The following is a 288,358-nucleotide window of genomic DNA, read 5'->3' on the forward strand; positions in this document are numbered from 1 at the left end:
TTGTTATACTATCAGGACAATCAGATAAATTTTAGAATACTATCTTCAATCATACTTGCAATTGGAATAAAGATAACAATGATGGCAAAAATAGGCTATTGAGGCTAGTTGGCCGATGATAATGAATGGGTGGGTATTCTACAGGTTGACCTCCGCTGCATCCAGTGCATCCAGCGCAACCAGCGAAGCCAGTGAAGCCAGTGTATCCAGCACAAACAGTAGAGTCAGTGCATCCAGTGCATCCAGTGCTTCCAGTGAAGCCAGTGCATCCAGTGCTTCCAGTGAAGCCAGCGCAATCAGTGAAGCCATTACTACCAGTGTGTCCAGTGCTTCCAGTGCTTCCAGTGCTTCCACTGTATCTACTGCATGTACTGCATCCAGTGCAGCCAGTGAAGCCAGCGAATCCAGTGCATCCAGTGAAGCCAGTGAAGGCAGTCTAGCTAGTGCAAACAGTAGAGTCAGTGCATCCAGTTCTTCCAGTGCATCTAGAACTACAGTGCATCCAGTGAATCCAGTGCATCCAGTGATGCCAGTGTAACCAGTAAAGCCAGTGTAACTAGGGAGGCCAGTGCTTCCACTGCATCCACTGCATCCAGAACATCCAGTGCAGCAAGTGCATCTGGTGAAGCCAGTGCAGCCAGTGCAAACAGCAGAGTTAGTGTATCCTGTGCATCCAGTGCTTCCAGTACATCCAGTTCTTCTTGTACATTGAGTACATCCAGTGCATCCAGTGTGGCCAGTGAAGCCGGTGCATCCAGTGAAGCCAGTGCTCCAGTGCATCCAGTGCAAGCAGTGCAAACAAGGCAAACATTGCAAATGGTGCAAACTGTGCAAATGGTGGAAACACTAGAATCGGTGCATCCTGTGCTTCCAGTGAAAACAGTAGAGTCAGTGCATCCAGTGGATCCAGTGCAGCCAGTGCATTTAATGTAGCCAGTGCATCTAATGCAGCCAGTGTAGTCAATGTAGCCAGGGCATCCAGTGAACCCAGAGCAGCCAGTGCAGCCAGTAGAGCCAGTGCAGCCAGCGCATCGGGCATAAAAATAAATTAATAAAAATTTTAAGAAAGAAAATAGCATTTACAACACTTGATTCTACTTGATGTGACTCTTTTGAAGAATTTAGATGCAGTGAATTTTGTGCCCCTGAAATACAGAACCCAAATCACTACCACAAGACAGACGCCAATGCAAAAACAAAGAATCTTTATCTGCAATTTAACTCGGGTCCCTCTGTCTGTGGGAGCAGCAGCAGCAAAGCAGAGGCAGCAGTGATGACAGCAGCAGGATGACAGCAGCGAAGACAGGAGCAGCTGGGAAAGGAGTGGAGCAGGAGCAGAAGGGACCCAGAGCAGTAAGGGAAGGGGATTTATATAGTAGCCAGGCAGGATGGAGGGGCTTGGGGAACTCCAAACCTGCCTAGCTACAGGCTTGGGTTTGACTCAAGCCTCGACTGAGCTGATTGGCTCCCCTGTCTAGGAGAATTCCAAGCCCTCTGCACTGTAATTATATGCCCCCACTCTCCCCTTGAAGTGGCAGGAGTTCCAAACCCAGGGGAAATTCCAAGCCTGCTGGCCTAGGATTTGTCAGTTTTCCTAACCCAGAGATTGGCTAGTTATTAGTCAGGGGCAGAGATGGCTCCAATTCCAGGGTCAAACTGTTTCTTTCTATGGTTCTTTTTGGCTTTTTTTTCTAGGGCCTAGCAAATTTCTTGTACATGTCCAGGACAAGTGTATTCTGGAGGACAAGTGTATTCTTTTGGCAATAGTTTCAGAGTTAGGGCATTTTTCCTGTGTAGAAGCTGTGGACCAGGGATTTTCTGGGGCCTGGGTCTCTCACTCATCATGAATGCTAAAGAGTCTTTGCTTTATGAAAATCCACACGAATGTCTTTGTAGGGAAAAAGGGCCAGCCGAAGAAACACACCCTGAGCAGAGTCAAAGAAACACAATGTGTCTCTGTAACCAGAACCAAAGAAATGCACCCTGACCCTGAAACAGTGCCAAAGAAACACACTTTGTCCCTAGAATCAGAGCCAGTGAAAGAAATGCACCCTGGCCTTAGAATTAGAGCCAAAAGGCTAAAAAGGACCTATGAAAGAAATACACTTTGACCCTGAATCCATTGTCAAATCTGACTCTGAATCCTGAGCAAAAGCGTAACCAATCCCTGAGCAGGAGATCTAATCAATCTGAGCTCAAGGAATGAAATCTGACCAATCCTAACTCTGGAAATCTCCCTGGAAAACTTTGCTCCTAAGAAGTCCAATATAAACTCTGCCTGTCCAGTTTGTTGCTGTCCTCTGCCACCCTGGCAGAGACAGTCATTCTCCTGGATTCTTCCCTCCTAATAGTAAATCTCTTGAATGACGTTTGAGTGAGAACTTCCTTTGCCAAAATGGAGCTGAGGAGAGAAGTAACAACTTTTTAACAGAGCCAGAGCAGAGAGGTGCAGAGTAGGGCTATAACACTTTGGCTAGGGAAACCTTCCCCTAGAAAAGTGAATTTGTTACACTCCCAGGAACCAGAGCCGAACTGTAGCAACTTCACTGGGGAAGCCCTGCCCTGCCAATGCTGAGTTGGTACATTGGGAAGCCTTTCTCTAGAGCAGGGCTGTAAGATGCTATGCTGTGAACTGTAGTGTTCCTTGGCTCCCATTTGACAAACTACCTTTCCATCTGAGCTGTAACATTCAGTATTCTGTGGCTTCTGCGTGCCAGAATACCTTGCCATCAGAGTGGCAGTGCTTACAGTCTTATATCAGACCTTCAATAAAGCTTGAAGTCTGGGCATGAAGGTTTCCTTTTCTGACTCTTAAAATCTGTTGTTCATTGTCATCAGGACTCTGCACTTTTGAGTCTTTTATTTTAACTTCCCTTTTATAAGGTTATTTGAAAAACCAGTGACTTAAATGAGATCTATTTCGTTGTACTGGCCACCAGCCCACCCACCCTGCTAGGCTTCCTGTAGGTGGCTCTGGAAACCTGGTCCCTTAGTGGTTGATTCTCCATCTCTCTGTGCTAGTGGGAGGTCTGTTAACTTAGGGAACTGGATGGTAGGCGTTTCTTCAGCATTGCTGCTAATAGACTGCAGTGTTTATAATGGCTCAGGCCTTGAGGTATTTTGCCTTTCTTGTGTCATTTTTTCTGTTTCCCTTTTTAATGAGAGAAGCTTGACTCATTAAGCTTCCTAGACCAGGCATTTTACCTAATCTCATTGAAGACACACAATGACGCTGAGATAGGTCTTATTGTGTCTAAGAAAGTAGGCAAGCATAAGCTCACCTTCTAAGTGTACAAACGTGAGTGTAAAAACCAGAATGAGACCCCAGAGGTGCCTACAATCAAAGTCTAGGCTTGGATACTGGAACACTAAGCCAGCCCTTGGTGAACATGAAATTGTCCAACAGGGCACTTGTATTCTCTACTCCATAATTGTTCTCTCTGTAGAGTAACGCTCATGCCCCCAGTGACACTGGCAACAACTCATGGTCCTCCTTCCTCATGGTCTAACATTTGGGAAGAGGTCCTGAAGATGCCATTTAGATGCTGTCTTTGCTGTCTTAGGTGAATTTCATTGTATTGTTTAAAAAGAATACTAAATTCAGGCAACAGAGATAGCTCAGTGATCACAAGCCTTTAATACTCATGCAAAAGGCATGGGTTCAGCCTCTAGCACCTAAATTGGACAGCTCACAACCATCTATAACTCCAGTTCTAGGAGATTTGATGTTCCCTGACTTCTTCAGGTCTCTTCACAGATGTGGCATATATACACTCATGCAAGCACATGAACATAAATAATTTAATAAATCTTTTAAAATGTAACACAAAATCAACATTTTAAACACTCATCACATCTAGTGCAGAAGCATAAGTGTGTAAGCACGGGGCTGTATTCCTGGTCTCTGGAAGGCTTTCATCTTACAAAGGTTAGACACAGACAACTGAAAAGGTTCCTTTCTGTTCTCTCACCAGCTGTAGGCAGACCTTATTGTATTCCCTGCTTCAGACAAAGTTCTCTGTATTCAGCTAAATTCTTCCCTGCCCTTCTTTTAAAGGAATATGTGGCTATTTTGGGCCACCCAAGTGATCTAGGACACTTCTCCACATCAAGATGCCTACATCTTTGTTTGCTTTGGGGAAACGCGATACAGATTTGAGAACTTGGGGTATCCTGTTCCTCTTGTGATCATATTCCCATGGCTTCCTGGAGCTGAACATGAGTTCCTTAGCCACATTTTCTTCCTGTTCATCCCTTTCCAGATCATAAGTAGCTTCAGGAAGTCCATCTGTATTGAAAGGACGCCTCATGTAGAGATCAGGAACATCTCAGTTGGCACTATACATACCCCTCTATCTAGTCAATTGTTAAAGGATCTTGAGGAATGACCTGGCTGATCTCTTCTAAGTTAGCGTCCCTAAGACTGCTAAGGCATTTTCTCAATCACCCTCTCCTGAAAGACAGAGAAGAGTCTTCCTGCTCAAGCCACCTGATAACATTACTAAATGTCTTAAGACATTTTTTTCAATGGCTATTATAATAGATGTGACTTTAAAGAGAATGAGGAAACCTTCATACCCCCAGGCTCCTTGGTACTCATGTGTGCATGCTCTCTCTCTCTCTCTCTCTCTCTCTCTCTCTCTCTCTCTCTCTCTCTCTCTCTCTCTTACTCACTCTGTCTCTCTCCCACCACTCACATGCAGAGCAGAGTCCTAGTTAAGGAGCTGGTGAAGTCATCCTGACCCAGCAGTTCTGTAAATCAGGACTGTCTTATGTCAATGAGGAACTTTCTTCTGAAGTACGATGTCTAGTGTGGTGATGGTATCTCTGTCTTATTGACCGTGCCATGTTCTATCTTTTTGTTTGCTTTGGGGTTGTCGTTTTTGAGAAATTTGGCAGATAATTTATCAATTTACTGAGTATTATTTTAGAAGAAGAATCCTACTCAAAAAATGGCATCCTAGACCATCATAACACCTGCGTCTAATTATGTTGGCTAGAGACAAGACTGAGCTTATGATGTGTTGGGATGAATCCTTAAAGTCATGACATTTTCAGGAGCAGTAGGCAGATAAAAACATGAAACTTGAGAGAAATGATCGAGGACGTAAGACAGACAAGACTTTTGTATACACCTCTCATCAAGTAGATGAAGTAGGATCTGATAGGATCTGAGTCTTTTCGCCAAAAGAGAAAAACAGAAGAGACTTAGATATGGCTGGTTCATTCTTGCTCCGCTTATAGAAAGCATAAATCTGTATGCCAGTGACTGCATGGCACCAGCACAGAAAGAGCCCCATGCAGACACCCCACCACAGTGCTAAGGTGATAAGTGGTAGCCAAAGTCAATCGGCAGCCTTTGCAAGGAGGCCTTCCTCTGTTCATTGCCTGCCACTGTGAGGTTGTCTAATAAGGCCCACCCATCCCATCTGCTTCCCATCAAACTCATACACTGAGAAGTGATTATGAATCCTATTTTCAGCCACCATGTATGGTAAATATATTTATCAATAGATAAATAAAAAGTTGGCATCTTATTTGTATGAATTAGTCTCTCCAAAATTCTAAGCCAGTTTTTCTAGAATTAGCTACATGATCATGACCTTCCTTTCCAAACATTCTTGAATCTCTCACATGCTTCTCTCCAACTTAAAGGGAGAAGTGTATTACCTAGCCAAGGCCTCTGGCCTTGCTCAGGGTTTTTTTGTTTCTCTTTAGAATATAATCAGTAGGCTTCTTGTACACATAAATTTTCATTCCTTATGACTGACTTACATTTCACCTCTATTAGTAACACAGCTGAAATCTGAAAACATTGAAAATTTACAATAAATATCTTGATAACTAACATTTGACATTATATTGATATTTTGACCTTATCGCTACAGAGGATTTTAAAAATGAGCAAGCTCTTAACACTGTCCATTTAAAAGTCTCCTGGTTACTCTTACATCAGGTCTTCAGAGCCAAGTAAGAAAATGCCAGTACAATTTTCATGTGGGAAGGAGAAAGAAAGTCCAGAAGTTAATATAATTTACGTGCTATTTAACACAGGTCACTGTCTACTAGTCTGTGTGTATGTAATGTTTTCACTAGATAAAGCACACACTAACATGGGGTATTATTAATCCTTTAAACTTGTATAGGTACCACACCTGTGTGGGAACTCTACATTACTAGTAAGACAGCTACAGAGAGGCATTTGTTTGGTATGTTATCTCTTGATAATGGTTCTGGAACCAGCTCTGTTTAACATAATGCAGTTCTGTAAATTATATGGTTTAAACAATGGGCATTGGTTTCTCAGGATTGTAGAGGTTGGGAAGTCCATGGACAGGCTGTAGATAGATGTTTTGTGGTAGGCAACCCATCTCTTGGCTTTGGATTTCCACTCAGTGGCCTTCACCTGGCTAACAGGGATCTATGCAGTATCTTTTGGTCTCCAGAGGAAGCTAGTCCCATCACAGTGCCCTGAGGGCTTCCCTTAAATCTAATTGCCTTCCAAAACTCCCACTTCTTAGGACCATCAAGTTGAGAAATCAGGCTTTAAAGCAGGAATTGAAAAGACAACATTCAGAGCAGAACTTTTCCTTTACTATTTCCTATTTCATTACATTGTTAATGTGAATAAAAATGACCTTCCTTTTTCAGAGTGACAAATTCCTGAAGTCTCACATTTTTCACTTGAAAATGTTTCAGTCAAATACCTGGTACCAAGGTAAAGAGGGCCTGACTGACATGTGAACTTGACATAGATGTGGATGTTGTATCCCATGGACCCTCCCCCATGCAGGCCGTTTTTTAAAGTTGTTGTTTTGTTTTGTTTTTGCTCCAAACACAGATTTTACTTTTATTTGTGTGGTGTGTTCCCTTGGAGGTCAGAAGCTGGTGTTGAATTCCTCAGAGCTGGAGTCAAAAGAGATTATAAGCTGCCAAGTGTGGAGCTGGGAACAAAATTTGTGTCCTCTGGAAGAACAGTGTAAGCTCTGAACTGTTGAGCCATCCCCCCTCATTTCTCTCTTAAAGTGGTATGTTTTATCAGGATTTTGGTTAACTATAAAGAATATTATATTTGATCAATAACTCTTTCCCAAATCAAAGTTCATAAAAAAGTATCCTCCTTGAAGAGTCTGTTGCATTTATAATTCTGCCAGGTATGTCCACATCTCATAGAAAATGCTCTTCACGACAAGTTTGTAGTGAAAATGGCAGGCATGGTGATGCTGCTGGTGACTGTCTTATTGTTGATATCATTTTTCCTTTGTTGTAGAAATAGGTTTAATAATGATTCTTCTGAAGAGAAGTGCATTCTGCATTCTGAGCTGGGCCAGACTCCAGTGAGCAGACAGGCAGCTCTGCTCTTCCCTTCCCTTCCCTTCCTTTCCCTTCCTTTCTCTTCCTTTCCCTTCCCTTCCTTCCTCTTCCCTTCCTTTCCCTTCCCTTCCCTTCCCTTCCCTTCTCTTCCCTTCTCTTCCCTTCCTTTCCCATCCCTATGCCCAAGACAATGACATCTGCGCATGATGACCAGAATGAGTGCTTGGAAGGAAAGAGGTCTGGCAGGCCAGGAAATCAAGTCAAAGTCAGAGCGCTACTCCTAGATGACACTCAGTTGGCAGGAAAGAAAGAGCTGTTTCTGTGACAGTCTGAAGTGAGATTTGGAGAGGATGATGGTGTATCCACACTTAGCTTCTCTTTCTCAACCCTGGTTTCATGGGTAAAGTGTATAGATGGTGTTTAGAGGCAGCTTAACTTTCATATCCCATTGCAATAACCTACAGACCCATGGAATGGTGCCCAGAATCTTCCACATACAAACACCATCAAAAGTCCCTAATTGTATTATATAATTTTACATTCTGGAATTATAATTATATTTGAATTGTCAAAGATGCTTTTCTCTGAAAATATCTAAGTTGTATTAAATATAGCCATTGCGTGGACTGAAGTAAGTCATCTATTTCCAAAGGAAACGGTCAAGGTTTGATAATCTCCTCATACGTAGGTAGGGCTTTACCTCATTGGATGCTTTTGTTGAAAAATTGTCAAGTTTTATCAAGCTTTAAAATGCATGTGTTTTTAATTATGTTCAGAGAGATCATACGGTTGGAAACAGTTACTCTCACAGGGCACTGTGAATCGGCAGGCCTTGATTGCTTACCCAGTAGGACGCCTTTGAATTGGTTAAATCAAATAACTGTCATGCTGGACAAACCAGAGGGGACTAATGAAGTAGATGGAGGCTGGAGAAAAGCCAAAGCGGCTCTGAAACGGGAGGAAGACGACCGCGAAAATGACATAGCATTCAGTTCCCACGCAAACATACATCTGTCCCCATTATGCTGCAAGCATTCATCATTCAAGTGTACACTTCGAAGGAGACTATCAGACAGATAAGCAGTTAGTTTAGTTTCCATTAAACACCAACGATAAAGCATAAACAGTCAGATCTTCTACAAGCCATCTGCACTTGACGACACTGGAAAATTCAGTTTCAGTCATAAACTTCACTATACTTGGTCATTTTTACCTACCAGTCCCACCAGTACCACAATGTTTGTTTTATGTGAAATACTAGATACCAGTAATAAATCTCAATTAAAAGTATTAAGTATCTGTAACATCATAAAATTTTTACACATATTAATATTAGATAGTATGAATTACTAGGAAATATAATATTTTGAAGGGATATTCACTTAGTGACAGAGTAAGATATATGTATTAAATTAGTAAACAATACTTTAATCTCTCAAAATTCAAATTATCACTTTTATTTAGTTGACTATCCCATATATTAATAGTGTGGTTTTACTTTTGTCTTTTAGAATCACATTGAACTTCAGTGAATTTGTGTGTGTGTGTGTGTGTGTGTGTGTGTGTGTGTGTGTGTGTGTGTGTGTATTTCCTGGATTCTCTGGTGCTGTTATGTTTGAGATCTTATGGCCTTAAGTGACACACACTCCTTTCCTTGTTCCCTGGCAGTTAAACAGGTCACATGATTTCTAGAACTCTGATGGCCAAATAAGAAAGAACTTTGCTTTCTTCCTTTACCTAAATTTTGCTGGTCTTGGTCATCATTTCTTTCCAGGTAACATTTCAGGGAATGTTCACATTTTAAATACTGTCAGAAACTAATTGCCAATACTACTGAACACTAGGGCAGCTCTCTTCATTGCTTACAGTTATGGAATTCCTCCCCAGTGCCAAAAGAAATCATTCATTTCGAAGAAAAGAACCCTCAGAAAGATTTAACATTTATCTGGAAGATCGAGCCAACAGCTTTTATTCTCACATTAAAATTCTTTACTTAAGCTTGTCCTATGTTACTGAATATCTTTTTTATTTCTTTCTTCTCTGAATAAACCCTGGGTTCTTAGGTATTATATGGCCCACAGTATCATACACAACCTCCTGATTCTTGTGGCCACATTTTCCCTAAAATACTGGGAAAGTATCACCATCAACCACGGAGGTATTTCCAAACACTGTTATCATACTCCATAATTTTGTATAGTCTTAGTAATATTATCTAATCATATATTCATATTACAGTAGTCCTCAGAATTTTTTAACAGTTAAGAAAATTAATTTATCAAGGATAGATGTGGGTTGTAGAGATGACTCAGTGGCTAAGAATGCAAACAGCTCTTGCAGGGGAACGGACTTCAGTTCCCAGCACCCAGGTCACACTGGTCACAATAGCCTATAACTCCAGCTGCAAAAGATCTGAGGGTCTCTGTGGACACTGGCCTCAAACACACATAACCACACACGAACACATACATGACTAAAAAAATCAATATTTAAAAATGAAGAACAGGTGTAAATCAATATAATTAAAATATTGCTTGTGCTTTCACAGCAGCATCCTAAGAAGTTTACAGATGTGAAAGCATCCGTTAAGCTCAGCCACTGCAGTTCACAGAGAAGAATGAGATGGGAGGAAATGAAGAATGTGCTGAAACTCACAGAAGCAGAGCGTGACCCTGGTACCCTGCAAGGCAGACTTTAACTCAGAAAGGACACTGTTGGGAGAACATGAAACAGGACCTTCAAGCAACTGCAATCCTTCATGGCTAGTGTGCATCAAATATTTGTAAAATAGTAAATCAAAAGATCGCTGCTGAACCTCTACACATAGTAAGATCCCCTTTTTAAATCTCCTCCCAACAAAACCCCTGGGACTTTCAACTATTTGCCAAATGTCAGCAACTCATGTGATGTGTGTGTGTGTGTGTGTGTGTGTGTGTGTGTGTGTGTGTACACATTTTCTCCAGTTTAAAAGTTCTTCTCTTTCCCAAACTTAAAGTGGTACATTTGTTTAATAGCAAAAGATATGTTGTGCACTCTGATTTGTTGTCAGAAGTCAGATCCATTATCACAAACTGTTAATTATGTTAACAAATAAATATGCAGAATTTATAATGTGTCACAAGCTACTATGGTGTTGTAAAGGCCACAAGTACTTGAGTGAAATGTATTGTATATGACGGAATCAAAACTGAATTTAGAGGCGAGATTTAAAAAAAAAAGAAACAAATTAAGCAAATTTACACTGTCCCAGGCAGACAGGAAATTCCCAATCCAGTCTTGGTTGCCTGAAAAGACAACAAAGAATGTGGGCTAATATTCTAGTGAGGGAGCCTGTCGTGTGGGTTTCTTAGGACAGATAATTTCAAACACAAAACAACACTATCAACTGCTGAGGTGAACTTGTGCCTGGAATAGTTACAAGTGGAAAGAGAGGGAAGGAAGACAAGAGGAGATGAAGGAGGAGATGAGAAGACCAGAGGAGAAGAAGGGAGACACGAGGAGATGAGAAAGCGAAGGGGAGGGGTGAAGGCTCAGCTTCTGCTCCCTATTATAGAGGCAGGTGATGATGGATCGTATCCATGGAACTGACAGAACCCCGTGTGTATCTTCGCAGCCTCTCTCCTTTTTTTTTTTCTTGTCCCGGGCAGAAAGGATCTAAGCAGGAATGAAGAAAGACGAGAGGACTGTACAGATTTGTTAAATGACGTAAGCAAAATTAACAGAATGCTCGGCTAATGCAACACACTGATGCTGAGTGCGGTGCTGGCGAAGGGGAGCCTTCGATGACAATGACATCTGAAGTCCACAATTAAAGAACAGATTCGTTCTTCCCGAGAGGAGACCGAAGCATGCAGAGGCAATGTAGGAGCTCAGTTTGGGGCACGGAAATAGAACACTGAAATTCTAACAGTGTCCAACTACTACATCCCACACCTTCCTCCAGGAACACTCCAGTTTAGGCCAACATCACCTCTCCGTGGGTTATTGCAACAATTCCTGGCTAACCTTTCTTCCCTCTGCCTCCTACGTGCATTCTCTGCGCTCCCTGAGGTAATCGCTGGGAAAGCTATACGAAGTGAGTCAGATCGCCTAGCTCCTACAGCTTCAACCCTCGTAATTTGCAGTAAGCCAGAGGTTATCATGGCCTCTTACTTGGCAAGCAACACCTCTCCAATCTCATAATCTCATCCTGAACCAGTATGTCAGACTCGCCGAGCTGTGCCAACGTGTGGTTTTATCATCAGTCGGGGGACTTGGCTCCTTTTGTTTTCTAAGTTGAAAAATCTGCCAAGTTGGGGTGGGACTAGCTTGGGTCTGCAGTTAGGTGTAACTCCGTTCAGCAGGGCTGAGCCTGCATCCCAACGACAGAGAAATCACTCTACATTCACTAAGCCAGTCTGGGCTCAATTTAGTTCCTCTGAAAGAAAAAAATTAAAGCAACACAATAGCAGCAGGAACAATGGAAAATGAAAGGTTTAGAAAATGTAGAATGAAATAAGATACAGAAAATAAAATAAAAGATTCAAACTAAAGATGAAAAGAATTGCAGACAGCACGCGCAACAAGAGAGAAGTAAGGGCGAGGAGACAGAGATTAAAATACAAGGAAAAGAGGAAACCTAAGACTACGATGAGAAGAGAAGAGACAGAAAAATAACAAAGGGGAACAGAAGAGGGAAAATTGTAAGAGGAAACTGGAAATCCATGAGGACAGAATTTGACTGCAAAAATCAATTTACAGCAAATTGCAGGCCTGAGTGTGATTTTTAAAGTGATGAGCCTTCTAGAATGTGTCATGCAAGAATGTCTCCACACTTCTGGAACAGGAAAATTACTAAGATAGGTGTAATTTGGTCCCCTAAAAGAACAGCCTGATACATTGGACTCAATAATTTACACATTGTGTCACTGAAGAAATAAAGAGGATACAAAAGTGGGCTAAGGAGAGGGGCTACGCATCCAGCACGCACAAGAAGGAGAAGAACAGTGTGTAAGGTAAACAAGAGAAGAGCAGCCTGCACCGAGAGAGCAGAGGGTATGGGTAGAGATGAGGTTTATGGGATGAAGGAAGAGTCTTGCTCTGCCCATGCTGGATGACATGGCACAGTGGCCATCCTTCAGACACTGACCCTGAGCCAAGCCCTCCGAGTGAAAACAGCACATCGTTGCTCTGTAATTTTTTTCTGCATCATTAACTTATCTTATATAGTCATTGAAAATGTCTTAAAATCAAAATTATTTATATTTGAGTAAGAAGGCTGTTATCAAAGAGACCCTTTACCATGCAGGGAGGTGAGGGGGAAGCCATGGAGTGGATTTTTGTGACTCCCCAAAGGAGAAATGAGGTCACACAATGACAGGATAGCAGACCCAGAAAGAACAACATTAGAGAAAGGAGTGTGTTGCAAAAGGGGTCTGTTGGATGAGTAGGGAAGGTTGGGGAGGTGGGAGTGGGGCCAAGGAAAGACAGCCTTTGGATATTATAGGTCTTGGGCTTATGGCTACATAATACTTCCTAGAAATAGTAAACTATTCCTACATGTCGGCGGAACACAGACAACACATATATTCTGTATACATACAAATTACATAAGTCTACAATCAGTTTGCAAATGATTGAAAGCAGACTTAAAACTAAACAAAATCTGAAAGTAGAATTCCAAAGCCAGAAATGCCATACACACTGGGTCCAAGAGGGGTAAAAGAAACATTACCAATCTAGCTTGCAATGTGGTTCTTATCGATAATCAAGTTTCTTTACAGTACAAATAAAAAGAGACCATAAAAAGAGGGAAGCGGATTCTTCTGGGAAGCAATCGAGTTTAATTAGCTCTTTATAAGTGGTGTGATAATTGGCAGCATTCAAACTGCTGACAGCTATGCTTTCGCCGCTCTTTCTTTTTTTATTCCCCTTTTCCCCATGCTTCTTTTAAAGGAAGATCAAAGCTTTTATAGTGAGTGAATGCTAATGGTGCATGCATTTACGTGAGACACTTTAAAGTCCTTGAAAGACCATACATGAGAATGTTCTTTATTCCTGAATGTCTGCCTGTTAGTGTATTTGACACTATTAGCAGGAATTATCTCTATTCCCCTTCTCCTTTTAAAAAGAAAACAAGTCTACTTTAACATTTTGAAATGTTGGTTAAAATGGGAGTTGAGTAACCTTTTTGCATCTCTCATGGGATCTTTGCTTTGAGCCTCAAATCACCACAAAGTTAATGAGTCTCTGTGCCCAGCGCATGCGCCTTTGTCCACACTGTATGTTGCCAGGGGGTCCTGAGCCCGCCACACAAGCTTGGGAAAGTGATTAACATCTCTTGTGGAATATCTGTAGCTCTGACAGGTGGGAGGTGTTGCTCCTGCGGTTTGTAAAGACAGAGGGGAGTATTTTCAATTAGACAAAAACATTTCCCAGATTCTTACAGGAGCAGTTTTCTTGAAATGATAAGGTTTACTCATGGCAGCTTTTGCAGGACTCCGTGTTCGTGCACAGAGCAGAAACGGATAAAGATGAGAGCTGAGAAGCGTGCTTAGGAAGAATTAACTTCCTGAAGCATTGGCTGGAGCTTCCAGTGTGTGGTCCTCAGGCTCTGCTCTTCAGTGCGGATTATAGTATGTTTCTAAGTGTTTACTCAAGCCACATCTCAAGGGATACGGTGTATATCTGACCCCTCTGCCTGAGTTGAAGACATTGAAGACATCGCTCAGCTATTAACTGGTGCTCTTTTGCTTTTATTAAAGACATATAAGAATAAAGAAAACATAAGATATAAAATACCTATGGGTCTCAACTGTGTTAGAGTTCTATTAATTCTTTCCAATGATGTCTCACTTTCTCCTCTCAGAGCAAAAGAAAAAAATGCATTCCATTAAATGATACTTGACTAACTAGAAGAATGCAAACAAAAGTTAGTATGATCAAACACAACATTCCAGTAGGGGAAAACCTGACTTAGAAATATCTGACCTTGTCCTGTGTAAGAAGAGATACTTCCCATCAGTCTAAGCAGGAGTGTAAAGGAAAACACCTCAACTGTGAATCAGGAATCAGAATCTCAATTATGTAGCAATTCTGAGAGATTCAGGAACAAAGAAGCAGAAAATACAGCAGGAGAGGGCCACCTGCCTTGTGTTCTGAGCTCTTAACCCAGTTTGCCATTGAGACAATTGCAGAAGATAAAATTGAACAAGCCAAAGTTTTGGTGATTTAGACGAGAATAAGCTTACTCTTGACTACTTTCCAACCTATTACCAATACACCCAGAAAAGGCTGCTAGCAAGTATAAGCTTTGTCTCTAAAGAACTTTGGGCTATTATTTTACAATGCATAATAAAAATATGCCATGGATTGAGACTGTTTGGGGGATGAAGAATGCAGAATTCTGTTCTGGTCAGTGTATTCAGAAAAAAAATCTGTTGATTGTACCCACCAAGGAAGGCAAGGATTCTCTCCGTCGATAATGATATATAAGCGCAATCATGGAAGAACAGAAGACATTTCTAATAATGGCCCACACATCCTACTGACTCAACATCCTGGTTATTTTGTATTTCAAAGACCAACTTTTGCTTGATAGCGGCATTTACAGAAGCCACTGTGTGTTCAGCCTCCTGCCCACTGTCTGCTAAACCTAGATGCATTTCTGAAACATAGGCAGAGGGCATTGTCCTCAATTCTATTCTGCCTGAGCAATGCAATGACTGTTGTTCAGTATATGAATATCTCCCCTGGTCTCTATGGTAACAAAGACATGTTTTGGCAGTGATTGCAGTGAGTCCCGTGATTGAAAGTGTGATAAGAATTATTATTATTATTTTTAAATTCCAGGCCATTTGCCAACACTTTAGAAAGCCATCATTCTCTAAGCCTGCGATTTTATTGAACTGAAATTTTTTATTTTTGTTAATCTAAGGACTGAACTGAAAATGTTTAAAAGGAAGAGCTCCCCTAGTGAGGAAGGCTACTTTCTATTACAGATTATTCTGGGACATTTTGCAATATGTTTGCAAAGAACCGGTGTTAAGGGGTTCCTTTTCAAAGTTAGATTGGGAACTAAATTGTAAAATGTGCAATACTCTGAGCTCAGTTGTGGACTCATTCACGGTACACAACACCATTGCAGAAATGAGGGCCCTAGAATGTGAGTTGTCCTGGAGATGTCACAAAGTCACTCAAAATCAGTTTAATTTAACCTGCTTAGCAAACCTGCGGTCTTAACCACTTCACTATATTATTCAATACAGCCTGGTTAAAGCATCAAGTAATTCTAACACCAATGTTCTTGTTCTGAAATTACAATGGGTTGTGTGTATGTTTAGAAGTTTTCCCAGGTCTTACAGAATTCTATGCATCTACAGTCATTCTTTCCATCAAGAAATATAACTTATAGCAGTCTGCATATGTAACATCTATCAAGAGATAGATCTTACAGAATTATATGTATCTATATGTATTATATGTAAGCATCATTCTTTCCATTAAGGGCCTTAGAGTTACTTTTTGTCTGCATGGGCTCACCCCAAGTAAAGGAGCTATCTCAAACACCCGATGCCTAATCATGCATTGCTCATTTATAGTATAGAAGGGAGGTTAGAACACAGGAACTGCAAATCGTAATATTGCATACCAGACTCTTAAGTATGCTTTATTTCACTCTTTGCTGATCTATGATGTATAGTCTGTGCTCATTTTGCTTCTGGCTTGGGAGGGATCTCAGCCAAGCTTCTGAGGGGATGTGGTAAGTTCAAGATGAATGTGTATAGAATCTGATGTTTGGTTCAAGGTATCTCCTTTCTCTCTGAGGAGACAGTAAACAGGTGGATACAGACCACTTTTTAGCTAACCCAACAATATGAGCCCTTGTAAGTCCTTCTGGGCCGATTACTGTCTATCTGAGCAACTGTGAATGAATGAGAACAAAGTCACCATCCTTCAGGGAAGGAGATGGTCTCCTTGTGAGAATGGACTCTGGGAGGGGCACAGGTTAGGTGTATCACCAGATGGTACCCTTGCACCCTGATGGCCTTGCATAAGCACATATCACATCCCTGGTTCCCTTTAGAGTCCTGTGCATAAAGCAGCTAAGGTAACTGGAGACTTGTGCCCTGGGCATGTAACGGTTAGGGTTGACAAAATTTATCAGCTGAAAGACATAAGAATCCCCAAGTAGAAATGAGACCATGCTTGTTGAAAGTGACAGGCAAGGAACGGAAGTAAACTCACGGACCTCACTCCTTTCTTCTGCCCTGTTTGTGTCCAGCAGGGTCTTCTGTTAGGTCATTGTTTTCCTCCAAGTGGATTCAGGAACTACCTACAGTGGCCTGTCTTAATGCTCAGGCTCTGTCTCAGATGAGGCAGAGGAGAAACCCCTACAGCCAGCCAGATTCTACAGTGAGCAATGCTGAGAGTCAAGACACACTTCGGTCAACACTGGAGTTGGCACTGGAAATAAGGTGAAAGCTGTTCATGATTCTGCAGGACTCAAATTATTTGCACTATAAAGGGCCCATTTATTCACCTTAAATTCTTCACTACTGAATATAACTCAAATCAATGAGCTCTCCTCAAGTCTGTCAAATGACTGAATCCACATGTTGCCAAATGTACGTTACTTTCCTCAGGACCATGGTGAGGAGGACCAATGTAAAGGAAGAGGCATTTACTTTGGTTCAAAGTTGGTTGAGCAGTCCATCATAATGGGGATGGGGCCCACATGGCAGTGGGAGTGGCTTGCAGCTATGTATTAGGATCACCACTACTTGCTCATATCTGAGTGGGTCAGGATGCGGATGTAGGTCAGTCAGAAGCTGGAAGGGCTATCACTGTCAGGGTGCATACCCCACGAACCCACTTTTTAGAGCTAAACCCTACTCTTTATAGGTCCACAGCTTTCCAAAATAGCATCACCAGCTGGGACTGAGGCCTGCAAAGCAAGAGCCTTAGGGCTCATTTTACATACAAACCACGAGGCTAAACAATTACACATTGTACTACAGACATTACCAACTCTTTTCTAGGAAGCTTTTGCTGAATAACAGTAAATGAACACTACCTACAGAAAAGCAGCTTTTCACAGAAGAAAAGAAACCCTGAAGAAATAATTCAGCTTGGGATAGCCCCCTCTTAAAAACTTTTAGCTACAATAATTGCCAAAAGAAAGTTTTAGCACCAAATCAGCATTTTGCTTTGTGAAAGAGCTGTTTAATAATTCACAAATGCTCCAGCTGCAGAAAATATAGTGATGCCAATAGCAGCACCATTACTGGGGTGCAGTGCTATCTAGTGTATCGGCAAACCACACTTAACAGAATAAATATTTTTGGCTGTAGAGGGGAGACTCTCCAAACACAAATTAATCTCCTTAATGCGTTTTCCTTACCTTCATGAGAAATCCATTATGGGCTCTTAAGTCACACTCCACACATTGTTAGGGCTTTATATGATGTGGGGTTGGCACAGAGCTGATTTTTCTTTCACACTGTGGGTATAAAAACAATGAGCTGGGTGGTTTGGAGCCAGACTCCTTAACCACTAGGTGAGAACTTGCTATCCAGAGAAGCTGCATATTCCTAACACACAAGACTTCAAATTCTGTCCAAAGACTCAAAGTCAATCTCTTGACATGTTCAAACGTTTCCAAGTCTTCAGAGGACTGCCAGTTTTAAGCACCTTGATCCTCTAAATTGACTAAAGAAGAAGTGTCCTGACATGAGGCTGATGGTTTCCATACATACTCAACTCCTTGTTGTCAGAGTATGCAATGCCATGAAGAGGCCTTGGGAGCCACAGAGGACTGTGACCATAAGGACTCTACATTGTTAATTGTATTACACAGTGTTATGTTGTGTCTAGCCTTCATTTTGCATGCATTTATTTATAGTATGCTTAAGCTGATGGTCATATGTTCATGACTGGATGACCTCATAGGCCAGGTCAAAGCACAGAGTAGCTCAGTATACACCACCTCTTATTCGTTAGGATGTACAAAGGCCTGGTGCATCCTAGAGTTGGGTGATTGGACACGAAGCCAGCTATGAGAGCAATGGACCTTCATATGGCAGATGCATGATCCTTATGAAACTACCTACAGTTTGGTGACTGAACCCTCTTCACTGTTCTTCAGTGTCATCAGTTTGAGTAGTGCCAAACCATTCAGGAACCAGTGAACTGCAGCTCAACAGAACTGCAGCAAGAGTCAGGGGTATGGAAGCCACTGACACCCACACGGGATCCATCACATCCTTCAGTTTGAAGTCAAGTGTTTCCAGACACATTGCATAAATACATCACAGGCCTAGACATTCAGAGTTAGCAATCTCAAACATGACCAGTTTGCCATAAAAGCAAGCGCTGGATCATCAGGTGGCTATTCCCACATTCTGTGACAGTTCAACTAAGTAAAGTAACCAACCATCATATTAAAATTCAGAGCATTCAAGAAGTGCTGTGACCATGGCCTCAAAGCCACCACATTCGTTATGTAAGGTCGCATAAAGCTGGAATTACTTTTTTTCAGTTAAGTGTCTCCAGCAGTTTATGAATTTTGTGTTAGTCATGAACTCTAAACCCAGGGAAAATCTAATGTGTGCTGTGACTCTAGTTTCCCAAACTCTATAGTTAATGAGTTTTGTAGCCTCGTGGCTAAAAATGTCAATGTTCTTTTTACAGTAAACATAGTAAAAGAAAATATTTTATCTCTGAAGCATCAACTTAATCATTACTTATTTCATTTAAGGGGCACTTTCTATTCCAACTGAGCAGATGAAAACACAGAAAACAAGCAAGCCTTTTTTTTTTTGAGTCTTTGGCCATGACAGCTGACACAAATTAGGTCATGTAAATTTCTTGCTTAAATTTAAACCAAGCAAAAACAAAAATCTTTGAGCATTCCTAGTTGCATTAATGAGACTCAAGCTGTTTATCCATGTCACCAGCAGCTTAAATCACCGGTGTCTGTCTGCCACCTTTCTCAACTCTGCATGTACTGTGGCTTACCCTCTTGCTGTGAAGTTCCTCTCTTCTTCCTGTTACCGGCGTTTGTGAGCTCAGGCCCGCTGCTTGCATGGTAAGTGATGGACCCCTGGACCATCTCATTAGTCCACCCTTACATATGTTACACTACAAGTAAGAGAAGCCCTGAAAGTGTGACTGCAGATCTTGAGATAGGCAATTAACTTGTATTAACTAACTGAGCTCAGTATAAGCATATAGAGCTTATACACCGGAGGCAGAATCCTTAGAGTCCGAGAAAGAAGATTCAGCAATAGAAGCAGAGGTCAGAGAGAAGAGAGATTCTCATGGCTGTAAAGAGGGCATGAGGGGGTACTGGAGAGATGGCTCAACAGTTAAAAGCACTAGCTGCTCTGCAGATGAGCCAGGTCCAATTCCCAGCACCCACTCCTTCTGACCTCCACAGCATATAGGCACACACATGGTAAAGCAATACATACCCTTCCAGTCAAAGCAGTAAAACACATAAAACAATAAAAATAAATAAACCTTTACAAAGAAGATGAAGCCAGAGGCTGTAAGAGAAGGATCATGGAAGGTCTCTGGAAGCTGAGAAAGGCAACAACACAGACTCCCCTCCAGCCTCCAGGATGAAGGTCATCTTAGCCCATCCAACCCGATTGTAAACATCTGGCCTCCTGTTTGTAGGGTGTGAATTCTTGTTGTTTTAAGTCTCTGCACTGATGACACCCTGCTACAGAAGGGTCCTTCCACTTCCCAGCATACACCAGCCTCCCCTCAAATGAGGAACTTTCTAGATCTTGGGCATATGAGGGACTTTCTCTCTAGACCTTGGGCAGAGGAAAGAGAGCCTCTTCTAAGATTGTGCTTCCCTTTGCCCTAGACTCCTGGACCAGTGATTTAATTGGCTGACCCCTTGTTCTATGAAAAGCTAAGCGCTTTCAAGAACAAGTTTGCCAGCCATTCCAAGCATGTCATTGCTGTGAGCTCTTTAATCCTTACCCACTCTGTCCTACAATACAGAATCCTCTTCAAAAGGACTTAAATAAAGGGGAGGAGGGAGGAAAGCCTTATGAAGCCTCCCCCACACCTGCTTGTTCAAAAGTGTTAATTAAGTAACTGCCCATCAAAAATACAAGCAGCCTACACATCTGACTGACCAGACCCTCCCACCTGCCTAAATTTCAGAATCTGCAAGGTCCCCACATTTTAAATGGTTGGAAAGGTTGCAGGAGACTAAACACCAGGGATTTTGAGAAAGGTAGAAACTGATGATATTGGGTTTAGGACTGTGAAAATCAATGATCCTCACTTTATACTAAGAGCCCTGGATACTCAGGGGAGTACAAGTGAAGCAAGCTATTTTACAACCTTACAAAGTTTGACTCTGTTCCTCTGTTCAAAGGAGTGATTATTATAGCTCCTCATTTCATTAGCGTAACCCCTCAATGTCTCATTGACTGAGTTCTTCAGGAAGGTCCAATCTTCCTGGTGGGAGTCCATCATTGCCTCCCCACACAGATTCTCCATCCTATGGGATCAGTATGCAAAGCCTTATCTGATATATAGCCTAGTCTCCAGGTTCTCTCCTTTTCAGAGAGTAGGCTCAGTCACAGAACAGATGGTCTGTAAGCTTCCAAACCAGGATTAACTGAGCATGCCTAGAGGAGTAGGCACAGAGAGCTAGGGAAGCCAGGGGCCTAGGGCCTCCTGCTTCTCTGTATTTTCTGGTGAGCTCTAAATGTACTTTTTAGTTGGTACTAAGTCATTAGAGGGTTTCCCGACCCTTTTCCTCACTGACATAGTCTGAACAAACCATGTCTGATAGAAAATACCTGCATAAGAACAGGATTGCTATGGTCTTTACATACATTCTACTCTAACTGTATTCTCCTGGCAGGGAAGACAGTGAGTCCTTGTATACTTTCCATACTGGTGATCAAAAGAGGGTCTAGAACACACAAAGTTGCTAGTGCCTTGTGTGGACATTTCTCTTTTGCGACTGGAGTTGAAGCCAAGGCCTGCCTCATACCTGCTCGTCAAGCTACAGGATGTTCTCAGATCTGTATCCCCAGGCTACTACACTGACATCTCCATAAGGGAAAATAATATTACAACACCAAGAAAACCTGTAAGTCCCGACTTTCACACTTCAAAGAGGAGTCTAATGATAAAATAAGTCAAATGATGTTTCCTTTGAATATTTTAATGAAAGTCCCAGGAACATAGAGCTATTTTACTGCCCGCCAGAAAAATAATACTCATCCCAAAGAACTCAAAATGGAAAAACTTTGCCTGGCATCCAAGACTCATAGCTGCTGTCCCCTGGGATACAGGGAGCTTAATGGAACTTCAGTTCTATTTGAAAACATTCTTCTGTGCTCTGTCAGTATTGTGCAAAATGTCAGGCTTTCTTTGCCTGGAAAAGCAAGATCTTTGTCAATTATTTAGTCAGAAAAGGTTACACGTTCTTCCAATAGAAGTAGTTTAGCTGCAACTGTTAGACTCCAAAGACTATGGCAAAGATGTCAAATCCGCAGCACACATTTCCGACTGCCTGGTCTCCTACCATACAGCCCTACGTAGCAGACTGAAACTTCTCAAGAACATCAAATGGAACAGCTTAAACTGTGACTTTGTGGCCTACACTGTTGTCTATTTGTGAAAATAAAATAATCTTTTACCAAAAGCTCACCTTCAAAACAATAGAATGTGTGATAACCTGGAGACTTGGCTCAACAGTTAAAAGCACCGGCTGCTCTTGCTGAGGACCTGGGTTCAGTTCCCAGCACCCACCTGGCAGTTCACAATCATCTTTAACCCCAGCTACAGGAAGGAAACCCAAAGCCTTCTTTCTTGCCACTGTGGGCACTGCACACAGGTAATGCACATGTGTAAATGCAAGCAAAACACCCACGCAAATAAAATCTAAGGTAAATAATAAAATTTTAATTAATGTGCATGTAACATGTAAACACAATAATTTGAAAGCAATCTTTTTGAGAGTTTGAGTTTAGGACCTTATGCCCCTGAGTTTGGAAATAAGAAATGAATTAGCTTACTTAATTTCTGATGTACTGATAGCAGATTCTCCTCTGGCATGCTGCTGATTACTCTGCTTTGTTTTTTTGTTTGTTTGTTTTCTTTTGTGACAGTCACTAGGGAAATCTGCACCTCAGCAAAAGAAATTCTAATATTTTTGATTGTTTCCTGATTAAAAACCAAGCATTATGACAGTTAGGAGAGAACTCAGAAGTCTACATGGACTCATAAGTCACTCGATGCCTGTGAATTACTTGCTAAGTTCAGAAAAACCAGTTTTGTTCTGCACCAACCTGTGCACACTTAATAAATTTGAAGAGGTTTCTAGTGTTATTACTGCATATAAAACATGGATAGCTAATTAGCCTCTGTTGAATATTTAATGATCTCCTCTGTAATACAGTTTTTAATGATAGAAGGTAAATCAAGCTGATATTACAGGAAGCAAAACCTACAAACTGATTCTTCTTAATTGCTGCCAGAGGAAACTAACAACTAGCATGGGTTCCATGAGGCATCAATAATTCAGTCAACAGATGGCATCATGTGCTACCAAAAATGATTCTCCTTTGCATTCATTCGTCTGGAGATAAAAGTGGAGTTATTTTTTATGTTAATCTATTTGTATTACTTAGATACCAAGACATTTCAGTGAAACAATCTTGAGTCATAAGAGAATACAAAGGGTTATTCTGTGATTTCTAAACCTCACAGTATTTCTATTCCAATTTATACCAAAACCATCTTAACTTATTAAACCCCAAAGTTGATTTTACTCAGATCTTTGTTTCATTCACTTTTGCATTTGGGTTCTCTTTGCAAGAGTGACCTGTAGCTGGATGTCCTGATTGGCTAACATCAGTGTTTTTTTCTCTCTCTCTCTCACATATTGGTCCTCCCTTTCCGTGTCATTGACAGCTTGATTTTGAATCCCCATGGCAAAAGAGAATGGCAAGTGCCTATAGATGATGCTCTTAAAGCTGCTGTTACAATGTTCCATGCCACACTTTGCAGGGCAAAGATTTTTTTTTCTTGGTCAACCATGCTGTCATGGAACTAACAGGCTATACTGTGTTGTGACTACAATCCCTGCAGGAAAGTACAGCAACTTTGGAAATATATAGAAATGCTGTAGGCACAGTTTGTTTGTGCAAGTGTGTGTAAATGTTCATGAGTGTTTGTGTCTGTGTGTATGCACATGTGTATGTGTATGTATGTGTGTGTGCATGTGACTGTGTATGAGTGTGTACATGTCTACATGTGTGACCGTAAGAACAAGTACAGCATGTCGAGGTCAGAAGGCTATCTATGTACTAGTGCTCAGGTGTCCTCCACATTGGTTCCGAGGCAGGGTATTTCCCTGGCCTCGAGCTGACTGGCCAGTGAGCCCAGACCAGCCACCTCTCTCGACATCCCAGCACAGAGAATAAACTCAGGTCCTCACCATTGTAAGGCAAGCACTTTGTCATCTGGGCTGCCCCCCAGCCACCTTAAATAAAAGTCTAAAGTCAACTTATCCAAGTTGCCCTGATTCCAAAACTAAGCTCCTGAATGCTTGCAGGGACAGTAACTGCATGTGTCATAAAAATGACAGGTTATCACTAATAATTATAAAAATAATACTGACCCATGTTGCCATGTCTCTACAACAGACCAAAGGCCTCAACAAATTAGTACATTAAATACCATAAAAGGTAATGGGAGGGTAGGGATTTTATTGGATTATTATTTTGAGTTACAAGTTTAGCTATACTATGACACAGTGGGGAGTAACTCATTTCCTATTATGTTGTTTTTTAACTTGGAAACACAGATAAACTGATGCTAAACAATTATTACAATATCGTATACAAATGGGGTAAATTTTTTGAAAGATATAAAATGATAACTTTACTCACTATATTAAATAAAGAAACATGTATACTAAAACCCTTTGTATCAGGCATGCTTTAATTCTAAGCATACACTCCTTGGGAGTCACTGTACTATTTAAAGAACATTGTACTGTTTACCAAATACCATGGCAGTGTCAGAGCAGAAATATATTGATCCAAGTATGATGTCAACTGTCAGCCTACAGACCTATCATCATAAATAGGGAACCAACATTGGAGCCCCAGAAAAGGAGCTGGCACTCCTCCTGCATGAGGCAAGAGGCCTGAGCAAAAACAGTTCCTGGAGCTATTAAACCACATGACAAAGCACAAAATGTGTGTGTTAGAGACTGTGAGATCCCATTGCAGAAAGCTAATGTTCTGGGATTGCTGATATTCTCTGCATCATACCCTCTGTAAGGGAACTGGACATTAATCATCCATATTGCTCAGCAAAGCAAGCAAGCAAACATAACCCAATAAAGTCATTTTACTTTAAAATGCTTCCCTGTGCTGGCACAATGGCTCAGGCTGTAACAATTACATTACTGGTTGTGCAGTCTGATGCCCTGAGTTCTAGCCTAGAGACACACATGATGGAAGCATAGAACTGATTACCAGGGACTCTCTTCTGATCTCCCCACTCATGCACATGAGGTGGCATGGCACATTCATGTACCCCCCAAGTGCACAGACAATAATAACTTAGAATTTTAAATGCTTTTTTCTTCTTCTATTTTGTCTCTTGAAACATGCGGCATCCCTAAATATCTCATCATTTGTCTTTACACACACCAGAAAATTCCAATAGAAAAATACAAAGTACGACTTTCAAGGGAATTCCAATTCAATCTCTTAAATCATCCCTCTTTGATGGGGGAAGTCCTTCTGTATATGTTTGTCTGATTGATATAAATAAAGCACTGTTGGTCAATAGGGAAGCAAGATAGGTGGGACTAGGAGTAAAGGAGGATTCTTGGAATGGTAGTACAGAGAGTCATCACCACGTGATCTCCTGGGAGGAAAGGACTCCTCAGGAGGACTTCCTCAAAAAGATAAGTCCTTATAAAAATATATATTAGTAATTATGGGTTAATAATTAAGTCAGAGCTAACCATTAAGAAACCATAGCAAACAGCCAACAGCTTCATAATCAATATAGTGTCTTGTGTGTTATTTGGGAGCTAAAGTGGCGATGGGACCCCTGTGGGAATCCTATAACACCTCTTCATCTGGGACATGGTGTATCCACACTTCAACAAGTTTTAGGATTAAATATCCATACACATTGGATCACTGTACTGAAGTTAAAGCACCTAGGAGGCATCCCACCTGTACCTGTGATTTCCTCTTCTCTCTACATGTATGTCCACCCAGACTTTAATTCAGTGTCTCCATCTCTTGAATATTGAAAACACAGCCATTCAGAAAATCCAAAAGGCCCTGTATAGGGAAGAGCTATGAGTGAGACAGAACCTCAGATGGGGCATTTGTTCTATAAAATTAGTACCAAGAGTTTGCAAGGAGCACGAAAGACTGAATGGGTGTTGCCAGAGCCTACTGACCCATTCACAGAGCATCAGGAACAGACACTGACATCCTTGGCAAATTTATTTTATGTGTTGTGATCTGCAAAATTTCAAGGTCAGGTCTTGCCTTGTTCTTTTTCAGGTGTGTTTCTAAGTCCTTGGGATGTCAACTTCCTAAACTCTGCTAAGAAGTAAAGGAGAGCAAAGGGGGTAAACTCATCAGTTCCAAGATAACCAAACATGAGACAGAAGGGCAAATTGCAGCAGAGACCACTCATCCACAGGAGGCCTTACAGAGGATAGAGCTTGCTTGTGTTTGCAAACCCCAGCATCACTGATGGTAATATAACTTTTCAAATTAGCTGAGCTGAGGCACTAGGAAGCTTGAGCTGCAAAAGCAATATACTTCTATAAGGAAACCAGACTCCAGAAACCTCCCATTACTCACAGTAGAAGCTGATGAGCCATAATTATTAATATGTTCTCACAGCTGCCCTCATAGGGGCTAGGATTCTTCCAGAGACTGTAAGACGATTTATCAGCCTGGCTCTTGAGAAGGACGGTGAACTGACTGCCTTAGATTCCTTATGCCACCCACACTCACTTCCATGTCTTCCTGGAGGGCAAGAGTTCTGCTTACAAACACAGAGGAAAGCAACCTCGTATTAAGATCAGAGTACCTTTAGCTACAGAATGGACCACCAAGGCTTCCTGCAAAGAGCATTTTCACAAAGAAATACTTGAAACTGAATCTATAACCTGGGTTCTACTATAGAAGAAATATGTGTATGTATGCATGACCTGAAAGTAGAAAAGTGACTCTAAGAGAGGAAGATATCTAAAGGGAGAGGAGAAAAAGAGAGAGCAATGTAATATACTTGGCTTGAAATCAGAAGGAGGGGAACTATTTCAGGGAAGAAAGAGACCAAAAAGGAGGGGAGATGGGGACCAGACAGAAGAGTGGGGAGAGAATGAGAAGAATTAAAACACAGTGGCATATGTGTATCAGAATGCCACTGAAGTGAAACGCACTTCTTCATACACTAACCAAAAAGAAGGATTAAAATGTGAGATCAACTCCCGACTGATTAGTCTCACAAAAGTGATAGGGGACTCCTATTAGACAAATCAGTTGAGATCAAAAGTGGAGAGGAGATGTGTTGGGTAGGAGTTTAAAGGGAGTGAGCTGGGAATTTCACCCTGTGGCAGCATCGGGAGTGAAAACCCCTTTTGCCCTCATAGAACAGAGAAAGAGGGACAAACAGTATCAAATATCATTGTTGTTCCAGTCTGTCTTTGTTCTCAGCAGTTTGCATCCCATCCATCAATGTGTAGGACCTGGATACGGTTTAACCATTTTCTCATAGTCCTACCAAACTAACCTAAGCCAATACACAGGAAAAAACAAAACTAGCAAAAATAATTCAGGTGAAATAGCAATTAGTACTCTGGAAAAATGTAGTCAGCACCTATCCCTGATTTTAATAAGACCCCTGCCTCAAACAGAGAAATTCCTTGGAATAGAATAAAAATTTAGGCTATTATACAACTCTTGTCTCAAGATGATTTAATCTGTTGATACAACTACTGGGAATGAAGATGTGCTCCACAGAATATGCTTTCATTTTATCAGATACACGTAGAAAACATGGATGGTGTGCACTGCCCAGCTGTCGGAGTCAGGACAGAGTGTGTTGCTCCCAGTTGCTCAGCCAAGCATCACTTACTGACTTAGCCATGGACTGCCGTAAATGAGGAGAGCTGCTGAGGCATCCTGGCTTGAAGGAGAAAGCCATCCATTCCCTGCTTTCAACTTCAGACTGTGGGAAACTGCATGGAAAAAGTCGGGTCACAGGTAAGAGTACTGATAGCACATGGCAGCCTGAAGACCAATGGCTTCCGGCTGCACATCAAACAGACAGGCATCTTACGGTAAGCGTGGAGATATCCCTTATCTATATTTCAGCTACCATGTGGGACCACTTGTTGCAATTGCTGAGAGGCGATTTCTCTCATATGTTGAAAAGAAACCAAGTCACAGAACCAAAGTGGGCAATTAAATACAGTTTTATGGATATATTTTAATTTCATGCCTCTTAGAAAGTTTGCAGTGGGGGCCATGTGTTGTGTGACGAGTTTTTACTTGAGTGGACAGTTTGATGGTGCTGTGGTTTACACAAATTAAGTGCTTCATGAATATGCAGTGAGTGAGCAAGGGAAAGGTACCTTAGAATTGAGGCTAATGTTTGTTCTGGAGAGTAGACAACCTCAGTGCAGGCATCTTGTGTTTTGGAATCAAAATGGCAGGATACCCTGTTATCAATCCTTATGCATATCTTCTTTTTAAAAAATTAATGGCTTTGAGAGATTATTGTATGATTGAGATTTAATGGCCTGTCTTATAAAGAAATCCCAGGTGGTTTGTAAAACCAAAGTCATCACTTTTTAGCGCAGCACGTAGACCTGGAAGCTGTAAGTCCCATGTCCTCATTTTCGGTGGCTTTCTTGTTTGCACACCTTTTCAGGCTATGGAAAACGCAATTCGTCCCACTGTCATTCTTCATTCTCTTCTCTCCTGGGGCATGAGACTCCTCTCTCTGCTCTGCTCCTGGCAGCCCCTTCCCTTTGAAATCTCTCCCTTAATATTCAGTCTGCAAAGGCTGTCCCTGAGCTCCTTGTTAGCAGCCCCGCCCCCAGATTCCTGCCTCTTGCCAAGCCTCAGAAAAAAAGTCATTGTAGAACAAAGTGAACATCAACTCCACTGACTCTGCATGCACTCTCTTTAAATCTTTTGTTTCAAAGAATATTTTCTCACCTCAGTATCACCACATTGTCAAAGAATCCTCAGACTTCAGTTTAAACCATGATACCATGATTCTGTTTAGATATGAATCTTCATGTTGCCTTTGCAGTACATAAGTCTAAACTATTTGCTGCTGTTTCCCTGCCCTTTATTAGCAAACCCTAACTGTATACTGACACGCTTCAAAAGATTATTATATTTATTTGTGGGCGTGGTTGTGAGTGTGTGCACATCTACAATAGTGCTCACTTGGCGGTCAAAGAAAGATTTACAGGAGTCTTTCCTCTTCTTCCACCACATGGGTTCCAGGAATCTCACTCAGGTCATCAGGCATCAAACACCGTTATCTGCTGAGCCCTCTCACCGGCCATATGTACTGAAGTCTCAAAACAATCTGCACTTTAGGAAAATACTGAAATCTTCCTACCTCACTACTCAAAATTTATTTTTAACATCCTCATACAATTGTCCTCCCAATATTTAATTATTCCTAAATTTGAGAAATGTTGCCAGAGACAACATTTCTAAGCATGCAACAATTTTCTGAGGTCTGACATGACAGCCAATCTGCTTTTTCCTTCTAACCCTGTCCACTATTCCATGTTGCCTCTGTTTCAGTGCTTTTACAAAATCATAAACTACTCACCTTGCTACTGGAATAATTCACTTACTAAACAAAATATAACTGAGCTAGTATATCCCTCCCAATAGAGCCAAGTTTTGCAGCAGCATCAAACATGCAACCAGGAACTACTTTTTAAAAATTCGTTCTTAGAATGCAGTCTATAAGGATATCATCTTAATTTCTTTTCCTATTGCTGTGATAAAATGTCTTGACAAAAGGAACGTTAAGGGGAAAAATAGGTTTGTTTTAGCTGTCAGTTTAAGGTCACAGTTCATCATGATGACAAGCAGAGGATAGTAAGAGTTTAAAGTGGCTGATGAGGTCACATCAAAGGTCAGAGAACAACGAATGCCGGCTTGTGACTGCTCAGCTCAGTCTCTCCATTTATATAGTCCAACATCAAAGAAGATCTATTGCCAACCCTGTTAAGCTAGCCAAAAAAAAAAAACCAGAAACTGAAGGAGCATTCCCCAATCCCTTCTATGATGCCAGTATGACTCTAATACCAAAACCAGGTGAAGACAAAACAAGAAGAGAAAACTGCAGACCAATATCTTGGAATTAAAAATCTCAACAAAATGCTTTCAAACAGAATACATCCATACATCAAAAATTTATCCACCACTACCAAATTGGCTGTATTCCTCAAATGCAGGGATAGCTCAACATGTACAAGTCAATAATATAATAAACCATATTAATGAACTTAAAGACAAAAGTAACATCATCTGAATAGATACGGAAAAAGTCTTTGACAAAATCCAACATGCCTTCATTAGAAAAAAAAGTCCTAGAAGTCTTAGAGAATGTAGGGGCAGACAAAACATCCTTTAGTTTAATAAAGCAATATGTGAAGAAACCCACAGCTAACATAGCCCAAAGTGTCACTGCAGTCAGGATTGAGACAAGCATGCCCACTATACCCACTCCCTTTAATATATTGTTACAACAATAAGGCAAAAGAAGGAAGTTAAAGGAATACAGAGAAAGAAGTCCAACTCTTCCAATTTACAGATGCCATAACACTAAACACTAGAGACTCCCAAATTTTGAAAACCTCTAGAAATGGTGAATAGTTTCAGCAATGTGACAGGATAAAGAATCAACTTGCAAAAAGCAACAGCTTTCATACAACAGTAAACATACTGAGAAAGGGATCATAGACACCCCCAGTCACAATAGCTTCAAAGAATTTTAAGCAAACCTAACCAAAGAACCTAAGGACTTGAGCTGGACCTGACCATAAAGGCTCCTTCCTAAGGACAAACTTTCATGGCACCTTCCAGAGGAGGTGCCATGCAAGCTTCCAAAGAAAGGAGTCTACCAACAGTTCAAACCATGTCTATTACATCTATAAACCATAGCAATGGTCAGCATGGTACAATAACCCCATGGGTGCAGTAGTGGCACCAATACCTTGGTGACAACCAACAGCTCTCCAATTGAACTTGATACCTGCTCAACAAGAGGAAAAATATGCCTGGTACTAGAACCCTAACAACTACCCAGGACTAATGAAGTGATGGATCTTGGAGGAAAACCTTCAATTACCACTTTACTAAACCAGCACAATCCCTAATAACATTGTAAAGATTTATCCTTTTACCCACAGACAAGTATGATCCTCCTGCACTCAAAGAAAACTAAAACAAAAACAGAAAATGACTGCTTTTTGCAACAGACAGAAACCACTATGGAAAATACATAAGCAGTCAATGGAGCCTGATCCCAGTGGATCCATCTACAACACAGCTCCTGCACCTAAGGCTCATGCAATATTGTGGAAGTTGGAATGGCAAGATTGTGAGAGCCAGAAGGACAGGAGGCTGACTGCTAATATACTGTGTCTCTTAGGAATGCTAGAAGCTACCATAACATCCCACCAGCATGACTGCCCAAATATGAGCTTAACAAAGACAATATCAATAGACACGTTAACATAGACAAAGAAAATCTAGAAGACCTTAACCCTACCCAAAGAACATGAGCAACTGAAGAATGCTGAGGAAAGGGGATAGTCTTCCCCAAAGATGAGTATAAAAATTGGTTATCCAATACCAAATTGTCATCCCTGAAAACAGACATACAAGTAACATAATATAGCCTGAGTGGGTTGTATTTATATATTTAAGAATACATGCACACACAACACACACACACACACACACACACATACACAGCAACAATTAAAGAAAAAGAGTCCATGAATTTGAAAAAAGAGCAAGGTGGGTACATAAGAGGAGTTAGGGGAGGAAAAGGGAAGGGCAAAAATGATGTAGTTATACTCTAAAAAAATTAAAATATGATAACAAAAAATAACAATAAAGCCAAACATTGTTACTATAAAATATTTAAATAATTAATAAAAGAATAAGGTCCTTTTAAAGGAAAATGAATTTTTGCCAAAGAAATTTACTGCGAAATAAGGATATATATCGGGCTATTTTTTTTTCATCTTCGGGGAATAATCAGAAAAATGTATGACTAGAGAAACACATGTCAAAAAATACTTGAGTCATTTGGTCACTCATCTTTCTTCTTCATTCTGAGTGTCTTCTTTCCACAGACTGTAGCCACAAAGGGTCCTGTGTCAGCTCAAGAAGCCCAAGGAAATTAAAATGGAAAATCAGCAGCATTGCGACTGTGAAGCTAAGGGAGCTTTAAGACAGGGGGACAGATGTCAGAAATAATCACTCAGTATGTAGGGACTTTTAACCAATTTAGACAGCAGCCTTGTTTACCACAAACTCAGCAAAACATGATCAGTCTGGGAAAATGCAGGGTTTTTTTTCCTGGAGATGGAATCCAATCTGTATTCGCCTAAAATCAACGGAACCACTTCAGGATGGCTGTGCTATAACAGCCTCAGCCTGGAGGGTTAGCTCATAGTGATAGCATTCAAATACAAGGATTTTTAATGCAGTCTTATCTAATTAAGACAACAGAAGACTACTGAAAGCATAAAAAACTGAGCTGTTCTTTAAAGCTCACAACACATCTTAATTATTTTTGAAACTGAGTTTGAGGACCATAGCCTAGGAAACTCTAGATACTGTATACGGGGCGAGTGAATGACTGGTTATCAAATTTTGGGGTCCTGTACCTGTACCCAAAGTTGTGTCAGGACACTCATTCTCAAAAAAGTAATAAAAAGAGCCACGTTAATAGTGGAAAGCAGGAAAAAAGAGATTTATTCTATGTGGCCGCATTGGGGAGAGGGACAAAGAGATATAGGGAAGCCCCCATGTGCACCTCTGGATTCTGAAGCAAGATTAAAGTTTGAATAGGGATGGCATATCTAAGCAAGCAGTTCTGGTCAAGCTGTGGTCCTGCCATTGACCCACCATTGTCAGGCCTTTAGACGTACCCTGTAAAGTGGCTAACAAGTTGTTAGAGCTGTGTGTCATCTCTTTCCAGAGGACAAGATTCCCCCTGGCTGGGGCTCTTTCCTTCTCCCAACATGAGATTCCTGGGGAAATCCTCATTGTTTCTTTGGGGTCCAAATTTTCAACATTCTGATAGTAGAATTGAGAGACACGAGTGTCTCTTTAACATCTTCATTTCTGTCAGGCCTTTACACAAGCATAGTTTTCTTTGGAAATATTTCAATAATTCTAGGGATGTAGGGTTTTGAAGTCTTTAAGTTTGACCTGATTTGACAAAGAGCAGTGTGGTTACCCCAGACTTCAAGTCCTTTCTTGTCAGTCAACTTTTATTTTCATAGTTCTCTGTGTTGGTTGGCAGCTAAAGACTCCTGTCAAGCAATTCAGAGAAAAATACGTTACCCAGGCTCATAGGCTAATGCATAAGGCAGAATTATTATTTTCTTGATAAAACAAAAACACCAGTTCAAAAGTGGCTGCTGAATGCAGGATGGCCATGGTTATAGCTTCACTTGGTTAGGGAGATAACAATATCCTGATAAAAAGCAATCTAAGAGAAAAGGCTGTTGTGGTGCTTTGAGTGGGAATGGCCCTCATAGATGCATGTGTTTGAATGCTTGCCCCAGAGGGAGTGGCATTATTAGGAGGTCTGGCCTTGTTGGAGTAGGTCTGGCCTTGTTATAGGAAGTGTGTCACTGTGAGGGTAGGCTTTGTGGTCTCATGTGCTCAAGCTATGCCCAGTGTGGGACACAGACTCATTCTGCTACCCGTGGATCAAGATGTAGATAGAACTCCCAGCTCCTTCTCCAGCACCTATCTGCCTGCATGCTGTTGGCCATGATGATAACGGATTAAACATCTAAAACTGTTAGCCAGCCCCAATGCTTTCCTTTATAAGAGTTGCCGTGGTCATGGTGTCTCTTCACATCAATAGAAACCCTAACTAAGACAGGGGTTCATTTCATCTGACATTGCAAGTTACAATCCATTGTTTTGGGGAGTCAAAGCAGGACCTTAAACACATGGTCACATTATATACATGGCCCAGAGAAGATGGCACTGATTTAATAGAGGCTCACTTGCTGACTTTCTGACTTGCTCAATTTCTCAAATAGCTCACGCATCTCTGCCTAGGGATTGGTGCAGCTCACAGTGGTTTGGATCTTCTCCTGTCAAGTAATTGAGTCAACCCAATGTAGATGATTGCCGTTTGAGAAGCTCTTCTCTGGCTATCCAGTTTGTAGAGAGTTGACAGTTAAAGCTGATCTTCATACCTGGGGACAGTCATTCATCAGCACAGAAGGTGGCATGTCCCTTACAAATGTCTCTGATGATTGAAAATCTGCTGAGCAATCTGTGAGTTCATTTTGTTCAAGTTGTATTACAACAGCCCAAGCCTTCCTCCACCATCTTGGAGTACCAGCCAATTCCCTCTGAGCTTAAAGAAGCAAACTGTGTAGCTCTCATTCTCTCCCACATCCATGTAGTGCTCTGAGGTAGATGTGATTTTGAGGTAGGTGCCTGGATTGCGTGAAGGATGCAAATGGCCTTGTCAAATGATGGCCAATATGGTCAGTTCTCATTTCTTTCATTTCATTAGTTCTTTGAGGATTCCATACTGTATTTTATCATGTTCGCCCCTCCCCCAGGTTCTCTGAATCCACTCCTTCCCGACCCACCCAGCTATGAGTCTTCTCTCCTTTGTTGTTTAAACCATTTAGCTTAGTTAGTGCTGCCTATCAATTCGAGATTCTCAAGGATGGATCTGTCACAGCAACAGAGAACAAACCTTTTACTTACTTTTAAAGCTATTCCTACAACTTACCAGCATCTTATGACAAACAAATAATACGACCTGACCTTGGGTGGCATCACCTCAGACTCAGCAGCCAGCCATATTTCTCATCCCTCAGATTAGCAGTTGTAAAATAAGTAACACATTTTTGTGGTAATCTTAAGCTCTCATTAGGCCACTTCTCAGAAGCAACATTTCCCTGGAATGTTTTAGTCTTCAAATTCAGTCAAATATCAACTGCTAGGGTAGTTTAGGCCAGGCATGGCAGACAGAGGATGAGAAGGATGACTTGAGCATGAAGACTGCTGAGACAAAATGGAATCTTATTTTGATCAACATCTGCACCACATGAAATGTGGTTTCAGTTTGAAATTAGGAATCAGTGACATTGCCAGAGAACTTTGTCTATAGTTGGCTATTTGATTTGGGCTAGAACAGCACATAGATTACCATCCCAGCTTCTCACCAGAATACAATACTGATGCTGTGCCTCATAACCTGACTTGGAAGCTCAGTAAACAGATTCATAAACTAATAAAATTACATCTGAATGGGCCACCTGAAAGCTCTGCCTTGAGGGAGCATAGTTTTGTAAATTCTGTGGCTATTCCTTCAGCCAAAGATATTCCCTCATAGATGGATACTGGGAAATCTACTTCAAACACATTACATGTTTAGAAAGAGTTGAAAGGTCTGGCACTAATTTAGCATTCCTTTACTAAATGCAAGTGTTCTTTATCTGTGTTGATAACCACTGGGTATTTTCAGAACTGCCCATGTCAATTATACATATGGGTCCACCATTTGCATATTGTACAGTGCATAAAGAGACTTCCCCAAGAGTTTCGTCATGGTTAAAGGCCAAAAGATGTCATTTCCCCACACTCCACTTGGATTCCACTGACGGCAGGACCTACTTTGAAAAAAAGCTGTGTTACGGATGCAGATATGGAGTTACCTATGTCCATTTTGAATGAATAACGATTAGCGAAGATGCTGTTTGAGGACTGCATGTGGTGGTAGTAACCTGGGATCCCAGCACTTTGGAGGCTGAGGCAGGACGATTATGCATGCCAGGGCAAGATGTAGTCTCAAAGGGTACACAATAACACAGTAAAACCTAATGAGCTTTTGTTGAAATTCTACATTGTCTTGAGCTTGAACAGAGATAAGTAACCACGACTCTGAGGTTACTTCTTTCATACCACGCTCTCCTGAGAATGCATTTATTTTAATTCACTTTCAATAGTATTTTTGTCACAACTGACCAATTCTTAAATACAAAACTCAATTTCTAAAATGAAATCTTCTCCAAATAGTTCCCATTAGCTTGATTTTCCTTCAGGTTTGGGATGGTCATAGAGACAGCATGGACGAGTCATGGTCACTAGAGGAATTTCTCACAGCGTCTGTCTTCTGAGCCTCGGCTGAACGTAAGAGCAGAGGGGATGCACACCTATGCTGTGAAGTCCTTCTGCAGCTGCGTCTGCTCTGAGCTGCTATTCACACAGGCGCCATGTATGTGATGATAAGGAATGAACTCATGCTAGAATGTAATGCCCTTTTCCTCATTGAACACAAAAAAAACTGCTGAATTTACACAAATACCTTGGTGGTCCTCTTGAATAAACAGACCCTGCAAACACCTGGTCGCCCAACCATGTGCTTGGTGTGTCATTGTCATTCCCTGGTGTGAACAGTGAAGGCAGAGCCTTGCTTCACACCAAGAGGCTTCACACTGAGAGACCTGGATCCTGCATGCATCCTTTCTAAATTCACTTCTCCCAAGGCAAATCCTTCTCAGCCGTTTTGAAATGCTTCTTTTAAAATTCGGTCCACAAAATAAGACAGGAAAGAAAGCCCTGTTCTGCTGCATTGGTTCAAAAATGTTAAAAACAAAACAAACAAAAACAAACAAACAAAAATTCTAACTTCTCACAGATTTATTTCACCATAATGTTAAACTCAAGTAAAATAAAAATGCATGCCTGTCTGTGATGTCATCAATTTGTTCTTAGATGGAATGTCTGGAGGGAATAAAGTTACTTTGTGATGTATTTTATTTTTTTCTTATAAATAAAATATTTATGAAGTACATGACTTTCAATAGTGTGAGGACTCTGTTTCCCATTAGCCTTGTTGTTTGTAAGCATTTTCATAACAACATGTAGCTGGGAAACTATGCTCCAGGCTCTTCTAACTCTCCATTTAAAAAATGGTTTTAATTTATCTTAATGAGCTATCAATAAATCAGCTAACTTAGAAAATTCTAGAAACAATCTTGAAAGCCACAGAGATCTTCTCCCCAGAACAGAGTCCTAGGAGCTCTAGTGCTTTGGTTGTGGCGTGAGGTCCTGGAAACTAGCTCTATTCCTAGCTGGTAGTAGAAAACCCTTCCCCTTCCCCCATCCCTTCTCTCCCTTTCTCCCTTTCCCCCCTCCCACTCCCGGCGGCTGGGGGTGGGGCGGTGTTAAGGTTCAAAATACTTAAATACTTGGCTAAGAGACACAGGAGAGCTGAAGGAGCCAGTGAGCCTTTCATGGTTTATATAAAATTCCAAGGTTGCGATTCTGTGTGTGAACATTCAAGATCAACCACTGATTTTGCTGAGATTGTTACCTTGTCAAATTGCCCATCATATCCCCCAGACAGTATATTCCTGCCACATTGCGACTTTGGGAAGTTGATTTAGATTCTATGTGAGACTTCACTGCACATAGATCTGATTTTCCTTGCAGTAAACATGGCCTTTGCTTCAGAGGGGGAAAACTAAAAGGCAAAAATACTGCATATTTTCTTGTAAGCTTGCCACTTGCCCTAATCTAAGATCGGTCTAAGACAGTAAGAATTCAAACTCCCTGGGGTTCATCACATCCAGCATTCTGCCCTCAACCCTTAGCTGTGATCTGGTTTGCTGGTTTACTTTCAGCTCTGTCTGAATCAGAGTTTGTGTCCTTGAGGACACTTGGATGCTTCAGAATTTCCTCAGATGGGAAAACGTTTTTTGTTCTGAGTTACATAAAGGCATGAATGCATCCCCATATTTGGCGAATAAACCTGAAACGCTAATACTCCCAGGGAATTGCTAAGACAGTATGACCATCACCGGTGACCCAAACATACAGAATCAGATTAGCAACTGATACTACGGCTTAAATCACATCAAATGACTATCGTGATTTAGATTCTCTTCCACATTTTACTTCTTATCCCAAAACAAAAATAATAATCCCAACATTTTTAAATGTCAGAAAGAAATCCAGGATATGTGGCAATTTGGCTGCTTTAATTTAAGATTTCATTTATATTGTAAAATCCTTTAGCTGTGTGCTGATAACTGGCGTTAAAAAATTCTTTCAACAAATACAAGGTTTGAGGAAGATATTTAATTCTAAAATGGTCTGGGGTGGAGCAGGGTCATTTAGGAATGCTCTCTGACTCTTTGTAAACACATAGGTCCTATCGGGTGCCACTCTCTTTGGAGTCGGTTTGCTTTCTTAATTGCAGAAAGCAGAGGTTAGCCTTGACTTCAATAGCATGTGAGAGTGTCCAGTAAGTTAGAGATGGCTGCATGTAGGAGACCTTCCCTGCCATTCCTCTCACCTGCCTTGGATTTAGAAAAAATATGGAGCTGAATGTTTGAAGAAAACCAGAGCTAGAGATATTTCACAACTGACTTTAATTCATGGCTGCTTCTCCAGCCATGAGCCCCACCTGAAGCAACCTCTCATAGAATTGCTGGAAACCACACAGTAGCAAATGTGCTTGAACAGGGCTCACAATAAAATGATTCCCTCTGGACCCAACCAGTCTAGACTCATCCTACTGCGGGGAAGTTCCAGGACTCGGTAAGTGCGAATGCACAGGGTGGCTCTAAGATGTCTTTGCTGGCTATTATCCATAACTCTGTTTTTTAACAGTACCTGTTGTGGCCGGTGGAAGTTCATCTTGCTATATGCCTTGCTGACAAAAAGAATATTCTCAATTGTCCCCATGAGATGAAAGAATGACAGAAAATGATATTCACTCTAGGACACAGTATTTTAAATAAATATTTTAATTCTATTGTTGGCATTTACAGGTAGAAAGCATACAGTATGTTACAGATATCAAACTGTGAAAATATGAATGTTACATAAGTAACAAATGTAAAAAAGCATTTTCTTACCTTCCCTGAAAGCAAGAAAAGTTTCCGGCATAGGAAAATATCAGTATCAAAAACATAGCTCAGGTGTAAAAAAAAAAAGTTTTACACAGTATTAAAAAATGATCTACAAAACGACAGAATGTAAGAAACATTGCAATCTGACTTTATATAAATTATAAAAACTGGGTACTTGGGGTAAATGTTGAATGGCTAGAAAATAAAACCAATTAGGGCCTGCTTAGGTCAATTTGTTACATGTTAAAAGCATAGAACTTTTTTTTCAATAAATAACTTTTTAATAATGTCTCTTAGAAGTGCGCTGAGAACATTATTCCAAAAGAGGAAGGTGGCAGTGTTCTGGGGACAGTATATGGTCATCTTGTTCTTCGTGGAAGCCTGAGGTAAGTCAGGAGACCATGGCTGTTTGCACAGAGACACACAAGTGTCAACACAGTTCGTAACAAGCTTTAAAGTGCTGAACAAAATGACTTAATCTTAGTACCCACCGTCATGTAAAACAAGCCCTTAGCATGTCTGAGCAACGTCACATATGAACCTATATGTTGAAGAGTGTTAACGTTCATCCGAGGATGGGATGTGTTCCTTCCTGCCCTTTGCATGAATTGGTTCATCGTAAGTGATCTTGCAATGTAAAACACAATGGTAACACTACAATGGAAACAAGCATACCCCACTGTGAAAGCACAAGCTCATGTCTGCAACTGTAATGGTATTAACTGTAAAAACCACAAACCAAACACAAAGCAAAACTTCCCAATGTTGCATGCCCCAAACTCATCACAAAACACAACGCATGCAGGAGGACCATTCCAGCAAGCACATTTAAACAGTCGTTTGGAGTCTATGCGAGCAGCTTTGTGGTTAACTTTAAACGTGTCCCATGGCCACCAGTCTGTACTGGCCTGTTTCATAAAGGTGACCCGCGCTACTCACATATTGCTTTGAGTGTTTCTTGCCCACATATGCACCTCACACGTACTGTTCTGCCTCTCCATCTTTGGGGGCTGGTTTAGCTGCCCCGCTTTTACCATCTTCATTGCTGGCTGCTTTTTCTGGGAGAGAGGCCAGATCTTTAAAGACGTCCACATAGTGGCCAAAGCCCGGGCCCCAGTTCAAAAGGTTGTCCCAGTTGAAGTTGCCTGCCTGCTGTCCCAGCTTCAGGGTGCTGTCTGCAGCCCCAGGGGTTGCTGCAGGGGTGCCGACCGGTCCCCCCTCAGCCCTGCGTCCGTGGTACCTTCTGGGTTTCAGTCTGGCTCCATAATTATCTTCATCATCTGCGTCAGATTCGTTGACTTGAGACAACTTGGGCATCCTAGAGGTGTAGACCATGGGCTTCTCCCTATCATATTCCATTTCTGAGCATGTGAAGGAATCATGGGAGTCACTGTCAGAAGAGGATTCTGGGGCGGGGATGCCGTCTGCTGGGTTCCTGGTTCTGGACAGGGGCCTTCTGCAGTCTTCTTCAGAAGAGGACCTCCCATGGTCTGCACTGCAGATGCTGGGGTTTCTAGGGCGAGGGGTGTTGAGCCTCTCTACCTCCTCAATGGAGAGTCCCACAGGAGGAGAAGATTCTAGAGGGATCTGTGCTATGGGCTGCTTGAGGCGACTCCCGGGTCTCGAGCCGTGTGACGCCATGGCCTGGGGACTCTTACTTCTCCTCCCCAGCCTGGTGGCGTAGTTGAACATACCGGGTTGGCAAGGGTCCCCATGCATCTCCAGAGTACTCCCATCTCGCAGAGGAAGATGCAGTTCCCGGGCAGGGCTGCTCCGGTAGAAAGCAGATGGTTTAGAAAAAGGAGCTGGGCTGTGCCTGGACAGGGGGTTGGGAGTGGGGCAGGCCGAGTGGCTAAGAGAGCTGCTTCTTAACGCCTGGCCGTACGAAGAAGGCTGGTAGGTCAGACTACTTGCTCCCAGGGGCATGGGGGATTGCCTGGCGAAGCCCAGGGGGCTGTGCCTCTGGATGGAAAATTTGGGCGTGTGGCTTCGGAATTGTTTGTAGTGCTGGATGATGTCTGCATCTGATGGTGCTATGCTACTGGCGTTGTCGATGTCATAGTGCTCAATCTCCTGCTCTGGGGAAGCTAGCGGGGCACTGGGGATGGTCTCTGAGTTGTGGGGGATGTCGGTCTCATCGAAGATTAAGTAGGGGTTCTCTCGCTCTATGATGTCCGGCTTGGGATTCCCCTCAGGTTGCTTCCTGACTGCCAGATCATCCCCATAGGGTGGGATGTTGTCAGGATCATCAAAAGCCACGTTCTCGCTGCCCTTTTTCTTCTTCTCCTTTGGTTTTTTCTCCTCTTTGGGGTTTTTGGGGATCTTTCCCCTGCACTGGTTGCATAGAATCAAGCTGAGGACAAGCAATGCCAGGGCGGTGGCGCAGCTGCCCACAATGGCAGGCACAGCCCACAGAGGTAAGGAGATCTCATCTGGGCCCTCAGTCTGGACACACACGTGTCCCCCAGGACTTCCGGCCTTGCACACCTTCCCCTGAGGACAGAGAACACCAAGGCAGGCCACCACTGTCTCACAGGTCCTCCCCGTGTGTGACTCTGGACAGCTGCACGTGTAGCCGGAGAGCAGGCCTGGCTCACAGATGCCGCCGTTCTGGCAGGGATGGGATGCGCAGTCACCAGGAGGGACACATTTGTAGGCATACCACTGGTTGATGCATAAAAGGTCGCCCCAGCAGGGGTTGCTGGCACAGATGTTGGGACCACGACAGCCAATCTTCACCGAAGGGTCGGTTTTGGAGATGGAAGCCAAGCTGTGCTTCCCACTGAAGGGGAGGCTCTCTCCGCCATAGAGCACGGAGGCAATGCAGCCATTGAAACCTGTGGGGGAGATACAGTAAGAGTTGCTTAGAAAAAAAGCAACCATTTCACCTCTGAGTGATGAGATCTGAAGAAGAGAAGACTCGCAGCCCCTCAGTACTGTCCCCAACCATGCTCCAGCTTGAAGATGGGGAACACATGTACTCTAATATTAACTCCAGAGGCAGGGAGTTCTATAATACATGGGGAGAGTATAAGTTTTTGAAGGATTCCAAAGCAAGGATTATCTTGATTTCTCTCTCTCTTTTAATCCGTTTAATGATTCATCAGTTTGATTCTTAAAGGCCACAGACCAAGAGTTACTTAGAGATAAAACTTACTTTATGAACAACAGAAAGAGCAAAATAGAGGTCAATTGCTTCAACTGCAAGACCATGGAGCGTGTAATCACAGACTGTATGCCAGCCAAAGGGACTGGTATGGGCCCTTGTGGATCAAAAGAAAAGCACTGATCACAACAAGGTTAAGGGGTATCCTGGATGGGGGCAGTAACTGTGGCACCCACACTATAAATGGTCAGGATGCAAGAGACAGAAAACAAAAGTATCCCAAGGGGCTTGCTAGTAATACATGGTAATGGTAGAAAGAACTAAGGAATTCTTCACTGGGTTTGAATGCACTGATGTCACAAAGTATCTACCTGAAGGGACAAGAATTTACTTTGACTAACAGGCCAGCAGAATATACACTGTCTTGTTTCTTACAAAATCCAAATAGATTGTGCCTATTTGAAAAGCCACTAAATAAGGACTTATGACCTGGAATTTAGTTTTTATGCATTGTTTATTTCATCTGTGAGATAATATAAACAATTGTGCCCTGTTTATATCATCTGTGAGACATTTTGTCTTTTTCTCTCTTTTGTCACACCTCGCGTAGGAAATTCTGAAAAGAGTAAATCATGCTGACGAAGGCTATTTGGTAATGACATCTCTAGCCTGGATCTGTCCTGAGTGCAGGTCAGCCACCCAGTGACCTTTCAAAGTTGCTTCAAACCCACATGTTCCACAGAAAACTCCACGCTCCCCTGAGATCAGCGGTTTTCTTTCTTGGTGGCACTATTGTTTGAGATGACAACTCAGAATTCTTCCAGATCTTTACTGAAAATGGCCTCCAGAACAAGTTTGGTCTGTCCATTTTGACTTTACTGTTTGGCCACTCCATTAGAATGAAAACAAAACCTTCTACTACAGTGTCTTCCAGATACTGACTCCTAAAACCTGGGCCCTGGAACTCCTCCCCAGTTCATCCTCAGAGCCAGCCTGAAAGATATTGTACACTACTGCATGTTTAAAATTAAATTTTAATTACTCCTTATTGTCCTGCAAGTAGAATAAATCATCCACACTTTCCAAGTAGAACACTCTATTTTATTCTCTAGTTTCACTGACTGCCTCACTCTAGCTGTCCATGAGCTTCTCCCTGGCCTTGGCCTCCCTTGTTAACAATTAAACGTTCTTACAATCGCACCCTCCTCGCATTTTCCTTTGTATCACTGATCTAAAATAGTATCTACATCCTGACTCCTGCCTTACTTGGGGAGACTGGCTTTGATGAACACAGGACTGAACAGACAAACGCTTTGATGACAAGCTAAGCATCAGAGCAGCCCATGCTTAAATCAGATCTCAGCAGTACAGAAAAAAAGCATTTATTGGAAGTGACAGTGCCCCTAATCACAATTTCTCCAAAGACAGTTACGTTAATTAGAAGATTCATAATCACCAGTATCAGAAATCCAACTACTCTTATAAAAAACAATACTGCGATAAAATTAATCTATGAAAGAGAGTAGCATAAATAAATTGGACTTTAACCCCCATGTCCTATTTGTCACCAAAATCACCTACATTTTGGGGAACAAATTTTCTTGAGGTATTTACCTGTCTGAGTATCTCGATGGGCTTGGTTGGGCGGGATTCCTCCCAGAGATATGGTAAGCACTTCAAGACCACCAAAGTCCTGTGTGAGGTGGACGATGTCTCTGTTGTATATTCTGTCTACAGACAACACGGTGATACTTCCATTCTTTGCGATTCTGAAGGTGTGCCAGTGGCCATCTGAAATGTATGCTTCCGGGATGCTTCTCTCCACTTTCCCAGCAACACCTGCATCTGACGTAAAGTGCACTTTGCCGTTCTTAATCTGTAAGATGCGTTAGAAAAAAATGTACAGATAAAACATGATATCCTTAAAAAATAATTTATCTAAAATATCGACCACTGTAAAGGAGCTGGAATGCTGTAGTGTTACAACAAACTCACATATATCATCACTGTAATTTCAGACAACATGATGGTTTATTTACTAATTCTGACTGTTTCTAATTTTATATGTAGTTACTTGAGGGGCATATGACTTTCCAAAACAAAACTGAAATATTGTAATAACTAGATATCCTAAATAATTGACACTAATTATGATTATTTGTATTTCAAAAGCAGAGTAAAGTATGTTAAATCACTAGAGTAGCTAAAAGACAAACAACAAAAAAATAATGCAAAACCAGAAAGTGAAGGGGAAACTACAAAGGCAGAGCAGTTGGAAAAACAATGACAAAAGTAGCTTTCCCTTCCTATACCACAACACTGGAGTTTTAGACAAAAACTCCATTTTGGTCTCGTTATTTCATATCCGAGATGGAATACCATAAAGTAACAAGGAGATTTGGCCAAGACTTCACTACAGCTGTCCTTTCAATTTATCTAAAGGAATTTGATTTCTTTCAGTTCACCCAGTAGAACACTAGGTAACAGGACACTCCAGTTTCCAACTGCAAGTTTCCAGTATTATGAGCTGACCCTTCAGAAAATGAATAATTTGTAAGCAAGATGAGCCCATGGGTCAGAGAGCACATTCCCATCCCTGCTGCCAGATAGCACTGCTGTCCAGGCACAAAGATGAAATGTCCTAGGAGTGACTGAAGGAAAGCAGGGGTCAGTTTCGTGTGTCCTCACTCGCTCAGACTCTATTTCTATACGTAAGAAAATCAGTTCATTTGTGCTTTGCGGGAAGGTCATGTAACAAAGGTACATATAGCAATCATATAGTAACATAGTAATAGGGTATTTCCAGATTAAAACTGTTTTTCATGGGCTGGGAGATGGCTCAGTGCTTCCTCTGTAAGCATGAGGCCCTGACTTCAAATCCCCAACATCCGCATCAAAGCTGGGAGCACTCATGTGTCCCCGTAGTCCTATCATTGAAGGGCAGGGGTAGAGATCTTGGGAGCTTTCTTGCTAGACAGCTTAGCAATATGTGAGGCTTCCAGTTCAGTAAGAGACCAACCTAGGGCAATAGGGCAGTGAACAGCAGAAAGCAGGAGGTGTCTTGCTGTAGCCTCTGGTGTATGCTCACCCCCACCATGCGCATCCAGCACACACTCACAAACTGCATACATATGTAATTCATATGTATATGTAAATTGAATTATCACAGCACAGTTGTTCTAGGACTATCCCCTCAATTCCTCTATCTCCCGTTGTACACCAATCACCCAGGATCTCCTTCACCCAACAACTTTCCTCATTGTCCTTAACATGGGCATTGAAATGTGGGGGGGAGCTGGGGAGATGAGGGGGGAAGGAGGAAAGGAGGGAGGGTAAGATAGAAGTAGGGGGAGGAAGAGAGAAAGAGAGGTAGGGGAGAGAGGAGAAAAAGGAGAGAGGAGGGGTGGTGAGAGAGATTGGAAAGTGAAGGAGGGAAGGAGGAAGAGAGAGTCCAATAAATGGAGAGTTTAAGAAAGAAATGGTAAGAAGGTGAGCCAAAAGGAACAAAACCATGGTTCCTGGGCAGCTGTCAGTTGACACTAAAAGAGCACATTCTGTCCACGCTTCCTCAACCACACTCCAACAGAGCCAGGCATCTCCTACCCATCCCGGCTGCTTCCTGAGTCTGTCTTGCTCTTTTTACTGTCTGCTTTTCCCTTTTCTACCTATTTTACCTGCCAAGGTCCTTGGTTTTGGAAACCCGCCACTCACAATTTTCTCATTAAATGTCATGGCTGCTAATCATTGGTTATTTTGCCTAATTCTTTTTTTTTTTTAGCTCTGTGACACCGTGTTGAGGAGGTGCAAGCTGCCATCCTGTTGAACATCACCATAACAAAGACAGAGGGCATCTCTGAGATACTTCTCTTGAACAGATTTCTTGGCTGCAGGAGAAGGCAAGCAGCAGTGTGTATTATGTCATTTAAATGGCATGGGTCTTCAAGACAGCTTAACAAATAATCTCATGCAAAGACTGTAGTGTGGCCTCTCAGAATGAAGGAACTAAGCAGAGACCACTCAGGATCCCCTCTCAGCAGGGAACAGTGTTCTGGGCAGATGAACCCCCTGTCTTTAAGTCACAACTCTCTCTGTAACTTATGCTTTGATTGCTTCTAATTTGCTTTCAAATGGAAATTATCAATAGCAAATTTGAACATACTTCAAATAGTTCTCTGTTTCACAAGTTATATTAATTGGGGAAACTGGGATATTTGTCTAAGGAATGAAGGTAAAGTGAAAATTCAAAGATGTTCCAGTAGGGAACCAGGGCTCAGTCTCAAATTCAGCATTGAGTGACATTTCTGACCACATGATTTTCTGTTATAGGATGATCATCTAGACTCTCCGGCAACTGCATGGCGGTAACATCCATATGCTTCAAATAATAAGTAAATAAATCTCCAAACACTGTCAAATGACATTAGGGGGTTAAAATAATGCCCATCTAGAAACAAATGGGCTAAGGAAGATATAAGCAGATCACCAGAAAAGAGAATGGTCTTTGTGGCTGATTGAAAACAAACACCTAAAATAAAGCACAGAGAGACAACTGAACAGAGAAACCTGGAAAAACAAAACCTAAAACTTGGGGGGTCAACATCAACTTTATTTTTAATGTAGTTTGAATGAAATCAAGTAATGGCTAATACTGTTCTGTGTGTTTCAAAATATTGACAGGAAAAATAAGTCAGTAATAACAGGTTTGTTTTCTTAAGAATTCACTAAAATGAACACAAAAAGTATCAATAGACGTATAAAAATGATCTTATGAAACTAAGCAAAAAAAAAATGTCCTAGGAGAATTGTTGCTAATGTCCTCTGTCTATGAAAGAAGGTGGCTCTCATTTCAGACTCTCAGAAGGTCACAGGAGGTAGGCAAAGAATGGCTTATGGCTCATGAATGACTGCCTTTGACTTTTATATAGAGAGAGGAAAAACCCATGGAGAAATCCACTCTTCTTATTGAACATAAATGTTGAATTTTTGTATGAATTTCTTATTTTATTTCAAGTGGGTAGGGGGATGGCTCAGTGGGCAGAGTGCTTGCTGTACAGGTGTGAGGACCTGAGTTTGGATCACCAGCACTTATGTCAATAGCGGCCAAAGAGTCAAGCAAATCCTAGCATCCATGCCAATAGCTGCAAAGGAGTCAAGCAGATCCCAGAAGCACAATGGTCAGTCTGTGCTGGAAAGCAGACATGAGAGTTCCAGATGCAAACAGACACCCTGCTTAAATGGAATAAGGCAGAAGCAGGTACCCCATGTCCTCTTCTAGTCTCCATAGTACTCAGAATACATTTCTCCCTCTGGCCACTAAAACTTATCTGGAAACATGAAAAGAAATTTTACTTAAATACCAAAAACATTTAGCTTTGTAGATTTACCTAGGTAGTGACTAGGATGCATATTGCAGAATAAAGTCAGATAATTTGTATCCTAATCTTACCATCTAACCTATATTATCAGTGTTCAAAATAATTCTTGGTGAAAATAACTCTCCAAAATCAAGGTACATTCTTTTCATGCTTTATTTTGCTTACAGTAGAACACAAAGCAGACTTGACTACCTTTTTTGGGCTGGCCTGCCTGGAAATGGCTACTACTCTAAAACAAGATGAACATGTTTAGAGAGTGGCCATTTCAGATCTTTGTGACTCTGGCCCAGGTCCTGGGAACATTAAAGGTGGATGGCATTGGGTCACTGCCAAGCTTTGGTCAGAAATCTAAGGCAAGAAAGAGAAGGACAGAAGTTGTGGGAGAAGCAACTGCTGCTGCCCCAGAGCAGGTAGGGCATTCAATTGGGTCAGCATGGGCTCCCCTCTCACCTTCACTGTTGTATAATTGCTGCTTTCCTGGATATGGATTAAAATGCCATTTTCACTCCGAGTCCTGAATTTTACTTCCAGACTGTTGACACCGAAAGGCTCCAACATGACATCCCGTATACTCTGCATCAGCAAGTATTCCCGCTTCTCGCTCTGACTCATGTGATAATCCAGGCGTCCTTTGCCTTCTAGTGACAAGGCAGTGTCCGGAGTGACAGCTGTAAGCCAAGAAGAAAGAGCAAAATTTGCAGGCTTTCACTAGACTATTTTAGAGCATTCTTCACAGTTGCAAAAGGTATTAAAAATGACAAAAGTTCAAGTTTCTGAAAATACTGTCCCTGGTCCTACTCTGAGAAAATAATTTCCATTTGTGAATAATTATGTAAATGTACTGCCAATGGTTGAGTTCTTTTGGATCTGTGAAACATAAAATCCTTGATGACAATCATTAATCACTTGGGGGACTTGTCATCCAATCTCTTTGCGATGGGACAGAAAGCTTGGACATGGAAGACACAGCCAACTGCTAAAATGCACAACTCAAAACTTGAACCAATTTCAATGCATTCCTAAAATTATTAAGCAAATATGTTTTTATAGTTGGAAACCTTTGGGTCTTTAGTGTTTAGTCCCTCAAGTCTCTGATTTTTAGAAATATGGATCCAAAAAAGTGTTCAGTCTAAGATTGTTACAACTTGTCCTCCCTGGAGCCATCACCATGGATGGATGGTTCATTATCAGATGCCATGACCAGTCCAGAAGCAGGATGTGTACATCAACATAAGCAGTAGCATAACTCAGGAAGGGAAGCTGAGGAAATGGAATCAGGGGTAACTCTCCCCTGGTTGTTACACTCTAAACAGATAAACAGAATAACTTGCAGAAATATTTCTAGACTTACAAAAAGAAGTCTCAGGGCAGCTCATTAAAAAATACTACGTGGCAACTAATTTTTTTCTCTTTCTTTTGTAGCCAAGCTACTAAGATACATCTATGTTGTCTGTCTCTAAGATCTTTTGGATTATATTACATTCCAATGTCATGCCTCATTTCTCTTCATTTTCCTATTACAGTACCAACAAATATTTCAAAAAGTCATCAGGTGATAGTGGCTGAATTAAGTAGTAATCATTCATTTCAAAATAAAGCAATTCTCATTAAGGTGGCCCCAAGGGCACAGGGTAGAACAGAATATACAACTTTGAGTTAGAGAGCAAGTCTCTACTGATAGCTTGAATATCACTGATGCCTTGGTCAACATAAGACCGGAATTTAAGTGGGATGTCATTAACGAGAAGACTGAAATAGTATTGCTCAAAAGCAACTTAAAATAAACTGCTACTTTCATTTTAACACATTAACTATCACACAACGTTCTCAGAGCTGTGTTATCTAGTGATACTGTAAATTTTATCTTCAAATATAAAAATCTGACCAGAGAAATACCACCCAACAGGAGGTAATATTTTTCTAAAACCTCAGTATAGTTGCTCACTTTAAATTTCCTAACTACCCAATATGTGACATAAAAAACCCAGTGACACACTTATAAGGTGAAACTAACATTTAGTTAATATCCAATTCTTTGAAAGAATGCTACTCTTCTTCAGGTTGAAAATCCAATTTACAACTGTCATTGCATTTCATCCCATTAGGCACTCTTAATATTTGCCATGTTGGAATCAAACAAAATGCAGTAACAAATTCAGGTGCATGTATTTACACTTTCTGGGGATGTGGGAGCACCCCATGAATGTGAAAACGGTGACCTACATTTCTCACAGTATTTCCCAGTCAGGCCTTCCATGCACTGGCACTGCTGCCATGACCAAAAGTCCACACACGTGCCACCGTGTTGGCAAGGGTTGCGAGCACACGTGCCTTCTAGTCTAGGACACCTGGAAGACAGTCACAGAAAAGACAAGTAAAGCAACAAACTGGAAAAAGGAAATTTGACTTGAAGCAGACACAGACTGATCAACATGCTTAATCTAAGGGACTTGCCCCAGCTACTCTGCAGCAATGAAAGGCACAGAAGTCTTATAAATAGTCTACCTCACATCAAAAGACAAGCGTGGTGATATATTATTTATGATTTAATAAAGACTGACTGAAGTGTCAGAGAGCAAAGCCAGCCACACTAGTTAGCTGTAGAAGCTAGGCAGTGGTGGCACACGCCTTTAATCCCAGGACTCAGGAGGCAGGGAGATGGATCTCTCTGAGTTCAAGGCCACCCTGGTATACACAAGAGTAAAGAATAATGGAGCTCATGCCTTTGATCCCATCACTTGGGATCACATGTCTTTAATTCCAGCACTAGGGATGTGGAGACAGGAGGATATGGCTGGGCAGAGGAGGGAATATAAGAAGGAGGAAACAGGAATTCAGAGCTTTTGTCTCAGGATTCATGGAGCCAGGATTGCCATTTCAGCTTGGTAGAGGTACAATCTACTGGCTTAGCTGCTTTGTTTCTCTCATCTTCAGCTTCAGGCTTGAACTCTGATATCAGTCACTGGGTCTTTTACTTTTCATGCTACAGACAAAGCCAAATAAAAATGTCTTATACAATGACAGCCAGTGGTGACAGCTTCCGTAAGGCCAAAATGGTAGAGAAATCCCAGATTAGCATGGTCCAGGGCCACATATTTTCTTAGGTCCATGTGTGTAGCACAAACACACTCATAAATAAGATTTATTTGCTGCCTATCTGCAAGCCAGGTATGACACCAGGCATGGACATAAGGGAATGAAATAAATTCAAATACACACGGAGAAGGGGTTTTCTTCCTGTGACAAATGATAAATGGAAACAGCGAACATGTAGCTTGTTAGACAGAGATCCTCTGTGCAAATTGAAAGTGTATGAGCTTAGGGGGTTTCTGTACCTCTACATTGAGAGAAAGGGATGGACTTTTGTACTAAGAACCCAAGGTAAGATTATTCCAGGCCATGAAACAGCAGTGTGAAGTCCTACTGTGAACTAGGAACAGTGGGTATGGGAAACAGCAGGGACAGAGTGACCAGAATGAGGCTGTGGACAAGTTACAGCTCAGGCCACACCACAGAATTTCTGCCAGTTAGCTAAAGCCTCAATCTGGAGTCTTTGAACGCTCAGTATCTAGTTTGCATTTTTGAATGATAAGAAACAAAATCTTGCTGGGCAGTAGTAGTGCATGCCTTTTTAATTCCAGCACTTAGGAAACAGAGGCAGGATGATCTCTCTGAGTTTGAGGCCAGCCTGGTCTACAGAACAAATTCCTGAACAGCCAGGACTACACAGAGAAACCCTATATCAAAAAAAAATAATAATAAAAAACAGATGAGGATGATGGTAGACAGATAATAGATAGATAGATAGATAGATAGATAGATAGGAAAGATAGATAAAATAAATAAAGAAAAAAGTCTTACTGATCAAGAATGCCTTGTGTTGCAAGAGCCTGACTGGGCTCCAGTGGTCGCCCGTTGACTGCAAACTCCATTATACACCCCACAAAGTCATGGCTCTCCACCTGCCCCCGTCTCTGAAGGATTGGCTCTAGAGACCTGATTCCTCCAACAGTGACTCGGTTTGGCTGAACATCAAGAGTCCTATGTGAATATGAAACGGTAAATATCTCAAAAACAACACAAGACATTTCCATTAATTACTTTGCTCCCCCAGAATGAGCATCCAAGTCAATACTGAGCCTAAAGCAGGTGCTCCCACAATTGCTTGGTTTTCATATTATAAAGACAGTGAAGCTTACAAAATTCTATTTTCAACTGTCCAATTGGATGCACATGGCAATGTTGTCAGCAAAAAATGAGCAGTCTAGAAAAGACCAAATGCACAGAAACCAAGACTCTTACTTCTACAGGTTCTGAGGGTTCTTTAAGGCCGTGGCAAGCCCTGCAGCATATGGATAAAAAGAGTGGCTGGGGATAACTGTGCATCTCCACTTCCCATTCTTCACAAAATCCCTTCTGCTTTTGATTGGCCTATGCTTTAATTCAGCTTGCTTTTGATTGGCCAATGCTGCAACCCAGCTTGCGTTTGATTAGCCAATGTTGCAATTCAGCTTGACTAAGTGCTATTAGAAAGCATGCATGAATTACCATACAAATGGGAAGAGGATGTGCCTCTGTGAGTGGTGGTCAAATACTCTCACAGAACTCAGGAAGACAGAAGCATCTCATGCAGGAAAATCTAAGCAGTTCTGCCTACAGTAGACACTGCTTCCCTTGGTTTTCTCCCTTACTTTGTGACTTTTTAACCCAACATTAAAATAACATTTCACTGACGTTAATTACTTTATAGTATGCATATCTGTTTGGGAGAGTGTATGATCTTTCAGTATGGAGGATAAAGCTCTGGTAAATCATAATTTCAATAATGATAAAAATGGAGGTATGATTTTACTTACCAGTCATCTGAAACCGCCACATTACTGACAGTGCAGTAGCCGGGCTCCTGGTTCTCAGAGCAGGAGTCCACAGTTAAAGAAGCTGCCTGTAAGCAAGAGTGGGGTATGGTCACCTCATGACTTCTGATGGCATCAGTGTCCCCAGGAGACACTACTATGGATCCATGGATCAAGATTCATGGGACTCGGCTCAATATAGGTTAATATAATTTTATTCGGGGAGAAGTCAGTTACTCAAGAAGCAAATGACCACTGCAAGTTCCTGCTCCAAGGATCCACCCCAGGCTGCTCTCGGTGACCTGACCAGAAGCCAGAGAGAGCAACTACCTGTCCCAACCCCAGACCTAAAACCCACTCTCCGTCAAGTCCGCACCTGTGATCACGCCCAAATGGGCATGGTCAGCGCTACAGATGCGGGCAAGGCAGAAATCTCACTACACACTGCCAGCACTGCTCTCATGTGGGGATAACTGCAATTATTATTACTATGCTTTTCTTGATTTAATGTATAAATAATACATCCCATAACTTGCTTCACATATTAAGTTATAGGCACAGGTCTCCTTGGTATCTCTAATTCTAATTATCTTTACACATCAGAGGGATGGGGCTGCTTTGAAATTGTCCTCTCCTCGTGCCTCATATAAGATGAGAGAATTAAGAAGCAATTAGTCTTCCATAAAAATATCTATTCTACTATCCACTGTCATAATAAATCTTTCAATTTTTTCAAAATATTGATTCTATCTCCATACTTGCAAAAAGATTACAAAAATATACCATATATACTGTAATACATGGCAATTTATGTTTTAAACATTTTTCCTTTTAATTGAAAATAACGGTTAAGTACTGAGCTGAACTCAAGAAAGCCAGTAACAGAGAGGGAGGACTGATGACCAAAGGGATTAAGACTGGGCTGGTTTAACCCCCAGAAACAGCTGACCTGACAAAGGTTAACTCTTGAGTCCCAGGCATCAGCCTGGGAATCCAGCATGGGACTGATCAAGACCCCCTTAATGTGAGTGTCAGTGAGGAGGCCTAGGTAATCTATTGAGCCTTGGGCAGCAGATCAGTACCCATCCCGAGTATACATATGGACTTTGGACTCCCATCCAACAATGTGAGGTGCACTCTCACCCTGAACTCTTGGGGAAGGGTCTAGGCCCTGCCCTATATGAAATGACAGACTATGGACACCCCCATGGAGGGCCTCACCCTCCCTGGGGAAATGAGGGGTTGATGGGGGGGTTGGGGGGAGGGCACGGGAGGAGGGGAGGGAAAGGGAGAGGGACCTGGAACTGACTTGTGAAGCAACCTTGTTTCTTATCTAAATAAAAATAAATAAATAAAAAATAGAGAAAAAAAAAGAAAATTATTTTCATACAATCTCTTCTGATCATGGTTTCCTCTCCCTCATCTCCTTGTAAAAAATATACAAACATCAGATAAGTGTTCTCATCAATGTTAAGAATTATTATTTCAAAAAACGGTAACACACAACTGTGTCAACGTAATTCATTGCTGTATGTTCAAAACTTCTCAAGTGTTTTAGTCACAACTGACAGCCATTGTCATGCCAGCCGAGGGATCACAGCCCTCAGGAATTTTCTGTGTAGTCTGGTGTATGAATATACCTCTTGATCAACAAAAGCCAGCTATTGTGTTCAGAAGACACATGAATGGATCGAAGCCAAGTTCTTTCCTATGGGCAATGGCCAAGAAGACTATTGTTGGTAGACACAGCACTGCATGTCCACATTTTCTGTTCTTCCCAGTGAAGCTGGATGACTACTCCCTGACTGTCAGAGAGATTAACCAAATGCCAAAGCTCTTCATATTTTAGTCAGTAGCATTGCGAGTGTGGGGTTCAGAGTGTGGTGTTGTAACACTGACCAGATGGCCCAGTTAGAGGGAGAATGGACTTTGTTCCTCCCCAGGTAGAATGAAAGGAGTCTTCCTAAATGTTTTCTGATGCCATGGCATATCCATCTGAGGGAAGTACAAGCGTGGCACTGCCTTGTCCTTTCCCAGCATGACTGTGGGTCATGGGGTCATTTAATAAGAAATGCAAATACCACAAGGGCAGAAGCAAGTTCACCAACATACCGCACTTGCATGTAAACAGGGCAGACACTAGGTTCCCTTTCATTTACTGAGACTGTATTCATGATAAATGCACATGACTTAACGTTGTCAACACTGCTTATGAATTTTGGGGGCTGTTCATAAACATGGCTTTTTAAAGCCAAGATTTGAAGTTTGTCATAACCCTCTCACATCTCAGAAAGTACTAATAGAGGTCATTTATTATTGTCCACTGACTACTAAAACAGTAATATTAAAACATACTGTTTATTTGCTTTTAATATACCTAGCAGCTATTGAAATCTCCACAAACTCTTGTGAGCTGCAACAATATTTTTTCTCACTTTCAAGTAAATTATCGCAAATGTTAGCATTTGGGGGAAAACCTATTCTCCCAATCACATGTCAAGATATTCATGCTCCACTTTCTTTACTCCTTGGTCTGTTATCTCAAAAACTAAGCAACACTGGTCTGAAAAGTGGGGTTGCATTTCAGAGACTCACTTCACGAGCTTCTGAGAATGCACTTCTACATAGCAACTATGCAAAATATTAACTTTAGATACCCCAAAACCTTTTACAAAATACAGTGTTTATGCAGCACCCCCTGAATGCATCTCAATTCTAGTGGGATTGTCTGTTGATTATTCTCAAGCTGTAAGGTGTTTTTCTTTTTGGTAAAAGCTTGGTGATAAAAATCAAAGAAGACCAGAAGGCCCTAGTCACTATGGTGATTTAATCTTTGGAATTCTTTAAATAATTACCATAGAGACAACCTCCTAATGCTACATTTCCTAAGAAATATATTCCTTTTTCTCTGTCAGTAAAAGTATAAACTGAGACATCTCTGATCTGGCTGTATGATAGTTAAAGTCTAGAGGCTAATGATTTTGCCAATTTCCAAAAAAATTGTTTTGAAATGTAGAACATAAAAGATTTAAAATCAAATAAGGGCTTTACTGTTTTTTTCCTGAAGTAATGATACATTCCCCACCCATGGTCAAATTAATGACATAAATATTCTTTTTCACATTCAGTATTACTCCAACCTTGCTGACCACAGTCCAGCCCTGGCTACGGCCATAGGTAGAAGGCCTCAGCAGGGAGCTATGGCTGTGTTTTATAATGAGGTAGAAGACCAAGAAAGAATTGGTCAATACATTGTGACGGAAACTAAATATCATCTTTTTCTAAGTTTCAACCCCTTTGTCTTCACATTGTTTCCTCAGTAGGGTAATGGAATTCCAGACAGAGAGTAGCCATTTTAAATATAGTTCTGAGTTGCCTTTAAAATCTCTGAGAAGTGTGGGCTGCTAATGTATAGGTGGTTCCCTTCTTACCCTTCACTTTTCTTGAGACAACAGCACACATCGTGTCCTTTAATGTGGACCTCTAGGTGTGCTTCCCAGGAGGGTTGACTAACTGCTGCAGAGTAGCGAAGGGACACTGAGGGAAGAGGGAGGACTCACCATTCCTGCTCGCCGCGCAATCACAGTGTGGAATTGTCCATCCGACACCTTCTTCATAGTGGTCAGTTTGTACGTCCCACTGCCCAGATTATATGAGAATCTGAGTCTTTCCTCAGCAATTTCCAGTGCCAGGAACTCTGCCCGTTCTCCCGTCTGGTTGTCATAGTTATAAAGCAATAAAGCATGACTTTTGATAGTGGCAAACTTGACATAAATATAGTTGTTGTTGGGGTCCAGACTGGGAAATTCCATATATGACAGTTCCTCAAATCCATAACTGTTCAGTTCACAGTGTTTCCCAAAGACACCTGCAGGGAGAAAATGATGGACATGGAAGTCTAGCCATGTTGCCTTCAGTTATTCTTAACACAGTATTTTCAGTTATAATAATGAATCATGCAGTTCAAACTTTCATTGTCACTGCCCCTTCCTCCAGTGCTACCCAAAGTTGCCACTCTTGTACCTAGAGGAAGCTCTGTGGCCATGCTCAGCATGAAACAGGCCCTACTCTCAGAATCACAAAAAGAAGACACAGTAAACTACATGGCTTTTGGGAGAGACGAGATGCTGACACAGTTAACTACATGGCTTTTGAGAGAGACGCAATGCTGATGTTGTTTGCTGAGTTAGGAATTTCCCTAAGTGTTCCTCAATTTTAAAATTAAAGACAATGGGAAGGAATATGTTTGAGGAGAGCTCTTTGCCCAAATACTTTGAAAAATTAGTTTGTTGATGTTTATAAAATTTACTATGCTTTAATATTCAACAGAAATATATAATTCTATCCTTTCTATTTTATTTTATTTTACTTTATTTTATGGATACAGGGTTTCACCATGCAGCCCCGCTGGCCTGGAACTCACAGAGGTCCTCCTGTCTTTGCCTCCTAAGAGCTGGGATTAAAAGCATGCACCACCAAGAAGGCCATGACACATAATAATTATTATAAATTTTAAAAATACATTAATTCAACTGAAGACAGTAGACTCATTTGTCTACTGAGACCCAACTCAGTGGTATTTTCCAAGGCAACAAAGCGAGGAGAAGATATGATGCCTCCAGCATAGAAGTCACTATTTTAAGTTTTGTCTATTAGCCACATTGTTTTATTTTATGCAAATGGATCTCTGCCTGCCATTATGTCTGTGCACCACCTTTATGCCAAGGACAGAAGAGAGCATCGGTTGCCTTTGAAGTGGAATTAACAGATGGCTGTTAGCCGCCATGCGGGTTCTGGGATAGAACCTGGGTCCTCTGGAAGAGCACCAGTGATCTTAACCATGGAGCCATCCCTCCTGGTCTGAGTTTTAAATTTGCCTTGGGATGAGTCTCAGGAGGCTCCTTTAGGGTGATTTTGTTTCAGTGTTTCCATTTGTTTGCACATTCTCTTTCCAACTTCAAAGTGAGTTTTGTTGATGCTACTGCACTAAGCAAACGCCTTCTCGGCCACACACTGGTAGATGTGGCTGATGATGGGACAGTAACCTATGACAGCAGTCAGGGTTTATATTCACCTTTGAAAAGGTTGCATTCTTTAGTTTGGACTTCATATCTATTGCAAATGCATTGAATTAGAGTCTTGGAACTGCTCAGCTCAAGGAATGAATTTCAGGATTTCACAGAGCACTTAGATTGAACCTCAGTCACAGAAACATGGAAAGTGGAGAAAAACCTTAAAACCATTTACAGTGATCTTACTTAGCTGTTTTGGCTACATCACATTTTATGGCTAATCTTGGAGATAAAATAGCAGGGAAGCTTTTGCAATGTCTACATAGATTATCTTGTCATTTTCTGTCCAGGCAGAGATAACAGTAAGTAAAATGGCTAGGAAATATGTACAAATTATTACTTTAAATCTTAAACCAAAGTTAAAAAATAAAAAATCAGAAGAATGATGTATATGTACTATAATGTATAGATAGGCTTCATATGTCATTAATTTATATCTACCACACATTATTTATATTTTATGCATTTGTATCACATACTGCTTATATAAATAACAATATTTATATATTTATTAGAAATAGTTTTGTGCATTATTCCTACAAGCAAAGAGTAACTGAGGCTAAATAAAGAGCAAAGATAAATACTGTGTTTTTGTGTGTCTTTTCCTGTTACATTATAATTAGTATACAAAAGGGTAGCTAAAATTTGAATGTAAGTGAAGTGTGATATCAGGTGATAGGTTTCACATTTGCATTAACACTGTTTTCACAAATACTCATGCTGTATCTTCAAATATGAAGATAAGCATACAAATTTTCTTCAAAAGTATGTTACTATTTCTGTGAAAAGGAATTCCATGTCTTAAATACAAAAATAAAATTCAGTCTTTAAAATTTGTCTTCTAAATGTCTGTATGAAATAATACAGATAAAGATCAAGAAAAAATATAAAACTACATTACAGACATGTACTCCAGTATCTCTTATTAGAAGAGCATTTTATAATCATAAAATATTTAGTAATTATATATAATTTTACAACATATAATATATGGTATACACAAACCCATGGGACAGTTTATAGGCTATTGAGTGACTATACACACACAGCCCTTGTATATGTGTGACATATACAATAGCAAAATAACAAAATTCTGAGAACTAAAATCTCACAGGCTAAGTCATCTTATAAAGCCTGAGACATGCTAGTTTTCCTAAAGCACAATCTATCATCTCTCTATCTACCTACCTATGCATATATTTGTTATCTATCTATCATATATAAATCAGCTATATATGAATCTATTGGCCTATTATCAACCTATCATCTATCTATCATCTACATATATATCTATCATCAATCTATCATCTATCTGTTTAACTACCTATCAATTATCTGTCTACCTACATTCACCTCATCTACTTATCTATATGTCTACACCTACCTACCTATATCTAGGAATATAAAAATATATCAAAATTTAAAAAGAAATCTTTGTCTGATGAAACTATAAATGAAACAATTTTTTTAACTTCAAAACTCTAAGGAAGCTTGTGTTTCAGGTTCATGTGTCACCACCCTGTGTGTCACCACCCCAGTCTTTGAGGCAGTTCCCTCTGCTGCGCGCGTGTGTGTGTGTGAGTGTGTCTGTGTGTATGTGAATGTGTGTGTCTATGTATGTCTGTGTGTGTGCGTGTGTGTGTGTGTGTGTGACCCAATTCAATTTGAGAAAGCAAATTACTTTTCCTTTTAATTCAGTCTGTGTAGCTTGGAACGATGTATTGGATGGATGATGAATTCCAAGGCTTTTTATTTTGTTTTTCTTTCTAAATGCTTCTCTGGTCAGCTGACAGTGTCTACATTTCAACTGTGCTTTTGGGTTTTTCCTTTGGAAGGAATTAGGTGGAACCTGGTCTGTCAGCTTCATGCTGACTGTAATTTATAGTGCTATTTCTCTTTCCCTGGGATTGTCTACAAGGTGATGGAAGGTACATTTGGGTCCCAAGATACATCCCCTGGCTACCCAACCCCCATACAGTGGGTTTTATATCAGCACTGTGTGGAAAACTATCTTATTGCTTGGCATTAATTAATTGCTGTTGATTTGGCAAGGAATGCTAACACCATAAACACCCTGTCAGTCACTTGAAAATGATTTTCCACTTTCCATTCCAATTTATTTTTCTTTCATTCCAAAACACAAGTTAAATCATGAAGCCTGACTGTGGGATCTCAAAGAACTGGCCTTGCAGAAGATCTGAGGAAATGGTTGCTTTCATATGGACAGACTTGGACTGCTTTGTGAGCATTTTGATGAGACCCTACAGCCTGCAATACTGGCATGAAACCAGCAATGCCCACAGGTTGGAAGCAGCACCTGACTTCCATTCGCATTGTCATAGTACAATTCTTCGCCCCATTTTTCTGACTTGGAATAAGTTACTTCATTTCTGAGCCTCAGAAACATTGGTGAAACTGATTTTCCATAACTATGTTTTATTGCTATCATGGTTATAAGAATCACTATTGCTGTGTATATGTGATGTGGGGACATGTGTGTCACAGGATGAATGCAGAGATCAGAGGGCAACCTCAGGGAGTCCACAGTTCTCTCCCTCCACCACAGTTCTAGAAATTCAACTCAGGTCATAGGTTTGCATAGAAAGTCACCTCACCCACTGCGCCATCTAAATGGCCCCATAGTTGCATACTGACGTTCCATTTCTAACATTATTTCACTGTTGTGCTTAACTGGAACAGGAAAACTAGAGTGCTGAGTTCTTTCTCAATGACTGGTTCCACAGACATGTCACTGGTCACTAGAAGCTCAATCCCCCTCTGCAGGTACTACAGCTGCAGTCCGCAGACACATCTCGCAGTGGAAACAGAGGAGGAAAGGCAAGAGAACCTGCTATATCCTCCCTAGACAGACATGGCCCCTATGGATGGGATCTGCTTCTGATGAGAGGGAAATAGATGGATTAGTCACAGTTGCTCCCTGCCCTATTGCTAGGTAACTTTTGAGGGCATCTGGGAGAAATAAGTAGATGCCACGTGAAGTTCTGATAATGTTTACCCTCAAGAGAACAAAGTGGCAGAGTTTTCATCAGCTATTGAGAAATATCTACAATGGCCTAATGTACATTTAGTTCCCAGACTCATGCAATAGAAATGATTGGATTAATGTAAAAAGGAAACAACCAAAAATACTTTGACTCTTCTTAGAGATCTGACTTGAAGTTGAAAGTGTTTCGAAGGTATTTTAATTGTGAAATTAAAGGCTAAAAGAAGGCATCCACAGGGTTATTATCTTGAGTGTTTTTCTAAATGATAATTAAAGTGATGTACTTGGTACCATTTCCATAATTAACCTTTAAAATAGCATTAAATACTTCATTTCATTTCAACTCTTAATCATGCATTGCCATAGTAAGATTACTCACCTATTCACAAATATATATACAATTTCTAGGGACAGTGCTTCTTATAAGGCATGCTAGTCTTGAACTCCCCATGCATCTAAGGATGACTTTGAACACAGGATCCTCCTGCCTCCTCTCCTGAGTGCTGGAGAGTTCACCACCATGAAGTGCTGGTAATTAAACCCAAAGCTCTAAGCATACTAGGCAAGCACTCCATCGACTGAGTCATATCCCCAGAGCCAGTCTCTAGATCAGTATAACTAGGTCAGTGGATACAGTCTACTCACCGAATGGACAATGGCAGTAATATGATTCCACACCACTCTGACAGGAGCCACCATTGAAGCAGGGATTGCATTCACAGTAATTGACTGAAGATTCACACATTTTACCTAAAATGTATCAAACTTGTTAAGAAAACTTAAATATAAATATAATAACCACATCCACTAACTATATGAAAAACTACATTCTTCGGGACCAAATCCCAGAGAGACACACAGAAGTCCCTCTACTCAACAACATGACACTGGGATCATACCTCAAAGTTTCTGTACCCTGTCCAGAGGCAGTATATTATAAAGATCTACACAATTTGTATAAGTTACATAACTGTCTCAGAGAGAAGCCTATTTTCAGGGGAATTTCATGGTGAAAACCCTCAGATTATTTTCCTGACTTTGTTCCTCATGTTGAAATTGCACCTTCACATTGACACACATGGAATGGAGTTCAAACTTTTACAGCTTTCCTTTAATTATAGGAATTTCATTGACTCAGGCTTTTTAAAGGGAGAACTGGTATTGAGCTTGCCAAGCTACAGCTTTACCACAAACAAAGTCCCTGAACTTATCCCATGCCTTGTGTAAAGCAGAATAGGAAATAAGAAAACCTATTTTCAAATTCTTTCTTTCACTTATTCTCTACCGTGGCCTATACACACTTTGTCTTGGATAATAATGCACGGCACATTTGCAGTCTATAAATGCTGTTCCTGCAGATCTTATTAAATCAGATGCATTGGGCCAGACGGAGAGATGATGGGAAAATAGCAAATAGGAAAGCAGAGAACTTCTTGAAGATGGCATTTTCTTTATCACATCTGAGATTACCCCACAGAGAAGAAAGAAATATGTCACAAGAGGCGTCCTCAGAAGTTTGAGGTTAACACTGTCAACTTGGCAGCACTTTGAGTCACCAAGGAGACAAGTCCATGGGTTTGTCTGTGAGACGGTTTCCAGATCCTGTTCACTGAGGCGGGGATACCCACCTGAAGTGCAGTAGCATTCCATGGACTGGAGCCCAGGACTAAACCAGAAGGGAACTAAGTGCCAGAGTCTGTCTCTCTGCCTTGCTGTGGATGCCGTGTGACCAGCAGTGTCTGCTCGTGCTGTGATATGACGTCCTAAACTATGAGCCAAAGTAAACCCTTCCCTCATTAAGTTACTATTTTCAGCTACTTTGACAGAGGAACAAGAAAAGTGACTAATATGGAAGTGACTTTCCTGCCTGAGAGGTGACAAATGATGACATTGACCAAGCAAGTTCTTTTGCTTCTGTGTTTAGTTCATACTGGGTTGGGTAAGCGTTGGCTATCTTGGCAGCCAAAATGCACTCTCTAAATCCTGTCTTATTTTGTTGCTTCCTTCTATGTAAACATGGGCAGCCATTCTATAAGGTTAAAGTGATATTTTAATAGATCTATTTGAAAATTCTTCATTTCCCAGTTCTAACAAACAGTGAGAGAATATAGTTTTTAATTTCCATTTATTGAAACTATAGGGTCTTGTAGTCATCTTTAACAAATCTCTCTCTCTCTGTGTGTGTGTATGTGTGTGTGTGTGTACATAAATGCATATGGAGGCCATGGGTCTATGCCAGAAGTCTTCCAGGCTCCAAGTGCTTTTGCTGAACTATGGATTGAACTCAGAAGCCACTGTAGGCCAGGCAAACACTCTGCAGAGCTTTTTCTACTGCACTGATGAGCACTTTGGGTATCTTAAAATGCATATATGTTTTGTCCCCATGGTTAGAGAAGGCTGGCCACAGACAATGCCTTACATCACAGCAACTTTGCTTAAGCTTTTGTTTAACTCATTTTTGTTTTTGAGGCTTGGTTCTGAAGCCACAATGGTTTGAGTCTGACATTATATGTCTGAGTCAGGCAGGCTCGTGGCACTGCTGAGCCATTTCTAATCATCACAGAATTTCACACAGAGTATTTTCCTTTGTAAACAGCATCAGTTGCCTCCTGACAAGGCAGAATACACAGCACATTTTCAGAATGCTCCTAAACTCTAAGGGGAGAACAAGAAAATAAACAAGTTACACATTTAGAGGCACCAAAAATAATCTTGCGGTGTGGTAGGAGTGAGACACAGGCTAGACCGTGTCACGAACACTCTTTACCGCCAGCCTGGTCCTCAGCCGCCTTGCCTCAAATGAACACACAGATGCTATGTTAATTATGAAATTGTTGGCTTCTTATTGGCTAGCTCTATCTTAGTTATTAACCCATAACTACTAATCTATGCATTTCTACAAGATGATGTTACTGTAAGTTTGTGTTGAATTTCACACCATTGATGCTGGCTAGAAAAACATCCCCCTCCATTTGAAAACTCATTTTCCTATTAGATAAGGCATAACTCCTTTTAGAAGTATGTTTGTTCTCCTTATTAAAATGCCATCATTATCCAATATAGATTTAAATAAGACACACTGACTCAACTTTTCTTTTTCCTATTTTCCTACAACAAAGTCATACAACACGGCTTTCTTTTTATTTCTTTCAATGTAAAAGAATGTGCAATTTTCACATATACCAATAGTATGAATACTGTTTGATGTCTCTATTCCCTTCCTCGACTGAATATTTCTTTTAGAGTAATACTAAAAGTGATATATATTATATATGTAGGCCTATATAGCTTACATGCAGTGAATATAAGATATTTACCATGGCAACATATTAGTGGGCTATAAAATGCTAACTTTACTTCCTAAAAACAGGGAAGGAAAGACAGAAAACCTAGGCTGGACCATTAGGTACATGGGCTCCAATGCTTTGTAAGAAACAATAGAAGTTTTAAACCAATGTGACTAATCTTTTAAATTTCTAGTCCAGGGACTGGATAGGTGGCCTTGAGGTTAAGATAATTTCTTGCTCTGCCTAAGGATTTCTTTTAGGTTCCCATAATTTGCTTTAGGTGCCTCACGACCATCTGTAACTCCAGCACCTGGGGAAACTAATGCTCTCTTCTGACCCCTACAGACACTGAACACAGGGGCACATAATTAAAAATAAAATAAATTATTAAGAACCCACCTCTAACTGCAGTTCAGTCTTACTGTAAATATCATCTTTTAATCTTTCCATTTAAATAATAAAACAATTTCAGGTGTCTCCTTTGTGTACTTTTAATATAAATGTGTCATTCACAGATAACTTTCATGTAAACAACTCCGTTTAATTTAAATATTCACCAAAGGCTATTTTAGTTAGCTCAAAGAGGAATGGAAAAACACCCGAAAATAAATATAAGCCTTGATCATGCATTTTAGAATATTCAGCAACTACATTCTTGGCTAAAGGTGCTAAAAATTAAGAAATATTCTGAGAGTGATTGTCCACACAACAAACAGATGTTTTCAGGAAAAAAGAAAACAATCTATCCTTTTGTTAAGCATTTAATTTAAATAAGCTTTACTCTCAGAAATTTTTAGAACAAAATAAATGTAATATATAAATAATTTCATTAGGGGGTTAGTTTTTGTCAGAGTACATGAGTTATTCACCATTTGAAAACCTACTTTTCAGTTCTCCCCTAATGAGTAAATTTCATTGTATGGAAAGAGTTGGTATCGAGCTAGATATTTATATTCAAAGACACAGCTTGAAAAGCTAAGGGTTTAATTGAAATTTCAGAATCTAAAAGAGCTACCAAATGTGTTATCAGGTGTTTAAAGTTCAGACTCTAAGTCCCAGATGGGAACCAACAATCAACCCTGAATTATTCTGAGTGGATTCCCCTACAAAACGGTTTTTCTAAGGGTGTGAGGTCAGACAGCGAGGGCAGATTTCAGTTACTACAGACAGCATCTCCTGGTATGAAGCTCCGTTACTGCTGCAGTGTGCAACCAATTCTTGGCTCAAGAACTTAATGCTTGCAGTCAATCAGCAATCCCTATTAGAGGCTTGAGGCTTGCAAGCTCTCTGCAAGAGACGCAGGGCAGATCTGTGTTGCTGTGTGATATTTTGATTCTGTTCTGACAAATAAAGCTTATTTGAAGTCAGGGGGTGGAGCCAGACACTAGTGGACCAAAATTAACCATAGAGGTTTGGAGGACTGTAGACAGAGAGGAGATAGGAAATAGTAAGGCGGGCTAAGAGAGGATCTTTGCCCTTTTGGACGAGAAACAGAAGAGGCAGAAGGCGACTGACAGCTGCTCCCTGCTTCTCTAATCTTTCAGGATCTTACCCCAATATTTGACTCCCAATTTTTTATTGATAAAGATTAATTAGATTAACACCTCACTGTCTGTCTATGGCGTGAAGTGCTTTCTCTGCAGATGCACTTCCTGTCATAGCAGGTGTTTGGAAGAATGAATTGCCCTTCCTGCTTTGACATCTGGACATTAACTGTGCTGATTATCACTATGTGTCATAGACAAACGGAGAGTCGATGTAAGTTGTGAAGATTCTGATCAACTGGAAAACTGGAACTATCGAAGGTGAAAACCAATATGTGATCTTTAGATGGGGTGTCCACATGACTCCTGAGAGTATAAGTTTACAGGAAGTCCTCAGCCCAAGATGCATGGTATGCCACAGAAGATGGACAACACCATTTTCTTAGATCATTAAAGTGCAGCTAAGCTAACTAATAGCTGTTAAACAGAACCATGCTGTGTAGACAAGGATTTTTTTTTGAGATCCTATAACTGATGAGACTTTCTATCTCCTCAAACACTGCTACACTCTGCCACCACAAATGCTGTCACATCTGTTGTGCTTATACACAGAGAAGAAAGGGAATATAGGAATTATTGCTATCTATTTTATATGCAAATCGCTACATTAGCATTTTGTTGCCATATTTAGGCATATGTTATTCATTCTGAGGATGTATGCTTAGAATCATTTTTAAAATATTTATTATTTTATGTGTGTGGGTGTTTTTCTTGCATGTTATATATGTAAACTAAGTATATGCAGTTCCTGTGGATGCCAGAAGAGAGCGTCAGACCCACAGGGACTAGAGTTACAGAAGGTTGTGAATGCTGGGAACCAAATGCAAGAGTAGAAAGTGCTCTTAGCTGCTGTCATCTCTGCAACCCCTTAGAATCTTTTAAAGTTAATTTAAAATAGTTATTTTGGCACACTATGTAAAATGTTTCCATCCCTTTTTCCAGGAAAAGCTACCACCAAGAAATTTAATTCATCAAAATGTTTTTCTCAAAATCTTATTTTCCTTTACAAAGGTGTGCCATAAATGCTCACAGATTTCCTGTGTTTGTATCACACAGTTATCACAGCATTCATGTACAACTCAGGATTCTCTTTTCAATAAGCCTTACTCTGTCCATTCTGTGAAAGCCTATGTTTGGCAAGCTCCTTAGGAAAAATTACTATGTACAGCCTTATATAGCTTTTTTCTGTCTGGAAAAAAAATACTATAAGTTGACACAAAAGTGATGAGTGGACAAATTTTACCATCCCCTAAAATAAGACATGCTTCACAGCAGAGGGAAATGCCACATGGTAATGAACCCAAGGCATACCCAAAGCCACTCCTGACCTGCATCCAGAAGTGTGGCAAAACCGAGAAAACCTGTTCAGGGATTCTACAGTGTAACAAACTCATCAGTCTTTTCTAGCCTACAGATACTCAGAAATCCACTCTGTAATATAAAATTTAAATTACAGGAAAGTGTGCTTAAACAACAGCACTATTTGTTTTAATCAGGAATATCAACTTGCTGGGTTGCAGAGTCACCTAAGAGACACACCTCTGTGAGACTGTGTCTGTGAGCCTGTTTCCAGGGAAGTTTAACTGAAGATCATGAACGTAGGTGGCTCAGCCCTTGACCTGAAGTCTTGAGCTGAATAAAATGGTGAATAAAATGGCATTCATTCTCTGTGCTTCCTGACTGAGACTTCAATGTGCTGAACAACCTTCCATTTCTTCCACCATGCTTCCTATGCCACGATAGCCTGTACCCTCAAACTGAGCCGAAGTGAACCCTCATCTCCTAAGGTGACTCTGCTGAGCATTTTATCTTAGCAACGAGAGAAGAAACTATACAGAAACATGAACAAAGTGGGTGGATGTCACAGACTGGCTGTTTTTATTTTCCTTTGTTTTATTTCTATTAACTAAAGATTAGGAACCTAAATTATACAAAAAATGATCAATCACTTTAAACCATACATTCATATAAAACTGCCATGTTAATTATGTGTAGAGTTCTATGCCTACACTGGAAAATAGAATTCAATAAATATAAAACTACGTAGTAAGGCAAAGATAAAGTTACAATAACCATGTGCCCTCTTCCTGCTTCCATGGCATAATTATCATTTTCATGCTTACAGCTTTACTGGGACATTTGGACACCTGATCACTCCCCCAAACAAAGCTTCTAGGGCCATGTCAATCACAACCTCTCACTCTTTTTACCTCTTCTAAATGTTAGCAGAGTTTCCCATGCCACAAAGAAACATATCAATGCCTCTCCTGTTCCCTCATCTTCTCCCTCTCTTCTCTGTGTCTCTCTGCATCTGTCTCTCTCTATCTTTCTGTCTCTGTCTGTCTCTTTGTCCCCTCTCTATCCTGTCTTTCTATTCCTGTGCATGTAAATGATGTATAAGATATGAGGATCACTAAACAGTAATAAATTATAAGTTTGTAGGCTTTAAAATGTAACTAAAACATAAGGAAATATCTGCAACATTAAATAGAGTCTGAGAAAATACATGATGTGAAATAATTCTGTCAAAAACATATGGGTATCCTTTATGTGGTTATCAAAGCACAGGAATAGCAGGACACTGAAATAAGTTGACATCTACAAAAAAAATTTGCACTTGTGGTTCAACCCCACTCTTTTTCTCCTCTCCTCTACCTCCTTAGCCTCTGATATTGGCTACAGTAATTTTCTTAAGAACCCTGGAAAAACATTTATTCCCGTAAAATGGTAGCACAAACTAAAAACTCGTTTAGAAATCATTATAGTCCTATATGAATGTTCTTGATAGTCATGCAATAAATAAACACAGCCATTGGAAAAATATTTCAAGAAATAGCTAAGGCAGACACCTGCTTAAAAATAACAGCAGTAGCCTAAGAAAGAAAACTGAAAAACCAAGAATAAGGTTGTATGCTGTTAGAAAGCTTATGCATAGCAAAGGAAAGAATTGAGTGGGGAAATCAAACAATGGGAGAAGACTTTGCTAATTATTCACCTGATAAAGAACTTAATATTTGAACCACCTAAGAGCTTAAAACACTAAATACTAAGAAATGAAGATATCCAACCAATGAAGAGGTCAATGAAACAAATGGTTGTCAATGAAAGGAGATACAAATGGCCACTAAACATATGAGAAAAATTTTTGACATCCTGAGCTACCAGGAAAATGTAAATTAAACCAACAGCTCTTCCCATCCTAACCAGAATGGCTACCATTAACCAAACAAATAACGAAAAATGCCATGAGGATGAAGAGAAGGGCAATTCCTGTGCATTGGGGAAATGAGAACTCATCTAGTTCACTGACAAAACCCCAGCTCTATCAGGCCCAGAAATGTGCCAAAAGTGTTTCATATCCAACCACGGAGACAAGTGTACATCACACTGCACTTGTCACAAAAAGGAAATGGAACCAACCTAGATGTGCATCAGCAGGTGAGGAGACAAAGAAAACTGGGGTGACAGGTGGATATGAGCCGCCATGTGGGTGCTGAGAACTGAGCCTGGGTCCTCCACAAGAGCAGCCAGTGCTTTTTACTACTGAGCCATCTTCCTGGCCCCTGGATTTTATATAAACATATAAAATCATATATATTATATATACAGATATATGAAAAGAGTATGTATATATTCATATATGTGTATATATAATATATATGTATGACAGAAAAACAGATATGCAACCATCCATGGGAATGAATGGGATTATCACAGCAGGGGAAAAGAGTGAAAAGAAGAGGATAATGATTGGCCAATATACATACCATGAGCCAGTAAAAAGAAAACCATGGGTCTAAAGGAATTAGTGGACACTTGAGGAATAAAAATGCTTTAAGATGTGCATGATCAATTCACATGTGAAGAAAAAAGGTTCAGTGTCTGTTTTGATTTAGGTCTGTATGTTCTTCTGTGTCTGGCTTGTACCAAGTAATGACAATTCCTTCTGGTACTCCATAAATACACACAATTATTAGGTGTCACTTACCAAGTGATATTAAGCTACATAAAAATAGATAGCATAAAAGAATAGAATTATAAAATAAAAAGAAGTCATATGTAGCTAGTGAAAGCATCATTGTAGATTCTGCCATATAGGTAAATATATACATACATAAGCCTGGGATCTGTTGTATGGCATACATGAATTTGTTACTTGCATACATGAAGGTAAAACATTCACATACATAAAATAAATAAATCCAAAAACAAAGAATGTAAGCAGTTGTTAACCCTTACAACGAAGGCTCAGGGAACATGATGGAAGAGGTGTAGTAAGACTGTAAGAGCAAGCCTGGCATGAGATACTGTCTCCAAAACATGGCAAGGGCACCACACCTGTGAAATCTCAACAATATGGTCCCCTAAATGAGACTTGTATAATGACCACACAAGCTGCCATGTTAATATGAATGCTGGAAATTTCACAGGGCCCCACCCCTATACATGTGCATATAAGCAACACTAAATGAACTAAATGAATTGATATTTATGTATGTATAGATATGTAGCAATAATAATTATAGAAGAGATAATGAACTTGAGAGGGAATGGAGAGGAATATGGGAAGAGTTGAGAGATGAAGAGTGGTAGGAATATATGAAATTCTAAAAACTTTAAAAACTACACACACACACACACACACACATACCAAGGCTAAAAAGTCTTTGAAAGGGAACCAATAATAAGAAGCGCCTTGCCGTACCTGTGTATCCAGTTTTGCACACGCAGTTGAATCCCCCAGGGAAATTCTGACAGACAGCCCCATGCTTGCAAGGGCTGGGTAGGCATTCGTTGACGTCTCTCTCACAGGCTCTCCCAGTGAAGCCATCTGGGCAGCTGCATGAAAACCCCCCAACTAAGTTGTGGCAGGTCCCCCCATTGTGGCAAGGGGCTGGAAGGCATTCGTCAATATCCACTTCACACCAGCTTCCGGTGTAGCCCGGCACACACTTGCACTGGAAGGGCTGCAGAGGCTCGTTGGCCACAATGGTGACAGGCAGACTCTCCTGGATCTTCAGTGCAGAGCCCACAGCAAGTCTTCGAAGGCAGCTGCCTCCGTTCTGACACGGCCCATGAATGCACGGGTCATGATCCACAGATTCCACCTTCACTCCACTCTGACGGAAAAGGATCTCTTTGATGCTTTCGAAGAAGGTGGCTACCCCGCTGGGGTTCACATACTGGTTATTACTTCGCCTCACTGCCGCTAAAAGGAACGTTCTATTGTTCTCCTCGTAGGCAGTGTAGAGCTGCACTGCTGTGCCCAAGCCTGTAAGCTGGGAACTGGCAATGCGCAGGAAGTGAAGGTAGTGGTTTGTCAGGAAGTCCTTGACTGTAGGGACGCCAACGCGGAGCAAGATGCTGTTATCTATCGTAGCATTGGAGAATCCTACAAAGAAAACTCGGATATTGTTGGTGACTGCACTATGAACCCCGTCGCTGCTGACAACTGTCAGATCAAAGGTGCCATCCGTGGATCTGGGCTGGGAACTCAGGTCACAGCTGCCAGCTGGGATGCTGAAGAGGCTGGTGACTCCTGAAGTGAGGGAACAGTGGAAACTGTCTAACACATCCGGATCCTGGGGCTTCACAGAGCCCAGGGTCCCGCCAGGAAACAAGTTACCGTAATAATTAACGAATATCTCCACTGTGCGCGACTGTGAGGGGTTGTCGTTTTGATCCAGAACAGTGATGTGTACGGTTCCCGTGGACGACATCTGAGGCGCCCCAGAGTCCCTGGTGACCACAGACAGATAGAAGTCTGCGATCTGCTCTCTGTCGATCTCCCGGGTTGTGCTCAGAACTCCCGCGGTGTTGAGACTGAAATAGTTGGCGGCAGGACCTGTGCTCAGCAGGTAGTAGTTGAAGGGGCCTTGATTTGGGGGGAGGTCGGGATCTGTGGACTGCAAGGTCATCACTAGAGTTCCTGGGCGTTTGTTTTCTAGAACTTCCCCTTCAGTGGCAGTCAACACAGGTCCATTATCATTAATGTCTTCCAGTGTAACTAACAAGGATGCACTTCCTGTGGCGGAGGGGGTCCCTGAGTCCACAGCCAAGACAGTGAGATTATAAACAGGCAGGCTTTCCCGGTCCAGCCCTGAGGTGACTGTAATCTGCCCTGTCTGTGGATTAATGGAAAAGGCACCGTTTTCATTCCCTGATCCAATGAAGTATGAGAACCTGCTCCAGCTAGGGATGGAGTCTGAGTCAAAGGCACTCACGAAGGTTACATGGGTCCCAATGGGGACCCCTTCACTGATCTGGACTCTGTAGGTGTTTAAACTAAACACTGGCGGGTCATTGGCATCCAGCACAGTGATGTTCACAGTGACCTCATCAATGTCTGCACCCCGAATGCTGCCGAAGTTTTTGGCCAGCACCTTCAAAGACACCCTTTCTTCTTTTTCTCTGTCAAGAAGCCCAGACACATAGATCTGCCCTGTCATCTTGTGGATCTGAAAACCCTTCTTCCGGCTGTTTCCAAAGATCAAATAGTGCACTTCTCCGTCAGCACCCATGTCCCTGTCACTGGCAAACACCTCTCCAACAGCAGTCCCCTTAGGAGCTGCTTCTGAGACCTCAAAGTAGTAGAGCTTAGAAACAAAACGAGGCACATACTCGTTGGTCCCCTTCAACTGGATGTCAACCGTGGCAAAGCTGCACTTCTCCTCATCGGGGACATTGAAGGCTTTCACAGTGAGGTGGTAGCTCTGCTTGGTTTCAAAATCCAAGAAGCCTTGAGTGGTAATGACCCCAGTGTTGGGGTCAATGACAAACAAGTCACTGTCTGATGATTGCACAGTGAATGCAATCACAGCATTGGCTCCAGAGTCAGCGTCTGTTGCGTTTAGGTGAATGACAGTGGTCCCACTTGGGGCATTTTCCATGACAGTTGGGAAAAACTTATCAGGGACAAACACTGGAGAATTGTCATTGACATCAATCACGTTGACAGTCAGGCTACAGGAGCCAGTTCTCGCCACCCATCCCCCATCCGTGGCACTAATGGTCATCTCATGCTTGGAGCACAGCTCGTAATCCAGAGCTTTGGCTAGCGTTAACACACCTGTGGAAGAATTGATTGCAAAGATGCCCTCTTCATTCCCCGAAGAAATGGCATATCTGATCAAACCGTTCATGGCTGTGTCCCGGTCTCTGGCGGAGACCGTTCTGACCACAGCCCCAACACTGTGGTTCTCAGGGATGGTGGCGCTTATATGGCTCTGAGAGAATTCAGGTGTGTGGTAGTTCTCTTCAGTGACTGTGATGTGAACAGTTGCTTGAGAGGAGAGTGGAGGGTTCCCTTTGTCCTTTGCTGTGACTATGATATTGAAGTTCTGATTTAGGTCGGAAACCAAGGGAGAGGCTATTGAAATCCACCCAGTATCATTGTCCAACTTAAATTTCCGTAAGTGGTTCCCATTAGATATGAAATATTCCACTTCAGAGTTTAATCCAAAGTCCTTGTCATCCACTGCAGTCACTTTGATTAGCTTAGTGCCCACTTTAACATTTTTGGTAACTGGAGTAAAGTATTTATTTTTGAGAAACTGAGGCGGGTTGTCGTTGCTGTCCACTGTGTTGATGGTAACTGTAGTCTCACTGAGTAAGGAAGGGTTGCCTCTATCAGAAGCCGTCACAATGAAACTATGCCTATTGATGTTCACATTACTGAAACCACTGACGTTTTGGTATTTTAACACTTGCTTATTGAAAATCTCTCCAGTGGTGGCATTGATTCTGAAATATTCTGACTGAGATTTTATGAAATAAAACACTTGTCCATTTGATCCTTCATCGGGGTCTGTGGCAGATACTTGAGTAACTTTGGAGCCAACCTCAGTAAGTTCGGGGCAATCCAAATAATAAGAGGGTCTGCTAAATCTTGGTGTGTTGTCATTGATGTCTGTCACGAATATGGTGACATCTGTACTTACAGTCCAGCCAGAATCGTGTGCAGACACTCGGATCCTGTATCTGTCTGTATCTTCTCTGTTTAAAGGTCGGCTGATGACAATATCTCCCGTGTTGGGGTTGATTGTAAATGGAAGACTTGTATCCGCTATGGAATATCTACTGATGGCATTTATGCCAATGTCTTCATCAGAAGTTGTGACACGGGTAACTGTATATCCCAAGGGGGAGTTTTCAGAAACATAGGCACTGAATATCTGGGAAAACCTGGGTGCATTATCATTTTCATCTAAAATGTTAATGATAACTCTTACTGAGGTGCTCTGAGAAGGGGACCCTTTGTCTGAAGACTTCACAGTGAGCTCATAATGAGACATTTTTTCTCTGTCTAGTGGCCGAATGCTTCTGATTTCACCCGTGGCATGATTTATTGCGAAACTGTTCTCCTTGTTGCCATTCACAATCTCATAGTCTAGCTGTCCATTGGGCCCACTGTCCTTGTCTGTTGCTGAAACTGTAAGTATTTTTCGAGGGGATAGGTTTTCCAGGATGTTGGACACAAACGGGTCTTCTCCAAAAGCTGGAGCATTGTCGTTGATATCTAACACGGTGATATCAAGTTTCTCATAAGAGGAGAAGGGAGGGAAGCCCCCGTCTCGGGCTTCAATCCAAACAACATATTTTTGTACCTTCTCAAAGTCCAAAGGCTGGCTGATGGACACCTGTCCTGTTAGAGGATCAATTTGGAAAGCGTTGCCCAGGTTCCCACTTGCAATGTAGTAGGACAAAGTTTCTCCTCTTAAAGAGGACCCTGTGATGGTGGTGACCAGTGTGCCTACTGGCTGGTTTTCTGGAAACATGAATGTTTGTTCTTTGGCTCTGACTTTGGGGAAATCAGCCTTGTTGGAAAACCTAACAGTCACTGTAGTAGCATCTGTCTTGGGGAATGAGCCACCATCTTTCACATGGACAGAGAATGTCACCTCAGAAGTTCCACTTAGTGGCCCGGTTGCCATGATTGCCCCCCTCAGGGGGTCAATGTGAAACTTTTCAGAGTTTCTACCTGAGAGTGAATAATGAAGTTCAGAATTGGATCCAATGTCCTCATCGGTGACGGTGACAGCAAAGACAAAGGAACCTGCAACAGAAGAGGTTCTCAGTTAAAACTGAAGGGAATCCTGGGAACCCTGTGTGCGGTTCCCTGGTAAGTATGAAGTTGTGTTGCTGCTGGCTTGTCCTTTCCCCCACTTCTGGAAAGAACAGTATCAACTTTATTGTCTTTGAAGTCTCCAGGTCAAACCTGGTTAATGACTTCAGAAACTGGCCTTTGATTTTTCTCAGTGAGCATCACACGAGGTGCTAAAAATCCCTTAAGAGAACCATGGTGAGGACTGACTGGCTGATTATCTGGAATCTAGGCACAGATCATCTCTGCACACAATCTTCCAACAGACACTCTGCCAGGGACCACCCTCCTGCTCAGGGAGAAGTGTTCACCACTCCCCAGCATCTAAAACACCATTGGGCGGCTCCTAGTGAAAACTTGTCAACACATATGCTCCATCCCCAAACGCTGCTTATTGGGTCACTATGGCCTTTATTTCCTGGCAAAATTCTGTCATCTCTGAGCTACTAACAAATAGAGATAAGTATGTGTGTATACATATATGTGTAATAGGCTTAAGTAAGTATAAGGTAGTAAAAATAAAAAATGAAGTCATGGACTCAGTTTGGATTTCAAGAACCAGTCCCTGGCAGGATGCCCTTGAAACAGACTGTAGTAGAAATATGCAGAGAGGCACCCAGCGGAACAGTTTTAAAGATTAATATCTCATTCAAAAACCTTTCCCCACATCTCCACAGAAGTGTCTGTGACAAGAGTGAAAAGATAGAATTTCTTTAAGAGCCCATGAGGTCTGGCTAAGTATATGAATACCATGAGGTAAAGGTGATCGTGGTTAGAACCTCCTTTTGCCTAGAGGAGTCTCTTCTGTGCACCCACAATGCATGGGTCAGAGTCATGTAGTTAACATCATGCCAGCTGGAGTTTTCAAATGGAATATATGACTTCCTATTTGCATTTCATTTCTATGGGAATCTGGCATACCCATTTATTGATTTTTGTTCATTCAACTGGTATCAGACATTCTGAAGTTAGTAGGAGATCAAAGATCATGCAGAGAAATACTGAATCCATTCATTTATTCTTCTAATAAAATACTTTAAGGAAAGAAGATAATATTACTCTTATTTTTTTACTGTTTATAATTTCATCAAAATTACAAATGGTAGCATATCTGCTTAGTCCCTGAGAGAATATACAACTATTTACAAAATAAAAGATAAACTAACTTTTTTTAAAATGTAAGAAGATAAATTCATGTTGCTGCCAAGTTGGCAGTTCCTATTGGGCTTGAGAACAGAAGCAGGACTAGAATGGAAAAATGCAATATTTAAAATTAGTTACTCATTCAAATTTTTCAAGCTACATCTATGAAGAGCTGGGGTTGAGTATTTATTTTCCTTCAACAATGAGGGAATTGGTGTAAGTAAGAAGAGTATGCCCTCCCTTAGGAACTAACACAAATGATATGTTAGAACAGGGTCATCACTGATGATAGAGGGAGATCTGTTCTACTCATTTAAAATGTTGAAAAAGCACTGTAAGAACTAAAACTAGGGAACTGTGACAGTTGCAAAGTCCTATGCACAGCTAATCTGGACAAAAGAAAATGATTTAAAAGGCAAGAATAAGAATTCTCTTCAGTTTCATTAGTTCTACAATTCACACCCTAAATTTCAGAGGATTTTCCAGATTAGACTGTATTATATGTCTTTTTGCTCTGTTCACAAAAGGTGTCTGATAAGCTACACACACCTCACTATTGAATTACCTGGAAGAGTGGGAGATGGGATGTGTGTGACATACGGGTGATGTTGGAACCGGGGTGGGTTGTCATTGACATCAGTCACTGTCACAAGCACACTAGTAGAACTGGAGAGAGACTCGGGAGACCCTGCGTCACTGGCAACCACAACCAAAGTATAGTTATCTCTGGTTTCTCTGTCCAGTAATGCGCTGGTGATGATCTGTCCCGTGGATGGGTTGATGGTGAACTGTGAGTTTCCACCGATGATGCTATAACTGGGTAAAGAACAAGGTCACATTCAGATATGATGTCATGACACCCTACTTTCTACAGATAAAATTTTAAAACAGGCAAAAACATAGATATTTAACAAAAAATTAAACACACAACAATGAAAAAAATATCCAGATAGAAAATAGTTACTTGAAATATTCTGTGGCTGTCACATAAGCAATCGTTATTCCAAAATGTTCACTGACCACAAGAGCCCTGCAAAGTCCTTAGGAGTCTCCAGACTCTCAGGTCAGATCAATGCAAGACCACAAAATAAGCCTGCAGCATAGTTGTCATGAAAACAAGTAAGCTAAGAATCACAACAATTGCCTTGTTCTAACACTGGGGTTGATGGCCAGAGTCATTAGTGGATATTTTTAAAACACCTTTAAAAGCATTTTTCTCTCCTCTATCTATAATAAAGAGAATCACTTGGGGGATATTCTTTAAAAACAAAAAACTGGATTTGTAGTTCATTGGCTATCCAGCACAGCAAAAGGGTTGTTTGCATATAGAGGTATAGAGGTATTCCTGCATCCATGTTGCCTCACTCAGATAGCCTTGCTGCTTCCCTGCCAGGGAAGGATGACATTTTCCTGGACAGTTTGATACTAAACAGATCAGTTAGCTCTCAGGAGTTTTCACTGAGTGCAGCTTCTCCATTTTCTCCAAAGAGGAGACTGGCTACCTGTGTCTGTTCATGATTTTGTGTCTGAAATGGAATCCAGCATTACAGTCAGAGAATCAGCCTGACTTGAAAGTTCACAGAACAATCTACACTCCATAAACTACAGATCAGAGAAAGTGGACATCTTTAAAAAGCTTTCTTCTTTATGCAGGATGCCCTCTTTGGAGTCAGCACCTCAGTTTGGCCATGTGAGCAAAGCAGTGGATGATGTTTATAGAAACTGCAGTGCAAGAAACACACACCTCACATCACAACAGCAAAGTGCATACTCTATAATACACCACAGCTTGAAGCAAATGTCAGTTTTTCTATACTATTTTAGGGATATGATGAATTTTTGGAGTTCATATTTATAAAGAATAGAGGTCCTATAAAACTGAATAAGAAATATGATAGAGAAGGCATTTTGTTGAGAACTTAAAGATATATAAAATAGTTGATATTGTTCAAGGCTTTCACCTTTTTTGTATACATACATGCCAGAATTAAATCCAAATCAGAGTAAAATTTATTCTATTTGTTAGAATTGGAGAATCTTGTAGCAAGGTATAACTGCCACCTCCTTTACACTTAAAATGTTTTTCTTTAAGTAAAAATGTCAGAAGTTTATAGACAAAATTCTAAAAACTATCAAGCCAAGGCTTGTGAAACACTCAAATGAACTTGCCTTTTTGAGAGTTTCTGGGGGACTGGGTCATATAAGCAAGTGATTCCTACTCTGAAAACTTATATCAGCGACCATAGACATTTTCCAAAATTTATTAGGAAAAGAAGTGATTTGTTCTGCTATGAACATTATTGAACAGTTTAACAGCAGCAAAGATCAAGGCTCAACCAACAGTTTCCTCAAATAAAAACCCACTAAAATATATGAATAGCAAAAATGGAAGAAACTGAATTTCAATGTATTCTAGGTGGCGGAGAATAAGGAGCAGTTGAAAGACCAAGAATGCCCCAGCTGCTGCAAATTTAATTAAACGACAAAGGAAGCATCTATTGTAAATCATGGGTTTATTCCATGCCATCTAACATAGGATTGCCTGTAGGATTGTTTAAAAATAGGTAATATATATAAACTTTAAAATAAAACCATCATATTTATATGATTCCTGTTAGGGACTTTATTAATTCTGAAATGCATGAAAAGGTTATTTTAAATATGAAGTATGGTGTAACACCCATTGCTTGCTAATTTATGCTTCCAAGTTGAGAAGAGAGAGAGCAGCACAAGCCTGTCTATAAATAGACTGCCATATAAAGCCTGTGCCAGGATTTTGACACCTCTCTTATTTGAGGTTCAGTTGGGTTCACAATACCATGAAGACTCTTGGGCTTCTGGGATCCTCAGGGACTGTTGGACACTCAGGATGTCATTGAACCGTTTAGTGGTGTTCTTTTAATAGTTGAATGTCTGTGCTGTTCCATAAACATTTCCAGCATGTGATCAATGTCTTACTGTGTTGCATGCTCTAGGAAATTTCTATATTCTTTCCTTGAAATGCAAAATAATTCTAACCGTTTAGTTTTAGCCTTAGACTTTTTGTAGATGAAGCATCTAAATCTATGGGGAAAATCTATGTACAAAGAAGTTCATGAGCTACAAATAGATGGTCTAAATGGAAGGGAGGGAGGGAGGAGTGAGGGAGTGAGGGACAGAGGGAGAGAGAGAGGGAGGGAGGGAGGGAGGGAGGGAGGGAGGGAGGGAGGGAGGGAGGGAAGGGAGGAAGTCAAGCCATATCTGATTCCTAAAGCAAAAACAAATTATTGGCCAAGGTATACCACTGTTGTATATGGGTCAACACAGACTGAGTTCAACACGGAACAAAAAAAAATTGGATATCTGTTTCCTGATTGGTGAATAAAAAATTCATGATTGTCAGTCATCTGTACAACCTGAGATCATTCTCATTTAAAATCTGACCCCAATGAATCGGTTTGGCTGCTTAGGCCTTCTCAAACTTTCTCACCGTCAGTAAGGTAGGGAGCACACACTACTCTTTATTTCGGTCATTGTGAGAATTACATGGGATTATTTCATGAAAACACTCAGCACAGAAACTGAAATAATCCCTGCTCTTAGGATTACTCTTAGGGCTACTGACAGGGAGATTGCCGAAGAGTTCAAAAGCAGTCAAGGCTTCACAGCAAGACCCTGGCTGGATACAGACAAATAACATGCTCACTGTAGAGTATGAGAGTCATTCAAGGCATGGAGCCTACTCTTACAGGGCTGCATGCGAACCTGGGGCTTCACACAGGCTAGCATGCAGTGCTCTATCACTGAGCTGGACCCCAGCCCTCAAGGCATTTCTGCACCAATTTTCAACCAAGTTCCACAGTCACAGAAAGGCGTCCTTGAGTGACTCTTCACACGTGCTGGAGCGAAGCAGCAGTGTGCCTCAGCTTCCTATACTAATAATAATCTGTGGGTCAGTCGCTGAAGGAATCAGTTTGCGAGTGCTGAGCCTCGGGCTGAGAATTGAAGCATTTCAGACAGTTCCCACCACCCACCAGCAATGTGCAAGCTACCCCCTTTGGAGAAGTTTTCCCATCAACTGGTGATAAGGAATTATAAAAGCACTAAACTCCAGGATAGGAGATCTCTCCCAAAATCTCCATCAGAAAATTATTGAGCAGCAACTGAACAGAGGACTTTGACCTCCCAGGAATTGGAACAATGTAAATTATAGGACTGGATGCACACACACACACACACACACACGCACGCACGCACACACACACGCGTGTGCGGGTGGGGGCCGGGGAAGGTGTAAATGAATAAAGACTCGTAATTTACTCCAAAACTCCTGCTCCCCTCCAGTCTCCTCACTTTGGTGACACTGCAATGGTCTTTCTGCCCAGGTGCTCAAAGCAAAAGCCCCTGCACTCCATGGCACTCCCAGTCTCAATCACGTCTCCCATCTGGTCTCTCAGTTTCCCTTTCTCCAGTTACGCACAGGTCACCTTGGCATATTCTTGGATCTCTATGTGACTTAGTGCCTATGTAGTCTCCGTGCTTCTTTCTGCAGAGGTTTGGGCCTTTCTTCCTCCATTCAAAGTGAATATACAAGTCTGTGTTTGCACCTCAACTTTAAAACATTCCAACAGTTTCCAATATGCAAATGAAATTTAAAGATCTTAATTTTACACCATAACCCAAAAGCTCCTAGATTGCCTAAAAGTTTTTGCCCCTAACTCTCCAGCCTCTTCACTCTGACCCCGGTACAATTCCCTTCTTAGATGTATCAAACTCATATCTCTCCCACTGCCTGATCCTTCTAACATACAGGCACCTGACAGAGGTCATCCGCTAAGTTCTTGGTGAGGCCTCTGACATTCACAAGGCCTTGAGGACATCTTCATCTGCATCTGCTCTCCCCTTCTCTGATGGTGCAGCATCATCTCTTCCAGAGGAGGCAGTAACACTTTGGTCCTGTAGTTTGCAGCATGCACTATTGCATGCAATGTCTCAAAGCAATTTGCAGGTTGACTGCTTTGAATTACTTTCTTTTGGCTTCACATACTATATTGGCTAATGGTGTGACTTGATTGGACACAGAGACTGGAGGTTGGGAAAGGATACCTTTGGGTGAGTCTACAGGGTGTCTTCAGAGATCAAGAAGAACAGAGGTTGGAGCTTGTAGGGAGAGGTCTACGTACCCATAGCAGCAATGACCATGCCCGTTTGGGTGTATTCTCAGGTGCTTAGAACATATGGGGGATAAAAAGAGCTAGGGGGAGGAGGCTCTTTCTCTTTGGGTTCTGATTTCGGCCTGGAGAGCAGCGTGCGGACCTTTGGTTCTCAGCTTTCTTGGCTTCTCATGTAAGTGATTTCTTCCTCAATAAAATATCACAGGACATCCCTATTTTGCGTATCTTAATATTTCTGCATTAGGAGTTGTAGGCAGCGGGGCCTGACAGTGAGAAGTGAGTCCCTATGGGGTTGCCTTAGAAGGGTGTATCTTGGCCCTGGCCCTTTCTGTGATTCCTGCCTGCTTCCTGGCTACCATGAAGTGAGCAGCCCCCTTTACCACATGTTCCCACAGCTGTGCTGATCTCCTTCATCCCAGGACCAGAGCCACAGATCCCAGGTCAAAGCCTCTGCAACTGGGACCAGAATCAACCCTTGCTTCTTTCAAACCTCTTCTAGCAGGTACCTGTCATAGTTAAAACAGGGACTCGCATGGCTGCCATTACAAGGGCAAACTTTTAGCTTTTAGAGAATACCTCTCATCCAACTCTAATTGGGTCTTTCTCTTTTGTATTCAGGCACCATCATATATGACACAATCTTATAACATTGCATTTCAGTGACTACCTGACAAAGGGTGAAAGTTCAATGAAATCAGAGCTCTTGCCTTATCTGACACATGCTCAGACCAGCAACTCAATGTTTATTAAATGGGACTGAGTTCCGGGCCTCTTACACCCTTATCCCTGCCAGCAGAAAGAGAACAGTTTCCCAAGAGGCCCTTGTTCATGAGAAAGTAATAGTGAGTGGCAAAAATAAATCATTCTGAAAGCCATCCCATTTTTAATACATGTTATCCTTTTATGACAACTGTAAGACCTCTTCAGTTTCTGTCTTCTGACACACTGTGTTCTTATTCCCCTAACCACATAGCCCACACAGAATTGCAAAAATTTATCTTCAAGGGATAGCCCTGGAAATAGGGGAAAATTTTCCTTATCCATTTAGAATGCATTGGAAAGAAGAGAACGGGGCAGATGATAGCCAAACATTACACATTACCACTGTCTCATCTCCTTGAAGAAGTGTCCATAGTGCTGTACTCTGTGTTGCCAAGATTTATATAAAGAAACTTTTAAATGAAGAAAATGTGAATGTCAATGTTGGGGCTACAGCTTGTCTATAAATGACGAAAGGATTCAAAGTTCCTCCCTTCAGATCTGGGGTATATTCATCATACTTGTGAAGCTGCTTTGATCATAGAACTTTCTGGAAGTGATATGTGACACTTCTTGGTCTGCTCTTTCCTACAGCCAGTTACTGTCATCTAAAGTTCTTGAAACTCAGAGTCATCATATCAAAAGCCAACTACCCTGTTAAGGAGCAGAGTGATAACACATGGGTCTGTGAAAGGAGAGAGAGGGAGAATTAAGCCTAATCACCACCATCCTGATCAAGCACCTGCATGTGATGCCACCCTCATGCCAACATAGTATCACTGGGTATCCCCAGGCAGCTGCATGATGCAGAATCTCACACCACCATGCTGAACACAGAACATAAGATAGGGAGGCAGCAACAAACAGCTAAAGGAACCCCAACTGCCTCATGGATGGGCACTACAAATGATAAGAATGGAGATTGATATGCACAGCTTTAGAAGAAGCAATCATGTTACTGTCCAATTCTAAATTCCGGGACAGTTGTTTAGAAATAGGTCACATGAAGCGTATTGTATATTAATATGAATTTCCCATGCAATTAGATATCATTTTGTGCTAGTTTAAATATCAGATCTGGTGAAAAACTAGTTTACACGGTCCAGTGTGCATACCTGATGACAGCATTGGCTGCAGCATCTGCATCCGAGGCATTCACCAACAGGACATCTGTCCCCGTTGGGGCGTCCTCAGGAATTGCAGTAAAGTGCATGATACTGGCAAAGGTGGGGACATTGTCATTGATATCATCTACAAGAACATTGATTGTCCCTGTTCCTGTCAAGGCCGGGGATCCTGGGAAGAAAAGAAAACAAAGTCTTAATGTTTGTAGATGGTCACAATCATACATTTAACTACTATTTCCAGCTATAGACAGAATTGTGGGAGAAAAATTATAAAACATGGAAGCAACATTTCTAAACATGTAGACATGTGATTTGACCTCAGGTATGAACTGTATTCTCTTGATTCCACAAAAACACACTGGCATGCTCCAGTCCAGTTGCAAAAGGGAACAACACCCAGGAAGAGACACTACCCATAATGCATCTGAAATTGCATTAAAATAGTGAAAAACAGACTTGGAACAGTCTGCAAGAATGGAATTGTTGGCTGCTGACTGTGCAGTTCTACAAACTACATGATGTCTGTGACCATCACCACTAAAACCCGAGCATCCAATAAGACTCCGCAGGTATTTAAGTCCCTTTTCTGTATAATCAATACTTGCTTATACAGAGGAGAAAATCTTCAGATTATATTCCCGCAGAGTCTTCATGAAAGTCATCTTGCATATACTTTCTATTTACTGTAAGCTTGAAATGAGTCATTCCAGTTTTGTTTCAGCTGTTTTCACCATATAGTCAAAATTGAACCCTTAATCAAAGCTCCAAGTGACGAATCTGTGCTGCTCAAATTCAGCAGACTCATCTTATGGTGAATGGTTAGGATGCTGTGGCTTTGCCCTCGTAACTGAAGAGAAAGTCATCTCCTTTTGTTGTGCTTTCAAAACCATTTTCCAAATGCAAACTCTTCCAAATAAAAACAAAGGAGACACAATGCACAGCCTTTATCTAAAACAAAATGAAGCCCAGACTTTCTCCTTTTCTCTTTGCAGGGTTACTTGTCTCTTCTAAAGTGTCTTCCTCTGCAAGAAGGTCACATGGTCCTGTCTTTATCCCACCATGCTCTGAGATGAAAGCCACACTTCCCCCTTGCTGGTATAAGCTTCATGGAATAACTTTGTCACCAAAGGGCAATGTTGTTGCCTTCCTATGTTATTTTTTCTGCTGATCTTGTGTTTTGCTGATATTTATTTTGACACGTTTAAAATGTCTTTCAGATGGAAATTTGTGGCTGCTCAAGACATAAGACCAAACAGCTGTACTGGCAGACGTATAGGAACCGCAGTGAGCAGACTACAGAATTACATGATGGCTCTGGTGATCTGATACTTGGGTGTGTACAGGAAGCTAAACTGCATGTCAAGGATAAGAACCTTCACAGGCAGAAAAGGTGGACAGTTCAGGGAAGCACAGCCCCTTCCAGAAACTTATCCCACTGAATTGGGGCTGCATTTGAGAATTGATGCAATAAACTGTATATGTGTCTATGTCTCTCTAAATAGATATTTTATATTACATTGGATATTTCATTTATATTAAGATGTGTTAAAATTCGTGACCACAGAAATACTACCTGTCAGAGAACAGGTTTACACACAAGGCTGAAAATTAGCTCCCACTATATTCTACCTGTAATCCACTGCAATCTTTAAAACTGTGCTCTGTCTTTTGAATGGTTGCTCAGTGTGAAAGGCAGAAGGAAGAATATTCCACACACAAAAATAGTTGTGAAGGCACCCAAAGAAGCATCTCTAAGCATGGCATTAGACGCTCAAGAGCACACGGACATCTGAAACAGAACACTTCTATTGGGTCCTCCCATGTGTATGCATGGGTTTACAAAGCTAACATCATGATTGTCCCTGATCCTGTGAAAGAACACTACTGTCAACTCCCTTTTACATGTGAGTAAAACAAGGGACTTTGAAAAGCTAAAGTCCTAAGTCTTAGAGAGGAGCAGAGCCAAGATGGGAAACATAGGTTCCTTCCTGAATGTCTGCCCACAACTCAGCCATAGGTAGAAACAGCAACTGGGAGGATCACATGCCTTGACAATCTTTAAAAGTTGCCAGTGCTGTCCCCAAGCTCAGGGAACAAACTCACCAGGTGTCAAGGCAGTTTCAGCCCATGAGGTATATTCACTCAATAATCTTGACTCAGATGTAAAATATCTCACAAGTAACATTAAAGCTAAAATATTTTTAGGAGCACTGTTAGTGACCAATATCTGGGCTTCATTTCTTGGATGTTTAATTGTATTCAGCTGAATGAAATGAAAGGTCATAGTCTCTCTAATATTCACAGTCCTCTGTCCAACTTCCTTAAAATAGTCAACTAGAGAGTATCCATGCGTCTGTGTGAGCAAAAGGGCAGATCAAGGTTCCAGCAGCAGCAGATGGGGACACGCAGGAAGGCTCAAACTCTTTCATGGCTGTTTTACTGATTGCTAAGTGAAGAATAAAAATAGAACTTACCCGAAAGAGGCAGGAAACATAATACAGTGGATTAAATGTATTCCTTATTACTCATTCTTTTTATCCCTCAGACTTATTTTTACTTTATGCTCATTGGTGTTTGCTCACCTGGATGTATGTATACTATGTGTGTGCAGAGCCCATGGAAACCCAAAAAGGGCACTGGGTCTCCTGGAACTGGAGCTACAGAAAGGTGTGAGCTGAGAAATGACCAGGGAAATTCACAAGTAAGGTTACATCTTGAAGACTGTAAGATCCTGATGATTCACAGTATGGAAACCTAGCACAGTGATGAGTCATAGTCACCACCAAGTGTCAGTAGGGTCTTCCTTTGTCTACAACTGCTGCTGATGCTTTCTGAGTTAGTAGAAAACAGAAAGAATAGAAACTCTGCACATTCAATGCTGCTGTCCTCACAACCCAAATTACCTTCTTTTACCAGACAGTTTTCAAAGAAACATCAAGCAGAGTCAACGATGATACTGCTGGCTTGAGGAGTGGTCCCACGGATGATTCCAAAGCCAAGTGGGGCTACGTACCAAGCCAAGGACTCCTCTCAGGATGATACAGCCCACTGTATAACCATGTGTGTAATCCATCCCCTCAACTTTTATAGTGGGCAATTCTCATTTGAATACATATTACATGAAATGGATGCTGTTTTTAATCTTACTGGTATTCTGAAATTTAAAGGATTAGGTGGTTTCTTTTTTTTATTCAGACTACGCACAAGAAAAAGGACTTAACGATTCTTCCAACTGTCTTTTCTCCATTCATTAATCTGAGGTCGAACTATGGCATCCCTCCTGCTTGTATTTGCTCTCCATTGTCACCCTCATCAGCTTTCCTCTAACTTGGAAGCTGAGTGGGGTAAGAAGAAACTGTTACTCATCTTTGTAAAAGTCCACAATGAAGGTCCATGTGCCGACTGTTTAATTTCTTTTATTTTACATGTGGGAGTCAATGCTACAGACTGACCTTGGGCATGAAGGCTCAATGAGCTGAACACCTTAGCAGCACTTTTTTGTATGGCGGACTTCAGCCTAAGGCTGGGGTCAGAGAGTAAGACTGGGAACAAAGGCCAAAGGTTGAGAGATTTCTAACAGCGTATGCACAGAAGTCTGCAGCCCAGGAAAAGATGGAGTCTAAGTGTAGCCTCAACAGATCTGACAACGGTGCTGTGATAAAGCCAGATGGCCCCATCTCATCTGGACTCATTTATCAGACCCAGGCACAATCAGGGGAAGAGGCAGCCATAGAGACACACACCCAGTGGAGTGTGACCTAATGAAAGGGACCAAGTATACAAACCAAACAGAAGGCGGGGTCTCTGGGACCAATAATTACGGGAGCTAGGACACTCGAATTAGAAGTCACGACAACTATAATCCAAAAGTCTAATTGCAATCAGTAATCAAAAGCTAAAGGAATTCCAGATTTCAATTTGTAAAATTATATGTGTAGTATAAAAACATGCATGTTTGTTTTATCTACACATGCATATGCACATAAATGTGTAAACATGGGTGAATTTACAAGAACTTCCTAGGTTTTGACAATATGTAGCAAAAGCTTCTGAGTCACATTTTCTGTTCTTGAATTTGGGAATAATTAAATATATAGTGTCTTTATGATTGGTGGCATTGTAAGCTCAAGCATAACAAAGTGAGGTTTAAGTGAGTTTAAAGGACTATTTTCAAAAGAAAATGGTTCAGACACGTGTCTTTGAAAAACATATATAAGTACAATAAATGAGACTACATCACTAAAGTCTACACTTCACACAAACTGAACTTTTATGTAAGCCCCTCGCCATGACACACATTTTTTCCCAATACGAAAGACTGGAGTAGAAGCAGAATTCTCTGTGTCTTGTTTCTCAGCAAAGCTGACCTGGTTCTCTCATGCAATGTACCAAGCTCCATGGGCTGAGCCTTGTAATGACATGTGTTGGATGCTATAAATTCTAGATGTTGTGCATTTGTCCCCGTGAGACCAGCCTATCTTTCTCATAGTCATCAAATCACCCCTGAAAATGGCCTGAAGTTCAGACACTCCAAGCTGACTTTAAGGGTTTGCAGGTTATAGTTACACTTGGATCCAGTGAGCACAGCAAATGGAATGCATGAGCCATTTTAAATGGGACTGACAGCTTCGAATCTTTGTAAATTTCATAACATATGGTGTTATGACCAGTTACTTGTTCTGTGAGCCTGAGTTAACAAATCCAATATATGCAGGTGGCTGTCACTTGACATGTGCTCATGCTTTAGGACTGTCGGTACAACCAGAATTCTACAGAGACAAGGGGAACAGAAAGAAATATTAATGTTCTACAAATGGCTATCCATGACCCTATGCCTCAGTACCCTGTACGAAGTGGTTAAAATCTTACCGCATGTGTGTTTTACAAGTATGTCTAAAATTTATAAAATTAAACAATGTTAGCTAAAAGTTTTATTCTGTCAAAAAGTGCATTGTGAAGAATTACTGTGTAGAGATGAAAACAGAAACCCAGACAACAAAACCATGAGACACCAGAGCTGTGTGTAAACACTGAACTTAATCGCTCTACCTCTCAATGGAAATGCCAAGTTACAGATTCACAGAATGGAGAGATCAAGCCATGATCTGCTGTGCATAATGTTTACCTTTGAGGTATGTAAGTTTTGTTTGACATTGGGAACAGACTTTCCTCATTTCAGGGTTAGAGTTTTCTTGTGTCCACAGCATTAAAGCTCACAGAAGAGTGACAGTATAGGGTACTTTGTTAAGTTTTAATCTTATGGAATGAAATGGAAATCCTAGGTCTGATTCAGTAATGTTTTTTGAAGTTAAAATTTTGTCTGTTTTTAATTTCAAGAAAATAAAATTCTACATGGAAAAAATTAAGATTAAAGACTAGGTGATATAAAGAGAAAACGTTAAATACATCAATTGTTATATGTTACTAAGAAGCGTGATACAAAGCCTCAGAAATGAGAGAAATAAACAATAATTTTGAAATTATCACTTTAATTATTAATTAAAATATTAATTACTAAGTTCCTGCCCAAAATGAAAAACTTGTTGTTTAGAAATAAGAAAAAAAGCATTATTCCAATGTAGCAGGCATCTTAGATTCAAATGTACAAGGAAACTCCAGGAAATTGATTTCTTATAAACCAAAGGAAACTCCACCACTGATTTGATTTTCATTATTAAAAATCTTCACCATAACACACAAGGTATCTTTTGTTAGGCATAGTTATATCAACAAAACGCAGCCTTTCAGAAATACTCAATAAAGCTCTCCTCGGATGTGTACGGTTGGTACAAATCACCCTAACCTCTTTGCTATCACAGATCCATTTGTGAGCCAATGACCTCCCCTTCCACTAAGCAATGTGATGAACATTATTAATTCATCATGTCCTCACCAGGAAGATGGCACATGGTGTTTGGTTCTTTTAGTTGTTTACTTTAAGTTTTGCAAACACATGTTTTCCTCCATTAAAACGCAACTCCCACCCTGTCTCAGAGTGCAGTCCACTCCATCTTTCAGCCAGATGATAAATGTTCTTAATTAGAAAAGCTGATAAGTGCACTTGTCCCCACAGACCTATTAATTATTCCAACTCACAGATAATCTGAAGTGGTATTTTGTGGCAAAATCTGCAGTCAGACTATTGCTCTCTCTTAGTCTCCAAAACTGTGAACAGATCAGGGATGAGGTATTTTATTTATGTTCAGATTAATTCCACCCCATCATTAAATGCAAAGCCACAACCTAACTGGCTATACATATGTATAAGGTACATCATACATGTCATGTCATGTTAGTATAATGTAAGCATACTAGGTACTGTATGAAACCCTTGAATGTACATTTCTGGATATGATGAGGATGGTAAATGCAAGACTATAATTTACAAGTAGACTCCCACAAGTGTTATTTTAATGATCTAGAATCATAAATATTTTCTTAATTTCTAAGCCATTGTTTTTTTAATAAAAATGTCAATCCCCACAGAAGAAACTCATAAATACTCTGTAGAGTAAATGTGGTGGATCAAGGTGGAAACAGTAGGCTCAGTGAAGAACTCGTCCCTAATGTCTTAGAAGTGCCCAAAATGAGCAGCTAAGAAAGACCACACGCAAGGGGCTTGACTCTAACGATCAGCCAGGGGTTTGAGTCTTCATTTTTAAATCATCAACTTTGAAAATTATATGTTAAGTAACTAGCTACTGTGAGAGTAAATGAGATGATGTGCTATGCATTCTTCATAGAAGTACCCAGGTGTACACACAGTTCATGCCTACAGAATGTCATCATTCTCTAAGCTGTACCTACCTGGCTATCTTCTCTGAAAAATGAACTTTTATATCCAGTAGCTACTTGGCTTATCTAACTGGATTTCTCATTGTATAACAAATAAAATATGTCTAAAAATAATTATTGATAATCTGCACTAAAACATTTCCTTTGTAAATCTTTAAAAATAATATTTTATTAAGTATTTGAAAATTTCTTACAACATATTTTGATCATATTTACTCCCCTACCTCAACTCCTCCCAGATCCCCCCTCACCTCCCTTCCAATCCAACTTTGCATTGGTGTTGGCTTAGTTGTTTGTTTGTTTATCTATGTGTGGTGCCCAACTACTCTCAGGTGTGAGGCCTGCCACGGACAAACTACTACACATCAAAGGAAACTAACAACAGCCATCAACTGTCAACAGCTTCCAGCTCCTTTCATGCTCAGACCCCACCTCTATGCTGGGATTTTTTCTGGTTTGAGCTTGCACAGGCCTTGTGCAAGCTGTCACGATAGTTGTGAATTCATATGTGCAACTGCCCTGTTATGTCCAGAAAACACAGTTTGGTAATCATCAGAGGATATTTAAGACAGCAATGAGATACAATGATCCCATATATGATCTCAAAGTTTCATCTGCTGCCTTTAGAATAGCACAGCATGCAGGAGGAAATGAGGGGGCCCAGGAGGAAATGAGGGGGCTGTTGTCATCCCCACTTGCACATGGGCTGGGGAGCCACTGTAGAGAGGACAGCCATGAAATCCCCTCAACAGTTTTGGACTTTGTTGAATCTGATCCCACTTACCAGTGAGCTTTATCTACACAGGATTCTGGATAAAGATGGTAATATTTTTCCTTCACTATATAAACATAGAGGGCTGGGAAAGAGTCACAACATTTACTATGGCAACTACTAAGCTTGAGAAATGTCTATCAAGCATGAGGCCTGATACCAATAGCTAATAACCCAGAACCTTACCTGATTTGTACAATAAAAATTATATTCCAGCATTAATATGTAAGTTGCAGGCAATGTGTCAAAACACTGTAGCTAGAACATTGAAGAAGTCTCTAATCCAAGGTTGAAAACTAAGGTTTGTGTAGTTAACTCTAAGGTTGGCTTTTCATTTTATAAATTAGCAGTCCATACTAAACTTTCAAATATACTGCACTGGATTATCTATTCAGGCTGTTTATTATACTTAAGACCACTTTTTAATTGGGTCCTTTGCTGTTTTGGAGACTTGCTTCTTGAGTTCTTTGTAAATTTTGGAGATCAACCCTCTGTCAGATGTGGGATTAGTGAATATTTTTTCCCATTCTGTGGGCTGCCTTTTTGTCTTGCTAACTGTGTCCTTTGCCTTACAGAAGCTTCTCAGTTTCAGTAGGTCCCATTTATTAATTGTTGATCTCACTGTCTGTGCTACTGGTGTTATGTTCAGGAAGCTGTCTCCTGTACCAATTCGTTCAAGTGTACTGCACTGTGATAACACAGTTGGCAAATCTTTCAAGGGAGGTTACTTAGAAGCAGGACATGTAACCCTATGAAGGACATTAGATGTGTCAACATCATCTCCTCAACCAGGAGATCCAGGATGGCTTTCATTCCTCTATGAGGATGCAACATAGGCACAGAAGGCCTTTACTCTGCTATATACATACTCAAGAAGAAATAAAAGCAAGCAACATATAACACAAATGCCAACAATCAACACATAAAGCAGGAAAAATGCCCATATCATTAACTGAAGATAAGCAGAGTGTCTCATTTAATTAAGCTGCAGCCTGTTCGGCATTTTAATGGTATAAGAAAGCTGAGCTGGGGCTTTTATATGGCCTGTTCTGCTTTAGTTTTTCAGTTCAGCCTCTCCCAGAAAGAAATGTCTAGTGGTGCCTCTCAGGAGCACTGGACAGGGAGCTTCTCCATGTATGCCTTGCAGACATTCAGTCAGTGAATGAAGGGCAGAAGCCAGGGCTTTAGAGCTCTGCCTGGTTAATGTACTGTGGCATCAATCCTAGCATAAGCTGCCGGCAGGTAAGAGTTTCAAGAGTGGAAAGCAAAAGGGATTTGCAAGATATAGAAAGAAAATGCCAGACATTTTTTCAGAAGAGCAGTCTGACATTTTTTTCTGATTTTCAAACACTACAAATTTAACAACATGCCATCTTAGATCTCAGTTCTTTCATATTTTTCTGAAATTTTTCATGTCACCTACTATTCCAATTGTTAATTCGTGCAACCAGCGTGCATCTTAGTTCCTTGCCAGAGATCTGAAGCCTGGAAAATAGGACTGACTGTAGATTACGAGACCTGATATCACCAGTGTTGATAGTTCATTGAAAGGGGGGCTACTTGTCCTACCAAACTTGTTTGGGGGTCTTACCTTCAACTCTGGAGGAGGGTAACGAAGGGCAATGGTAAAAGCCTGTATTGTTTTGAGTATTCTTTGGACTCTGTAACAACAACTCTAAGGGAGTCTTCCCATCTCTGCCACTGTGAGCTGTATTAGTACACAGCTCTCGAGTGGAGTATTATCATCCCAAGTAGAGTAATTTCATTTAAATTATTTAAACAAGACCTGTACACAGACACCAGTTAGTTTTCCAACACAGGTTGGGGGAAATCTTACAGGGTCCCTCCCCTAGATGAAGAGCTACAGGCAATGAATGGTTCCTGAGAGAGAGAAGATCAGCCTTCTCCGGGGACCAGTCTCTCAGAGGTTATCTGATTCCAGAGTGGTCAGCCCCAAACACACACACATATGAGCAACACTGAATCGATTCAGTGGGTTATATTCAAACATCTGTGTGACAATATTGAAAGAAGGGGTTGTATATTGAGCGAGTGGGGCAAGCACAGCAGTTGGGGAGAAAGAGGTTTAATACTTGAATGTAAAATTCTTAAAATAACTAGATGAGTATATGTGGAAATTATTTGGGCAGACAGAGGGTGTGATCATCAAGGTCATGACTGTCAATGGCTTGAAAATAGTCTAGTGAACTCTTTCAGTTTGCTTGTTGTTGCCCAGATAAACAGCGTGACCAGAAGCAACTTGGAGAAGGAAAGAGTTTATTCAGCTTACACTTCCATCAGAGAACAGTCTAAGGCTGAGGGAAGTCAGGGCAGGAACTCAAAGCAGGGACCTGGAGGCAGGAGCTGAAGCAGAGGCCACAGAGAAATGCTGCTTAGCGGCTTGCTATTACAGCTTGCTCCTCCTGCTCTCTTATGCCCTTCAGGACCACGAGCCTAGGAGTGGCACTGTCTGAGATTAGGCTGAATCCTTCCACATCAACCAACAATTGAGACAGTTCTTCACAGACATGGCCACAGGTCAGCTTGATCTTGGCAGTTCCCCAACTTACCCTTCCTCAGATGACTCTGGACCACCTGTGACAAGTTGAAACTGAGCTTACTAGGCACAGATTTTCAACACAAAATCTGTATGCTGTCTGTGGGGGTAGGAGTGAGTGACACTCAGAGAGTCTTCATTGGGGATTTTGCTACCAAAGACTCTAGTGGAAATTATTATTAAATTATTATGTACACTGCAGGATAGGAATAAAATTGGATAGCTTAATGTATAGCACATGGTTACACCTCACAGGAAGACCTTTATAGTTATTGTTTGTGATGGTCCATTTTTGTCCCCTGGAAAGGGGGTCTCAATGAGGAACTATCTGAATTAGGTTGGTTTTTCTGCAGGCTTGTAACGTATTTTCTTGATTCGGTTGACTGAGATGGAAAGATCCATCCAGACTGTCTGTCTGCAACACCATTTCATAGGCTGGGTTCTATACTGAAGAGAGAGAAGAGAACAAGCTGAGCACTCACATGCATGCATGTGTTCACACATTGGACTGTGGATGTAATGTGACCAGCAGCTCGGATTTCCTGCCACCTTGACCTCTGCACAAGGAGGGACTAGAAACTTAGAATTCTGAGACAAACCCTTTCCCCCTAAATTATTTCTTTCAGGTTCGTTTTTGTTGTTGTTGTTTTGTAGTTTTTTGTTTGTTTGTTTGGCTGGTTGGTTGGTGTTTTGTTGCACAGTCACAGAAATCAGAACTCAGACATTATTACACCATGTCACAGAAGATTGATAAAGATGATACAATACACTCGGATGATGGAGAAACCATAATTCACACCAGTGATTAGAATTCAAAAGTTCAGCTCTGCCCTGTGCTGTGTGTGATCTGGCTGTTCATCTACCAAATGACTTGGGAGTGAATAGTTTATCCTAATCCCCCTTTCTCAAACACTAAAGTCTTTGAATACCCTGAGCTCTGAGACCATGCTTCATTCTGGCTTTGTCATTCATGGCTATGTGACACTCAGCAAGTATTAAATACTTCCAGCTTGATTGCTGATAAAAGGGATGGTAATAAAATTCCTATACAGAAAAGGCTAACCTCTACAAAATTTTGCACTGATCGACACAGGTAGCCATAAAAAAAAAAACAACATTCCTTTACCCACCTGATATCCCCTCATTTTCTGTCGGGTCCATTGATGTCTCCAGTCCTTGGCAGTTTTTAGAAGGAAGGGCATTCTAGCCTATGTGGGAAGGTCTTTTTCTGCCATACCTCTTGGCTTGGAATGCTTCAAAGTCAGAAGTCTGTGCCAGGATTCTCTGTGTGCTGCTGTGCTCTGCCCACCACAGATTACCCCCAAAGTGCACTTCTGAACCCTATTTCCCTCCCACATGCCAGAATGTCCACCACCATTGGGACTCCTTCCCGGTACAGCAAGTTTTATGGAGACAGATGCCTTGAGGGGCTAGGTCCCCTATCCAGCTTCTGCTCCTGCCACTTCCTTTCCACAAACTCTATTTGTGTTTGTGAGTGTCTGGGGTTGACCACATGCTTCCAGCTCTAACAAGTGAAGACAGCTGAGAGGCTGGAGTATTTTAGCAATAAAACACTGGTCCTAGAATCAAACTCCCTACCAGTTTCCACTGAGTTCAGTCTCCCTTCTCCAGGGACTTTGACTGATTTGCACCGTCAATTTCTGCTGGTTTTATGGGAGGGATGCTTACACTTAGAGCCTGAGGGCTGTGAAAGATGCAGAACTGGGTCATGACAAACAGGTCTCAGATTACTTTGGATTAAGTTGCATGTGGGTGACACATTGCATTCAGTTCCTCGGTGTTTGGGATTTTGAAGCTTTGATATAATGGAACAAGGTAATTCATACACACTAAAAATAGAAGGGATAATAATTTTTCCCAAAAGGTCCAGAGAGGAAGACAGGAAGAGAAGGCAGGAACAGGAAGGGGAGAATAGTACTCAACTAAAAATGAGTGGCACTTCTTCAAATATGTCATTAACAGTAATTTCAAAGTCCCCCGCTGGTTTTTGAGTGGGGTCTAGAAACAGTACACTGAGTGCATGGAACTGATCATATTCAACAGGAATTTCAGCGTGCCATGTTAATATAAAAATTTTCACAGTAAAATGAGCACATTCAAAACATTTCAATTTTCCATAATGACACTGTATAGTACATGAATATCATACACATATCTTCATATGCTAATATACCCACATGTGGCTACATACATGTATCATGTCAGTTACCTGAGGTCACAGCAAACCTGCCTTGAACATTTCAAAAGATATTTTCTTAAATGCATCAACATAATTAAAACATTGGATACAAGAAAGTCATTCTCAGGAAAAAAGTATACAAAGTAATCATTCCATAGTTCATTATCTTTGTAACACTGAAACATTTAGTCATACATTCACTCAGCATGTATTTAACCAATTTTAATTCCATCAGTCAAGGCATACCGATTCTGTAGAAAGGTTAGTTATCTCCATTTTAACTAGAAGTGTTCTGTATGTGTGAGTGCAGTCTATCAAGGCAGTGTAGACAATAACTTGTAAAAATCAGGTATTCTGTTTCTACATGCCAAACAATTCATGTCATTGCTATTTTAAAAACCTAGAGCCTAGAGAGTTTTTCACTAAGTTATTTCTGTGGAAGTTTATCAGGGCAGAGTCTCATGAACACTCTAGATTTGAAAAATACATCTGATAGCGTTGGTGCTGAGAAAACTACAGGGTGAGTAGAAATCTGGACACTTTTTCATCTCCAGAATCTTCTAGGACTATCTAGATGCTTCTCTCAAAGCTGAGGTACTTCAAATTCCTCCTTACTCAGTGTGTATGAGTAGAAGGTCACACCATAGGTGCTCAGGTAGTTTTCAGAGCATGGATATTTTCCTGTACAGTGCTGCACCTCAGTGATGATATGGGAAATCTCCTGCCATTTTACACTGAAACCTCATTAGCTATGTCCAATGTATTTAGGAACTATTCCAAGCATTAGGAAATTTCAATAAATGTGACCCAGTTACAAATGAAACTATATGCATTTGCTCCCGAGCATCTGACTCACAACTGAGCAAACTAGACAGGACGTACCTGCATCAGCAGCTGTGATAACCAGGACGAAGTGATCCCTTGCTTCCCGGTCCAGACTTTGGGTTACCCGAAGCTCTCCGTTGGCCGTGAGGGCAAAGGCGTTGTCTTCATTTCCACCAAGCAGAACATATGAGAGCTGGCTATTCGGTCCTTGATCATCATCTCTTGCCACCACCTACAGGGGAGAGTAGTTGCGTGGCTGCAATGAGTCACCTAACATAAGAAACAAATGATATGTTTCTTATGCAAGGTAACTGGAAGGGAGTGGGAAGTGTGATAATCCTACAAGGGTGTAGTTTCAAGTTTTTAAAATACAGGACTGGAGAGATGGCTCAGTGCTCAAGATTATTTGCTGCTCTTGCAAAGGGCCCATGTTCAGTTCCCAGCAACCACATGGTGACTCATAGCCATCAGTAACTCCAGTTCTAGGGGATCCGATGCCCTCTTCTGACCTCCTTGAGGACTAGGCATACATGTGGCACATATACAACTTGCACATATGTGCATGAGGGCTAAACACTCATACACATAAAATAAAATTAAGTCTAAAGATTTTGAAATTAAAGTAGTAAATAATAGTATGCATTATGCATGCATATTGCATAAAAGCCAATGCATAGAGTTTGAGGAAGGCTTTCCATAAATGTACGGCATGTTTTTTTTTGTTTGTAAAGAGGGAAGGTAGAACAGTATTTTTAATGAACTTTCCCAAATTTCAACATCATCTTATGTGTGAATATTATTCTCATAATAACACACAATTTAAAAATACCCCACAAACCACGCATTGGTGATACACACCTTTAATCCCAGCGCTTGGGAGGCAGAGGCAGGTGGATCTCTGTGAGTTCAAGACCAGCCTGGTCTACAAAGTGAGTTCCAGGACAAGCTTCAAAACAATACAGAGAAACCTTGTCTCAAAAAAATAAAAATAAAAACACCACACAAATGAACATATGTGTGTGCTAAATAAGTATATTAAAAAGAAATTACTAAATCTCAGGTACAATGTTCATAAACATTGATTTTCAGGGTTTTCTATATCTGCATCTGTCTCCCCATGACAGTAAGAGATGGAGAAGGTCCTGAGCACAGTCCAAGAAGGAAGCTTTTGGTTTGATGTCTTATGACCGTGTAAGCCCTGAGGAGTTTAAATACACTGACCTGAAGAATGGTTCTGGGCAGGGTCCCTAGATTTTCAGGGACATTCACAGAATATGGAGACAGCTCAAAGACAGGGACGAAATCATTCGTGTCAAGCAGAGTGATGGTGACAGTGCAAGAATCTGTTCTGGGGCTGCTGCCCCGATCTGTAGCCTGAACGGTTAGAGTGTAAGCAGGGGTGGTCTCTCTATCCAAAGTCTTAGCCACTGTGATGGCTCCTGTCACCGAGTCGATCCTGAACTCCTGCTGCGCGTTTCCACCCACGATGCCATAGCGAACTTGCCCATTAGTGCCTTCATCACTGTCTGCTGCAGACACTTGGATAATATCTGTTCCAGTGAGGGTGTTCTCCTTAATCTGCACTCTGTACATAGCCTGAGAAAAAACTGGGCTGTTATCATTGATGTCCAAGACCATAACCACAACTTCTGTAGAGGAGGACAGGGGAGGTTGCCCTTTGTCTGTGGCTACCACTGTCAGGCTGTAGTTGGAAACTTCCTCTCTGTCCAGCTCTCCAGTGAGACGCACCTCACCATCGATGGTCCCAATGCTGAACTTGTTTCCCAAAGGGTTCAGGAGAGTGTACTCAATGTAGCTGTTGGGGCCACTGTCTGGGTCTGTTGCTTGAGCTTTGAAGACAACAGTATCAATAGGTGTGTTTTCTGGAATGTATGTCAACTTGGGGGAAAGAAACATGGGTGGGTTGTCATTGACATCTAGCAAGATGATGGAAACTTGGGCTGTGCTTGTGAACCTGGAGGCAGGAGGCTGGGGAGAGTCATGGACCTGAATGACCAGATTATAGAAGGATTGGCTTTCCCGGTCCAAAGCCTTGAGAGTTTTGAGGACTCCATGTTTTTCCACTGCAAATTGCCCAAGGCTGTCACCAGAAGCAATGCTGTAGGACAGCTGAGAGTTGACACCTAGGAGTAAAAGAGGAGAAGTTAGGCTTACTGAACAGGTGGCAGTGGCAGTCTTGGTCATACCACAGGTTCTGACAGTACTAGAACTTTTCTGATGCATTCATTACCCACCATAATGATTTTCTGAGTCACTCCACATGAATCTCTCAAAGTGATTGTGAATGATTTACCTATAGCTAAATATTCTTAGTAGATTCTGCTGCACACATGACTCTTTTCCTTTGAGCTTTTGATCTGAAAGACATTTACAATCTGGTGTATAAATGATCTATATAGGGTGTGTTACTTACAGCAATGCTGAAATGTTAAATTACCAAAGCGAGGAGGAGGAAAAAGCTCCAGAGAGTAGATATTTTCCTAAACTCTTCTTTGTTTCTATCACATAACTCCATGGGGCCCAACACTACAAATGCCATTCTCTATATTATTAGCTAAACATTTATAACTTCAGTAATTTATTGAGGCCGACACCAGTTTTCAGAGAAGGGTAATAAAATGTTCTGATGTTGGACATTAGTCATGGATGCTTAAAGTCTCCTTTTACATTTCTTGTCAGAACTAATAAATACTTTTTAATTCCTATTAAGCATCTGGCCAAGCAATGTCCTTTAAGGAAATAGCTCCTCTCAAGGTTTATGTACATTCAAACATTGGAAAAAGTATTCCTTAAAGGAACTGTTAGCAATAAAGTTATACATGAAAGTCTCTGGGCAGAAGGGTTCATGCTGTTACTGGTCCATGTTTAGATAACATCATTTTGCCCTTAATATATATCACTTTAGTTTAAAAACTACACACTCATTTTTTAAAAGTTGCAGAAATGATTATAACAAAGATAGTGAGGAGAGTATATTTGCCATTATGTTTCAATAAGTCATTGATAGGTAGGTTCTACATAAGCAACAACAACAGAGAGGCCAGATTTTCTGCCTCAGAGAAGTACTGTACCAACCAGCTCACAATGCCACATCTCATCTGAAGTAAATTCAACTATTTAGTGTTCTGAGTCCTACCTACCAGAAATATTGCTCTTTGCCAAAGCCGTCTAGAACAGTTTATTAACTTGTGAAAGATATTCTCAACTGTCTGCAAACACTTGAGTACACGTTTGCTTTTCACTTCTTTTCCATCTCTGGTTCCCTTTCAGGCAGATTACCCAAGTAATAGAATTTCCTCCTCAGTGTGGTCCTGTTCCTCTGTCCCTGTGGCCTGAGGGTCTCTCTCTAGCATCCTTTCCCCATGTGACCCAAACAAAGAAACACATTTAGAAGGCAAAGTCAGACACTGAGGTACTGATCTAAAATTTCCTAAGTGAGTTTTAATGCAAAGATCTCTGGAACATAGACTATGCCATGTGGTCATTCATCTGAGTTGTTTACTGCAGTCTCTTCCAAGATGAATGGAACAAAGGCTATAAGTTTAGGAGCCGGAACATCAGAGAAAACATGAACAACTGAAACTCAGGGGCCACACACCAATCCACCCACAAGAAAGAGAGGATATAAAATCCAGGCCAGACAGGTCAGCTGAGTACTTCAGTGAATCTTACATCTGCCCAGGTTTGCAAAAGTTCCATCCTCTCTGACCTAAAGTGTGGTTGAATACATCAGGGGTGCTTTTTATATAATGTGCATTTTTTTCTATGTACATTTTCTGAGTCTCCTAACACAAAGACCAGAAGCAAATTTGGATCCTCTTTCTTCTTGAGATCCATAGTCACCAGAAGACAGGGGTAAAAGCAATACCAAAGAACCTCCATGAAAAACTCAGTTCGATGTAGACATAAAAAATGGTTCACAATCAAGATCAAGGGAAATTAGAAACACTGATGACACTCTGCATGACTTCAGTGGAGACCTGTGGAAGCCACACAAATCAGTCAGACTGGTAACCATTATAACAAGGATCTGAGAATCCTTGTTCCTCAGTGGGATTCATTCAAGTAAATGCTAAGCTGCAGAGACTAAGGAGAGCAGACCATAGGCTCATGACCCCACAGACAGAAGAAAGCCCTTATAAAGAGAAGGGGTGACTGGAAGGGTCAGCCAGGGAGCTAATAAATGTGAACCTTTAACTATCACTAAGAATAAAAACACTTATATTTAATCTATAATCACAAATAAAATAAGGAATGCCATTTCAAATAAACAAGATATAACTATGGTCTTTGAAACAAATAGTAACTGTTATTATAGCAAATAGTGTAAGGCAATAAAGAGGTCTTATCTCAGAACTGGAATCAGAACTGGACAGTAGAAAACAGTGAGTTGCACTTTGAGAAGGCTGTTTCCCTCCAAAGAATCTAATCTGTCAAGTACCCTTGGCCTTGAAGGCTATACCTAGGAAATGCACATGGCCCCAGAGGGACTCACAACCCTCTCAGCACTGGCCTCATCTGGAATATTTCAAAGATCTCATCATAAATACATACATTTTCTTAACTTTGAGTAAATTAAGTAAATAGTATTACATTTTTTTTATTTAGGGGCTTTTATAATCCAGCAGATAACTACACTGAATATGGGTTGTTTTTCCAATCATTCGAGTTCAATGTGCTGGAAGGCATGTGGTTCTGCGAATACTCTTGGGAGTTTGGTTGGTGTGTATGTTGTGCAGGCATCAAGGGTTGTGTACATAGACATGAATGAGTGTGTGTGCATATTTCATTGTGAACATAGGATACTGGCATTTGCTGTATACTTTATTCTCAAGAGCTATAGAACATTATATAAATACATAAAATATAAGTGATGAAACACATTCTGCAAATAGAAACTTAGCTGGATTTTGAATGTATACATTTAGCCACAATCTAGAAATTTTGTCTGACATATGTGAAGGGCTAATATTTGCTTGCTGTGACATGGCAAAGATACCCAGTAGTGAAAGGGATTCCACTCCTCTTTACAAAGCTCCTTGACAAGGTCATCAGGGACCTGGACCATGAAATCGGGCCCTGATTCAGTCATGCACCAAAGACAAATGGGCACAGTCATTCAGAAAAAGTGACAGTAGTGTCACTATCCAAACACCCTTTAATGATCACAATGTCTCAAGTGTCTGTGGTTTCCAGAATGGTAAAACAACAGTGATCTGACACATTGTAATGATATTTTAAGCTATAACTTTTGTTCCATACAATACTTGCCAACTATATTCATAGACACACTGATATTAATAAAGTTGTGACTTATGTATTGACAACAATGTAAGGTTTTCTTTGTTGATGAGATTATGTAACCTAACATGTTAAAATTTAAACTCTGAATACATACACAGGCAATGCAAAATCGTGTATTTCGGTAGAAGATCACAGTGTTCCTGGTCGGGAACTCTCTGAGCAGAGGCTAAGTTGAACCTGTTCAATTCACTGTCCCACTGGCATTGCTCATAGACACATGGGAAGTATTTGCTGTATGTGTGCTGGTGTTCATACAAACAAGGTCACTCTTATCACTAGCCGTCAAATCCAGAAGGAATAGGAACTGTGTCCTCTATTTTTAAGTCAAGGTTCAGGAAATGACTCTGAGAAAAGTATTCAGGCTGAACAATGGCTAAAAGTGGTTTGAAACTTTTACAATTTTAACCAGTACAATTAAATGGATGAAACACCCTTAAAAAAATGAGAGAGAGAGAGAGAAAATGATTCATGACCGCACGTGCAGGAATCGTTCTGGAAACTTTTTGAAAAATTAAGTACACCACTATCTTTTAATCATTTTCACATTCCTTTACATTTAATGTTTTGAGAGTAAATGAAATTTACTCCAGAGAATATACTGGGCCTCAACAGACCATAGCCTACAAAGGCACCAGGCAGAAAATTGTTCCGCATAGAAAGTTGACCCCAGGTCTGCAGTTATGACTCCAGCACTAAACTGCTTGCCTTGTAAGCATAAGCCCTGTGTTCGATCTCCAGAACTAATATAAAAATACCAGGCATGGTAGTACCCACTTGTAATTCCCATGCTGAGGACCCAAAGACATTTGGAATTCCAGAATCCATGGCCAGACAGTCAAGTCAAGTTTCAAGCCAGGGAAAGATTCTGTTTCATAAAACAAGGTGCACAGTACCTGCAGAATGCCACAAGAGGCCAAGCTCTGTCCTCCATGCTTGCAAACACATACAGACATGTACCCACACAAATACATACATACATGGACACATATACATTGAACATATCCACAAGAAAAATTAACTTAAGAATGTATGCATGACATTGAAAGTACTCCATATTTATGTTCTGTAATTTTAGGGAAAAGGGGCCAGCCAAAGAAACACACCCTGAGCAGAGCCCAAGAAACACACTTTGGTCCTGCAACCAGAACCAAAGAAATGTACCCTGACCCTGAAACCAGTGCCAAAGAAACACACTTTGTCACTGGAATCAGAGCCAGTGAAAGAAATATACCCTGGCCCTAAAACTAGAGCCAAAAGGCTAAAAAGGACCAGAGAAAGAAACACACTTTGACCCTAAAACCAGAGCCAAATCTGGCCCTGACCCTGTGCAGAAAACTAACCAATCCTTGAGCAGGAGCTCTGGCTAATCTGAGCTCAGCGTTAAAATCTGACCAATCCCACTCTGGAAGCCCTGTATAGACCTGTATTTGTTCAGTTTGTAGCTGTTCATGCTACCTGGCTGTCCTCTGACACTCTGGCAGAGGGGCAGCCACTCTCCTGGATTCTTCCCTACCAGTAAACCCCTTGCCTGAGCAGAGTAGACCCTGGGAAGAGCAGAGTGAGCAGGGCTGTAACACTTTTGCCTGGGAAACCTTCCCTTGGCAGAACTCAGTTGTCACACTCTGCTCTCCACTCTCCCAAGCAGAGCTGAACTGTAGCAACTTCACCCAGGAAACCTTCTCCTGCTTGAGCAAAACTGCTACACTGGGCAAACATCCCCAGCTGGAAGACCCTGTCCTGCTGGAGCAGAACCTATACACTGGGGAAGCCTTTCCCTGAGACAGGGCTGCAAGCTGCTACGCTTACTGTGGCCTGTGGTGATCGGCCTGGGGTGGTCCTTGGCTCCCGACCTCCAGGATACCTTTCCATCTGAGCTGTGTAATACTCAGTATTCTGTGGCTCCTGAGTGCCAGAATACCTGTTCCACCCCATCTGCCTGAAATGCCTACAGTAATGGGTAGAATAAATAAGAATGATGCAAGCTCTGCAAAGGATTTGATCATAGCATCCATCTCAGGCAGCTCACAAATGTCAGTGGGATCCAATGCCTCTGCCCTCCGGGGACACTTACACATGTGCAACACCCACACGCAGACACACACACACACACACACACACACACACACACAGAAATTTAAACAACTCCTTATAAAGCAAATTCCAACTTTCCAGTCAATAAAAGCATGAATACTTGCCAATATATTATTAGACTTTCAATCTAATAATGTGTAATTTAGTTATTCACTATAAAATGTTTACTCTTTCAATATCTGGTGACCTGAGTCCCCCTCCCAGGACCCACATAATGGAAGGAGAGAAGCAACTTTTGCAAGTTGCTCTCCGACCTACACACACACACCATAGCACATGCATCCACACACCCAAAGCAAATCAATAAACATAAAAATTAAATTTAAAAGTTTGAGTATCATATTTATGGATACATGCATATATTTAATTATCTAACACAAACTCAGAATAATCTTCACTCTGACCACTAAATTACTGAACTAAAATGCTTCGAAAATATTTATGGCAAAAACTAAAGACAAAATTTATTATGTAAACTTATAATCAATTGTGTGATTGCTACAAAAATTATATTACAAATTGCTTGATTTTTTAAATCCTCTGCAGCTATATCAAAACTCAAATTCCCACCTTTAGATATCTATTTATAGAACATCATTCATAAGCCGGGAATTGGTGGCGCACACCTTTAATCTCAGCACTTGGGAGGCAGAAGCAGGCAGATCTCTGTGAGTTTGAGACCAGCCTGATCTACAAGAGCTAGTTCCAGGACAGTTTCCAAAGCCACAGAGAAACCCTGTCTCAAAAAAACAAAAAAAAATATTTTATTCATAAACAAATATTAATAAATTAATAGTTAATAATATTAGTATTGGATTCATTAAAATGCACACTCTATTTTAGTGGAATTTTTAAGCAACCACAGAAATGGCATACCATCATCTGCATCAGTGACGTTAAAGACAAGAACAGTGGATCCGAGAGGCAGATTTTCCATTAAGGATGTGCTATAGGAGCTCATGCTGAAGACAGGTGGATTGTCATTGACATCAAGGATGTTGAAGTAAGCTCGGACAGTGGTAAACTGCCCCCCACCATCCTCAGCGCGGATGGTAAGTATGTAATACTGCTGTGTTTCGTAATCCAGGGCTCGAGTCAAGTTGAAGACACCAGTAACTGGGTTCAGGAAAAACACACCATCCCCATCGTCTTCATCCACCACATACGTGATTTCTCCATTTACACCAGAGTCATCATCTGTTGCTAAAATAGCTGCCACCAAGGAACCTGCCAGAATGACAAACCAAGTCTGAAGTTAGTGAAACAAAGGTATTGGGTTATTTCTAGAAGTATAGATTGACCAAGAATGTATTTTCTGGTCAAGTTTTTAAATAGATGACTGCTGTAAAACAGGGAGCTTGGTATTCTGCTGACTTCGAGACTGACACACCCATCCCCTTAAACCATACCTCAGGGACCATGGCAGACACCCCATGCAGCTCAGGCTGTAGTACAAGGGTTACCAGAGAAGTAATATTACTTTTGACTTTGTTCTTAGTGCTACCAAATGATAGGTTTAGCCGTAAGTCAATGCATAATTATCAGAGTCCATAGCTAATGTGGGGAGCTGGGACTCCAAACAACATCATGTGTGTGTGTGTGTCCTGGAACTGGCAACCTATGGTGCCAATGGTCACTATGTAATTAATATAGGAAATAAATGTGCTGAGAAATTCATTAAGGACTGGGCATATCATATCAGGAAGTGAAAAGGGAACTGTCAGGGAGAGGGATTACCAAGGAGTCACTTCTCTCCAATTTTCTGTGTAGCCCCAGCTGTCCTAGAACTCTCTCTGTAGACCAGGCTAGCCTCAAACTCAGATACTGCCTCTGCCTTCCAAGTGCTGGGATTAAAGGTGTGTACCACCAGGCCTGGCAGAAGTTTCATTTTTGAAGACAGAAACACAATGTAGTCAAGGCTGGCCTCTAAAACCCAGCTGTCTCCCTGTCTCACCTCCAGAGTGCTAGGATTACAGGCATAAGCCAACACACCCAACTTCACAATTACCTTCTAAATTAACATTGTGATGATTCAACAATTATTGTTTACACACAAAAAAAAAGGATGCCAAGAATAATGAGTTAAGTAGCCTGGTCACAGAGCTAATGAGGGCTGGAACCACTGACTACAGTCTTTCACATACTCCTTTCGGTGTCATCCACTTTAAAAGTAGAAAAAGAGATGAAGCTGGCTGCTGAGAAAGCTGATGACCAGGGGCACAGGTCCATTCAGAACAGATGTCTGTGGTTACCAATCACATGCTTACCTTGCCTGATCTGCGCTAACTTATCAGTGATTCTCTCAGACACTGTACAAAAGATGTTATGCAAAAAGATAGCAAAATGTTGTGTATGTATATTTATAACTGGAGGTAAGTATGTGCTAAACACTACTTAAAACAGCCAGAAGAGTCCATCCTTAGTCTTAAAGGTGGTTCCTGCAAAACGCCTATCAGGACATGTCACCTACCAGGGGTTGTGTCTTCTGGGATGTCAAAAGAGTACACAGGCCTGGAGAACTTAGGGGTGTGGTCATTCACATCACTGATGGTGATGTTTATCCTCATGTCGGAGGACTGAAGGCCATCATCTGCTCGAACCAACAATGAGTACTTGGACCTGTGCTCTCTGTCCAGCCTCCGGGTGGCTATGAGATCTCCAGATTCCGGGTCAATTCGGAAGCTATCGTCAGCTCCACTAATAAGAGCATAAGTGACCAGAGCATTTGCACCCTGCGGGGAAAAAACCAAACATGTGAACTTCTGGAGTGGATAGCACCACCTCTGACAAAGGGGAGCTTTGGGCTTTCACTGCATGAAACAGTATACAATTTCAGAAGGTGGGAAAGATAAACTTAACTAAGGTGGGGAGGATTTGTGCCCTGAAAATTAAAGATCATCAATGAAATAAAGACTGAAAATCCATCTGAGATTGTGCACTAGATTACCTAATATGGCTACCAGGTCCATGCAGTCCACAGCAAATTACAGGGTCAATACAGTTTCTTTCAAAACCCTCGTGGCATTTTTTATGGAAATAAAAAATGACACTGAGGACCAGAGAGATGGCTCATCAGTTAAGAGCACTTGCTGCTCCTGCAGAGAACCCAGGTTTCATACCCAGTACTTACATGGAGGCTCACAAATGCCTGTAACTCCAGTTCTGGGTGATTTGATGCCCCCTTGTGGCTTCCACAAGCTCCTGAATGCATGTAGTGCACATACACCGACACATGCTCACACATATACACATAAATAAAAATAAATAATAAGCAGAAAAGAACACAATTTTAAAATTCACAGATAACCTAAATGAGACAAATCAATGTTGAAGAAGAAAACTGGAGGCGATACCCCTCCCGATTTCAAAGTATATTTCAAAACTACAATCAGAACACTGTGAGAGTGAGAGCCAAGTGAGGGACTTCTGCACTGTGAGGGGATGGGCCATTGTGAGAGCAGGAGATGCTAGCAAATTTATACACATGACAGAAGGTTAATTCCTGAAATACTCAGACCACAAAACATTTGTTTTAATAAAAGTGACTAAGGACTCATGTAGTCATCTCTCAACAGAAGTGGGAAAAGCAGCAGGTGTGTGAAAGTTATTCAGTGTCACTAACTGTCATAGGGATTCAAACAAAACTACACAGATGAACCCACCTCAGTCCTTACAGGGCAGCTACATCAGAACGCCCTAAGAGACAACAAATGTCAAGAAATTGGGAAAATAAGGACGTTGCTGTCTGACGGGGGAGGGGTGCAAGAAACAATAGGAAGGGTCTCAAAACGCACACGCCCATGCACACACACACACACACACACACACACACACACACACACACACAGCCTGCAAATGAATTCATCAATTCTACTCCTAGTATTTATGCAAAGGAACTAAAATTAGTGTTTCAAAGAGAGATTAGCAGTTTCCTTTTCATCACAGTACTGTTTGCCACAGTCAAGGTTGGGAGATGAACTAGCCCTTAGTAGACGACTGGAAAGGGGTGTGGTCTACACATGCCAGTGATATTAGAACTGAAAAGGAAATTCCTTCCGTCATGAGAGCCTAAAGATAACATTCACAGAGGATGGAGGTCACATGATGCTAGTTATATAAGCCATCTGAAACAATCAAGCTCAAGGAACTGAGGTAGAATGCTGTTTCCTGGGGCTGGGAAGGTAGAGAGGAATTGCTAGTTCCTCCCATTCTTAGAGAGGAAGACACTGAGCAGAGATGTCATTGACACGTACCCAGTCCCACTCTATGCTTCAATTTGGGTTCCAAAACTCCCTTAGCCCGACTCAGTTCATTTTCCCCCAGTGCTGTACCATAATAACAATTAAACACCTATTGCTTTGGATACTAGAAAAGCAAAGAAGAGAGAAGGGCCCCTCTGTGTTGCTTTTTTGGAAGATACAGTGGAAAGAGGACAATGGTACTGAGTGTCATAGAGTGTGGGAATGTCTTGAGTGTAGTCAAACAGAGAGAGGGAGAGTGAATGAGGTGGTTAGAAGAGCTTGGAGAGTTTTTATTGTAAAGAAATTGTCTTGATAAAAGAAAAACATTTGGATATATTTTGGAGAATTCCAATTGGTGCACAGATTGGCTTGAATTTCACAGTCTTGAAATCTGATTCCATTTCACCTGGAAGTATGTGTTGATAGACAGACAGGTAGATATAGTGAGAGCTGAGGGTGCAGATATGGGTATGCTGTAGAGACAAGGCAATCGGATAGCCTATAGTGGGGAAAGGCTGAGAAGACACCGAGGAGAATGAGAGCCAAAGAGATTGGAGCTGCTTTACTCAAAAACTGGGGGAAGTGATTTGGTGACTGAGGACAGCTTCACAAAAATGACTATCTGGAAATCAGAGACTGCAAATCTTCCAAGAAAAGCATGGTAGGAGGTGAAAGTTGCCGAAGGTGATAATTGAAATCATAGTACGTGAGAAAGAAGAGTAAGCCCAAGACTAAACTTTTGCCATCCAAGAGCAGATGAAGTGTCATGAGCCATGATAGATAGAAAGCAAGGAGGGGCCAGAGAGGAGAGTCAGGTGGATGTCTGCCTGAGGTCAACGCAGAGATCCAAGAGGAGGGTGCCCAAACAAAGCTCAAATGCAAGGAGACCGTGCCAAGTTAAAGGCCACGCCAATTTGCCAGTGGAGGCACTGACTTCACAGCAGTGAGTGTCTCATAAACTCACTGTCATCCTTTGACACTAAACGGCAGACAGGGTTGTAAATTCTTGGCTGTGTGCCTTGTGACAGAAGTGCTAAGTGCGCACTGTACAGGTTGGAGTGCCATCCATGGAGATCCATGGCTTAGGCTGATACAGCTCTAGCACTTTTGTATCTCATTGGGTCACACACTGGGCCTCTCTCTGCCTTCCTTGTATACATAACTGGAATCACGTGACTACCTGCCAAACAGGGCAGTTTCAAAGATTAATTGGTTAATACCCATTTTAAAAATTAGAGTGAGTCTTGATAAATAGAGGATTAGGAAAATGCTGGTTGATCATACCCTTCATTTTTTAAGGGAGGTATTTGACAATGTGGCAGTCTACAACTAGAGAGGAGAGCCCCTGCTATACTACATATAGAAAGTTATAACCACTGACCTGGACCCCAAGGTAATAAGCACTGCTGGAGTTCTTGAATTTACAGAATTGTTTTGTTTTAAACACAACTCCTGGAAACCAATTTGCCTTTTCTCGTTGTTACTATCCAGAAATTTATTCATTAAAATATTCAAAGAACTCTCACAAGCAATGCTGGGAAGAAAGTACAGTGTTGTGTGAAGATAAAAGTTTGACTGACTAGGTTACAGGTCATAAGCTCCTGGAAAGCTTTTCTGTCAGAAGTTTTGATGTTTTACTGTGTGTGCTTCTGTTTTTGTGCTTGTAAAGAGGTCATCTTCAACAGTATGAGGCAAAAACATCCTCATCCAAAACTTACGTTCAACAGCCTTTACAGGCTTTTTATGCTGTATTCCCAAGGCATCATTTTTGTTGTTGTTGTTTTTTTTTTTTTTTTTTTGGTTTTTCGAGACAGGGTTTCTCTGTGGTTTTGGAGGCTGTCCTGGAACTCGCTTTGTAGACCAGGCTGGCCTCGAACTCACAGAGCTCTGCCTGCCTCTGCCTCCCGAGTGCTGGGATTAAAGGCGTGCGCCACCAACGCCCGGCTTTCCCAAGGCATCTTAAAGTTAACAGAGTGCCTCAAAATCTCTCCTACTTAATAAGAGAAGGGCTGAGTTGGACACATTCACCTGTATGTAACATATCCACTGTAATCTTATGGTTAAACAGAAACATCATTTATCATGGCTGATCTGCCCACATTCTAGACTGTTTAATTTCATAAAGAACCCCACCACGATAACAGCTACACACAATTTCAAATCTTCCAAAGATATAGACTGGGAAGCTAAGAGAATCTGGAGAAATAGGAATGTTTTGAAACTATTATACAATGATTCCATACTTAGAAAAGTCCCATCTACATATGACTTGGGTTAATAAACAATGTTCTTCAAATTCTCCTGAAAGGAAGTGATGCCCATGTCCAAGCAGCAATCTGTTCCCCTTCAGAGTCGGCGGGTGCCATTTACTCCTGAACAGCTGAAATGTTTGGTGGCTGAAGTGGGGGTTTTGCAAAGTCTGTTTGTGTAACGTCCCAGTCCTGTCAAGTGGGGACCATCCCTGAGCAGCCAAAGGTAGAGCCCCACAGGAGGATTCCAGAGTAAATGATGATAGTGTGCAATCGACTTTTCCAACATGAAATGGTGTTTTCAAAAACTGAATGTTCTGAGCTGTCCTTAGCACACAGACCTGGTAACTAGAGAATGTGGCAGGCTTCAGATTTCTGGTGGGTTTACTGATTTAATTTCTCTGACACTGTGCTTCTCTACAGACCTTACAGTCTGCAGGCACCCCAGTCTTCTCCCAAATATTTTCCCTTTCCAGTCTTAACCATACGACAAGTCCCCTTCCCTGACTATCCACTTCTGCTTTATTCCTTTGCATCTCCACTCTGTCCCTGAAAAGACTGCCTCACTCTGTATCTTTACATCCCATGACCTTGTAAAGTAAGGTGTCTCTATGACCTCTTAAAGTGGGGTGCCTCCACGACCTTGAAAAGTGGGGTATCTCTGTGACCTTGTAAAGTGAGGTGCCTCCATGACCACATTTGCATGCTTACTCAATGTTAAATCTAAAAATCACCTCTCAAGAAAAATAAGAGAAGATGCATGACAACCAACTTGGGTTTGAATATCTAGAAACAAAGAATCTCCCACTTTTCCTCAAATGTCATTGTGGCTACATCTTAAAGATGAGATTTAAGGCTGCTGGGCATGAGCCGTCTGCACTCTGCACTCCCAGGCATAGCAAAGCCACAAGAAAAGCATACTATGCATACAACATGGCACTCATGTCAACAGTGTGTGCTCTAGAAAGAGAAGTGTAAGTATGATCATCTCAAGATCATAGTTAACAATGGATCTGATAGTCCCCAGAGGAAAGTTCTTAGGAGAGTCATATGCTGATGAAAACAATCACGTTTCCATATATAATTTATTTGGAATGCACTATAATTTGGGTTGAGCAATCCCATATCAATCATAATATCCCACAGAGTCAACATCCATAACCACTAAAATATTTATTAAAATTAGCATAGCTATTGCCTCATTTTTACTGAAGTGATTATAACAAAACATTTCAAAAAATGAGTTGTATTTCTCTCTTCCTAAAATTGCAATTACAGCCATTCAGCGCTGATTATTTTACATCAACTGCATGATATTCATGCTGATATTATATTCAAGTTGGAATTCACGAAATTTCATAAATGGATACAGCTAAATATATTGTATCAGTAATGAGCTTTAAGAAAGTGAAATATTTGCATAGGATCATTAGTACAGGGGTTCAGTCTCACAACTGTCAATGACCACTGACCTGGGGATCAGTATTAACATTTCTTCATGGAAAATGAAGTAGTAGGCACTAACAAAACGTATCAAATATTTTTAAAAGAAAACTACAGTTACCTTAAAATTTATTTTATTCTCTTCTCTGTTTCTAAATTTTATGAAATTAACATTAGTAGGCTACCATATTTCTAAATTGACTGATATTTATTTATTTATTTATTATTTTATGTTATTTATTTATTTTCCTTTTTATTTATGGATTTTTTGAAACCTGGTCTCATTGCATAAACATGGATGCTGGCGTTCTCTAGGTAGACCAGGCTGACTTCCAACTTACAGAGATCCATCTGCTTCTGCCTCCAAATTAAAGGTGTGCACCACCAAATCCAGTCTTGTTCTACTTACTTATTGAATGTTAAAGAAAAACTCTATAAACTATTTAACTATAGGTTAAAAAAAACATGTCCATACACTCTTGGTGGGACTGAGGAGGAAAAGCCATTTCTGGATGATGTTCAGGTGTTTAGGAAGGCTTCCCACTCCATATCAGAGCAGTAGCTAAAGCTTTCACTCAGAAGAAAGGAAAAAATAAGCAAGTAGCTGTTATGTGGGGAAATGTAAATTAGCTGTATAACCTCCCAGGCCATTTGTGTCTGCACTTATAATAAAATATAGAGGATGAAAACCTATACTGTATCTAAATTTAACATTTGACAAAAGGCATGAAATTTGTTTATTATGAAAAAATTTAAAAACTCAGAAGATTTAATGCATGGCAGCTTTAAATAGGTATTACAAAACTTTAAATTTATGTTGGCATAAATAGATATAAATTATATAATTATTAAAATATAAAGATTCTTAAGGTCACCCTAAATATTGCTAGTTACAGATAAAATAACAATAGATCCTTGGTGCTTTGAAAGCAAATAAAAATGATGAAAAGGTAAGAATAAGGATCCAGTTTCGATGTCTTTATTTAAAAAAAATATTTTGCCAGAAAATCTAAAATGTAAAGGAAAATCAACTGAGTTGTGAATTGCTGATCAAAAATAAAAAAAACCCTCCTGACTGACTTGTCTATTCCCTTCTTTTTTGTGTGTTGGGGGTAGGTATGAGCTTATGTGGGCATAGGTGTGTGTGAGTGCACATGAGTGCAGTGTCCATGCATGTCCAAAGAGTGTCTTAGATCCCCTGGAGCTGGAGCTACAGGCAATTGTGAGCCTCCCAGAGTGGGTGCTGGGAACTGATCCGTGTCCTCTGCAAGAGCAGTCAGTGCCCTTGACTGCTGAGCCACCCCAGCAGTTCCAACTTGTGTTTTGAGACAAGGTCTATCATTAAGACCTGGGGCCCACGATGCAGACTAGATGGACTCAACAGCCCACCCCAGAGATCCTCCTCCTTGCGATTCTCCAGTGCTGGGTTCACAAGCTAGCACCATTACAGCCAGCTTTTTCTGTGAGGGTGAAGGGGCTTGAACTAGGGTCTTCTCGTTTGTGAAACACGCAGTTTACAGACTGAGCATATTCCACTCTTATATCACAGTTAGAACAAAGTAATAGATGCTCTCAAGGGAAAGAAGACAGAATTGTCACCTTGGTCACTACACACTAGAGCTCCCAGCATGCACATGAGATTCTGTAGGTCACTGCAATTACGGATTCTAAAGACATGAGATACCTCATCAGCATCCATGGCAGTCAGCTGCATAATCTTAGAGCCATCTCCAATGTTCTCCTCCACGGTGAGATCCAGAGTGTCTGTTGGAAATACTGGTGGGTTGTCATTGATATCTTGAAGTGTTATTTCTACCTACAAAGAAAAAAAATAAAATAATTCATGAGGGCTCTATTCGAAATGCAGACCAGGAGTCCATGCAACTATCCTTCTCAAAAGGAATCAACAATACTCAAAGAGCAAAATTCCTTGAAAGAAGGGTATAAAACATTTATGGGAACAAATAAGGCCAACCAGACAGCATCTGACTTGTTGATAGTAAATGACTTTAAATGGTCACAGTGGAATTCAGACTGGAAAACATGCCCTGAGAATTGTCACTGATACCCCTCTAAAGGTCTCAGCAAATTAGGGACCATCAATTTGAAACCATGATGCCAGCTGACACTGGTGAGGTGGTATAAACAGTTTTTGCCAGAAATGTTTGCACAGTGGCAACTAATGTCTGTGGGAAGTAAAGGTATTTGCACATTGTTTTAAGAAACATTTGAAATTTCTTCATGTCACATCAACCCTCTAATCTGGGGACACAAAACTACACACTTGTCCATCTTGACTCCCATTTGCAGTTACCAACCTCCCCTTTAAAAGCCATGGTCCATAGATCCCAAGTATGACCACCTCTTTGTCAGAGTGAATCTCCCCACCAAAGAGACATTTTCTCAAGTAAAGATCCCAAGGTCTGAACAGCAACTTCAGTCCTTGTGATGCTCATCTGCCCTAGATGTGGCACTCGGAGGCTCTGAGAAGAGAGCAGACAGCTGCCAGTGGAGTGCAGGCTTCCTTGGAGAAGGTCATAAGTCAAGTCAAGTCAGGGAAAAACCCAGCCAGCCAGCCAACAAGGACATATTTCTGACAGAACTTGTATTCTGTGGGAAGCCACTGTTCATAGTTATCCTGTGAAGACGCTATCAGATCCAGGGGTTAAAATAAAGACTAAGAAGAGAAGCGGCCAGCAAAGTATGGTTTCTCCTCAAGAGACACAGGAAAGGGGAAGAAAGCAATATGTGGGTACAATGTCACTTTCTGACCCAAAATATTGGGGGAAACAAAGATGGATTAGACAAATAAGTAGATAAACAATTGATGAAAGCAGAAAATATATAGAATTTAATAATTAATAGTTGCTGTGAGTCTCTCTCTCCGTTTAGTGGAAGAGATTTGCTTACCAACAAACAGCTCAACATCACCCAGGCAAAGGCAAGAGAGGCCACAGGAACCTGTAGCTTTGCTGTCCACCAGCGAGGGCTCTCTACACCCTCCCTCTGAACAGTATTCTAGGGTAGCTGTGAGAGGCAACCCAGCATCTGGAGGCTTAACAAATGCCGTGGGTTTACAAACAAGTTAGACTGCCTCTTGCCCAACCGGTCCTTAACACTTCTTTCTCTTGATGTTCAGCCCTTATCTCAAAATCAGATCTATGTAGAAAAGTTTTGAAATGCATGCATGTGTGTGCTCATGCACGCACACACACACACATGTGTGCACACACACGCGTGCACATACACACATACACACACTCCTACATTCTTCTGTGGCTGAAAACTTCAGGTGCTGGTCCTGGCTTTCCACCTTGTTTGAGACAGTCTCTAGCTCACCACTTGCTAGTTCACCTGGAGATTACCCTGTCTCCATTTCCCATCTTGCAGTGGGAAATCCAGGATTACAGATGTGCTACAGTGTCCCATTTTACTTCTGAGGAATAGGACTTGAGTCCTCACACTAGCACATCAGATTCTCACTGAGGCATCTCTTCAAATCCCTGGAACAACTAGTGGACAGTTAGCCGCCAGTGACAGATCTCAAATCCACAGTGACTCTCAGTTTGTCATTTAAGGGAAAATACAGACAGTATTTTTCAACACGCATTCTCTTCATTCCAGAATGAACTTTCAATGTTTGATTTCTGTGTTTTATATGATAGTTCAAAGCAAACCATTCCACACCTTCATCCAGACAGGAGATAAAAGCCGTTGACTTAGGAATCAAGTCAGTGAGCCAAGCCCAGTCCCTTCTGTACTAACTGAGAGAAATGACTACACCAACTCGAAGAGAGCTCAGAGTAAACCCCAGGGATGGGGGACAAGCTTCTTTGATGTCAATAGCAGGTTACCAATGGGGGAGGGAGAATATCAGTGCCTCCCTTTGCACATCCGTCTCTGAGCACACTTCACCTTTGTCCTTAAAGGAACAACGCCATGTCCTATTTTCCCCTGTGATGTCCCTGGCTAGCACAGGCCCAGAACTAGATAGACTCCAAAACACTGGATGATAAATGTTGGAGTGAGTGAGCATGTCACAGGCAAAGCAGTCCAGATTCCAGAAGAGGATAATTTGTGTATGTGTGAAAATGTATTTATAGTTTGGATATAGTTTTCAAATATCACTCACTGTATTTGTTGGATACACACAGGTTTTCATAGTAACACACTGCTCTGTACAGCTTGCAGCTGCCATGCTCCATAGTTCTGGGTTATTACTAAGCCTGGGGCCTTCACAGCCTCACACCTGGCTCCTTGAAGACTGTGCTTGTGGGTGCGCACACACACACACACACAGAGAGAGAGAGAGAGAGAGAGAGAGAGAGAGAGAGAGAGATCCTAAAGCAATATGTGTGCGCTAGTTTGTTATAACTATTAATATACACAAGCCTGTTTGCCAATTCGTGCACTTAAGGCATTATGAATCCTGTTTCAAAGTCTTTGCCTCTATCAGCCTCTGAAAAATGAGTCACAATGTGTGGGGCAAATGTCTTGAGTCCTTTGTAAGCTTATAGGATGTGTAGCACACCGAAAGCTCGGAGAGTCATTCACTTACAGAATGTATTAATATTTAAGAAATCTGGGGGAGCACAGTGCTCATTTCCTTTATTTTACAGAGAGTGTGAGCCAAGGCATTGAAACGTCAAGTGGTTTATCTAAAGAAAACAATATGAGGCCACAGGGCCACGGTCCATTGAATTGTCCTCAGCCATGTGCAGAGTATGGAATGCTGAGCTAGCCCCATGATGTGCCCTTAGTGTTAAGGCAGAAACCTGTCACACGAAGTATGTCCTTATTCAAAAGTGATATGGAAATTATGTTTGAGGAAGTTAATGTATGAAGAGATACATAAAGGGCTAACTTGTTAACAAAAAGAGAGAGAGAAGAAAGAAAGGAGAGGGAGGGAGGGTAGGATGGAAGGAAAGAGCAAGGGAGCAATGGCAGGAGGAGAGGAGGGGAGGAGAGGCCAGAAGGGGGAAGGAAAGGGAGGGGAGGGAAGAGGGGAGAGGGGAGGGAAGAGGAGATGAGAGGAGAGAAGAGAAGAGAAGAGAAGAGAAGAGAAGAGAAGAGAAGAGAAGAGAAGAGAAGAGAAGAGAAGAGAAGAGAGGAGAGGGAAGAGAGGAGAGGAAAGGAGAGGAGGGGAGGGGAGGGGAGGGAGGGGAGGGGAGGGGAGGGGAGAGGAGAGGAGAGGAGAGGAGAGGAGAGGAGAGGAGAGGAGAGGAGAGGAGAGGAGAGGAGAGGAGAGGAGAGGAGAGGAGAGGAGAGGAGAGGAGGATTTTATCCACAGTTTTCAAATTCTTAGGCCCCTTTCATCTGTGGCTTGTGAGAAGATATTCAGATAGGTTTGTCTTTGTGTTGCATCAAGTTCAATTACTCACTCAGTAGCAAGTTCCCGGTGTATATTACAAATGAAGCTGTAATGTAGATACACGTATACTAGATTTCTTTCAAAAATCAGAAAGCTATGTTCTCTTCCTAAATGTTGAGCTCCTTTTAATATTTCAGAAATTACTAACAGCTAAATAATTGAGAAATAGAAAGTACACAAACTATAAAACAGCAAGTTACACTATGTCACGGCAAAAATAGATAGATAGATAGATAGACAGACAGACAGATAGATAGATGCAGTTGGCTGAGTGGCAAGCCTAAGATATAACATCCCTGCCATTTTATCTTTGTGGAACTGATACTTTAACGAAATTTAATGTGTATTACTAGACACCTAGATTGTATAAATTATGAAAATCTTTTCACAAAAAATAAAGAGTTCACAGGTACTACCTCTATGGATATTTAGGGATTATATCAGGATTACATAAAAGTACAGTCCAAGTTTTTTTAATTGTGTGTGTGCACATAGATACAATGCCGGCAGAGCTAGGAATGAAGTGATTAGTGGCGGTGAGATACTCAGCATGGGTGCTGGGAACTGAACTCAGGCCCTTCTGAAAGGGCAGTATATGCCCTTGACCTCTGAGATATCTCCCCAGCCCCAAAGGCACAACCTTTAATGAATAGTTTTTGCTAAAATATATTTCAATAATGGAAGGTTATAGCTCTGAATTTTCTACGTATACCCACATGCTTCTGAAGTTGGTAGAACCTGAGAAATTCTTATTCTAGATGCTTGGGGTCAATGCTTTCCTGGTGGGCAGCTGCGTCTAGATTTGGGGATATTTGTAAGGCTATAATGACATATTTGGGGCAAGATACTCAAGTCTAAGTACTGCATTCACTTTATTTCATATGTGTTCTCCACACATGTATTTATGACATATTTTCAATTTGCCTGTGTCTTGACTGCTTTACAGAGGCAAGTGTGGAATTTTCCATTTGTGGCAGCATTTCCATGTTCCAAACACTACGTATTTTGAAGCATTTCAGATTGTCAGGGTAGAGACACTTAGCCTGTCACTGAAACTCTCCAGTTTCCCAAACCGTTAGTAACACTCAAAACAGTGACTTCTAGATTATGAGATTTGGAGAGAACAAATATGTCTTGTTCATATTTACAACCTACCCACTCCTAACAGTATCTTTCTTTTAGAGACATGTCACTTTAAAGCAAACCCATTTTTATGTTTCTGCAGCAGTGACTTCTTACTGGGGTACGAGGAATGTACTGAGTGAAGCTGTCTTCAAAACTAGAATCTCCCCAGTCCTGTTACACGCCTAACTCTTTTGTATCCCTCTGGCCACCAAGTATCTTCTCAATGGCCTTAAACACACCGTGGTAACTCTCTGACACCATGTTCACAGTGATGGCTGAAATAATAGACCTTGAGACAAACATCAGTGCGGCTTGTGTGGAAGCCGTTCTATTTGACAGAGCATGTGGAATCCTCAGTAGGGCCCAACACCACAGCAGATGGGTTATTCCAGTGAGTATGGCCCACAAGAGACCATCACACTGTCACTCCAGTGACACCTGGACAAATGGTACCTAGGTCGTAGGCTCGTAGACTGGGTGTGCACTACTGAAAATCACTAAGGAAAATGTCCTAATCTCCTCTTCTGTAGGGAGGTCCCACCCCCTCTTCTGAATGAAGGTCCACTTGAAACCCACCCCAAGATCTATTCAGTCCTCGTGACTGATCGGTCACTTCCTTTGGCCCTGAAGAGGAAAACGACACCTTTCCTGTCTGACCTGAGATGTCATGTGGATTTTACATTTCCCAAAAATGTCTGGGCTCAGCTGTGCAGAAAGCCCAGGATTGCTGGGACATGGGAGCTGACCCATCTACCCAGGAAATAGAGAGCAGTGTTTATTTTAAAGACAGCAGGATGACTCATTAGAATCATTGTTCGGGGTAGATAATCAAATTTAGATTTAAATGTATTAGTATCTACTCAGACTAGAACCAGATACTATGTGATTTGTTTTATTCAATGGGATTGGCTCATTGATTATGCTCCATGAGCTCCTGGGGGCAAGTCTTTAGTTATTAAATTTATATGGAAGCCTACATTGGCTGTAATACCCCTCCTCTCGGGTGCTAATTATCAGACAGGACTCTGGCATTCTGCACTAGTTTTGTTTTGGGTTTTGATTATAGATGAACTAACCAGATAGTTTCATCAATAGAACCCGTGGCTGGCTCCAGTTTAAAAACTCAAGGAGAGCCTTAAATCTGGTCCTGAGTACAGCAAAACTCCAATTGCAGTTTACACTGTAATGTGTAGCTTTGGGCTCTACGTACTTTCATTTCTTAAAATGAAAAGTGATGCAGCTGTAACAGACGGTGCCAGGGTCCGCCCAGCTGCTTTGATTTTGTTCAGTCCTTTCCCTATTTGGGGTGACCACTGGGAATTCTGTTGCCATGAGTCTGGGTGAAGCTTTCCCTGTTCTGAACAATTCATCGTGCTACGGAGCCAACATCCATTACAGCTTGTGAGTGACTCACATTTTAGTTATGAGAAGGTCTTAACAAGGAACAGCTTACATGTAAGTGCCCAAACGTCAGGACTGTGGTGTTTGGACTGTGGAGGCACCCAGGGTCATGTTCGGCCTATGAGCAATACCCTTGGGTATTTATTTATTTATTGTGTAGACCTGACCTAATTCCACAGTCTGTGATGATAAGAGTGTGTGTCTCATTTTGACAACAGACTGGAACTGAGACACTGGAATCCTGATGGGGAAATCAGACCTTGAAGGAAAGACTTCACATGCCACTGTGGGAGAGCCTGGAAGAGGCTGTGCGTTCGTGCTGAGGAAAACCAACGGGAGCTGAAGGGTGTAAGCTCCACATCCTTGAGATCTGAAACAGACTACAGGACCTGAAGCTATTGAAGTCTCAGGGAACACCAAAGAGTAGATTGAAATCTATGCGTGTAGGCACTTTATTACTTAAGACTTCCTTAGTTCGCTTTTCTTTAAGTGTATGAGTGTTGCCTGCATGTATGTATGTGCACTTTGTGTATGCCTGGTACTCAAGGCGGGTAAGAAGAAGGTGTTAGATACCCTGGAACAGGAATCACAAACAGTTGAAAGCTGCCATGTGGTAGCTAAGAATGGAATCCAGGTTCTCTGTAAGAACAGCCAGTGAGTTCTCCCGCCCTGGGGTATCTTTTCCCATTTAGAACTAAGAGAAAGCCAGTTGTGGCTTCTCAGGAGCATAATTCCCATATTCGGGAGGCCCAGGCAGGTGACTACCTAGAAAGTGGATCAGGCCAGGTTAGAGAACAAGACCCATCTTAAACCACACAACTGGAGGAAAATCCTGGAGAAAGGGTTCAGTTGCTGGTGTTCTTTTCATAAACATAAGGAACTGACTTCAATCCTGGACCTATGTGAAAATCTGAGCATGGCGCTGGCACTTGTGACTTCAGATGTGGGAAGATGGAGACAGCTGCTGCTTGCGACTACCTGGCTAGCCATCCTTGACTTTGTGCAAAGTCCCAGCAAAAGTGCCTGTCTCCATCAGATAGTAGTAGTAGTAGTAGCAGCAGCAGCAGCAGCAGCAGCAGCAGCAGCAGCAGTAGTAGTAGTAGTAGTAGTAGTAGTAGTAGTAGTACTCCTACTTAAAAAGTGAATCACATCGGAGGCACCCTAACTCAAAGTTGTCTGACATCCACATACATGGGCAAGCACACACCTACACACACACACACACACACACACACGTTCACACACACAAACATACCTGAAGGCAAGGTTGTAATGACTTCGCTAAACCAAAGATAAATGATAAATGGGTGTTTATTGGGGAACAATTACACAGAAAAATATAAAGAACCACGGGAGCACTTCTCTGCCCTTCCTACTGGATAGGCTGACCCACCAGAAGGAAAGTGCAAACGGAAGCCACGCCTCAAGCTTCCCTCCTTCTGCTTCTATACACATGAAGCCACACCCAAAGGGGTGTGGTCACCATTACAGGTTCACAGATCAGATGCCTACACATACCCATACATGCACACCTGTGTACACACTTTCACACAACTCACCTATGCATATACAAAATGAAAATGGCATAAGCCTTTACTAGAAAATGAATAATCATTATTGCATCTACACATTCTTTTACAGGAAAGAGTATAGTAAAAGAAATGTAATTTAGAAGGTATAGTGCTTGCTAAAAAGTTAATTTAGTAGTTACTTTGGAGGTGCTAAGCTACTAAGCACCTGGCTTGAATGAAATTATAGATGTATGTAGGCCCCTGTCCGTTACTCCACACAAAGATGAGTTGCTCTAGTCCAGTTGTTCCTGAATATTAGGGAAGAAGGAAGCGTGTGCATTTTCCTTTCTTTAGTTTCACTTTTAAAAGCAAATTGGAAATCACATAAAGGACTTCAAGACACAGCTTGCTCCTCATACAGGCAACATGGATGTGACCATGCCCAATTAAATTTCTCCAACCAAAGCCATTATGCTAATCTCTCACCACTAAAGCTCTCCCAGCAGCCAGGAGCATATGTTCTTGGAATTTTGATGCATTTCTCATAGGAAAGAAATACTTGTGAGTACCAGGCAGACTTGGAGAGGAGCCAGTGGTGATGAGGGTAGCCAGGGGCGCAGACACAAAGCAATGAAGTACATTCTGCAGGCAGCATGCTTTCCATAGCTCGCTAAGTGTGTGGTGCCACCACGAGAAGCTGGAGCTGTGTCGCTTTCAATATTGTTCAAGTCAGAACCAAATAAGGAGTTCGAAGGCCACCATACGTAACCACGTCAACTTCTCCTGAAATCAAAACTGCATAATTTCTGCATTTGCCCGGATTCTTACACATGCCCTAAAGTGCACGCAGAGTAAACGATGGAATTAAAAGATGTGTGGTTTTCATGTGGAACTTAAGTAAATTTTGTGTTTCTTCAAAACAAACACCCTGCAAAGGCATTCCAGAATGTTCTTTTGGGTAGATGCTGACTTGAGTAAGGGAGACACATATCAGAGGGAAATTGATTTTATTTTATATATTTTTTATTTTTAAATTTAAATTAGAAACAAGGTTGCTTCACATGTCAATTCCAGGTCCCTCTCCGTTTCCCTCCCCTCCTCCTGTGCCCTCCCACCAACCCCCCCAATATCCCCTCATTTCCCCATAGTCTGTCATTTCATCCAGGGCAGGGCCTAGACCCTCACCCAAGAGTCCAGGGTGAGAGTGCATCTCTCATTGTTGGATGAGAGTCCAAATTCCATTTGTATACCCAGGATAAATACTGATCTACTGCCCAAGGCTCAATAGAGTACCTAGGCCTCCTCACTGACACCCACATTTAGGGGGTCTTGATCAGTCCCATGCTGGATTCCCAGGCATCAGTCTGGGATTCAAGAGCTAACCCTTGTCAGGTCAGCTGTTTCTGGGGATTAAACCAGAAACTTAACCCCTTTGGTCATCAGTCCTCCCTCTCTGTCACTGGATTTCTTGAGTTCAGCTCAGTGCTTAGTTGTGGGAGTCTGCCTCTGCTTCCATCAGCCACTGAATGAAGGTTCTGTTTCCCAGACTCTCTGGCCATGGGATTGTAGGCTGGCACTCCCCAGATAATATGTCTAAAATCCATATATGAGAGAGTACATGTCATGTTTCTTTTTTGTGACTGGGTTACCTCGCTCAGGATGGTTTCTTCTAGTGCCATCCATTTGCATGCAAATTTCAGGAGTCCATTTTTTTTTTTTTGCTGAATAGTACTCCATTGTGTAAATGTACCACATTTTCTCTATCCACTCTTAGGTTGGGGGGCATTTAGGTTGCTTCCATGTTCTGGCTATTACAAATAATGCTGCTATGAACATAGTGGAACAGACATCCTTGTTGTATGAATGGGCATCTTTTGGATATATGCCTAAGAGTGGAGTTGTTGGGTCTTGCGGTAGGTTTATTTCCATTTTTCTGAGGAATCTCCATACTGATTTCCGAAGTAGCTGTACAAGTTGGCACTCCCACCAGCAGTGGAGGAGTGTTCCCCTTTCACCACAATCTCAGAGGGAAATTTTAATGAAAAGTAAACAAATGAAAGAGTTTTGTTGAGGTTTGAGAACCTGCTTTTTCCTGGCTTTGTGGGATCTGTACATTATGAAGCAGAGATAGTGTCCACTCAGACTACTGAGGGGGCTGGGAGACAGCTCAGCCTATGAGAGCTTGCTTTTCAAGCATGAAACCCTGGCTTCCAGCCCTGGAATCCTAGCAAAAGAAAGCCAGGCATCCTTGTGCTTGCTTACTGTGCTAGAGCTTGGGAGGCAGAGACACAGGGCCCCGGGAATTGCTGGCATCGAGGCTAACCGTGTGGTGTGCTCCAGCCAGAGAGAGTAACCAAACAAAAGGCAAAGAATGGGTGGATGACACCTCAGGAACAACAGCCAGTCAGCCAGTGCTGATCTCCAGCCTTACACACACACACACACACACACACACACACACACACACACGTGTGATCACACTACTGTAAACTGGAAATGTCACGCTTGTATTAAAGGCAGAAGTTGTGGTGATTGATTAGTTGGTTCAGTAGCCCCGGTTTTCCATCCCACTCTACGAATAACTGTGTGTCCTTCCCACTAACCTTGTTATTTCTCCCCAGTGCCTCCCGACTGGGAGTTGATCTACGACACTCAAATTGAATAGCTGGATAGTCACAACTGAGAAGCTTGAAATGTCCTGGTGCCAAGAAAAAAGATAGTATATTTTCAGTGGAGCTGTCAGAGATAAGAAATCCATAGCCCAAACCGGAGCTTCCTGGCCAAATCATAGCCTAGAGCAGCCACACCAACAGCTACCCAGAGATGCAGCTGGAGTCTTCATTAAGAAATGATACCGAGACAAAGGTGAATAAGTACACAGAGGAACAGAAGGGATCTACTCCCTGAATTGCACCCATCCATAAGTTTAATGTTCTAAGTCATGGTTGATGAGACACAATGAAGAGAAAACAATCCAATGGCTCATGGCCTGAGGAATGCTGGCACTCCAGACATGGTCTATTGCCCTGCGTGTGTTAATAAACTCTAGTGTTGTATGTAACTTGCCAGCCTGCTCTCCACTGCCTGTTGTGGGAACACGGTGTGGCAGCAGTGAGTGTGCGGCGTCACCTGTGCAAGGCAGTCAGATGAAAGCTCTGGGATGGCTGAGAAAACGTCGCTGATGTTCACCACAGCAACAACTAAAGTATCAATGTCTACAAAGGAGGGGTGGCTCAATGCTGTTAAAACATACTCTGGAAATGGCAGCCTTTTCAACAAATTGTGGCAGGAAAACTGAACATCTACATGTAGAGAAATGAACCTGGAGTCCCCATCTCCCACCCTAGACAAAAACTAACTCTAAATAGATCAGAGACCCTGACATTAGCTCTAAAACTTGGAGTGTAAATGAGGTAATGGATTCCATTTACAACAGCCTCAAAGAAAAATCATTTAAAAATGCACTGTGACAAACTTAACCAAGGAAGTAAAAACCTCCTATAACAAAGTCTATAAAACCCCGAGCAAAGACCCTGTAAGAGACTGAGACCTCTCATGCTCATGGATTAGAGAAATCCAAATCCCGAAAGCTCCTGCTTCCTCAAAACAATCAACACATCCCACTCAACCCCCATCAAGTTTCCAGTGACATTTTTTCACAGACATAGAAAAACAAATCTTTAAAAAATGTGGAAACATAAGAGACCCCAGGTAAGGAAAGCAATGATGAGCTAAAGGGACACTGCTGGTGATGCCACCACACCCAACCACAGCTTACACTGCAGAGCCACTGGAATGAAAGCAGCGTGGTGCTGGCGCAGGACAGACTCCCTAAACAACGGGATAGAAGAACAGAATGGAGGATCCGATACAAGGCCACACCGCTACATCCGCCTGAGTTTTTAGATATATGACAAAAATACACAACGGAAAATGATAGCATCTTCAACAAATGGTGCTTGGGATCCCGGATGGCTATCGTGGCACGGAACTAGATCCTTATTTCTCACTCTGCTTGAAAGCTGAGAAGCTGAAGTTGGCAGAGGGAAAGCGTGGAGTGCAGCTCAAAATGCAGGCATAGGTGAGGATTTCTAAACAGGATTCCAGCAACTCGGGAGCTACAAGTAATTATCAACAGAAGGAACCCCACAAAACTGCACAGGTTTTGTACAACAGAAGAAACTGTCTATCAAGTGTGGAAACAAAACAGGGAAACAAATGATGCAATTTCAAAAAACTGGACCATGGGACTGAGCAGAGAGTTCTCAAGGAAGAAATTCAAGCGGCTGGTACACGTTTTTAAATGTCATCAATAACCTGGGAAATGCACATTGAACTTACGTGAAAGTCCATCTAATCCCATTTAGAATGATAGCCTCAAGTAAACGACTGGCGGGAGGTAAATGCTGTCTAGGAGGTGGGGAGAGGAGAATGCTCATGGGAGAATGCTCATGCACTGATGGTAGGAATGTAAATTGACATAGCCACTCTGGAAGTCAGTGTAGAGGTCCCCACACTAAGCTAGAAGTAGACCTTCCATATGAGTCAGCTAGCCTACTCTAAGACATAGACACAAAGGACCATGCACTCCTCTTTCGCATTCCCTTCCAATGGGGCTCTGTTAACAATAGTCCAAATGCAAATAGCCTACACGTTCCACCAGCTGGTGAACGGCTGATGACACTGGGTTACATACACACAGCGCCATCATATTCAGCTGTGAGGAGGTGTGCCTTCCACCAACACACACTTCCTTAGGGTAGGCGCTCTTTCACAGGTGCAGGGAGAAAATGAGGGCCCATCTGAAGGCCCTGAATGTTTGACAACTGAACAAGGCTTGAATCCATAAGATAACTCAGATCTTATCAGTATTTGTGGCAGTTCGATAAGGCTTTGGTACTAGAGAGATCTCACCCTCTCCTACACTGAGACGTCAGTGCCGCTGGGAAGACCAGCACAGGGTACATACATTAGAAACTAAAAGCATGCTACAAAACTCCGCATTTAAGAGCTCAGGCTACTTGGGCGTTTGTTCTCTTCCACTGTCATAGTTGTTCATGTCACCCTTCACTCCAGGGTACATTTTCTCACACATCCCACTAGGCTGTGCAACACTGCCAGGCTCACAGATCGTTCTTGAATTCCAGCACCTACCAGCGCTGTGTGGTGAATGAGAATAATCCTGTATGTTGTTCAGTGCTAGACTGCTTTTTATTTTATTTTCACCAATTAACTGAAAAATCACTATGTTGTAATAACCTCCCAAATAAAACCACTACAGACAGATTAAGGCTGCCACTCAGTCCCAGACTCTGCATCTCGGTGAACCCTATGCTGTTAGAACAGAAACTCTGAAGCCGTAAAGCTTCAATTAAGGTTTTACATTTTCACTGTCAGCTACACTTTTACGCACTTCCTCTCAAATCTGAAACTTGACACAGATGCCCGCTCTCCTGCGCTTATTCAATAAAGGTCTCAAAAGCCTCAGCCTGTATCAGTTAGACAGGAGAAAGACATAAAAAGAATAGGAAAAGGGTACTCAAACGATGCCTGTCTACACATACCCTGATTCTCTACTTAAAGGCCCTATAGAATCTACTATAATAAACAAACAATTGCATTGCAGAATCAAATCACTATTAAAAAAATCAGCCTTCATTTGCACCAACCATGTATCCCTAAAGTAGAAATTAAGAAAAATAGTCCATTAATAATGACTCTAAAAAATTAAATACACTTGACCAAAGAAGAAAAAGACTGGACGAGGGAGATCTCGGCACACTGAAAGGGAATCAGAGAAAGTGCTGGATGATGGCAGGACCTTCCATGCTTCTGAATGGGCAGAATCAAAATCGTGGAGATGGCCTTACTACCAGGACAAATGTCCAGATTTAATGGACAGTTTCTTTATGTGACCACTTTGCTTTGATATCCTGCAGTCTTCTCAAATGAATGCAGTAGGAAAAGACAAGGAAGCATCTAGAATGTGGAGAGAGGGAAGTGTTCAACAGTGAGGAAAGACAATGGTAAGATGAGAGATAATTTCAACTCTTCCATATAGACTTGAGGTCTACATCACAAAGAACCAACATCACTGTCATGCTTGTCATTCTAGTGTGGTCCTGTCCCCTCAGCCCTGCATTGATTTGGGATCATAGATCTCAAACCTCAAGGGTCAGGACAGCGAAAGAAAACAGGACCTTAAATGTCCATTCTGGCTAAACAATATGTGCTGTGCATAATATAATACTATAACACATGCCACTCGGCTTTAAAGAGAAGCCAAACTGACGCTTGCTCCATCCAATATGCAAGACACATGACTCAGCGACTAACCTATTACCACACAGCCCTCCTGTGCCTGTCACTGAATCAGTCAAAACCCTGCAACACAACTCATCAGAGGAGGTTTCCACCCAGTGTTAGAAGCCAAAATCACATAAGTAGCACACAGTAATGACTGCTACAGAGTCCTGAGCAATATATTTAAAATTGATTAGAATGCAGACTATTAAGTTAGATGCATTAAATCAGAATTTTTAAAAAGAACCATGACACATTTCCATCATTTATGTTTATGAATGAGTGAATAAATGAGAGGAGAGATGGAAATTGCTGCAGGAAAGTCAGCTTTTGTTCCCTCTGGGCCATTGCTGACTATTCTTGGCCTTTCACACTTGGATAACTGTGCTCACACAGTTCTGAAGAGTAACCATTGTAGTGGTGCTGTCCACCAATGCCAGCACATGGAAATGGGAGGCTGGAAGGTTCAGGACATTCCTGAGCTCCATAGCAAGTTCAAGGCCAGGCTGGACTAGGTGAGACACGGGCTCAACCAAAAGAAAAAATTTTACAGTGAAATTGGGATTAGGACACTGCCAGTTTACCTGAAATCTCATCTCACTTGCGCCTTCCAACCGTAACACACATGTATCAAGTGTCTCACATGTGTTCAAGTTTAGTGAGAAAGCAAAAGCATGGTCTAGGTTTGTGTAACACAAAGAGACATACTCATCAAATCTAAAGAAATCTAGCTAAAGCTGTACAAAATACCTCTTCCTTGCGCACTGATTTGCAAAGAAATTGGAGGGTGCATAGGCCAATCATAACATTTTCCTTCTGTCACCTTGCCAAAGTGAAATCTGAACACCACAGTCTAAAGGACGAACAAGACACAAATAAATAGGACTCTCAAACCACTCCAGTAATACCCGGGGCCACAAAAGCATGGAGAATATGATTACCTTAAAAACTAGTTTCCAGAAATTCTCCTAAGAATTCCTCAGCAGGCATTTGGCTATGGTCCAACTTTTCCTTACCCCCCTCAAAAAAAAAGGAGTATGGAAAAGAGAGAGGGGGGAGGGAGGGAGGGAGGAGAGAGAGAGATTTTGGATGCCTTCCTATGTTGACTTTCTAGAGAGATGTGAGGCCTTGCCAAAAGTCAAGTGGGCATGTGGTGTATTTTTAATCATACTTTAAACATTCTTAATTTGTAGTCAGTTTTGAGTTTCAAAAGCAAGAAAGTCTCAAATTCAACTTCAATGGAAAGAGTTAATTTTTATCCAATGGGGTGTGTGTGTGTGTGTGTGTGTGTGTGTGTGTGTGTGTGTGTGTGTGTGCGCACACACACTAGGGAAATATCAGACTCCCTGGCTTCCCTCCAAAGACTCTACCAAGTCAGTCTCATTGGCTCCATTCCAGTTCTGTTCTAAAATATCTTTCCAGTTTGCATTTCTTTTGTCTTTTCCATATTTTAACAGCATACATGGTTGACTAGCAATGTTGTTGCCCCCCCCTTAACCACTGACATGAAAAACCAAGATAAATGATTGCAAAATGGCACTGGTGTGAATGGCCTTCAAAATTGAATCCTGAAAAATGGCACTGGTGTAAATGGCCTTCAGAATTAAATCCTTGGTCCCCAAGAACTTCCATATACCCCCCCACAGACCTGCACCAGAGGCAGGACAAGTTCTTCTACAAGGTGAAAGGCCACCTCAGAATCCTTCCATTGTTTGCCAACGTGTCTACCTATAAATGCTTAGGACTTCATCTTGCCTCTAGAAAGCTAATTCCTATACTAGTAACAAATACTAAATGACCTACTAGGAAACACTGTAAAACAGAAGCAGTCATAACATAGACCTGACTGGTCTACATCATTCCACACCATTAGGTAAGGAGCTGCTTTTCCACTCTTGTCCATAATAATCTGTACACACACACACACACACACACACACACACACACACACACAACATGCATTAATACTGTACACATTCCTGCAAACCACAAACACATGCATGCCACACATACACATTCTACTGATTTAAAATGACAATTATATATAGATATATATATATATTCTCTCTCACACATACACACATATCTCTCAATAAGGCAAACTTGAAATGTGCTGAATGCTAAATTTCTAGGCAGGAATTTCCAACCCTTCCACACTGTGAGGTTAAAGTAAAGAAGAAAGAATCAGGAGTGATCACACAAGTCAGCAGATAGTGGGGCACAGGGAGAGTCAAGCCAATGACAGTCTTTGAGAAAGCCTGCATTGAATCTGTCACAGCAGAATGGCAGGGAAGTGGAAGACAGAGTAAATGAGACCACTCAGGAAAGGCACCGCAGAAGAGAGGAGCTTGAAGCCAACCGTGACAACCCTATCAGCTCACCTTCTACTATTATGTGTGGTGCACTGTTAAGCCGATGGCTGGTGTTAAGCTTCCCTATCCACAGGAACGCTTGTAAATTGAACTTCCTGCTAGTCAAACCCTGATGATGAAACAGCTCCAGATGAAGAAATCCTGAGTATCTGAGATGGTGAGAAAATACCTGAGAAGGAACGTTTATAGATTCAGAAGAAAACCAATAAGGGGAAAATGGCCAGGGTAGGCAAGGCAGCATGAGGAAGCATGCAACTGGAGATTCGTTTCGGGTGACATGAAACAAGCAATGCAGAAGAAACAAAAATTTAGTATCAAAGACACTCACACACACATACACAGGCACACTCAAGCACACACGCACACACACATGCACATGCACACTCAAGCACACACACACATACACAGGCACACTCAAGCACACACGCACACACACATGCACACGCACACTCAAGCACACACTCACACACACATACACAGGTACACTCAAGCACACACATACACAGGTACACTCAAGCACACACGCACACACACATACACAGGCACACTCAAGCACACGCACACACACATGCACACTCAAGCACACACTCACACACACATGCACGTGCACACTCAAGCACACATGCACACACACATGCACATGCACACTCAAGCACACACACATACACAGGCACACTCAAGCACACACGCACACACACACGCACACGCACACTCAAGCACACACGCACACACATACACAGGCACACTCAAGCACACACGCACACACACATGCACACGCACACTCAAGCACACATGCACACGCACATACACACGCACACAGCACCCACATGCACACACATGCACACACTCACGCACACTCACACACACCACACTCTTCTGTTTTCTCCTTTCTGATCATCAGTTTATTGTTTTGCTATATCTGAGACATCAACAAATAAAGAAATCACAATTTTTTGATCTTTTTGGTTATGTGTAGGAGAGGGGGCACGTGAGTGAAGTTACTCCTGAAAGCTAGAAGATGGTGTCAAATACCCTGGGGTTAGAGCTGCAGGTAAGTGCAAATCACCCAGACTCTGGTCCTCTACAAGAACACCGGGGGCGCTTAACCACTAAATGGTCTCTCCAGCTGCACAGTCACATTTCTTTGAGAGCGTACTTAGTCCCATCTAAGTGCACACCTGTGTATGTATGTGCATGCACACCTGTGTATGTGCACGCACACCTGTGTATGTATGTGCACGCACACCTGTGTATGTATGTGCACGCACACCTGTGTATGTATGTGCACGCACACCTGTGTATGTATGTGCACGCACACCTGTGTATGTATGTGCACGCACACCTGTGTATGTATGTGCATGCACACCTGTGTATGTATGTGCACGCACACCTGTGTATGTGCACCACTCCATGCCTCCTTTGCTGTGACAATTTCAGGGTTATTTCTTTGTATTCTGAACTAAAACAGAAATTCATTTTTCCTAACTGGACAATTGCATTTTTCTATTGAACTGTGAAGTCTTCACAACTTTATATAAGCTATTCAAGTATGTTAAACTGGAAGATGATTCTCTTCCCTGCTGAGGATAAGGGCACAGCTGGATTCCTCTGGGAGAAGTCAAGTGCTTAAAGATGTCATCTTTTATTTATTCATTCACTTGACAATTGTTTAATTCAAACAGACTAATAAATTATCTATTAATAGTAATTTTGAATATTTTGCTAGTAAACTCATTCTGTACTCATTCATAGAATTGGCCAAGCTGGACATCTGTTTCTATAGACCAACTTCCAAACTGAAAAAAACCACTGGCCGGGTCTGTATTTGTATATTTTAGAAATCGTTATCCATGATCAATTATCCTATCAAATGAGGAACCATTTCTCTTCTAAAATCCAGCAAACTTTCTGTCTGTCACCCTTGAAATGATTGGCACACTCATTACATAAGAGACTGGGAGACACAGAAGAACAACCAGAAGAGTCAGATTTCTGTGTGGAAAACCTTCTCTCCCCACACCTCACCTCTTGTTCCTTAAATTAAATATGCATTTACAGACATCATCTATGATGCCACAGACAGAAGAGCCAGGTATGTCAGCTCCTGTGCTACCTACAACAGAGTGAGTTGTCCTTTCTCTGGATAGCTTCTGAAGCTACAAATAATTCAAATTTATTCAAAAAAGAAAAGAAAACCTTAAAGTAACTGTTGTGTTACCTGTTCTCTTTGTCTTTAGCCTGCCAGTTGCTTCCCACATTTCCCACTGTATCTTTCCTAACACGATCACTTTCTACTTCTTCAGCCTCTCCCGATCTCCTGAAAGAGCAATCCTTCTGGTGGTCCCGAACTGACCTGCCCATGCCATTCCTCAGAGGAAGGTGCAGGGCCCATCCCTTTCCTTCCCCTGTGTTTCATACTTCTGTGGTCACGCCACCCTGAACAGATCCGTGTGCAGAACTTCCCTACAGACTTGGCAAAGAATGGACAGAAATCCCAAAGAATAGCGGCATACACCATGCTTGAATCCCCCCAATGCCTGAAAGGCAAGGACTAATTGAAGTGCCCATGTCCTGAGTGCCAGTCCAGATGGCCTGTGATGACTCCTACTTCATCATCTTCCCAAACACAATTGTGATCTTCTGGAGGATACATGCTGTCTCTTGAGTCCTCAGATATTAAAATTAAAATTAAATTTCCTTAAGTTGATTAAAATTGTTCCTCAAATCATTACTTAGGTGAGAAATCATGACTTCAAAGTGTGCTTGCTGAGGAAGTTGTAAGAACAGCTAATATGCAATCTGTATTCCAAATTCCTTGATAAAGCACTGAGGTCACTACATGGCTTTACATCTCTCCCGCCCATGTTTTACAGCAGGAGAAGAGGAAGCTCAGAGGAAGCTGATTGACTAGGTGAAGTTATGGAGACAGTGGATTGTGGAAAGAGGGAAATGAACCAGACGTGGTGACTCAGGATAGGGGAAGCAGGTAAGAACTCCCCAGGCAGTGTGAGGCCCAGAGTCAGACTGGTGAGAAGACTAGGACACGGCATAAGGTGAACACTCTGGATACACAGGGACCAAGGTGATGCCAAGATGAAAGGGAGACAGCGGGACCCCAGCACACCTGCACTGAGGTGCTGTGGGAAACAGTTCACCAGTGAAAAGACGACAATCCTCCCAGGGGAGCTGGATAGAGCACTCCAGTGGAAAGTCAAATCTCCACCCAAGGGGAACATGGTGCTCTGAGAGTGAGAGTAAAAGATCTGATCTTGGAACCCCCCCTTAGAGCTCCAGGTTAGAATCCATAAGCAAAAGAAGATGGTCAGGCAGGCTGGGGACTCAGTAAAGTCCTTGCCGTCTACACATGAGGACCTGACCTTGGTCCCCAGCACCCATGTGTGAGCCAGTGCTGGGTGTGTGGAACTAGAAGAATCCCTGGGGCTCTCTGCTCAGCAAGAATAGCTTATTGGGGAGTGAGAGAACCCATCTCAAGAAGGAACATGGACGGAGGTAGAGGGAGACACGGGACATGAACCTATGGTTCCCACACATATGTACAAGAAAGAAAAGGGTCAAGGAAATGAAACAAATAGAAACATAAAAATAGACAAATACACAGAGCCCTCGTGCTCTGAATGCTGATGTAACATTTCCTTGTGAATTTCAGTCGAGCCTGATTTTCTGTGACAATTACTCTCCTGTATTTCAATTTCCCCTGTGAAGCATCTTCGTTTGGGGCTGTATCCTTGCCAAATGGCAGGTTCTTGCTTTTCATTGAAAGAAAATGTAAAGGACTGAATACAGAGCACAGTGACAGAATGCTTGGCCAGCAAGAAAAGGTTCTGTGTTTAAATCTCAGCCACAAAATAAAAAGGACAATCAAACAGTGATAGAATTATTTTTGCATTGAGGACTGAGATACTTGATCACTTTCCAATATTTTTAAATATTTTAATATGTATGAGTGTTTGGTCTGCATGTATTATGTGTACTGTGTGCATGCCTGATACCTACAGAGATCAGAAGAGAGCATCAGATTTCTTGGAACTGGAGTTACAGACAGTAGTGAGCAGTCAGGCAGTTGCTGGGACTTGAACTTGGGTCCTCTGGAAATACTGTCAATGCTTTTAAGTGCTGACCCATCTCTCCAGTTCAATAGCAAGTGAGCTACATTCTTAAGTGCTATAGATCTTATATTACCCACCCACCTATCCGGTAGGCTGTTTGCATTTGAAGATTTACATTTGAAGTACATGTGTATTCATGCATGTGTGCATGTGTATGTATATATAAAAGTCCCTTTAACAGAGATGCAGGATGGGGGGGGCAAGGAAATAACCTGTCTTCATCATGAACGACTAACTTAGAGCTCTGTTAACAGGTAATTCATGTATTGGGAAGGATTAAGGAGTGCTAAGTAGGAGCACTGAGTAGGAGTTTCACACTTGGCCTCAGTAATACTGGGTGAATTTTCTTCTCCTGCCTTTCAGACACTTCTCTCTAAGGAAATGGGGAGAACAGAAATCCCAGGACACAGAGCACATTGTGTGCAGAACAGAAATCCCAGAAGCACAGAGCACACTGTGTGTGAAGAACAAAATTCCCAAGAACATGGAGCACACTAACAGAAATCCCAGGAGCATGGAGAACAGCGTGTGCAGAACAGAAACCCAGGAGCACAGAGCACACCATGTGTGCAGAACAGAAATCCCAGGAACATGAAGCACACTGTGTGCAGAACAGACTTCGGGAAATGTTTCATGGGCATCCATGCTGTTTTTATTATGCTTGTTTTAAAGACAATATTCAAAAATTTGATGACTTCCTTTTACCTTCCATATGACCATTCAGTGTTAAGTTGTATTTAAATCTCAGTGTAGTTACTCCTACTGTGAACTAAAAGGTGAAATGATTATGTATATAACACGTTATAAGCAATACTTACTTGGTTGATTTTATCTTTATTAACATAATCATATTTACAAAGCTGAATATTTTTTCCTTTTCCTTACAATTTTAAAGAATGATTTTTAAAATATTTTTATTTATTCTTTGCAGATTTTATGTGTTTACCCAATGTACTTTGGTGTATAATGATGTAAGTGTCAGAGGATGTGTGAGTCCAAGTCTGATTGTAATCCTAATAGGAGCTAATCTGCAATAATGACCATCTCTGATACATTGGTTTCCAAATGAAACAGGGGTAAAGAGAGTTGTTTTGGTCCATTGAACATTTGAGGGTTTATGATGCCTGGAACACGGGATCTGGGAAGCAGAATCAGCATTTTTCCCTTAAGACTATTTTTCCCTCCTCACTTCCAAAAGATGGGAGTGTTGGCTCCCAAGCCTGTAGCCCACACCCCCAAAACAGAAGACTGTTGGAGCAAAGAGTAACAGAAGCTAACGCCTCTAACAGCATAAAGGCCATCATGTCTCAGTTATTGATGGGACCAAGTTCAACCAAAACACAATTTTTGTCTTTATAAATGGTGAATACAGTCGGTGTGAAGAGCCATGACTTTTCTTAGATACACTCTGACATGGTAGGTCTTCCCCCATGCCTAGCTTCCTTATCTCACAAGAAAGGTATGTAAAGGGAAACCTTTTCCTTGAGAGAAGCCTTCCCGCCAGCCTGGTTCTATAGCCGCATCAGTCCCAAATAAACAAACAAGATGCTGTATTAATTATGAAGCTGTTGGCTTTGCTTGTTTCTTACTGGCTAGCTCTGATTTAAGTAATTACCCCATAATTGTTAAACTATTTCTCTTACTAGGAATAGTTCCGGGCTTCCTACCCCATGGCGTTACATCTTGACTCCCTGTGTTTCTTCTTCCCAGAGTCCTTCTGAACTCCTAGTCCCACCTATCTTGATTCCCTACTGGCCAGCAGTGCTTTATTGACAAATGCACAGAACTTCCCCCAACAGAAAGCCTTGTTAGATTTGCAGAATTATTAAGTGACTACAAAAAAAAAAACCTAACACCAGGGGTCAATGGAATCTTCATGAACCCTGGAAAGAGTGAGATGTCTCCCTGGGATGTGACTATTGCATCATTAATCTACAATGAACAGAGATGATGCAACCTGAATTGCTCACCACCGTGACCAGGAACTTCTACAGTCAGTGACATCCCCCTAGGAGGAAGGGCCGAGCCTTTGCACAAACCCTTGAATCAAACCACAAGGGCTTTAAATCTGAGCTACAATAAGGAAAGAAATTATTTCCTCTCCATTCAGGAAAAGGAGTAAAGTTCTTATTGAGGATTGGTCCAAACGGCATCTCCAACATCTATGCTGGAGACACTAATGCTGTAGGAACAGCTGAGGCAGGGAACAGATTTCATTTCGACAATACTATGAATACATTAGCAAAAAAAATCATCAAAATCCTTCTTGTTTCTCTTGTTTTTTGCCATTGGCACTGTTAGCGCCATATCATCTACATGTTTTCTGGGTTAAGACACATTTACTCTAACCTTTACTGAGCAAACCATTTGTTCATATGAACCTTATCATTGTGAGAGAACAGATGAAAATTTTGACTCTGGATGTAGAAGTTGAGTCCCTGCCTAAACTCATCACAAAAGGAGAAGAGCTTATTCATACATTTTCATTCCCTGAAAACAATTGTGGCTTATAATAAGATCTTAATAATTATTTTGGGTTACACAAGTCCATAGTTATTTGTAGTTGAACATAAGTAAGCTCAATTTTGTTAATAAAAAAGTGTACTGGTATTTTATTAAACATCATGGGATATATTCATCTCTTACTCATTCACCAAGAAGCATCTATGTTCACAGAAAATCTAATTCCACAATTTTGGATTCAGGTATGTCCATCACTGGACTCCTGTAGGTATAAGGTAATGTTAGTATCTATCAGGTTGTGTTATCTATTGATTGGTAAATGTTTGCACTATAGTTACTATAGTACTGATCGTATCATTGTGATATATCATATGATCACTACATTTGCTCCATATCTATGGTGTCAATAGAAGTAAATGATACATGTGTATTCCTATTTACCCAAATAACAATAATCTTATATGCCTGATGTTTGACTGAATTATTGGAAAACTCCATGACTCAATTATATCCTACTTTTTTACAGCATCAGTCTAGTCACCTGTACTACAAAAGCTCGTGTGTGCCTGCTTATGTACGTGTCGGCACATGCATGCAGGTGCCTGCAGAGGCCACAAGAGGCAGTTTGATCCCCTATAACTGGAGTTACAGGTAGTTGTGAGCCTCTGTATGGTGCTGGGAACCAAACATAGGTCCTCTTCAAGAGCTCTTGACCAGTGGGCCATCCCTCCAACCCCCAAATCACTTTTTCTCTTGACTTGTATAGGATCCATTAAAATGCATGTTAACGTCACAACCTGTGAACAGCATGGAGAAATAAGCAGACCTAGATCTCTCTTCGAGCAGAACAGCCCCTATGCTTGACTGGAGCGCTTCTCAACTACTGCAGCAAGTCAAACCAAACAAAGAAACTTCAGGCTGCTTCTGTAACTACTAATGTTATATATGATTAGTTCAAGTAACAGTGTAAAATAAATATTGGCTCAGGCATGTCATAAATCTGTAGAGTACACGTCTAGCCTGCCTTTGAAGACAAAGTCCCTCGGGAAGTAGAGATGTCATTCCCTCTATCGAAAATCCAGCTGGAAGACATGCCGAGATTTTGAGGCTGTGCGACTGTTGGGTGACTTTGCTCTTTGAGCTGGGAGCTGCGGAACTTGAGCCAGGAGGCACTATTATAGGATGAGACCACCCCAGTGGTCCCTGTGAACAAGATCAGTGTCTCATCTTTGCTCTTTGAAGTTCCTGGGTATGTTGCTTTACTCAGACTCCCACTCAGGGCCAGTTCTGACCACTGCAGAAAACACTCTGCTGACAGAAAACAAACAGGGTCCTAGCAGCGGGTGCTTCTCCTAGATAGAATAATGCCACTCAAAGAGCACAGCTGCCTGCCATAGGGGAGGCCCTGGTGCAAACAGCCCAGGGGGAGGTAGATACTGTGAGTCTGTGGATTGTAACCAGGCTGACCCTGCAGGAAGACGGTGCTCCAAAATCACTAGAAATCACCTTTGCTGTCCTCACTATCATTGTCACATGCTTTTCTCAGACACAAAGATGCCCCTGGTTCTATTTCTGTTGAGTTCGTTGATTCGCTGAAAGAGGAGAAAGCCAATTTGGAATACCATCTCCACATCTTGAAACAAATGAGATAAATGTAAGATAGTTTACCTGTATTACAAAAGGTGTATAGCAATACACTGGTCATGTCAAACACCGAACACAGGTATTTTCCACATGCAGATTTTTTAAAAGTTAAAAAAAAATCACAACAAACAAGAGGCTTAAACCAAGTCTGTGAAATCGTTCTACCCAGTTGGCACAGACCCACTTGCTTTCCGACTTTTGGGGTCTCATCTGAAATGTACTCTATTTGAAAGAGCAGAATAATTTGCACTTTAAAAAAAAGCAAAATAGAGAATATCAATATACTAAGCACCCCCTCCAAATCTACTGTTATGATTGGGCAGCAATAGTACATTCCTCAAAAAAGATTTCATTTTGCCTTTAGAGAAGTAAGCAACTTTTAGAATTCTTTTTAAGAGTAATAATTTATAAGTAATTTGCTTGGAAATGAATATTTCTTCAAGATTTCTTTGACTCTCCTGTCTAGTATCATAGACAAGTTGAATCAATGAGCTCTGGATTTAAATGAGAGACTCTGTCTTAGTACATAAGGTGAACAATAAGGAAGAGAGACAGTTAAAGTTGACCTCTGACCTCTGCATGAAGGCAAAAGCACATAAGTGCTCTCACACGTGCAAACATGCATGAACATACATATACACTACACAGACACACACACACTCAGACACATACACACAAAGGAAAATAAAAAGAGACAAAGGTGAGCTTTCAGATTCAGCCTTTAGTTTATGCAGCTGGCAGGCAGAGGCTCTCATTGAACTTGGCACGGCTGACTCGATATCCTCTCCTCACAGTCCCGGACTTCAGTTCCCACAGATTTTTCCCTGTTGGATTTGAGGCATGGTATGTGTGGTTTCCTGGGCGCAGAGCTTGGCCTTGAAAAGGATGGTTTAGTGTCTTTTCCTGGATAGATTTGTTGGCCCAGAAGCCCTGTTAGGTAAGTAGCTATTGACTAATATACACTACATGAGAAAGAAAGATAATTTTCTCATACTCCACCATCAAGGAGATAACCCAGCCATTTTCAGCCAACCACATTTAAAAAGTTATGAAAACCCTGAAGATGGACTTTATTTTCAAAGAAAGCCTGGAGAATCCCAACTATCCCTTTCTTCATAAAGAAAACAAAAGTTCCAAATGAAATAAATATGAACTCAGTATCAGGAACAAAAATGTTCATTATTCACAAATACCTTAAAACAAAACGTAAGCCAAGTTGGTGGGGCTTCTGTAGACAAGTGTCACTAGACACCACTGGGGTTCATTTTTGAATTGCTGTAAAACTGCTTGAAGAAAAAAAGTGTCATTTTGACTGAATGCCAAACTTTCTATGGAACTAGACATTTCTTGAGAACTAAAACCTGGTTTGGTTCATTTGAAATCTTTATTAGTTGTTAAGAATTCACCGTCCCGTGAGTCCTTCTTAGAAGAATTGGAAAGCATCTTCAAGTTAGAGTGGACCCATATTTTAACAATGCAGTTCTGAAGATGGTGAATTGGAATTGCAAACACTTCTTCAGTTGTGTGCAGGGCACTCTGCTGGGGACAGAGCATGGAAAAGAAACTTTCTTCTAATTCTGCTACATCAGTATGAACTTTCATATGGTTATACTGCATTTGATCCTTCCGTGCCAAGATTGGGGGTGTATAGGGCAGAGACCCCCAATTTCATTTCAGAAAATGACTTGTAGTGGGTTGAATGAGAATGGTCCCTATAAGTTGATTTGCTTGGAAAAAATGTCCTGTTTTGTAGGCACTGTTTGGAAAGACTTGAGGTGTGACCTTTTTAGAAGAGGTGTGTCTGTGGGGGTGGCTTTGAATTTCAAGAGGCTCATACCATTTCCACCACTTTGAGTTAACTGTCTCTGCTTCCTGCTTGTGGATGAGGATATGAGCTCTCAGATATTGCTCTAGCAACCCCGCCTGTGCGCCTGCTGCCCACCATGATAGTGATGGTCTCTATCCTTCTGGAATTGTACGCCTCAAATAAACTGTTCATTATCAGAAGTCAGATTTAGATTGTAGCAAGTCTAAAAGCTGACACACCTGCTGCTTGTGAAAATGCCAGTGTAAAATGTTACCTAGGGACTGTCTCCTTTTCTGAAATGAGAGGGTCTGCCGTATTAATTCTGGTCCATAAAGTTCAGATTCCTTTAAGCCAAGTTCATCCTAAATTGTGAATTCTAGACTTTTGTAACAAATGGGGGAATTCTGATGATCCTAACCCAGAATAGAGGACGTATAATGATCAGAAGAGGTCAGCTAATGAAGTTGTTCTCAAATAGAGAAGTCTAAAACCATTTCAACATCGTTGACAGAAATTGTGAAGTCACAGCAGAACCCTGGCTCCTTCCTCAATATGCTTTTATCTCCCAAGTTCATATGCACTCTAGTTAAATAGACCCAGCCAAGGAATCAGTACTACCCGGAAAGCTTGCACTCTGAGCAACATTCTTTAAGGTTGAACTTATGTTAATAAAGAAAGGAAAAAGGTCCATCCACTGTGTAGTAGATGTGCTGACACTCTCCAAAGTGAGGTCTGTTCTTGGATTTAATATGTGCATTAATTCTAAATCAATGGCAAGAAATTTACAAACATGCAGATTTTAATCCTAAAATTCAGTCATAAGACCCAGTGCCTTTAAAGGTAAGTTCACTGTGTAAAAATGAAATAGGACACAATTTAGAAAAACAGAGATGAGGTTTGGAGCAACCCTAGCCACACAGTTTAACATCTTGAGTGGATGTAGACACTACTGCGTGATGCAGAACTAAGTAGAGATCTTCTAGGGACTTTCTGTTGCCTTTAATACAGCATCAAATGATAACAGTGGAATCCTTCCCTTCTAGAATGGCCAGAGGGAATGTAACAAGACACCAACCACCTTGGAGGTTGGGCATTCAGCAATTGCAAAGGGGGATGTGACTGGCAAAGCTGAGGGGACAGTTCAGTAGCCTTTCTGCTCAGTGTCCCTCCCTAGTAACACTAAATGGTTCTCTGCAAGGCTCCGGACTTTCAAGGAAAACAGCAGGAGATCTGTAAAGCTGTTTTCCTGTGGATGGCAGCCAGGACCCATTCTCCCAGCTTGCAAGGGTCCAAGCCTTCCTGGAGGCCAGTTCTGGACAAAGGTGCTGCTCCAAAGCTCATTAGAGATAGGAACATTCGGCCTGAATGAGAAGCACAGTAAACAAAGAGAAAACTCCCACTGGAAATGCCGGCTGCACAAGACACACTTCCTTCCTAGGCTTTCACACTTACAAACCTCAAACTGCACTCTTCCTGCTGCAGCACACAAGAAACCAAGTCAGGGAGATGCGCTTTGGGTTAATCAGTGTTTAAAGGATCGGGCTTTAAAATGGTCATCCAACAGTGGACAATGGAGTTTGGAAAGAAAGATAAAATGACATCAGTAAAGTCAGGTCCAACTCTATGACTGCCCCGTATTTTATTAATTGGTCTGACCCCACACAGAGATAAAACTCCAAATGTCTCATCATGCTGAGGTTAAAAGAAAAACAAACAACTACTGACCGAAGAGAAACATAACCAAGTTACACGTGCACTTAATGGGTTATAAAGTACCAGAAATCACTAGAATCCAAATTTATGATCCTTTGTGTTTCTGCAAGGAGCTGCCCTTCTCTTCTCTCTCAAAAATCATAAAGAAAAGTTTCACTCACTTTGTGAAATGTATGTTTATTTTTTCTTAAACACCAAGTAACCAAGTTTCACTGGATAGAAGTCTCTTCATTCACATTTAACTGAAATAAATCAGTCTACACACTCAAATTGACAGCAAGTTTAAATGTCAGGTGTCTTCTGTGTCACATTGAGTTCACATCCTGAACTGTGTGAAGTCAGACTGGAATCAGTGATGATTGCACTCAATCAGTTAATAAAATTTAAAAAAAGTTGTATTTGTGGAATAACACTTTATAATGTTTAAATCTAGTTCATTTGATATGAATGGCAAGCAAAATCATCATCTAAATGAATTCATTGTTGAACTCTAGAAAACAATCATAATATATGCCCCAGAGGGTGCATGTGTACATGCATGCATGCATACATGCAAATTCACACATGCTATGGATGGATATAATATGTAATTCCACTATGCTGTTTGCCTGTATGAGTCACTGTAATTCTCTCCACAAGAGTTTGACATGGGACAGAAGTACTTCAGATTTCATAAGGCATTTGCTTCAGTATTCTTCCTCTGATGGAAACATGATGCCATTTGCAGATGGCGGTCAAAACCATTCACAACTAAGTTAAACCTCCTGTAAACTTGGGTTTTCAACACATTTCATCTCTTGCAACAAAGACATAAATGTACTTTGACCACATACATTGCAAGCTACAACATGTAGGCATTATGTATAATTTGCTCATCATTTCAGGAACATAAAGCAACATTTTAAAATCCTCGCTGCCTTCATTGTTTATATTTCCATCTGCAGAATTAAGAATCCAAATTTTTGTTTATCTTGTTTTATTTTATTTATCATTATTTTTATGTGCTTATAGTCATGCACACGCCATGCCACACACATGTGGAGATCATAGCACAACTTTTAGGAGTTGTCTTCAGTCAGCAAGTTTAAAGCCAATTGCCTTTTGTTCCCGCTGCATAGAGTCCTTACTGTTACTTGATCTATTTGGTTCCTAATTTTTCTGCTTTGGTTGGATATTGGAAAAGTAATTGCTTTTCACAGAGAATTGTCTACACTCAACTCCTACATTCCTCGACCCTCCTTGGCATCAAAAATTAGCTCTTCAGTTTTCTTTCAGATGTGATAAAGTGAATGCAAATCTCTCTGAGTTTTATTTTATAAGGGACCCAACTCAATCACCACTATCAGTATCATCATGGGGGCCATTATCCACACAGGCATCATTATAGTACAAATTGAACTGTTAGCTAGGTTAGCTTTACCTGATCTCTACACACACACATACACACACACACACACACACACACACACACACACACACACACAGAAGACCTTTTAAACTTCAAACTTGATTACAACAAATTTTCTTATTAACTTCCTTCCATTCCACTAGGAGTCCTAGGAGTTACTTCATTCTCTTACAAATTATACAGATTTTTCTACATATGAGGTGCGGGCTCAGCCTTGAAATCATGATAAGGAGCAGGAGAAACCAGAACTCCACTCTATGGAGAACACATCACACACAGAGTCTCACTCCATGGCTGAGGAGGACATGGCTCTGATGTCCTCTATACTTGAAGATGGCAAGCTAAATGCTGTTTTACATACCAGAGACACGTTCTAATGTGTACAATAAGCAGATTTTCCCTTGAGTGTGATGCTTATATGAAAACTCTCTGGTTGGGTATTTGGGATGGTTAAGTAATAATAATTACAACCAGAACTAAATAAAACAGATAGTAACATCTTTGTTTTATGGATATAGAAATTAAGATTTAAAACTATTTAGCAACTTTCCAAATATCACTGACCCGGTTCAGAGAGTTTGTGATCGAAGCTTGAACCTGGACCCTCCAATCCCCAGACACAGGTTTTACCTAGCTTTTCAGAGTTACAACATGTTTCCTTTTGTTCAACTCCTGGACATCCCAGATGGTGGACAGATAAGTTACTAAACATCAGTTCGAGTACCTGAAGAATTTACAGAGTGAACAAGTAAATGAGTCGCTCATGCACCACATCCAAATATCAAATAATTTTCAATCATGTGTTGTTGAAGCAAAGCTATGAAGCCCTAGTCTTTTTTAAAGGTCAAAATTTTAGGAAATGTGTACTCAGATCTACAGTGATTTCCAAAGATTTATTCCTTTATCATTCTGATGAACAATGCATTTTCCTCAACAGGAACAAGTTAAGGTGTACTGTATCAATATCTATACACATGGATTTTATTTAGTCTATGCATCTTATATATAAAATCCAAATTATATATCACAAATACACCCAAACACACAAATTAACTGTTTTTTCTTTTTTAAAGTGACCATTATTGCTTTAATATTGACAACTATCATTTATAAATGCCAACAAACTATAGAACTACTGACAAAAATAAAACGATTTACCGGACATTCTTTTGGCGTTTGCTTAATTATTTAATTACATTTTTATTTTTGGGGTGTGGCACTAATGTTATAGTACATATACATAGAGGTTGCAGGAATCAGTCCTCTCCTAACAGCTGGGTCCTGTGGATCAAACTCAGATTGTCAGGATTCTTTACCCACTGAACCATATTACTTACTGACCCCTTGATATCTGCTTTTAAAGAAACCTGTGTATATTACAAATTAGTTTTTTCTTCCTTTACTTGTCATTGTGTTGTTTTTTTCAGGAGCATCCATTGTACTAATATATGTCTCTATAAATTTTCTTAGATTAGTTTTTTTTTTAATTTAGATTTTTCAAGACAGAGTTTCTCTGTATTGCTTTGGAGCCTGCCCTAGAACTCACTCTGTGGAATAGTCTGACCTCAGACTCACAAAGATCAGGCTGCCTCTGCCTCCCAATTGCTGGGATTAAAGGTGTGTGCCACCAACGCCTGGTTAGATTATTGCAGTGTGACTATTAGGAGGTGTGGCCTTGTTGGAGTAGATGTGGCCTTGTTAGGGCAGATGTGGCCTTGTTGGAGTAAGTGTGTCGAGGGTATGGGCTTTGAGGTTTCAAGTGCTCAAATCAGGCCCAAAGGTTCTTTCTTCCTGCTGTGTGCAGATCCAGATGTAGAACTCTCAGCTACTTCTCCAGCACCATGTCAGCCTCTCACCCTGGCAATAAAGGACTAAACCTCTGAGCCTGTAAGCCAGCCCAAATTAAATGCTTTCTTTTAAAGAATTGTCTGTGGTCATGATATTTCTTCACAATAATAGAAACTCGAACTATGGCAACTATGTAGTATGATAATAAAGAATTTATATAACATTGTTGGTAATATAAACCATTGGTTGATCATCAAAACTATGGAAACCAAAAATGGAGAATTTTTTATACAGCTGTTCCTCACAATAAATCTTAAAAATTAATAATGCAATGCAAGTATGTTGACTCTTACCTAAAATTACAGCGTTCAGGAAGCTGAGGCAGAAGTATTGCATTGAGTTTGAGGGAAAATAAAAACTAAGAATTTAGTATTTGTTACAAGAAAATGGTGAAGATTTACAGGGCTAGATTTATCAAGTGTTCTGGTAGTATTATTAACCAATGACTCATGAACCAGAACACTCCATTGTGTTTGATGAATACATACAAATATTATTTGGTACAAAAAGCAAAAATTTAAAATAAATGTTTTTTTAGCCAGCTTCCAGAAGGCCACTAATTACAAATCCTCATTTCCATCATTGCCCAATATCTCCTATTATTTATTGCAAATGCAGCACAGCTCCCCAGGGTCACTGCCCCCACGATTGCCTCATCGTAATTCACTGGCATTCCCACTCAGGAAAGCAAAGGCAACAGGTCCCCAGTGATTCCACTAATATTGCTGCCAAGATCCCGCCTATGATAACATTGATTTTGTTTCTACCAAATTAATCTATAAAAATATCCAGAGCAAAACCCATATAAAGGAACAGAGTTCTCTAAAATTGATGAAGGTAATAACTAAATGGCAGCTTGTCTTTTCTGTGTGATTAGACGCATGAATTTACTAAGCGTTAGAAACCAACAACATATTCAAGGTCCCTTATTCATGCGGTTAGATCTGCTATCTTCTGTCTTTGCCTGGCTCTGAGCCATCCTCTACTGCTCACGCTCCGTGAGTACATTTGTAGTTCACAGCTCTCAACTTATTTCTTCCTTTTGTAGTGTCTGCTCCCACTCTGGCAGGTCACTGGATTATATCTTAAATATTCCTCTTACTACAGTGTGGCCTTATTTAGAGAAAGAAGGGCACTTGCATGAAACAGCACTGAGGAAAAGTCGGTCAGCTGCAAGACACAGACCTACTGTTTCTATTCAGGGCTTTGTTTTAAATCTTGCCTTGTTTCTCCTCAACAAACCCTGGCACAATGCTGCTGCCTGCTCCCTCCCAAACTCAATACAGGTTGCTGAGTCCCTGAATATGCGAGCAGGGCAGAGCTGGGCTTCCCATGAAAATCAAGTCAATGACCTGCCTCGTTGGCTTCTTGGGAACCAAGAAACAACCATAATTTTTCATCCGTTCCGTTCTCAAGCGTTGTCAGTGTTCACTCAGGTTGTAATGCAATACAAAAACGCGTCAATTCCTGCAAAGGCAGCTCACCATGCATGATTTAATTACAGCCATTGGACAAACTCTCTTTACCTCTTCGACCAAAAATTCATTGACCTGACTCCGAGAAATATTTCCTTCAATAGCATGCATTACCAGGATTATCCAATCAAGGGGAAGAAAATGAGGTGGTGTCAACATTGGTTTGCTAAGAAAACCTAAAGTATGACCATAAAAGTCTTTATCAGCAGACTGCTGATCCTGAAAGACCCAAATTCAGTCAACTGACAGCAAATTGACAGCCTCTCTATTTCCCAGCCCACTGCACCCCAACTGGAGAAACAACAAAGACAGGAAGCATTGCAGCTACTCTTATTCAAATCCCTCACACTCTGCAGTTGGTGTGGAAGTCAGATATACAAAATTATGCATGGTTTTGCAAAATTTGCATGTAAAAGATTGCACACAGGCTTCAATGCAGGTCCCTTTGCTGTGACCATAGAAACATCAGAAAAGTTAGAAAATTCAGTCCACTGAACTTCAAATGACTTTATTAAAGTGTCACTAATCAGAGTTAAAAGACAGAAGGTTTTAGTGTCCGAGCCAACAAAGTGAGTAACTCCCAAAGTCTAATGACCAACTAAGAAAGCATTACTTAAAATATAAGAAAAGGGGGTGAGGGGAGCTCGCTGAAAGCAAATTAAATAAGAAAACCTCCCTTGCCTTCCTCCAAAGACTGATCTCATTGAGCAAGGACAGCCCACTGACTTGCAATAGAGCAGAGAGCTTGCACTCTGGCCCTCCAGCTGGGAAAAATCTACCTGGTTAACATCAGAGGTCTACTCTATAGAGATTTGTTCAGCACACACAGAGCAGACTTTGGAGAGAAAACCACAGCTGCAAGTTAAGCAAATATGGTCGGGTCCATACATCCCATTGGAGCCGAATCACAGGCTGAACAGATCCCAGCATGCAAACGTGAATGCAAGCTCATAAATAATGCAGGGAAGACAGGAGGTTCACAGGCAGAAAAAAACTGCAAGGTGCCACTAGGAGTAGAGAAAAACTACCTTCACTTTAGTGCTAGCTATGGATAAGGCTGTGAATCCCAGAAAAAAAATTAAAGGGGAGCAATTTACTCACTAGAAAATAATACACATCACCACCATGTTTCTCCTTCCTTTCCAGTCATGTGCAAGACCCCCTGTATGTTTCTCTCTGGCCTAAATTTGTGGTCAGCAGGGGAAGAAACCTGAAATACCCTAAATGGCAAGCTCAGATAGGGCAAACTCAGCACCTGAAATGCCTGATATTTTTTCTTCTCAAGAGCTTTTTTTCACTCTTCACCACTGTCAGTCGCATTCAGGCAATTAAGCAGAAGATGGTAGGTACATCTAATGTTCCCTCTAGGACTTTTCCACAGCTCAGCAACTGTAAACACTTACTGGCCATCCATAATGTGTCAGCCAAGTGCCTTCTATTACTGCAGGATTAGTGTGGTGTCTGTTGCCATGAGCAATCTGTATTGTGATCAGACTGCAGGCAGACTGTACAGGCTAAAAATGAGAAATGCCTATACACACATACATACACCATAGGTCTTCTACAAGCTACAGAAAGACAGCAAGACCCATGCACGTGTGCACAATTAACTTCAGTGTGTTTGTCTCTTTGCATCAACTGGACAGTCAACACTACAGATGTGAAGGACACTGATGGAGTAGAACACCAGGTCAAAGACACAATAATGGGGGTGGGGGTAGAGACAGTGCAATTCACAATGTCTGCTGTGCTAACAAAATGATTTGAATTAAAGAGAATTGAATTGAGGGGCAAATTGATTCTATCTGGTTGGCAACCAAGGACACATTTCCCCAAAGCAGAACCCTTGATCTACACAAAGAGTCAAGAGAAGGAATCTTCCAGACAGAAAGGTTAACGAGATTTGTAATCATGAGCAAGGGAAAAATAAAAACTACCCGTGATGCTATCCTAGAGCCCTCATCCAGTAACTGACAGAAGTAGAAGCAGACACCTACAGCTAAACACTGAGCCGAACTCCTGGAATCCAGTTGCAGAGAGGGAGGAGAGATGAGCAAAGGGGTCAAGACAATAGTGGAGAAACCCATAGAAACAGCTGACCTGAACAAGGGGGAGCTCATGGAACCAGACTATAGCTGGGAAACCAGCATAGAACTAAAGGAGGCACCCTGAACATGGGTGTCAGTTAGGAGGCCTGGGCAATCTATGGGGCCTCTGGTAGTGGGTCAGTATTTACCCTTAGTATACTAATGGACATAGGAGCCCACTCCACATAGAGGGATACTCTCTCAGCCTAGACACCGGAAGAGGGTCTAGGCCCTGTTACAAATGATATGGCAGACTTTGAAGATTCCCCTATGGAAGGCCTCACCCTCTCTGTGGAGCAAAAGGGGATGGGGTCAGGGGTCAGTGGGGGACAGGGGAAGAGAGGAGGAAGAGAGGGCTGGGATTGACATGTAAAACAAGCTTGTTTCTAATTTTAAAAAACTACCCATGAAGCATCTGTTTGGGACGTGTTCTGGGATTTTCTAGTACTTGAAAACTTGGGCTCTCCTGGCTTGTCTCCCTTGGTGAATTCACAGATGCGGTTAGACATCAAGAGGCTCCCTCCTTCTCTTACTGAACTGTTGATGTCTGGCTGAGTCCTTTGTGAAAGTCATTTGCCTAACAAGTTTTCACCTACACTTTTCCCAAGTGGTTCAGAAATCCATTCAGCATAGGAAATAGAACCAAGGATGTCTGCAACACAGGGAAATGACAGACTTCCAAAGCAGACCGCCTTTACTCAAGGGCCACGTGCCACACCCTTTGTCACATCACTGCTAGGTGGCCATCAGAAAAATTTACATTATAGCATTGAGCTAGAATTTTCCCAAACTGTAAAAATTCAAGTTGGTCAGCTTTGCAAGAAAACACACCCAACGCCCTCTTCTGGCACTCCTAATTCATATAACGAAGTAAGTCTTTGCCAGCCCTGTTCCATGATGTGAACGGAGGACTAGCTCAGTTTCTGGTGGTTGTTTTTGTCTCTCCTGCTTTTGCTTTATTTTGCACTAATTTGGATTGAGTTCACCTTTAAAGATATCCCATACTTTCTTTTCATGACATTGATATTATCACTTCTCTGTAGGAGACTTCAAAGTAACATACTTAAGGGTCTGTCTAACTAGTTCTTCATATATTCACTCACTGGCCTACATCACTTGTGCTGTATACAAATGTCTTTCTGTAGTGTAACTTCTCAGGTTCTCTCCACATATGTGACATTTTTTACTTCTATCACAGAGGAGTACAGTTCCTCTAGTAGACAACAAACTCAGATTTTAACCCTTCAGGTCTACCCCACCAGGGACACACCTCAAAAAGTCTCTACAATCTTCTAAAACAGCAACACTAACTGGTGAAAAACCTTCTGAGGCCATTTCTAATCTTGTGTTTCCTTAAAAAGTGTGTGTGTGTGTGTGTGTGTGTGTGTGTGTCCACAAGTTCTTCCACTAGTAGTAGATGTATGTCTGTATTTATGTGTACAATTGCTATCTGTTGTAGAGCTGCAGGAAAACAGCTCTCCTAACAGATCTGCACACTGTTCTCGCTAGTTGGAACAGCAGCTGAAGTTCCATGTCTTAGGAAAAGAAATATTTTGCAAGTATAATGAGGTGTTTTATCATGCTGAACAGAATGTGTTGTCTAATAGAGGATTCAGAAAATCAAACCAGGTAATGTGGCCATCCTTTTCAATGAGGACATTTCAGATTCCAACAGAGCAAAGTGACCTCCAGCATCCCAAAATAGGAAGACACTTCGAAAGCACGAGCTCCTACGTTTGACTCCAATATGAAGAAAATCACAAAGAAACATTTCATACACTGAGAACCAAGTGCAACACAGCAATACTTAAGAAGACAACATACCTCAGGTCAATTAGACACATTCCTATTACAACGACTAATATGTTATAACAGTAAAGAAAATACAGCATGTGCAAATGTACTCAATTATACCAATACAACTCTCAAACAATGCCCTTACTATCCATTTGTTCTAGTAAGAATGATAACATTATTCAGTCTGGTTATTTTCAAAAAGAATTTTACTACTCTAACAAATCAATATGTTCATCATACAACGTAAGCAACGAGATTAAAGACTCTTGTAGTGCTTTTAGTTCTCGTAGTTAACCAATAAGACAATTAACTATAAATTCTAATATAAATGTAATTATTGATTCAGATTATTTTAAGGTTGGTCATTGAGAGGAATGATGAGCAACAATAACAAAAAAATTGTTTTAAAGACATGAATAAGTAAAATCAGTTACCCTGAAGTGAGTTTCCTGGGAATTGGTGGTCTTTAAATACTCTTCCTACTTTTCTAGTGCAGACCTTATCTTATATAGATGGCATCATAGGAAGCCACAGCAATTTAAATATGAAGGTTCATGTGTTCTTAAAGGAAATAACAAACTCTTTCTCTAGTGTCCACATGAAATTTTTGAATAATAGTAGACTACTGAAGAAGTGGCCAGATTTCCACTTTGACTTAAATAAAACATGGAAATAATACATTTATTTTCAGTAATAAAACACTGGTGCTAATTAAATTAACACTCAAAAATGCTATGTCAAAGGCTGGTTTAATGAGACCTCCAAATAATCATATTTTATAAAATTTAGTTTAGAATCATTAGAAATGTGTTTCAGAATTGTTTGAGCCTAAGATAGTTTAAGATAGTTTTTACTCATGAAATGCCTTACTGAAATGGATTCATTCACATAAAATCATGTCAATTCTGTGCCTTAAGTTCTTTAACTCCAGTTATTATAAAATTTTAGAAGTTCATAGACTAATAATTAGATTTACTAGAAATTCTGTCTTGGAAAACAAACAAAAATAAACTCATTTCATAAAACTAGTGCAATACTGACATAATCATAAATCCAATATTCATAGTATCCAAGATTTTTTTGGTTTGGAGGGAGTTAGTTTTTGGGTTTTCTTTTCTTTTTTCTTTTTTTTTTTTTTTTAGAGAAAACCTTACATTTTTTTTTTACCATTTAGTGAATTCTTGAAACAAAATCTTTTGGATATTTCCTGTCACTTTGGTTTACATACCCTCAACGATTTCTTTTTGCTTAACTGTATTGAACATTTAGAACATAATGGCATTCTAAATGAAAGAGCATTTAGAACACCATTAATCTTTCATGTATGATGGAAAGCCATGAATCGTCTCAATAAATCAATGTTCTTGAAAGACACAAAAGAACCCAGCTTTAATTCCAAATCCTCTACTTAAAACACCAAATGTCTTTGTATTGCACCGAGTGCTCCAGATGGCTAACTGCTTTCAGTTATGCTAAACTCTGCTTCTTCACAGTATTCTTTTCTCTGTGCCTTCAGACTTTACATTAAAAGTTACTGCTTGTGCATAAACCGTTGCAGGCTACTATATTCTTATCTGTAAATGTGGATAATTTTTAGGTGGGGAAGAGCGTAAGGAATCCCAAAGCCTTAACAACACATTGGTATGAACTTTAAAACATATTGAGGATGTGACTGATTCTGATAAGTTCTTATTCAAGATCTAGTCCATCACCAACCAACGTCCTTTTGAATGGACCTTACCATCTGCTCATGGTTTTGCTAGCTGAGGACTGTGAGAGTTTGGAACTCTACAGCAATCTTCATTTCACAGTCACAGACATTTCGACCCTCTGTCTACCATGTCCATTTCAAGTTGGAATCTCAGAAAAACTCCAGATAGTGACTTCCTCAGGGCACCTCATGTGCTTTTTAAAACAACTCATACATTCCACACAGTGAAACCACTTGCATACATTAGCTCCTTCCAAAAGGAGTTAAAGTGGCATTTTTAATGAGTGCTAAGAAAAGCTCTGATTTCAGTCTATCTTACATGCTTTCCTTAGGCGACTTGCAGGGCCTTCCCTGCTTCCTGTGCTTGAAACAAAACACTATTCTCGCCTCCTCTTCTCTCCTTTCATCAGCTAAGCTCGCCTTATACATCAAAAACAACGGTGACATCAGACACTTGGAATAGCTGGTCAACTAATGCCGACAAGCTGCAGGAGTTCGGAACAGCATTTACATCAGAGAAGGCAACTCTCCACTGATACCTTCACGCGCAAGTCCTGCCTCCAGGCTGTGCCCAACCCCTCCACCCACTGGACACTGTCCAACCAAGACCCACTCTGCTGCCCAGCCCCACGCACCTGAACATCCTCCCGCGGCCAGCCCTCTCCAGCAACCCCAGCAGACTACATAGGCATTGCTGGAAAATCAAGCGCAGGTCAAACCACAACACTTGGAAGAAGAGGCACAGACACAAGCCACACGGGTTGGAAGAAAAGGTGAGTAAACGCCACTGTAATAATACATTCAACAACTGAAAGAGCAATAGGGCACCACCAGAGCCCAGTGATCGATCCTACAACAGCAAAAGCCGGACACTCGAAAGCAGTTGAAACATAGGAAAACGAACTTTAAAATCACTGTATGAAGATGAGAGAGGCTCTTAAAGAGGAAATGAAAAATTCCCTTAAAGAAGGGAAGGAAAAGACAAACAAAAAGCTGGAAGATGTCTTCATGCTCGTGCTCTCTGTGCTCCTGCCAGGGCTAAGCTGCCTGCCTGCCACCCTGAGGAAGCTTCTGCAGCCGCTGCTCCACTGCTCTTGTGTTTCTGCCTCAGCTGTCCTTAATACGCCAACGCACCCACTGCAATTGCTGCTGCTGTTGCTGTATTCCTAATGTCACCACGACTGCTCCTTCTGCAGTACCACCACTGGAATCCCTCCGCCACATCGCTGGTGCAGGTGCTACTGCTGCCTCACACCGCTGGTGCAGCTGTTACTGCCGTCCTACCGCTTCCGCTTCTACCACAAATGCTACCCTCATTCCTGTTGGTGCTGATGCTGCTGTTTCAGAGCCAGGCTGGCTGCCCACAGAGCAGGCTTGAGAATTTGCAAATGTGTGATTCCCTCCTGTATAATTAGCAGGAGCCCTTTACCAAGAGGGTCTTTGCTATGATGCGATGCGTTGCATGCTACTTCACATCACCATTTAAGGTCTGATTCACATTTCCCTTAAACTTTTGAGAATAATTTACATCGTAAATGAATGTCCATGTAAGGGCTTCTCGTGTGTAGTAATGTTTGAGAACGAATCAAATTAAAGCATTTGCATATAAAAGTCAAATATGTTTTCCAAACTTTAAATTTTGCTTTGTTTAAATTGAAATATTAAAGGACGTATAGATTAAAGAACCAGAGACCACGATTTAAAAAACAATTGGGGAAAAGTATTTGGTTACGTTCCACTACTTTTTATAAATCAGGATGTTAGGGTTTGTCTTTCCACATTCACTTGACTAAAACCATGCTTCTGTGTCTAAAGCATTCTCATTTATAGCTCATTACAAAAGAACTTAAAGTGATATTTGTATTCTATGCTACAAACTCATACAAAAAACACAAAGCAGTGTATGCCAAATACAATGAAAATACCAGCTAATCATTTTTCTGACATAAAAAAAAAGTCTACAGTCAAACGACTGTTGTCTAGAGTGACAAACCAAGCCCCTGCCCTTCCTAGCAGTATGCTACAGGCAGTTACGCTGTCCTTTCCATGTCTCCATTTCACCAACTGTAAGATGCTGCCAGCAGCAGAACTTACTTCTAAGCATCATTTTAAGTTTGAATGAAAGAGCATAAGTAGCCATCTGTTGTTACTGAATGTTAGCTTTTATTGTCTCGGGGAGAGTATAGCTTATTATTGCTCAAAGATCAGGTTCCGTGAGTGCATAGTAATTGCTTACTAGCTACTAGTATAACTAGAAATGATGTTAAAAATCAGCGAGTAATTGCATTTCCTGAGTGAGCCCTACAAATATGGTATCTAAATAGCCAAAAGGCCTGGGCCTCTGGAGGAAGAAGGGTTTCTGGAGAGCTGAGATTATAGTCGCACGGGGTGAAGCTGGATTTACACAACAGGAAGGAAAGGAAGAGGGCAGCGAGTACTGTAGCCAGAGGGGGCCGGGACTCAAGCAAGAAGGAAAGACAGGCATTAGAAGGGACGGCAGCCTAGACCTGGGTGTAGAGGAAAGCTGGTATCCACTTAATTGCACAATGATGTTTCATATTAAATTATTTAAAAAACAGAAAAGAACAAAGACAGGCATCTTCTAACAGATGTTACATTATAGAGACCAAAAAATTAATTTCACTTCACACAGGTCAAATAATTCAGGAAATCCCTATCTAAATCTAACACTGCCCTAGTTTGCTTTCTGCTCCTGTGATTCTGACTAAAAGAAACTTGGGGAGGAAACGTTCATTTCGTTTGCACCTGCAGGAACAGCTCATCACTGAGGAAGGTCAGCAGTAGCTGAAACAGAGCGCATGTAGGAGAAACACTTACTGGCTTGTTCCCTCCTGGCTGCCTTTCTTACACCCACCAGGATTGCCTGGCTAGGGGATAGCACCGCTCACAACGGGTGGGCCCTCCAATATCAGCTAGCAATTAAGAAAATGACCCACAGATATGCCCAAGGGCAAGTCTGAAGGAGGAAATTCATCAGGAAAGGTCCCTCTTCCCACTTGGGTCAAGTTGACAATGAAAATTGTCCACCACAAACACTAAAGGCTTGTGTGGTATAAATAATAATGCATCAGTGAAAGCAACTGGAAACACCACTCAATATAGCAGTGGTCTTCTAGGTTTTCTGACAACAGACTACTTTACTTGTATGCGGCAAGTGTGGATTTGCAGTGGGGTTGCTTGATGCCACAGCCTCAACAATATTCCAGGGGATCAGCAATGGGGTGAGATTGAAGAACAGGAGGTCACAGCCAATTATTCACAATAACAATGAGACTAACACTCTAACACAACCCCTCTGGTTCTGGTCTCCACTTATTGCTTACAGACAAGTAGATTGGAACCCAAGGCCAGGGCCAGGAGTCTGGCTAACATGCTCCTGCCTCTATTTTCCATCTCGCTACAAAACTGAAAATCCTAAGTGGTTTTCACTCTTTGCTGAAACAACCTTGGGAAGCTCTCTAAATCGGCTCTGCTAAAGGCTGGGATGATGACATCTGTTTCAGTTGATTCTCATGGCTGTGCTCATCTTGTATGTCAAACCAGCAATACCGAACAAACTCCCTAAAGGAACCAACTGCTAAGTTACAAACTACATGAAGACATCCCTGCTCAGGTACACCCAGATACCAACACTTCCTTTTCTCTTTACATAGCCTCAGGCAGTCTGTATTTCTCATCTAGATTTCCTAGGTCTGAAGTCAGCAGTCTAATTCCTGTTCCTTAGCTTGAGGATATGGGAAAGTATAAGAACTTAGGCCCAGTAGGGAGTCTCAGGTATTGACTGAGTGCCTGAGAGAATATGGCCCTCCTCTTCCCTCTTTGTTCCCTGGTCACTATGAGGAGAAGTGGGCCCCCTCTTCCTTCTTTTCATTTCCTGGTCACCCTAAGGTGAGCCTTCCACTATACTAAATGTGCCCTGCTGTCATGTCTACCACACATGCCTAAAAGCTACTGGCCAGTCATCCAAGGGCTGCAGTCTCATGTTTGGCTGTTCCCTCACAATGTCTGGGCTCATTGCCACAGGCCTTTGTTGGTGTCAAGGGCATGCACCTTCTGCAACCTGTCTCATGATCCAAATCCCATTGACAGTTATGCTCCTTATTGCCTCTTCTACCACAACCACTACTAGAAAGCAAAAACCAATTCATTCTTGTCTGAGCATTTAATTAGGAAGCACACTTAGTTATATCCATGAGGAACATCCCCTCCAAAGTCAGCTTAACATCCAAATTTAATGTAGCTAACTATAAGTGTGACCCAGAGAAAATATACATTTTCTGTTTTCTAAGCATGTCCTTTACTCTTCTCTCTCCATTTTGCTATGTTGCCACAGTCTCCCTTTGAAGCCCAGGCAAGCCTTGATTTGCCATCCTCCCTGGTCGTGTTGATTTAAAACTTTATACTTCTCTTTACAACTGATTAATGTTTCATCTAATGTGATATATTCAGGTTCTCTGAAAGCAAACATTATTAACTCTTTCACAGAAATGTTGGTTGAACACATTTTCTGATTTAAAAACCGGCGAATCTTCACTAAACTACAAACAACACTGGAAGTTCGGTTTACAGCATGGACCAGCCTCAGTGCTGTCAATCATCTGCATAGTGCTTGAACCTTCATCTTTTCCTCGCGTTTTCGTGGGATAATTTATGATGATGTGTAGTAATTAAGAACAGAAAACTGTATTAGAAAGAACAAAAGCTTTGGAAACAGATGAACTTGATTCTAAGTCTTTCCACAGCAATGTGTTCCCACAGCCATGGTTGCTCATAACCTCTGTGTAAAGTGGGGTATGATAGTTCCTTTTTCATTGGTGTGATAAAACACCATAAACAAAAGCATTGTTGAAAGGAAGGGTTTATTCAGCTTACACTTCCAGGTCCCAATCCATCATTAACTGAAGTCGGATATTGAATTCAAACAGAAACTATGGAGGGAAGGTACTTACAAGCTTGCTTCCTGGCTCATGCTCAGCTGGCTGGCTTTCTTACATACTCCAAGACCTTCTGCCTAGGGATGGTGCCACCCACAGTGACCTGGGCCATTCAATCATCAACCAGGACAGTGCTCCACAGACAGGCCCATAGACCAGTGTCATAAATTCTTTACTAAAGGTTCCTATTTTCTCTGGTGACTCTAGGTTGTGTCAAGTTAGCAATAAAGACTGTTCGGTACAGTAGGTGTCCAGCCCTGCCTTAGGGACCACTGCACAGTTAACTTGTTATTTCTACAGAAGTTGTTTTGACAACAAAATAAACAAACAAAAAGAAGCATTTTGCTCCATTTCTTCCACTACAGCACCAAAAAAAAAAAAAAAAGGCATCAGAGTGACACAACTGGAAACAGAATGGACGCTTCCCATCATAATTCTTCACAGGAACAGACTTAGAAATGGCAATGTGCAACCATCAGATGAGGGCGTTCGAAGACTTACTGTTAGGAAATGTTCCCTATATGTAGCTAAATTAAAACAAAGGTTTTTACAGCCTAAACATGGCCTGAAGTCTACATTATGACATAGTCGGTGAAAACTCAATGTCCTTTCAATGTTTTATAGCAACCCCTAGATGGAAAACCTAAAAATGGCTTCAGCACCACCAAAAGTGTCCAAAAGACTATGAATTATAGAATACTCATCTGTGTTTGTATTATAAAATATAAAACAGATTTTGTTGCTTACCTAAAGTAAATGCCTTCAAAACGAAGTATTTTAAAAACAGGACTCATCTCCCTTTCTTAGCTAAAACTCTTCTGAGCTTTTCCCACCAGCTCACTGGACATTCAATGGCATTTAAATTTGATTTTTGTGCTAGATTTCAAGTAATGAAGAAAATTACCATAGAGATGTTTTGATGTACATCCTTAATAATTCCCTTAAATTTAAATGCTTGGTTTATTCCCATCCACACCATGTCCTTAGATGTGTCGCCACCATTCCTGTGTCAACAGTAGCTATTTACTTGACCAGTAGTTGTTTACATTTTTGTGAAATCATTGCCTTCTGGACCACACAAGGAGTAAATGTCAAATGAAGGAGCCTCAACAGTAAGCCAAGCAACCTTCAAGAAGAATCTATACTCTTGTGAGGTATATTTTCCTCCCAAGGCTTAGTGAAAGGCTACATTGTTTTCCCTTTAGTAGAAACAAGCACAAGGCTCAAACAGGCTGGGCATCTGCCTGAAGTTCCTGGCTTTGAACACTGTACCCCGGTTTTCAAATTCTGTTGACCAGGGAGCTGAAGAGAGGTTAAGAGCACTGGTTGCTCCTCCAGAACTCATGAGTTCAAATCCCAGCAACCATATGGTGGCTCAGAACTTTCTATAATGGAATCCAATGTGCTCTTGTGGCATGTAGATATATGTGAAGACAGAGCAGCCATATATAGAAAATACATAAAGAAATAAATCTCAGCCTGGAGAGATGGCTCAGAGGTTAAGAGCACTGGTTGTTCTTTCAGAGGTCCTGAATTCAACTCCCATCAACCACATGGTGGTTCATAACCATCTATAATGAGATCTGGTGCCGGCTTCTGGCCTGCAGGCATACATGGAGGTGGAACACTGTACACATAATAAATAAATTAATAAAAAAGAAATAAATCTCAAATTATGTTGACTGTAAAACTTCAAAATGCAGTGTGCCTCCATAACTAACATCAAAAACAATAGAAAGGCTCTCTAAAAATAAAAAAGTTCATCAAATCTGTTAATGAGGGATGGAAAGTTAACTTTAGGGAATAGCAAACTTATAAAGATAAAATTTTAACTGTGGTTTTATTTCTCCAGGTATTTATACTTTGTCTCATGTTCTTTCAACCAAGAGAATGTGTTTAGGGCACTTTTTAAAATTATTTTTCAATTGTGTGGGGGTGGATTTGGGAGCCCATTTATATTTAATAGGTATGGAGGTCAGAGGTCAATGTCAGTTTTGTTTCTCAGGTGCTATGCACTTTGTGTTTTTGAGATAGACTTTCATACCTAGGCCAGAGTTAAGAGTGTCAGAAGTATGGTCCGTGACCCCCAGGGATCTGCTTAGGTGTCTCCTTCAGACAATCTCTAAGACAGGAGGATGAGATGAACTCAGAAGTAAGTGTGCAATGTCATGCAGCTAACACTCAGCAAGTGTGCCAAACTCCTATCCCACACAATCTCTCTTCTCCCGTGTTGCTACACCTCACCCGCAGCAGCACCCCACAAACCACCATCTACCACCATTTTTAAACAAAAGTATATCTGGTCTTGGATGCTGAGTGACAAGCATTGCTCATGGGTATAAACGCATTGATGAATTCCCACAGATACACAGAGAAAGGGATTCAGGGATGGCCACCTCTATCGCATCAGCCTTCTGCACTGGATTGACCCAAGTTCTTGGAAAGCTAGTTTGACCCCCCTGTCCAAAGCCATCTTGCTCCACAAAGAAAAACTCCTCTCCCACATCCTTCATTTCTCAATAAGTCAGGGGTCAAGTGGTGCTCTCAGTTTGCCAGGCCCTAGGCTCAGGACACTAAAAATTCATTACTTACTTCCCACTAATTATGACCTCAATGGAAAGATAATTTCTGTATTTTATTATTCAGAGTAATAAAACAGCAAGCTGGCTTTGCAAAACACAGGCAGCCCTGGCCCGCCTAGACACAAACATGAATGGCTATTTTAATGGGCTTAGTGGGTGATTTAATACACTATCTTTAAAAAATAGACAATGACTCAACTTTTTGAAGCAAATAACAGGACTCTGAGTGGCTCCTACTGCGGAAAAAAAATCACTATAACAGGGACACAGAAGCAATTCAGTAACGTTTAATGGCAACCATGGTTCAAATGCTCCATTATTACACAGTTTGACATAATCACACTTAAAACTATCATTAAAGCAACACATAAAGTATGGGCCCCATTTTATATACTACTGCTAGTAAAAATGTCACAAGTCTGAAAATTGCTATAAATGCAAAATAACAAGGACAATATCTAATATACTTTGAAACTTAAAAGACATACAGAACATGAAATGAACTAAATTTCTGAGGAGATGATAGAAAATTCGGAGGTGTCATGGACAAGGAAGGCTACCTCCGTTCTTTTGAGTATAAATGATGTCTTGGGGAAGCCATCTGGTTGGGAGGGACCGTGACAGTTTCATGGAATGGGAAGAAGTGAGCGAGTAGCTTTGTCTGTGAGCCACGTTTTCACAGCTAAACTTCCTGCTTCAAGTTCAGCTCAGCGTTCATTTGAGAAGGCTTTGTGGGTCTCATAGACCTGCTGCAGTCTCAGACTGGAGTTTGGAGTCAGCCACCAGGGCAGGCTGGGAAGTGGGTAATTTCCACTGTGATACCTCTGCCACTCACATCTGTCATGTGAGCAGACTGCCAATCACTGTCAATCTTGCTGTCACTTCCACCTGAGGCTGCAAAGTCCTCATAGCACTCAAAGCCTGGGCATCTCTCCCCTCCTCAGCCCCTTTCTCTATCCTGTAGCTCTGCCCCAGTAGGTCAGACATTCTCCTGGAGATAAGTGGAAGTAACAGTCACTCTGAGTCATTTGTAATGCTTGAAACCATGTCACATCTTCAAACATCATCATCGCTTCAGTGGGGCTGGTGGGACTGTTAGCTTACAGCTTTAGCAGTTTGTATTTCTTAATGAGTAGAAGCAATGTAGGCCACAAATGACTAGAGGCGATATCAAGTATTTTAACCACTGCCTAATGCTTTACAAAGACAGAAATGGTCCCCTGTAGATGAAGCCACAGCTTTTCTGAAACACTCCTTAGTCAGGTTCCCCCATGAGAGTCTGGAGAGCCACTGTGAAAAACACTGATAACAGGAACCTTCTTAAGGTACCAGCAGAGAATTCCCCCAGGAGAGCCCCGAGAATCTCTTCCCATTCACAAACCAGCTGCCAGAATGTCTCTTCTGTAATAATAACCATGTTCATGGTGTGAGAAGATGGAGAGAGACGGGGGGGGTGGAGGTTAGTCTAAGAAACAATAAAAGTTACAGGTTCCAGTGACATGGAGGCATTTAACAGAAGTGAATGACTAGGGCTATGAACTTGGAGGAGATTAAATACAGGGAGCGCCTACAATGACTTTGTGATGGTCGGTGTGTACATCACAGTCGCCTAGCTAAGAACAATTTCATCAAAGGTTGTTCCGTTGTTCGGGTCTGGAAGAAATGACATTGGAGGTAGACAGAACAAAAGTGGGCAATATAAACAACTCATTCAAAGTGCATCCTGGAAAGGACGTTTTTAAAGTCATTCTTAAAACGAGTAGCAGGGGTGAGTGCTATTGGGAGCAAATTCATAGACTGCAGTCACGCCACTGCCATGCATGTTTCTAAGCAGCTCCTGATGTCCCCTTAAACTGGAAACTTCTTTGGTTTTTACTTAAGGTGTTTCTTAAGTGCAGGAAGAAGACCTAGAGTCAGGTCTTGACCATATGCAAATTATCTGCCAATTAGATCCCTGTTTATCATCATGATTTCATTGTCTAATTATGTCATGGAGGGGGAGAACCCACTCTTTGTACAATAGGAGTATATGGCTAATAGATCATTACGTATGTATTATCATCGTTATTATTATTAGTGTGTGTGTGTGTGTGTGTGTGTGTGTGTGTGTGTGGTGGGGGAATGTGCAACAGTGTGTGGAGGAAGTCAGAAGACAACCTTGGAGGTGATTCTCTCTGTGTCCGTTGGATCTAACTCAGGTCACAGGGTAAGGAGCAAGCACTTTAACCTACTGAGTCATCCTGCTGCTTCATGTGTGTATATCTTATAGGGGAGATTGATGTAATAATTAATTTTCCCACTTGCCTTCATTTTCTGTATCCTGCTCTCCTCCATGGGCTGTTCTTAAACAGACTACTAAAATTCTGGGATTAGGAAATATAATCATGGACGGTGATGGCATGTGCCTTTAATACCAGTATTAGGGAGGCAGAGGGAGGTGGATCTCACTGAGTTTGAGGCCAGCCTGGTCTACAAAGCGAATTCCAGAACAGCCAGAGCTATTACACAGAGAAACCCTGTCTCGAAAAACCACAAATAAATAAATAAATAAATCCTATTCTATTTTAGAGACACTTTAAGGAATATTCAAATCTACATTGGCTCCTCTTATTTGTCAGTTAGTCCTATCCTGAATGAAAAGTGTACATCTGTCAATCACTAGACTGTCCCCACCTTCACCACTAAACCTCATCTCAGCTGCCTTAGTTCTACTTAATGTTCAGACAGCTCACCTAACATGAGCCAACTCTAATTCTAAACTTCCTGAAATAAAATCATTTCTTAACTTAACTGTTAAGCACCCAGCATCTCCATCTTCTCTTGGTAATCAGTATGGCTTTGTTGTGATAATTAATAGATTATCCAATGGCTAAAACTCATTCTAGTCTTGATTAAATACATCCAACAATGTATATAAGGGTTGGGCTGATATATATATATATATACATATGTATATATATATATATATATGTTTCTGTGTGTGTGTTCTTCTTGATATGTTCAGAGGTTCAGAGGTCAACATCAGGTTCACCCCATGACTCATGTTCTTTAGAATACAGTACAATTATTTATTGCACTATATGAAGATTCCAATCTCAATGTTTTACCAGTGTTCTGTGTTATGTGGGATGGCATGTGCATAGAGAATCATTGCCTTGCACCCAGCTGAGGACTGGGGTTATATAAAACAAGGCTCTATCTGACTGCCTGAGAAACTGTTTTGTGGGGAAGCCCATTTCCACTACAAAGAGCCATTAAAAAAAACTTCTCACTTTTGGAGGCCTCAGAAATCTCTGGGGCCTTGGATAGTAGATGAGTGTTTACCATGGCGTACGAATGAACTTTGGGAGCCCATTCCACATGGAGGGATGCTCTGTCAGCCTGGACACATGGGGAAAGGCCTAGGTCCTGCCCTGGATGAAATGACAGACTCTGGAGATCCCCCCAAGGAGGGCCTCACCCTCCCTGGGGAATGAGGTGGGGATTGAGTGGGGGGCTGGTGGAGGACAAGGGAGGAGAGGTGGGAGAGGGAGCTGGGATTGACATGTGAAGCATTCATGTTTCTAATTTAAATAAAAATATATATTGCGGGAAAAATTAAAAAATAATATAATTGAAACAAATGTTGGGGAAGTTCTTATTCTTTATTTAATATTTGAAAATGAATGGCTTATTTGATGGGATAAAATCAAATACACTTGGCTATTAAAATATAGAACTTTAATTATAAATAAACTATCTTATGAGTTTGCAAAAAAAAAAAAGAAGAAAGAAACTTCTCACTTTTATAATGAATGGACGGAGCCCGGCAAATTCAAGCAAAGTAACTGACAAAGGTGATGGCAAAATTTGGGCTAACAAGACAAACTTTGAATTGTGAATGATTTCTACCCATTCCCAGGAGGGTTGGGAATCACTCCATGTAAAGAGTTTTCTGCAAGCCAAATGTCCTGTGTCGCCATAAACACAGATGCACACACCACTGGACAAAGACAGCAAGTGCAGAGGCAAAGTCATACACTGCCGCCGGACTGACTTGCAGGAACAAATGGCTGCAAGAACGCATCATGGGGGGACAGGGCCATCACTAATGGCGCTGGGGAAAAGCCTTATTCATAGGCAGTGTGAGTCCAGCTATACCTTCATTCCTCACCATGTAAAAATGGACTGGAGATGAAAGGTCAGACCTCAAGATGGACATTAGAATAAAACAGTATACCTCCTTCCAAAATAGAGATCATGCGGGGGGTTGTTGTTGTTGTTGAAAGCTCAGAAGAGCAGACAATAAAATAAAAAAAAGCACATACAAATCAGACTAAAACACTTCAGAATGACGGAACAAACCAACAGTCTATAGAGGAATCTGACAGTGGTTAATGATGAAAACATATGAGAATAAAACTGAAACATGTCAAAAGCATCAAAATGAACAACAGAGGTAAATCATGGGCAAAAGATCCAACATCTCCAGAAGATGTGTAGATAGAAGGCCAACAGGTCTGTAAAGAATGTTTGACATTGAAGAGCTTCAGGCAAACATGATCCCAGGCTATGATGTGACCCCCCCCCCCCCACTCCAGTTAGGATAGTTGCCATCTAAAAACAAGATTAGTACTGCAGAGTCTGGAAGAATTTACTCACATACACCATTGGCTGGTGGGTTAATCAGCTTCCCATGACAATAACAAAAGCCCTTGAATGATCAATGGATAAAGGGTTTATTCTGGATTACAGTTTTGGAGGCTGTGGTTCATGACCCATTGGCATCCTTGGTTTGGGCCAGTGGTGAGGCAACAGATTGGGTTAGAAGTGCATGGTGGAATGAACTGGCTACATCATGAACCAGAGAACAAAGAGGAAGAGGAAGGGATCATGGGCATTGTCCTCCTTCAGGGATGTTCTGAATATCCTAAATGCCTCCCCACACACTAAGCTACAGCTCTCCAGGGTTCCACCATCCCTTAGTAGTGACACCTTAGGGAACAAGCCAACAAAATCTGAACTGTAGCAGAAGAATGATAACTGGTGGCACCATCACAGAAAACACGAGGGAATTTTTGTACACGCATTAAAGAGAGAAGTGCCACAAGAGACAGTAACCCATCCCTGGATGTGTCCAGACAGAAGGAAATGCAGGCATTGGAGAGACAAAGCCACATCCATGTTGACTGGGCCCTTTACAGTAACCAGGATATAAAACCAACCAACCCACGTGAGCATCAGCAGATGGGTGGGAAAGAGCACATGACTCATGCGCAGTGACAATGCATGAAATGAAATCTGCAGCCACGTGGATGAGACTGGACCGTGTGAGGCTGAGTGAAATCACCAAGCATGCACTGATGCCACGTGATCTTTGTGTGTCACTCAGACCTGAGAGCTGATGTCATAAGAGGAGAATACAGTGGAGTTCATGGAGTCTGGTGTATTTGGAGAGGATATGGTCAGCTAGGGGTCTCAACTACACTACTGCCATTAAGAGGAACATATTTCAAGAGAATATACAACAAGGCAACAACAATTGCAGATGATACAATGTATTTGTGAAACATGTAAAGGAGGTGTGTGCTAAGGACTCTCCTCAGGAAAAATAACTGTTATGTAATAAACTGACAGAGTAGCAAGGCTTGACCACATCACAATGAACATACATACACATACGTGCATACATACATATAAAGACACATACACACATGCACACACATACATGCATGCATACATATATACAAACATTACACATACAAACACACTTAGGCACACACACATACATGCACACATGCACATAAACACGCTCTTGTACACACAAACATATTCTTCAGAACATTCATTTATCCATCATTTAAAATAAACATATTTGAAATTCATAAAATAAACTACAAAAAAAATCCTTCCTGACAAAGTCTCCATTATTTATACCAATATTTTCTGAATTACAAATGGCTGAGAGTATCTTCAATAGGCAAAGGTCCATTTGGAAGGCTGCACAGACCACAGATTTTCACATAACTACACAGGTAAATATGCTGATTGATTTCCTGCTGTGTTGTCAGTAAGTCCCAAAGTAATGTCCTTCTTGGGTTGGTAAAATCAATAATTAGCTGAATAAGGAACCAAACCAAAACATTCTTCCATTGCCCTCTTCAACCTACCTGTTTGTGAATGAAGCAATCTCGGATATTTTAATTGAAAAAACAAACAAAACAAATAAAAAAAATACCACATTGTTATCAACTAGAAAAAAATTACAGCCTCCTACTCTATTCTGTAAGTTATGGCTAAAGAGAATTTTAAAATGTGAGATATCATTACTTCAAATTTTCAGTATTGAACATGTACCATCTTTAAACAGAAAAGAACATTATGTCCCGTGTAATGTTAATAAATCAGTATCCTATATTTTTCCGTTGCTTTGTCAAAATTAGCACCTCAGTTACCTTTCTGTGGCTGAGGTAGAGCACCAGGAATGAAAGCAACTTACACACAAAGCGTTGCCCTTTGTTTATGGGTCTAGAGGGATAAAAGTCCACAGTGATGGACAGGCAGGGCAGCAAGCCACAGGAGTAGGAAGCTGAGACATCACCTCTCAACCACAAACAGGAAGCAGAGACGGAAACAAGAAATGAGGCGAGGCCATACACTCTCAAAGCCTTCTCCAGTCCCCAGTGACTCCTCTACCAAAGCTCCACCCCCTAAAAGCTCCAAAATCCTGAATGGGGAACAGTTCTCACTCAAGTCACCACAACCAATAAAGAAAGACAGTTAAGGCACATCCTTAACCAGGAGGCCCTTGAGGAGTTTGGAGGAACATAAGGAGGCCCAGAGGCCGGTGGCCAGGAAAGCAGTGTATGTGACCCTGGTTGGGTGCAGGACCTTCCATTCACAGTCACCGTATGTCACACCACCCTTTCGTCCCTCTGTTCTTCCCAATGTCTGACAATCCTCATTCAGTCTGTAGAGCAGAGGTAATAACTATTCTCTGCCCTTATTCAACTGACAGGTCAAGTTTACCAACGCAGTCCCTTCCTGCAGATTTTCTTGGACTCACTCCTCAAAGGGGAGCTGTGTTCTGACCTTGGTTTTCCTACCCTGTTACTCAGCAGTAACAAGTTTGCAGCCCCTATGGCATGCTGGGTAATAAATGAAACTGAAATTTAAAAAGACCAATATAACAAAGTCCCTGGCCATCATGATGTCTAACTGAGACCCTACACTGCAAGTTTGTAAATAAAACAGATTTCTAAATTTTAATTAAAACTAACTAATTAATTAATCAATTGACATATTTCAGAAGACAGACTTGGGAGGCATTCCTGCCCCTGTCAAGCTTTAGCTCTGACAGGCAGAGTAAAGGAATATGTCCAGAGTGAGCAATATCAAAGGTACATCCCTCATGCCCATCCCAGGAGAATGCAGGCCAATCGTCCAACCCTCTCATCACACAGAATGTGTGACACCGTGACACACTGATCTGAGTCCCCAGCAAGCAACCCAGACCTCTATCAGGCCAGACAAATATGTTAAAATGTCTGAACCTGGAAAGGGACAATGCATAAATCACCTCTGCCGTCCATATTTTACAGCTTCTCTTTGCAGAATCATAATGAACCAATTGAGCAAAATGAAAAAAATGCTCACTTTACATATTGGAAAAACACAATCAATAATAACATGAAATTTTATCTCCAAACTACTGCTTTCTGTACTCCTTGGGAATAACAAATAAAACATTTGGTTTAAATTTTAGGAGTGGTTGTAACTTGGGAACTCAGTTGGTTTACAATTTCAGCATTTTAGTATATTGAGGGTATCCTGATACATGGGTGACTGTGCATTCTCTCTCTCTCTCTCTCTCTCTCTCTCTCTCTCTCTCTCTCTCTCTCTCTCTCTCTCTCTCTCTCTCTGTGTGTGTGCCAGAGAGAAAGAAAAAACATGTACACTCATATAGGTACACACACACACACACACACACACACACACAGTACTCAGACAAATTCTCCTTTGGTTTGTCAATGCAGAGGACAGGAAGTCTGAAAGAGTACATTTCATACTGATGCTAACTGAGGCTAAAGACACAAGTGGGCATATAGTCCCCATTCCTAACCAAAGTTATTTGTAATAATAATTATTTTTAGTCTTCATGCCTATTTCAGAGACATCTCTATCTGGCACACTTATAGCAAACTAATCTTCCCCAATTGGATGGGTAAATCACAGGCATGATGGACCTTCTAATGGCACCCATGAGCATTCCTTCCCATGCTCTGCACCCCTCTAATAAAAGCAGCTGAGTGAAATAAACACCTAATCACGTCATCTGTTTAACAAATTCAGCCACTATACAGAGAGACTTAATTGCTAGGCTTCAGTAAATATTTTGGTTTTCAAACTAATCAAGGCTGTTCATCTCAGAAAGAAAAAAAAACTACAGAGAAGAGAGAGATGGAATAAGCTCAAACCAAATAATGATTTATGCATAAATCATGACATGATCCAAACCAAAGACCTCTGATGTTAAGATCTTTCAAGAAATAAGTGGGCATAAGGACACAATTTGTCTCTGGAGCCTCTCGGGCAAAGATGTCTAAAGAAAAATTGAAATCCACTTACAATTACATCACCACTGGGAATTATATCTCTAATGAGTACTAGTGTCCTCTGATCTCATCCTAGGATGCACACAACTAGCGATCACAAAAAAAATAAATAAATAATCACAGGGAATTTCAGAAGATAATAATAAAAACAAGCACTCAAAATGAAAGCACCCTTGGTGTCCCCCAAGGAAAAAGCAAGCAAATAAACACAGCAGCCTCAATTTCACCACCATGCTGTGTTTGGATCCCTGCCAGGCATCAGAAACCACATTTGATAGTTTGTATTTTTGGTTGAAGGGCAGACGCTAGGACATCTAGGAGGGGAGTGGGAAGCAGGAGGGGAAACTCAGAAAGTATCAAACAGTTTTCTAGAGGGTAGCTGTAGAGTTCTTGGCGATGTTCACGGCCCTGGAATGAAGGATCTTAACTGAAAAGACGCCAACAATGATAATAGGATGGGTGGAGGCAAAGATTCAGTCTGAGCCCCTGGAGGATCGGCTTGGGACTGATTTGTGCACAGAGTAGCCTTTCCCACCTGGAGACAGGGCAAGTGCCTGCACCACGGCATCTAACAGCACACTTTTATCCCAACAGTCGGAGTGGAACTTCACATCTAACTGTTCACAGCTACCTGAGCTAGTTTAGGAAGAAAGAGAAGTATTTGTTCCGTGCCAGCAGGTAGTCTGTAAACCCCTCAGGAAGAAGAAATCAGGAATCTCCACAAACTTGGCTCATCACACTAAGATTACTCACTGTCTGTAAAGAATCTGCCAAGTTTTCTGAGAACGGGGAAGTCAATACTGGCCTGATGTAAACTGCCACGCAGGCTCCCGTGAAACCCAACTCAGAAATCTAACCCGTTCAGAGATCTAGCAGAACTCTTCTCCTCGGAGCAGGGATTTCTTTCCGTTAGTACGGTGACTCTGCTCACATAAATGGACTTAATTGCTTCTGCAAATGGCAAATGCTTTGTCAGTAGCCTTACACTCGTGCCTGTAGTTAAGGGACATTAAAGGGACATTTTTTAAGATCATTATTTTATTGTAACCTGGATTATAGCTGCATCTTCTGAAATTGTCAGTATGTGACAACTTTTTTAGTTTTCCCTGTTTATAAATGTAGCCATGAAAACACAGTTCAATCGTAGAGAATAAGCACAATGACAAAGACATTTATAAAAAGCCCACCCAGAACAAATAATAAAGGAATACACGCTTTCTTACCTCTGCTCTCTGTGTCCTGGGAAAGGCAGATGACTTCTCTATGGCATAAACATCCACCAGGTAGAGACATGCTCCCTGCTCCCGGTCCAAAATGGCTGCGGTTTGAATGATGCCAGTCTGCCGTCCAATGGTAAAGAGACGTCCAACAGTCTTTTCTTCACAGTGGACAGAAACAATGTAGTACTCCACTGGAGCTTCTGCCCCTCTGGGGCTAGCTGCTTCTATGGATATGACGTTGGTACCAATGGGCTCCCCTTCCTTCAAGATGGTTATGTATTTGTTCTGTGTGAAAACAGGCCCATCAAGGCCCTGGAGGATGACGGTCAGTTCCGTGGTTGACTTCCTCCTTTCTGGGCCCAGGTCTGTGGCTGATACTATGAGGTTGTAGATGAGCTGTGAAGGGACCAAAGCAGAAGCCACGCGCAGGTCTCCACTGTAACGATCCACAGTGAAGGTGTCTGTGTCCCCATTCACTATCTCGTACTCCACCTCGCCATTAGCGCCTTCATCTGGGTCTGCAGCCATGATGGTAGTCAAGACAGAACCAATCATGGCGGAAGGGTCTGCAGCCAGGGCATTTTGCGATATAAACATTGGAACATTGTCGTTGAGGTCTGTCACCAAAATGGTCACGTTTTTCAAAGCATACCTCCTGGTTTCTATCGGCACAGCTTGGTCGTTGGCTTTCACTGTTAACTCAAAGAGATTGGCAAATTCCCGGTCAATCTCAGCACTGGTGTAGATGGTTCCTTTGACTTCGTCTATGCTGAAGTGGTTGCCTCGGGGCATCTGTTGGATGATGGCGTAAGACAGCTGCCCATTTATATCTGCATCTGGGTCATGTGCTGTCACAGAAATGACAGACGTACCAAGCGGGACATTCTCCACTATAGACTTAAAAATGTCTCCTGGAGGAAAGCTCGGGGGGTTGTCATTGAAGTCCCTCACGTGGATCACCACTGACATTGTAGATGACCGAGGCGGCCGCCCTTGGTCTTTCGCTGTTATATTTAATTTATATAAAGACTGTGTCTCAAAGTCCAACTTCTTGGCCAGAAAGATACTCCCAGTGTTTGGACTGATACTGAAAGTCCCATGGTTGTTCGACCCCGTGATAGTGTAGTGTAAGTCCGCATTGACACCCGAGTCAGAATCAGTGGCAGTAACGGAGGACACAAGTTCCCCGATCCTCATGTTTTCCAAAACATCCACAAATAAAGTTGACTTTGGGAAAGAGGGGGTATTGTCATTTTCATCCAAAATATCAATACTTAAAGTACAGGTTGAGTTGAGGGAGATGGCCCCTGAATCCACTGCCTGGATGAGAAGGGAATAGGCCGGGGTTGCTTCATAGTCTAACTTGCCTATGAGAGTCACCTGACCAGAGAACTTGTCTATGGCAAACTGTCTTTCTTCATTTCCTTTGAGAATAGAGTAATGAATGAGGCCGTTATTTCCTTCATCCATGTCTGAGGCAGACACCCTTAAGACCTGGGTCAGATTGGTCGCTGTCTCTGATACTGTAGCTTGGTAAAAGTCTTTTAGAAACTTGGGAGCATTGTCATTGATGTCCTTCATATAGACATGCACGGTGGCCTGGTCCTTGAGAGGCTGAGGGAGGCCCTGATCTGTGGCTATCACTGTGAAGCTGAACACTGCTGTCCCCCGTCTCCTCATGAGTGACTCCCTGTCAAACTTGTGAGTGTTGGTGATCTCCCCAGTGACAGTATGCAACTCAAAATCAGGCTGTGCCACCTCAAAAGCATACCTTACTTCCCCATTAGGCCCAAAGTCTTTGTCCACAGCACTGACTTTGCCTACGAAAGACCCAGCTCTCTGCTCCTCCTCGAAGTAAAACGTGTAATTGGTACTGTTAAACAAAGGTCTATTGTCATTCACATCTTCTAAAATCACAGTGACATTCACAGTAGCACTTAGGGGCTCCACTGCCCGGTCAGAGGCAACAACCAGCAGCACATACCTCTCCTGAAGTTCACGGTCCAATTCACTTTTTATATACAACTGACCATCTGGGAATATGCCAAAGGCATCCCCAGTGTTCCCATCTGTGATGGTGTATGCTATTTCCCCATTTGCCCCGGAATCTTTATCGGAAGCCTGTACTTTAAAGAATCGAGAATTCACAGGCTCGGACTCAGAAAGTGTCACCTCATAGGAAATCTGGTCAAACACTGGGGGGTTGTCATTGACATCATGGACGTAAATGGTCAAAATGATGCTGGAGGAGAGCTGGGGGACACCCATGTCAGAGGCCAAGATTTCTACCTGGTACGAGCCAGCTTGGACATCCAGCGCACCCAGCAGACTGATGTTACCATTCTGCTCATTGATAGCAAATAGGTTCTTGGGATTCTGCTTCAGGCTATAGAGCACCCTGCCATTGACGCCTTCATCGGGGTCCACAGCTCTGGCCTGGAAGATGCTGTGTCCCGCCTGCCAGTTCTCCACTGCGTTTATACTTTCTACTGCCTGGAGGAAGTGCGGGGCGTTATCGTTCAAGTCTTTCACTGTGATGTTAACCAAGGTGTCTCCTGTTACTGCGCCCCCACTGGCCACTACTCTCAGCTGATAAAAGGACTGTTCTTCCCTGTCAATCACACTTGCTGTGGTCAGCTGTCCTGTGACAGGATTCATAGCAAACATGCCTCTCTGGTCCCCAGTAGTGATGAGATAGCTGATGTTGGCATTGAGGTCCATGGTGGTGGCAGAAACACTGCCCACGTGGTACCCAAGGGCCACATTCTCAAAGACCACAAAGCTGTAAGCAGCCTGGCTGAATACAGGTGGGTTGTCTTGTGTGTCTAACACTGTGACTGTTACTATGGCCTGGTTAGGAGACTGTAAATTGCCCCCATCTGTGGCCACTACTTGCAGCTGGTAGGCTGTTCTTTCTTCTCTATCTAGGGCCATTCTTGTAGAAATAACCCCACTCTTAGCATTAATCTGAAACTTGGACCTGTCCCCAGCTGATATACTGTACTGAACAGTTCCATTGGGACCCATGTCTGGGTCGGTAGCAGACACTGTGGTGACATAGCTACCTCCAGGCTCATTCTCCTGTATATGGGCAAAGTATTGGACTGGGTAGAACACAGGGCTGTTGTCATTGATATCCAGAAGACTGACATTTACCTGAGCTGTGGATGACTGGGGAGGGGAGCCCAGATCTGTGGCTAGAATCAATAGGCAGTAGAAGGCTTGTTCCTCTCTGTCTAGGGAGGAAATAGTGCTCAGCCTCCCAGATACGGGATCCAGGCGGAAGAGCCTTTGGTCACTCTCAGCCTCTTGCAGGGAGAAGCGCACTGTCCCATTGTCACTCAGATCCCCATCAGTTGCCCCTAGAACCAACAGTTCTGTCCCAGCTGGAGCATTCTCAACAACAGACACCTCATAGCCTTCAGGCTGGCTAAACACGGGCTTTTCATCATTGACATCCAAGACAGTTACCACAAGCTGGGCATAAGATACCTTGGGATGGACCCCCTGGTCTCGGGCACTGATATTCAGTACAATCTGGGAGGCAAGTTCACGGTCGAGGCCCCCGGAAGCACTGGTGGTCACCAGGCCACTGTGCTCACTGATGTGAAACCAGCCCAACCCATTTCCAGAGACGATGCTGTAACGTAGATTAGCATTGAGACCAGAGTCGCCATCGGTGGCAGACACCCCACTCACATAGCTTCCCGGAGGCACCTCCTCGCTCAGGTTCACTCTGTACACTTGCTGCGCAAAGACAGGAGGATGATCATTGATGTCATTGACAAAAATCACCAAGCTGGCCACGGAGGAGCGCGCCTGAACCTCGGCGGTAGGGGGCGCCCCGGAGTTATCCGAGACCGAGACTGTGAGGTTGTAGGAAGGGATTCTCTCGCGGTCCAGGGCGCTGGCCACCTTGATGAGACTCAGGTTGGGCACCTTGCTCCTCTGGACCTCAAAGTGGCGCTGCTCATTGCCCCCGAGAATCTGCACTGAGATGTTTCCGTTGGCTGCCGGGGAGTCCGCGTCAGTCACAGTGAGCAGGGCCACCACGGTACCTACCTGAGCATTCTCATCCACCGAAGCATAGCGCGAGGTGGCGGGGAAGTAGCGGAACTTCACTACCGGGTCGTTGTCGTTGACATCCAGAAGCTGGATGATGGCTTCGGCGCGCCCAGTGAGCGAAGGCACGCCCCGGTCCGTGGCCTGCACTGTCAGCGAATACTGTCGCCGGGCCTCGAAGTCTAGTGGCTCTCGAACGGTGATGAGCCCCGTCTCCGGGTCCATCTGGAACGGGGTTCCCTCGTCCTGCAGCCGGTAACGGATGTCCGCATTGGTGCCCTCGTCCGCGTCCGCCGCCGCCACCTGCAGGACACTCGAGCCCACAGCCGCGTCCTCAGGCACCCCCGCCTGGTAATGGGAACTGCCAAACACCGGGGGATTGTCGTTAATGTCCTGTACAGTCACATTGACCTGAAGGTAACCCCGCCGCTTTGGCTCACCCTTGTCCTCCACCTCCACCAGGAGCTGGTACTGAGGCGTGACCTCGCGGTCCAGTCCGCCCTTGGACACCAGGTGCAGGAACGCGCCCTCGCCACTGGGATTCAAGGTAATGTCCAGGCGAAAGCGACCCGCCTCGTTGCCGCGGACGATGCGGTAGGAGCGGTGGTCCACGCCGTTGGAGCCGATGTCAGAGTCTGTGGCGGTGTCCAGGATGACCTGACGCCCGCTGCCACTGTCCTCCTTGAAGGTGACCACGATCGAAGGATCCGGGAAGACTGGGGCGTTGTCGTTGAGGTCACGCACCAACACCCGCACCTCCGTAGGGTAGGTGGGCGCGCTGGAAAGGACCACCAGGTTGACCACGTCGCTGGGCAGGCTCTCGCGGTCGATGGTGGCGGTGGTGTACAGCGCTCCGGTGCTGCTGTTAATAGCGAACAGGGCGTGGCTTTCACTGAGCCGGTAGGTGAAGCCGGGGCGCGTTGGGATGGTGCCCACCAGAGTCCCTGGAGGCTGCTCTTCCATCACCTGGAAGACCTGACGCTGCTCAGCCGCTTGGACGCGGGCCGGGCCGGGGAGCAGAGACAACAACCCCCAGACTCGCAGCAGCTGGCACAGGGATGGAGAGAGTAGCGGGAGCCGCCTGCGGCCGGGAGCCGGGTCTGCGGCCAAGTTCATGGTCCTGGTTTCCAGGAACCGCGAGAGGAAGAGAAACAAGGTGAAGGAAACGGGACAGTCCGGAGGGCTTCTGAGTGGCGCCAGCCAAAAGCCAGTTTGGCTAGAGATCTCTGCGGTTCAGAAGAGTGAGCGAAGGGCAGACAGCCAGGAGAAGGCTCCTGGTGGCCGGTGAGACGCGCAGCGCAGGGGAGGGTGAGGCCACAGGCGGCGGGGCATCCCTGGGCTCTCCCGAGAAAGTTTCCAGGCCTCCAGACACTTGGATTAAAATCCCGAGTCTGAGCGTCCTGGCCGCAGATAAGCGTTGCGAGAGGCGGCCTGGATTTAAGGGACCTAAGGAGTCACTTGCTGTACGCACATCTCTCCAGAAACTTTAGGACTTACCCGGAGCGTGACGCAGAACAGGACAGAGCCAAGGGCCGCAGAGCCTCTGCGCCCCAGAGACTAAGCGGGGACGCGGGGTGAACCCGAAGCTGGCGGTGCAGACTCTTCTCGGGTTTCACTCCCGGAGAGCTGGGAAGGTCGCCTCTGGATCCGGCTCCCTCTCCCCTTAGCGGAGGCTTGCGGGGCACTGCGTCCCCACCGTGTCCCAACAGCGCTCAGTTCCGTCCTTTCGCGGGTAACCCGAGCTGCCTCTGCGCCCACCGTTGCTGGGAGCCCGAGGTCCAGCCCAGGCTGCCGCAGGCGCTGCTCGGCATCCTTCACCTCCTCGCCCGCATCATTTGTACATCCATAGAACTCGGGTTCCCCTTCCTCCTCCGCGTCGCGGGGGTCGGGCCGCAGTAGCAGCAGCAGCAGCAGCGCTGGTTCCCCGAGTCCCCTCTCCTCACCATGCCAGGGGCTCTTCCCCGGGCGTCAGAGGGCACCAGCGCCCCCGAGAGCGCCTCACCCTTGTCCTGGGATCTGAGCTTTTATTGTCCCGGGTCAGTTTCACTTTGTAATCCGCTAGGCTTTGTGTTTGGTGTGGGGTGGGTCCCTCCGTCGTGGTCCCCCGGGCGATGGGGATACGGAGGTGCGGGACAGCTGCACGGGGCGCCGGTTGGGCGCGCTCCTCCGCAGCCAGGGCTCGGAGGTGGCACCGCGGCAGATCTGGAGCCGGGCGAGTCCCCCGCTGCCTCTCCGGGTCCCTCGCACTCTCCCCGCCCCTTCCCCGCTGCGCGCACACACGCACTCACACACACGCGCGCACACACGGAGGGGGGGAGGGCTGTCCGCGATCGCGAGCAGGACTGAGAAACTTTGCTCGCCCCTCGTTGCTTCTGGACTCCAGTGGCCGCCACTCCCCTGTTCTGGTCCTGTCACCCGCGGGCCCTGCCCCGCTACAGCCCATTGGCCACAGCCCCGCCCGGCGTCCCCGCCACCCTTGCCTCTGGCCGCCACTGGCTGGGGCGACGCTCGTCACCGCGGCCTCCGAGGCTGTGGGCGGGCGGTGGGCGAGCCCCGCGGCGGAGGCGCAAAGAAGGGGGCGACCACCCCCCAACTCCTTTCTATTTATTTATTTTTCCCTTTTGGTCAAACCTTGGCCAGCGTTGGCGCAATCACAGCAAGAGGCAGCGGCGGAATAGATGGGGGTGGGGTCAGGTTTGGAAATAAATAAGTTTAGTGGCCGGAGCTGGGGGTGCCATTAGGCTGTTAGGCTGGTAATACCTCGGTGGAGGGGGTCGAGGGAAATGAAAGAAAGGCTGGGGGCGAGGGTCTGTTAACGCGGGAGGAAGGATTAGGCAAAGCCTGTCTGGGAATGCGCGCCGCTGCAGAGCTTTAACCATTTCGTGCCCTCGCCAGGGGCAGTGCCCGAGCGAGTTGCTGCCCACGGAATCCCTCAGAACCCAGTTTTCCTCCACTCGTGAGCCTGCGCCCTAAGCCGCTGGCCCTGGGGTCCAGAGGACACCGAAGCGTCGGTGTTAGCAGCCCCCCAACTTCTCAAAGGAAGAGAGGGGTGCACGGGTACCTGCAGCTTGGTTAGTCTCACAGCTGGAATCCGGTCCACAGACCAGTTCCGAGGCTTCAACCGAAACAATGGCAGCTTCTGCGGGAACAATTTGCTCTTACAAACACAGTTTGGAAGACCCTCGGTGGCGCTCCCCCGCCCCGACATTTTATTTTCTACCCAAAGGAAATCTAAGAACGTTTGGTTTCGATTTGGTCTGGGGGGGCCGGGGGAGAATAACTGTGAGAAAATAGAAATAAATAAAATGAAGCTTAAATTTAATTTTTTAAGTGTTACACATCACCAACTGCACTCAGATGATTCCCCTGTCTCGACTTATTGGTGTGGCGGCGCGCGAGGTTTCTTTAAAAGAAAGAACTGAAAACGTAACGAGGAATCGGGTCGATAATTTTCCCCTTTAAGGGAGCCAACTTGCAAAATATGAATTGAAGCCAAACAATGCAAATATAGGGCATATGTCATACAATTTTGCCACAGGAATCCCTCCAAACCTCAAACTTTCTGCGCCCGGAGATGCTTGAAGCGTGGGCCAACACTGTCCCCTGCTGGTTAGATCCAGTCTTGCAGCTACAGTGGCTGGTTTCGAGCTTCAAATTAAATACAGACTGGGAGGATCTGGTTAAAGAGCTAATTCCTCCTTCTTGTCACGGGATGGGGGCGAAGAAAGGGATCTGGAAGTATCTACTGCCTTTCCTTGTGTGAGGTCAGAAAGCAACAAAAGCGGTAGACAAGACATCACACTCAAGTCTTGGATGCAAACTGCCTGTAACCTAAACGGAGGAGCAGGGAGGCTGATTCTAAAACCATCGTGAATTCCTTTGTCTAGTTAGAACATTCGCTCTCTTCCCCAGCTTTAGCGTGATGGGGGAACTGGAAGCAGACCAGAGAGTTAGGCGTCTCTATTGCTGCATTTTTCAGACTGCATAACTATTGAACGCCTATCATTGACCTCCTCCTCTCCTTAAAACACAAAACAAAAACCAAACAAACAAAAAAGGTTTTACGCCCGTCAAAATGACTTTTATCACTGCCAGCCACTTACCCCTAATGCCATTATTTTTGCTGTAATCAGTCAAGAGAGATTTGCAGATTAGAGTTGGCTCTACATGTTAATACAAGTTGTGACTGTGAGAGTGGGAAGATTGTAGAAGACTTTCTTTGTGTTTGCCAATCCCGCGCGGTTCAATACATAAGAATGGGACAGAATCACTCGGATACATTTAGGGAAGAAGGTGGAGTTTTGCTGGTTTGCCTGGCGTCTATTTGGAGACCATGTAAGATGCCTTCACGATCAACACGATGTAATTAACATCTCTTGCTAATGAATTTAATTTGGGGAAACAGGTAATTTAATTCATTCTGTGAAATGAAGTGTTTAATCTGCTAAATAGGTGTATAGTCTTCATTTTACAAAATAAAGCAATACAAAAAAAAACGGGTCATATTCAGTCCAAAAATATTCATTTGAAAAATTCCTAGAGGATTACCACAAATTATTTAAGCAATGGTATGGTTAGTTGAACAACTAACTTTCCATAATGATGTAATCTACTCATTTGTAGTTAATTCTACACAAAACTACAATTTTGTATGGGTAGTATGTAATTTAAAAAGAAATACAGAGAATGTTTTGTATAAAACATTAAATGAAGCTTTTGTTATATTTGATTCTCATTGTCTCTCTTAGATTTCTAGAGCTGTGTTAACATAGTACACTATTATTAATTTATATTTATAATTTTTCTTCCTCTTGGTGAGAAGATAGCTCACTGAGTAAAGGCTTTTGCCAGGGACGCTTGACCACCTCAATTCTATCCTCCCTTAGAAGCCAGGCAGAGTAGCACAATTGTCCGTGACCCTGGCGACCCCTAGCGGGAGATAGGAGGCATGGACAGGAGAATCCGCGGAAACTAGGCAAAACAGCCTAAAGGATACTGCCTTGAAAAGCAGCAGGCTGAAAGAGGGTGTCCTCAGACCTCCCAAGGTGGAAAAAGCGGACAGGCACCCAGGATGTTCTCTGACCTCCACACATGTGCCTACATCCACACACAAGCACATCTCTCTAACATACATACAAAGAAAAAAATCATTATTCTGCTTCCAAAGGTGAAAGAAAGGCGTAAGTCATTGTATAATGAAAAACATTTTAAAACCATGAAATACACTCATAAGTGGATGTCAAATGCAACACAGCAGTGGATGGAAGATATAAGGAACATTTCTAGTTGTACATTTTCTCTTGTCTTCCAGCAAACCCAAACAAATGTAGCTTATTTTTCCTACCCATATCTTAATTATTTATGAAAATGGTGCTTCAAGTAACAGTTTAACAAAAATGGAATTAGAAGCCATGCTAGTCCGTCTCTGACAGTTGGACACAAGCTAGAGTTGCTGTGGAATCGGGAACTTGGATTGAGGAGTTGCCTCCTTTGGGTTGTCCTGTCTTGACAGATATTTGATACATGAGTTGGGTCACTCCTGGGCAGACAGTCCTGGACTGTGTAAGAAGGCTTGCTGAGCAAGCCATGGGAGCAAACCAGTGAGCAACTTTTTCCACTGATCCCTGTCCCGGCTCCTGTTTGAGTTGCATTGGTGATGGACTGTAATGAGATATATAACCCAAATGAACACTTTGCTCCCCAATTTAGTTTTGATCAATGTTGCATGGGAATAAGGAATTGTAATATATGCTTCTTAGGGAAAAGTTATTCCCCAGTGTCAGTGGGTAATAAGGACACACATTGTGCCCAAGCATGAGAGGAACCAGAGAATACAAGTCATTTGAACTTTGCATGTGTGTTGAAACGAGTGATTTTTGATGATCTATCCTGCACATATTCTTGCATTCATTTAACTCAATGTCCAAATTGTTTCTGGTTTTCGGCCAGAAGTGACAACAGTTAGTTAAGCCACACTCCTTAGTTTCCAGGGCATCTGCAAGCCAGGGCTAAGTCTCTTCCTGCCTTCCCCTCTGATCGTCTTTCTCCTCTTCTCACTCCTTTGAGATTTCCTTTTGGAACCCAGCCTTCCGTGGGTGAAGATAGTCAACTTGACAGGGTTTAGAATCCCTGGTGAGAGAAACCTCTGAGCATGTCTGTGAGGAATTTCTACACTGGTTTAACTGGGGTGGGAAAACGCACCCTGAGTGTGGGGATACCATCCCACGAGCTGGGCTTCTGGACGGAATGTAACAGCGAGCTCGAGCTAAGCCCCAGCCCTCACTGCGTTTTGCTGTTGGACTGCAGATGCGGTGTGACCTGCTGCCTCGTTCCACTGCAACCGTGTTGAGCGGGGTCCTCAAACTGGGAGCCAAATTAAACTCTTCCTTCAGCAGCTTTATCCGGGTACTCTGCCACAGCAATGAGACTAGTGACTAATAGGAAGCCCCGCCCCCTGCCCCATCATTTCTTCTCTTCTGCTCTTCTCTGCTCTCTGCTCTTCTACTCTGGTTTAAATGTCCAGTGTGCTCCACAAGCTCAAGCGTTTGCGTAGTTGATCCTCCCACTGTTTGAGAAAGATGTGGAAATTTAGGCAGTGGCGTCTTGATGGATGAAACCGGTCGTTCTGGGGCTTTATGATGCCTACACCTATTCCCTCTCTGCCTCCTGAGTGCGGATGCAGTCAGCCGCCAGCTCCTACCATCATGCCTCCCCAACTTCCTTGAACAACCCCTTCAAATTGTTTCTTGTCGAGCATTTGGTCATAATAACATGAAAAGTGGCCAACACATTCCCTTCTAGTCCCAACCTCCAGGCCCACTGTGGCCCCTGTCCCCTTCCCTCCACTCTGCACTAATCCTTGTCACCCTTCACGCCCACCACACCACACTCCCGGAGGTGGCAGTCTCAGTCTAAGGGCTACTCCCGAGTGGTCTTGCGAAGCTACCCTTGAGCTGCGCTGCATTTTTAACCGGGACATGTGAGGCTGTGTTCTGCATGCGGCTCCCCCTGCTATACCACACCCCCACGTTTCTATTCACCCCTTCTCCACTGCTCTGACTTTGTCATTTTGCTCTGTACCTACAGTGCCCACGCCACCCCATCGTGCAGTCAGACACCAGGTTACCTCCAGGTCCCTGGCATCACAGATAACTCTGCAATTTGTCTTGGTTTATTCATTTCCTTTTTGGTGTGTGCTGAATCTTTAGTTCAGTTTTTCACAATTGTTTATATTTTCTCATATTCATATTTAAGCCTATTAATTTTCCTCAAGGTGCTGCACTGGCCTACTCTTATAATTAGACAAGCACTTTATGCAAATGAGAAGGAAACTAACACATCTGAAAACAAAAAACATGTCCATCTGCATAGATATGACTAAGAACTAATTGTTAAATGAATTTGAATATCTTCTAAATCATAGTTGAGTTCAAGTTCTACCAAGTTTAAGTCTGTGGAACTTAAATTCTCCAGTCAGGAGTTAGTAAAGCTACTCCTACTTATGAAGCGATCTCCAAAAATTCTTGTTTCCCACCAACACAGTTCTTGTCTAGCAAGCCTTTTACTCAACTATGACACCTTACTCTGAAGAGATGTCGCCATCCATTTCCATATCTGATTTATAGGGATAAACTAAGCCCTTTTCTACTTAAGACTCTCTTGGTCCCAAATAGTGTGTGTTTGTCCTGGAAATCTGCTCTGACACACAAAGCCAACACCCTTGACTCCACCGTGGTGGGGTCTTTCTTCCCATCTTATTTTCTATATCCTAACACTTTGAGATTCTCTTTGGCATGGTGTTATCATTTGGCTTTGCTTGTTTGATTTTTCAGCTTTTTAAAAAATAATTATATCTTACCTAGAAATTTCAGTCAGTTCCGATTTAACATGGTCGGTTCTGTTTGTGTTTGTATGTGTGTGTTTCTTCTCTGCTGTGATAAATACCATTGTCAGGGCAACTTAAGAAAGAGTTTATTTTGACTTTCAGCTTCTGACAGAGTCTATAACGGCAGGGAGGCATGGTGTCTGTCAGAAGCAGGCAACCAGCTTATCACTTCTTTAACTACACACAGGAAGCTAAGAACAAGAAGTAATAAACTCTCAAAGCCCACCTTCAGTGGTGTACTTCCTCCAGCAAAGCTGTATCTCCTAAAGACTCCATAACTTTCCCAAGCTGCACCATGAGCTGCATCCAAGTGTTCAAATACATAAACCCATGAGTACATTTCTCGTTTAAGCTGCCATGTGTCCTACATGGCTCTAGTTCTTCTGTTTTATTTTATTTTATTTTTTTAGAAGTTTCACATTGGACAGGAGACAGCTTCCTGAACATAACACCAGTAGCACAGACAGTGAGATCAACAATTAATAAATGGGACCTACTGAAACTGAGAAGCTTCTGTAAGGCAAAGGACACAGTCAGCAAGACAAAAAGGCAGCCCACAGAATGGGAAAAAATATTCACTAATCCCACATCTGACAGAGGGTTGATCTCCAAAATTTACAAAGAACTCAAGAAGCAAGTCTCCAAAACAGCAAAGGACCCAATTAAGAAGTGGGCTGCAGAACTAAATAGAGAGTTTTCAATAGAGGAGTCTAAAATGGCTGAGAGGCACTTGAGAAAGTGCTCAACATCCTTAGCCATCCGGGAAATGCAAATCAAAGCAACTCTGAGATACCATCTCACTCCTGTCAGAATGGCTAAAATCAAAAACACCAATGACAATTTATGCTGGAGAGGATGTGGTGAAAGGGGGACACTCCTCCATTGCTGGTGGGAGTGCCAACTGGTTCAGCCACTTTGGAAAGCAGTATGGAGATTCCTCAGAAAAATGGGAATAAACCTACCACAAGACCCAGCAACTGCACTCTTAGGCATATATCCAAAAGATGCCCATTCATATAACAAAGATGTCTGTTCCACTATGTTCATAGCAGCTTTATTTGTAATAGCCAGAACTTGGAAGCAACCTAGATGTCCCTCACCCGAAGAATGGATAGAGAAAATGTGGTACATCTACACAATGGAGTACTATTCAGCAGAAAAAAATAATGGAATCATGAGATTCGCAGGCAAATGGATGACACTAGAAGAAACCATCCTGAGTGAGGTAACCCAGTCACAAAAAGAGAAACATGGCATGTACTCTCTCATATATGGATTTTAGACATAGATCTGGGGAGTGCCAGCCTACAATCCTATTGCCAGAGAGTCTGGGAAACAGAAACTTCATTTACTGGCTGGTTAAGTACTGAGCTGAACTCAAGAAAGCCAGTATCAGAGAGGGAGGACTGATGATCAAAGGGATTAAGACTGGGCTGGTTGAACCCCCAGAAACAGCTGACCAGACAAAGGTTAACTCTTGAAGCCCAGGCATCAGCCTGGGAATCCAGCATGGGACTGATCAAGACCCCTGAATCTGGGTGTCAGTGAGGAGGCCTAGGTAATCTATTGAGCCTTGGACAGCAGATCAGTACCCATCCCAAGTATACACACGGTCTCTGGACTCCCATAGAACAATGTGAGGTGCACTCTCACCCTGAACTCTTGGGGAAGGGTCTAGGCCCTGCCCTATATGAAATGACAGACTATGGACACCCCCATGGAGGGCCTCACCCTCCCTGGGGGAATGAGGGGATAACGGGGGGGGGGGGATGGGGGGAGGGCACGGGAGGAGGGGAGGGAAAGGGAGAGGGACCTCGTACTGACTTGTGAAGCAACCTTGTTTCTTATCTAAATTTAAAATGGAAAATAAAAAAAATATTAATAAAAAAAAAAGAAGTTTCACATTGGGGTTGGCAAGATGGCTCAGAGGTGGGGCATTTGCTGCCCAAGCCTGACAACTTGAGCTTGATCCACAAAGAACACACAGGATGAAGGAGAACACCAAGTCCTGAAAGCTGACCTCTGACATGCACACAAGGGGTGTGGCATGTGAGAGTACCTACACATTCACACACGGGCATGTGCACACACACACACACACACACACACACACACAGAGTAAATAAAAATGTAATCAAATATTTGAGAGCTGCTGGGATGACTCAAGGAATACATGAACTTGCCAGCAAACCCCATGATCTGAGTTTGATTCCCGAGATCATCATGATAGGAGGAGACACTCAGCTTTCACAGGCCGTCCTCTAACCTCCACATGGCACATATGTGCCCCCTACCTTCACAGACACACACACATGCAAATACAGACACACACATGCGAATACATACACACACATACAGACACACACATGCGAATATAGACACACACATGTGAATACATACACACACATACACACACACACATACACACACACATGCGAATACATACACACACATAAACACATACAGACACACACACATGCGAATACAGACACACACAAACACATACACACACATACAAACACACACATATACAGACACACACACATGCAAATACATACACACACACAAACACATACACACATACAGACACACACACACATGTACACACATGGCACACGCACACAAACACAGGCACACACACATGCGCACACAAACATACATACACATTATAGTCACACAAATATACAATTTTTTATTTTAAAAAGTCACATATATCATGATGCTCATCTTTCTGTGTCTCATGATATCATCTTAATAATTTTAATTTTATTATTTCTCTGTTTAATTCTGAATATTTTGGCCTCATCTTCCAGTTTACTAACCCTCTCTTCAGCAATGTTTAGTGTGATTTAAGTTAGAATTATTTGTGTGCAGAAAGAAAACTGTAAACAAGGTAAACTAGACAGGTTAATTCTATTTTCTTAGCATAAAACCTCCCACAGGGTTTCCTGCTTTTCTCTAACCCTGATACTGTCTGAGGGCTTTTTGTGTGATTACTGAGTCATAAGGGCCATGGGCCTTTAGCAAATGCAATACATATCATATATCCTGACTGTAAGCATTATTGACAAGATGGGGTTAAAAAAAACCAAAAAACAAAAATGAGTTTTTACCAGAAAGTGATCTTTATTTATTTTTTTTTAAAAAAGCAAGAAACATGGTAATTTGCAGCTTGAATCCACTTTTGTTTCTTCCATACCACCCTAGTAATGCGATCTTCAGAACCATTTGTGGCTTCAACTGTTCACTGCTGGGTCTTCCAACCCTCCCAGCCTAGACCTGGCATGACCATTCTGCCTCCCTTCCCCTGGAGAAGGCAGGGCAAGCCAGTTGGTGCATATAGTTAGCTAAGGACTCAGAGCTGGGCTGTGGTACCAAGAGGCCTTTCCTCTCTTCCTAGGGTCCATTCCTGTGGGAAACTCTTCACTCTCACACCAAAGGGCGTCTTAAAGGGAGGACTAGGATTGCCAGTTGAACAGAAAGCACCCCTGCAGGGCCACTTTGGAATTGGGCTTGCCTCTCTAAGGCCTCATTCTTTCCCAGACTTATAGGTAACTTCTGGTATGAAGCCAGCGCTTGGATGTTTTAAGAAAAATTATAAAACTCTGCAATTTTGGTTAAGTGCTAAAATAATAGCCTGGTGTGTTCCCAGACTAAAGGGGCTATCACTGTTGTTTCTTCAAATACTTTCCTTTTTCTGACGTTCTTTTCCTCAGGGATGACTGTACCCTTTGGTATTTATTGATCTGTCATCCACAGCTGTCCAGCTTTTCCTCTGTCTTAGGGGAAATCCCTCAATCCCGTGCTCCAGCTGCTAGCCCATTCCTAAGGAATATCCAACTAAACACTGGCTAATGCTTCATTTCAACTCATTTTTTTCATAATCAACCTCGGCTACTTTTCTGTCAACTTGACACCAGCTAAAGTCATCTGGGAGGAGAGAACCTTAAATGAGAAAACACCCCCACAAGATCTTACTGAAAGCCAGTCTGTAGGACATTTTCTTAATCATGATTGACAGGGAAGAGCTGAGTCCGTTGTGGGTGGTACCATTTGTGGGCTGGTGGTCCTGGGTTCTATGAGAAAGTAGGTTGAGCAAGCCTGTAAGCAGCATCCCTCCATGCCTTCTGCATCAGCTCCTGCCTCCAGGTTCCTGCCCTGTTTGAGTTCTCGCCCTGACTTCCTTCAGTGATGAACGGGGATGTGGAAGTGTAAGTTACTTTGGGCCTGGTGTTCATCACAGCAATAGTAACTTTAACTAAGACAATAGCAAAGATTTCCACTATGTAACTTTGTACATGAATTTGATTTTTCTGATGTCTGTATAGCAAATCAATCTGCCTGTTATTTCCTATCTCAGTACAAGTGCATTCTTGTTTGTCAAACTGAGACTCAGTCTTTTTGTGGCCCATGTTATTAATTTTGCCTTTTATAAAATATTATTCTCCTGATTCTTGTAGGTTTGTCAGATGAGCTTAAATTGGGCTGTAGTCACAGGCTGTGGTCTGAGATAAAAGGGACTATTTTTATGTAAACAGCAAGATATTAATACTTTGGAATTTGAAATCTAATAGTGATCATACCGATTAACTCTGCTTTTGGAGTACAACAACAAATGTGACCAATTGATTATGACCATGTTACAATAAAGCTTTATTTTATAAAGAGAAGAAGAAGGAGTCAATTTGGCACATATTATCCCTTGCCGGCCCTTGTTTCAGAGCACAGGAAGTTCCTTGTAGAGAATCCTACCCAGAATCACAGCCGAATGTCTTTTGTAAGCTTAATTTAAAAATAAAGATTTTTTTTATGTTCATGAAATGTTTGCCTGCATGTGCCTATGTGTGCCATGTATACCATGAGCGTATAGTACCCATGAAGGACACAAGAGGGCATCAGATCCCCTGGAACTGGAGTTGCAGGCAGGTGTGCTCCACTCTGCAGTGTGCTGGGAACCCAATGCAGGGCTTCAGCATAAGCCTTGGTTGCTGAGCCGTCTCTCCACCCCCTGCAAGCTTAATTTTAAGTTGTTCCACTCCCCCTAAGATACCCATCCTTTCTGGTATTTTATACAAACCCTTGGGTTTTTAGGTTTTCACTACTTGGTTTCTCTTTATATTATCTATGTCTTCTTCATGCAGATATACATAACCATGTTGCAACACACATACACACACACACACACACACACACACACATACACATTTGTGTGCCTTTGCCTACATAAACAATAAGCAATGTCATATATATGTACCCCTTTTAGTCAAGCTAGTGTTTAATTTAAAAAGACTGTATGAAGTCATCTATTTCTGTAAATAAATATAAAACTACAATGATGGAAACTAGGATCTTATTTTTTAATGTCACACTTATGGGAAAAGCCGAATGAAGGGTTTGCTTCAAAATTCTTCATAATATCATACAAGTGCCTGCGTGAGCAAACCCACTGGAATGGAAATTGCTTACCCTGAATGTGCGCCTCCTTCTCTGAGTGTTGCGGTGTTCACCACAAGCTAGTAATTACTGCCCAGAATTTGGAGAAACTTCTCAGCTCAACAACTGTCTGGAACAATCTACGATTTTGTTGAAACATACGTCAAGAACTGGTCATGTTTTTGTATTTATTATCTGGAAGCCTATCTCGATCTGCAATAACTAATGCACGCAATGGTGAAAGAGCCTATATCTTCTAACATAACCGTTAAGGTACGACACAGTGGATCTCTTACTGGGCTAGAGAACAAAAGACGATATAAATACGTGTAATTAATTCAGTCAGAGTGCTTGTTTGTGATAACAGTAAGCAATGAGGTGCTCAGCAGAAAGTGTGGGGGATGTCAGAAATACAGGAAAACATTACTGTAACTTTTATCAACAGGAGAGTGGACAACTGGGAGAAGCCAGTAGGAGAGTCCACTTGAGACAGCAAAGAACCCCTGCCCACTCTTGAGAGTCCCTCGAGAGGGCAGGGAGCCCTTGCCCACTGCCCACAGCTGACATCCCGTTTTAAATTAAGGTGAGGATATGTGAGCTGCGGGGAGGTGACTTACTTCATGTTTTCACTGAAGTAAGCGTTCTTGGCTATAATAATAATTCACCATGAATGTCTCCCCACTGAGCGGCATATCATAATTTGTTCCTTTTATGCTCACTGAAGAAATTTCCAGTCTCTCTTGTTACTGTAGATGGTCCTGAGGCATCCTCATTCATGCTCCCGAGACTGGTGCTCAAATGTCAATGTATGTTTCGGTGTTTGAAAAAGACATGGAGACACAGCAAAGAATAACCAACAGACCACTTCTGGGTTTGTTTAGTCAAATTAAAGAACTTTCTTTTAAAGAATGCACATATCAAAATCACCCAATTATTAAAAAAATAAAACAGAAAGATGAAATCACTCAATGACTAGAATAAATTCCAATCTATTACTGCTTGCTTAGCTGTTTTGTAAGATAATATATATCCATTTACAATAGAAACTGCAGTGTATCAGAACTCTCTCAGAAAGAAAACCGAATGCACTAACGGGTAGCTTGTCTTAACTCCTGAGCCATCTGATGAGATAAAATAGGTGGCTTTGTGTTTAGGCTATTCATATTTATTCTCTAGTGAATTATTTGTGGTGTTACCAATGGAAGCAATTGAGGTCTCAAAGATACACTCTTGATTATTTCACTACTACTGTTAAATCTATGTGTTAAATATGCATTTCTTTTAAATTCATAATTTAGTTCTCTACCCAGAGGCTGAAGGAAGACACAGAAAACTATAATTATAGGTTGTTGGTTTGTTTTGTTTTGTTTTTTTCCTGCTTGAGTGGCACTAGTTGGCACCACACCACAGGAGCTGGGGAAAGAGACAATTCTGCTTTTTCCATATGTAACATGAGGCTCAGAATTCAGATAGTATTGAGTAAAAGTCTCCCTTGCTTCCAGGGTAGCTAAGGTTTTACAAATCCTGGCTAGAAAAGATAAGTGAAACCAAGACTTCAACCAACCTATCCTTGAGCGGTGGTGGCTGCCTGCTACTTTGGAAGACATTGCTCAGGGATGCTTCTAGAAGGCTCGGGGGGGGGGGTTCTGAACAGAACTCCAAATCAGAAAGTCTGTAAGTTCAAAGCGCTGTGGTGGGTTATTGTGGCTTGACATTTGCCTTACGTTCACATCTTGTGTTTCTAGACAGTTTTCTGACACTCTCATACCCGTGCCTCTTTGTGAGCTGTTCTACTCACAGGAGCTCACGTGGATTTGTCAGGCAAATTGCCTGAGAAGCCATCTTCCTCTGCCACTTGGCAGAGCTGTGGATGCTGGGCATCTCTGCTCAGGGCCCAGCGTGTGTCTGCTGTCCGTGAACCTGGTGCTTTGTGCGCATGCGTCACAGTTACTTTTCCTACTCCAGGCAGAATTCATCTCCTCACCTGGATGATTTGGGTTCATAAAGGAGAAGTTTCTGGGTCCGTCCCTTCCTGACATTTTGAGGTCATCAAGAGGCATTTAAGGACTCCATTTTTGTTTCTTTTGGGAGAGGAATCTTCTGCCCCATAGCAGAATCTTCTATACTCTCCATAACACTAGTCTTCTGGACTAGAAAGAGGCCAGAGGGTGCTGTATAACAAGCATAATTAAAGATCGATTCCAAATAACAGTGTTTGATCAAAGCATGATTCCCTTTAGTAAAGAATAATGTCTCATATGCATCAAAGCATTTAGCACAACACACTGAAATAATTTTTAAAAAAGCTCAGAGCTTGGCATGCTGGAAGACAGGCAATTGGCAGATGCCATTTCCAGGGCTGAACCAATTCTGATAGTTCATGGTGTTCGGATTCTTTGTATAGGAAAGAGTGGATTATCTGAAGGATTGTTCCCGAACAGTCCAGAGGGCTCTGGTCTTACTAAACCTATTGCGTCTTAGTTCTTTGTTTATTTGAAATGTTTCTTGACCCTCCATTCTTTTCGTTGCATCCTTAATCACCGAGGCTGTGATTAAAAAGGGCAAGCATGTACTTGGGAAGAAAATGAGTTGTGATTTTGGTTGGAAGCAGCAATTTCTCAATGGCAGAACACATTAACCCCTTCTTCTCTGACCTGCTCATAAGAAACTCCAATAGAAGCCTGCTATGTATACCACAGGGAACGCAAGCGCATTGGCCTTCCTACTTATGGCATCAGGGAGCTGCTGTCTGAGGTGAATATATGACCAATCCCATGTGGGTTTGTACCAGTGAGAGGCCCAACACTAGGAATCCCTGTGGGTCCCACCTGACCTTTCAGCTGGGTCAGACTTTGGCACCCATTCAGGAAGGGACACCATAGTGCCTATTACTGACATGCCCCAGGGGATACAGAGAAGGTCAGTCCACTCCGAAGCTCCATGGAGAGGCAGACTGAGTGCTCCATCCCTGGACCCTGCTTAAGGTCTCCTCCACTGTGGGTACCACTGAGCAGCAAGAAGAAAACTGATGCTGATCATCTCGTGCTTTCTTCCAGTATCTCCTTCACGTGTTCCCTCACGAGGCACTGCTGCAAATGTTTCCCATGTGCAGCCCACACCACTGACTGCTCAGAGTGCCAGTGCTTTGGCCTCCCGTGACTACTGGGGCCAAACGTGCTAGAGGGCTTTGCTAGTGAGTACTCACAGCCGTAGAAAAGTCTCCACCAGCCAGTGGAGGCAGCCACGCTCACTGCAGGCAGTGAGCAACACCCATAAAAATGCTGGGTCACTCTGACTTGAGCATGGCACATACCATCCCCAAAGGCATTGATCAGAGCCAGAGGTCCTGCTGGGAAACTACATCATGGTGCCTAAACTGGGAAGCAACACCAACACTGCATAGCAAGCCAGCTACCTAAAACAGGTCTGCAGGAAAAAGTTGTTTATAAAGAAGGCCAGCCAATGGAAGTGACAGATATGAGACCCACCAGATGTGCAAATCTCAGCATGGAGACTATGAAAAGAATGTAGTAACACGGTGGTCACAAACACAGTGACTATAGGAAGAGTTCAGAAAAAGTTGAAGCCAATGGGATGTCTGATAGAGAGTCTAAGGAAACTCAAAATGCCTGTGAAGTCCCAAGGGACCCATGAGTAACTTGAGGTAATTATGGAGACAACTCAGGGTGATGATAAGAATGCTGAAGGAGGAGAGAAGGAAAAGGAGAGAGGAAAAAGAAAGAGAAAGAGATTGAGATTTTGATAAAGAACCAATTGGAAACGCTGGAAATAAAGATCTCAATGACTCAAACTAAAACACAAACTGTTTGGTGGTTGGCCTCAGCCCATTTAAAAATAACAAAAAGAAAAGAGAAGAGAAGTATAATTAAATAAGAAAACTGATCTTCAAGAGAGTATCTAAGGGCATAAGGACCACAGCAAGCATACGAAGTGGTGCAATGTCCAAAGGAGAAGAGTTCAGATGTGGGGAGGAAAGGCCAGGTAATGTGTTCAATGTCACAAATAGCACCCTCTTAGATGCTAGAGTCAAACCACGAATATGTGAAAGAGAATGAATCTTGAAACTTCTAAACTCCATTAAAACAAAATCAAACAGAAACTCTCATGAGATACAAGAACAGAAGGAAATGTGGGCCGCCAAACATGCTTGAAAATTAAGGCTTGTGGGAGTTCATATCCAGAAAGGAACCAGTGAAGTGAAAACATGAATTCCACTATGAAGGAAGCTACACAGAGAAGACATTGTGAAAGATAAGATAGTTCAGTGTGGTGGACTTGTTTGAGAATGGCCCCTATATGCTCGCATATTTGAATGCTTGGTCACCACAAAGCAAAACTGTTGGGAAGGATGGAGAAGTGTGGCTTTGTTGGAGGAACTATGTCACTGGAGGTGACTTTGAGGTTTCAAAAGCCCCATCAAGCCCAATGTCTCCTATCTCACTCTGCCACTCCCTGCCCCCTTGTCTCTGCCTGCTGCCTGTGGATCAGGATGTAAAGCTCCCGGGTACTGTTTCAGCACCATGCCTGTCTGCTTTTGACATGATGACCACGAACTAACCCAGATAATTAACTTTCTTTTCTAAGAGTTGCCGTGGTAGTGGTGCCTTCTCGAATCAATAGAACATTAACCAAGCATGTAGTAAGACAGTAAATGAAAAGGGACACAAAAGATGGCAAAGAGGAGGACAAAGAAACAAAGAAAAAACAGGAAGAAATTCAATAAAATGACAGGAGTAAGTCCTAACATGTTCATAATAAAACTCAAAATAAGTGGAATAAATTCTCCGATCAAACGAGGCAGATTATGTTGATGAGTTGCTAAGCATGGCCTCATAATACGCTGACTACAAGATACCTGTCTCACTAATAAAGATGCCCACAGACTGAAAACAAAGGGTGAACATGAGGACCTCACTGACAGGAACCCCAAGGTAATTGCTATAGTCACAAGGACAAATGGAAGACAAAAACTGCAAGAGAAAGAGAGCTTTCCTCTGGAAACCAAGGTACCAGTTAAACATGAAGATGTGAATCAGAGCATCTATGTCTCACAATGGTGCAGGATTTCACAGAGAAACTGCTGTTAGGCTAAAGAGAGGAAAGGAATCGGACACCATCACTGCGTGCTTTTCATTACCCACTTTCACCAATGGACAGACTGTAGTGAGCTGCAGTGTGTTCGCAGCTACAGTGTTACCATACTTCACAACGGTCCAAGACTAAAGGCTAAGGATGAAAATAAAGACAAAGACAGCGGCTCATTCTTACAAGGAGAATGGCATTTATTATTACAAGAGTGGAGCCTTATATACCAAAGGCAGGTGTGGTGGAAAAACACCAAGGTCAGAAGCCTATGTTCCCAGGGCCCTGCCGCAAAGGGGTGGGCCAAAAACAGGAATTAGCATTTAGACAATAAACAGGAACTTGCATGCAGGTCTTACTGGGAGGAGGGAATGAGAAATGTTTTGCTAAAAGCCCCCAGTAACAAGCAGTCAACAGACCCCCCCATGGAGGAAGGGTGCAACACACAGATGATTCCAACAGAAAAGTAATGAGGAAATGTCAACATCAAACCACCACAGACTGGTCAGACCTCTACACTTCACCAAATCTATGTACCCACTGAGAGACGACTCTCTAGAAAGACTCATGCTAGGCCACAAATCTTAACAAATTTTAAAACTTGAAATCACTGTCCTGTTTCTTTTCTGACAGCAATAAAATAAAATGAGAAGTCAACAATGAAAGATATTTTATGAATCACACGAATGTCAGGACCAAGACAGCACACTGTGAATAAACAGCACCCCTGAGAAGTCAGGGGAAATTCAAGATGTTCTCAGACAAGAGGAAAAGGGAAACACAACATACCAAGGCTTCGAGTGCCGGAGCAGCAGTGCTGAGGAATCATTCCCGCATCTACAGTCAAGATGTAGAAATGTACCAAGTGACTGGCTTGCTGACTCGTTTCAAGGAACTATCGAAAGCAAGAACAAAATCCAAAATCAGCAGAAGGGAAAAGGGGACAGGTCAAGCAGAGGACAGAGTGAAGCAGAGCCTTTCAGAGTGTGGGAAAAGAGCGGTGAAATAAAGTCAGGTCAGCTTTTTGAAAAGACAAAGAAAATGGACAAGCGTTTGGCTAGCACAACAAAGACTAAAATGAAAAACCCAAATGAATAAAACTAAAGCCAGGAATGGAGACCCTGTCACAGAAACACAAATATTACAGTTGTCACTACAGCATTTATATGCTAACGAATGAAGAAAACCTGGCTAAGGGATATTATTGGTGTGTGAAGTACTTGCCACACTGGTCTAATTCAGTCCTTAGACGGGTCATGGTGGTGTGCTTTTATAATCCAGTGGTACAACAAGAAAATCCCTGGGACTTACTGACCATACAGTCTAGCCCCTTGGTGAGGCCCAGGCCAGTGAAATACTATGCTCAAAATTAATTCTTTCAAAAGTAGACATTACCTGAAGAATGACACCAAGGCTGTTTGCTGATCACCTATGCACCTACACACATGAACACATCCACAAATGTTCACTCACAAAAAATTAGAAAGTCTGAAACAAATGAATAAATTTCTGGAACACGCATGGACTACCAAGATGGAATCACCAGGACACAAAAACATAAGCAGATCAGTAGTGGGTACAGAGACTGAACAAATGGTAAAAGTCTCCCTGGGAAACCTGAGGTCCAGACAATATCACAGGTGAATGATATCAAATCTTAAAGCGCTAATGATGATTTTTCTAAGGCTGAGTCACAAAACTGAGAGTAAAGAAATTTTACCAAAGTATTCTGTGATGACCATATTACCCTGTCCAAGTCCAGACAAGGATGAAAAGTGTGAAAACTGTGGGGCCGTGTCCCAAATGGACTCAGATGCAAATGTTCTCAGTGAAAGACCAGCAAACAGCAGGCCAGGTGACAACACCTTTAACCCCAGCACGTAGGAGGCAGAGGCAGGCAGAGCTCTCTGAGTTCAAGGCCAGCCTGGTCTGCAAAAAAAGCATTCCAGGACAGCCAGGGCTACATAGTGAAAGCCTGTCTAGAAAATAACAAACAAAACAATACCAAGAGGGTTGGAGCGATGACTCCATGGTTAAGAGCACTGGTGGCTCTTGTGAAGGACCAGGCTTCAGTTCCCAGTATCCACATGGAGTCTCACACCATCTCTAACTCCAGGTCCATGAGAATCGATGCCCACTCCTAGCTTCCTTGGTCACTGGACATGCACATGGTGCACATACATGCAGACAAACATTCAAACACATACAATAAAAATGAACCTTTAAAACATCAAGAAAGCCGGGCGTTGGTGGCACACGCCTTTAATCCCAGCACTAGGGAGGCAGAGGCAGGCAGATCTCTGTGAGTTCGAGGCCAGCCTCCAAAACAATACAGAGAAACCCTGTCTCGAAAAAAACAAAAATAAAAACATCAAGAAAAGAGACAAGAAAACAACCATGACAGCAAAGTTGGACAAACAGAACCCATGGTACTTCTGTGCTGCTGCCTTCCTGTCCCCATTTGTTGTTTGTAGTGAACTATTACTTATGATTTGTTAAAGCTTGCTTGAGGATTCAGAAAACAAAGTCAGCCACAAACTATAGAAGCCAGGCACACACCTTTAATCCCAGCAGACAGAAGCTAGGAGGTGGTGGTACACACCTGTAATCCTAGGACTCAGGATTAAGAGACAGACAGATCTCTGTGAGTCCAAGGCCACCCAGATCTACACAAGAGTGAATCAGTCTAAAAGAGAATTACAACTCACATCTTTAATCCCAACACTAGGGAAGTACAGAAGACAGAAGCAAGGTCTCAGTAGAGGCATTCATTCTCCAGCCACACTGAGGAGAGGCTGCAGTTTGAGACTTGGTGAAGAGCTTGTGTATAGATCAACACTTTCAGCCTGAGCTAGAGGTGAGAGCTAGTGGCCGGCTGCTTTGCTTCCCTAATCTTCAAGTTGAACCCCAATATCTGTCTCTGGGTCCTTTTATTTTGTGTACTACAGTTGTTCCTACTTAATCTTAGATCTGTTATGTCTCTTAATATTTCATATGAGCACTTACTTCCATCTTCTCTCCTTGCATGTGTTCTGTGTTTTATTCTAGAGTTTATAATATTCACTCTAAATAATGAGAATTCACTTTCAAACAGCACCATCATGTTTTCTAAAGAACAGCAGCATAGTTCTTTAATTGTTTACACAAAAATCTTCCTAGTCCTTTGGCTTTATGATGTCAGCCATTTCCTTATCAATTTTAATTACACACATAAATATATCATAAATATATGTGCATGCATGCTTACATAGATAAAAGATGTAATTCCTTCCAATATTGTCTATCAACACGTATCACAGATGAGAAGAAAATGACAAGTACTTTTTTACTTTCATTCAATCCACATTTCTGTGCTATGCAGTGCTGAGGCCAGAAAAGAACATCAGGTCCCCTGGAGCTGGAGTCGCAGGGGTTGGGAGCCACATGTGGGTGTTTGGATCCAAACTCCAGTCCTCACCAAGAACAGCCAGTGTCCTTAACCACGAAGCCGTCTTTACAGCCCAACATCTGCATTTCTGACCTACATCCCTTTTGTTCTCTCTAATGAAGTTTTTAAATAAGGTTCTAAATTTATTCTCGGAACATTTCACACACAGACATAATACATCTTAATTTCTCATTTCATAATGAACTCCCTTCGATTCCCAGCCCTTTTTCAGACCCACCAAACTGTCTCCTAAATCGCATGTCTTCTTTCTATGTTTGATTTTATGTTTAATGTATTAATAGCCTCTGTGGTGTTTTGAATAAAATGGCCCCCATAGGCTCACTGGGAGTGGCACTATTAGGAGGTGTGGCCCTGATGGAAGAAGTGAGTCACTGGGGGTGGGCTTTGGGGTTTCAGAAGCTCAAGCCAGGCCCAGAGGCTCACTTTGTCTTCCTGCTGCCTGTAGATCAAGATACAGAACTCTCTGCCTCTTCCCCAGCACGGTGTCTGCCCCCATGCCACTATGCTTCCTGCCATGATGACAACGGATTAAACCTCTGAACTGTAAGCCAGCCCCAATTAAATGTTTTCCTTTAAAAGAGTTCTCATGGTGTCTCTTCCTAACAATGGAAGCCCTAACTAAGACAGCCTGCCGAGATCACTTACTGCTGAGCATGTGGAATTGGTGTGGGCCATCCGAGGTGGCAGGGGGACTGGTGGAGAAATGACTACCATCCCTGGGCAGCGATCACCTGCTGAGAACCCCACAGTCCAGGATGGCTCTCTAAGCAATTTAATTACCACTTCTTGCATGTCAGGTTAGTGAAACAAAATTTCAGGGTTTGTTTGTCCAGTTGTTTTCATTTGCTTGTTTCCGGGTCTGAGAGAGCCCCGATTTTTCATTAGGAAGGACCCACTGGCTGGCAAATTTGCTCATGGTGTGTGCCCTAGGTTCATTCTTTTCTCCCAGGTTTGTAAAGAGATCTTGGAGAAAATCCTTCTCCTTGTTCTTTTGAATGTGAGGCATTTTTCTTCCTCGGGCTTAATGCTGGACGGTTTTCTTTTAGGTCTTAATTTCTAGAACATATATATATATATATATATATTCTTACAATGTACCCAGGATTTCCTTCTACTTCTCCAATCGGCATCTCCCAGCTTCCAGGACCCGCGGTTTGGTACCTGAAGTGAACTATCTTTAAATACCTCCATTCTTTGGGTTCTTTCTTCTGGTCTGATGGTCCTGTTACGTGAAACATGCACGCTTTTCAGTCGCCCGCAGTTCTCGGATAGTCTGCTCCCTTTCATAATAATCACTTCCGGTTCTACTTCCGTTTACTAGTGTTTATGTTCTCAGGCTCAGTGGCTTTCCTCACCCTGTCATATCTACCAAGGATCGCATCAGATGCATCCAGGTAGAACGCTTTTGACCTCCAGTGCTTCCCTGTGGTTCTTAGAATTCCTATCGTTGTTTATATCCTCTGGTTTTACCATTTATCCGTGAGATCTGTCAGGGGCCTCAGCATCTGCACCTGCCCCATAGGATCATTTTGGGGACAGACAGACCGACAAATAGACACACACTTCCAGGCTCGCACATACATACACACTCATGCTCATGCTCACACACACAAGCTCACACACACACCCTGACACACCGCAGCAAATAGATGTATGCACAGAATGTTGTGTGTTAACATGCTTCCAATGTGAGTCAGTGGGGAAATCTACCTATGACCTGAGCTCGCTCTCAGGAGACAGTACTACCCCCCTGTGGCTTTGCGTGTGTTCCTTGGATGCTTGCTGCTTGGGCTGTCACCACAGAAGACTACACTCTGGGCAACTGCGACAGCAGAAACCCACTTAAATACTGAAGGTCCCAAATGAATATTATGTCTGATCGGGTTCTCCCAGAGGACTCTCCTGGCTTTGCTGACAGCTGCTGTCTTTCTGTGTCCTCTCAAGCTGTACTTGATATTTATAAACTGAGGGAGGTTGCGAGGAGAGGAGAAAGAAGAGAGGAGAAGAGAGACAAATGGAGACAGTGATGAAAAGAAAGACAGAGGGGGTGAGACAGAAGGAGAAAGAGAGATTGAGAGAAAGAAATTATTTGATTCAGTCCAATGCTATGACTTCATAAGGCCCTAATAATCTCCTGAAAGTCGAATCTCCAAAGGCAGAGATTCAACATGTGATCTTTTAACTAAATAACTAAGTAATTTTGGTCTTGGGGATGAGATCTAAATCTTACACATGCTAGAACACCCCTTTACCACTGAGCTACAGCCTTAGCACTCTTCATTTTCATTCTCCATGGAGCCCAGACTGGGACTGCAGATGTGTGATCACTCCTGGAGACACACGGATGCTGAGGGATCGCAGTTCAGTCTACAGATGCCAGCCAGAGTGCATTACAAGGTGTCAGCCTACTCACAGAAATTCAATATATCGTCACTTGCAGGGATTGCTTATTCTACATATAAAGCATGCTATTATTCCACTCTACAAAATTTGAAAAGTATTCTCTAGTGTCTCTGGATATCTGGTACTCACTAGCCACCACGCTCTTTGTAATTTATGACAGTCATTAAGCTAATTCATCCTACTTGATCCTTTACAGTTTATGGAATCCAGATGCCCACCTCATTTTCGTGGCAAAGCTACTCACACTCAGAAGGAAACCCCAAGGTCTGTGTGCTCCCCACAGCTCCAGGGTCTGTCTGCCTTTTCAGTTGGTGCCCTTGGCAATCTCCACCATGCTTTGGTGACTTCTCTCCAGATAGCGAAGTCAAGGACCACCATGTGTGCTGCTTATTGATAAGCTAGTCAACACATTGCCTTGTGGTGAGAATTCTCTGCAGGATGCAGTTCTCAGCATAGATGACCGCTTTCTGTGAGGATGAAGTGCAAGGCAAAAGGGACATGAGAGCATTTTCTTGGCTTTCCATGTGAGCACGCATGTAAACAACTGAGAAGGATGTATTTTTCCCTGTTCTTTTGAGTCCAAATTATCACACATTCCTCAACTGTCATAAACATGCAAGTAAATAATCTTTAAGACAAGCATCTTTATCTGAACAAAGCTATTTGATTCTGTACTTCTAACTTGGTTTAAAGCTTCCAAAATGACTCAACAGAAACACAAAGAAATAGTATAAACGGCATAATAACCCTGAAATCTCATACGGGTGGGTCCTCCCCTCTGATAGGCTGAAATGCCTAGCAGGCTTTTTTTTTTAAGCGTATTTTTCTCCATAGCCACAGGGTGGCAGGTTTGTCCTTAAGAACAGGGCCTGCATACTACCGTTTGTGAAATTCTCTCCTTTGCATGACTAATAGAAGCTGAAAGCCACAGGGAATGATACCTTCCTTTCCCTCTCCTTGGTGGAGCCCCCGGTGATGGCGGTTTCTAGTTTCTTTCTGAGCAGCAGGTCCTCAGGTGAGGGGCCATGGCCTCCTGCATGGTGAACCTGGGCCTCCAGGAGGCAGGAGAAATTTTCCTTGCCTCCCTTTCCTGGTAGGGCAGACCAGCCTCAGGGCATGTGGCTCCAGCCTTGTGTGGGCTTTTCTGAATGACATCTCTATGGGTGCTCAAACCACTGAGATCAGCCTGACATCTGCTTCTCTCTGCATTCTCCCTATTTATGTTCATAATACCTAAATGGGATCCCAGCCTTAACTTCCCAAAAAAGAGATGGACATTTACCGCCCCCAGGTCCACTTTCTCAGGACAGCTGGAGAAGGTCCTGTTCCCAGTGCTCAAAATCATTGCAGCAAGTACCCACTTGCTACATGGCAGTCACTTTCTTCTCTTTGATGCTATTCAGAGTCACCATGTAACAAACCTCTGGGCTGTCTGGGAGAAATCTGCCAGATTAGGTTAATGAAAGTAGATGTAGGCATTGCCTACCCACAAGCTAGGGTCCTGGGCTGACCAACAGGAGAAGTGACTGAGTTCTAGCATTTGTGTCTCTCTGCTTCCTGTCTGCAGGTGTCATGTGACCAGCTGGCTGCTGTGACTTCTCTAAGATGATCGACCATGCTCCTTGCGCTGTAAACTGGAATAAATCTGTTCTCCCTTAATTTACATTTTGTAAAGTGTCACATCAATCAGAAGTATTGTGACTGTACAGTGATTAGTGGTCTTGACCTTTTAGATAAGCACAATAATGAGCCAGAAGTGTAATTTTGTATCAAAATTCTACCTAGAATTATATTTGCATATTAGAAAATGTAAATCTAGGATCTGCTTGACTGAATTTGTTTTGGCTCATTTCTCCTCTATTTAGCGAACATGTACAAAGTATTTTAGCACCAGCATTTACATATATCTTTAAAATTAATTTAATATACTTGAGATCATTGAGTTTCCTACAAAGAACTGGCTTGTACTGATTCCTAGGTCTGGGCCGAGGTCTATGTAATTCTGTGGTCATGGGTAAGGCTAGGTGCTTAAAAATCAGCTGAGACAGTGTTTACACCACAGCAAGGGGCGGGAATAAATCTGACACCATGTGTTAGGTCACTAATATCTTCCACTGCTGGTAACAAAAGTTTATTTAATCAAAAAAATCTGTTTAATGTGGCTTAAAAACCACTCAGCAATATTATAAATTGTGCAGTTCCGATGGAAATGTCTGTCATATTGAGTCGTATTAATTATTAATTAATACTAAATATTAAATTAAAAATTTGATGCAAATGTAGTCCATCTGTCTTCTGAGAAGTTCCTTATTAGATTTCCATGAAGATTAAAATTAATTAGGTTTATAATGAAAGGATTAGGTAACCACCTCCTTGCTTGTGCGTTCTACCTCTTAATACAACTTTTTCAAAAACCTCTTCCTGCAGAGCTGAAGGTACAGACTTCTAAAAGACAAGAATAAAAAAGCCACTCAGTGAGTGACCAGCATATGTTTCCAGCGATCTCTATCTTTGTGTCTATGTCAAAGCATATGCCCTCTGCACATGAACACATCCATGTATGCATTCGTTTTCCATGGGACTGTGTCCTACGCTTCCTGAAACATTTTGGAGTTAATATCAATGGTAATTTTTCCAGACTAATTCATGACCTACTTTGGTTTTCTTGTGCTGAGATGACACACTGGCCAAAACCAATTTAGGGAGTAAGAGTTTATTTGGCTGGCAGGTTATAGTGGGTCATCAGGGGAAACCAGGGCAGGAACTGGAAGCAAAAACTGAAACCATGGAGAAATGCTGCTAATAGGCTTAGCCCTAGGCTCCAGGTCTGCTAGCTTCCTTGTGTATCCCAGGATCACATGCCTAGGGGTGTGGCAAAGCCAATCAGGCTGGGCCTTCTTACCTCAATTAACAATTAAGGAAGTGCCACAGGCTAATCTGGATGTCACTCCTCAGTGCTTCCTCTTGCCAGGTGTGTCAAATTGACACCAAGAGTAACCACCACTGTGTAGAACCCGACCTAAATTCACTTTCTTGCTAAAAGCCCATGTATTTTAATCATCGGGATTGGGGGCAGTCTGGCCCCCAAAGAGTCATGGTGGATATAATTATAGCATTTCTGACTGAGTCTTGGGGAGCACACGCTAATCAGATTTCTTAACATTTCTCTAAGGACCTGAAGGAAGACATAATAAGCAGAAAACAGATGATTATGAGTGGCCATGCCTGAGAAGCCAGCTTATCCCCAGACAAATCTGTGGTGGGGTTGGGTATCGTCATAACTCCTTGCTTTCCTTTGTTGTTAAGTGCTGGGCTGGATGAAGCCGCAAAGACTCCTGGGACCCTGATGGAGTCAGAAGCGGCCTATCACCTAGGTAGGTGAAGGTCTGTGGTGTTTTTTCATATTCTCCGGTGACTGAGATGCAAACCAGACCTAGAGCTGCTGTTTGGCTTCGTGGTCAAACCCTGACGTGAAGGCACCACATCACTGGCAGCCATCCTGTACTCTAGGGGGAGAACCTCACTGAGACCCTGAAAGATTTACTGAGCCATCTGAGGAAGGCAGCGTGGGAATTCTCTGCCAGGCCAGGGGAGTAGCTGAGGGAACTTGTGGCAGAGTTTGCTGCAGCGTCCTGGCCTGTAGAAACAAGCCCGGTGGTGTTGCCTGCTGTGCACTCGCCTTTCAGGGATATGGTGGAACGAAAAGGTTCTTCCTCTTTGGATGGGTTCCCACTCTCTGAAAGACTTTGAAAAACCGGTTGTGATTCATATATAGCGGTCATGAGAAGGTAGGGAGGGTTTCTTTTGTCATCTCATGCTGAATGCAATGAAATACATTTTATTATTTTAAATTATTTATTTTCTGTGTGTGTGCATATGTTGTTCATGCTCGTGGAGGTCAGAGGACAGCTTTCAGGGGCCGGTCCTCTCCTTCCACTATTTAGGTCTCAAAGGATCAAACTCAGGTCATCAGGTTTGGTGGCAAGCCTCTCTGCTAAGCTATCTAAAAGCAATTCCATCTCTTAACTCTCATCAACTATCAGGTGAGCAAACAACACTGGAAGACTCGTGGATTGTATCCCAGGAAAGGGGCATGCGCATGGCCTTGATTCCCCTTATACGTGGATGCTGGAAAGTGGAGCCTTGAGTGTCTCAGATGTGTACTTACAGTCACGGACGCATCCATTACATTAAGAGACTTCCCTCTTAGGGTTATTTGGGCTCACGGTTGGAGGGTGCAATCTACCACAGTGGAGAGCTCAGACAGCCAGAGCTTGAAGCATCTCACCATGGTGCAACCTCAGTCCGAGCACAAAGACATATGAATGCCCATGCTCAGAGAGATTTCCTTCCACATAGTCCAGGGGCTCAGTCCAGGGAGGTCCTCCACACCTAGGGTGGGTCTCCCTCTTAATCAACCTAATCTAGACAATGCCAGAGGCTTGTCTCTTAGGTGAGCCTATCCTGCCAAGTAGACAACCAGGATAAACATCACATCAATAAACTAGTTCTTTTAATGTATTGGTAAGCTCTTACATTTTTACATTTTATTCAACAGCAACAACAAAACCCAAGGTAGTCTATAAAAATGAGAATGACAAGATTACTCTAAACTCCATATAGGATGAAACAGAAATACTCATTTGAAATCAGAAACTGGAATTTACTCCAGGTTTTCCCACACTTGACTCTTAAAATCGATCCATTTCTGGGACAGCCTCCTGCTGCTCTCAGCGTTGCTGTGACTGTTGTTTTACATTGTGTGATGGTCTGGAAAATGATTTCCAGAACATTAATGCACTGCTGTGTGTCACTGATGCATCTCTCAAACATTCTGAGTCTTTGAAGCGTTAAGCTTGCTAGTTCATAAAAATCTGTACAATCAATGACCTTTGCACCCTTCTCTCCTGGCCCCACCTTCACCATCAACAGCGGTTTCTCCAAGAAAAGGCTGGGGAGCCCTCATGAAGAGAAGCCAAGTCATAGCTCTTCTGTCTAGACCTGGGGCTTCCTGTCTCATCTTGTGAAAACCAATCTTCTACCGGCTGTGAAGTCTCCACCAGACCTGGCTTGCCTCTGTTTCCCCGCCCTCCTGTCTTGAAGCTCCCATGGCTCCAGTCACACTGGCCAGGTGACTCAGAGTGTTCGCACTTACTGTATCCTCTGCCTGGAAAATCCCTCCACGCATTCACACACCTGGGTTCCCGTGGCCTCCAAGAATCTACCCAGCTGCCGCCTTCCCGGCCAAGCTTTCCATGGATGCCATTGAAAGTGTCAAATGACACCCACAGCAGCAAAGACCCCCAGCTCTGTTTGAATTTTGATTTTGCTTATTGCCTGAGCCTGTCTTCCTGCGTGTAAGCCCTGGGACGCCAGCCTTTCTTGGCCAAGTTGTTGGTCATGGCTGTAGCTTCTGTGCACACCAGGATGCATGTGTTGAGGAGAGGCCACAGCACTAATGCTTGTCGACTGAGAGAAAAACAAGGAGGAGAACCCAAGCTGGATAAAGTATGTGCTTGAATGAAAGCAAAGAAACGAAGAGGGAAAAGAGACATGACTGCTCCCAGTACAGTGGAGGAGGAAGTTCACTCTAGATGTCTGGGAGAGCATAGCCAGAGGCTAGAACATCTGGAAGAGTCCAGAGCAGACAAGACCAGACTGAGGTGGGCCATTTGAGGACCTGGGGGAGGGGGAAGGAGGGGAAAGGACAGGTGCAGCAGTCAGGAGGCCCAAAGGCACACAGACAGCTGGCAACAAAAACGGTTGGATTAGAGAAAGGTAGCTGGGGGAAGAGAAAGGCAACCCCGCCACTGGGCTGGAGAAGGTTAGGACAGGGGGCTGGGTACGCCCGCCATGAGGACCCTTTAGCTAGTAGGGACTGAGGGATCCAGGGAGAACCTGGTGACAGGTCTGTTTTGATATGTTAAACAGGCACCTTGGCCATTTGTCCCAGGTTTGAGACCTAACAGTACAGAGGAGCCCAGAGGAGTGAGTCAGCTGTGAGTGACATGGGAAAGACCAGATGTGATATGTGGGAATGCTGTTAGCTGTCTCTGTGGAGATGCTGAGGAGCATGTCACACATGCACTTCCGGGGGGGGGGTATTGAAGAGATGCTCCTGCATCATCGATAGATTAGAACTCCTTGATGTACTAAGAAAGGGTGAAGTTATCAATTGCAGAAGATCCCTTAGACTAGACATGGGCCATGGAAACATCAAGGGGGGGGGGTTACTGGGTGAAGAAAAGATTTAAACTAACCAATAAGATCAAAGGAAATTTATAGGTAGGTTACATTCCAGGAGCCAAGAAAGGTTTTCACAAACAGTGATCAGCCATGCTGACTGTGGGTTGGTGGCCAAGGACATTGGACACATTTTCTCATATTTACTGGTCTTTTTGGTTTTATATACTCAGTTAAGAGCCATAATTTCAATTCGCTTGCCTGTTTATTCTTCGGGTGCTTAGTTCCTGGTTTTGAGTTGTTTCAACATCTTGTATATCGTGTGCTGCTCCACTCCGCCGGCTCTCCTTCTTCCTTTGCTGTGCAAACATGTTTTGTAATTTCCACTTGTCTCTTGAGTCTGAGAGTCTTTATCCTATGTGTGTATCCTGAAGGGTCTTCCTGTGCTTTGCTGTGGGTGACTCCCAGTTTGGGGTCTTACATTAAGGCCGTTGATCCATTGAGAATTAACCACTGTACAGTGAGCGGAGGCAATCTGGGTTCATCCTGTATGTGCGGATACAGTTGCCACAGTAGCGGCTGTTGGAGAAGCCTTCTGTCTTGTCCTCAAAGTGTGGTTTTGGTGTCTCTATAGAAAATCAGGAAGATACTGCTGTGTGACTTTATTTCTGGGGTTGCTATGGCTCTGTCTTTCTTACTACAGCATAACTCGGACCCAAGTACCATGATTCCCACAGCCTGGCTCTTTCCACACAGGATTTCTTTGACTGCTTGGGATCTTTAGTTTTCTAGTGAATTTGAGAGCTGTTTTTTTGGATTCTGATAGGAATGTCATTGAAGTTTTGGTGGCAGTTTTATTGGAGATGGGGTTTGCTCTCAGCTCTGTAGACTTTTCACAATGTGGACTGTGCCGATTCATGAACACAGGGCGTTTTTCTATCCTTTACTGTCTTTAATTTCTTTCTTCCGTGTTTTGAAGTTTTCATGACAGGAGTTTTCTACAACCTTCTCTAGGTTTATTTATAGTCAAAAATAGCCCCCAACACACTGCCACATACAGGCGCGCATGAGTGGGATTTTCTTTCCTGCTTTTTTAAATTAAGTTTATTACTGATATTTAGAGAAGCTACTGGTTTTTGCCTGTGGGTTTTATATCCTGTTTCTTTGCAGAAAGCATCATATCTAAGAGTTTCCTTGTTGGCTATTTAGGATTTTTAAGTGTTAGATCTTCTTGGTGATGTACATATTGATGAGACCAGATATGTAAGTCATGTGTCATTACTGAACCTAAACCCAACCTTCTCTGTACAGTAGTTCTCTCTCTCTCTCTCTCTCTCTCTCTCTCTCTCTCTCACACACACACACACATACACACACACACATACACTCACACAATATATGATGTGCGATGGGGATATCCTTCTGTATATGTGTTTCTCTTGTTAGTTGTTGAATAAAACACTGATTGGTCAGTAGCCAGACAGGTAGATAGGCTGGGCTACCAGACCAGGAGAAGAAGGGGAGAGGAAGGCAGAGAGGGACCACCAAGGGACGCCATCCTGCCCAAGAAGTAACATGCCAGATCACAGATAAGTCACAGCCTTGTGGCAATACATACATTAATAGAAATGGGTTAGTAATTAAGACAGAGCTAGCCAATGAGAAGCCTAAGCCATTCACCAAACATTTTATACTTAATATATAAGTCTTTGTGTGTTTATTTGGGGCTAAACAGCTGTAGGACCAGGCAGAACAGAACCCTCCAGCTACACATTATATGTCTTCTTGGTGTATTTTTTTTTTTTTTGGTTTTTACGAGACAGGGTTTCTCTGTATTGTTTTTGAGGCTGTCGGTCCAGCCTGGCCTCAAACTCACAGAGATCCACCTGTCTCTACCTCCTGAGTGCTGGGATTAAAGGTGTGCGCCACCACCGCCCGGCTATTATTTTCTTTATTAATGTTTAGTTGAGACTGAATTTACTGTTGAGCTATAGGTGTGCACTTAAGAGGAACAGAGAGCAGAAGAGACCAAAGCTCCTGCATGCATGCATGCATCGAGGGGTCCCGGGACACAGGGGCTCTGTGGAGGGCTCCTGGCAGGAACTGAGGTGAGGGTCAAGGAAGTGATGTGCTGTCAGTACAGGTGGCCCACCCAGGTTTCCAGGTGTCTCCTGTTAGTTTCAGCCCCAGGTCATTGCTGGCCTCCAGCAGAAACCTTCTGGGATTGCTCAGTGTGGAGGCCTCTGCCCTTCCAGAGCAATTGATGTCTCCTCACTTCATCACGGTGACCTCCTAAGTCCTTGTGCCTACTTAGTTAACTCACTAATGTTGCTTTTCTCTGACTCCAAAGTGTTTTGTGTCATGCAGTTGAAGACGTAGCTTTCCCTGATCAGCAGTCCCTATGAGGGAGCATCTCAAGCTGATCGTGGCCACGCTATGCTGTCTCCCACTGTTACTTTAGGTCAGTTAAGAAAAGGAGCAGTAAACACATTGACTTGCTTCTCATAGATTCCTTCTGCCATGCTCGCCCTCTCTGAGGATTTCCACGCTGTTTTGACAGTTGCACCCCACTTTCCTTCCCTGCTTGTCCTCTCTTCACAGGGCTCTGCTATTTGTAGTTTCTAAACACCTAAGGTAGTTTCTCCGTTCCTTTTATTTTCGAGATTTCTTCCAGCGTCTTTGGGTTTTGGTCGCTGAAGATGGTACTCAGCTTTGTGTATGTTTATCTGGCATGGTGTCCTTGAGAGTCCTAGACCCAGGGTTAGGTGTCTGTCAGAACCTGGAAAGCTGCAGGCATTGTTATCACAAATATTTCTGATCCTTTCTCCTCTTCTGGCATTTCATCTACATGTATGTAATTCTTCAGTAACAATATGATACCACATCACTTACCTTTTCCCATTCTTTCTCTGGGGGCATGTCTACGGACACATCTTCAAGGTCTCTGATCACTGCACTGCCTATCTCTAGTATGCTAGTGAGTCTACACCAGTGGTGTTTTATATTCTATGTCGTCCTAACCTTCAGCACTTGCCCTTGAGTCTCAGAGTATCCATCATTCCTCCGGTGCCCACTTGGTCTTGAGCTATTCTTTATTTCCCAGTAGATGTCCTATGCAGTAATCAGTTTGACCTTCCTGCCTTTGTTTTTGAGACCATGTGTTGTCATGAGGAGGGAATCACACTTTTAACAGATTCATCAAGAGCCCAGATACACAGCTCATGTGATGCCCTGCAGAAGGGTTTAAACTTAGAACAGGCACAGGAATATTGACAAATGGCCTACAGACAAGAACAGTGGCCTATAAACACTCAAAGAGACAAGTTTGACTCTCACTTGTGCTCAGTCAGGACACCCTGCCTCAACTTCAACTGGACAGAAGAAATCATTCCAGCCAGACTGCTAAGAGAGGATAACTGAAATGAGCGGGGATCAGTTCAAGAAGCAAAGTCAGACCTGGCGTGTGATGTCCCCCACCTTTGATTCCAGCACTTCTGAGGGAGAGGCAGGTGGATCTCTGTTGAGTGCAAGGCCAGCCTGGGCTACTTGGTGCGAACTTGTCTCAAAGCAAAGCAAAAGAGAACAAAGCAGGAATGAAGTGTGCTCCAGGAATGAGATAGGAAGGGGCCTCCTCGCAGACATTTATTTTTGAGTGAAATATCTGACAGGGGTCCTTCAGACCTTTGTGTAAAAATATGACTGGACAGGTGCTTATCTACTTCCCACTTTCCCCTCCATGACAGGCGGGTGTTTAGAGGAACTTCTGGGTCTCGGGACACTGCTAAAATTTATAACAAAGTCTTGATTCATCCACAACTGAATACCTTTGAAAGGTGATTTAATATTACCGTAATTATGACATGGCTACTATGTGTTCACAGTTCTTTATAAACTATAGAATTACAAATACCAGTTCCTGGGACAAACAACGTGAGTGTTGGTTTGACTGTAAAAACTCGGTTTGGAAGGGGCTGTCTGCCTTTCAAACTATGCACTGCTGTCCGTCCTTTTCTGACCACTGGAGGCCACTGCTGCGTTGTAAATATGTTTCATAATTCCTGGGCAAGAGCAGTCAGTTCCATAATGAGGAGGAAGACATTACAATTTATACATTCTGATTATTTTTAAATAAAGTTATTTTAAATAATTTTACTAAAAAATTTGAGTAAGGTAGTTTGAGATTTTTCCTTAAAATGGAGTAGTATGAAATTCATATTTAAGTGTAAATATTAGTCTATAAAATGGAATTTTTATTATCTAAAGCCCGTGCTCCTTAAAATCTAGAAGTCAACAGTAAAATTTCTTTTCATGGAATATCTTTGCAAAAAAGGATGGATCTTAAAAGATAACAGAAATCAATAAGAAGAGAGATATGTCATCAAAGTTAGTGACAAATGCTATTCTGAGCATTTTGCACTCATCCAGTCAATTAGTTTTTGTAAGAACTCTGAATCCTCCAGCAATGACATTCTCAGAGTCTATGAAAGGGGAGATGGCCCAAGGGAAACTAGGTAAACAATACATGTTTTGTTGTATACTGTTACCAGACAGCTAAAATATACATGCAAATATGAGCAAACTACACACATAGAATTACAAGCATGCACATACAACATGCACCTAACTTTTAGCAATGACTTCCTGTTCAGAATTTTGAGGAATCTCAGTTTCACCTTATTGGGAAGTTAGAAATGTTCCTGTTTCATATCCAACCCTGAACAGCTGGGTCAGAGGCAGAGGCCTTCCCTCGTGGTAGGAGAGAAGCAGGCAGGGCAATGGGTTGAGAAGTCACCCTCCTCCCCAGAGGATCAGTTGCTGAAAGTCCACTACTCCACCTTAACTGACTCTTTCTGTGACCTAGGGGAGGACCTCATGCATCTTCCAGTGTCTTTTCCCAGATGTGTGGTGTCTCGGGTATTTTAGCTCCAAGTAAATTGCTAGGCCATGCCCATTTTAGGTCATTTAAAGGTAGCCCCCCTTCTGTGGTTGTATATGACACCCTCTGTTTGTGCATGAAGCGTGACAAGGAAGGGCTTCCAGTCTTTCTCCGCCATCTGACTTCTTTCATGTATTAGCCGTGATGTAGCTCACTCTAGTCTCTAGTTTCCTGTCTCATGCCTATAAGCTGCTACTGACAAGCTATCACCCCACAAGCCCAAACTGGGACAAGAGTGAAACCTAAGAAACAGGTGTTGAGCAGGCTGTGGTATGAGTGTCCCTGATGCTCCAATGTCTGACTTAATCACAAAAGGACAAGGACAGAAAACAATGAGACAGCCAGCCTCCTGCCCCAAGAGTGGAGGCCATAAATGGAACAAAAGGAAAATCAGTGTGTGTACAGAACACCCTACAAAGCAGGGCTGGAGTATTCCTACACCCACACTGATGCTTCTAACTTTGAAAAGATCCAGTGTTTTAAATTACAGTGATTGCTTGAAGCACATTTCCAGATTCACAGTAATGTGTCTTTTGTCCAACCAGTGGAACATGCATTTGGGCAAACAAGAGTAGACTCCACAAGCTGTCTGACCCCTCAAAAGCTACTGACGTTCTGGATTTTCGTATGGCTCCATGGACATTTTATTGTTTTATTATTTTAACAAATTATCAGAGAGGTGTTTAAAAAGATGCAATGAAAATAAGAAACTTCAAGACTTACTTTCTGAATCACGTTCTTGCTTGGTGTTCATGCCATTGGAGTTGGCCCCAACAAGCCATCTGCCTTCAATAGGCTCATTAAAAACACACTTGATAACAACAAAAAAAAAAAAAGAGGGAGATTTGTTCCATGTAGCTGCATTGGGAAAAGGAACAGAGAGGCTCAGTGAGGTCTGAGTAGAAACAGAGGGGAAGAGGTGAAGAGGTGCATAGCTAAGCCCTATCAAGGTGGTTCATCATCATCGTCCTAACTTTCCAGTGACAAGCTCCCTTTGTCCAGCAGGACACTTCTGCCTTTTCTTTCTCTCAGAATAGGAGTCCTAGGGAAATTTCTTCAGATCGCCACTGCAGGATGGTGACTCTGAGCGCTCCGTGTCCTCATCCGTAGCTAGTGAACTTAGTCCAGTGCAGTCTTGATTGTGTTTGTACCGTACACGTGTTGGGGCAGTTTTCTCACCAAGAGAGTTTGTATTAGCTTTGGTGCTGCTGTGGCTCTGTTTTCTGTTCCCAATGAGGGTCTTAATAGTAGAAAGAAAACAGCAACCAAAAAGCCCATAAGCTCTGCCGCATCTTCATCCTGACTCCGCTAGATGCTATCAAGCAGCATGTACAGACAGCAGTCTGGCGGGCTCCATGAAAGCTGAGAGTCCCACTGGGCCCAGTAGCCCTTGGACTTGAATCTGTGCCACTGAGATCCATTCAGTAACTTCTGGATTTCGTAGTGCGATTGCCTCTCAACAGAATCGATGCACAGCAGCTGTGAATATCAGATTTTGCTTGAGCTTCTGAAAACAAAAGAAGCCATTGTAGCCCAGGCTGTTAGAACCCCACAGTCAGCCAGTGGGCGTTCCCACCACAGTCTTAGGTCTCAGCGATAAGGTCTGTTTGCTGAACTAGCAGCGACTAACATTCCACTCTTAAAAGGATGGGACTCACAATGGTGCAGCTGTCACCTGGGTGGTGATGCGATGCAGGCCACTAGGCCACTACAGACAGGGAGAAAGAAGATGCTGGGTGCTTGCTGTAATTATATGTGCTCAAAATGCTTCTGTCAAACCAAACGAATCAAGATGCTTCTTCAGTATGGAAGACTTCATCTTTTGCTGAATAACAAAGAAATAACGTAGCTGGAGAATGGTTCTTGGGTATGGGATGCTTGTGCTGTGGTCCAATGCCCCTCCGGAGGCTAATCGGGGAACTCTATCAGGCTGCAGTTCCCTCGGGTCTCTCTCACCAGCACTGCTCTTGGTCCTGCCACTGTGACACTGACTTGGAGATGGAGCCGTGACTTGCAGCCACTGTGACACTGACTTGGAGATGGAGCCGTGACTTGCAGCCACTGCTTGTTCTGCACCTGACCCCTTGTCTCCCCAGCATCTCTCCTCATCCCTCCTCTCCTCCCCCAGGCATAAAACCCGGTGACTCCTTTTAGAGGCAGAAAGTTGATCCCCAAGTTCACAGCTGAACTGGAGACCTGCCATATGGCTGCAAACACTCTATCAAAGAAACAGTGGCCCACTCCTTACAGCTAGTCTGGGGTACACTGCAACTTCTCACAAGGGACACCAGGCTCACTGCAAAGCCCTTGGAAGTGTTTTAGGCAATCAGACTGCAGCCCCACTTCCTTTGAAATCCTAAATTCAAGTTTTACCTTTTGTAGTTAAAAAGTGGGATCTTATTTTTAAAAGGTCAGTTTGATTCCTAAAAAACAATTCAAACTATTTCCCCACTGAACTGAATTTGAACAACAGAGAAACTGGTGTGCTGTGACCCCGAGCTACAGAAGAGATGGACAAAGAAAGGGATTTCTATTGTTCAACCAGAATTCAAACAAATAAAATTTTTTTTTGGTTTTACGAGACAGGGTTTCTCTGTATTGTTTTGGAGGCTGTTGGTCCAGCCCGGTAAACAAATCATTTTAAGGAGGACAAAATCTTCAGGTGTCCAGTGAGGTACTGTTCTCACCACTGCAAAGAACACCCAACACCAGCAACTTGAAGGAGGGAGGGCTCATTTCGCCTCACTGTTTGAGGCTGCTGCCCATCATGGCAGGGAAGACACAGAGGCAGGAGCTCCAGACAGTTGGTCACATTGCCATCCAGAGTCAGGAAGCAGGGAGAGAGGGGTGCCGGTGTGGTGCTCAACCCCTTCAGTCCAGGATCTCAGCCCATGGGTGTAAATGGAGCTCTCAATTGGTCTAAGTAATAAAAACCCAGAGTCAGATATAGAGGAAAATGCTGAGAGATCAGAGGGAAGGAGCAGACCACTTCCACACCTTACCCCCTTAGCGTCTCAGCAGACAAGGGAGTGTGTCCTCTTTCTCTCTTCTTATATCCTGTTTCTGCCCAGCTACCTCATTTCCTGTCAGTCTGTACAGACTTCCAGACCTCTATGGTTAGCTAGTGACTAGCTCCATTCTCAACCTTCAGACAGGCTTTATTTGTACAAGCAAGAGATCACCACACATGGAATGATGCTCCCACTGTTGAGGGGGACTGTATTCCCATCTCTATAAACTCAGTCTAGAAACTCCCTCACAGATACACTAAGATGTCTGTTTCCATGGTGATTCCTAATCCGGTCAAGCTGACAGTGTAGATTAACCATCACAAGGCTCCACATCTTCTTTAGCCTTTGTGGTAATTTTTGCTGTATCTCTCCAACTAAACTACCCTGCGGATGATACAGCAGGCATTGAACTACACACATGCTCATGCCCCATGAGGAAGAGAAAAGATAGTTTTGCTTCCTCATATCCCTTCAGGTTCTTCCATGACTCTCACCCTTTCATATCTGCTTGAGAAAAGCAAGAAGTGACTCTTCTGAGGCTTTAGGGTAATTTTCGCTTAGCCATCTGCCTGCATGTTAAAGATGATCTGTATTATTTGTTATTTGTTGCACAAGTTGTGTGACATGTGAAGTCATTATAAAATCAAATTACGTGTGTGCGTGTGTGTGTGTGTGTGTGTGTGTGTGTGTGTGGTTCCTGGGTAGACATTTTTCCAACTAGAAACCTAATAATACTATACATTCTATATTAAAATCCTACGCAGCTATTGTAAAATAAAATAGCGATCTTAGTTAAGTTCAGAATCCCCATTTTTAATTTTCTTAAATACAAATTTGAGGTTTTGTCAGTGATGTCAATAAATACCATGCCATTCTGGTAAATGCCTAAGCTAGGATGGCGACATTAATTAGAACCTCATATTTCAAAGTCAGTTACAAGACACAAGGATGCAACACAAGTTTATGTTTGACTTGGATTATAGGCAGTGCTGTTTGGGCAGTCTGCAGAGCAAACCTGTTGTTTTCCTGAATGTCCTATGTTCACAATCCTTTTACTCTCTCCTTGCATGGTCTACCTTCCCTTCCTCCCCTAGACATGGGAAATCTACAGAAACACGAGAGAGAGAAACGTAAATCCAGGAGGGTGCCCAAAGAGTACATTTGGGTGTTAGAGACTAGATTTGAGAAGGAAAGAGTGATATTAGTATGTCAATGGGGATAAAGTCGGGGCAGGGGTGGGGAGAAGAAAGTCAAGGCTTCTGGGAGATTTCATCAAGTGGCCTGCGTGCCATGTCAAGTTGTGATGGGCAGGCTGCAGGGCCATGGAGAGCGCTCAGGAGTTCTCCTAGACGTCATTAACATGTGTTGCTAATTATTTTGCCTGTTCTTCTGATCTCTTTTGTATTATCTTGCAGTAACTATGCTACACTGCAACATATTTCCCAGACAACTTAACAACTGCCTTCAATTGCCTTTTTTAAAACCACATTTTGAAATGGGAAAGAACTGAAATATAATTTGTTTTCTGGTGTTTTTTTGTTGTTGTTGCTGTTGCTTTGTTTTGTTTTTTGAGATGGGCTTGGTGTGCAGCCTGAGCCCACTTTGATCTCTTTATCCTCCTGCCTCAGCTTCCCTACCTCTGGGATTATAATTACCAGGCCTGTCTCTCAAAATACTTTCGTTTCACGCATTTCTTTGCTTCTTTAATTTGAGACCCCATTCTTTTTGTACTGTGTGTGTGTGTGTGTGTGTGTGAGACAGAGAGAGAGAGAGAGAGAGAGAGAGAGAGAGAGAGAGACTCACATAGAAAGAAGGTCTTTATTAAGGGTTGTATGTAGGAATGTCTATGGGAGATATGCTAAACAGTAGCTAAACAGAATTAATACATGTGGGAGGACTCCGCCCACCCCCGGTGGTACAACTCCCTATGCAGGCGGTACTGAACTCTGTGACGTGGAGAAATGAAGCTGAGCACAAGCTCCTGACTGTGGATATGATCTGACCAGCTGTCTCAAGCCTTGCCATTGTGACTTCCCTGCAGTGACAGACTACAGCCTGGGATTATAAAACAAACTTAGAAAATAAACCCCTTCCTCCCCAAGTCGCCTTTTGTCAGTGTTTTATCACAGCAACAGTAATGAGATTAGAACAGGATATTTGTGCTTGCTTTGTTTTTTGTTTTGTTTTTTAAGATTTATTTATTATGTATACAATGTTCCATCTGCATGTATCCCTGCAGGCCAGAAGGGGGCACCAGATCTTATAGATGGTTGTGAGTCACCATGTAGTTGTGAGAACTGAACTCAGGACCCCTGGAAGAACAATCAGTGCTCTTAACCTCTGAGCCATCTCTCCAGCCCTTGTTTTGTTTTTGTTTTTGTTTTTAACACTTTTTAAAACCCCATTGGTCTTCCAGCTTCCCACTTAAGGGAAGAGATGAGGCTCTTCAGAAGGTGAAAAATGCACAGGTTGATTTTAAAGTGTTGTTCCTGGATCTCCAGGCTCAATCCCTTATATGATGCCCCAGAACAACAGGCAGGATTTCTGCCTAGAGTCTGGTTGGAATTAACCTCAGAACAAGAGAAGCCTGTTATGAAACAATGCTCTATTGTTGCAATTAGTTATTAAGAACTAACAATAGTCCAGGCTCTGCTACTTCTAAAATAACTCAGAGAGCCAAACATGCCCAAACACTAACCTCAATGAAAATAGACAAATAAATAAGTACATGCACGCACACACGCACGCACACCCAGTTCCAGCTGTGAATCCTAGGGTTGAGAGCAGCAAACTGCTTCTGCCTAGCTCAGCAGACGCCCTGCTCGCAGAGCGCTTCTTTGTTGTAATAATAAGTGGAGAAGTAAAGGGGCTGGCTGTACTTTCAGAATCCACCCCGGGGTTATCAGGGAAGAAACAGCTCTTCTGTTAAAGCCGGGGGTGGGGGGGGTGGGGGGGGGGGGGTGGAATCAGAAGCCATTAAGAGTGTCCTTGGCCCTGCTTTATTCTTACTCAGTCATCCTAAAAATGCCCCTTCCCACAGAGTCTGGCTTGGGTTTCCCCTGTCGGCTATTAGGAAGGCTTTGTGTCCATAGTCACTCTTGCAGGAATCCGTCTTTTTGCAGTCTCAATTCCAGTGAAAGCTACTCTCGTTAACAAAAACAGACAAGATAATGGGGTTCCTCACCCATCTTCAGATGCTCTTTTATGTGTGAGTCGTGAGGTGGGGGTGGGTGGGGTTGATTCCATGTGTATGTGTTTGAATGCACGTACAGGCCAGACAACATCTAGTACCATCCCTGAGGCACCAGCACTATCCAGTTTGTTGCTGTTCGACAGAGTCTCTGGCTTAGTTTCTTTTCTATTGCTGTGAAGAGACACCATGACCAAGGCAACTTGGGAAGGAAAGTAATGGGGGGCTTGCTTACAGTTTCAGACAGTTAGGGTCCATGACCATTCTGGCAGAGAGCATGCAGCAGACAGGCAGGCACGCTGCTGGAGTAGTTAGCTGAGCATTTACATGTTAGGGTAACAATCATGAGGCAGGGAGAACTATTTGGGACTGGTGGGGACTTTTACAACCTAAAAGCCCACCCCCGGTAACACACCTCCTCCAACAAGGTACCACCTCCTAATCCTTCCCAAACAGTTCCACCGACTGGGCACCAAGAGTTCAGATATTTGAGCCCATGGGAACCGTTTTCATTCAAGCCACCATAACCTCTCACCAGCCTGGAGCTAACCCAGGAGACCGACTGGCCAGCGAGCTGCCTGTCTCTGCCCCTGCTCCCCAAGTGCAAACTCAGGCCCTCATGCTTGCAAAGTCAGGACTTCACTGACTGAGCCATGCTCCATCTCCAGTCCTCAGATCACCTTGTCTCTATACCCAGGCTCCCACACAACGCTGTGCTGTGAGCAGCCGAACAAAGCTGTCTTGCTGGTTAGCAGGACAGGAGGCCTGTGCATCCCCATTCAACCCTGCTCACCCACTGTGTGTGGATTTGATCATCACGGTCTTCACAGTTCCCTCAGAGCCTGCTTGGGTCAGTCTCACACCCTCAGGCAACTTACCTAAAGGGTTACCACCGAACCCCACTTTTGTAGCTCCTTTTATGAACCCTTCTAGCCACAGGAGGTTTTAACCAACAGGGCCTTCCTGTAGAAGGATTCTAGAGTTGGGGAGAAAACACAAATGCTATGCAAGCACAAAGACCTGAGGCCTGGGGTAGCTCCCCAGTTGCACAGAAAAACAAACCAGAAGCTTGTACCCCTAATGCTGGGAGAGACACATCCCTGGAGCCCATTAGCCAGTCAGGCTGGTTGAGTCAGGGATCCCAGGTCTCCAAAAACCAAGATGGATAGCTCCTAAGGAATAATACTCCCAGCTGACCTCTGTGACCTCTGAGCTCTGGGTAGACATGCACACATCGGAATACATACCCGCACATATATGAATATCCTCCCCACACGCATATGCAAAGAAATATTTTCACAATAGTGTTAAAGCCCCAGAGTCCTCCACAGAGACGGGGATCTCTACCATGGGTGTTGGATACAGTCATGGAATCGGGGTCAGTTGCTGAGTTGGAGTATACACACACATACTGTGCTTAAGATTTTGATGCTGCGATACACATCTGGAAACAGCTGTTACCAACTTCAAAAGATCATTGCTAGAAACGGAAATTCAAGGATGGTTCTGAAGATTGAGGTGAAACCACTTGAGTTCTAAGACAATACCAAGGCTTATCTTCCCATAGTCTGGATTTTGATACCAGCACTGTTTTTTTGGGGGGGGGATTTGTTTTTGTTTTTACGAGACAGGGTTTCTCTGTATTGTTTTGGAGGCTATCGGTCCAGCCCGGCCTCGAACTCACAGAGATCCGCCTGCCTCTGCCTCCCGAGTGCTGGGATTAAAGGCGTGCGCCACCACCGCCCGGCCTCCAGCACTGTTTTTGAGGAAGCCACACCTCTTAGAATCTAGTCGGAATCAATGCTGTACACCAATGGAAACAAGGGTATTAACAAGTACCAATATGATTTTCTCCCACTTTTTATGAGAGTAACTACCCTGATTTGGGGCTTTTTACCCAGTGGGAAAATTAATTACAGTGTTTTTGGTTCCTTACAAAAAAATTCCATTGTCTCCTGAAACAAACAAATGACAACCCTGAGGATAAATATGAAATGGTTTATAACAATTCCCTAAAGCAACCAGCATGTCCCAGAGAAGGCCTTGAGTGTTGGACAGTGATCGGGCAGAAAACAGCAAAATCTACCTAAGGTCACTTGAGGTATGGTTAGTCGGGCATTGCTCACATCAGGGCAATTCCATCACCCGCCAAGTTTGAGCATTTTGGAAATTTGCTTTGCTCATTAAGTCTTTGATGGTAATATTCTTGAATGATATACTTGAATGCCATACTTGAATGATTACTCCTTCCAAATTCTCCACTGGCACAAGAGAGCTCTGGATGTAGGTTCTGGAAATATACTAATCTGTGAATCTTGTCAAAAATATGCCAAAGAAACACTGTGTCCCTTCCCACCCACTATAAAAGTAGTGAGACAATGGACTTCAAGAAACTAGAATTTTCCTTGTGAGCAGGCATAAACTTTTCACTTTAGTGCTCTTGCATGTGTCACACACGCCAGCCACCAATGCCAGCTGCATCCGGAGAACTGACGTCATATCCTTAGAAAGAAGCCCCAGTCGTGAGCAACACACACAGGCTGAGTTTTTGTCATGGACTCACTTAGCTTTGTCATAATTATTGAAGGAAAGAGAGAAAGGGGGAGAGATAAAGAAGGGAGGAAGAAAAAGAAAGAGAGGAAGGAAGAAGGGAGGTCCCCTATGGTGGAAGAGAGACTAGGTTCAGTGCTCTGTGGTCCCTTGTTGATTCTGAGGTGGGTGCTGACATACTGTAGTACAATAGATGGAGAATAATATTGACTATAGGAAACTATGTGAGTCTGCGTCCCTGTCCAGTCTGTAATAAAACCCTGGGATGTTCATCTGTAAGCAGTGATGATAATGGTTCACAAGGAGGGTAATCGAGGTATTAAATGAGACAATAATTTCAAAGTCTAAACAAATGTGGTTAGAATAAAAAGATACAGGAACTTAGAGAAAATCCTGGCCTCTGTTTCTAAAGAAATCACAGACAACTTGGGCAGACAAGTTACTTCTAAGTAACAAAGAGTACACAACATCCCCTGGGCGCCTTAGTAGCAACAGAGAAGGTCTCTGTACGTTTATATTGCTAGTTGGCGCTAACATTACAATAACACAGTGTAATTGGTTTTACTCTTTCTCTATATAACTGTTTCTGGAGGCTGGATATATTTTACATCAAAGTCCGAATAGCCTCGTGTCAGCAGAATAGAAAGATCCTACTGAAAATTAAGTGTGTGCTATTGCAGAGAGAATGCATCCATATTCCAGGGAAACTTGTAATAAGTGAGAGGGCATGTTTATTATTTTTGTCATCTATATGAAACTGATCTTTCTCTAAAATTCCAAGTCAAAGTAGAGTTTTATAGAAAACAGCGGCTGAAAACCATTCTGAAATTTTTCCATCCCGAGTTCCTTGTTTTGATTTTCAGAGATATTATCATTTTGATCCTTGTGGCCAGCAGATTTGGAAGTGTGCTTTACTTTTGAATCATTCTCACTCACCAGCATTCAAAACTGAAAAAGAGAATACGCTTGAATAAACAGAAAAGGAAACAAAGACAGTATTGCTACATTCTGAATAACCAGCAAAGTGTGGCCACAGTCATATTTACATGCCCGGGCACATCAACCATGATCAGCCTTAAATGCAGACACAGCTCATAAAGCCCATGTTGTTAATCACTAATTTGACTTTTTTAACTTAAAAATATTATGCGTGTGTACGGTGGGGGTGTGACATATGCACTTTGTGTACAGTGCCCTCAGAGGCCAGAAGCAGGCATTGGATTCCCTGTGGCTGGAGTTAACAGTTGTGAGCTGCCTGACATGGGTGCTGGGAACTGAACTCAGGTCCTCTGGCGGAACAGCAACTTCTCTTATCCGGTGAGTCATCTTTCCAGCCCCGTTAATTTTATTTTTAAACTGTGTGTACTCGCTTCACATTCTCAATGTGCATTCTAAACTTCATCCCTTGTCAACATGCCACGGACGCACGCACTTTTGGAAACCATCTTCAGCAGACACACGGAATAAGCAATCGCTACCCATCCTGGCCATCCCAGATGAGCCTGCTGCTGATTCCCTGTCCTCTGCCCGAGTTGCATCCTGAATCTCAGATCTCTGTCACCACTGTCTTTTCAGAAAACCCTTCGTTGCTGCAGCACCTACTTTGGGTCATATCCATCTACCCATCTACTGGCTTCTCCACGATGGAAGGTCATGTCTCTGCTCGTGGTGGAGGGCCCTGTACTTGACCATAGGCATGAACTAGACCTGGTAGGGCGCTGGTGGAGTGCCTTGGCCCCACTCAGGCAGCTGCCCTGAGTTTGCTTAATGCCAAAGCTTCTCTGCCTTTCATTGAAAGCGCTGCTTGGAGCATCCACTGGGAGAACATGCCCAACACACTAAATGCAGCTTTGACTTGCAATTAGCACACTAATACCAAGGCCCGGAAGCTGCCAGGAGTTCAGAAGGTTTCTAAGCTGTGTGTGGTAGCTCTGTCCTGTAGTCCCAGGCCTCTTGAAATGGAGATGAGACACTGCTGCCAAGTCCAAGCCTGGGCTTCATAGTGAGATCATCTCAGAGTGAGCAGGTATCAAAAACCAAAGCCCAGGCTTCCGCGGACATTGTGTCAACCTCCAACAATCACAGTGGCTGCTCTAATTCTGACCCGGTGGTCACAAACTCTGTATGTGAAAGTTTCCCTAGTGATGATGTCCCGAGCATCACACAGTCACAACACAGGACCAACACAACACTGCTCATGCCAGAGAGGCCACACATACCCAGAGCTCTATCAGAGCCTACTCCTGCTATCCTGAAAATCAGCCAGAGCACCAGGTAGAGAATGTGCCCCTTCAGATGTCAGAGAGAGAGAGAGAGAGAGAGAGAGAGAGAGAGAGAGAGAGAGAGAGAGAGAGAGACAGAGAGAGAGAGAGACAGAGAGAGAGAGAGAGAGAGAGAGACAGAGAGAGAGAGAGACAGACAGACAGACAGACAGACAGAGGGTTAGCTGGGGCACCTGCTTCTACCTTGTGGGGGCTACAGGATGACAATTTTCTTTTGCTTTGGAAAGACTAATGTAGGGCCAGCAAGATGCTGCAGCCACTAGAGGCACTGGCCACTAAGCCTGACCCCCTGAGTTCCATCCCTGGGATCAACGCAATGCAAGAAGAGTGCTGTGGTATGAGCATGTATGTGCGAGCGCGCGCGCGCGCACACACACACACACACATGCATACATGCACGCATTCATGCACACACGCACGTACACACACACACGTACATACACACCATAAATTAATGCAATGTTTTAAAGACAGAAAACCTGATAAGCTCCAGACCCTCAGTGTGTTCCAGTGTCTACAGAAGGCTCTGCCCTCTGCAGGCTGTGAGACTTACCCTTGCTGGTCCTGTTCTGGCTGCTTCTTCACCAGGCCCTATGTACCCAATAACACCTGCGATGTGGACCATTGTGATTCCCTTGGGAAGCCTGGAGGTCTCCTCCCTTCTGTGCATTTTGACAGGAAGTGGCCAGAGGCAGAAGAAAATTCATAGCTTTCTTCTTTGGGGCGGGGTGGGGGGGTGGTGAACTTATTTCTGATACTGTACACCCAATGATATAGAGAAGAATCCATAGTCAGAAAGCCTACCCCACATGCCAGGTGTATCCACCTTCTCCCTGCAGATGGCTTGAGGATTGTCTTTGAGGGCATCACCTAGTTTAGCCTGCAGCAACTGACAGCCATTCTCCTATTGTCAGTTCAGGGTTGATTGTCCTAAATTAAACAAAAGTGCTTTGATCTCCACCACCCCTGCACGTTACACCTTTAAGGGTGACACTAGGGTCCCCCCCCCCCAGCTCTAAGTGTGGTATCAGTTTGGACTTAGTTTTAGAGAGGGTGGTTAGTAGTTTCACAGGCCTCAGTTGGAAGCTTGCACCAAGTGCCGAGGATGTCGTTTCAATTACTCACTTACACAAGTACACAGCAGGCTCTCTGTCAATCAGATCCTGGCTAAGAAGTCTGTGTTATCTGGCTCAGGCAGGTCAGAAGGGCTCACAGGACCAGACATGCTTAGTGGGACATGAAGCTAAATCTCCCTGTTCAGGAACAAGCACGCATTTCAGGAGACAGCATCAACTCTGCCTGCATGCTTCTGAGCCCAGGTCTGCTGTGAGGCTGCTCCATGCACCCTGGGGCTGTAGAGCAGCAGTGAGCACAGGCCCACTGTGCACCCTGGGACTGGCCAGCAGCCGAACTCATGTTCTTTATGCTGGATGACCACATGCACTATTAATGACCACATGCACTATTAATACCAACCATGACTCAAAACCACAGGAACTGTTTTTCTCCAAATCCCTACGAATTCCTTACCAGAGTCCTGTGAAGGGAAGATGAAGCCATTCTCAGATTTTTCTGTTAAGATACTTTCAGAAAGACATTTGAAAGACAAATGCTTTTTCCTCTTGTGGCTCACAAATATTTCAGTGAGCGTGCCAGTTTAGATGTAGAGAGATTTATCTTTTTATTTTTAAATTACATTTGCATGAATGTCTTTTATTTTTTCCAAAAACCTTATCTAATGCTAAAATACTTGAATGACAGTATCAAGGCCATAGTTAGACAACAGGAATGCAGGGTTGAATTTAATGTACTTTCAGAAAACTATGTTTAAGCCAGGCATGGAGTTTCATACCTATAATCCAAGTACTTGTGGGGTGAAGGCAGGAGAGCCATAATCTCAAGTCAAGCCTCAGTTACACGGTGAGTTGGAGGTCAATCTGAACCACATGAGACCTTATAGCAAAAAAAAAACAAATACACATACACACAACAACAACAACAGAAAATCCCCAGACCCCAAAACCCCAAAACCAAATTCAAAAAGGGGTTTTGTAAAAGTTAAATGATAGGGGGCCTGGAGAGTGGCTCAGAGGTTAAAAGCACTCGTTATTCTTGCCGAAGACCAGAGTTCAGTTCCCAACACCCACTTCCTGGTGACTTACAACCTTCTGTAACTCCAGCTCTTTTGGCCTCTGTGGTCACCTGTGCACATTATGGCACACGCGCATGTGCTCACACACACAAATAAAAACTAAGTCTTAAAAACATAAGATAGCTAATGTCATAGGTTGAGAGAAGGATGCACCATTGAACTAAAATATATAATTAATGTGTTTGATTGTTAAAAAATATCCTTAGAAAGTTGAATAATTTTGTGTACAAGAACTTAGTCACAGTAACAAAGATATGACAAAGGAAAGAACTGTATGCTTATTGTTACTTCACTGTGGGCCTGAGCCGTGCACTGCCCATTTGAATGACATGCTCTTTCAAGCTTCACAGGATGTCCTTCACTGCCGACCCATTTTACAGATGACAGACACAAACTTTTGAGGTATAGGTGAGTCCATGAGATTCGTGTCTGGATTGTCCAGCTTAATACAGAGAACTCTTCTATTTAAGGATTATCTTTTAAAAATGTGATTCCAAAATATTAGGGTGAAACTAACAAAGGCAAATTCACATGGATGTCCCAGCCGATGACCTGAAGTGAGAAGACCTGTGCAGACGAGTGTGATTCTAAAGTAGTGGTCCAGGAGAAGACACAGCAGAGTAACCGAGAGGTCAGCTGATATTTTCATCTCAAGCTGCAGAGCCCTTCTGAATGCATCGCCACCACTGAGGACATCTTTTCACTGCAAAATCCATCTTACACCCCAAGGAGTCATCAGGAAGAGGCAATGTGTGCCTGGGTCTCCCTGGAGATCCCATCAGGGTCCTGTTCAGAGGCAAGGATGGAAATTCACGGAGGAAACTTTGTAGAAGTTGGAAGTTCTATGCCTTAAAGAAGTATCATCAACATCATGCAATGAAGAGTGGATACCGAAATCCCCCTCTGAGTGTCTTCTCAAGCAATGTGCTAGCAAAGCCTCTGAATGGACCGCAGATACCTGGGCCTATTCCATGGATTATTCTAGACCAGGTACTCAGTAATGCACCACCCCTCAGAACTGTTGTTCTAAGGGTCTGAGACTCTGACTGGAATAAGAGATAAATTTAGATTATTAAGTGAAATAAAGTCTCTATTAGTTTAGAATTATAAACACTGGGCATGGGGGTGCCGGTTGTTTGCCTTAAAGGCTGAGCTCCCATTATTCATGGATGGTCCTCCTGCCCCTAACACAGTTACTCTCTGCTTACTCCTTGGAGAAAAAAACGCCTTTCACTGAACTGAGAACTAGGCCAGCAGCCATCTGGTTCTAGCAATCCCCCTGCCTCTGACACACACAGCACTGGGGTTGGAGGCAACCGTGGCCACTCCTGGCTTTTTATGTGTGCTGGGTCCTAGCTCAGATCATCATGCTGTGCAGCAAGGGCTTTCCCTCACTGACCTTTACCCCATCCTAAAGAGTGCTTAATAACATCATATTTATGCCATTGGTAGTGGCGTTTGTTCCTCATACTGTAATCTTGGGAAGCTGTGCAGAATGCCAAAGGAAGCCATAGCAATCACCCAAGAGTCGTGAATGCCCTTAGCCCAGAGAAGTCAGGACAGAGTGTACCATTGCTCACTTGCTGAGCTATCCACACAACAGTGTGCACGTGATCTTTGTACTTGTAAGTAGCAAGCAATGCTCTTCAGAAACTCTGCGAAATGTGATACAGAAATCAAACTCTTACTTACATCCTATATGTTGCCTTTTGAGGGAAATAAGCAGCATCCAGTGTAAGCTAAGTATGTGTGACACATACAGTTTGGTAGTTTATATAATAGTTAACAACTTTCAGTTTATTAGAAACTTAGAGTTCTTAAACCACTCATCATATTCAGTGGGAAGTTAGGGTTTTTGCTTTTGTTTATGTAAGTGTACTAACTTTCTTTTTCTTTTCTTCTTGTCATTAGAAGAAGAAAACACACATTCTGTTCAACAGCTCATGTGGCAAACTTTATACTCTTAGGGGAGTTCCAAGCTAAGGTGGAAGAGTCTTGAGTCTCTGTACCTCAGGGGTTATTAAATGACTTTTAGCATTTTACATTTTTTTAAACCCTGGAAATCTTAATTTCCGTGTCTCTTAAAATTTTATAAAGGTGAATGTGAAGTAATGAGAAAAGTCCAGTAAGTGCTTACAAATTATTAAAAGGAATACGATCAGATGAAAGACAAATTCCAGTCCAGGAAAAGGCACCATGAAGTCCTGGCGACACTATGGGAAACCTTGCCTCTCTAATTCCATAACACTATTTCAGCAATTGTTGCTTAACACTTTTTAGGCTGCTGAAATCTGTCTTGAGACTTTTTCTATTTACTCAGAGACAGCATCAGCAGTAGACTTAAGTCATAGCTCCAGTAAGGGGCAACTTGACAAACCAATGGGTTTACTGGGATGTTATCCACAAGAGCACATGTAGGGGTGACTCACAGGAGCACGGACAACTCCAAGGCAACTGTCACTGAAAGGCCCACACCCATGTGCTTGAACTCATGGAAACAGCCCTAGAGATCTCTGCACAAATTGCCTGCAGCTCCATTGTCAGGAGGTCAACTCTCTTTAACAGCTATTGCTGTTTCTATAACCTTGGCCGGGAACCTTGTGAGTCTTGTTAGTTTAGGGAACTTCCTGAGACTTGTGAATTTTTGCTTTCTGAATCTCATGAGTTTCCTGCATGAATAAATTTTCAATCCATAGAAATTCATGGTATCATTGGGCAGCTGCAGGTTTTGATGGAAGAAATAGGAACCAAAGGGTGTGATGTTTCTAGAAGGTACTTTCTAGGGCTGTGATCAATCTGTCCACTCAGGCATCACCAAATGTTTTTCTAGCATCATCTACGTGCTAGATCTAGTGGATCTTTAGTCGATCTCAAAGCAAAATGGGGAATATTTGTTCCTAAAGTTTTTTAAAATTTATTTCTCTTATACATACGAGTGTGCTGCCTGCCCATAAGTCTTTGCACCCTGTGCCTACAGTGTGTCCACTGCCAGAAGAGGGCATCAGAGACCCCTGGACTGGAGCTACAGATGTTTGTGTGTCTTGTTGGCACTGGGACATGAACCTGCGACCTCCAATGAGTCATCTTTCCTTAAATTTTGAAATGTAATTTTAGAGTGAAAACTTCCAGCTATGGCAGTTCAGAGATAACTGAAAAATCAAAGTAGAGATGTGAACACTGATGTTTACAGTTTGATGTGTGTTCCCAACTGAATTCATTGTCGTTCTCCTTCATTTTGTTTTAGAGGAAGAAGCGCAAAGGTGTATCTTGCAAATTCCCCTTTCATGGAGCCCCTTGTCCTAGGTGATAGGCCTCTGCAGGTGAGCTAAGATGTGCCACTCTCTCCCATAGATGACAGCCAACTGGAGGTCCCACCCTCTCCATTGACTTTTATTCTCTTGTGGAAGGAGAAAGTGAAATCTGCCGCAGTGAAGGCAAATGGAAAGTACACATGATGGGTGCACCTCACAACTATTTCATTTGAGCCTCTAGCGCTCCACTAAGCATCTCATTGACAGTGGGTTCCTGCCCTGCCAGGCACATTCTTCACTGTGGATAGAACTCAGATGATCCTGTGGGTGGAGATTCACATTCTCTCTGGTTTTCAGTGTGATGATTTTAAGTTCCCCCTCTACTTCAGGACCCCCTAAAACACTTGCTACACTACAGTTTCAGCCATACCCTGAGCTCCTGAGGTCCCTGCCATACTTACTCCCTTCCTTAATCCCAGGATTCCCTATGCGAATCCCCAGGCAGGGCAGTGACAAGAGCAGCACTTCTGTGGCTTCCCGTGAGGGAGAAGCAGTAGCCCAAAGCCCAATGACCTCACCTCCTGTTCAGGAGGTGGGAGCCAAGAGCACGGCCCCTGACTCTATCCTTCCCTCTGTGAGTTTGACTCAGCAGGTGTTGAGCATTTCCATGGGGTTGCAAAACAAGATGGGTTTAGGAAGCAAGTCTTTGGCATCCTCAGAAGCTGTGTAATATTTGCAAGATGTGTCTGAACCCTCGAACAGGTTCCTGAAGTCAATTTTTAGGGCAGTAATGAAACATTAATACCATACCTCCTTAGCCCTGTACCTCTTTCTGCTTCAAGACCATGGTGAGTGGACAAATGGGTTTCCAGTAATTTTCTGATGCTCTCTTTCTCTCCTCCAACCCAGGAGGGCCAATAAAATGGCAAAAGGAGATAAAAGTAAAGGAACTAACTCAGAGCGGAATTCTAGATTCCTCTCTCAGAGAGCTGAGTAAAAGCAGCAGAGAGACAAATTCAAACCAATGCACAGCGGGCACTTCTGGGCCTTTAAGAAGAGATGCTGTCTGGGAAAGAATCCAGCTCAATTTATTTCCATAACCAGGCAACAGTTCTTGAGGACTCGTGGCTAAGAACCAAATCATCACCATTTATGAGAACATGATTTGATGTCCCTCTTCTGAGGACACATGGCATTCTTAAAGACTGCTGTTGAGATGACAAGGCTCACAGACATTTCGCTCAGTCAGAATCCCTTGTCATCTTTCAGAGCTGGCCCACCAGCAGGAAGGAACTGCACAGGGAATGCACTTAATTCCACCCCTCTGGTCTCTGACTAACAATGGGAAGCTGGACCTCCTACATGGAAAACAGCGTTTTGTAACAAAAACAACAGCACAAAAAGCCAAACAAATAACAAAGGCTTAGTTATAGGAGAGCAATCATCATAGTTTGTAAATATTATCCAAGGGTAATTTAACAGAGTGTTTGTCCACAGAATTAATTGCTGTAAAAAAGCAAGGCCACTTTCAAAGGAATTGCTGGAAACCAGATTCCCAGAAGGCATTCTGGCCTAACCAGCTCTCTACAGCTTCACGGTAAAGTCTCGGCACTGCTTAGGGGAACACATGGTTGGGAAACCCATTGTTTTAATCAAACGTGTTTCGTGTTTTGCCTTCGACTAGAGCTGCAAGGAAGTATCTTGCTAGTAAGTCTCCAGGCTTTCCCACTCCGCCACTGCTGTGGAGACTGAGGAGCGCCTGCTCACTCCCTCCCTCACAGGTCCGCGTGGCCCCTTGTGTTACTGGAGATTTTAAGGCTCAGGTCTGAACTTTGACACCCCAACAAGCTAGATGTGGACACCAGTCTCTGACAGCCAATTTAAAGATACGAGCAAAGAGGTCATTCAGTGTGGCCACATCGAGAAGAATTAAGAGTTCCCATGACCCTGAAGTCTGTCATCAGGGGTTCTGGCCTGAGGCTTAGTTTTAAATAGAGGCCAGGAGCTGTGCACAGCTGAGGAGTCCTGGTCAAAGTGTGGATCTGTCTGTCATGACTGTCTGGGCCTCAGTATCTCCTGTGACAGGGTCTGACAAGTTGTAAGCACTGACTGTGTGAAATCTCTTCCTGGAAGACAAGCTCTCCTTCTGACTGGCATCAGCCTTCAGCCTTTTCCTTTTCCAGTGTCAGATTCCTAGGGGAATCTGGATTCACTGGGAACTATTGGTTCAATGGTGAGAGAGGCCGGGGAGGGGCGGATTCTCAAGTTTTATCATTGAATCCCTTCAGTCAGTGCAGCCACAGTAGAACTTACGAGGTGCTACCCAAAGCTACTCAGGAAGTAAGCATGGGAGCAAGGGTCTACCTGGAAATGCAAGCAAGAAAAATAAGGGGGTGAGGGAAGAAGGGAAAGAATTATTGCCTTTACATATTAACTTCCAGCTTATTTAATTCTCTTAATAGGAGTATGAAGGGGCTTGAGAGATGGTTCAGTGGTTAGGAAAATTGGTTTCTCTGGTAGAAGACGCAGGTTCAATTCTCAGTTCCCACATAATGCCTCTCACAAACATTGTAATGCCAGGCCTTGGGGATCCATTGTCGTCATCTGTCTCTGTAGGCATTACACACACAGTACACAGACAAACATGCAGGCAAACATTCATACACGTAAAATGGAAGTAACTGCACATTTTTAGAAAAGGAATACTGAGAAGAAAGAATATATGGAAACCATCCTCAAGATAAAAAGGAAAATGATTTATTTCAAGGAACCTTTCTTGGCATACAAGTTTAAGGTGAGAAAACGGTTGCTTCTGCAAATGAGATAAAGATTAGCACTCTGCTACTGAGTTCTCATTTGCTCTCAGAATCTATCATCTCCAGAGAAAGAGGGAAGAGATGTCTCCTGATACCGTTGTTCCAGAATACTGCTCTTGACAAAATGATGCAGCTGATTTGTGAAACATGTCACGGTGCTCATTGCCGACAGAGCCTCCTGAGGCCTCCTGTCTTTTTCTTAAATTCACTAGTCACAAATGACAGTGGGGGACACCTGCGAGCACACTGGAGCAATCAGTGCTTGCCAACATGCTGCGCCTGCTGTGTGAATGTTCTCGGATGCTTTCTATTCATCACATTTTCAATGAAACAAGAGTGACACAGTAAAGGCTCTCTCTAGTTATAATACAGACAGGCAGGCGTGTGTGTGTGTGAGTGTGTGTGTGTGTGTGTGTATCAGTAAGTCTGTGTAACTGTCATATGTTGTTCTTGTCTTGTTACCAAGATAGATGCTTATGTTTTTAAATAATTTTTGTAAGAATTATTTGATTTTTTTGGTGTGTGTGTGTGATATGCCTATGGTGCCCGCAGAATCCAGAAGCATCATGGGATTCATTGGAGATGCAGTGATAGGTGTTGTGGGCTGCCTGACAGGTGCTGGAAACCAAACCTCTTTGGAAGAGCAATAGATCAAGCCATCTGTCCAGACCCTTACATTTTTGTGTCTATAAACTTTGTATAATTTCCTTCTGGGTTCTTTTGTTACCTCTGTTAGCAAAAGAAGTATATATACATATATTCATGTATATGCATACATTAAATCTAATTACTTTAATAGAATTAATTTGATTATAGTCTAATTAAAGGTTAATAATTAACTTAATATGAACTGCAAGTAAAATTTAAATTTGTACTGTAGTAATGATCTTTTGTCACCTAAACAGGACATGCCATGTCCTCTGCATAGGAAGAATCTGAAACCACACAATGGGTTCAATTAAAATTAACTTTGTCCCCAACTCTTTTGTGCAATTAGTGTATAATACAAAGCATTTGATAGTGTTACAATATTAGTGAAATTACAATTCTTTAAGAAATGCCAAAAGGAATGTATTGAGAAATATTCTAAGGCAAAAATAGTAGAACTCTGTTGTTATGTAAAAAATAAGTGATATATATGACCATTAATAATAAACCTGGATTACATAAAACTATGCAATGAGAGGAAATGACACAGAGGACACAGCATGGCGGAGAGTTACCTTGCAGGCACAATGGATGCCATGTATTTCTCCTGGGGAAGTTGCCTGTTGTGTTTGCTCGTGACCCACGCTCTGGCAGGACCAACAGTTGACAAAATAACTCCATGGGTGATGATTTTATGTTCTGTGACCCATTATTCTAGTTTAATTCTAGCCTAGCATGCTCATTTGGCATTTTTATTTAAAACAGTACATATAATGCCTAGTTTCTCAAGTGTCCTTAAAACATGTGTTAACGTTTTATTCATTTCCTCCTATTTAAATTTTTTTCTAGATTTTTTTATTTTTGTGTAAAAGTCAGAGTTTTAATTTTTTAAAGACTTATTTATTGTATGTGTGTGGGTGCTTTGCCTGCATGTCTGTCTGTGCTCCACATGTGTGCAGTGCCTGTAGCAACCAGAAATGGGCATCAGACACCCCACCTCCTGGAACTGCAGTTACATATGGTTGTGAGCTACCATGAGTGTTCTGGGAGTAGAATCCAGACCCTCTTCAAGGGGAAAAAATACTCTTAACCACTTAGCCACCTTGCCAGCCCCATAGGCTTAGCTTTTAACTCTTTAGATTGTAATTTGACAGTTTGGAGAGCATATTTTCTTGGCTTTTTGTGCAAGCTGACTAGAACATGACTCTTGTTGAAATTGTTTCGTTTTTTGTGGTTGATGCCATTTTGCATAGGTTTTGCTTCTGGGTAAGTCTTCATGTTTTTAAGTGTGTGTGTGTGTGTGTGTGTGTGTGTGTGTGTTTGTGTGTGTGCACATGTATAGCTGGATGTCCATGCCCATTTACTCACATGCAGAGGCCAAAGCAGAGCAATGGCTGCCTTCCTTTATCATTCTTTGCTTACTTGTTTTGAAATAGAGTGTCTCACAGTTGCTGACTTTTATAGTCTAGGACCAGGAACCACCTGGCTCCTCTCTCCAAGGCTGGGTTTACAGGCACATGCAGTCATGCCTTTTTACATATGTCCTGGGTATTTAATCTCAACTGCTCATACTTGCAGAACACTTTGAACCAGTAGACATCTCCCCAGATGCTAGGCCCACCTACAAAAGGTTCAAGCCCCTCCCACAAGCTTCAGAGGCTGGGAACCAGGTTTTCAACCTTTGGGGTGTTCAAGTTAGAAACGGGGCTGCTGCCAACTCTTACACTAATCTAGCAGCTTTTCCCTAGTTTAGGTCAAGCATCATGCTCACCACAGGTGTCTACCTTCAGGTGATTGGGTGAAAGAAAATCTGTTAATGCTTTCTGTTTTCCCACATATCTTTTCTCAGCACAGGGAATGAAGTGAGACCCTTATGAACCCTCCATGTCTCCACTCAGAAACTGGATTTCTCCAATCTATGCTTTCTAAATACTAATTTTACTCAAAACTTGTAACCATGACTGAGAAAAAGTCACGTTTGCTATGAAAGACTAGAAATGCCACAGGTCATCCTTAAATGTAATTTGCAGGCATGAAAAAACCCTAACACCAGTGGGAAAATAGCAAGCAATGGAGAAAGAAAAGAAAGAGAGGAAGCGAGGGAGGGCGAGAGAAGACAAAGGAAAGTCTGGAGAGCATGCGAAAGAAACTACTAGTGTCTCCCATTGGTTTTGCTCTTGGCTGGAGGGAGCCTGAGACGCTGCAAGAAGGATTCCTGTGGCAATGGGCAGTGGTGCTGCGCAATGCCTGGACTCCTGAGGTGCATCTGCGCTCACATCTGCCTGCACACGCACGTCTGTGGGCAGCTGGGCCTTGGGCAGCTGTGTCTCCAAGAGAGTGAGCAGAGGTTGGGTGTTGTTTTAACTTCGAGGCAATGACTGCCCCTCAATCTAATGCTATTTCAGCCAGCAACTTGGACTCCTCTGCAGTTACTGGCCTGCTTCTCTGGCAGAGGCTGGGTGGCTCAGGCCTCAACCTGACAGGAATTCTGTTCCTGTGGGCACCAGCTCTGTCACTGCTGCTGAAGGTAGCTTCAACTAAACCTCTATTTTTCTACTTCAATTAAGACTTGAGGTTCAAAGACGGAGGTGAAAACCTGCTAGCTCAGAAAGGCTGAGTAGCAAACTAGCCTGACTAGCCTTCTCTCCTTGCCCCCAAAGACAGCATCCTTCCACTCTGCCAGACCAAACAAACAAAAAGCCATGTCACTCAAAATCCCTCCCTGCTACTTCCTGTGCATCTGTCTGTCTCTTCAAGATGCCGTCTGATAGCTTTCTGTCAGCTAGTTGCTAACTCAACCTCCTGATACAAAGTTAATTTTATTTAATTAATGAGAATGCAAACTCAGCCTTCACAGTGTGATCAAATATCCCCCCAACCATTGGGGAAATCTGCTATGTACCCCCCCCCGTGTGTACCTGAAGGCTTTCTTTCCCCACCACTCTGAGGCATTTCTTGTTTCCTTTCTCCATATTTCTCCGCAATCCCTTCTGTTCTGTGAGTTAAGAATCCCATTCTTAAAACAAAGCCTCTTGCTTCCTGCCCTGAAGCTCAGGGTGTCTTCACCATGGCTGCGGTTATTCCTGCCACACCCATCTTACAATCTCTTTTTCACATTTTCCATGTTGCCTGTGTGACCAGCACACATACAAACCCAGCACAGACAAGTCACCGCATTGCCCATTCTGAGACCCTCCCTGGAGAGTGTGTCATGGAAAAGTGCTCCCACAGGGGTGTCTGCAGGAGCAGGCGTGGTACCCAAGGGTGCCGAATGGCTTTCCAGATTGCCAGGCTGGCACTGGTTGATGGGTGAACAGAAGAGTGTGGCTGGCCCCTCCAACCTCACCATGATGATGACATTCCCCCAATGTTTCCACTGGATGGTTGAATTTCCTGGTTACTTGCTACAGAGAAAAATCTTTGGGCAATCATTGTGGCTTCCTCAGTCCGGGGGAGAGTCAAGTGACTTCCACTTTGGCTGCTATTACTTCATAAGGAAATCAACCTTCAGATTCAGGGACATTTGTTTAAAAGTCTAATTGCCCATAAGCTCAGCTCCTTGGAGAAAGCATGTGTCTTCAAAGCCTATGTTTCCTCACCGAGACAGAAGTGGAAGTTGTTGGGGATACCCCGGACACTTGGTGGACTGTCTTATAGTGTGTCAAAGATTAAGGATGGTGATGGCCTTTTGCAAACATCAAATGTGGTTTCTGTCCCCTAAAGCTCCCACTGGAGCTGAAACCCCACAGTGTTGGGGGGTGGGCATGCCACTGATCTCTGTGAAATCCAGAGGACACATAGCAGGAGTCTGTTATCTCTTTCCTCTATGTGGGTTCCAGGGTTTGAGCTCCAGGTCCCCAAGCTTTTGGGTGTCCCTGCCCTCTGAGCTACCCACTGACTTTTGCTTGTGCCACTGTCACACTGAAAAAGACTGCTGCGTCACGCACTGACAGGGGTCACCTCTCTCCTAGATTCACACAATGGATCCACGTTTTAAAATAAAAACTCCAGGTTTCCAGCATCAGGGGGAGCGACCCATCTTTATTAAACAGAAAAAGTGGTATGGCTTATACTCGCCTTTCTCTGCTCCTGAGCCAGGAGCTGCTGGTCCTGGACACTCAGTCAGGCATCAGCTCTTACACAAGGCAGATTTTCTCCAGGCCCTACAGGTTCCACACACTTAGACCATCCTCAAGTATGAGTTACTGCTTCCAGGGTCAAGGGTCAGCTTTTACTCGCCCTTTCCATCCAGATCCAGATCCTCACTCCTTACCCTCATTTTCCTGGTGTTCACCCCCCAACTGAGCCTCAAAGAAGAGATTAAGGTGTCAACAGGAAGGAATTCAAATGTTCTGTCTGCTTCCCATCAGAAAAGACATGAAGGGCTCAGGAGGAAGCAGCAAGTTCAGATACCTCAAGATATCGTTTTATTTGTAAACAAAATGGGCACTGGCTCGTCTGAAAATGTGTGACAGGTTTGTTATGAGGAGGAGGCAGCTGCCTCAGCTCAGATCAGTGCTTCGCCTGAGTGTGTGGGGGGGGGCAGCTATTTTCTTTCTCCTCTGAGTCTGTCATTTTGCTTAATTCACATTTATCAGAAGAGTCGTGACCAGATTGCTGAGAGTCTGTGCCCTGTTCCCCAGCTCTGAAAACCCAGGCGGTGGACTTCTCCAGGCATACAAACTTAACTCCTGTGACTCCAGAAGCCACAGTAAGGAACCTGTCAGGACCTAGTCTGTGGTTTTGACTTTCAACTTTTTGTTCAGCCATTGATCCTGTATGGTAGGCACGTAGGAGCTGCATGGACATCCAGGAGCTGTAACAGTAGCCTGCCAATCATTTTCTCCCTTCTCCCAAGCAAGAATCCATGCCAGCCAAAATTTAGTTTTCATCTGTGTTTGAGGTGTCTATGCCTTTGCTGAAATTGGTAAGGACTTACAGAATTACTAAGTGTCTTGGTTTTGAAGGGAGAAGGGGCTTACTTAGCTCACAATTCTAGGTCTCAGTCCATTACTGTGAGCTAATATATTTTATAATTATAAATAGAAACATTAAGTTCATTAAAACATAAAGCAAACAGAAAAAAATTCTGAAATTGAAAAAAATTCATGGATAATGGTTTAAATAAACATTTACTTTATGACATATTGTCCGAAGCCTTGTGAGGCCATGTTTGGGTGGGAAGACCAATTTGGGTCACATCTTGATTAAGGCACCCTCAGAAGTATGGAGCCATAATACTAATCACAACCTACCGGGGACAAGAGTCACCCTACCTCCATAGCACCAGAGCACCAGCACTGTGTTGGGGCTGTTCTTTTCTGTCATCAGTCCTGGGTGACCTCCCTCGACTTAGATTTATGTCTGTTGGGTACACTGTGTGTCTATAGGGAAATGAGCTATAGCTTCTTCCTGATTATACATATGACCTCAGATGATCTTGGGGCACATTGTCTAATGAAAACTTATTGTCCTGGCTTCAGTGTCCAATACAGGCCTAGTTCAGTAGTTTGGCTGTGAGCCTATTTACTCAATACCTATCAAGAATTATGAATTCTTAGCTCTGGGAATTACAAATAAAATAGTCTTCCACCTAACAGTCAAAAACAGTTTACTAATTCTTATACCAAATGAAGAATCAAAGTGGGTTTGTAGAATGGAAGAAAGAGTAAGGCTACTGGGTCCTAGCAACTAAGCTATCACATCAGGGATAGCATGGAGAAACATACAATTCCAAAGGCTTTTAAAATTATTTCTTTTTTTAACCATTGGTTTCATTGAGCAATGGTATGGATCAGAACTTTCAGAATAATAGTCTTTTTAAAAATTTACTACTTGTGTTCTATCTGAGTGTTTTGCCTGCCTATATGTGAGTATACCACGCATGTGTCTGCTTCCCAGTGGAAGCCAAAAGAGAGTGAGTATCAGATACCATAGACCTGCTGTTACAGACAACTGTTGCGAGCCTCCAAGTCAGGGCTGGGTTTTGCACTGAAGTCCTCTGTCAGAGCAGCAAGTACTCTAACCATTTAGCCACTTCATCAGCCTCCTGGAATAACAGTGTAATGGCAGAAAGGAGGGAAGGGGCATTGCCTTACTGACTAACAGCCTTGCTCATTCTGAAGAAAATGGAAACTCCAATTTAGCATAATCCATGCATAATTTCAAAATGCCAAATCGCATGCCGTAAATACAAGTAATTTTCACTCATCAGTAAATTTTACTGAGGTTGAGGGGGAAGTAAAATTTGAAATATACTATATCCAAACCTTCACAGATAATATCTTCTTGTCCCTCAGGCTTTGGTGTACATAGTAAGAACCTCTGAAGCAGCAGGTTGCATTGAGTTTGGCAGAAAGGCCTTGGCAGATCCAAGGGGAGGCTGGGAAACAGAAAGAAAGTCAAGAGAGGGCTGTGAGCTCAACTCTGTGCAAAGAATAGGAAGCAGAGGTGAGCTAGCTACAGCAGGGAACAAGCCAAGTGTGTCTTCATGTCATGGGGGCGAACCATAGCCCATTCCTCCCTCAGAAAGCGGGGAGAACATGAACAGAAATATGTACCATGAGCTTGAGATATCAAAGGGTGAGCAGCGATCATGGCACATTAAAAACCAAGCTTTCCAAGCCAGCAACACAAACCCAAACAGCACTCACTCATTCTCAGGCTGACACATCACAAACGTTCCTGTGCAAAATAAGGCCTTCTAAATACTTGCCAAAGAGAAGTAAAATCACCAGGAAAATTTTTATTTAATAATACCTTTCTTCTGGCTTCAGTTACATTAAAGTTAAAAATTTTTTAAGTTTTTTTAAAAAATAAAATGCCCTGTGTGACTTGTTCTGGTTGTAGCCTAACTGGGCTTAAATACTACAGTGAATAGTGAAGACAGAGTATAAAATAACCTAAGTAATGTTGATTTCCAGAAGGAATGGCTTTCTTTGACACTGACTGAATATGGGGTGTGGTGGCAGACCTTCTAGATCTCCCCATAGCTTCCAATGAATATATACACTAAATACCGGATTCTTTCTTACTAGATGAAGAAACATGAGGCTGGAGAGATGGCTCAGTGGTTAAGAATGCTGCTCTAGGAGAGGACTCAATTCAGCTCCCAGCACCCATAGTGAGTGGCAAGATCCACTAAAGTACCAGCTCCAAGAGATCTGATACCCTCTTCTGGCCTCTGTGGCCACCAACATCCATGTGCACACACACACACACACATACACACACAACTGTTATCATAGTCACCGTCATCAATAAATATTTTAAACACACACACAAAATTGGCTTTGAGTGAAGCTTCAGGTTTAAAATAGTTATGAAGCCCCGCCCCGTTGCTCTACAACAAAGCCAGAATGATTCAAAGAATGGTACAATTGTTAGAGGTGAACACTTTTTGGGTGGCCTGGTTGATGTGCATTCATATCATCTTTGTTGCTTTTTTTTTTAGAGTTACCATATTTTACTAGACAAAATGCAGTTTTGAAAAATGATACAACATTCCAGCTAGATGGAGGAATACGTGAAAAAGATCCTGTGGTGACTGTCCTTAACAGCAACACATTATATACTTGGAAAGGTGCTAAGAACATAGTTCTTAAATGTTCCACAGTGTTATGAAAACACTCTGACTGATACACACAATCATTAGTTAAATGTATTAAGTGTACACACACACAAACACACACACACAAACACACACTGATATCTGTAAAAGCAACATTTTCCTCCTAGTTTTTACTTTCCTTCCTGAGGCAATGATTGACAGTTTCTTACTAATTCTTGATTCCCTGCCTCTACCTTCCAAGTGTTGAGACTACAGGTATTGGGCATGTGTGCAGCAATTTACCTTTTATAGAATAATTGCCTTCTACGACTCATGTACCATCATTTTGTTCAGAATCAGGTTAAATTGCATGGTGGCAGTATGAGATTCAGGGGTTGGAGAGTGAACACAGTAAACTCTGGTGAGAAACTGTTTCAACATCTAAGAGCTTTGCAGTCCAAAGGATTCGGCATCCCACAGCGGCAAAGGAGATGTTGCTGGTCTTTTTTAGCCAGCTCAGAAGAACTCAAGAGTTTCTATGCTGTTGCCTGAATTATTCGTAATTAATATGACTCAGCTGATTGGTCAGGAATGAGCAGTGCTATCTATCATTAATGATTAGTGACTTCCTATTTACAGCTATGAGCAGGCGTGCTCCTGAAATCACATACGATGTGTGAAATGAATAGCATGTGATGTGCATCTAGTTTATGTTAAATGCATGAGGACTCTATGTGAAAACTATAATGGAAATGTCATTGAGTTTAAAATGTCAGCTTATAAATATTGTATTTGTAATGGATGATAATCACTAATTAGTAGCTTTAAATATGATCTTGATAAAAAAGAGCTTTCCTTCACATATGAGGCAAGAAAGTTAGCAGTAATGTGTGTGTGTGAACGTAAATACAACTGTATGAATGCCTCAGTGAAATCAAAAAGTGAAAATCCTGACTTGGAATTTTTTCCAAAACTGTGTGACTTTCGAAGTTTCTAAAAGTTATAAACATACTTTACTGTTCTGTCTCATCTATTATGACATGATCTAAACTGACCCAATATCTTCAAGTCCCTCCTGAGGAGTTGAGAAAATTCTCCAAAACTGCTTGGTGCTAAAATGCAAGCAGCACATCTCAGAGGAAATCAACCCAGCTCTCGGGTCCATAAAATGCACCTCTCAAGATGTCAACTGGAAGAAAGATGGTTACCTAATGAAGCTACTTTTCAGTGCTGCTCCTACAGTTAGGAAAGAAATTCACCTGGGTTTTTTTTTTATTTGTGTAGGATTTAAGCTATCTTTACTAAAACAAAGTGTTGATGTTATCCTCCACCAAAATGTTTTTGGTGCACACAATGTTAATTCTACACGTGTCACCAATTATTGTTACATTTGTGTCTTTTATGACTAATATTTATAAGAAGAAATTTAGGACGTACATTTTAAGAGTGCCCTGCACTTTCCTCAAGCTTAAAATTTCAGAAGGATTTGAAGTTAATGCTGATGACTAGCTTCATAAGATATATATTTTTTTAAGTAGAAACATTTGAAAGATTTTACCACAGAGCTTTGTAAAACTCAGCAATGAAATAGTTCATCTTTAAGAAATTAATAGAACCTTCACACAGAGCACCAACTGGGACTGACTGTATCATAGTATGTCACAACACTGCACCGCCCTTGGAATGATGCTCACACACGTGGGGATGACAGCATCAATTTCCAGCTAATCACAACCTCAGCACCAATCAATTCCCATGTTCCCAAAGAAGAACTCGCCCAGGCACAGGCAGAGTGGGCACACAATCTCAGTTTATTTTAGCAAGTGAGACAGCCACTGCCATCTCCAAAGCAGAGGCCAGACCAAGCTGTATTGCAAAGACCGCCTCTAGCATCTGAATTTCAGTCCTGGCCAACTATTTTTTCTGTCCTTGATCACTCCAAAGCAATTTGGGATAGAAGAAGGCTTTCTTGGAAGCCAACTGTGGTGTTCTGAAAGCAAATGGCCACCAAAGGGAGTGACACTTAGGAAGTATGGCCTTGGAGTGGGTATGCTTTCGTGGGAGGAAGTGTGTCACTAAGGAAGTCTCATATAGGCTCAAGCCACGCCCAGTGAAACAGACCACTTCCTGTTGCCCGCAAGTCAAGATACAGGAATCTTAGCTCCAGCTCCAACACCATGTCTGCCTGAATGCCACCATGTCACACCATGATAATGTACTAACCTCTGAAAATGTAAACCAACCCAATTAAGTGTTTTTCCTTTATAAGAGTTGCCATGGTGGTCATGTTGTCTCTTTACACCAATAGAAACCCTAATTAAGACAATAACCTTACCCACAATCAAGTCTGCTATAGTAAACACAATACATATGATGGTACAACTACACATGAAATTAAGACACTTAACAGGTGAAAGGGCAATGGTGCCCTGTGAATGATTCTCAGTGTGGGCATTGTGAAAGCCAGTCTGAGCCCATGGAGACCAGCCTGCCATTCTTCTTGTCTGGTTAACCTGGCTACCACACACCCAGCTGCAAGACCTCTCATTGACCTCCTGTGGGGCTCTCAAGTTCTATTTGATTCCTAACTCTCACCTAACCCTACTACAGCATACATGAAAGAACTCTACATACATGTGTTTATAAATTCTGAACACAATGCATATTTTCATAAATACACATGCACACATAAAACCCTCAGCTTCTCTTTCAGTTCTCATCCTTCACCATTCTCTGACACCCTTTCTTGAACAAGGCTTCCTACTTCTCCAGCATGCCAGCTACATTACATAAATCACCAAACACTTTCATCTCTGTCCTTTCTGCTTGATCCCACTGACGTTTCTTTTTCATTTGCCCATTCTCAATTCCCTCTGTAAATTGAAGTTTTGTTGTATATACATATATACGCACATGCACATATATATAAAACCATATAATTCTTTTTCTGGTGGAGTGGGTCACTTGGGTCACTCTTAGCCCCACCCAGAAACCTTAAGAATGTCTCAGTCTTCCTCAAAATAATGAGTGTTTACAATGTACCAGAAATGTCTTTTCTTTAAAGGTTTATTTTCCTTTTATGCTTATGGATATTGTATCCACATTATGTCTGTGCACACACGTGCCCTGTGCCCTGTGCCCTGTGCCTACAGAAGCAGAAAGGCATAAAGGGCAGGCTGTTTTTCTTGTTGCTGAGATCGGAGAGCTGACAAGAAGCAGCCAGCAGGAGGAAAGAGTCTGCTCTGGCTCATAGTTTGGGGGTGGGCACAGTCATGGCTGTGGGGAAGACCTGGTGGCAGGATCATATGGCTGAAGTCCCATCACATCACACCTGCAGCCCGGAAGCAAGGGAGATGGGTGCTGGTGCTCAGTTGGCTTTTCTTTATTCAGTGCTGGAGCCCAACCCCTGGGATGGTCCTGCCCACATTGATGGTGGGTTTCCCCTCCTCAATCCTCAATGAACCTAATCTACAAACTCCCTTATAGACGGAGACTCTAGAACCTGGCTTATAGATGGTGACTCTAGAAACTCCCTTATAGATTGGTGACTCTACCTGTCAGGTCAGTAGTTGGTGCTCCCTGCAGGTACACAGTGTTAGTTGTAGTGATATCTTTCTTGCACAAATAAAGCCTGTCTGGGGGTCAGAGAATGGAGCTTGCTACTAGCTAACCATAGAAGTCTGGAGGTCTGTACAGACAGGCAGGAAGTGACATAGCTGGGCAGTAATAGTATATAAGTAGTGACAAACAGGAAATCACTCTCTTCTCTGTGGAGACACTCCTTCTTTCCTATCTCTCAGCATTTCCCTCCATATCTGACTCTGGTTTTTTATTATCTAGACCAATTAAGAACTCCATTTACAGTTAGTGCCTAAGTTATAGATGCGACTCTAGAACCTGTCAGGTTGGCAATCAGTATTTCCTGTTATAGTGCATGTGCATGGCATTAGTGCTTCAGCAATAGACGTGACTCTAGAACCTGCCTTACAGACCCTAATTCTAGAACCTGTCAGGTCAGAATAATCAGTACTCCCTATTACAATGCATGCACATGGGGTTAGTGCCTCAGTTTCTGATGTAGCAAGGATAAACATGATGTTTGATGGATATTGAACCACAAAGTGGGGGCCTGCCCACCAGGAGACAGCTCCTGAACATACAGCTGCGGTTCTCTGGGCCATTCATAGCTATCGCCTTTTTGAGTCAGCTCAAGTTCCCACTGTTGATCTTATGACTGCCTGCTCAGATATTCTGCTGCTCTGGGGATAATGAATTTGTCATTTGGGGGATGGAGCAGAGAAATGCTTCAGTGGGCAAAGATGCTTGCTGCCAAGCCTGACAACCCCAGTTCTATCCGTAGGACCCACATGGGAGAAGAGGGAACCAACTCTTGGCACTCTGTCCTCTGACCTTTACCTGCCAACACACACACACACACACACACACACACACACACAAACCAAAAAGGAAGCTTTGTTATTTTAATACTGAAGAGTTATCCTGAAGGCGAGGCAGAGTTCTACAACACTTGGCCAGGCTGTGCAAACAGGAGCAGGGATTGCTCTGACTTCTCAGAGCCTACTCTCCAGCGCTTTCACAGACCCATCTTCTGGTGAGCAATGCCACACTGGAAGTATTAAGTGAAATGCTGGGCTTTCTATAGTTTGGCATAAAATCCCAAACTCTTTCATCAGTCTGACAAAATCAACATTAATTTTTCTTCAGGATAGTCTAAGTGTTTACAATACAGCAGGGTTCATGCTGTCCAGAAAAGGGAAGGTGTTTCTAAGCTGTGTGTGTCCTGTAAGCACTGCCAGCAATCTCTACACCTTGTAGGGCTGCTAAATTTAAATTCACTAACCTAATACTGGAAAAGGGCTCTTTTTAATTTTAAACTTCACTATTATAGTCCATGTACAAGTAGCGATGATGCTGTCATAAAACAAAAAAGGTATTGAGCAGAGCTTTCAGAGGACTGTCTAACACCCCAATTACTCACTGGGAACCATGGAAAAAGAAATTAAAATCGCCCTGCAGCACATGTTAGGGATTAGAGAAACAAATTGCTTAAGTAATCTAGACTGTTCAAGGATTTCAGAGACGGGGATTACAATTTGAGCTATCCTCCGTGAAGGAAGGGCAAACACGGCTGCATTTTCTTGATGACTGGACTTGAAGCAGAGGTGGGGGTGCTTGTGAAACCTGCTTTTTTTGTTCTGCCTGTTTATTTGTATGTGCAGACTATACCTCCCATGATGGGGGAAAATATCCTGAAACTACTGAAGACATACATCATTTTTCATACACACAATCCTACTGCCTCTGTCTTAATCAGCTAGTGTGTATGTGTTGCTGGTAATATCTTACTTTAGGCTGTCTCTCTAGCTCCTGTATGCACAGTAACTGCCCTAGGACACCATAACAGCACCTAGAGGTGCTGAGCATCTGGCCATGTCAGCGCACATTACACACTGCACATGACAATTCCCCATTGCAAGCAAGCAAATAAAGAAAACAAAACAAAAATCACAAAGGGACAAGTAATTGGAAAACTACACATCAAAAGACAAGTGGTTACCTCGATGCTTTTAAATTGATCAGCACTGAAAGTCATGGAAGCAATGCCAATGTTCACAGCCTGTGTCAGTTTATGAGTTCTAAGACTTGCTGTGCAGGAAAAATCCCAAGGAGTGAGGATGACCAGAGAAGAGAAGGGGCTCTAAGCACTCTTGAGGACTGCCAGCACTCTCTATACCCTGCTCTTTTTAATCTCGTGTGAGAGAAGATGAGGAAATTTGATCACAGCTTGAAATTACTGGTCACAAAAAAGAAAGCAAACATCATAAGATCTCAGAAAGCATCGTACACTTCATCTCTTTTTCCCACAAGCACACATAAAAGGAAACATCATAAGATCTCAGAAAGCATCGTACACTTCATCTCTTTTTCCCACAAGCACACATAAAAAGAATGACCAAAAATAGCTCATTTCTTAGAGGTTAGCTTTTATTTTTCTTGTCATTTTCCTAACTGGTGAGTTTGGCCATGACAAGAAGAGTGACCTTCATTTCTCATCTGTAGCTCGACACTAAAGGACACTTCACATTGAATCAGTAGTCACTTCCGAGTAATTTCATAAGACACCCACTTTTTAAATGGACCGTCTGGAATGGATAAGAAGTTTGGATAAGCCAGAATTCTCTGCCATGGTTGTAACCATTGCAATGTGTTTTTCTTCAAATGGCTTGGGAGACGTTTAAGATTAAATGTCTTCTAATTAAATATATTCTAGATGATAGGCAGACATCATTATCCTAACTGCATTGATTTATAAGCAAGTAATATCATTGGATATTTAATTAGCCAGAAAGTTCTCAGTTTTCCACAGGCTACCCAAACATTCTCCTCTAAATATTCGGGAAATCATTTTAAAATAGCATGACATGTCAGGACTTGCTGGCCCTTTGTAGACTCAGACCCTAGTTTAAGTCCTCATTCTGCCACTTAAACTGCAAGAAGCTGCTTAAGTTCCTGGGCTAAACTTTCTGTAAATGAGCAAAGTACAGTGGCATCTGCTAAAGACAATCGCCACAGTCAGAAATAATGTACATTCTTCACAGTGCAGCGTCTGCCGTTGCCTTGACACCAAAACTAGCTGCAGACTCACAGATGTTTCCAAATAAGAGGACTGAATATGTTTAATGTGTTTTTAACTAGAACAGAAATATGTCACATTCTTCTCTCCTTGCTCCCTCTAGCCCATCCCATGCCTCCACTCTCAGTTGAAAACCTCCCTTTATTATTGTTATGCGCACTACTATGCACAGATAGATAAATACAACCCATTGAGCATTTTTCTTTTTTTGTGTCGCTTGACCTAGACAACCAGTAAGAGGGCTTACCCCTGGGAGGGGCTAACTCTCATCCCAGCAGAAGGGACTCTGTACTTGAAGAACTCTCTCCATCTATTTGTTTATTTCTCTGTGAACCTCATGGTAATTAACATAGTGCATTGCTAAACTCTTTAGCTGTGACAAAAACACCTGGACATGTGGTACGGGGTCTTCCTCCATGGCTTCCCCTACGGCGCATGACAGTGGGCTTGGATCAGGGGATATGGGTTTTGATATATGAAAAGAAAAAGACTGAATTTTCATGGCCACACTCAGGAAGACAGGGAAAGATCAGTTTTCTGTGATGTGGGCAGTTTATAGTTCTCTAGCCCTAAGAAACACAAAGCTGGCACACACCACTGGCCTCCATAAGAGCAGAGAGTTCCGTTGGAGGAGGAATCTTAGTTTCCTTGGTCATCAGTCAAAGTCCTTTTGTTTAACTGGGAAACCCCACCTCCACAAACGTGTCTAGGACCTCTGTGAAATATGAGCTCCACTGTGTACTTCATTGCTTCTAATCTAGCTATGGGAAACTACAGAGGAGAGCAGTGTCCCCTGTGCAGTTAAGAGTTGCCACAGAGTCCTTAGATCTGACCAGGGATCCCTGATCAGGGGTCCCTTTTTAGAAAAATTTTTTAGGTTTTTGAGACAGGGGTTCTCTGTGGTTTTGGAGGCTGTCCTGGATCTAGCTCTTGTACACCAGGCTGGTCTCCAACTCACAGAGATCTGCTTATCTCTGCTTCCTGAGTGCTGGGATTAAAGGCGTACGCCACCACCATCCAGCGAGGGGTCCCTATTTTAAGATGCCTTGTGAACTATTAGTAATCCCCACGACATTGATAACTGTACTCCTCTTCCACACAGTGTACAAGAGAGTCTCCAAAGCTGGAATCTAAGTCTATACCTCCAAGGCCTAGAGAAAGATAAAAGAAGTATAAATAATAACAACAGCTGTTAGAAATGGCTTTATTTTGAGTTTTATATAGGCATTTCTGACAAATTAAGTAGTAAATTTTATTCCCTTTTTTTCTGTTATGGGCTATTTCTCTAATATTGGGTCTTATGCAGCTAAATTTTTAAAAACCAGAACAAAATACTAAGAAGTAGATATAGTAACAGACGTTGGTAAAAGTCTTTATGGGAATTTTACTTAATTTAATTGATAATATTTTAAGTATTTTCTATTTGTTCAATGTGTTTCTTATACAGCATTACTATTTAAAGGGCAAAACCTTTACTACAATAAAGCGTGTGAGGACCTTGTCGGATTCCATGGCAGGTGAAGGTGCCTGTGGCGGAGGGACAAACACGCCAGGCCGACAGAGTTTAAGTGAGAAGTTTTATTAGGAAGGGGAGGGAGGGAGAAGGAAAGAGAAAAGAGGTGTAAAGAGACACAGAGAGAGGACAGAAAAGAGAAAAGAAGAGGAAGACAGGAAAAGCCCTGTCTGCCCCAAGTAAACAGCAAGAAAGAGAGCAGGAAAGAGAGCGTTAGTGGGCGGGGTCTTTCTTTTTTTTTATTTTTTTTATTTTTTTATTTTTTATAACTTTTTTTTTTTAATTTTATTTTCCAGTTTAAATTTAGATAAGAAACAAGGTTGCTTCACAAGTCAGTTCCAGGTCCCTCTCCCATTCCCTCCCTTCCTCCCGTGCCCCCCCCCCCCCCCGTTATCCCCTCATTTCTCCAGGGAGGGTGAGGCCCTCCATGGGGGTGTGCATAGTCTGTCATTTCATATAGGGCAGGGCCTAGACCCTTCCCCAAGAGTTCAGGGTGAGAGTGCACCTCACATTGTTCTATGGGAGTCCAAAGTCCGTGTGTATACTTGGGATGGGTACTGATCTGCTGCCCAAGGCTCAGTAGATTCCCTAGGCCTCTTCACTGACACCCAGATTCAGGGGGTCTTGATCAGTCCCATGCTGGCTTCCCAGGCTAATGCCTGGGATTCAAGAGTTAACCTTTGTCTGGTCAGCTGTTTCTGGGGGTTAAACCAGCCCAGTCTTAATCCCTTTGATCATCAGTCCTCCCTCTCTGTTACTTGCTTTCTTGAGTTCAGCTCAGTACTTAACCAAGGGAGTCTGCCTCTTCTTCGATCAGCCACTAAATAAAGTTTCTGTTTCCCAGACTCTCTGGCCATAGGATTGTAGGCTGGCACTCCCCAGATCTATGTCTAAAATCCATATATGAGAGAGTACATGCCATGTTTCTCTTTTTGTGACTGGGTTACCTCACTCAGGATGGTTTCTTCTAGTGTCATCCATTTGCCTGCGAATCTTATGATTCCATTATTTTTTTCTGCTGAATAGTACTCCATTGTGTAGATGTACCACATTTTCTCTATCCACTCTTCCTTTTAAAGGGTCCTTTGCAGCTGCGTGCAGACTGGTGCTCATGGAACCCTGGACTGACCAGGGTACTGCCTGAGTGCATTCTGCCAGGTGACAGGAGCAAGCCAGCATGATGCCTGAATCCTTACACCAGTCCCTCAATGCTTGTACTTACAGGAGTACAGACAGGGTAGAAGACAGCTTCTCTCCCAGAATGTGACATGAATGATACAATTCAGATCCCCAAACCGCTCTTGTAATAGTGTCCTAATCAATGCTGCATAAGGCTTGCTGTGCCTACCACTTGCTTTAGAAAGTGAACATTAAATTGTTATAGAACACAATGATGAGCTATATGTGTAAGCTAAGAAGTACTTCTAATTGGAATCCTTTATTTTATTGAAGATTCATTACCACTAACGTCATGTATAATCTTAACTGCTGCTTAAGCAGACACACGGCTATGATAAAACAGCCGAGATGCCGCTTCTAATTCATGCTCTAACCCTTTGTCTTGTTAAAGCAACACCCGCTGCAGTGGTTGAATGTGTATGTCCACAACCCACTTGAAACCTTCTGAATCTATTTTCTACTGATCAACCACTACATTTTAGACTCTATCATTCTTTACAACATGAAACTCAGTATTACGATTATTAGAGTAGTCTAAGGATTTATTCCAATAGATAAGCCTGAAGATTCATTGTGAAAAGCCACATGAGAACCATCTTGAAGAGTTTTGCATCAGAGGCGATGATTCACAATTATAATGGTTATTTCATTTTTCAGTTTTTGCATACCATAGGGAGCTTAAATAGCTCAGTTTCTATCTACATTCTGATACACTTTATGATCCTCCAGTAAATAGGCCATGCTTTCTGAATCTTGTTTAGTTTTGCATTTTTGGGTTTGGCACACTTTTAAATTTGATTTTCAATCATTTTCTATGATGACTGATTTTGATTAGGAAACAGCCAGGAGATCACACACTTCTTTGTGTGCCTGTGATGGTATGTCTAGAAGTGATCAGAGCATTAAAGCCTAGCCTAACGAAAGAACTGAACCAGATTTGTGATAAGGTGGCATTATTGAGAGGTGAGGCCTCCTTAGGGGAGACAGGTCACGGGTGGCATGTCTGTGAGGCCATATCTCTCCTCGGGCTCTTCCTGTAATCTGTTTCTCAACTTCCTGTTCATCTGATGTGCACTACATTACACTGATTCATTCCCCGCCCCTCCCCCTTCCCCCCCCCCCCCCGCCCCCTGCATATCTCCATGATGGGCTGACATGTCTGAACATTCAGAATTCGGGAGAGTGTTTGGGGGCTGCACAGGGCAGGAAGCACTGTGGGTTGTGAGGGTTCAGGAGAAAGACCCAGAAACTCTGCTGCCTTGCATACTAATTAAGGGCTTCGAAGGCAGCAGACACACACACACTCACACTCACATTCACACTCACACACACACACACACGCACGCGCACACACACACACACACACACACACACACACACACACACACATGGCAAGCTTTGTATCTACAGTTAGAATTTGAGCTTTGCAGATGCAGGGGATACCTCAGACAATACAATGTCTTAGAAGGCTTCTTGGTCAGGCTGGGGTCAGTTAGGTGCCTGGAAACCCTCTTGCTAAGGCACTTCTCCTTCCAGAAAGGTGTGAGGATGTCACTGTCTGCACCACACAATGTCAGATAGAGAGGCCATTATGCATGCCTCGCAGTTTTCTCAGTTTGAAAGTAAGGCCGTGACGGCCAGAGGGTGGGATGTTAGTGTGAGACAGCCTGGCTATTTTGCATCCACACCTAGGGAACAAGTGATGAACACGGCTGCTCAGCTCACTTTCTCCCTTTTATTCATCTGGGACCTAGGCTTACATGAAGGCTGAATCTTCCTACCTCTGTTAACCTAACCTAGAAACTCCCTCACAGGCATGCCCACGGTTTGTTTGCATGATAATTCTAAATCCCATTGGCTGTCCTGACCATCGGCACTAATCAGAGCATCTTTAGTGTCAAGACCTAATGTGAACAAATGCAGTCATCATTTGTGTCAAGACCTAATGTGAACAAATGCAGTCATCATTTAAGTTGATGCACTGTGAGCATGAACTCTTCCTTCTAATATGAATAACAACTTATGATCATAGATAAAAGGATGAACAAGGTTTGGTTGCCCTAACTATTCCACAGATATCCAAGTTGGATGACTTATGTTTATAACCTTATGAGACCCGTAAGGTGGTATGGCTCCTTTGTTTCATGGTTACACTCGAGTCCAAATGAGCAGCCAGCAATATTTCAATTCTATTTATATGACAAAAATGCTATAATACTTTGAGCTTTGTAAATATACTATTTACAAAAGAGTCACTGTGCTCTGGCTCTGGGTGACAGCTTACACCCGAGACTTGTAGATTCGCTGTTGTTTAGGGACTTTTTGCTTTTTCCCTTTAGAAGATATTGGACTGTAAAGGACCAATGTACATTGCAATGTGAGTTTCAGAAAACAGGACTTATTCAGAGAGAAGATGTGAGAAGATATGGCTCAATGGTAAAATACTTGCCTAGCACAAAGTAAAGGCTAAGCCAAATCCACTGAAAATAGAAAGAAGGAAAATACAGTCCACTGTTCATAAGAACATCACTGCAAGGAAGGACAGTCCTTATACCAAAGTACCTTGAGGCTTAGAAGGTCAGGATATAATGTCTGTAATTGCTGTCACTCCTTCTGTTATAAGTAAATGTTCCAAAGCATAAAGGAATAGGTAGGATGTAATGGAAGTCTTCCCTGTAGCCTGGTCCCATAGCCACATCAACCCCAAATGAACACACAAGACTTAATTATAAAGCTTGGTTAACTCTGACTTAATTATTAACCCATTTCTTTCTTTCTTTTTTCTTTTTTTTGGTTTTTCGAGACAGGGTTTCTCTGTATTGTTTTGGATGCTATCCTGGAACTCGTTCTGTAGACCAGGCTGGCCTAGAACTCACAGAGATCCACCTACCTCTGCCTTCTAAGTGCTGGGATTAAAGGCATGAACCACCAACGCCTGGCTTATTAATCCATTTCTAATAATTTACATGGTCTTATGTTACTGGAGAAAAGGTCCAGGTTACTTACTCCATTGTGGTCTATGTCACGTTTGCTCAGCATCTTCTCAGAGAAGAGAGCATTCTTGTTTGTCCCTGCTTATATACTGATTCTGCCCAGCTATGTCACTTCCTGCCTGGTTAATCAGCCAATTAGTGTTTTATTCATTAACCAATAGAAGAAACATATACACAGAAGGACTTCCCCCATCAGTAGGACAGGAAGAATCAATGATATTTGGATGAATATAGAGAGGTTTTGTATGTTTAACTATGTAAAGATGTGTTGCATTTTTTATGTTGTGGAATATTAGTTTAACTATGTAAAGATGTGTTGCATTTGTTTAACTATGTAATGATGTGGTGCATTGTTTATATTGCATGACTAAAGGACCTGATTGGTCTAATAAAAAGCTAAATGGCAAATAGTTAGGCAGAAGGTATAGGCAGAACTTCTGAGCAGGGAGAGCAAATAGGAGGAGGAATTTAGGCTCAAGGAAGAAGACAGAAAAGTTGAGGACAGAGAGATGCCAGGAGCCAGCCAGCCAGACATGGAGAAGCAGGAAAGTAGGAGGTATGGAATGAAAGAAAGGTAAAAAGCCCTGAGGCAAAAGAAATAAATATGAATAGAAACAGATTAAATTCACTTAAAAGAGCCAGTAGGACAACCCTAAGCTAAGATTGAGCATTCATAACTAATAAGAAGTCCCCATGTCTTTATTTGGAAGCTGGTTGGAGGCCCAAACAAAATTCCAACTCTAACTTCAGATACTAAAAATGAAATGCCTCAAATACTTTTGTTTCTGTAGTACCATGATAGTTGTGGCTGTCAACCTTAGGGGATTTTGAGTCGCCATGGAAACAAACTTCTGGGCATAACTAGGAGGGAGTTTCTGCATTGGGCTGATGATGAAAGCTTCACCCTGTCTGCCGGCAGCACTAGTCTGTAGGCTGAAAGCCTGGACATGATGCAAAGGGGAAAAAGATAGCTGAGCATCAACTGGCATTCATCTCTCTGCTTCCTGACCTCAATGTAACGAGCTGCTTCCCATGAAGGCTGCTGCCACTTACCTGACTAGACAGGCTGTGGCCTCCACCTGTGAGCAAAAATACACCCTCCCGCCCTGAAGTTTCCTCATCAGGTATTTCTGCCACAGCAAGGAAACAGGAAGCTGACACAGTCCCCTCTAATATGGAGTGCATACAACTTTCATATGGATGGTAACCACCCCTTATAGCTCTGCCCAGGTTGTGACTGGCAAACCTTTCTGTGCACTGAATGTGAGGCTGAATGGGCAGCTTTCATATGTATCTAAAATTATGATTTTCATGTCATGCACACTCAATTTACTTTTAGCCTTTTTCTTAATTGAATTGTTGCATCTCTTTGAAATCCATTTTCATATTCATTCGTATAACTTGGGTCACACAGCAATTTAATTCAAAAGGGTTACAAAATGCAGTAAACATTTCAAAGAACATTCTGAGAACACATAGGTATCTGAAGTTCTACCATGTATGCATACATTCCTGAAACTTGTGTGTTTTTAGTAGGTGGCCTTTTAAGCCTTGAGAATTCAGTACCGGGAATCTGACAACTTGGAAGTAGATGGGAAAGTGTTCCAGGATTGTAACACAACAAGAGCTTCCACACTCATGTCCTGAGCCCTTAGGAGCTTCTCAATGATGAAAGAAATGAATAAAGAGTCTGTCTCCCATTGCCTCTTCACTTACACTAGAGAAGAAGATATCCTTTCCCTTACCCTCTGTCAGTAGAGTTGAGATTTACACATGGTCAGTGTCCACTCTGCAATATTAACTGTATTTTAGGCATCTAAAAATAGCGATTAGAACATCACACAGAGGCATTTTGTACTAGACTTTGCAAGGCATTTGGGAAAAATTCAGATCTCTTTAATCACCAAGTCACATAGTCTAGAACTCAGTGGGAAAACACATGATTAATTATAGGGAAAGCACATTCTGTTAGCCCTCCAAAGGCACAACGTAGTTTGGACTGTGTTGTATTAATCTGTCAGGAGATAAAATATGAGAATCATTTTTTATGGTATGACTATTAGAGATTGCTTTCTTGAAGAGTCCATTCCTCCCACCAAAGGCAGATGATGGGAGACGCTCCCCTGGGAAGCACCGTGACACTTGTCCTCTGAAAACAGTTCCAAGGCCTCATTCTCTCACACTATCTCCCTGCTGCCAGCATCTAATATTCACAGTCAGGTAAAAAGGCAGTGACCCGTGGAATTGGAAGATTTTCATTTTTGCAGTAACCAGCTTGCATGTAAATGAAACCATTAACCTCTCCTGGGAAGTAACAGAAGGCAGCCAACTCCTGCCTGAGCAGCCCTAGTGTAGTTTAAGAGGGCAGAGGCAGAGGGCCCTAAGCCTGATGGGCTTTCCAGGGGGCAGGGCTGTGACCTTCTGGAGAATTTCCCACAAGGCCATGGGTTCTCTGAGAAGTGACTAACGCTAGAGACGCTCCGAGTCTGAATTGGGTAAAGGTATCAACAACTCTTAAGTCCTACATACTCCCTTCCATTTGGTTCCAACGTTAGGTGTTGCCACCTTCATCCTCTGATTTAAGTTTGCTTTGCCTCAAACACTTTGCATGTGTTTTTGAGTAATTCCGTCTAGTCTTCGAAAGGCGGAATATTTTCAAAATACAAATAAAAATCTTTCCAATCATAGGCCCTTGTCGCATCCATCTGTGTCCCCACCTACCATGAAATGTTACACTGAGTTTCTCCGAAGTGGATTCTGAATCAATAGTTTGGAGTCTTTCATTTAGGAGGCGCCAGGAACTCTGGGAAGAAAATGGGAAAGAGATACCAAAGACAGGAAGCCATTGTTGCACCTACTTCTTGGGCGAATCTGTGTGAAATTCTTGGGAGAAGAAAAACATAGGAACAACCTAGACCCAGCATTACTTCAACTGAGGAGGGATAATGAAAGCCTAGCCTCCAAGTCAGCGATGGGCAGCTACTGGCTTGACTCGTGCTGCCATCAGGAAAGCTATGGATCTGGGGAGATCCTAAGAGCACGTCTACGTGGTCAAGCACTTCAAGGGGCACGTGGCATGTGCAGAGGACAGTGGTGTCAGAGTTCTGCCCTGCTCACACCTGCTCCTTTCTGTTATTAAATTCATCCCTTCCCATGGCTGCGTTAGCACGGTGGCCGGCCACCTGTTCGGAGCTGGGAGGAAGCCTGAGCGAAGGGGACCCAGCAGAGTGAGCTCCCACTGCAGCCCTGCTATCTGCACTGGACCAACGTCATCTGTGAGGCACCACTATGCCAGCGTCTCCTGGCTCTGGTCCCCAGGAGCATCTTTCTTTCTGAGCGGATTGTCACTAGGAGGAGGCTCCTGCAGCCCCAGGAGTCCACTGTCTCCTTAGGGAGTCCATTCAGGAAGAACCAGGAGACATGGCTTTAGTCCAGGAAAGAATTTCAAGATGAGCCAATGTGAAGGGGAGTTGGAGTTGCTCAAAAGAGTTTAAGGCGAGGGTTAAGAGAAAGAAGCCCTGGAACATGGCTTGGGGGGAGAGCATGGATGTGGGGAGGAGCATGGGTGTGTGTTTGTGGGGGGAGCATCAGTGTGGGGGAGTATGGGTGTGGGGGGGCATGGGTGTGTATGTGGGGAGTATGGGTGTGTGTGTGGGGAGCATGGGGGTGTGTGTGTGGGAGCATAAGTGTGTGGGGGAGCATGGATGTGTGTGGGAGCATGGGTGTGTGGGGAAGCATGGGTGTGGGGGGGCATGGGTGTATATGTGAGGAGCATGGATGTGTGTGTGGGAGCATGGGTGTGTGGGGAAGCATGGGTGTGGGGGGGCATGGGTGTGTATGTGGGGAGCATGGATGTGTGTGTGTGTGGGAGCATGGGTGTGTGGGGGAGTATGGGTGTGTGTGGGGGGGAGTATGGATGTGTGGGGGGGGACCATGGGTGTGGGGGGGTCATGGATGTGTGTGAGGGGAGCTTGAGTTGGGGGTGGGATTGGTGTGAGCTTCCCAGGAGTCTTCACAACCATAAATCCATGATCCTATTGCTCTCTACAATCCATTGCCTATGGGGCATAATTGACAAGGCTTTCTTGATGGACAGCATAGGACTCCAGGTAGCCAAGTCCTAAGCAGAGAAGGGTTTCAAGCAGGTAGGGAACACACAGCAGCCCCTGCAACTAGGCGTGGAACACAAGCTGACTATTGCCACGTAACTCGGAACACATATTACCCATGGCCCACTCTCCTCACCCAAAATGAGAGACTGCACACAGCCCAGGAGGAGATGCTGGCTCCCCTACCTCTGTCACTTAGCACAGGCCACATACTAGCCACTTCAGCTTCCTCGTGGTACAAGGCCTTCCTTCAGAAAACTTTAAGATACCTCGCCCTATGCGGCGTGGCTAAGCTACTTCAGGTCCCCCCACACTGCCTGCTGCGACTGCCTCTGCCCTGAACAATGACTGCGCCTCAGTGCACCCCCACCTCTGCGTTGATTACCGTTCTGTTGCTACAATACCCCAACAGAATGCAAGTTACAGGAAAAAAGGTTTGGCTTTGGCTTACAGCTCCTGAGGGGACGCGTCCATCGAGATGGGAAGGCTTGGTTGCGAGAGCACGAGACTCGCCTATTTGAAATCAGGAAACAGAGCGATCACGTTGCATCCACAAACAGAGAAAAGAGAACAGGAAGCAGCTCCAGGATATAAACCCTCAAATCCCAAACCCAGTGACGCACTTCCTTTAGCAAGGCTCCACCTCCTAAAGGTTCCGGAACCATCCCAAACAGCGCCACCAGCTGGGGACAAGTGTTAACACAGGGGCATGTGTAGAACGTAGTGAGTGCAAACCCATCTCCTGTCTTTGTTCATCCTTTTCTTTCTTCCCTCAAAACATAAGAGTTTAAAGCTCAAAGAACTTCCTTCTGTAAACGAGCTGCATGGTGGACCGGTGAGGGGTACTGTGCCCTGTGAAAATAAGGGGCACAGAAACACAGGACCACACATCACCATGACCCTGAGTCCTGAGTAAGCACAGTGCAGCTGCTTAGTCTGTAACACTTGAGACCGAGGTGTCTGCGGGAAAATGCACATTATCCCTAGAAGGTGCTTTGGCTTCTCAGGTGTGTCTGAAATTCCCTGACACTGTCAGCAAGAAAGGCAAACCAGGACCCTGGAGGAGGGGGTTCTTTTCCTTCTACAGCCCCTCCAAGTCCTTCTTGTCTCATCCCATCCGTGTGCCATCTCTACCGTATAGCTCCTATATCACAGACACTGGGAGCCACGTTTTTTGTAGTGCTCCAGGGCTACTACAGTGTACTTAGCCTGTACCATAATCTATCCAGCCATTTTCACATCTAACAATCCCCCTGTGAAACCGCAGATACAAGCTCAGGCAGAGACATCAGTGGTACCGTAAGATGCCCTTCTCGGGTGACTGGACTGGATTAATGATGCATTACTTCTATCCTGTGAACATATTTTAGTGTGTGTGTGTGTGTGTGTGTGTGTGTGTGTGTGTGTGCGCGTGCGCGCGCTCACCATCCTCAAAGTCTGAAGAGTGGAGCTGAAGAGCTGTCTCGGCGGCTCAGTGGTTAAGAGCACACACTGCTCTTGCCGATTCCTGAGTTCAGTTCCCAGCATCCACGTCAGGTGGTTGACAACCACCTGAAACTTTAGCTCAAGGGACTCCAGTGCCCACTTCTGGACTCCCCAGACATATGTACTCACATGTGCAGAGACATACGTATACACATGGACAAAGCCACCTTACAAAGCATAAAAAGGCCTTCTGAGCTCTGTGTTCATCATAGTCATGGGGGGGAGTGGGATTTGCAAAGTGCAATGATTGATTTGTCCTTAATCTTGCCTAGCATGACCTAATCTGTCACAGACAAATGATACTTGCATGCCACAGCCCTGAGCTATTTTCTGATGTACTGAACATGTTGTGGTCTTAACAGGGCACTCAGGATTCTTGCTACTTGCCTTTCTCTGGATCAGGCTAACATACTTCTCCCAATATGTAGATCACTGTAGTGTGAAGACAAATTCCCTTCCGACTTCTCTGGGAACAATGTCACGTAAATCACCCTGTGACACAGCTGTGGGTATATTTCACCTTGTACAGTACTATGGCCTTTTCTTATGAGCATAATATGATCATCTGGCTCCATCTTACAGTAGAGATTACCTTGGCCCAGTCGCCATGGCAGCAACATAAGCAGAACAATGCAATGACAGCCTCTCCTGTGGCAAGGACAAGGGAGCTGCTAACAGTCCTTGGAAGGAGGAGGGGAGAAGGCCAGAGGACCATCACCTGGGCGTCTAGTCCTTACTCTCTCCCACCTGATACTGTAAAGACTCAGCAGATGCACCCCTAACGATGGCCTCCTCACGTTGCACGCATAGTCCATATTGTAATAGTACAGTGGAGGCCTCTGGGTTCAGTTGGGACCACCATCAGCCATTGTGTCCTTGATCTTTATGGAATAAATGCTTCACCTGGTCTCCTCCTCGCTTGTTAACATTCTGGGTAGCTTCTAATATTTGCTGGCTATAGGAATCTTAGCCATAGCTTTCATAATGAATGCACATTTCCCTTCTAAGCTAGCAGAACCATGCTAAAAATGATCCTGATTCAGTGAGAGATGCCAAGAGAGATGGAGTCAAGTCTCAGAGAGACGAAGATGTTTATCTGAGGTACCTGCCCCACAGGAAGCCTCTTCATGGTCTCCAGACAGCGGCACCCTCCCCCTCGAGCTATGGGCCTCTCCTCCAAGTGCAGGACACATGTCAAGCATTTCTCCTGAGACATTCTCATCCAAGGTTGAAGGTGGCAGGGGGTCTGTATCTGCTTGTTTTAGGAATGAGGCTTCCTGGGATTAGAAACAAACACAAAACACAGCAGAATGAGTGGACAGAAACTGCGATGGTGCTTGTCGTGACCTGATTCTGGGCTTTGTTCAGCCCCACAGATACACAGATACAGTCTGAGGAGAGGCAGGTCTATGGCGCCTACACAGAGAACAGCTGGCCTTCATTGTTCTGCTCTAAATTGGTCCTTGATTAACTAGGCCTACTGTTTCCTTTCTTTACTTCATTGTTAGCGCTCAGTAAAATCCAACCTACTCTATCCATCTTGAAATCCATGGTAATTCTATGTTCCAGTGTTAGAAAAATGAATGACTGACATCCTCTACCTGTGTCCAACCCCAGACACATCTCTCTTTACCTTGTATCTAACCCCAGACACATCCCCATTTACCTGTATCTAACCCCAGACATGTCCCCCTTTACTGTCTTCTACTTCAACTCCATTCAAGTGAGAAACAGTCATTCCTGATACTGTATTGAACGTCTGTCACACAATCCATCTCTCCAACAGAAACGGGTCCCTTGGCATTTGACTGTGAAAACAGTCAAGAGCTCTTTCTTGGGGCATTGCCTACATTTGTTACAGCTCCCATTGTGATCACCAGATATGTTAGCTACAATGACTTAAAACAAACAAACAAATCCACTATCTATTGTCATCCACAAAGAAAATCTAGAATCAGGAGATGCTTAGTACTGGCATAGCTTCAGAGCCACTCTCTTAGCTGCTGGTGGCTTGCATGTACATTCACTTTATCTTTTTGCTGTCTGAGAGCTTACATGTCTTCAGGTGTCATGCAGAGGCTGATAAGAAAGTCAAACCACGTCTATCTTGAGTGAATCCCTGCTTTTTTCCTGAACACCTGCATGTGTGTGAGCTGTGTTAATTTGTGTGTGTGTGTGTGTGTGTGTGTGTGTCCATGCATACAAATGAATGTGTGGTATTGTTGGTACATGTATAGAGGCCTATGGTTTTCTTTCGGACTTTATTCATGACTTTCCACCTTATTGACTGAACAGGGTCTCTCATTTGAACCCAGAACTCCTTGATTTTGATAGTGTGGGTAGCGCTTGCCTTGGGGATTCCTGTGTCCATATTCAGAGACTGGAATGATGGGGGTATCATGCTCACCTGGCATGAAAGTGGGTCCTGTGGATCTGTTCTTGAGTGGCAAGCATTTCGTCTCCTGAGCCATCTTGACATCCCATATCTATTATGATGAAAACAACAAAGACCCTTCAAATGTTCCCTAGTTTGGTTCCATTTCTTTGGTGTCAGAATCGCATCATCTGTTGAAGCCATCATCAAGGCTCTCTCAGGACAGTTCACCATGAGTGCTTTACATTTCTTCATAGGTTGAAAGCAGGGGTATCCATTGCCCTTCTTTCCAAGCATTTTTCATAACAAAACTAATGAAAGATAACCATAGTCTTTCAAAAACAAACAATTAAACAAAGTTTAATAGTTTCTTGCCCTGGAGCACTATCAAAGGTAGAGGTGACATTTTGGGAGAAGAAAGGGCTTATTTGCTTTCCAACATGAAAGGCAGAGGCACCTTCAGTGTTGGGGTGCTCTTCTGTAAGCCTCACTCTGCACCTCATGCTGGTAGAGGAAGGCTTACAGATCAGATGCAGGGTGGCCGCTACGGTGGCTTCTGCCAGTGGGGTGTGCACTGGGCTGGCCTCATGCCTGCCTCAGTAGTCATTCCCCTTCAGGATAAATCTGCAAAACTGTGGTTGCTAAAGTGATGGGTGGGAAGAAAGGGAAAGCCTTCAAGGAGCCCTCAGGTCACAATGGGAGAGTGGAGATTTGTATCACTCCTTTAAGGGAAATTCGACATAAGCAACAACATGGCCAAACATGCCTCTGTATTGTTGCTGTAGAGACCTTGTCTTGCTTCATTTTTCTCCACTGGAATCTCCATTGCTACCCAGCTGCTCACAGCAAACAATTAGAAAAGATGCCAGATACTCAATAACAGAAGATGTTAATTAAACAGTATATTTATTAGTAACAGACCAGCCCTGTCCCATCAGATCACCATCTTTTGGACAAGCCCAGCCAAGACCAGAAAGGACTGCCAGGAAGCTTCGACTTGGTGCCAGGAAACCAGCAGAGTGATTTATGTTTACTTAAGATGAAGGGATTTACTTCAGAAAGATTTGGTATGGGTTGTAAGAAGCACCAATGTGGCATTAACTACCAACGATGCACATGACTGAGAGGTCCTGCTCATCAGAGGTCGCAGAGAAGTTTCATATAAAAAGTGTAAATGGAAAAACTAAAGCAACTCAAAGACAAACTCACAGCCACTAATTTAAAAAGAATGCATGCCTCATTAGGATCCAGAGGCATGCAAATTAAAAAGATAAATTATGCATCTATCAGATTAGCATGATTATAAGTCTGCCAGGATTGTAGATCATCAAGAAGTTTCCAAGCAATGGATACTCCTCTATTGGTTGCAAAATGAATGTTAGTATAATTCTAGAAAAGTGTTATGTTTATATTTTCTAATAGGTCAAATCCATGTATGCCATAATAAATTTTATTTCTAAGTCTAAATCTCAAAGAAACAAATACACAAGTATCAGGAAGCACATGCAATTATCTCTAAAACATCACTCTGTAAAATTAAAACACTGAAATTCATCAAGGGCCTATACTGGGTAGTATACTCAACTAATATGTATATCTGTTCACTAGAATATTAACAGAGCTTTGGAAATGGTCAAACTCTAGACCATGAATCATGACAAACAAATCTTTCAAAGAAAAAGGTGAATTGAAACACTAGTCACAGAAAAATAAATATGTGCACATTTATTTACACTCAATTTTAAATATGAAAATATATTTATGGATTGTTATCACATGTAGGAGCTACAAAGAAGAAACACAACCCTCTCATAAGTCAAGACCATAGCAATGGGTCAGAAGATGCTGTGAGATGACCACACAGAGGAGTTACTGCAATGTTCTCACCTTAAGTCTTGCATGATATACAGGTAATTGAAAAGGAAAAGAAAGATGGGCAATGCCCTTCTAATGAGGGAGGCATGGAGAAAATTATCAGGAAAGAAACAAAGCTGTTGTAGTTCTTTTATAACATATAGAGTACAAATGTCTATCTCTGCAGTATGTACATTTGTACACATATAAATGAACATCATACATGCTGTAACTCTGCTGTTACAGGGGATGTCTTCTCACAGGAAGGTCCTTACTGATTCCATGCCTCTCTTGTATTCTCCACCACCCCCAAAAGCCTATCTGTTCTGCATTCTTGAGTGAAAGTATATGTGTGTTCCATATTAACTAAAAAAGGCAATCAAGAAAAAGATAGTTGATGAATAACTGTGGATTTCAGTCACATTTTAAATTTTAAATGTTTGTTGCACACATAAATGAGGTTTGGAAGTGAGCAATGCAGCCTTCAGAGGTTCATCGCGAAAGCTTATGAACAAGGAGGGCAGCCTAACCTGGTGTTTCCACTGGGCTTAGGGTGTGAGGCCAGGGCATGAGTTCTCATGAACCACATGGCTCTGAGTGGTTGGGACTCTTCTATCCTTCAGGAAAGAAGAGCGCTTCAATTCCTCACCCACTTGAGCAGGAATGAATGACAGAGGGAAGAAGAATGGATGTGCTTACAAGTTGTCAGGATCAAAAAATGGAGCTAAAACATCATGGCATCAAATTCTCATCGAGAAGATAACATTGAGATTCCTTATGGGTGATATGACAACACCCCTTCCACAGACATCCAGATTCCCCAGGAGTCAAGGGACCCATAGGGAAATCTACAGACAGATTTCTACAGAACTCTGAATAAGGATGGAGATTTCTGACAAATGAGCAGGAAAGCTGATGAAGACATGAAAGAAAAATAGCTGAAAACCATGCATGGATATTACAAAAGAAGAAAGGAAAATGGCTGACTGTATATAAAAAGTGAATATGTTCAGTGGAATCAAAGAGCTATCAGTAGGTAGAAGAGAGATAGATGATAGAAAGATAGACAGAGGAAGACAGATAATAGGTAGATCTATGGAGGATAGGTAAATAGTTTAGATAAGTAGATAGATTATATATTGGAGGCTTACACACACACACATACACACACACACACACACACACAGTGAAAGAATAAATGCTTTTCCCTTTAGTCAATAGTCACCATTGTTGTGTAAAATAAATGATAGGAAAAATGGTGTGAATATATTAAATCCCCAGAATATAACTTATTACCCCAACCTTAAAATCATGAACATCGAACTGAAAGTTGCTCGATCCTTCAGCACTTTGAATTGTCCCAACAAGAAGCCATAATGACTGCATGAGACTGCTTGCCATGGCGTCTGAGATTTAACGTTCAAGAATGGCTACGTGAGGAAAAGATGGCTGACTCCTTCAGGCTCACACCATCCAGGTCTGCTCCGTAAAGAGGTGCTCTTAAATGCAGTTGCCTCTGGCTTCTGTTCTTGTGAGCTAAAACAAAAATGCTGAGCTCATCACTTGAAATTTTGTATTTATTTGCTTAAAAAACTAACAACTGATTCTTCATGAAAAATGAAATACCAGAAGAAGTCCAGATGCTCTCACCATGTCTTTAGTTTCTTTTCATTTTGGACCTTGGAACTGGACATCTTACTTAACTCTGCATATTTTCCAGCTTCCATGAATAAAAATAAAGCGAATGTGGAAAAATTGAAGCAACAAAGCCAAGTCCAAGCCTGTGAAAGTCATCAACAGAGTCCTTAATGGTTGATGGCTGCCAACTTTTTGATCCCATGTGTAACTCCATTGATTGTTCAAACTGATGAGCTACTAATTTTTCAGAAGAACAAATGGATGCCTGAAAGACAATACATATAAAAGTGAATCATTTTCCATATTTAGTAGTGATTTGAGATATATAGAGACATTTAGAAATCATCCAAGTCAATCTACTGATGTATGTTGTATGTGTGAGGATTTCTGAGCTAAAAAACAGATTTTTCTGATTTCAGAATTGAATACCCAAATGCTCAAAAATTGAAAATCAAATGAAAACAAAATAATTCATTAAAAAACATGGATTTTTATCTTTATAAAACTTCTGTTTACAAAAATACCTTAAATTCGTTGAATATCAGCTCACCTTATGTCTCAAATGAATATTTGTTGACTTGGCTGGATCATTGGATCAAGTCCTATTTATGCTGAGTCATACAGAATGAGTGATTAATAAAATCAATAGTGGATGTAAGAGAAAAAAGAACAAAAAATGCATCTCAGTAAGATTGTACATGCATGTACCAACACAGCAGAGCACAGAGGCTCCAACTCAGGGGCTGAAAAAGGGGAAGGATACCTTTCCTTTGTTGTTTAAACTATGAACTATGAAACCTTCAATGCCTTCTAGGCTCTCACCCAATGTTATAAGGAAATAAGACTTGGCTTATTGTTATCTAATGTCATGCCATTCCAGAATAAATATACATCCTGAATTAGTGAGCTAAATAAATGCTGACAGTGTACAGGGGTAGATGATAGATAGATAGATAGATAGATAGATAGATAGATAGATAGATGAAGGACAAGCAAATTATGATGAAAAGATGACACCCATTACCACCTATATTAGGAAGCCCATCATGATGAGGCAGAACTCAGTGTGACAGTCAAGTCTCAGAGAATGAAGATGAAATTAACACATATAGTTGTTTGAGAATCATTTAAGTAGAAAATGAACACATGCATTAGCAAATGATTCTTTTATTTATATCAGCATATGAAGTCCCACAGCAGAAGCCAAGCTACTTTTCTAGAAAAGTTTTTACTATAGACTATAGCATCTCAGCTATGTATTCCCATTGTTCTCATGTGTTCCCATTGTTGGTCAATTAAAACAAACAAACAAGCAATAAAAAACTATGTTTTCTCATCACACAACTGATTATTCCGATGTCTTCCCTTTTATTTTTTAGAAGGCAAGCTTTGTCAATTATCAGACAAAATCCATCATAAAGAATAAAGTTGTTCTCTGAACATCCCCAGCCAATTCTGGTGACTTAACAATGTGGTAGAATATTATTTTAAGGAGCATGACTTTTTTTTTTTTTTTTTTTTTTGGTTTTACGAGACAGGGTTTCTCTGTATTGTTTTGGAGGCTGTCGGTCCAGCCTGGCCTCGAACTCACAGAGATCTGCCTGCCTCTGCCTCCCAAGTGCTGGGATTAAAGGCGTGGGCCACCACTGCCCGGCCAAGGAGCATGACTTTTGTTTATGCTGCTTCTGTGAAGCTGTGTTACTGTGCCTGTCTAAAACCTGGAGGTCCTAATAAAGAGCTGAGTGGCCAATAGTGCGGCAGAAGAAAGGATAGGCAGGACTGGCAGGCAGACAGAATAAATAGAAGGAGAAATGAGGAAAATAGGAGCAAGGGAGCAAGGAGTGGAGGATGCCAGGGGCCAGCCATCTAGCCACCCAGCCATCCAGCCATCCAGCCACCCAGCCACCCAGCCATCCAGCCATCCAGCCACCCAGCCACCCAGCCATCCAGCCACCCAGCCACCCAGCCACCCAGCCAGCCACAGAGTAAGAGTGAAAGTAAGATAAAAGCCCAAAGGAAAAGGTAGACAGATTAATTTAAGATAAGAAAAGATGGCTAGAAAAAAAAGAAAGAAAGAAAAGCTGGCTAGAAACAAAACATGCTAAGACCAGGCATTCGTGAGTAATGATAAGCCTCTTTGTGTAATTTACTTGGGATATGAGTGGAAGGGCCCCTTAAAAAGCCAAAAGAGAAAAAAAATCTTGCAACATTGTAATGTGTAATCTTTTCACCAGTCGCTGGGGTCCCGCAGCTGTCTCAGCCCCCAAAATAACACAGGAAACACTGTATTAATTATGAAGCTCTTGGCTGTTTGCTTGATTTCTTATCGGCTAGCTCTGACTTAATTATTAACCCATAACTGCTAATCTGAGTATTTCCACGTGGTCTTCTCTTACCAGAGAAAGGGTCAAGACCTCTTACTCCTCTGGTGTCCTATATCGCGACTGACTGTGCCTCTGTTTAAATCCTCCTCAACTCCTAGTCCACCTATCTTTTTTCCCTATTGGCCAACAGTGTTTTATTTAATAAACCAATAGGACAACATACACACAGAAGGACTTCCCCCATCACAACATAACTTTTTAAGACTCACAAGAAAAATATATTTGAAGACATCTCACCCCTGGAGAGACATTCCTCATAAAGTTTAGGAATACTTTATTTTACCCTAGGAATTGCTGATGACTTTAATGCAGAGCAATATTTGGTTGAATTCACACTCCAAGAGGGAAGGGAACAGTACATCTGTCCACACCTCTGTGGTATCCATTGCAGTAGTCTATGTTGCATTCTCTGTAATGGCCTTGCTTCTGTGGCATCCTCCATAATGGTCTTGCTTCTGTGGTATCCTCTGAGTGCTGACACTATTTTATTCTAACTAGACACAAGACTGGGTTTTAATTAAGAACTGCGGCTATGCATGATCGCACAGCACTGCAGGTCCCGCTACTTGGGCGGCTAAAACAGAAAGATTTCTTAGAACCAGTGGTAGGAGGCTAGCCTAGGAAAAATACTAGGATTCTTACACTTTTAATAAAGAATAAAATGGCCTTTAATTTTAACATGCTAACTTTTGACAATCCCAAACTTTCATCTATGAAGAAATAAAAAAATTATGCATTCTGCTGAAGAGATAGTTGTTAAGAAAAGTAAACATCAGGAGCTAGGGAAACGGCTCAATCACTGCTCTTGCAGAGGAACAGAGTTTAGGTGCCAGAGCCCACAACACTGGAAGTGTTGACATAAACATTTGTGTTCCTGTATACTTATTGGTTGGACCCAAATGGACCACTATGGGTAAGAATGTAGCAATTGGCAACTGTGGAGAAGGTGGGTTCTTGTCCATGGAGAGGATGTAGGGAATCTCTGGGCTTTCCATTCCATTCTGCTGTGAACCTAAAATTGTTCTAAAAATAAAATTTATTTTTTAAATGTGTGAAAATGCTTTCTCCTAACTCCTTTCCCCTACCCCCTCCACCCCAATCTTCCCACTCCTCCCCTACCCCCGTGCTCCCAATTTGCTCAGGAGATCTTGAACCTTTTCCCTTCTCCAGGGAATCATGTATGTCTCTCTTAGGGTCCTCCTTGTTTCCTAGCTTCTCTGGCGGTGTGGACTATAGGCTGGTAATCCTTTGCTCTATGTCTAAAATCCATATATGAGTGAGTACATACCATGTTTGTCTTTTTGTGACTGGGTTACCTCACTCAGGATGGTTTCTTCTAGTTCTATACATTTGCCTGTGAATTTCCATTATGTAAATTTACCACATTTCCTTTATCCATTCTTCAGTTGAGGGACATCTAGGTTGCTTCCAGAAGAGGAAGGGAGAGGAGGACATGAGGGAGCAGGAAGATTGAATCAGGGCAAGAATAGAGGAGAGCAAGAAAAGAGATACCATAATAGAGGGAGTCATCATAAGTTTAAAGAGAAGTCTGGCACAAGGGAAATGTCCAGAGATCTACAAGAATGACCCCCAACTAACAATCTAAGCAATAGCGGAGAGGATATCTTAAATGCCCTTCCCTGATAATGAGATTGATGACTATCTTGTATGCCATCCTATAGCCTTCATCCAGTAGCTGATAGAAGCAGAAGCAGACACCCACAGCTAAACACTGAGCTGAGCTCCTGGAACCCAGTTGCAGAGAGAGAGGAGTGATGAGCAAAGGGGGTCAAGACCAGGCTGGAGAAACTCACAGAAGCAGATGACCTGAATAAGGGGGAGCTCATGATCCCCAGACTGATAGTTGGGAAACCAGCATAGGACTGACCCAGATATCCTGAATGCAGGTTTCAGTTAGGAGGCCTGGGAAATCTAAAGAGCCTCTGGTAGTGGATAAGTATTTATCCCTGTTATACAAATGGACTTTAGGAGCCCATTCCACATACAGGGATACTCTGTCAGCCTAGGCCCACCCAAATGATGTGATAGACTTTGAAGATCCCCCGTGGAAGGCCTCATCCTCCCTGGGGAGTGGATGTGGGGATCGTGGGGGCGGGGGCAGGGAAGGAAGGGAGGGAGGGAGAGGAAACTGGAATTGACATTTAAAACAAGATTGTTTCTAATTTAAATTAAAAAAAGGAAAAAATGTGTGAAATTGTTAGAATAATTCAGATTCAGAAGTTAACATGTCGGTTAAATCAAACCAAGAATCAGTGAATAAGAATTTTAGCAAATGTGAGGTTATCTTGGAACTATTCAGGCAAGAGAAGACACCGTAAGAAAAAAAAGCAAAGAGAAGGTGAATCATGTGGAAAATAATTTAAGAAATATGAGTGTTTTTTCTGAAAACAATTAACAATTACTTTTAAAAAAAGTTCAGCTTAGGAAATCTGATATTTTTATATATAATGGGATATATAAATATATACATGTGCATTTTAACCCTCTTTCTTCAGGTAACCCTTCAGGGGCATCTTTTTTATACAGGAGAGAATCTCCCTTGACCTTGACTCAAGGATATGGCATATTCTCACCTTCCAGAGATGTCCACAAAATCGTCAGTATCTGTGAGGACCAGGCCAGAGCAGGAGATCAGAGCCCTGGCTGGCAGCGAGTACTGCAAACGGAATCCAGGGAGAGCTAGCTGCCAGCAAGGAGAGCTGAGTAGCCCTCTGTCTGTGGGGATAATGGAATTCACAGTAATCATTCCCAAAAGCAAGAATGGCTCCCCTAGTGAGGACTGCCACAGCAGTGGTAGCCACGAGATGAGATGTGCCACAGTTTCTTAGCTAGGAGCACCATGACACATGCCTATGTTCCCAGAGACTGAAAGTTCACCCTCCCCTAAGCAGCTCAGAGTTTTCTGACCTTTACCACACTGGCTTCAGTCCAAAGAGCTCATTTTTTTTCTCTTCCCTCTGTAGGATTCCACCTATGCAGCTGGAGTAGCTGCTGTGTGAAGTTAGTTACTGTATGAGTAGCCACCCAATTTCCAAAAGTTGTTTTGGTAGAATAATATTCCCACAATAAAAGTAACAAAAAGATAAAAGAAAAAATAGCAACAAAAGAGGGATGGAAGGAGGAATAGAAAAAGGTCCCTTACTGCTTCTGTCTTCTTTGTCCATGCAGCAGTATTCCTTAAGAAGTAAAAACTGGAGACAAAGGCAAGATAAGAAATGAAAAAACACAAAAACATAGATAGAGTGTGATCTCCAGGAAACCTCATCGTGGGTTTTGTGCAGAAATGTTGATGCGCCCTAAGTGGGAACCACAACCCCTCTTCTCACCAGCAGAGCTTCGGTCCAAGGTGAGCAGAGTTGTTGGAAGGTCAAAGAAGCTTGGTTTTCTGTCCTGGGGCTTCCCAAGTGGAGGCAGATCCAGCATGGACCAACATCAGCACCCGAGGCAGGATGCAGGCTCACTCAGATGCTCGTGAGAATAGCTGTAAACATCTGAGGCGCATTATTCTGACCAAAAAGAGTTCTGAAAATTAGATGGCTCCAGAAACCAAACATCACCACTGCCTGTGCTGTATAAATTGAGTTCTGCAAAGCATATACAAGAAACAGGAGCTCCTCTGAGTCAAGTCAGGGTGGCAGAAATCAGAGTCTTGGGGCTTTTAGTCTCAGTCTTTCCTTGTTATCAAAGTAGTTGTTGGAGCCTGACAGCTAAAGCCCTGATCTAAAACAGATGTAAGGTCACCAGCTCTTCACATGGAAGGCGGTGTGCTAAAAGTGAAGCTGCTGTTGTCCTGGGATACAGCTCAGGCCTTGTGGATAAGCAGTCTTCCACCAAGCCAGACTCCCATCCTGCTTCAGAACTTTTTGATAATCACCTTCATTTCATGTAATTGCCAAGAACACTCCAGAAAAATCTTCATCCGTATTTTATCTAGAAAGGAAGGAAGCCCCATGGGAAGTGTGTCCTAAGAGTCAACCATGTGGGGTTGTTTTAATTGTTTGTTTTCAAAAACACATTTTGTATTTGATCATCTGTGGCCACTATGTAAGTTATTTAATAAGAATATTTCCTTTTTGTAGACATTTTTCGTTCCTAAAGAGTTTGCTATGGGCTATAAACTTTTAATTCAGTTTTTAATAGATTTTCAAGTTCTATAAATTATGGTTAAGTACAGAAGACAGCTTCCTGAACATAACTCCAGTAGCACAGACACTAACAACAACAATTAATAAAGGGGACCTCCTGAAACTGAGAAGCTTCTGTAAGGCAAAGGACACAGTCAACAAGACAAAAAGGCAGCCCACAGATCTGGGAAAAGATATTCACTAACCCCACATCTGACAGAGGGCTGATCTCCAAAATTTACAGAGAACTCAAGAAGCAAGTCTCCAAAACACCAAAGGATCCAATCAAAGAGTGGGGTACAGAACTAAATAGAGAATTCTCAATAGAGGAGACTAAAATGGCCGAGAGACACTTGAGAAAGTGCTCAGCATCCTTAGCCATCTGAGAAATGCAAATCAAAACAACTCTGAGACACCATCTCACTCCTGTCAGAATGGCTAAAATCAAAAACTCCACCGACAGTTTATGCTGGAGAGTATGTGGAGAAAGGAGAACACTCCTACACTGCTGGTGGGAGTGCCAACTTGTACAGCCACTTTGGAAAGCAGTATGGAGATTCTTCAGGAAAATGGGAATCAGTCTACCACAAGACCCAGCAATTCCACTCTTAGGCATATACCCAAAAGATGCACATTCATACAACAAGGATGTCTGTTCCACTATATTTATAGCAGCATTATTTGTAATAGCCAGAGCCTGGAAGCAACCTAGATGCCCCTCAGCTGAAGAGTGGCTAGAGAAAATGTGGTACATTTATACAATGGAGTACCATTCAGTGGAGAAAAAAACAATGGAATCTTGAAATTTGCAGGCAAATGGATGGCACTATAAAAAACCATCCTGAGTGAAGTAACCCAGTCACAAAAAAGAAACATGGTATGTACTCACTAATTTATACATTTTAGACATGAATCAGGGGAGTGAGTGCCAGCATACAATCCCACTGCCAGAGAGACTGATGAAAGCAGAGGCAGATACCCACAGACAAACACTGAACTGAACTCCTGGAATTCAGTGTCAGAAAGAGAGAACTGATGGGCAAAGGAGTTAAGAGTGGGCTGGTTTAACCCACAGAAACAGTTGACCTGAACAAGGGGGAGCTCTTGGATTCCAGATTGATGTCTGTGTAGAAAGCATAGGACTGACCCAGACCCTGGATGTGGGTGTCAGTGAGGAGGCCTAAGTAATCTATGGGGCCTTGGGTAGTATTTATCCCTGGCATACAAATAGACTTTGAGTGCCCATTCCACAATATGGGACGCTCTCTCAGCCGGGACTCTTAGGGGAGGGCCTAGGCCCTGCCCCTGGATGAAATGACAGTTACTGGAGACCTCCATTGAATGCCTCACCTTCCTTGGGGATCTGAGTATAGATTGGGTGGGGAACTGGGGGACCTGGTGGGGAGGCAGGGGAGGAGAGGAGGGAGAGGGAGCTGGGATTGACATGTGAAACAAGATTGTTTCTAACCTAAATAAAAAATAATTTAAAAACATCAGTAGCTGTTTTCTAGAACCCTGGAGGCGGGTTGTTCACTAACACTGTAAGAAGGACTGACCTTTGAGGCTGGCTGCTGGGAGAGAGTATATGTCTGCAGACACCTGACACACAGCTAATGGAGAAATCAACCTATCCATGCCCCTCATGGCACAGTAAATGTTTCCATATGCAATAAAAGCAAAGGCTCTTACCAGTCTTTCCCCAGTTGTTTATGAAAATCATGTCCTTTCTTCTCGGGAAACTCAGTCAGAGAGCATGAAAGACTCGGTCGTCCCAACAGATCATGATGAGAAGCAAGAGAAAACAGAGAGGATTTAATCACTTGAAGATCTTGAATCTGTTGGGCCCAAATTATGAACCCTCAAATCACCAAGAGACCCATTCAGATACAAAAGCAAAGAGTCATTTATTGTTTAATGAGTTAACTCCATTAACTCAGGCCCTTCGTCTGTTCAACATGGCCGCTGGCATGAGAAGGACCCTGTCCCGCGCTACCGTCTCGCCAGCAAGAACGACGCAGAACACTCGGATCCTTCTGCAGTAAAGCTTTAATGCATCTTGAGAGATACATGATCAGCTTCTTAGAGGGAGACCCCAAGCTAAGAAACCCAGCCCCTTATATAAGCCTAGGAGCTCCGAGTGAGACGTGTAGAGCCGGGATTGGTGGTTTGCACATCACCCCAGATGACGCCACGGGAGAGGCACAGCTTAAACGGTTAACTCCAACTGACAGCAGATGTCAGCGCCATCTTCTAACGGTTAACTCCAACTGACAGCAGATGTCAGCGCCATCTTCTAACGGCAATAGCGATAGCGAGGGCGGCTCCTCACATCTCCCCCTATTCATTTATTTTTGAAGCAATAGGACACCCACAACTTTGGAGTGGAGATAGAGGTCAAATCCCCATGTGCAAATTCGGAACATGTACAAAGCTCCTCTCCAGGGTCTTATCCCCAGAGAGAGCCCTGACCAGTCCGATGTCGTTTTTCTGGGGGAAGGAGATCATGACATAGAACCTTCATGCAAGATGACTTATCTCCCAGGAGAAAGTCGTTATACCGCAGACCTCTCCTGTGCAGTGCTTAGCCTTGCAACTCCTTGGGCTGCTGAAGCCTACCCACTCTATCCCGTGCAATGAGACTAGCCTCGTGGGGTGCAAGAGCTGGGAGGCCAGCGACCTATTGCTTTAACATGGTTAACCAAATGTCAGGGGAGGCTCCGTGTTCTAAGGCAGCAAGTGCTTGTGCCACCACCACTTTGTCTCTTTTGTTTGGGCTCTGAGCTTACACACCATCCAAAGCATCAACACTATTCCACAGCAGAGAACTAGGCTAAATGATCCTACCCCCACCCATTCCTTAAAATAAGAAAATGCAGATGAAATCCAGGAGGAGAGGCCTTCCATCAGAGAAAGATCCAGATGCGTCGAATTCACTTGCAGGATCGCCATTCTCAACTCACGGAGTGTCTGCTCAAACTCAAAAGTCCAATTCTGTAATAAATGTTGAGACAGAGCTTGTGACAGGTTAGCTGCTCTTGTAAAATTCTCATATTGTACTGAAGTGACACAAAGGCCAGGCAACTTTTGTTCACATCCCAATTGGGCCATCTGCCACAATATATCCAATTGTTCCTGAACCAAATTAATCTGTTGGTTTACCAACATCAGGCCTCCTTGTATCTGAGAATTGGCAGTGGCCTGTTTATCTAGGACCATGGTCACAGTGGCCTATAGTTCATTAATGGTTTGAGTTGTCTGCACAGTGGCAGAAAGTGCAAGGGCCGAGGCGGTAACCGAAGCAGTAACCGCGGCGGTGGCTATCAGGCCCACAATAATAGCAGAGATCCCAAAAATCTCGCTTTTCCCTAAACAAACTCAAATTACTTGGCGTCTCAACAGGAACTGGAACAAATCGAGGCATGCGCATTACCAAAGCAAAAGGGTGCTTAATAGCATCCCAGCATAATGCATAAAAACAATTCTAAGCAGAGCAATTTATTTCTTTCTGATTCTTACCTAAGGTATCATTACTCACAACCCAAATAAAGGGCAGCTGAATAATTAGTTCTCTTAAAAGGGGTATACTTAACATTGGAGGAGGACCAATCAGATGATCCATAGCTCTGTCCCTCACTCAGACTGTTGCCTAATGCCCCTTTCCAATCAAAAGTAATCTGTCCCTTCTCACTATCATAGGAGAAAGATCAGTACAGCTTCCATTAATTCAAAAGGATTAGCATTAGATCTTTCTGGATCCATATGAATAAAATTATCCTTTAATGAAGAAATCACAGTAAAGCACAAGCTTCCTACTAATGACAAGGTTCTCTCATCCTGAAAACTCTGTATCTGAGGATCTAAAGGCAAAAAGGCAAGCCCCAACTCTCTATTAGTTGTGAAAAATCTAGGGAACACCTGGGCATTCTGCATCACTGGCATCGGTAGGGGAAGGTAGACATGATGGCCCACCGTAACTCTCCCATCATACTAGGAACCATCATCCCGAGTAGGAGAGTCTTCATCACCCACTTGGCCTCCATCCTTCTTATTCTGGAGTTGTGAAGGAGCTCTTCGAGTGAGTCTTTCAGGGATCCACAGGGGGTTTTCTTCCTCCTGTGGAAAAACACACACAGCTCCCCTGGATCTTATAAGAATAGGATCCGGGCCTTTCCAGAGATCAGTCAAGACATCTTTCCATTTTACCATTTCTTTTGGCCTATCAGGCTCTAAACTGTGGCGATCGGCCGCAGTGTGGCCTTGGGCATCAGAGTTCAAGAAATTAAGGGTAAAAAGTGCCATGGATACAGCAACTCTTGGTACCGAGGGTAGAACATCCTCAATACTCCCCTTTTGTTTAATCAGATATGATTTGAGTGTACGATGGGCACGTTCCACAATGCCCTGTCCTTGAGGGTTATAAGGTAGGCCAGTTAGATGGGTAACATCCATTTGCCGACAAAACTGTCGGAATTTTTGAGAGGTATATGCTGGTCCATTGTCTGTTTTTAAAATTCTGGGTTTTCCCCAAGCACTCCAGGCCTCAAGGCAATGTTGAATCACATATGAGGCCTTTTCCCCTGTTAGGGGTGTGGCGAACATTACGCCAGAACAGGTGTCAACAGAAACATGAACATATTGAAGCCTTCCAAAAGAGGGAATATGAGTAACATCCATCTGCCACATCTGCAATGGTCTAATGCCACGTGGGTTTATTCCCATGTGGGGAGTAGGTAAGAATTCGCAGCAATTCTGGCATTGAGTAACAATTTCCCTAGCCTCTTTCCTGGATAGAGCAAAACGACGGCGCAAGGTCTCAGCCGTCACATGAAAGCGCTTATGGAATTCTTTTGCTGCTTGTGCATGGGTAGACAAGGCAGCGGCCACCAGCTTTGTAGCCTTGTCCGCTAAGTCATTCCCTAAGGACATGGGACCTGGGAGTCCAGAATGTGCTCGGACATGGGTAATGAAAACAGGAAATCTCCTATTTAACAAGGCAGCTTGTATCTTTTGAAAGATGTTAGCAACTCTGCTGGAGGATCTTATTATTCCAGCTATCTCAAGGAGATTAACTGCATTAACCACATAAGAGGAATCTGATACAATATTGAGGGGTCCTGGAAAAGCCTCAAGAACCTCCAGTACTATCAGACATTCTACAACTTGAGGTGAAGTTTCATTATATTGTTTAGATATAACCCTATCCTTGACCACATAAGCTCCCATACCAGTTTTTGATCCATCAGTGTACACCACAGTCCCATCTGGGAGTGGGTCTTTAGCTGTCACTTGTGGAAACACTATAGCCTGGTTTAGGGCAAACTGTAAAATTGGATGCTTTGGAAAATGATTATCAATTTGTCCTGAAAAGGAAGTAACTAAAACTGCCCAATCACTAGATGTGGCTGCCAAGGTCTGAACTTGTGCAGCAGTATAAGGCACAATCAAGGAATCAGGATCCCTGCCAAAATGTGTAACAGCTGCTTTTATTCCGCGAAGCGCGAGCTGTGCAACAGCATCAGGGTACCAGTCAATAATCTTAGCAGGGGAAGCATTTGGATGAATCCAAAGTAATGGTCCATGTTGCCACAGGACTGCAGTTGGCAATTGAGCTGTCTTAAAAACACACAGATTAAAAGGTAGTGACTCCTCAATACGTTGTAATTGTGCTTCCTGTAAGGCCTCTTCCACCATCTGTAAGGCTCGGTGGGCGGCAGGGGTAAATTTTCTGGGTGAGGAGATATGAGGCTCACCCTCCAGGAGATCGAAGAGGGGTTTTAGATCAGCAGATGGAATTTTTAAAAAGGGCCTCAACCAATTTATATCTCCCAGAAGTTTCTGAAAATCATTTAATGTTTGTAAGTGGTCTTTGCGAATTTCTATTTTCTGAGGAACTATATTTTTGGGAGTAATCATTGAGCCCAAAAAGAGGCCTGTATCTGCAATTTGAACCTTTTCTGAGGCAATCTCTAATCCCCACTGTTTTAATTCAGCCACCAGCATGGGGAAAGCCTTTTGTAAAACATCTAACTCTTTGTGACAAATAAGAATATCGTCCATATAATGGATAACGATTAAAGATGTAAATTGCTTCCTAATTGGCTCCAAAGCCTCCTGCACATACAGCTGACATATTGTTGGGCTATTGGCCATGCCTTGCGGCAGTACCTTCCACTGAAATCTCTTGTCTGGTTCCATATGATTAAGAGAAGGGATAGTGAAGGCAAACCTTGGTCTATCCCGTGGGTAAAGTGGAATAGAGAAGAAACAATCCTTAATATCTATAATAATAAGCTTCCAATCTTGAGGAAGTGCAGAAAGCAAAGGAAGGCCTCTTTGAACAGGGCCAAAAAGATGCATCTGATTGTTAATGGCCCGCAGGTCATGGAGTAATCTCCACTTCCCAGATTTCTTCTTAATAACAAAAATTGGTGTATTCCATGGGGAGGTAGAAGGCTCTAGATGCCCCAGCCGTTCCTGTTCTTGCACTAATCTTGTGACAGCCTCTAATTTTTCAGAGGATAGAGGCCATTGAGAGACCCATAACGGCTCCTCTGTTTTCCATGGTATGGGTCGTGAAGCCTCAACGGCCCCTAAATAAAACCCAGTCCTTTTCTACCCCGATTTCCGTGTTGCGTAATGGGTTTTATTCTGCCTTGTTCTTGCCTACCCAAGCCTCTACCCTTTGTATACCCCATCTTTGCCATAATGGCTGATGCCTGGGGGAGTATTCATTAGTTAGGGTCATGCCCATGGCTTGTAACACATCCCGTCCCCATAAATTTACAGGGAGTGGCAACACATAGGGGGTAAAACATCCCTGTTTGCCCTCAGCATTCCGCCAGGTTAAGGCTGAGGCACTGATGGCAGGAGAGGACTGGTATCCAAGACCTTGTAGAGAATGAGATGAAACAACAGTGGGCCAAGACTTCGGCCACCAATGGAGTGAAATAATGCTTTTGTCTGCTCCCGTATCCATTATCCCTTCAAATTCTTTTCCATTAATTAACAATTTTATTGTAGGTCTCTCATTTAGGGGTATAGCCAGATAGGCTGAATCACTTCCAGAAGATCCCATAGCCCTTTTTTGTAAAGTGTAGGTTTCTCCATCCCCGAGGGAGGGCAGCAACACCAGTTGTGCAATTCTATCTCCCTGCTTTATAGAAAATACACCCCGAGGGCTAGAACAGAGAACTTGAATCTCCTCTTTATGATACGGGTCAACAATTCCAGGATATATAATGAGTCCCTGTAAAGTTAAGGAGCCACGGCCCAGAATAAGCCCAATGGTGGCAGGGGGCAAAGGTCCAGGGGAATGGACTGGGACCGGTTGAACATTCATTTGGGGCATGAGTAAGAAGTCGGAGGCGGCACGCAAGTCCATTCCGGGGGTTCCTCGGAAGCCTCTACTTCCTCTTGATTGCTTTTCTGAAATTGGTTCCCATATTTCTGAGGGCCCTGGGACCATGGGCCCCGTGACCCGTTTTTTGATTGGGGTACCTTGGGTTCTTCAATAGGGGGCAGAAGCCTCCCTTTTACATCCCGGACTGACCTGCATTCGCTAGCCCTATGATAACCTTTACCACAACGATGGCAAAGCTTCGATTCTCTTGTTCTTTCAGGGGCTTGACAATCTTTCTTAAGGTGCCCCATTCTCCCACAATTAAAACAAGCTTTTCGACTAGATAAATCTCTACGCCTGTGCGTTTGTAAAATGGCGGCAGCTAGTCCTGCATTGGTTAGGGGTCCCCCAGCTCCCTGCACACTCTGAGCCAATCTTGTAAACCTTTGCTTTTGCGAGGGCGATAGCCGCTCGACATTCCTGGGTTGCTTGTTCATAGACAAGTTGCTCAATCAGGGGCATAGCTTGTTCTGAATCACCAAAGATGCGACTGGCGGCCTCTGTCATTCTGGCCACAAAGTCTGAAAATGGCTCTTGGGGTCCTTGGACAATCTTTGTAAGGTGTCCACTGGACTCTCCCCTTTTTGTGAGGGCCTTCCATGCTTTAATAGCGGCGGCCGACACCTGACCATAGACACCCCAGATGTAGTTGGTTTGATTAAGGGCATGTTGACCCTGACCTGTCAGCATTTCAAATGTCCACTGCCTCTGATTCTCATCTTCAGCCGTGGCATTAACTCTAGCTTGTGCCTGGGCTGCATCATACCAGAGAGCCTTCCATTCCATGTATTGTCCCATGTTGGGAAGCACTGCTTTCACTGTCGTCTGCCAGTCAGTGGGAGTCATGGCAAAATTAGCAAGCCTTTCCACCTGTAATGTGGTAAAGTTAGCATTGACCCCATAATTACGAACGGATTCGGCCAATTCTTTGATTTGATTGTAATCTACAGGGGTATGTACTCTTCCGCCTTCCGCATTCTCGAATACTGGAAAAGCTACTTGTATTTTTCTCCGTTCCTCTAAAGGTAAAAAGGAGTCAGTACCAGTATTCAGCCGAAGCTCATACTGCGGAGGCGCTGAGAGGCGTGAGCCCGCCGGATTTATAGGTGGTGGCCTCACATTCATTTTTGTTTTCAGTGGCCGGTGTCTATCAGGGTGATATCTTTCTTCCTCATACCGTGCCACCTCCTCCTCTAGACCACCTTCTTCGCTAGAATACAGAGTGTCAGAATCAGAATTATCTAGCTCCAAGGCTTCTAGCTCTACTGTAGGGTATAGACTAGATTCTGGCTTTTTCTTTTTCTTAGATTTGTTAGGGGGTGAATGATCACTCCCTTCTTTCTCTCCCCCTTTCTTAACTTCTTGGGGAGGGCCTTTTTTCTTAGACATGTCTTTCCTTTTGCGAGCTCCCATTCTCTCACTCCGTTCAGTTTCTGACATGCTATCCTGAACTTCCTCTAAGGTTCCCTGACTTTCTATTATAGCAGGGTGACAGGCCTCATCCTCCAAGCAGTTTTTAACTAGCTTCCAAATGGCTTTGGTACCTAAGTGGAGATCTCCTTCTGCATGCTTCCTGTCTAGTTCTTTACCTAGCTTGTTCCATGAGGCCACAGTGAGGGACCCGGAACAAGCATACCATGGTGCCACTCTATCTACCTCCTTCACAAAATTTTGAAGTGTTCGTGGTGCAATTTTAAGATCTCTTTGTTTTAGCACAGTCTGTAGGGCAGTAACCACTGACTGTGACAACCCCATCGCGCTAGCGGCTTATCTAAAAAACGGCGCTCAACTCCGTTACCAGACTGACAGCACCAGACTGACAGCACCAGACTGACAGCACCAGACTGACAGCACCAGACTGACAGCACCGTTCTGTCAGCACCAGCCACGATGAAGGAGAAGGACAAACAGGACTAGCACCAAAGCCTCCACTGACCCGTCCCACGGTGATGACAAACTAAGGCCAAAGTCGAGAAAGGGGGTATTCAGGATAAAGCATACCTCTCTGAACTTACGTCCCTGCAGTTCTGAATCCGCCCCGTCTTCCGAGGGGTCTCCCGCGGCGCCGGCGATGTTGAAGAGTTCCCGGGTTTCGGCACCAGATGTCCCGCGCTACCGTCTCGCCAGCAAGAACGACGCAGAACACTCGGATCCTTCTGCAGTAAAGCTTTAATGCATCTTGAGAGATAGATGATCAGCTTCTTAGAGGGAGACCCCAAGCTAAGAAACCCAGCCCCTTATATAAGCCTAGGAGCTCCGAGTGAGACGTGTAGAGCCGGGATTGGTGGTTTGCACATCACCCCAGATGACGCCACGGGAGAGGCACAGCTTAAACGGTTAACTCCAACTGACAGCAGATGTCAGCGCCATCTTCTAACGGTTAACTCCAACTGACAGCAGATGTCAGCGCCATCTTCTAACGGCAATAGCGATAGCGAGGGTGGCTCCTCACAGGACCCCAGGGAATGTGAGGCAGGGAATTTATTGGTAGAGCAAGGGGAATGTCTAGGCATATGCAACAGTCTCGGGACTGGTGTGCTTTTGGGCTTGGGCGACTTGTCCTGTGTTGATTGGTTAACTGGTTGTTATGGCTGATAGGCCCTCCTAGGGTGGTTGCTATGTTCTGTTTATGCCACTTTTACGGCAAAGCATGCCCAGAACCCGCCTGCTGATTTCTGATTGGTTCTTGCCACAAGGAGGTTATCTGACCTTCTAGTGACTGGGAGGAGAGGCAAGGTCAGGCAAGCACTTGTTGCTGATGGCAGTCTGTCATGGCTGCTAAAGCAGGGGCCTGAGTGAGGGTCTGGTCCCTTCAGATCCAATTAATTAATAAACTGAAATGGCATCACACACGCACACTCTCTCTCTCTCTCTCTCTCTCTCTCTCTCTCTCTCTCTCTCTCTCTTTCTCTCTCTCTTCCACATTCTTCTCACTGGGCTACAGCCAGAACTTACCTTTAGACCTTGCAGATACAAAAAAAAAAAGTGTGCCAAAGATACTCATGTTTGGATGTTTGGGGCCTGGAGAGGCAGCTAAGGAGTTAAGAGCACAGACTGCAGGCAACTCTTGAAGAGGCCAAGTCCAGTTCCCAGCATCCACATGGTGGCTCACAATGGCCTGTAACTCCAGTGGACCTGAAGTCCTCTTCTGACCTCATGGGGAACAGATAAGCAGGTGGTGGGTGCCTAGGCATACCTACATGAGACAAACACTCAATACACACAGCATAAAAATAAATTATTATTTTAAAAGATACTGAATATTAGTTCAACAAGATGGTTCCACACATAAAGGTAGGTACTTGCCTCCAAGCCAAATGACTTGAGTTCACTCCTTGGAACTCATATGGTGGCAGGCTCCAGCTGTGAGTCCAGGGGTCAAATGGGATAGGGGTCGTGAAGGACAGCAGATGAGTTTGCTGTAAATGCCCAGTGCATATCTAAGCTTTAGGAAAAAGACTTGATGATGAAGATGGGATTATTTAGAATCTTATATGCTATAAGGTCCCACTCCTCCCAGACTTAGATCCCAGCAAAACCAGGGCAACTATTTTCTGTAGTTTGGCTATTGAATCTTCAAAATCTTTAATAAAATTTCTGTGTATGAGTCACTGGTGGCCCCGGCTGTGGATGAAGGTAATCTGGGGTGAGGAGGATTGAGAAGCAAGAACAAGGAGAGGAGGGTGCAAGGTGCCAGCCACCCAGTCAATCAGCCCCCAGCCAGCTAAGGAGTAAAAGAAAAGTAAGATATACAGAAGTTAGAGAAAGGTAAAACCCGGAGGGTGATGCAGACATGGAAGGAAGGAAGAGAGCTACTGAGTGAGTGAATGAGTGAGTGAGTGAGCAAGTGAGTGAGGGAGTGAGTGAGAGAGTGAGAGCAGGAGCCAGGAAGAGGGCATGAGCCTGTGCAGAGGGTTACACGCAAAACAATTACTGCAGCTCAAAACAAGGAAATGTCAAGTCTTCTGTTCAACCTCCTAATTAAATAATAAAAAGAGTGAACGATAAATCAGAATGCATGTGTTTGAGATTGTCAGATTCATAATATAACACAGAGTAAAAAAATGAAAACACCATTCAAAAACAGAAACGCAGATAGTATTTATTTCTAAAACTCCTGTTTCCGGGGTTGAGGGTGTTGCTCACTGGGAGGGCACTTGCTTAACATGCACAACGCCTTGGGTTCATGCTTGATGCATGTGCACATGCATGCAAAAATCTCATGTACGTGTCTTCTAAAACAACAGTCTCTAAATTTAAAGATAGCCTCTACGTGGAATTAACTCCAGTGTTCAACAGAAGCTGGACATATTACACAGGAAGGGACAAAAGGATGAGGACACAGAAGTCAGCAAACACATAAAAATTAAGAAAAATATGAAATGCCAATGGAAACGTGATGGAAAAGCAGGTGTCTGTTATACAATATTAAAGATATGTTACATTTGTTTATGTTGTGGAACATTTGTCTAATGATGCAAAGATGTGTTGCATTCTTTTATGTTGCATTTGTTTGACCATGCGAAGCTGTGTTACAGGGCTGGTCTAAATCACCTGATTGGTCTAATCAGAGCTGAGCAGACAATAGCTGGGCAGTAAAATGACAGGTGGAGCTGGCAGGCAGCGAGAATAAATAGGAAGTGAAATCTGGGGTGAAGAGGATTGAGAAGCAAGAACAAGGAGAGGAGGGTGCAAGGTGCCAGCCACCCAGTCAACCAGCCCCCAGCCAGCTAAGGAGTAAAAGTAAGATATACAGAAGTTAGAGAAAGGTAAAACCCAGAGGCAAAAAGGTAGATGGGATAATTTAAGTTAAGAAAAGCTGGCAAGAAAGGGAACTAAGTCTGAACATTCACAAGAAATAATAAGTTGTGTGCATTTATTTGGGAGATGGGTGGTGGGTCCACAAAGAGTACAGAGTAAAACAATCAACCAACTGCATGTGCTGGGAGATGATGTAACCAAAAGTTCAGAACCATCATCTACTTCAGGTCAAGATGTTCGCAGGGCTTACAGTACAGAATTCTGTCAGGATATCTGCCCGAGTGGCTTCCGCTGATTGCGAAGCCAGGAAGACATCATTTGCCTCTGGCACAGCCTGGTGTGCAGACTAACAGCTACAGAGGACAGCATGGTCTGCAAACGAGAGACCCCAGTTAAGGGAGCCCCTGCTGAGCCCAAGAGTGAAGCGTAGCCATCAGAGCATAGACACTGCTTGTTAGATGTCAGGGTCATGGCTCTTGAAACCCCAGGGATCCTTGCTCTTCTCTCCAGCCAATATGCTTTCTCAACAAGAAAACCTTTTGTGTATGCTGATTTATTTTTGGTTTTGTTTTTTGTTTGTTTGTTTGCATGCCTCCTTCCTGGCAGTACTATTTTAAGATCCGATAGCCCACCTTCATTCTGGTAGTTTCTATGCCTCTCAAGACAATTTGATGGTGTTTCCTACAAAGCTCTGTGGGCCTGCTGTAAATTTTTCTGCAGCACACAGGTCCCTGGTTGCTGATCATACCAAAGTATGTCTGCTTCAACCTCTTCCTACAAAGAGATCCATATCTGTAGTCCAACCATGTACTCTGGCCATCTGCAGGGAATTACCTTGATTACTACTTGAGATGAAAATACCTGCCCACCGTTCCCTAGGCAGGGACTTGAGAGCACTGGCATGCATGCACTAATTCATTCATTTCTTCTCTTGACTGTGGAGGCAATGTGACTAGTTGGTTCAAGTTCCTGCTGCCTTAACCTCCCCATAATGTTGGATGGTAACCTCAAATTGTGAGCCAAATAAACCCTTTCTTCCTTAAGTGGCTATGTCAGAATAATATGTTTTAGTCACTGCAGCAGGGAAATAAACTAAAAGAGCAACTGTGTTAAAAGTTTAGACTGAACTTTTACAAATATGTAGTTAAACATATTTCTTTTTATTTTTATATGCATTGGTGTTTTTGCATTCATGTATGTCTGTGTGAGGGTATCGGATCCTCTGGAACCTGAGTCACAGACAATTGTGAGCACTATGTGGGTCTGTGCTCTTGACTGCTAAGTCTTCTCTCTAGCCATATTTAAACATATTTAAACATAAAATTTAAAGATAGCTGCTAAGAATTTGAAATTTTAATAAGTATAAAAATGCAGGAATGTAGGTAAGTTGCATCCCTCCAAAGAGACAAAGAGGATGTGTTATTTAGTGTTCTCTAAAGGAACTGAATTGATAGAAGGTAAATATGTATATGCATATGTATATATATTGTAATAAGTAAATAAATATATATTAACTGTGTATGTTAAAGTGACATTTATTAACTTGGCCTACACTATATGGTCCATGTAGTCCAACAATGGCTGTGTCATACTGAGGGGCCAAGATTCTGTTTTCAGTCCATAAGCTTGATGCCCCCTCAGTCACAGTCTGGGACGAAAGGCCTGAAAGATTTCAGAGGGCTGCTAGTTTTCAGTCTACCCTGGAATCCCGAAAAGGCTGGTTCCAATATTGGTGAAGGAATGCCTCAGCGACAGGATAGACGAGTGTAAGGGCAAGAGAAGCAGGCACAGAGCAAAACTTTCTTCTTCCATGTCCTTCTCTCTGGCACCACAGAAGGTGCCACCCACACCTAGCGTGGGCCCTTCTATTTCAAATAATCTGATAAGAAAGTGTGTCACAGGGTACCCAGAAGTTTGGGTATTAGTTGATTCCAGATTAGTCGTCATGGGAGAAACTGGACAATAACAAATAGGTTTAGAGACAATACTAATAAAACTATAGTAATAAATCCCTCAACTGGCATTAATTCAAATGGAACCAAGTTCATAGAAACTCGGTGTTGTAAAGATACAAATATCTGATATTTACTGATTTCTTTTCTTTACCAAAGCCCTCTCTAAGGTTTACAAAATATAAAATCTTCTGATACCCCCTTCCTTTTTTGTTTTGTTTTATTTCGAGACAGGGTTTCTCTGTGTAGCCCTGGCTGTCTGGGCACTGTAGACCAGGTTGGCCTTGAACTCATAAAGGTCCACCTACTTCCACCTCCCAAGTCCTGAATCAAAGGCATACATCACCACCACCCGGCTATGATACCATTACTTTTCACACAAAACTGAACTACAGGAAATCAGGTCAGGTAAGCAAATGACTGAAATGAAATCCAGGGATCTTGCTTTAGTACAGAACTAACTGGGCTGTCACCTAGTGATAGAATACATATTCATACCGGAAAAACATAGCCAACATTTATTTCTAATTTGTAATCTGAAGCAATACTTGGTGTTTTTCACTGGAGCACATGAAACTGGACATTAAAAAAAAGTTTCCAGAGGTCAGCAAAGAATTGAACGGATAAATGAAGCCCCATGTACCCTAGGACATCAAATCAATACAACCTTTTTTTTTTTTAACTTGAGGGTTGCAACCTGAAATAGTTTCAAATGTCCACTTCAACACTCTTCCAATGTATCACGAACTTCTATTTATATCTTTCTTACGCATATGTTTCTCAGTAACCTAGAGTTTTATTCCTAGGATATTCTCAAAAACAAAATAGCGAAGATTATGGTGTGGCCCTTGACTCTATGATGTGAACTTTGAAATTTTAATAACTTATCACCGCAGTTTACAAGGAGAAGGATGCATTTTGCTAATAAATTCGTGAAGCCTTGCACATCTGTGACCCTGAATCCACAGTCTGTCTTATCTGGTCCCATCCCTGCTCATTATCGCCACAACAAAAGCAGCTGTTCTGCTCCATTTCGATCCTAGCTGCCCTTTGAAGGTGAGGATGCATAAAAGAAATGAGTTGTTAGTAACCCCTGCATTTTTCTTCTCTAAGTGGCCAGGAAGCGCTTTGTTATGTGAATTTTGGGTTAATGTGTGCGCTTTCTTTGTCAGCAAGGTGCTTGGTGTATTATGCAACTACAGGGAAGATATAGATGCAAATAGTTCCTGTCTTCAGCTTTTTGTCTTTTCTGTAAAGCGTCTACGGTGGGCAAAGGCTCATTAACATACAGGAAGTCTTCCAGTGTGAGCTTGCCTGACCTGGGAGTGTGCTCTGAGTCCTGGTGAGAGGTTGACAACATCAAGGCTAAATATCATGCTAGGGCTCCTGAAGAGGCCTTTGGTGAAAGGAGACAGAGAGTGGGATTCACAGTTACACACAGCATAGGGACTGTGTCCACAGGGGTCCTGGGCCCTGGGTACCCGCCGAGCTGCGTTTCCACCTAGGTGGAAGAATGTTAGTTAGCCCCAGGATGGGCTGCACACAGAGAAACTAGTGGCCTGGACGTTTTGTGGGAATCGGATGAACACGACAGATTCATGGCAGTGCGTGGCTGCTCATGAGAGGTGGGAGATAGAAAAATATGTCCTCATCCATGGGACAGAAAGAGAAAAGGCAGGGAGAGAGAAGAAAATGACCGAGTCCGTGGGACAGAAAGAGAAAACGGCGCGGGGTCGGGGGGGGGGGGGACAGAAGGTTCTGGTGGGTATCTGAGATGCAGAAAGTGGAGGAAAGTAAGATTCCATAAGTCACGGGATGGTCGTTTATTGGAGCCCATGGAGTGAAGGAGCAAAGAAAAGAGGAATCCACACGTGACTCGGGACTCGGTGGCACACAGCAATGCGGGAGGCATCAGAGGGCTGAGCTTAGTGTGTTTAACACAGTTTACTCCTTCATGGACTTGCAAGCCTGGTGTGCCTGTGCTCTCACCTGGACCTGCTTGTGTTTCCTCTAGCTGTCTGTTTTTGTTTGTTTGTTTTTTGTTTTTCCTATAGACACTCTGGACTCACGGAGGGAAAGTCCAGTGGAAGGTAAAGGTGAACTGTGAAAACCAGAAGCTGTTGGAGGATCTCATGTAGCCCAGGTTGGCCTTAAACTTACTACATAGACAAGAATGACCTAGAATGTCTGGTCCTCTTGCCTTTACCTCCCAGTGCTGAAATCACAGGGGTGATTCATTGTGTCCTGTTTTATGTTCTGCTAGGGAATGAACCCGGGGTTTGGTGTGTTGTGAGATATTTGTACACTGTGTGGAGGTGTATTGCTGTGATTGGTGTTAAATAAAAAGCTGACTGACAAATAGCTAGGCAGGAGGTATAGGCGGGACTTCCGGGCATTGAAAATGGAAGAGGAATATGAATCAAGGCCAGCAAGATGTCATCGAGACACAGAATGAGTCAAACACACAAAATGGGAGAGAGGTAAGAGCAACAGGGTAGAATATAGATTATCAAAGATGTGGGCTAATTTAAGCTGTAAGAGCTACTGGGCTGAGCTTTTATAAATAATAATGTGTCTCCCTGTAGTTATTTGTGGGCTGGCAGTCTATTGAGAAACTACTCTTACACTGGTGCCTGCTGGGGAAGCACGATGCCAGCTGAGTTACATTTCTAGCTTGCAAACACTTCTTTTTAAAATGTCTTTAAACCTTGTACCTTTTTAGAGATTTATTTTATCTCTTGATTATGTGAGTGACATGTGTGTGGATGCATGTGTGTGTGTACATATGAAAGCAGGTATTTGGGAGGGCAGAAAAATCCAGTCCCTCCAGCTGGAGTTAGAGCCACCCAACATGGGCACTGGGAATTGAACTTGAGTCAGGCTCATAACAGCTGAACCATCTCTTCGGCTGGTCAACATTGTACCTTTTATTTCTTTTTCTTTTTTTTTTTTAATGTTACGTTTTTTGAACTTCTGTTATGGTACAGTCAGTGGAGTGTGACTGCCTTAACATTCATTGTTGTAAATAAAGTTTAAAAAATTAAGACTAAGGCCGTAACTCCATGTTTATGTTCTGTCTAATAACAGCAAAGTAGCAGCCTCCCAGTGTTAATCAAGTATTCTGCCCAACCATCGTTTCAATCTTCGTAACCTGCCTGAGGGGAAGGCATTTACTGGCCTAGTTAATGGGATGACCAATCTACAACGTAGCAACTAAAGACAGGAGGAGAAACCATTAATTGGATTGCATAACTTTTCATAATGATGAACTCACATCTAACTGAATGACCCCAGTGAGATTTGCACAGCAGGTAACTAAGGCAATGTGTCAAGGAGGATGACCAGATTTGCATGTACACCCTGCCATAAATTGCTAAACCATGCTTTAATCCTGTCTTTAAACTCCACCCTGGACTCAGATGAGCAAGGAACAATGCTGTTATCCAGAGCCAATGGATGGGGGCACTGCCTGTGTGTGGGTTAGGATGATGTTGTAATCAGAGCTTGGGTTCGATGGTATCCCAGCGGAAGTGAGGTAGCTTTTTGACATTTGTGCTGTTCTTTGAGGGTCTGAAGTCATGCTTACTGTCTAATGATGCATTCTGCATACAACAGTTTTCACAAGGCTATTTTTTTCTCTGGTGAAAATGAAACCAAAGGAATATAAACACATACATTTCTCTTCAGGGTTAATGGACTTGTACTTTACCTATTAAAAACCATAAACAGTCAATGGATAAGAGCACAAAAAATTGAGAAAATGACTTAATGTTGGCTAGAGCTTTTCAGCTTTGTATTGGTAATGTTTCTTGTTTCTGTGATGAAGTTCCTGGCACACTGAATCCATGGTCAGGAAACAAAAAGAAGGGAGCAATAGTACTTGGCTTGTCTTCTCCTCTCATTTGGTCCAGGGAGCCTTTGGAGGTGGTGTCACCCACATTCAGTGTGGGACTTTCCTTCCCATTTCAGTTTCCCTAGAAAAACCTTATAAGCACACTCAAAGGGGTGCCATTACCAATACAGTCACATTAATAATAGATGAGCCAGGAGATGCTTTTGCACACATGAGCTGATTTAGGGAGGATGAATGTCAGTCAGTCTTTCTGGGGTCTCTTTCTTGAGGTTTTAAGAGGTAAGAGTATCTAATCTGCACTTTATTAATCTTTATACTCATTCTATTCATTCGCTTTAAAACGAAGATGAGAAAGCCGAATATTTGCATACCCTCAAGTTAACAGGGAGCATGGTCACTGGCCATAAACTTCAGATTCCAGAATGTCTTTCAGACACTAACAGAAAAGCACACCTTGCTAGATAGATAGTACATCTAACTCCCAGGATCGTAGTTTTTGTACCTCTCTATGTCTTGAATATTTTGTTTTGGGACACAGTAAGGATGTTTCCATTTGCAATTTAAAATGTCAGAAAACACTGGGTGACACTCTTTTGAAAATATAGTTTATGATTATGGCACGTGAAGATGCTGATAGCCAGCATACTGACATGTGTTGCATGCATAAGGAACCTCAGTAGCTCACTTGTTCATGAGATCACATATCACAGGGTCTATATGACATAAATCAATGACCAAGAACTGAATTAGGAACATGTAGGGCATGCCGTGGCTGTATGATGCTACCAACAAGCTTGTTTAGTATTGTAGGTACACAGAGGTTTTTTTCATGACTAAGGGTTTTCATCTGTTAAGTTTCACATCTGAAAATATGTTTTTATAATACACTTGTATCAAGGTTCAAAAGGGAGTAATGGAACAAGAAGGGTTAAACTGAGGTAGTAGAGTAGAAGGTAAAATAGTGGAGGAAATATGGCTTTTGGAAAAGACACAAGGAAACTTATTACTGTAGAAGCTTCCTAAACACAAACAATACAGAGATAAAATGGAGTTACTATAACAGGTCAGCAGTAACCCTGGAATCTAAAAAATAAAAAGTCCAATGACAGGACTTGATTCCTTCTTTTGTATTTGTTGGGCACTGAGGTAACACAGACCCCCCAAATGTTACAGTCTATTGCCATTGCTCTCGGTTATCCCCCATGGCTGAAGAGACCACATACTTGGTTCATAGAACACAGAGAACTCAAGCTGGTACTGACCTGGAAACATCATCTCTACTGACTAGTTATTATAGTGCTGGAGAGTGCTATGCAGGGTATCAGGGGAGAAAAGTGATCACTGGTCACACCTAGCTGTGAATTCTATGTGTTACAATAATGACCTGCCTGGAAAGGCATACCCACTGGTGCATTAGTGCATGACAATCATGAGAGCAAACAACTGCTTTCTCCTCCACAAGATGAAACGGATGCATGGATTATTGGCTTAAAGACACACGGCTAAACAGATCAGAGACACTAGGAGAGAAACTACTACTATTCTTCTAAATGAGAATAGTATTAACCTGATTCCTAATGATGTACTGTTACATCTATAAATCAATGCATCTTGATCCTCATCGAAGAAACTTCTATAGAGACTGTGGAATGCTCAGCTCTAAAGGGAATATTCATGCTGCATTCTCTCCTCCCAAGGCTCTGGGATCATTGCAGATGAGAAGGAAGAAAGTATTTGAGGCTGAAGTTGTGGATGACTACAAGGAAGCACTTGAACACAGCATGGGAGGTGCACATATTTGAACTCAAAGGCCTGCATAAAACCTGCACAAATCCATCCAGACCAAATCCTATCATTCCACACCATTGAGCTATTGGTAATTGTGAGCTATTAGCAATAGTAACAGTAAGTCTAACCCCCTTCAATCACACATCCAAAGACATTTGGGATGCACAAATTGGTCTTTGGGGTTTTTTAAAATTTATTTTTCAGTTTAAATTTAGATAAGAAACAAGGTTGCTTCACAAGTCAGTTCCAGGTCCCTCTCCCTTTCCCTCCCCTCCTCCAGTGCCCTCCCCCCAAACCCCCCATTATCCCCTCATTTCCGCAGGGAGGGTGAGGCCCTCCATGGGGGTGTCCATAGTCTGTCATTTCATATAGGGCAAGGCCTAGACCCTCCCCCCAAGAGTTCAGGGTGAGAGTGCACCTCACATTGTTGGATGAGAGTCCAAAGTCCGTGTGTATAGGTCTTTGGGTTTTTTTAAAAAAAACAATAGGACACAAAGTTGAGTAGATAGGGAAGTTGGGGTTAGGACAGGGCATGAATATGACCAAAACACATTGTATGAAGCTCTCAAAGAACTAATAAACATATTTAAAAGAAAAAAGATACATATATATGTATGCATATATGTATATATATATATATGAAAAAAATCATTTCTTATCTTACCAGATGCCACCACTTCTGCATAAACAGCTTCCAGGGGTGAAATCATGCTCATTCTAATTGCTTTCCAGGCTTTAATCTTGGCTCTTTTTATCACATGTATTTATCTGTGAATGTCAGGGCTTGAGCTGTTAGATCAGGGTGTGGTCCAAATTTATCACACTGCTTTCCGGTCGCTAAGCCACCTGCACTTCAGGAGGACACTCCTCAGTCTGCATGCTTGCCTATGCTACATGAGGGCAGAGAACTATATATCCACATGGGAAGGTTAGGGTTCCTAGTCGTGTCCCTACTCACATGTCCTTAAGCTCAAAACCCATCATCTGTCAATGGCTTTCTTCTTCTCCATATGAACTTCCTCTTTTCATTGTTAATATTTCACCATCAGTATAACACATTATCTGGTACCATGTGATTGTTTTCATCTCTCTTCCTCCTTTTCCACCATCAATCACTAGACCCTGTAAGTTTTCAATTGATACAAATATCTCTACTCTGTAGCCACACGGCTACCGCTATTGTTCGAGACAGTGTCTGCTCTCAATGTCATTAAGATCCTAATATTTCTTGTAGTCAATTTTGTTTATTTTCATCCATTTCTCTACTATAAAACTACTAGACTCCATCTCCAGGGGCTACCCAAGAAAAACAGGAAAGAGCATCGTGTACACCCACAGGAATTTTTTTTCACCATGAGAAGTTATAATCTGATCATTTCTAATACAAAATAAGCTTCAAAACACATTTAAATTACAAATGTGTAAATATCGAGTATATTTCATAGTTATTTGAAAAGCACACACACAAAATTACTTGGACATGTCCTTACTTCAGCAGAGATGAGACCCGTATGTCATCAATCCTGCGGATGCTGCCGTAAGCCTGTGGGGAATAGGAAGACAGTGAGTTGACAGTTCCCACCCCGTGTGCTGAGGTGAGTGGGGATGCTTGTGCTTCCATTTTTAACAACAACAACAAAAAGATTAAAATATACAGGTATATTTAAAATTTATAAGCAAAAAATGTTTGTAAAACAAAGACATAAAAGACAGTATTTTTACAATTTTTTCTCCCCTTCTTCTGCAGGATTCCCCAAGCTCCACCTAATGTTTGTCTGTGGGTCGGCATCTGTCTCCATCAGTTGCTGGATGAATCCTCTCTGATGAAAACTGGGCTAGGCACCAATCTGAGTATAGCAGAATACCGTTAGGTATCATTACATTGACATTTTTTTCCTCCAGTCATGCTTTGTTCTATTCTAGGTCTCTGGGTCATCCAGCCTGTGGGTCTGGATGCTCCAGGCAATGTCAGAGGTGGCATCACTCTCATGGCATGGGTTTTAGGCTAGACCAGTCATTTGGTTGGCCACTCCCTCAATTTCTAGGCTACCCTTAACCCAACATATCCCCTACACAGGACAGATTAGGTTAAAGATTATGTGGGTGGGTTGGTTTTCTACTGCCTCTACTTGAAGTCTTTTCTTGTCACAGGCGATGGCGAGTTCAGGCTATGTATCTGTTATTGCTGGGAATCATAGCTGGGGCTGGGATCATCGTTGTAGATTCCTGGGAGATTCCTTTGTGCCAGGTTTTTTTTTACCTGACTCTGAAATGTCCCCCCTTTCCAGTAGTCTCTCCCTCCAAACCCTCAACCTGATTACTCATCAAGAACATCAACTAACCTAGGCTCATAAGATCTCACAATACTGAAAGGACAACTAGTGAGCCTACATGGGACTGACCTAGGTCCTCTGTATGTTACACTTGGGTAGCTTGGTAATCTTGTGGGACTCTTGACAATGGGAACAAAGGCTGTCTCTGACTCTTTTACTGGCTTTTAGAACCCTACTCCTCATACTGGGTCACCATGTCAAGCCTTAATGCATGGGGAAGTACTTAGTCTTACTGAAACTTTATATGTCATGTTTTGTTGATAGTCATGGGAGACCTGCCCTTTCCTAAATTGGAGGTGGAAACAGAGGGGGAGGGACTGAGATGAGAGAAGGGGTATCTGCAGTCAGGATATAAAATCTATAAGTAAATAAGTTTATTAAAAATTTTAAAAAGTATTTTTGCATGAACATTCAGAGTATGTTTTTTTTTTATTTTTAGTTTTTTATTTTTTTGGTTTTTACGAGACAGGGTTTCTCTGCATTGTTTTGGAGGCCTGGCCTCGAACTCACAGAGATCTGCCTGCCTCTGCCTCCCAAGTGCTGGGATTAAAGGCGTGTGCCACCACTGCCTGGCTTCAGAATATGTTTTAAGGACTGCTATTACAAGTTTTAGAGTCTACAAAGTTAAAATAAATGTATGATAAAGTCAACTTAGTAACTTGAAGATTCTATGTTTATAAAGTTTGCAATAATGGACAGTCATCCATGAGCAGTGGGCCTGGTCTAAAGCCTAGGAGTGTTGTAGCTTCTGCCATTAGGCCTTCGATGCTCATGCGTTTAAGAGAGTCCTTAAGCATGCATTCCTAAAAATGTATTCCAAGAAATTCACAGCAACACATATGTGAAATATATATGCATAGACATTCAAGGGGTATACATTTATATTAATCATAAATATAAATAATAGTACAATCCTCAACAGCCATTGTCGTTTTTTTGTATTTTATAGGCACTAAATAAAACTGATATATCCTTTATTTTTCAAATGCCTTCTTTTTAGAAG

The 288,358-nt window shown here is 42.5% G+C and overlaps 1 protein-coding gene across 1 annotated transcript; it reads right to left on the reverse strand.

Moving 5' to 3' along the window:
* Positions 1 to 38,379: 38,379 nt before the first annotated feature.
* Fat4 (FAT atypical cadherin 4) lies at positions 38,380 to 174,519 on the reverse strand. The gene is made up of 17 exons (XM_005069688.4): positions 168,042 to 174,519; positions 112,209 to 112,340; positions 105,062 to 105,323; positions 103,468 to 103,818; positions 96,397 to 97,319; positions 95,233 to 95,407; positions 82,015 to 82,195; positions 75,553 to 75,803; positions 69,447 to 73,796; positions 60,556 to 60,660; positions 55,395 to 55,702; positions 51,838 to 51,923; positions 50,843 to 51,022; positions 49,205 to 49,329; positions 47,432 to 47,649; positions 43,221 to 43,482; positions 38,380 to 41,337 (listed from the first exon to the last, which is right to left on the reverse strand). Exons 1-17 carry the CDS (start codon positions 173,214 to 173,216, stop codon positions 39,476 to 39,478), a joined length of 14,946 nt encoding a protein of 4,981 aa, XP_005069745.1. The 5' UTR covers positions 173,217 to 174,519; the 3' UTR covers positions 38,380 to 39,475.
* Between the last annotated feature and the right edge of the window lie 113,839 nt (positions 174,520 to 288,358).

Source organism: Mesocricetus auratus, unplaced genomic scaffold (assembly GCF_017639785.1).
Source record: "Mesocricetus auratus isolate SY011 unplaced genomic scaffold, BCM_Maur_2.0 Super-Scaffold_100011, whole genome shotgun sequence".
NCBI classification, from domain to species: domain Eukaryota; kingdom Metazoa; phylum Chordata; class Mammalia; order Rodentia; family Cricetidae; genus Mesocricetus; species Mesocricetus auratus.

Coding starts and splice junctions, on each gene's coding strand:
- Fat4 (XM_005069688.4), bottom strand. CDS start 173,216: ATGAACTTGGCCGCAGACCCGGCTCCCGGCCGCAGGCGGCTCCCGCTA. Junction 60,661..69,446: donor GTGCAAAACTGGATACACAG/GTACGGCAAGGC, acceptor GATACATTTTAG/GTAAAATGTGTGAATCTTCA. Junction 51,924..55,394: donor TTGCGCGGCGAGCAGGAATG/GTGAGTCCTCCC, acceptor TCTTGCTTACAG/GCAGCTTCTTTAACTGTGGA.